The sequence below is a fragment of the Ceratotherium simum genome, chromosome 38 (assembly GCF_057802395.1).
Source record: "Ceratotherium simum simum isolate JZ-2026a chromosome 38, ASM5780239v1, whole genome shotgun sequence".
Classification (NCBI taxonomy): domain Eukaryota; kingdom Metazoa; phylum Chordata; class Mammalia; order Perissodactyla; family Rhinocerotidae; genus Ceratotherium; species Ceratotherium simum.
This window is the reverse complement of record NC_141937.1, coordinates 8,990,437-9,278,794: the sequence shown is the minus strand read 5'-3', so window position 1 is coordinate 9,278,794 and position 288,358 is coordinate 8,990,437. Positions and strand designations below refer to the sequence as shown.

General features: G+C 42.7%; 3 protein-coding genes across 3 annotated transcripts; 1 reads left to right on the top strand and 2 right to left on the bottom strand.

Annotated features, from left to right (window-relative positions):
• Positions 1-25,779: 25,779 nt before the first annotated feature.
• TAGAP (T cell activation RhoGTPase activating protein) lies at positions 25,780-35,157 on the bottom strand. The gene is made up of 10 exons (XM_087425073.1): positions 34,959-35,157; positions 34,275-34,359; positions 34,135-34,188; positions 33,749-33,815; positions 32,254-32,420; positions 31,405-31,566; positions 30,818-30,927; positions 29,211-29,406; positions 28,497-28,611; positions 25,780-27,819 (listed from the first exon to the last, which is right to left on the bottom strand). The coding sequence occupies exons 2-10, from the start codon at positions 34,299-34,301 to the stop codon at positions 26,561-26,563; spliced, it is 2,157 nt and encodes a 718-aa protein (XP_087281199.1). The 5' UTR covers positions 34,302-34,359; positions 34,959-35,157; the 3' UTR covers positions 25,780-26,560.
• Positions 35,158-56,799: 21,642 nt separating this feature from the next.
• Positions 56,800-152,798, bottom strand: LOC147912242 (uncharacterized). Its single transcript, XM_087424960.1, has 6 exons — positions 152,703-152,798; positions 152,073-152,212; positions 102,449-102,470; positions 100,807-100,889; positions 92,137-92,307; positions 56,800-57,549 (listed from the first exon to the last, which is right to left on the bottom strand). Exons 1-6 carry the CDS (start codon positions 152,796-152,798, stop codon positions 57,375-57,377), a joined length of 687 nt encoding a protein of 228 aa, XP_087281086.1. The 3' UTR covers positions 56,800-57,374.
• Positions 152,799-153,009: 211 nt separating this feature from the next.
• Positions 153,010-254,673, top strand: FNDC1 (fibronectin type III domain containing 1). Its single transcript, XM_087425072.1, has 23 exons — positions 153,010-153,137; positions 179,712-179,906; positions 182,250-182,336; positions 182,768-182,836; positions 199,016-199,222; positions 205,336-205,434; positions 207,007-207,124; positions 209,011-209,198; positions 209,910-210,017; positions 212,899-213,087; positions 214,317-217,025; positions 218,787-218,887; positions 221,157-221,268; positions 222,191-222,598; positions 229,063-229,131; positions 230,539-230,682; positions 232,703-232,933; positions 239,467-239,575; positions 245,241-245,320; positions 248,367-248,396; positions 249,370-249,531; positions 250,887-251,009; positions 253,940-254,673. Exons 1-23 carry the CDS (start codon positions 153,029-153,031, stop codon positions 254,053-254,055), a joined length of 5,763 nt encoding a protein of 1,920 aa, XP_087281198.1. The 5' UTR covers positions 153,010-153,028; the 3' UTR covers positions 254,056-254,673.
• Positions 254,674-288,358: the final 33,685 nt, after the last annotated feature.

Here is a 288,358-nt window from a genome sequence, read left to right as displayed (position 1 = left end):
CTCCTGACGCTTCTAGATGACTGCTGTCTGCTTTCCCCTAAATGCTCTGCTCAGAAACTCAGCAAATGCCCCAGGAGAAAAAGCAATGGAGAAGTTCTATATTATTGTGTATTTTCCTTCTTCTTGGAATCCCAATTCTTCATGTCCTCACTGGTTTAGTTGCTCTCCAATGCCTTCAAATAGCCTGTGTGGTTTTTGTTTTTATTTTTCTTTTCAGCTTTTATAGTTATTCCTGTAGGAGGGTTGGTCTGATTCAAGCTACTCAGTCATAGCTAGAAGCTGTGCTAAGAATGGAGTTTCCACTTACTGATACAAGGAACGCTGAGGAGGACCAGATTTTGGGGGGAGCATTAGAAGCTCAGTTTGGGGCACATTAAGCTTGGGAGGCGTGTTCATCATCCAAGTGGAGATGTTGAGTAGGCAGTTGGATTTCAGGGGAACGAGAGATGGGCATATAGATGATATTTAAAGCCATGAGACTTGATGAGATTACCAAGGGAGTGTAGAGAGAGGAGAGATGAGCCCTTGAGAGTAATATTTAGAGGTTGGAAAGATGAGGAATAACCAGCAAAGGAGACTGAAAAAGAATGGCCAGAGAGATGGGAGAAAATGCAGAAAGTCTGGTCACTGGGAGTCAAGTGTTGAAAGCGTTTCAAGGAGAAGGAAGTAATCAACAGTGTCTAATACTATTCATGGGTCAAGCACGATGTGAACATTGGATCTAGCAACACTGGATCATTGGTGATCTAGAAAAGGACACCTTCAGTGGAGTTATGGAGGAGAAAGGTCAGTTATAATGGATTCAGAAGAGAATGGGAGGAGAGAAATTTGTGACTCAGGGAGGTTTGCTGCAAAGGAAAAGGAAAGTGTAGGGTGGTAGCTAGAGGGAAGTTGGGTCAAGAGAAGGTTTTATATTTTTTTAATGGAAGAAATGACTATAAATAAATATATATATATATATGTTTACAGGAGTGATTGAGTAGAGAGAGACGGAAGAGTTGATAGAATGATATAGGCAAGAAGGGATGGGCTCTTGTGCACAAGTAGAGGGGTTGGCCTTGCATAGAAGCATGCACAGTTCATCCATAGTAATAGGAGAAAAGGTAGCCAAATGACCACAGATGCAGGTAGATTGATAATAATTTTTAAATTCCTTAATAACAAATGGGTATTTCCAATGTAGCAGACACTATGCTAAGCACTTTACACACATGGTTTCGTTTAGTTCTTACAGTGACCCTGTGAGGTAGGTTCTTATATTATTTCTACTTAACTTTCAAGGGAACTGAAGCTTAAAGAGAATGTAACTTATCAAAGTTATACAGCAACTAAATGTCAGAACCAAGATTTAAACCTCTATCTGTCTGATTCTAGAACCTATGCATTAAAATATCAGCTTATGGTGCTGAGTATCTTCCCACCCCTCAACCTCTTTTGCTGTGTTTCTCTCTCTCTCATTCTCTATATCCCAAATAATCACCAAGTCCTGCCCATTTTACCTCCTAAATGTTTCTTTATTCTGAGTCCTCTTCTTTGCATCCTTACTGTTCTTACCAGTGTTGGACCTGATCCATACAGCCTCAGTTGGATCTTCTTTGCAACCACAGAACGGTGTAACTGAACTGCAACTCTGATCATGCTAGTCCCCCCCTCAAATATTTCTACAACCACTTTGCCTTGTGAGTTCAAGCTCCTTAAATATGCTATAAGTCCTTCACTGTCTGGTTACTGCTTGTTTTTCTAGTCTCAGATCTTGTTAGTTTCTCCTGGTACTTTTTTTCCCAGCAAAGCTGACCCCTTGGAGTCTCGCTGCACAAACTATGGTATTGTCTACCTCTGTGTCTATGATTTGTGCTTTTCCTTTATCAGAAATATTTCTAAGCGTAGATAAGAAAATGCAAGAGAGAACTTATGACAGTTCATTATTGAACAAACATCAAGCACCTTCCTCGTATTAGGCACGTTGTAAGACCTAGGGAGAGATGGAGCTTTCGTCGTAGCGGAGGGAGGCAGATAATAGGCAAATAAGAAAGAAAGAAGAAAACGTCAGGGCGTGATAAAAGCTACGATGAAAACAAAGCAGGGTGTTCTGGTAGGGAGTGCCTGAGTGGCTGCTTTAGATTCCGTCATGGAAAAGGCCTGAGAGGGTCATGCTTAGCTTGAGACCTATGTGACATAAGGAGCCCACCACATCGGGTCCTGGGGGGAGAGCAGCACAGGCAGGGGGAGGAGCTAGGGCACTGTCCCGAAGGCAGTGGCAAGGTTGTCATGTTTAAGCAAAAGGAGGAAGGCCAGTGTGGCTAGGACATGGAGAGCAAGCGGGAGTGGTTGGAAGTGAGTTTTTAGAGGTAGTTAAGAGTTAAATCATGTGGAGCCTTGTAGGATGGGGAGGAGTTTGGATTATGGGGAGCCATTCAAGGGTTTTAAGGTGGGGGGATGATTTGATCTGAGTTATCTTTTACAAAGATCATCAATTCTTATGTGAAGAATGGCTTATAAGAAGTAAAGAGTAAGAAACTAATCAGGAAGGTGTTGCTGCTCAGAGAAACTTTGTGGCTTGAGTTAGGATGATAGTAGGGACAATGGAGAGAAGGGGTGTATTGGGATATTTTGGAGAATGAATTTAGATAACATATTGATTGATTATGGAGGGGGAGGAATAGAGGAATAAAGGATGACCACTAAGTTTGTGGCTTGAGCAAAATGACATGATAACATGCCATTTAGTGAGATGCAGTCAACTGGGTGGAAGGAGTGGAAAATCAAGAGTTCTATTTTGGGCATGTTAATTTTCAGATACCATTGGACACAATGGATGTGTTGAGTTCGTAGGTTGGAGATGTGACTCTGGAGTTCAGTGGAAACGTTGGGGCTAGCGATATAAATTTGGTACTCATGAGCGTTTAGAGGGCTTTACAGACTTGACAGGTCGAAGGGAAACAATGTGGTCTTGTTGAAACCAAGGGTTTCAGGAGCAGTGGGGTCAACCTGGTCAAATATAACGAGAAGTTAAGTAAGATGAGAACTGAGAAGTAACCACCAGGTTTACCAACATGGAAGTCATCTGTGAACCTGACAATAACAGCAGTTTCTGTGGAGTGGTGGGGACTGACGCCCAAGTAGAGTAATTTGAGGAGAGATCTGGTTATGAGAAGTCGAGTCTATAACCATAGACGATTCTTTGCGGAGGTTTTGCTGTTGTCTTAACTACTTAGCGAAGTGCATAAGGCCTTTGGACAAGTCTTTCAACTAAAAATGGGTGGTAGTAGCACATGAATTAATAAGCTTTTGCCACAAGGTGTCACTACTTCTTTATTAGCTTTTAGTAAGTAAAATAATTGCAGCACAAGTATACTTTGCATTAAGAAAATACTATTTTAAAAAAATCACGTATTCAAAATAGATCAATTAGAAGGTAGTTATGTACATTGTGGAAAGGTTTCCTTTTAAGAGCCAACCTCTCTAGAATATTTGACATACTTGCATAGATTTAAATGGACACATTGAACACTCGGCTAGGAATCAGAAGACCCAAATTCTATATTTAGAGCCCTGGATTTGGAGTTGGAAGACTTGGTTCAACTTCAGTTTTGCACTTACTAGCTGTGTGACCTCAGGCAACAATCTAAATGATTCTTTGTCCTATTGATTCTTTGTCTTTTGTCATTATTTTAAAATAGAGAGAGTTGCTTCTTTACCCATCTCACCCAATTATTTTTATGTATCAAAAGAGATAGTGCATATAACAGTGTTTAGAAAATTGCGAAGTGCTGTGTAAATGCAAGGTTTAAAACAATTTTTAGAGCCAGCCCTGATGGCCTAGTGGTTAAAGTTTGGCGTGCTCTGCTTTGGCAGCCCAGGTTCGGTTCCCAGTCACAGAACCACACCACTCATTTTTCGGTAGCCATGCTCTGGTGGCAACTCAAATAGAAGAACTAGAAGGACTTACAACAATACACAGCTAGGTACTGGGGCTTTGGGGGGGAGAAAAGGAGGAAGATTGGCAACAGATGTTAGCAAAGGGTAAATCTTCCCCTGCAAATAAATAAATAAATTTAAAAAAACCCAATTTTTATAAAAATTATTTATGCCCAGTGTTACAGCAATATAGATACTACATTCAGCAGTTTAAGTATTAGTGAAGACTCTCGGTTGCAGATGGTAGGAACCCAGTCTGAACTTGCTTGGCAAGCAGGGAATGTTTTGACATATATAAGGTACCTCCTATGACTTTAGGGATGGCGGTGTTGTGGGGAGGGAAGGAAGAGGGGCTTTGGGTGTCACTGGAATCAGGGATTTGAATGACGGCAATGTGCACACCCCTTGCTTTCCTCTTTGCTTCTGTCTGATGTCTTTATTCTCTTTGACTCCAACTTGGTTCCTCCACCTAATAGGGAACATTTTGATATTGTGAAAGTTGTAGGACATCCACGTGACAACATCCTAGAGGTTGAGAAGGTGAGAAGCCAGAGCTGGAGATGTAAATACTATAGAATTACTTTCATTTTGGTGAAGAGAATATGAATTTCGAATTTATGAAAGCCGTTGTCAGTTAATACTAACCTTCAAATTTTAAAAAGTAAAATCCAAATGTTCTGAAACAGCCTAATATCCTTGAGTCTACATGTCTTTGTCTTTTTAAATTAGGCAGTATTGCATTATTATCTTTTTCCTCAATAAGTTGACGTGATAAAGGGTTAAGATAGAGGGTTAAGATAAAGGGATAGATGTACCTAATTTAAAGAAATGAGACATTTTTTAAAAATGAAAATTTACCATAGAAAAGCTAGATATAATTTTTTTACAAAAGGAATCTTCATTTAAAACATTTCACAATGGTATTCTTTTAAAAGACATTCTGATTTGGAATATATGTTAATTTTAAACCTATTTTTACTTAACTCCTCAGGAACATATGTATCACAATATTATAAGGGGCACTTGCTAGTTATATATATTTAACTTCTTTTAAACTCCAACAAATATGCTAATTGCTTTTAACAAAAAATCTTAAATAGAACCATTACTGAATTTTTTTTTCTGCATATGCATTATTCAATCACAGGTCACTTTAGTCATCTGTGAGATTTTATCTGAAAATAAATTTTCCTGTCCTGAATTCCCTTACCAGGCAGCAGAAGCAAGTTTTTATAAACTTTCTTATATTGAATGAATGGAGTCTCTTCCCAGCCCTGAGATTATATTGAAATCCTGGAGATGGAGACACTGGCAGTTAAGTTCCCTGCCTGCCAATAGGGAAACCTCTCGAAACTAGAGACCATTCCCTTTCCTGGGAGGCTGGTGTCTCCCTCTTCTCCATACAGCTTACCTGGTGTCTGGAAACATTGATAACATTGGTAGACTTGTGCTTTATTGCATATATGTTTCAGCTGTTTGTGAATATTCTTAAATATTTAGATCTCTTCGATAAGAAACTCTAATACAATATATAGGACATAACTAGGGCTTCTAAAGTATGTTCAAGGATACTTCCAGAAATTATCTAATAATATCCTTGCCCCTGTCATTTGCTTAAAAAGACAGTATTGGAGACTCCTGGTTTAAAATGGCATTGACTGAAGTGGGAATTTCTTCCAAGTTCTAACTACATACCTATGGCAGCAGGGACAGGGTCTTCCCCTTTCTGTCTAGAGGAGCACGGTAGATATAAACAAGAGGAGAGAGGACAGGGGTTGTGCAGAGCAGTCTGTTTTAGCTTGAGAAGGAAATTTAAAATGCACCCAGGTAGACAGAGTGAGGCCAGGGACAGTTATGTTGCTGTATCTGTTGGCAAACATCAGGTTTGGATTTATTTCCTTTATTGGAGGATGAGAATGAGGAGGAAGAGGAGAAACATGAAGTCTATGAACAAATGCTGTCAAATAGGAGTAAAGGAGCATGCATTTGAACAGTCAGGGGAAGACGTCTCTAGAAGTCAGACTGTTCGTCGTCCGTGAAGACATGCACCACCCATGATTGAGAGCAGAAAGCCGTAAGGAGAAGAGTTCTTGAGAGTAAAAAAAGGGAGTAATATTCTAGGCAAAAATACTTTTTGAGTGTCAGGAATTGTGCTGGGGCTGAGAATAGAATGATAAATAAAATTACCATGGGTCTTGCCCTCACAAGTGTAGTGGGGTAGCAGACGGGAGCAGGCACTTACAGTCTGGTGGGAGCTGTGTGATAGTCGGGGGGGCCAGGGTGCGGGAGGAGCACAAGGACCCTGAGCCATACTGCAGAGTCATGGCAAGTTTCCTGTGTGAATGGGTGCTGACACTCAGACCACACGAAATTGTAAGAGTTTGCCAGGTGAAGTGAGGGGGCAGAGTGTTCTGGGGGAAAGAATACTGCGTGTGAAGCCCTAGAGGTGAGAGAGTCCTGGAATTTTGAAGCATTGAGAGCTCAGTGTGTCTGAAGCAGAGTATGAGGCAGGGAGTATCAAGAAATAAATGATTAAAAGGAGATTAAAGATGCAATAACAGAATTCAAATCCACCTTCTAGGGAATGTTGTTGAATGTCAGATCAGTGATTTAAAGAACCATCCTGAGAAATGTTCCCAGAATCTGGAGGAAAGGATTAAAAATATTGACCCAGCATGGGAGGTGATAGATGGGGATAACAATTCAACCTAAGACTTATGTTCCTATGGGGAAATAGAAGCAACAAGTAAAGACTGAATTTAACAAGTGTTTCCCAAATTGAAAAAGTACTTGAATACAAACATCAAAGGGGTTCACCACATTCCAAGAAAAACTAATGGCAACATTTTTATATAACAAGGATATAGAAACAGATCTTATGAACATTCAGGCAAAAAGAAATGCAAGCATAAAAATCCCACCGCCTTAGACTTTTCTGCAACACCCAAGATCAGAAGACAATTAAACAACATCTAATTGGGGAAAATGTTGGGAACAACCTCATACCCAACTAAGTCCATTGTCTTTCAAGAAAATAGCATACCTTTCAGATTTGCAAGGCCTTGCACCATCCTGCCCCTCATTAAAAAATACTCGAAGACTTCTGCTACCTGAAAGAGTGGTCAAAATGAGAAACTCAGTAATGAGAAAATTATGATCCACAAGGACTTATAAGATCAACCTTACTCACTTTGGACCAAAATGCAGGTGTTCCATTGGCCTTCGTGTGGTCTGGTCAGTTCTCCAGCATGGGGATGAAGCTTGGGCTGCAGATCTTCCCTGAACTGTTCCTCCCGAGGCTACTCCCATTTCCCAGAAAATGTATTTCTTGCACCATGTGCTATACCTCATGTTTCAGAGGAACAGTCATGTTTGATGACCACTTAAAACTGATTTGGTTCCAGTGTCTGTTAATAGTGGCTATTTACCTGGTTGGGATTCAATGCCAGAAGAACTAAACTCTCCCCTTTTCTCAAAGCAAGAGCTGAATAGTGCAGCAAACTGATCATTTTCATCTCCAAGAGCCTCACATATTTTCTGCATCTTTAAAACCCTGATGTTTGCCTGATTTGTGGTACTTTTAATTGGGCAACTAGTAAAGCGTGCATTAGCAGCCGTTGAGTCCTTAAGCTTCACTTTCTCTCTTCTTCCACCTGGGACTTGTGAATGTCCCTGTGTTTCCTATGTTTGGAATCAGCATATTCATTACGTACATATGATGCTAATGTTTAGAAATGTAGCTTCTCTGTTTTTCTGTCTCTCAAAGAAAATCTCAGAATTAGATAAATGATTTATCATTTCCTTTTTATCTAAGAAGTTAGTGACTCACTTCAGTAAGAGAGAGATTGTTAAAGGCACAGAAAACAGACTAAGAATCATAACATTTCTAGTTACTATTGCTGTGTAGCTAGCTCCCCCAGAATTGGGAGGCTTAAACAATAACCATTTTCTTATGCTCCCAGGTTCTGTGGGTCAGGAGTTAGAACAGGGTACAGTGGGGATGGTCTGGGACCTCAGCTGGTGAGACTCAAACTGGGAATGTCTTGATAGCTGGTGGCTTGAAACATCTGAAAGCTCTTCCACTCCCCTGTCTGGTGCCTGGGCTGTGATGACTTGAAGGAACACTGGGCAGGGCAATTGCCAGCTTGCCCAGGCTCGAGGAAAGGGGCCGTAAACCCCACTTTCATTGAGAAGAGTGTCAAAAGAATTTGTGGCCATTTTAAAATACTACCTAGTAATAAATTTCTAACATTGGTTTTCTTTGGCTCATAGGTTTTGGGAGGATGTTATGGGTTGAATTTTGTCCCCCCTAAATTTCTATGTTGAAGTCCTAACCCTCAGTACCTCAAAATGTGACCTTATTTGGAAATAGGGTCTTTGCACATGTATTTAGTGAAATCAGAATGAGGTGATACTGGAGTCGGGTGGGCCCCGAATCCAATATGATTGGTGTCCTTTTTTTTTTTTTTTTTTGTGAGGGAGATCAGCCGTGAGCAAACATCCGTGCTAATCCTCCTCTTTTTTCACTGAGGAAGACCGGCTCTGAGCTAACATCTATTGCCAATCCTCCTCCTTTTTTTCCCCAAAGCCCCCCAGTAGATAGTTGTACATTCTTCTAGTTGCTGCATGTGGGACGCGGCCTCAGCATGGCCGGAGAAGTGGTGCGTCGGTGCGCGCCCGGGATCCGAACCCGGGCTGCCAGTAGCGGAGCGCGCACACTTAACCGCTAAGCCACTGGGCCGGCCCCTGGTGTCCTTTTAAGAAGGGGAAGTTTGGACACAGACCCACCCACGGGGACAACACACTGTGAAGATAAAGACAGAGATTTGGTGTTAGGCCCAAGATTACCAGCAAACCACCAGAAGCTAGGAGAGAGGCCTGGAATACATTCTCCCTCATAGCCTCAGAAGGAACCAACCTGACTGACACCATGGTCTGGGACTTCTAGCCGTCACAACTATGAGATAGTAAATTCCTGATGTTTCAGGAGTATTTTTATGTTCCATAAAACATGGAAATATACCAAAATCTTACTATGGTTGTGTCTAGATAATGCGACTATAGGTAACTTTTTTTTTTAATTCCCTCTACTTCTCTATACTGAAAATGTTTTCTGTAATGAGTAGGTGTTACTTTATTATAGTAGGAAAAAGACTGTAGGAAGCAGCCACTGAGAGTAGAAAGAGTAAGTGCTTCAGGGAGCGGGTCCTGGGTTGGTAACAGCCTATTTCCTAATCTGAACGTGGGAGGAATATTTCTCAGTGTTGCTGTGAGAAATAAATGCACGAACATGTGCAAAAACCACCTACCCCGGCACCTGATGTCTGTGCCTAATAAACACTGCTCTGTCTCCATCCTCCACAGTATGTTTGACAATCTCCGTGACCGTGATTATGGGGAGTGGGTGGAAGACTGAAGTACTTGAAGAGCTCATGCATGATTTTTCAGTGGTGGTTAGCGGGAGACTAAGGGCATAAAAAACTAGGGAGCCCAGAGGTGGCTTTTACTGTGAAGCGAAGGCAGCTTGAGCTAAGGGCTGCTCACTTACCCAGCTTCCTCCTAAGGCTTCGGGAAGGCTCAAGGTAAAACATGAATTCACGTGGTTGTGTGGCTTTGTAAAATTCGCAAAAGATATTTTAACTAGGGCCGGCCCTGGGGCTTAGCGGTTGAGTGCACGCGCTCTGCTACTGACGGCCCGGTTTGATCCCGGGCGCACACCGACGCACCGCTTCTCCGGCCATGCTGAGGCCGCGTCCCACATACAGCAACTAGAAGGATGTGCAACTATGACGTACAACTATCTGCTGGGGCTTTGGGGGAAAAAAAGGAGGAGGATTGGCAATAGATGTTAGCGCAGAGCTGGTCTTCCTCAGCAAAAAGAGGAGGATTAGCATGGATGTTAGCTCAGAGCTGATCTTCCTCACAAAAAAAGAAAAAAAGAGATATTTTAACTACAGTTAGTTAAGACTCCTGTCTCTTTCCACTCTGATCCCTGCCTCCTTCCCCCCCATCCACCACTCCCACCCCCCCATTGGATGTCGGAGTGGCCATGGGGATTTTGGGACTGGGCTTAGGGAAATTTGACTTGTGGATACTTTTAATTTGGGTTCAGTGAGATTTATTTATGTGGTTTGCAGTCACTTCCTTGAATAGGTAGGCTATTAATAGCTGTCCTGGGGAGGAGGGGCTTCCAGAGAAAGTCCCACTGGCCCCTGTGCCTCCCTACCCAGCTTTCAACACGGACGAGAACACATACAAGAACACTTTTTACAGAGCCTAACACTGAGAGTATGTGGGTAGTGGAGGAGAAACAAAGATTCAAAATGTGTGGAGCCAAAGGTAGTCTGTGGAAAATTTTTCCAGATTTTACACCTCCTATATGAATGAAACTTGATAACAATTTCTCCAAATTTGACAACAGTCTTAAAAATTCACATGACTGTACCAATAATGAGTTGATAAGCTGAAATAAATTATTCTAAACTATGAATGTTGAAGAGAACCCCAAATTTTAATCAAGTAAGCTAAGAAAAAATTAACTTTTATTATCTCTATAGAAAATATTACAAAATCTTTATTTATAGGAAGAAGTGATTAAAAGGTGTATGCAGCCAAAAACTGTAGAAAAGGAAGCAGGAATGAAATGTGTCAGAAGATTAATAAAAATATTATGTTATTTTGAGGGGGAATTTTGTTGTCAAACCACAGCTTCATTAAATTTATAATTTATTTAATGTCAGCTTCATTAACTTTATAATTTGTCAGTTTGTTTCTCGTTCTATGTAAATATTTGTGTTCATTCTTAAATTTGTATTTATAAGTTTGCATTCTTTTTCTTACAGAGGACCTCCAAAATTATATAAGCATCAGGCCCCTAAAAACCTGAATCTGACTTGAAGGAGCCCAAGTTTCAGATCAATCCTTATTCTTCTGCAACGTTATTTGAATCTGATGCTAATATTTAGAATTATAGCTTCTCTGTTTTTCCATTTCCTACAGAAGATCTCAGAATCGGAGACGTTTTTACCGATCACTTCCTTTTGATCTAAAAGGTTTCAGAGGCTCTATCTAGTAAGAGTCTGAGGATGCATGCTGTTTACCTAGTCTGAGCACAACCATGACTCAGAATGTGAGAGCATGGCTCTCAGCTTCCTAGGAGGTTTCAATATAAAACATGCTGTGCTTTTGAATAAAAAGTAAAATTTAAAACCAGTGGATGGAAATTTCTTGTAAGAAGATATAAAAACCCCCTAATTCTTCCGATTCCTAAAAATGAGTTGTTTTTGTCAAAGGATCTGAGACCTGAATATATTTTTGGAAATGAATGTGGCAGATTGTGGTAATGCCCGTGAGTCTATGATTTCATTCCTTGGGGGAGCCCCTCAGCTTCCCTCCTTCTACATGCACTGTGCTTGGGTGTCTTACAGTTTAAAAACATGGGAAAAATAGACTTGAGTAATAAAATTACTTTCACATGTATGTGGTTTTAATTTAAAGCCAGGAGTTTCTTGGCCTTTATGTCTGATCAAAGATAAGCTTCACCCATTTTGATGGAACTACTCTGTAGTTTAGAAAATATTTCAAGTTGGTAAAATATAACAGATTTATTACAGAAAGCACATAAAACCAGTATCCAGCCTGGAATATTTGCCCTTTATCCCCCTTGCTGGGATGGAGAGAAAGAGCTTGTCTTCCGAGTAGGGGAGACTGTGTTCAAATGCTGACTTCATCTCATTAGCTGTGTGGCCTTGGGAAAGTTACTTAATTTTCTCATCTATAAAAACAGGGATATTAATTATTAATCTATAAAAACATGGATGTTAATTAAATGAGGTAGCAGTAAGTGTTTTAAGAAACTTCCCAGCGAGTTACAGTACCTACCGCCAAGAAGGAGCTAAGTAAATGTTTGAAGCAGAAGAAACGTAATGCCTTAAATCTCCTCCCAAGGAGTTTGGGGTCTAGAATATAGCAAAAAAGAAGGATCAAAGGAAAAGGATTAAATCATGGAGCCTTTGAGGTTGATGAATATTGACGGAAGTGGTAGAAAGATGAGTAATTGTAGTTTGGAGAAATTCTGGTTTGGAGAAAGTTCTATGTAAAGCTGAAGTGTAAGCAGATGAATTATGTGTAGGGAACAACTCACATTTTCCTGATTGAATTACGGAGTACATGTTCATTTATTTAATTGTTCTTTCATTAACTCAGCAAACACATAACGAACTTTTAACGAGTCAGGAAGTTTTTTAGTGCCTGGGAATACGAAGAGATATGTGACCCGTTTTTGCCCTCAAAGAAGTTATAGGCTACTAGGGGGAGAGAAACGTGAAAAAAATAAGGACATTAAAATGTGGGATACAGAAGAGGAAGGGTTGGTTTTACATCAGAGAGGAGGTGGGCTTGGTGAGTGCTTCATGGAAGAGGTGCGGTGGCTGCGTGGCAGGGGAGGTGGGGGAGTGTGGACTGTGCAGCTAGTCCAGGTAGGGGAGCTGGAATGAAGGTAAGGCGCAGGTGTGGCTCAGCTTTGCGTGTGTGTGGAGCTGCAGGTAGGGTAAGGGCATGTCGTGCAGGGGGCGCCTGGATTGGTGGGCTGGAGAAGTAGGTAAGGTCAGATGATGGAGGGCCTGGCCTGCCATGCTTCTGAGGCAAGGCTCTCAGGGGCCACATCCTGAAGTAATGACAGTGGCTATGGAGGCGACTCCAGGAGCAAATACACATCTAGTGGGCCAGGCAAGAGGGTGGGTTTTGAAGGTTTTGGTAAACACAATGAAGTGGAGTATGGAAGATGAGGCTTCCAGTTATTGTATGCTGTCTAAATTGCAGGGGCAAGACGATTGAGGCCAAGATATTAAATAAGAAGACATTAGTTAAACCTGGGCGTTTGTTGATATGGGCTTGCACCAGTAGATTGTAGTTTAAATTCTGCCTTTCTATTTTCTAACTCTAATCTCCAGGAATGGCAGGAAATTATGAAAAATTACTATCTCTGCTGTGGGGATGGATAGTCAGACACCAGTGTTCACAAATTAGACTTGAAACTTGTTTAAAAACTGATGTAATGGGAGGAATTTTACACATGCAAATGAACACCTGTGAAAATTCTTGGCAAGAGCTGCTAGATTTAGCAACACCAGTTTAGTAATTTGAGAGGGGATCTCTTTTGGGGCTAAATGCCCAATTTTACAGATTGTTTTGCTACTTGGGTCTGCTGTAATGTTTGTCGAATAGACAGACAATCCCTGTCTTTAAAGGAGTTACTGAACTGTTTTTTATAATTAAAAGTCCTTAAAGGAATGAATTTAGATTGTTTGCATGTCACTGTGCTCTGAGGCCTGGGGATGTTTGCCATCCCTTAAAGCTTTAGAATTAGACATCTCAGCCTTGCCATGTAAAATTTTTCTTAGGAACTAAGTGCATGCAGTTCAAATGTCATACCACCTACAGATTTGCCAGAAACCAAGCTACGCTTTTTCTCATTTTCAATCACAATGAAACCTCATCACTTTTTGCTACAGATTCACAGATAAAAATAATTGGGTCATGAATGAAATGACCAGATGACCCTACAGTGAGGGCCCCCCACTTGATGTGTTTCTGGTTCCTTAAGACTTTAATATATTTTCCTTAACATTTGTTTGGGCTGTATTTGTGTCTTTGGAAATTGGTCAGTTTCTACTTATATCTAACGGCCTCCTTAAACTTGACAGCACATTTAACATGCCAAAAGAATTTTCCAAGATAAGATCACATTTTATCCTTTTAATAAACCTATTGGGGATCAGGGATACTGGTCCATGGCTGAGAGCTCTTTACTAGGTATTGCATAAACAGTGTTGAAAAAGATATATACCCAGTGGTACAGTGGAGGAGGCTCCTAATAGACCAAACCTCCCACAAATTGCAACTATAAACTCAAGACAAAATCCAAAACACAACTACCTAAGGGATCCGGAGAGGGAACAAAAGCAGGAAGAGTGAAGTTGAATCTTGGGGGAGGGTGTGAGTTTCTGGTGTTCAAGGAGGGGGAGGGAGAGGAGGAGGAGGTTGAGGTTCCTGGCACGGAGCTCCTGAAACCCTTGTAATTTCCTGGGTCATAGGAGTGTCTTCTGTTCTAATGAGGTGACTCTGGCTGGGCTCCTGGATAAGGGCTGGTCACCAGAAAGACCAAGCCATGATTAGAAACTTGGAATTTTCAGCCCTGTCCCCCATTCTCTTGAGAAGGGAGAAGGGCTAGAAATGGAGTTAATGATTGATAATACATATATGATGAAGCCTCCATAAACATCCCCAAAATATGGGGTTCAGGGAGCTTCCAGGTTGGTGAACACATCCGTGTCCTGGGAGGGTAACCCATCCCACCTCCACAAGGACAGAATCTCCTGTACTTGGGACCCTCCCGGATCTCACCTGATGTATCCCTTCATCTGGCTGTTCATCTGTATCCTTTATCATGTCCTTTAATAAACCGGAGACATAAGTGTTTCCCTGAGTTCTGTGAGCTGTTCTAGGAAATAATTGAATCCAATGGGGAGAGGTCATGGAAACCCCCAATTTGTAGCTAAGTTGGACAGAAGTTGTGTGTAACCTAGGGACCTACTACTTGCGATTGGCATCTGAAATGGTGGGGGGCGGGGTGGGGAAGGGGACAATCTTGTGGGACTGAACTCTTAACCTGGGATCTGATGCTATCTCCAGGTAGCTAGTGTCAGAACTGAGTTAAAATGTAGGACGCCCAGCTGGTGCTTGTCATCGAGAAAAACCCCCACACACCTGGTGTCAGAGGTGTTGTGAGTGTGCTAGTAGTGTGAAAGTAATGGGGAAAAACAGGAGGAAGACTGGGTTTTTCTTAAACAGCAGCTAATACGATTGTTTACATAGAAAATCCTGAGATCTACAAAACAACTAGAAGTAATAAGTGAATATGGAAGGTCATAGTGAGTAAGGCTAAAATTAAAAAAGAAATCAATTCTGTTATTATATCCCAGCAGCAAACAATTGTGAAATGAAAAAACAATTCCATTTGTAATAGGTCCCAAAATCAAAATATTTAGGAATAAATTTAATAAGAGATGTGTACACTGAAAACCACAAGACATGGATGAGAGTAATTTTAAAAGGCCTAAATGAGTAGAAAGATATATTATCTTCATGCTTTGGAAGACTCAATAATTTTAAGTTATCATTTCTTCCTAAATTGATCTATACATTCAATTCAATCCCAGTCAAAATCCCTAGAAATTTGCATACTGGTGTTAAGATTTATATCGATGCAAAGGACTTGGAATAGCCCAAGTAATTTTTTAAAAAGAACAAAGTTGCAGACTTATACTACCTAATTTCAAAACTTACTATAAAGTTCCAGTAATCAAGACAGTGTACTATTAACAAAAGCATGGGTATATTGATGGATCAATGAAATAGAATAGAGAGTCCAAAAATAGATCTACACATGCACAATCAACTGATCTTTGATAAAGGCACCAGGGCAATTCAATGGGGAAATGAAAGTCTACATTTATTCTAAAGTTGCTAAGAGAGTAGATTTAAAAGTTCTCATCACAAGAAAGAAAATTTTTTGTAACTATGTATGGTAAAGGATGTTAACTAGAATTATTGTGGTGATCATTTTGCAATATATACAAATATTATATCATGTTATACATCTGAAACTAATATAATGTTATATGTCAGTTGTATATCAATAAAAAAAAAGTGATCTTTCCATATGGAAAACAATGTACATTGATTCTTACTTCATACCACACACAGAAATTAACTTGTAATGGGTCATAAACCTAAATGTAAACTCTCAAACTGTAAAACTTCTAGCAGAAAACAGAGGAAAAAATCTTTGTGACACTGAGTGAGGAAAAGATTTATTAAACAGAAGATGAAAAGCACAAGGAAAAATATTAGAATGAATTTCATCAAAATAAAAAGTGCTTGCTCTCCAAAAGACCTGGGTAAGAAAACAAAAACAAGACAAGCCAGAGATTGGAAGAAAACATTTGCAAAACATCTGTCTGTCAAAGGGTTTATATCTAGAACATATGAAGTCCCCTTAAAACTCAATACTTAAAGACAACTCAATTTTTAAAAAATGGGCATAAGATTGGATATTTTACAAATGGCCAATAAACATGTGAAAAGATGCTCAACATCACTGGTCAATGGAAAATGCAAACTAAAACCACAATGAGGGACTGGCCTGGTGGCATAGTGGTTGAGTTTGCATGCTCTGCTTTGGCGGCCCGGGGTTCTCGGGTTTGGATCCCGGGTGTGGACCTATGCACCGCTCACCAAGCCGCGTTGTGGCAGGCGTCCCACATATAAAGTGGAGGAAGATGGTCACAGATGTTAGCTCAGGGCCAATCTTCCTCAGGAAAAAGAGGAGGATTGGCAACAGATGTTAGCTCAGGGCTAATCTTCCTCACAAAGAAAACAAAAAACCACAATGAGTTACTACTACATACCCACTAGAATGGATTAAAAGACAAAACAAACAAACAAATTTGACAATACCAAGTATTATCAGTAATGTGTTCCATATCCACGGTGGTGGTTTTTTCATGGGCATATATATCAAGCAAAATTCATCAAAATGTACGTTTTTAATGGATGCATTTTATTGTATGTAAATTATACCTCAATGAAGTTGATTTAAAAAAGTAAGCCAATGGAAGAATAACATTGTTTATTATCCTGATGAAGGACCAACAATATAAAGATGCTTGGGTACTTGCTAAAGATTATGTTCACTTAGTAAGTGTAGCTAAGGTCACACTTCAGTTCTCAGCCCAGACTATTTTCTCTTCCAATTAGATCATGCTAATGTTTTTTAGAATTAACATGTAAATTAACATGCTGTGCATAGAATGCAGGAATGAAGGAGAGGAGGAACAAGGGAAATAAGTATCCTGAGAACCTACCTGTTGTAATCCGGTCCCTAGTCTTGTCCCAACCGGTGACGTCAAAACACTTTCTCACAGTACAGAAGACGTGTCTTGCTTTTAACTGTGAAAATTTTTAATCTTTTAAAATAGCTTCCTCGTTTTCCTTTCTCTTCTCTAATTATAAACAGAGAATTATATAGATATGTATTGAAATAGAAAGTTCAGGTGACTTACATTACATACCATTAAGGGATGTGAGTAAAGAACTTTGGACACATCGCTTCCTGTCGGTTTCTGAGATCATGAGTGAATGTTCTTTGGAAACTACTTAAATTATGTAGATAGATTAAAAGTATGTAAAGAATTTAGGGAGAAGCAGAAAATGCAGAGAATGGGTCGAGTTAATGTTTTTTAGAATTAACATGTAAATTTGTTGACATTTCAGCTTATTTTAAATATTTTTATTTCCTATATAACATTTATTTTTCTCATTTTTCTTGGGCTTAAAAATAGATTCATTGAAATTTGATATCTTTCTGTAAGAGGGCATTTTATCATCTTGAAATTACTGATGTGCTAAATTGTCATATTATATTTGATGTTAGTGTTAAAATTCCACTGTGAGAAAAAGTGAAAGATAATTCAAGGAAAGAGCCCTTATTTAACTAGCCCATGTTATCCAAACGGAGTTAAATCATGTCATCTTTCAGGTTCCTAATACTTAACTGTGTACATTAAGGGTTTGAACCTCATAGGTTACATTTCTGAAAGGCACTTGTGTTCAAATAGCAAAAAATCACATTATTTGAGAAATGTAAAAATTTTCTCTGTGACTCTGAATCTGCATTTACAGAGGGTACTTTACTTGAGTTTATGGGAAATAATCTAAATTTTATATTCACAGAAAAAATTAGCATTTATTGAACACCAGATGTGTTTTGGATACTGTAAAGTACTTTATGCATTTGTCTCATTTAGCCCTCCCATGAGCCCTCTGGAGTAGGTGGAATTGTTATCCTCATTTTGCAGATGGGAAAATGCAGGCACAGAGAGATTAAGTAATTTGTCCAAGGTTAGATGGAAAGTGGTAGATTAAAGATTTTAACCCAGGCAGCCTGTCTGTGGAGCTTGAACCCTTGAACCCCTGGCCATACTCCTAGGACGGGAGCAGGGTGTGTGTGTGTGTCGGGTGGGGAGGATCCTCACTGTTCCCTGTGAACACCACGCTCATTCCCAGCCTCACTCATCCTGTTCTGTCCCCCTGGAGTGCCCTCTCTCCCCTCGCCGCTGATCATACACTGTCCACCCTGCATTGTCTGGGCACTTTGTCCTTCCCCATTCCCGCTGCTGCTACCTTGCTTGATTTCCTATTGACCAAGTGTAATCACTTCCTAATGTTTGGCTAATAACCTCAGAACTGGCTGTTCTGCCTCAAATTGTTCTTCCTCCAAACCATCCTAATCCTGGCAATTAATCACCTTAAATACCCTTTCATCAAAAGCCTAGGGTGGCTCCCACTGCTCTACTGTGAATCCCAGTTTGGAGAATATTCAAGGTCCTCCAAGATGTCTTTGACCTACTTCTCCAACTTTCTCCAGATGTTGAAACACCAACCCCAGACAGGTATTTCTCAGGTCATTTAAACGTGCTTGGCATATAATAGGCACTTAACGTTAGCTATTATCATTTTATATTTAATATTTGAATAGGTACTACATAGGTCAAACAACAAAAATATAGAAATGTGTTGTTGAAATGTCTTCTACTTATTCTTGGCCCCATCATCTCAGTTCCCATTCCCCACCTCCAACATGTTAAACTACTATTATTAATTTCTTTTTTTTAAAGATAAATTATAGTGCACTCTACAGATTGACCTACACATTGCTTTTTTCCACTTAATATATCTTGGAGATCTTTTTGTATCAATAGTTGAAGTGCTTTCTCATTTCTTTTTTACAGCTGCATAGAAATTTTTACGACTGTATGGATGCTTCCTAATTTAATTAATCATAATTTAATTATACCCCAACAATATACATTTTTGCCACTTCTAGTCTTTTTCTATTATAAACAATGCTAAAGAAAATGTCCTCATTCACATATAATTTTGCATGCATGAGAACCTATTTGTAAAGTACATTTCTAGAATGAGAACTGGTTAGAAAAATGATTTGTGCATTTGTAATTTTAATAGATTTTGCCAAACTGTTCAACATAGGGGTCATATCAATTTCCAGTTCCAACAAAAATGAATGAGTCAGTAGTTTCTCCACAACCTCACCAACACACTGTGTTATTAAACTTTTAGATTTTTGCCTGTCTGATGGGAGAAATAGTGTCTTAGTGTACCTTTAGTGTCTTGGTATAATTTGCCTTTAAAAAAAAATGTTTGAGCATCTTTTCAAAAGTTGAAGAGCCATTTGTTTTTCTGTGTATTGGATATTCATATCCTTTGCACATTTTTAAATGGAGTTTTGCTCTTTTCCTAATCAATTTACAGGAACTGTACATATTATGGAAATTAGCTTTTTTTCTGTTCTATGAGATGCAGATATTTTTCCATGTTTGCCATTTGTCTTTTGACTTCGTTTATGGTGTTTTATTCACTCAGACGTTTTTGATTTTGATGGAACTTGTCATTTTCTTTCGTGCCTTCTGGATTTTAAGTCATGCTATAAAGGCCTTTCCTACTCTGAGATTGTATATGAATTTTTCCTTATTTCTTCTAGAACTTTGATTCAATCCCCCACGTTTAAATCTTTGATCCATCTAGAATTTATCTGAGCATATATTGTGAGATATGGTTCCACCTTTTTTTTTTTCCAGATGGCCTCCCATTTATACCAATACCATTTATTGACTTATATTCCCCACTGCTTTGAAATGCCACCTTTATATACTAAAGGCCTGATGCATTTCCTTCCATTCTGGGGCTATTCTGTTCTGTTGGTTTGCTGTCTGTTTATGCTCGGGATTTACCTCTTCACATATTGAGTACAGCTGAAAATCACCAGGGCTAGTTTTCCCTCACTGCTCCTCTTTTCTAGAATTCTCTTTCCTATTAGTGTTTATGGATTTTTTAAATATGGTCTTCAGATTTAGTTTGTATAGTTCCAGTAAGCAACAAAACAACCAAAAAAAGCCCCCCCCAAATCTCCTTTTGGTTCTGTTATCACCATCACATTAAGTTTATACATTAACTTAGGAAAACTTGATATATTTAATGATTTTTGAATCTTACTCTCTAAGAATATAGTAAGTTCTTCTATTTTGGTTCAATTCTACTTCCTCGTCCTGCAGGAACATTTTAAAGTTTCTCTCAATTTGATTTTGTTAAGTTTATTCCTAGATATTTTATCTGTTTCTTGCTAATGTACATGGAGTCTTTTCTTTCATTATATTTTCTAACTATCGTTAGTAAGAATAGAGGCTTTTGATTTCTGTATATTAATTTTATACCTTGCTAGCTTAATGTGTTTTCTTATTTCTAGTAGTTTTTGTTTTTAGTTGATTCTCTTGAATTTTCCAGGAATCCAATCATGTAATCTATAAATAATAATAGCTAACCTCCTCCCTTATAATTTTTGTTCCTCTGATTTCTTTCTCTTGTCTCATTGCTTTGGCTAGTACCTCCAGAACAGTGTTAGATAAATGGAAATAGTGCCAACCTGACTTTTTCTTCACTTCAGCGGGAGTTTCTAGTGTTTCCTCATTAAGCCCAATACTGCCTTTTGGTCTGAGATTGACATCTTTAAAAAAAGAAATCATATTCATTGATTTCTATTTCATTAAGAATTTTTTAAAAATTCAGTAATGGAGATTAATTTTTTTTTTATTTTTGGTGAGGAAGATCAGCCCTGAGCTAACATCTGACGCCAATCCTCCTCTTTTTTGCTGAGGAAGACTGGCCCTGAGCTAACATCCGTGCCCGTCTTCCTCCACTTTACATGGGACGCCACCACAGCATGGCTCGACAAGCAGTGCGTCGGTGCACGCCCAGGATCCAAACCGGCTAACCCTGGGTTGCCGCAGCGGAGCTCGCACACTTAACTGCTTGTGCCACTGGGCCAGCCCCTGGAGATTAAATTTTGACAGGCACCTTATCAGTATCTATGGAACTGATTGTGTTTTCCCTAAAACTTAGTAAAATGATGCATTATGTTAGTAAATTTCCTACATTGAATCACACTTGCATTCCTGTACTCACTCTACTTGGTGTTTATGCATTCTGTCTGCTAATATTTTATTTAGGATTTTTTGCATTGATATTCATAAGAGTGATCTGTCATTTTCTCTGTTTCTTATACGAAATATACCTGTTTAGATTTTCTCTCTTTTCTGGAATTAGGTTAGTAAATTATGTTTTTCTAAAAAGATGGTTATCTCATTCACGTTTTAAAATGCATTTGCATGGAGTTCAGCAAAGGAGTCCTTTGATTCTTTTAATTTTCAGTCTCTGTTGTTATTTCCCATTATCACTTCTTATGTTGTGTAATTGTGATTTCTCTCTTTTCCTAGCTTGGATTAGGCAGACGTTTGTTTTCAGAGAGCTAGCTTTGGTTTTGTCAGTTCTACTCATTTTCTGTTTTCTAAATTATTAATTTCAACTTTATTTTTATTATTCCTTTTCTAACTTCATGAATGGTATGCTGAATACATTCACTTTTTATTTTTGTTTATTAATATATAAGGACATGAATTTTCATCTGAACATTGCTTTAGCTATGTTTCAGGTTCTGAAAGATAGTGTACACATATGTATTTCATATTAGCTGTTGTTATTATTATTATTTATGGTAGAAAGCCGCTGGAGAGTTAAGAAAAAGAATGTTTGGTTTCCTAGGATGGAGCTGGATTAAGGTGGGCCCTGAATGGTAGGTGGTAGGCAGAGGATTTTAGACTTGATAAAAATAGTATTAAGAAGCCACTGGGGATCTTTGGTTAGGAAAGTAACAAGATATAAGTGTTGTTTTGAAAAGTTGAACTTATTAGCATATCCCACAAATTAGCAGTTATCTTATCTAGTACTTGGTATTTTCCAAAACAGTTTTGGATAGGAAACACCTTTTTCAGCAAAGATGGAAAAAAGGAGTCTTATCTATTTTCTTCTCAAAGATGATATGGTCCAATCACATAAATGAAGGCCCACCCAGAACCTCTCATGACTGTTTCCGGAATGTCATACATGTGGCTGAAACCTTTCATTACTGACTTTGGAATTTCATATAGGAAGCTTTAAATTTGAAGTATATCTTAAAATTAATTGGGTAATAAAGCAGTCATTCATGTCTACCATCGCACTTTATGTTGTTATCACTCATTTGGAACTTATCTTTTCCTTAAAGGATGTCTCATGTCTCTACTAGATTGTAAATTCCTTATACAAGTACAGTATCTTTTGTATTATAGGAGGTCAATTCATGTTTGTTATTAATTTATTTTACTTAAAACAAGTCGTGTGTAATCATGAAATTCTCACAATGTGCATGTAAATAATTGAAATACTCTGAGATTATTATCTGCCTTATCTTTATGTTATCTCTAGTCATATTCAACATTTTCACAGTTGTCTTAACATACAAAATAGATAATCTGTGCTTTATCCTGCTTTCTATTGTTAGAACAACTAAATTAGTATGTTGTACCATATCCACTATCTCTTTCATTTGATTTTTGCGTCAAGGGCTAATAGTTCGTGTGCATAATCCATCGTCCTCTTCTTTCTTACTAAAGAAAGAAGGAGGAAGCAATGTGCCTATGAAAAACTGTTTCTTAGACTCCTCTGCAGGTAAGAGTAGCCATATGACTGAGTTGTGGCCACTGGGATGTAGGTAGAAGTTATTGAGCAAGAAAGTTCCTCCTCCAGCTGGAGGAGGAGGATCATGCTTACAGGAAGGATGGTGAACTAGAAAGCTAGAAAGTGTGAATAAGACTAGCTACATAGTTTGCAGGGTGCAGCACAAAATGAAAATGCCAACAGCAGAGCATCAACCCCAGTGCTGGGCCTTCTCAGCATGCGGCCCTATGTGACTGCACCGAGTCACATGCCAGTGAAGCTGGACCTGGGCTTGAAGGACCCTGGAGCCCGAGGGTGTCATGGAGCCACCGTGCCAGCCCTGGACTGCCTGTCTGCTCTTCTTTTAATAGAGAGCATAATCCCCTTCTTGTTTAAGCCTATCTGGGTTTTCTGTTACATGCATTCCACAACTGATGTGGTGTTACCATTATCCTTATTTCACAGATGGAGAAACTGATGCTCAGACAGGTTTAGTACCTGGTCCATGGCAGCACATTTAGGGTGTGGACTCAGGCCTTGTGAATTTGGGTCATGTACTCTTTCTTGTGCCAACACATTGTCTTTCTTTTCCTATGGAGATGTTATCATTGCGTTTCCTTTTTCTGGCAAGATTTTGCATTCTGCAGATTTGCTTGTCTCACAATGTCCTCTCTTTGTAGCCTATCATAGGAGGAGGGTACCACTTCATCCCGTTGGTTTTTCCTCCTTCACATTTAATTTGTACTCTGGAGTGGACAAGACGCAGGTCTCAGTCGACATTTAAAATATTGCCCCCCAAGTGATTCACTTCTATCTGTAGCAAAATGTTTACACTCTGATTGCTCAGTAATTTTCCCTTTGCAGATAAAGAGTTAAGATCTTAGATAATTCAGTTAAAAAAGAAACTCGAAATATGCGAGACCCCATCTGATGTGGGTTTCCGTCTACTTGACCCTTCAGGAGAAAGGCATGTACTGGCGGTCCTTCCAGTGAGATAGCAATCGTAAATTCAGCTAGAATTTATTCTTTTAATAGTGTGTTAGGACAAACAGTGTTTATTGCCCTTTGGACATTCTCATCTATGGCCATGGGAAGCACTGTGACCATGAACTATTATCTGTTTTGTTAGCACTATAAGCCCATCGTTGCCACTTCATCTGCTCACGGACCCCAGTGTAACACAGGTATTGTATTTGCTGGGCTGGAGCCGGGGGGTGATGGCAGTTTTGCTGAGTTCCAGCACGAGCACCCAGCCTTGGTTAACTTCCACAAGTCAACATTTCTGGACCAAGTCCTGGGTGGTGCTGGGGTGAGGTGGGCACAGTGGGTCTTCACAGGTAATCACAGTGTATCATGTGGATGCTGGCAAGCTCATGTGGCAACCCACCCCTCCCCCCCTTTATAGAAGGAGAGAAAATTTCCTACCTTCCGCAAGAGGAAGAAATTCCAGTCTGTTCAGTCGGATCCCAGGACAGTCAATGCTGGATGTTCACCAATGGGCACATTAACTGTGTGTGCTTTCCAGCCTGTCAGTTGGTAAGGGGGCCAGGGTCCTTCCTACGCTAGTCTCAGGCAGGGTAATGCGTGGGTGCTGGGAAGGCCCAGTGGCTCAGAGGCTGGGGATCAGACCTATAGGTTGAAGCCCCAACTTAGGCCTTGACTTTCAACCTGTTTTTACCATACTTTTTGCACTGGGGTGTCAGGCACATTTGTGATTGTGTGGCCCTTAGGAGGTCCATGGAGGACAGAACTCTGGTGTTCCTGGGACCTTGACTACAGTATCATCTTAGTATCATCCAGATCTCACTGTAAGCTTGGGCCCTCTGCCTGCACCTTGATTTCAGTTCTAGTCTCTCGAACTGTGAGACAGTATGTTTCTGCTGTGTAAGCCACTTGGTGGTGGTACTTTGATATGGCAGCCCTAGCTGACTAATTCCCTTGGCAACCAGGTTGGGCAGTCCTATTTTAAAAGGCCAGAGGACTTCGTGGATGGAAGTGGGAACACCACACTGCAATATCTGAAATAGTCACTGTACCTTTTTCTCTGCTGTTCAAAGACACTAACAATAATGACATTTGCTTGACTGCAAGAAGCTCCTGAATTTTTGTTAGCAAACTGTCCTACTTACCTGTGACAGGTAGAAGACTCAGTCTCACTCCTACTTTTTTTAAAATAAGGAAAGTTGGGGTAGGGTTTTCATGATCTGGGTAGGTCACTGGAAGACAGGTCAGTGGTCAAGCGGAATAGATTTGAACCTTTGTAGCTTATAGTCTTAGGCATCTATTGATGAGAATTCTCTGATTCTCAATAAGAAGTTGCTAAAAACATGATGGAGGATTTTTTTGTTCAATCCTGAAATACTTAGCACAGTGCTTGGCATGTCATAGATGCTAAAATTTGTAACTATAACTATTAGTGTCCGATTCTGGAAAAAAGATTGCTTTTCTTAAATTAGCAGTCGGTGGGGGGGACAGTGTCTGACCCTTGAAATTTATACATTATTGGTGTGCCTAATAAAGTATTATTAATGATGTTATCAGGTCTGAACATGCTGCTTTGAGCAATCTGGGTTACAACATTTTTAACTTTGTACCACATTATTAATAAATCACTGCTGAAAAGAATAGGTCTTCACCATCTGGTAGCTAGCCAACAGAAAAATATTTCTTTAGTAAATCAAAAACATGCTCAGTATTTTAGGAAAGAAGTTGATAAAATAAGGAAAATAGAAGTCCATTCTCTCCAAGATACTGGATAAATATCTTAATCATTGAGCATTAAAGTTCTAACATAGGACAAACATTTTACCATTAGGTTTCCTAATAAGCAAACTGAGCATCATAAAAATAAGATTTGTAAAAGTACTGAAAAATTTACTTTACTAATAACAGGAAATATTGTATTTGCTATATTACCCTGTGTTTGCATACTACATTTTCTGGCCTCTGAGTGACTGTTTGCTGAAAAAATGGCTTAAAGTGGGTACATTTTTATGGTTTTGCAAACTTCTGGAGAAGAGGGATTGTCTCTTCCTTAACACAAGATCCCCAGCCTGCCTATTAATCTAGAATAATGAATATATATTCAATAACTACTTGTTGAATGAACCAACGTGTGAATGATTTTCTCGGTGGGTTTCTGTGAACCGAGGGAGAGGAAGCAACATGTCAGTAAAGAATGAACCTTTTTACTTTGAAATAAGGAAGGCAATTTATTGTAGTGAAATTACACTGAAGTCTTACATAGGACCTCCAACACATATAAAGTAATTTCCTCCACACTATTGGAGAAGACATCATTGAACTACAAAGAAACTCAAAGTGCAATATTGACATAATGCATTTTTACTAATCTGCCCAAATTTAAAGTTAGATGATTAAAAGGACATATTTAAGTATTTTCCATACTTTTCTTTTACTGGAGTTTGCAATGCCTTTAATAACTCTAAACCCCAAACTCTATTCCTTGCAGTCTTTGTCTTCTTACTGTGGTGATTAGTTATCACAAAGCTGCTAATTCGAGTAAACTTCTAACGAGATTTAAACATTTTCCTTTCAATGGAGTTTCTGGAAAATGTGAAAATTGTCATGACATTTGAGGCAACATAAAAAAAGAAACAATTATTTTTAAACACTAACCAGTAGAAAAGCGCCCCAGGAGGCAGAGAACAGCAATGCAGTTGACCCTAAGGTCACAAACAAATATATACACATACTTATGTGGACATCTTTGCACCAAACACCTTGTCTAGAATACATTTTATACATTTGCTACATGTCGCCCAAATTCAGGTAAACACAGACACCATCTGAGTGCCTCATGGAACTATCCTCTTTGAGGTGGGCTCTATACAACTTTTCTAAAGGAGCTTATTCTTGACTTTTTTGAAAATAGAGTCTCAAAGCAGTTCTTTCTACAGTCGTGCATTTACAGAGATACCACCAGCTGGGGGATGGTGTCTGGCCTGCCTTCCTAAATGTAGGATTCTCTAGCATACTGGAGCTGGTCAGCCTCAAAGACTGGCTGACTACATCGCCGCACCAGGTAGTCCCACTTGGTCTTCTGTTTTGACTCGGACACGGTTCTTAGCCGGTGCAGCTGAGGCCTCCTTGGGACAGTCACTTGCCCTACTGTTTCCACAGAAGTACAGACAGTCCTGCTCTGTTTCCAACTCTCAGTCCTGTGCCCATCAAGCGGCTCTGGACTGCATATATTTCTGGAATCCCCACCATGGTGAAGAGGCAGAAGAGGGGGTAGTCCGGTGTCCTGGCTGAGCATCCTGGCCCTCATGCTGCCAACTGTTTGGTTCCCATAGGCCGTGAGTTCCAATGCCTGGCACCGAATGGCCTCTTCGTAAGATGGTGGACTTCCAGGGCTTCTCTGGTCAACTAGTTGGAACACATCCTCCACGGAGAGGGTGTAGGATCTGGAACTAAAGTCTAGAGTAGTTTGGCTGTGGATTTCAGACAAGTCTTCCTGGACGATTCGGCCAGCAAGTTGGCTTTCTTTCTTCAAACCTTTCTTTACGTGGTCTCTGGGAAGGCCTTTGGATTTCCCAGACCCAAAGCTGGGGGGTTTGGTCAGCACTTTTTTGTGAGAGGCAAAGGAGAATGACATGGAGTGTTTTTTAATTTCTCTGCTGGGCTTACTTTTCTCAGTCTTGGTGAAAGACTGATGTCTGGTAAAGAAATTTCTTTGGAGACTGGAAGGGGAAGCGATGGGGGAGCTGTCAGAGGAAGCATCCAGAGAGCCACTGGAGAAGGCTTTGGGGACCAGTCCCCACGGTAACACCAGACCCTGAGTCCAGTTCTTCAGCTTCAGGTCCTGTGGCCTCTGTTTTTTGCCTTCAGCTGCAGGGAACACCTCCTCCGGAAATGGGTCCTCACTTTCATCACTTTCAAAATGAGAGCCTGCCTGGGCCACGGTGAAGTCATCCTCACTTCGCGTCAGTTTTTGGGTTGTTTTCCGGCTCTCGCACTCGCGTGAGGATGACATGTTGGGTTCTGAGTACCTCCTGTCTGGTTGACTCAGGGAACTTTTCAGCCTGGCTACAGTGCTAACAATGGGCTCCCGGCCTAGCTCCCAAGTGTGCTCCGGGCCTCTGGGCTCCAAGCCAGCGGCCGTCTCCGAGGGCACCTGGGGCTGCCTGCTTGGAGAGTTGATGGCACTGTTGGATTCCACATCAGGATCGTTGCTGTCATAGGCTGAGTCATTCTGCAGGGTCGACATGTCTGGGGGAAGGTAAGAGACAGTTGAGCTTTTTGTTCAATTACTTTTAGAAACAAACTTCACTACAGTTCACCCTACTTACATCAAGTATGGCACTAGGTAATCTGATGAAGCTACTTTGGGGCTTGATATGAAAGAAATTTGCCACATTAAAATTTTGTCTCTTTCCAAATCTATTATTTTGAGGTATAGAAGAGAAATAGGAAAAGGAAATGAGAGAGAGAGAGAGAGAGAGAAAAGAGAGAAAACAGCATCTCACTGAAAATTTGTTGATCTTCAATTTTAAAATTGATCCTTTGGATAGCTATTTTATTGGAATCATTCCATTTTAATGGACCCATATTCCATTATGTGGAAACAACAATTTCTTACCCCAACCCTCTAGCTAAAGTTAACCTAGTAAAAGTAGCAGTTCTTTATGATTTAGAACAGGAAGGGGGAAAGTTCCAGGCTGAAGTGGAACTAGTGTCTGCAGCCTGAGGAGATATTGCAGGAAAATTCGAAAGCAAAGTTTTCATGTCTAAAGACTTCCCTATGGGCTCAAGTCTACTCTGATTTGGTGATTTGTGAAGGTAACTTCTGTTTCAAATACCAGAGATATTTTTGTTACCGGCATGGACTGGCAGACTGGCATGAACTTTTCCCCACAGTCATAATCTCTCAGGAGTATGTTCTGTACCTGAACTGTCAGTGTGTTCCAGGGAGTCATCAGAAGCGATGCTGGAATGTACCGGAATGTTCTCCCCAAATATTTCGAAGCAGTTGTCGATGAGGAATTCCACCAATGCCTTAACCTGCGGGGAAAAATTAGCAGGTTGTCATCTTAAAGACATCTTTACTTATTTTTTTTAAGAGGAGTGGGGAAAGAATGGGGACATAGTCGGGGTCAGCTGTCAGGGAGGTACCAAACTGAGCGTTAGAGATTTTTATGTGTCTGAAAAGAGCATCCAGAAAACTGGTTAACAATCATCTATATTAAAGTTATTTTTGAGACGTATTTTTGATTTGAGAATTAAAAAAAAAATCTTTAAAGTAACTACATTTTTCATTTAAATGAGGAGTTCACCAAATTGGTAGTTGGACTGACAGTGTGACACGCAAAAGAAATAGAAAAATGAAAAGGCCTTTCTATCCTGGGAGACAGTGATGTAAAATCTACAGCACTTATTCTCTGTCTCGTAGGATGACAAAGGACACAGTCCTGGGTTTATTCAGTTTCATCAGATGCATGCATCTCAGGGAGCAGAACGATCACACAAGCATCCTGCCTTTCAGATTTTCACCATGATCTCGAGTCAGTCAGAGAAATTCAGAGGCATTTCATTGCTTGGCTTTTGCAAACAGATGGTGAGATCATAAATCGGGGGTTTCTCAGAAATAGACTGGAACAAACCTTGTTGTTCAAGTCTTTCTGGGCTTCGAATGACAGGTTTTGGTCGTCCTCGCGGGCCAGCATGTTGGGTCCGACGCAGATAGCTAGGTTGCTGGCGTCCATCTTGTTGACCTCGGCGTTCTTGCTGATCAGGTAGAGCACGGACACCAGGTGCTTGAGCAGCAGGAGGTTGGGCCGGGGGAGCTTTTCTGCAACCCTGGAATGCAGTTCAGGGAAGCCAGTTTTAGAGGAGGCGGTTGATGGTCTATTTCGTGTAGCAAGTTGAAAGTTTCTGCCTAACCCAGACTTCCTTTAAAATGAGGAAGGTGCATTTTCACAAGTAACTTGTGCAATGTTCATACAGACACTTCCAGTGGCAACTGACAGGGAATGAAACTGGTTAACCACGAGATCTTGAAGACCTCAGAAACTAGTCTCTAAAATTAGGACCCCAATAACATAACCCTTTGTTATTCACATAGATCTTAAATTATGAAGCCTCAACTCCTGCAACAGACTCCCTAGTTTAATACACTTCGAAAATCATTTTGTTGAGTAATCCTTTAGCCATGTAGAATGTCTTTCTGTTTCTAACACTGCAAGACTGGTTTTTTGGAATACAAGTATTTGCCTTTTTTTGAACTGTGGTCATCAGATGAAGATGACACATTTTTATACCATTCTGAGAAATATTTATGGAGAATAAATCAGTTTATAAGGGCATGTTCATAAATATGATCAAGGCAGCATTTGAACGGCAACATTGGTACTAACAATAATAAATTAGATTTATAAAGCTTCAGTTTTTCAAAAAATGAAATGGTGACTCAAATACAGGGATCATTTTCATTTCTCATAAGTTACTGTTACGAAAGAGCTTTATGTATTTAAGTAGAAACTTATTGTGGTAATTGTAGGATTTTCAACGTGGGACAGAGCCTCTCATGTCTTCAATAAATATTTCATTGAAAATATTTAGCCATGTGGGACAATCATAATATATAGACAGACTTTCATAGGATTTGGCAAAAGTGATGATATTTTAAAGTTAGATTGAAAGTTTAAGATTCTCTAGTCACTAACGGGTCACACTTTCATTTACATATGTGATTATTTTGCTGTTACTGGAATTTGTTTTTATATAGGTTTCATTTTGGTTAATTATAAGACTATGAAATATGTTATAGAATTCTATGAACAAAACAATCCCTTCCAGATTTCTCTACTATGCTTTAAGGGATGTTTTAAGGGAGAATTGTTATCTTGCACAACACCAATCTATGTAGGTTCATGATAAACCCAAATTCCTACACTTGGCTGGTTAACTGGTTTCCATCTGTGATTTTGTCTCACACCTTCTTGAACTACTTACATTTTTAGGCTCCCTCACGTCTTGAGATTTGTGAGTATTGAAGTTCATTTTCTACCTTTTGAAGAAGTGCTTCCTTTCATTTGGCTAAAACTACTTTTTCAAAATTTCCAGGGTACCTCCTGATTTTTATTCCTGGAGTAGAACAATTCCACTCTGATTTCCTAAACATTTACAGTTTTCATGAAATACTTATATAAAGAACGGAAAGATGGAGCCTCTGCAGGCCTGGCCTCTGGGAATGATTCTGGGGACTTACTGTTTCAGGGCCTCGATCCTGTCCTCCTCACTCTGCTTCTCCAGGGCGCCCATCCACTCCTCAAACAGGTCACATGAAAGCAGCTTCAGTGGGATACTCCGGAGAAAGTCCTGGAGATGAAAGGGGGACGGTTTGGCCTGTTTGTGTTATATAATGTGCTGGCGTCTTCGTCTTCACCTTGTTTGTTCCATCTCAAGAACCCTATGCTCCTCCTACCACAGGCTGCACCCCCTTCCTTCCTGTATTTGATTAGTCTGGGGAAATCTCTCTCAGCAGCTTCCTAATGACAGGCACAATAAGGCCATCATCCGAGGGGCCACCTGATTCAGGGGTGTGGATGTGGCCACAATCGAAGTGCCCTTTCTCATCAAAATTTGGGGGACCTTAATGTATCACTTTCTGTTGGAATCTGGAGTCATAGAAACAAAGATACTTATATAAATAAATAAAAGTCTTAGCAAAAAAAAATTAAACTCCAAGATCCGTTTATGTTGATTTGTAGGGAGGAGAGCCCATTTCTTATTTCCTGAGAGTTAATATGTCAGAGCCTGCCGGCACGTTCTCTGGCACCAATGCTGTGAACTCACCTTCAAGACCACTGCCAGGAGGTGCACAGGGAGACTCTTCAGATCCACCATGCCTCCTGAGTTGAGCTCCTCCTTAAGCTCTTTACGGGCCTTCTCGTTGGCTGCTTTCCTGAATATCCCTTCAGTGGAAGGGCCTTTAAGGCATAGGATAGTAAGAATATCCTATAAGAAAGAGGCATGAGAATAGGAAATGGTTACCCTTGGTTTGAACACACATTTTCCCACTACCAATACAGGAAAATCTATGTCTAGGTGGGAGAAAGAGAATTAAAATTGTGCACGTGAACAGTAGCTAACTTTACCTGTCATAAAATATCCTCTCCATAAAAGCTAGTTCTTTATGATACTAAGATAGTCTTAACAAGAGACTATTAATGACAGTTTTTCCTTTCAGTCCAGTTGCTATCAACTGTCTCCCTCAACCCTGCCTTTTTTCTAAGAGGAGGTAAATTGTGAAAGCTCTAATTTTGCACATTATAAAATTATTTCAGGCCTCCCTTCTTTCAAGTCATTCCATATAAACGTTGGATTTCTGATCATTACTCAACCCCCCATCTCTGTCTGTTGATTTTTCAGAAGCTACACATTTTTAGCATTCTTATCTCCATAAGTCAGAAGGATGGAGGGACCATCCCTCTGAGCCCATTGGCAAATACAACTAATTTCTAGAATGGAAGCAGCCAGATATACTCCTGACTGCACTCACATGTGGAAACACCATTTCCAAAAGTGGAAAAAACTACAGATTGGCCCCAACAAGGTTAGCACGAGAATGACATTCAGATTTCCTAAGGACTTTTCACATTTGGCAGAAGACTGAAGTAGATTTACAAGGAAATAAGCACTTACCTGAATGGGTCTGGGGAGCGTGTCATCATCGCTGCATATAATTGACAAGGGCTGATCAAATAGTGACGCTTTCAACTCTGGCTCTGAAGCCGCAGAAAAATCTGATGAAGGAGAAAGCCTTCTCATGTGAAAGGGCCAGAACAGCACCTTCTTGCTCTTCTTAATTTCTACAACCAAGAAAACAAGGCAGAGAGAAAAAACAGATTGAAATATGAATAGCAAAGATCCATATAAGATGATGGATATAGTCATCCACATAATGTCATGTATGGTATGCCATGTGGGGGAAATAATTTTGAAAAACTGAGAAAGTGAAGGGCGTGGATCTTAATCTAGAAAAGTCAATCCGAAAAACAACCACATTGTTACCAGGGCAACCAGTCCCTAAACATCAACACCAAGGTTCCTCAAAGGCTCCACCTTTCCTGTTTTTATCAACTTCACCAGCTGTTTGCTACAGAAAATTAGCAAAAATCTAACTGCGAAGGTCATAAACGACCATCTTAACATATTGACCTTAAAAACTATGGTCAACATTTTTGATTTAAAATAGATTATTTTAATTTCCTTCTTTGACTAGTGGAGAAAACGAAACTTAGAAGGAGAGGAAGTGACTTGCTCAAGATCATTTTGAAGGCTCTTGGCGGGTCTAGGCATTAAACCTTTGCAGCCACGCTAGTGCCAAACAGCCACCAGAGGGAGCTCCATCATTCAGTCTGTCTGCAGTCACCTTCAGGGTCTGCTGGCGGCTGCTTTAGGACAGGGCGGGCACAAATTGTTTCCGAAAGGCTTGACCCTAGACCTGGCACTTGGGAATTATCAGTAAAACTTTGCCAAGATATTCGATCCTTGCAAAATCCAGAAGACGTGTGTGCAATGGCTATTGCATCTCACAAGTTGCCTTCTTTCTCTCTCCCTCTCCTTCCTTGTTTTTTTCCTAATTACAAAAGCTCTATTTTCTAAATGCATTGGCATATGTTTCTATACATTGTACACTGGCAAGTAGAAGAGGCTGGAGAGAGAAGTGGCTTGTCCTTATGGCTCAGGAGAACTGAATCAGGGTTATGTTATAATGAAAGGCATTATGAAAAAAATTAAGAGTGAACGGTGTGTTCTTTGAGATTTGAGATCAGCAACAATGGGCTCTTAGATTTATTCTCCATTAAGGAAGGAAGAAAACAGAAAAGGCACTGTGTATTTTTCATATGTATGCATGCTCTCCTTGTCAAAACATAAATGGCTGGGAGATCTGTTAACCCCACTAAACCCTTTGGAGAGTTGGGGGGTTGGCTATAGAAAGGATCTTTCTGTTAGAGTACTCTGATGCTCCAGTAAGCTGGAGCATGCCTGTCATTTAAGTGTTAATGTTCTGCGGTCTTTAGAAGAACACTATAAAAAAAAAAATTCCTAGTAGAGAAAAGAACTGTGGTTTTGCAAACCAAGAATATGTGCTGTTAGCACTTACATAAAAGACCAGTATGTTTTCAAAACTCACCAATTAGGTGGCAAATACTATCTTCACTCTCACATGATACCAACAGAGGATGTTCCTTGATATCACCCTAAAAATATATTTATTTTAGTTAAAAACAATGACTGAAGAAACCTATCTAGTCTTTCCCCACAAAATACACATACAGCCCTTTATTTATGTTAAAAATTAGTTAATAGAGTCCACTGATTTTTTTCTAGCTTCTAGAATCAATATTAAAGTCTAGATTATCATCATATAAGATCCCCATTAATGTGTTTAATTTACTGCATTTATGATGTTAATTTTCTACTCTGATGACTAAATAATCCAAACAATATTCAATTACAACAGAAAGTTTTCCATATTCTCACAGTGCAGATAAAAAGTTTTAAAAATTGCTTTCTTACCTCTGATTGACATTCAATTAATGTCTCCATATTATTGGCATTTAGTGTTTTTGACTACAAAAGAAAAAGTTAAATTCGGTAAACATCTTTGACTCTTGACTCTAGAAATTTGAATTAGTAAATGTGAAAGGGGCACTTACAACATTGCAGCTGCCTATCAACTTCATTAGAGTTCGAGCTGACTGTCCAGTGATGAATTTCGCTCCTGTGTGGCCTTGGCTCTGTCTACAAGAAGTCACACGAGAAAGAGTTAGGGGGGACACATATAATGAGTTGGCCAATTTCAGTGCCACTTTGCCAAAACACAAAGTTTGGAACTATTAGGTAGAAAAGTTTTCATTTAAAATCAGTTAGATGTTACCAGCTGTTTTATGCCGTTAAGCACAGCATCTGAACACACTTATTTCTAAATTATTTAAACCTGACATCTTCACCATGCCAAACTTTGTTATTCATTTATTATATTCCCATCAAGAGATCACCTAAATGACAATTACAATAACAACTAACACGTTTTTGGAGAGCTCTGAATTAGGTACTATATTAAGTGCTTTGCATGGATTTTTCTCATCTACCCCCAAAAAAGAAAAAACTTATTCCCAGGATGCTACTTATAGCAGACATAAAACAAAGATAACATTTACAGAATTCCTATACCCAAAAAGTGCAGGCTTCACATTGTAGCAAAGCGTTCCGTGTTCAGTGTCTTTATAACACTATTGGTTGCATATTCCACAGCATAGCTGTTTTCTTTGGATATGATCTTAAAGACCAGTGACCTGCTAGCAGCTTATTTTCTTGTCATGTTAATTTATGGTACTTACCCTCTGAGGGCCTCCAGCCAGAGTTCTTTTACCTCCGGTGAACTGTGGAAAATGGGAGAAACAGCATGACACTCTGCCCGTACTAATCCACTGGTGGAGAGAAGGAGACGGAACTGCTCTAACTTCACGTGTCCTGCATTATAAGGGCGAGGGGGCGGGCAGGTGGAAATTCAGAATATTACTGAGACCGGAAAGAACATCACGGGCTGTCACACGGACACCCGGCCAGACACTGGGGAGCCCTCACTTCCTCATTCCTTTTAGGGCAGCTCTGGTTCTTTTTTTTTTTTTCTTCTTCTTCTACTTCAAAGTAAAAAATCTGCCAACTACTAGGGGTGGAAAACATGACATATGGCCATAGGTGAAGTCTCTCATTAATGTCATAGGTGGGATGTGTGAATAAGAAATTGTGTTATTCTCTACGTAAACATCGTTTTATTTTCTAAACTGGTAATTTCAGGTGCCCTTTTTTTTTTTTAGTATCCTGTTTGGGTGCTGTCTCCCCTCCCACACACCCACCCACCACACTGTTCATCAGTCACCATATATTGATTAGCACCAGCTGGGTGCGGGATGTTGTCCCTCCAAGAAACCCAAGACACTGCCTCTTTTGAGAAATGGTCACCATGAAAAGTCAGGTGTGTTTCCTTTGGAATTAGGAAGAGTCCAGTAGACCCAGCTGTCAACATATTAACCTCTTCTCCTTTTCCTAATTCCTAGTCAAAATTATTAATACTTAATTCATAGTCAAATCAGCTCTAATCCTGACATGGAAGGAAAACAAGCAAAAAATTCCTTTGATCAGACCAATTTAAAGTAGAAAGGAGATGGTGAATTTCATCTGTGGATACCACCTTGTGGATAAGAGAGAATCTCTGGTCTTTTCTATGGTTAAAAGGCAATATATGAAATGACTCAAATACCTCAACAGTAGAATGGATGCATCACTTATGACATAGTCACACAGTATATAGCACTGAGAAGGCACAGTCTATAACTATGTTCACCAACATGGTTGGATCTCACAAAATAATGTTGGGCGAAAGAAGCCAGACACAAACGAGTATATTTTGCATGCAAAGCACAAAAACAGCAAAAGCAATCTGTGCCATTAGAAGCCAGAAGAGGAGTTTCCCTGAGGGAGTGGCTAGTGACTACGAGGGGTCAGAGAGGAGCTTTGTAATGGTCCATCTCTCGATCTGGATGCTGCTAGTCTGATGTGCACATTTTTGTCAGCATGTAATTCTTCAACAAAAAGTTTAAAAATACCCTGACTTAATTCATTGTCGGCTCCTGTAATTCTAAGACTTTTTCATATTGATAGCTCTATTGTCTTTAGGCTGAAAGGAGGTCATGATGAGGCATGATTCGGGACACTGAAGCACAGAACAGTTAAAATTTGCCCCGTAACTCAGTGTTTCTGTGGGTGACCTACAAACAGATCCTGGATTTCAGGCTTCCAGCTGGAGGCTCCATCTCTCAAAACTGCCACCATTCCAGAGTTCACCAGTGTCCCCACGGCATCTGTAGATGTTACTGCCCTTTCATCGTCCCTCTCCTGCCTTCACAACCTCTAAAATGAACTCACTGATTTTTTTTTTAATTAAAAAGGACATTTATGCTGTACCTAGCCTAGTGCCAGAAACACAGTAGTATTCAATAAATGATTTCTGAAGAAATACATTTACTTATAAATATTACTATATATTACTATAATATATATTCTTTGATAATATGTATTTTATGAACTTTTTTTCATTTGACACACTTTTTGGCTTCTTCTAAGAAAGAATGTTTGCACTGTTCTTACAACTAAAGTGTCAATCCCCAATCGAAATATTTCCCTTTTTTTAAAAAATGAAGACCATATTTTCTCGAATCCTTAGGGTTTCTTCTCTCGCTTGTGCACTATACCTTATAAAACACATTCTACTAGTAGTTTAAAAACTATGTTTTTTTTTTTTTGCCATGGAATTCTATATTCAAAGGAAGATGAATCTAGCTAGAATCCTGATAAATAAAATGTAAAAAAAGATATTTAAAAGAATATGTTTGTCTAGCGGGAGAAGGATGCGGAAATCATGGACCTGCCCATTTGCCTCTTCTCCTGACAAGCCCAAGCTGGGGGTCCCTGGAGGAAACTCCCCAAAACTCATAGGTCTGGTCTATATTAGCGGTTCTTAAAGTGTGTACAGGGAGCCTGGGGGTCCCCCAGACCCTTTCAGGAGGGTCCACAAGGTCAAAACTACTTTTGTAATAATACTAAGGTGCTACTTGCCTTTTTAAACCCTGTTCTCTCAAGAGCCTACAGTGGAGTTGTCCAGAGCCTACAGGATGTGGGATGTTCTGATACAAAGGAAATGTAGGCTTGGGTATTCTTAGGTTTTAAAATTTTCTCAGTTTTAATTTCTCCTAAAGCACATATTGGTAAATGTAACTTACATAAACTAAAGCTCTTTAGAGTTGTCCATAATTTTGTCAAAAGGGTTCCTCAAACCAAAAAGTTTGAGAACTGCTGATCAACATCATATCTTGGTATGTGAACAAATTCTGTATACTGTAGTGTATCATTTACTTATTATTTTCACCCTCATAGCCACAGCCATGTTCAATGAAAATTATTTTCAAGGTGTCTTGTCTGACAATCCGTCCCTCTACATTGCGTATTGTTTATTAGTAGTTTCGACAAATCTTAGAGTGAAGGAAGGATTCTTTCCTGCTCATTTAAGTCCGCTGCCCTGTGATTTTCCACGTCTTCCACGAAGGCCCCGTACCTGCAGCTCCCCAAGTGGTCCTCACCCCCTTCCTCCCTTCTGAGTCCGTGTTCTTTATGGGGTCACTTCATTCTTCTCACTTCCTCTAATGACACAAATATCCCTCACTATAAACTCAGCCATCCACATATGGCAATGGGGAAGATGAGGAAGTTAGTCAGATATAAGAAAAGCGCCATTTCCCTTTGCATATGCAAATATAAAGTTTTTTAAATTTTTCAGTGAGATTTGACTGTTGTTGGGGGTTATATATTTTTTTTCATTCCTTTTTCTTCTTGCTTTTTAAAAAAATTTTTTTTATTGAGGTAACATTGGTTTATAACATATAAATTTCAGGTGTACATCATTATATTTCAATTTCTGTGTAGAATATATCATGTTCACCACCCAAAGGCTAATTACAATCCATTACCACACACATATGCCTAATCACCCCTTTTGCCCTTCTCCCTCCCTCCTTCCCCTCTGGTAACCACCAATCTGATCTCTGTATCTATGTGTGTGTTTGTTGTTGTTGTTTTTATCTTCCACATATGAGTGAAATCATACGGTATTTGGTTTTCTCCCTCTGACTTATTTCGCTTAGCATAATACCCTTGAGGTCCATCCATGTTGTCACAGATGGCAAGATTTCATCTTTTTTTTATAACTGAGTAGTATTCCGTTGTATATATATACCACATCTTCTTTATCCATTCATCCATTGATGGGCACTTAGGTTGTTTCCAAGTCTTGGCTATTGTGAATGATGCCACAATGAACATAGGAGTGCAAATATCTTTTTGAACTAGTGTTTTCATGTTCTTTGGATAAATACCCAGAAGTGGAATAGCTGGATCATATGGTAGTTACATTCTTAATTTTTTGAGGAATCTCTATTCTGTTTTCCATCATGTCTGCACGAGTTTGCATTTCCACCAGCAGTATATGAGGGTTCCCTTTCCTCCACATCCTCTCCAACACTTGTTATTTCTTGCCTTTTCAATTATAGCCATTCTGACAGGTGTGAGGTGATATCTCATTGTAGTTTTGGTTTGCATTTCCCTGATATTTAGTGATACTGAGCATCTTTTCATGTGCCTGTTGGCCATCTGTTTGTCTTCTTTGGAAAAATGTCTGTTGAGATCCTTTGCCCATTTTTTAAGTGGGTTGTTTGTTTTATTGTTATTGAGTTGTATGAGTTCTTTATATATTTTTGTGACAACATAAATGGACCTTGAGGGTATTACGCTAAGTGAAAGAAGTCAGACTGAAAAAGCCAAATAACATGAGATTTCACTCATATGTGGAAGATGAAAACAACAACAACAACCAAACACATAGATACAGAGATCAGATTGGTGGTTACCAGAGGGGAAGGGGGTAGGGGGTAGGGTGAAAGGGGTAAAGGGGCACATATGTACAGTGATGGATGGTAATGAGTCTTTGGGTGGTGAACACAACGTAGTCTATACAGAAATCGAAATCTAATGATGTACACGTGAAATTTATATAATGTTATAAACCAATGTTACCTCAATTAAAAAAAAACAAATAAAAGGAAAAAATGATTAAAATGCAAATGCTATAAATTATGCTGAACAGAAAAATTCCCTCTAGTTTCTTTTTCTTCTTCCTCTTCTTCTTTTTTTGAGACTGAATTACGGCACTAGACATGGACATTCATTGACATTGAATTTCAGGGCAGAATGGGTTTTAAACCAGCAACTCATTTAACATCTTACCTGTATTTTGATGTTTTTATCTCTGCAGCATCTTCCACCAAATTGTCTGTCTTGGACAGTTCTTGAAGACCTCTTGGGCTGAGGGTGTTGCTACTCCCGAGTAAGCCATTCCCTAGTCTGGCAGAAGCCTGCTGGTTATGTCAAAGTGGAGCCCAGCTTCCAAAAACTCTCCTGTCTTAAATCCCATTCTATTCTGGGAGATAGAGCTTTCAGCTTCCTCTACTCAACCTCTGCCACCCCCACTCCCCTGCCCTAAACAAACAAAAACACTTCTCTTTTTGAAATTAAATGCCTTCCGTGCCTTCATCATCCCAGTAGGTAATGTTCTTTTAAGCATCGTCTCGTTTCTAGGCATCCATCATTAGCTCTGTATTCTAAGATTCCAAGGCTAAAGAGATTGCAAGGGTGGTGAGACTTACTTATTTAACACCTACCATGTGCCATATACTGCAAGTACCTCGTCTCACATAATTATTAAAACAACACTCTGAGTATGTCATTCGCCTGTCTTCTAGATGAGACAGCTGGGGCTCCATGGGTCATTAATTCACCCAAGGTCACTCCACTGGGTTTGAAACCTTGGTATTTTGACATTAAGTCCATGCTCTTTCCATGATCTCTCTCAAGGGTAATCCTTCAAGTGATTCATTTGTAAATAGAAACAAGATGCCTAGACCTAGTGTGTCAGTTTATGCCAGATGAGTCCAGGTGGATCCTTGTGGGTGGATCCTTACCGAGCAGAGAGTCAGATTTAGGGCATCGCCCTGAAACTTCAAAATTTCCTTCTATCAGTTTTATTAATAATAAATAGAATACAATTTACATCATCTTTAAAAAATACATAGCACCAAAAATTCAGTGACCTGCAGAAACTGTTACATGGACAGATTAGCATTTTCCAACTTGTCTGTAATTCTTCCATCGACCTGCCATGCCCAACTTTAGTGACGAAGGGAGGTGCTGAGCTATCTAGGATTGGAAATTAGTAGTAAATACAGCAATAGAAAAGAGTAACTTAGGGCCTTGGCATTTTTTAAAGCAGGAATATCTTTTAGCTCTTCTTATAGACTGGAAAATTGATGAGAGAACCAAGAGAGAAGCGCCATTCTTCGGTGCCCCTGGGAGTATTTGACAGTCATCAGCTAATTAATAGGTAAGGTTTAATTAGATGAAACTGTGATTTCTATACTGAGTGTGCATTTTCTGTGGTGTTACTAGGAGGACTTAGGTTTCTTCCCCCACTTCCAGGCTGGCTCAGGGCACCCCTTCATGAAATCTCAGTTCTTACTTCAGTCCTGACTGTGTGAACAAGACTTCTAAGTCATTCACCCCATATTTTCCAGGTGGACCCTGTAGTGTTACCCAGCTTGCCTGTGGGAACACCAACCCCAGAACCAGTCTCTTCATTCCGACCTCACCTTTCCTTTCTCTCACTTGGACCACCCAGTGACCCAGAGCCTCACATTCCTTAGTTAGAGTGTTATCAACTATTTCCTGCATAGAGGATTGTTTTCCCAGAGAGGTCACAATTCCTTTGAGGACTGCTACATCACCCCAGTGCCTGGCTACCTAATGATTGATTAATACACTGATCTTCTAGAAAGTTCTTCAAGTTGCAAATAAAAAAAATTAGAAAGGAATCCAGCCTTTTCTCTGATTATGTCTCCCCCGCCCCCCACTTGTCATATGCTTCAGCCACAGAGTCTGTTGTCCTTCCCTAAAGTGTACTCTAGCGTCTCAGGCCTTTGATGAAGCTGTTCCTTCCTCCTGGAATGCTGTTCACCACATCTACCTTTTGGAATCGTAGCCTTCCTTCCCTCTGAGTCCAGCTCGAGTCCCATCTCCTCTAAGGAGCGTCCCTCAGACTCTTCCAGACTGAATTAAACTCCCTTCCTTGGTTCTGCAATAGCAGCTCACCCTGCGCCTCCAGAAAGCAGAAGCCAGTTTTCACCTTTTATCCTTACAAGCGCCTTGCAAAATACTTTGCACAGAGTGGGTATTTACTGAGCTTTAATTATTTTCCACATGAAAATTGTGTTATTAAATGAAAACATTTAAATCTCACTGTATGTTTATTAGTATTGCCATGTGGTCCCTAGGCTTTTTGACTGTCTTTGCTTTGTCAAGAAAGACCTTGTCTTTGTCATGATGTAACAGTGACTGTCCCTGTGGGGTGTGACTGATGTTGAGGAGGACCTCCTGTCCCTGCACCCTGGCCCTCGTCATCAGCAGGCTTATGTTAATACCAGTGCTTTAGAATTAGGCCCTTGGACTTTTCCAGTTTTGCCCCAGGTAAGAAGGCCTCACCTGAGATGGCTTGAGACAACAGGTCTCAGCATCAGGAGTCCTGAATGCTGACATTTGTCATGAACTTGGAGGGCACAACCATGACTGACTGTCTCTTCACCTCCTGCCCTTCACAGACCAAAGCATCACCTTCATGGAGGAGGAAATCCCTGATGGTCCCATCCTGGATCCTCCAGCTTCATCTGCCCTGGGGTTTGGGATGCCTGACTGTCCCAGGGCCACGTCCCCTGTGTGCAGGCTGAGGAGGCTGGAAACCAGGGCTCAGAATAAAGGACCAAGGGGCAGTGGAGTCAACCATGGCCCAAGGCTGAGCCTCTCTCTGCTGGGAACTCGCTGCTGTCCTGACAAGTCCTCCAGCCAGACTGGGCCTTAATTCTCACCATTAAATAAGGGCATGGGATTCCATAATCTGCAAAGTCCCCGGTTTTGCTAAGTTCCTTTTATACGGTGACTTTGGTTTTAGTGTATTAGCGGTGAAACTCCTTGCCTGCCTCTCCTCTAAGGAACTTTGAGGAAAGTCTATGGGTGTATGGGATAGGTCTGGAAGAGAATTTTCCAGCCTCTCCCAGTCCTGGGGCTCGCAGACGCTGCACAGGGCAGAGGGCAGGTGGGGACACAGTCTGGGCTGGAGTAAATCCAGTCCATGTGCTTTAAGGTCATTTTTTTTTTTTCTGGCAGGAAAAGGGCTGTCCTCCAGCCAAATTTTAACTCATGCTATTGCATGGGGGCTACGCGACCATCTCCAAGGTTTGCTGGGACCAGAGCATCCCTGAAATACTGCAGAGTGTCATTGTGTCTTGCAGAATTATTCGCTGTACACAAATGCCTGCATTTCTGTGGTGGATGTACATAATTTAAATTTGCCTCTCAGATCATTGTGATAATGAATTTATCTTTGTATTAGGATACAAAAGAGCCTCTGCATAAAATAATATTTGAAGAACTCTGTGTTTTCAGAAAGCTGGCTTGAAATTAAGAGAGGCTAGAACAAAATGTTCTTTTTAAACTGCCTTCCCCACTTATTGGGATCAAGATGAAGAATTAGAAATAAAACATCCTGAGATGAGGTGATTAGAATCTGTAAATTGCTGATGATATAACTACCTCAACACCATAGGCAATGCTCCAACTTACTTGCATATATCACTTTAAGAACTAAAGAATTCTTCCTTTCTGATGATATTTTGGCCCGAAAAATTGCACGATAGAAACACGATATCAAAAAGGGTATGTTAGCAACGCTGAACATCAGTTAACTACAACATAATTCAGCAGATTTTATTTTTTTTAAAAAGTGAAAATTATGAAAACTGGTGTTCTTTGTTAGCAGTCTACAAAATTCATGTGTGGCAGTTGTAAAAAATCTGAACAAGAAAAGTAGAAACTATGGAAAAATGTTTAGTTAACCCCACGCTTTCAAAATGCCTTTTAAAGAGATATTTACTCTAGTTTACTTTGATTTTTTTTTTTTTTTTACTTAGCCCTTTTTTCATTTGTCACATGAAAAAAATTATCCAGGGCTTTTACCTCCCTGTTTAAATTTTAAAAAAGAAAAGTATTTGTCATTTTGAATGTGTGTGGTCCCTTTTTTGGATATTGTGCCTTATTTGGTGTCTTCTGAGAAAATCTCCTAGGAATGGCCTTTGAAGGCAGCTCGGGCTCCTGGGGGCTGGGCGTTTAGGGTGGTGTGGGGTAGACGGGCAATGTGGTCACTACCCACACAGCTCCCACCTGGGGAGAGGTGGCCAGGGGGTCTCCATCCCAACCCCAGCCTGGCCTGAACAGGCTTGTCAGTGATTAGGGTGCTGTGCTCATTGGGCGACTGGATCTTCTCATTTGCACTCTGTAGTTTAGGTTTAGCTACCAGCCACTTGGCATGTGCCTTACCCCTTAGTGGCTAGAACTGTTGAGTGCTGTCTTCTCTTAGAATGGGAGCTTTTCTGATGCACTAGTCCAGACTGGCTCTGATTTAGACCCTAGGACCAATCCCAGGGCACTGTGTAAAGCTTGTGTAGTCTTCGATGTGAAAAGACTGCACAGAGAGGGCAAGGTAAAGCCAGGATGATTCTGGTAAGCCTGATATAGCCTCCCAGAGAGTGAAAATAAACTGAGAGAGTGAGAACAAGTGTATGCTGGGCCATGGAAGAAGGTCTTATCGTTATACATGGTTGACAGTCATAACTGCTTAGCCCTCCCCTTCCAGGGTGGGTGGAAGGAACCAGGCCCCTGTGGTGGTCTTTGTAGCCCACTGCTCCTGGGCAATTCCTACAGAACAAGGTTTTCCCTCCTGCCTTTGGGTCATAAAACATTATGCAAAATTCTGGAATCACGAGACATATTTTAAAAAATTCTTGCATCTTTCCTAATTTTTACACCTGTTGACTGCAAAACTGAGCCCAAAGGCCATTTGTCTGAGATGTATCCTCTGTGGGATCTTTGATAAATCTTAAAGGGCAACTATTTTTCAAATTTGCAGCACAGTGGTGCTCAAACTTAAGCATATATTAGACATACCCGGAGGGCTCATTACAACACAGATTGTGGGCCTCACTCCCTGAGCTTCTGATTCAGCAGGGCTGAGCAGAGGCCTAAAATGTGCATTCCTATCTAAAGAACATGAAATCACTAATTCCAAAAGATATATGCACCCCTATGTTCACTGCAGCACTATTCACAATAGCCAAGACTTGGAAGCAACCCAAGTGCCCATCAACAGATGAATGCATAAAGAATATGTGGTATATATATATACACACACACACACACACACAAACACAATGGAATACTACTCAGCCATAAAAAAGGACAAAATTGTCCCATTTGCAACAACACGATGGACCTTGAGGGTATTATGCTAAGCAAAATAAGTCAGACAGAGAAAGACAAATACCATATGATTTCACTCATCTGTAGAAGATAAACAAACAAACACATAGATAAGGAGAACAGATTGGTGGTTACCAGAAGGTGAGGGGAGGGTGAAAGGGGTAAAGGGGCACGTACATATGGTGATGGATGGAAACTAGACTATTGGTGGTGAACATGATGCAGTCTGTACAGAAACTGAAATATAATAATATACACCTGAAATTTACACAAAGTTATAAGCCAATATGGCCTCAATAAGATAATTTTTTAAAAAGTGCATTCCTAACAAGTTCCCAGTTGATGCTGATGTAGCTGGTTGGGGACCACACTTGGAGAGACTACTGCTGAAGTGTCATGAAAAAGTAAAAAGTCAATGCATCTTACTCCTGCTTCCTGGGCACTGGAGTGGTTTCCTTAATGGCATTTTTATAATCACTAGGTTATTCCACAATTCTAGCACTTTGCCGGCTGTTGCGCATATGTCTTGCCCCTGAAATTAGCCTGCGGGCCCTTACAATGGAGAAGTTCATTCTGACCCTGAGACAAGCCTCAGGAGCCCAGTAGGAAGTTCACAAATGTTCGTTTTTAAGAATGAGTAAAATGACAGGTTCTCCAGTCAGAAGTTACACTTCTGCTTTTATCAGCTATTTGGACGCATCTCTGCTCCTGACTGCAGTGCTCAATGCTGTTTTCCCAGATAAAAAGTTGGGGGCTACTCCAAGGGAATTGTGCAAACTTTTGTGTTCAGAATAATCCCAAGAACCTCTCCTGGGGAGCCCGAGAGAGAGACGGCGTTTTCTACTTGACTCATTTAGTTAGAGTCCCAAGAGCTAACAAAACAGAAGCTTTGCTAATTTTATTTTTTTTCAAATAAATGTGGTATTCCCCTGTTGGTGACTCACTTCCAGTGGCCCTGGGTTAAGGAAACCAAATGGACCACAAGTTACACTAGCTTGTTCTTAAGATGAGAGTCGGCTGTTTGCCCACAGGGTGTCTATTCCTCATTAAGAGGGCTCAGCCCTCTCTCCTGCAGATCTCCTAAACACTCTCCTAAAATACTCTCCTGCAAATCCCTAAACACTTGAAGGCAAGCCTCCTATATTTTCATCTACCAGAACATTCTGTGAGTGTGTGCATGTGTGTGTGTAACACTGTCCTTTCATTTACACATCACAAATGACCAGGTAGATAGGATGAACAAGTGTTAGTTGAATCTTTCTTGCCAAATGAGAAAAGGCAGTTTCAAGTTTAAACCCCAGTCCTTTGCACACTTTGCTGCATGCTAGAATCCCCCAGGGAGCTTTTAAAAATCCCCCATACCCAGGCCACATCCTATACCAGTGAAATTGTCATTTCTGGAGCTGGGATCTAGACATCAGTATGTTTAAATGCTCTACGGAGAATTCTAATATGCAGCCAATTTTGAGAACCAGTGATCCTAGCAACAGCCTTCGGGGTAAACTGATCTGTTAATTCTGCAACCGTGGGCACTGGACAATCGTAGAAGCAGCAGGTGGATTCTCCGCCAGGGTGGGAGGCTGTGTCTCAGTTTCCCTCCTCAGAGGAGCACCAGCTCAGGAGAACCACTTCCTAGACTCACCACTTTTTGCTCAGGAAGTGAGAAAGTTGGGGTGGCTTTGGGTCTGCTGCAATCTTGTGGTTGATTAACTGTGGCTGTAAATTCTTTGCAGTTTCTCACATCAAGAGATGAAGTCTACTTCCCCAGTCCTGGAAGCAGGGCTGGTTTCATGACTTGCACTGACCAGTAGAATCTAGCAAAAGGGATCTTGTGAGAGTTCCAGAGCCTGGGCCTCTGGTGGCCTGGGAGCTTCCAGCTTCACTCTCTTGAGCGCAGCCCTGAGACGGCCAGGCAGGAAGTCAGTTAAGCTTCCTGGAGGATGAGAGGCCACGTGGAGGAGAGGCCAGGCACTCGTGCCCAGACAGTGCCTACTCCCAGACCTCAGCGAGTCTCCAGCTGAGTGAAACCAGCTGGAGATGATGTCATCTTGGTGACTCCATGTGAAACCAGCAGAGGAGCTGCCCAGCCAACAGAATCAGGGAAACCGGAAATTGCCATTGTTTTAAGAGACTGAGTTTTGGGCTGGTTGTGACTCAGGAATAGATACTTGAAACACAGAGTGACTCCATAAATTGTCTCATGATTTTTGCACATGTGCCACGAGGACAGCCTTGCATTGCATTGCAAGTACTGATTTTAAAAAGCACTGATTGAATCTCTTTCTCAGTGGGAATCTTTATTTTAAAGCAGCTTCATGAGCTGTTGATTCAGTATTTCTCACAGGGAGCACCTGATGCATGTTTTTTCAGTGCGTTCATGATAATAAAGTTTAAAGTAGACCGTAGGGATGTAAAATAAAAGTCAATCAATGTAGATGCTAAAAAAATAAATACCTATGGATACAAATTATATATAAGGGAATTTTCAGATGCAAAATTGAAGGATAGAGTACCCAAAACTTTGAGTACTTCGTTTACAAATTCCAGAAAAGAATGATTTTCTCTGAGGGCTCAAGGAGTTGAACTGGGACACTTCTGTAAATTAATTCTGATATTATTTGTACTCACTCAGTCAATGAATATTTTTTGAGTCTCTGCAATGGGCAAGATGCTTTACTGGGTGTCGAGGAAATTGGAAAAAGGACATGGTTTCCAAACTCAAGGAGCATGTATCTTGTTCCTGTAACATCATTTCAGTTTTCCAAGTTATTAGCTGCTGACAACATGCATTTCTCAATCCTAATGGTTGGAATTCAAATCTGGCTCTTGTGGAAACATCCCATGGTTCTTCAGTGCAAAAGAGGGGAACCAGCGTTCCCATAAGGGTTCTACGGATGGAAGAATGGACCTGGGAGGAGTGGGACTTTTCATTCAACAACCTGGAAAGGGGCGTCTACTGGGCAACATATCCATGTGATTCAGCATCTAGAATTAATTAAATGAGAAGGCTTTGCCTTGCAACCAACCACTCAAATTTTATCACCTCCTCATATTACACACACTCATGTACATTAGTTTGCTAGGGCTACCATAACAAAAAAATGCCACAGACTTGGTGGCTTAAACAACAGAAATTTAGTTTTCATAGTTCTGGAGGCTAGAAGTCCAAGATCAAGGTATCTGTGGGTCTGGTTTCTCCTGAGGCCTCTCTCCTTGGCTTGTAGATGGCCGCCTTCTCATTGTGCCCCCACATGGTCTTTCCTCTGTTCATGTGCATCCCTGGTGTCTCTCTGTGTGTCCTAATCTCCTCTTCTTATAAGGACACCAGTCAGATTAGATTAGAGCCCACCCTAATGGCCTCATTTTAACTTAATCACCTCATACATGGCCTCTCAAAATACAGTCACATTCTAAGGTTCTTCAAGTTAGAGTTTCAACATATGAATTTGGTGGGGGACACAAAACAGCCACAAATATATATATATTTTTCATTGATGGGAAGTGTGCCTGCATTTGTTTCTCTGTCAGGGGTTTTGTATCAGCTCTCTGCCTTACGATAAAACCTACAGACAAAGACACAGGGGAGAAGAAAGCAAGTGGTTTGGAAGCAGCAGATACTCAAGTCTGAATCCGTGACGGTCAAGACCAGGAAAGTTGTAGTAATTTCTGGAAGGCTCAGGCGTGTGTGGGATAAGCTCAAAGCTTTTTACACAGAGCCGGGGACTTTTCCATGCCAGCCTGGATACTGTCAGGAAGGGCATCAGTTTACGCACTTCTGAGCAAGTTAATTGGGACAAAAACCCCACCTTCTTGAGTGAGATTGCTCAAGTTCCTCTTCAGAAATAGTTGTCAAAGAGGAAATTACATTTTTGGCGGCTCTTTTCTTCCTTCTCATTTTTAAACTCTCCTTAATGTGATAGGCAGATAGGACTTCCTTAAAGGAAATTCATCTAGTTCCTGTTTTCTCTAATTGGAGGCACTTCAAACAAAAAGCCAGGTCATCAGATAGAGAGAGAGATAATTTCTTAACTGAAGGGGAATTCTGCAGATAACTAGGAAATCTGAGAGCAGGAATTGAGGGTGTTTGCCTAAGTCCAACAACATGTATTAATTTACTAACTCAACAGACTGTGTTATAGAATCCATTCAGTACTCATGTCTGAGGAGCCTTTGCCCAAATGAGACCTTTGTTCAACTTCCATGGTGAAGCACTTCTGAAACCAGCCAGAGGAGACCCTGCCATAGCCTTCCCCAAGAAGGGAAGGTGCCATCACTGCGGGAGGCGCCCCCTCCTGCGGGCCATGGAAGGAGAGAAGACAGGGCTTCAAAGAGGAAGAGCCTACCCAGGAACAAAGAGTGAGACAGTGTTACATCACAATCCTAAAACTGGGATTGTCCACAAAGTGGCCAGATGGAAACATGAAATCCTGCAGACACTGAATCCCACAGGCAGAAGTCAACACGAGGACACTGGGTGAATGCTGCCCACGTCCCACAGGAGTCCCAAAGTGGACATCTTCTTCCTGTGGGTTTCAATTTTGTAGTTAGTTTGCCTTCCTGCATACTTGTTTGTTTTGTTTTAGTCATGATGGGGTTGAAAAAGGAGGAGTTATGGGGTTAAAGAAGGAGGACTCAGAGCTTGCACAATATTTTGGCAATGAACCCTGGACATAAAGATTTATAAATTTTACTCAGAGCTCATTAAATGAGTAAAATATGTAAATATTTCCTGTACTGCTTTTTCTCAATAAACTACTTTTTCCCCCAAAAAAGGAGCCATATCTGGGATGTCCCATCCCACAGGAGCCCTGAGACTCTTCTGAGGCAATGAAGGGTCCTGTGAGGCGTGGGTGTGGCTGTCCAACAGCAGAGGGTCTTTACCTGTCTTCCCAGGGAGGCTGCCTGATGTTCCTCAGCTGGTCTCCAGTGTTCTGTCGCTAAACAGAAGAATGAAGGTCTTTTCCTGATTCACAGACCAATTTATGTTGAGACATAACTTGCTTAGTTTTAAGTTGTCCCCCCACATTTATTATGAATTTTCCACTAATGCTTATCTATGTTGGAATCTACTCTGTGATGCAATTTGATTTGGTACAAAGTTACGTAGTTATTTTACAGTCAATATATTAACATTTCATGGTGATAAAAGCACTTTCCTGTGACTTTCAGGTGCCCTGATGCTCAGACAAGGCTGATAATGAGGCCCCAGGATATCTTGTGCAGTGGTTTGCTTCTCTCTCTATGAGGGCAGGGGCTGCGTCTTGTTAAAATTGATATTCTCTGCACATTGCCTGGCATGTAGAGGGCATCCAGTTAAGGCTTGTTGAAGAAATGAATTCCCATAGGGACCATCTGTAAGCATAAAGCATGCATGGCCATGACTTTGCAGCTAATGGTGATGGAGTGTCATCAAATGGCAGTGGATTCACTAGCTGGGCTCACCTGGGTATTAGCCCAGAGTCAGAGGGAGGAGGATGCAAGGTCATGTTCTAGTTTGGGGACTTATGTGAAGGAGAAGATATTTCCTATGTGGTAATGAGTCTGGTTTTCTCTGTGCTCCATCTTCTCAGTGTGACCAGAGGAGAGAAATCTATCTCAGCTGCCCCAGTAGAGGAACTCTTTAGAAAACTTTTATGAGAGCTCAGGAAAATGTCCTGAACCATGGCAGAAGGTGGCCACTGAGCCGAGAGAACGGCTGGTCCCCTGGAGTCTCTCTCTTGTTCTTTGCTGGCCATAAGCATGAAGAGAAATACCTTCCCTGAAGCCGCACAGGGTGCTTCCTCACTGCTGGTGTTAATGAGGAGCCAATCTCTCCCGAGCAACAGTAAGTGATGTGCCCGTGATTACTAGTGATACTTGACTAGTAGTGTGGGGGGATACAAAGGTTTTTGAGTTAAAGTTCCTTCAGGTCTTTCTCAGACTGGTATGTTTCACATAGTAACAGTACAACTATTTTTCTCATAACAGGAGGAAAACTATCCCCAGTAAGAATTGATTTTCCCTTCTGAAAGCTCCAGACCTCTGCATCCTTTTTCAAGATTGGAGATCAGGATGATTGTGTCCTAGGACAGTAGTGCTCAATGCTGCCTGAACATTAGAACTCCCTGGGGAGCTTTAATGCTCCCTGGGCCCTTGTGGACCCAGGCCAATTTCTCTGGAATCTTTGGACTCAAGCATCAGTATTTTTTAAAGCCCTTCAAGGAATTCCACTGTGAAGCCAATGCTGAGAACCACTGCTAAGAGTCTACTATAGTCCTCAAAAGCAAAGGTTTTGACAAAGAAAAAAAAAAAATAAGGCCAAAGATTTCCTTCAATTGGAAAAAGTCTGTTTTTTCATATTCTCATAACTCAAAAGCTGGTAAAGGGATTTTTCCCCCCTGAACTTTCCATTAATAAAACACAAAACAAATTTATACTGAAAACAATAATGAGAAAATTCAGCCCAAAGTAGAATTTTCCAGAAAGTTATGGGCTAGTGAGAAAAAAGCAAAGACTATCACCGAAAAAATACTTTTACAAGAATTTCCTTTAAAATCTGCTTGCAATGAAGGTCTCATTTCAAAGATGGATAAACAGCATTTGCCAAAAAGTCCCACCTCCGGCTGCTGCTAAGAAGCAGCTCGGTGTCAAGTGATGGAAATGCCCACGGCAGAGTTAACTCAGTCTGACTCAATGTGGGTTTTAAAGAAGAAATTAACAAATTTTTAACAGTAAGAGCACAAGTGAGTGACTAAATGACTAGCAGCTAAATGACTAGTTAAAAGGGATTGTCTTCACAGCTGGGACTGATGGCTCATACTGCAAACACAACTTTCTAAAGACTGTATCAATGCTATCTTTTGGTGGCAAAAGAAATATGTGTCTTGGGCCGGCCCCGTGGCTTAGCAGTTAAGTGCGCACGCTCCGCTACTGGCGGCCCGGGTTCGGATCCCAGGCGCGCACCGACGCACCACTTCTCCGGCCATGCTGAGGCTGCGTCCCATATACAGCAACTAGAAGGATGTGCAGCTATGACATACAACTATCTACTGGGGCTTTGGGGAAAAAAAAGGAGGAGGATTGGCAATAGATGTTAGCTCAGAGCCGGTCTCCCTCAGCAAAAAGAGGATTAGCTTGGATGTTTGCTCAGGGCTGATCTTCCTCACACACACACACACACATACACACACACACACACGCACACAAAAAGATTCAAAAGAAATATGTGTCTCCAACTGGTTAGATAATACTATGTTCTGCACAGTCCTGAACTACTTTGAAAGGAGCAGAAAACGTGGCCTGCAATGTATCATTTATTGACCCTGACCCAATGCATCAAGGAAGTGCTGACCCTTTGCTTAACTTGAATCTGGCACAAAATATTGACCTCACTGATTCTGAAGGCAAAGCTTCGCATTAGCTGTAGCATACAGTAGGAATCCCTGAGGCTGACATGTAAGCCCATTCATGACGAAGTCACGTCGTGCCTCCTTTCCATCCTTGCACCCCACTGTGCCTGTTGTTGGGCCAGTGTTCCTAAACCTTTCCTAGTGAAGAGACTCAATGACAAATGGGAATCCAAGAGAGTCTCCCAAGCTCTTCCAGATTTTGCTTGTCGACCATTGCCTGGTAATTCCTGTAGGCTGTGCTCTCTGTTAAGCATTTTACAGGCTTTATCAAATAAAGCTCCTTACCACAAACCTAACAGGTGGGAATTATTACCCTCTTTTTTCCTTAAAAATGTCATGGAAATGCCGTAGTCTCCTCCTTCAACTATCAGGGTTTATTTTCTTAATAAAAATAATACTTTTTCTCTCTCAAAGTACCTAGTAAAGTTGAGGTGCAGGGAGATGCCTATTGCCTGGGTCAGGATGGTTTCTTTGGACATTTTTTTTTGCTGAGGAAGTTTCGCCCTGAGCTAACATCTCCTGCCAGTCTTCCTCTGTTTTTACTTGAGGAAGATTAGCCTTGAGCTAACATCTGTGCCAATCTTCCTCCACTTTCTATGTGGGATGTCACCTCAGCATGGCTGAGGAGAGGTGTAGGTCTGTGCCCGGGATCTGAACCCGCAAATCTGGGAACTCGGGCCACCGAAGCAGAGTGAGCCAAAATTAACCACTACACTGTGGGGCCAGTGTCTTCTTTGGATACTTTTGATGGAGCACAAATGTTTGTAAGGAATTGGAACAAAGCAACTCAGGACTAGGCCAAGCTGGAATCGCTCTGTAGGAATGGAGGAGAGGAGCGTTCCGCGTTCAATGTTTCTGTCACATGGCTGAACTCACTGTTGGGTCATGGTGGTGACAGTGGTCACGATGGAGGTAACTTATGGAACGGCATGAATGGACAGTCAGATGCAGAATCTAGTTCACCCCCTCCCTCTGACATGGTGTCTTCTGTATGTGAATGGTGCTTTTGTGCCTCTGGACCTTCAGTCCTCTTTCCCCTCTACTGGAATGCCCTATCCACTCCTCTCCAAAGGTCCCACCCTGCCTCTCCCTGCAAGGCCCAGCTCAGATGCTGCCCGCTTCCCACCCCCAAATCCTCCCCTGTTTCTCCCAACTAGAGGCTAACTGCCTGTAGTGGGTTGAACTGTATCCCCCCAAAAGATATAAGTTCTAACCCCCAGTACCTGTGAAGGTGACCTTATTTGGAAATAGTCTTTGTAAATGTAATTAAGGTAAAGATTTTGAGATGAGACCATCCCAGATTAAGGTAGGCCCTAAATCCAGTGAAGGATGTCCTTATAAGAGATAGAAGACACACAGAGACACAGACGGGAGGCCATGAAGATGGAGGCAGAGGCTGAATCAATGCCTCCACCAGCAGGGAAAGCCAAGGATTGCCTGATTCACCAGAAGTTAGGAGAGCAGCCGGGAACAGGCCTCCAGATGGGTGAGAGAATAAATATCTGTTGTTCCAAGCCACCAGGTTTGTGGTGATTTGTTACTGCAGCCTTGGGAAATGAATACACTGCCTTTCTCTGGACTCTCCTATTATCCCATCTGATTTTCTCTTGACACGCATCAATTTTGGCTCCATGTTTTACTTCTCATATACATGTCCGCCTTCTCCTACCGGATCCAGCTCAATTACCCCTCAGGTCTCTTGTGATGCCTTCTGCATTGTTAGCGCTCTGACAATATTTGCACTGAATGTGTGAGCTGGAGCATAGACCAGTTCATGCTCCTGAAGGGACTGAAACAGCTCAGAGGAAGGCTTGGCCTCTATGGCCGCTCTTTCCTTCATGGCGGGGGCCAGCCCAATTCTGGCCCAGCCCTGAGGTCTCTTTGTTGCTTCAGGACTTTGTGGTGTGTTCGCCCAATGTCTCTGGTACACTCCAGGCAGCATGGTGAGGGGCTCCTTCCTCTGTGCTTCCTGTCATCCTTATTAGCACACTTTGTCCACTATTCAAATGATCTACCCAAGGCCTGTCTTCACTGACTTGCAGCTCATAAAGGTTGGAGGCCATGCCTCATTTATCTATGAATTTCCTAAGCCTGGTACTGATGACATATTGATGTTCAGTGAATACCATTTAAAGCCCTTAAGGATTTGATCTCCAGCTAACTTTTCAGGATCATTTTGTCTCATCTGTTCATTCTGCCTGCCCTCCTACCCCCCACCTTTCCCACTGCAATCCAGTAATACCAACCTCTTGGTAATGGGATGAATTGCTCCCCCTCCTCAGCCCCTCAAATTCATATGTTGGGGTCCTAACCCCCAGTACCTCAGATTGTGGCCTTTTTTGGAGATAATATATTTACAGGGGTAATAAAGTTAAAGTGAGGTCATTAGGGTGGGCCCTAATCCAATATGATCAGCATCCTTATATAAAGGGGAAATTTGGACACAGAGATATGCATAGAGGAAAGGCGATGTGAAGACACAGGGGGAAGATGGCCATCTACAGGCCAAAGAGAAAAGTATGGAACAGGTCTTCCCTCAGCCCTCAGAAGAAACCAACCCTTCTGACAGCTTTATCTCAGACTTTGAGCCTCCAGAACTGAGACAATAAATCTCTGTTGTTTGAGCCACCCAGTCCGTGGTATTTTGTTATGGTGGCTTGCACTGACTAATACACCCTTGTAGTTCTCAGATCACTCAGCCTCTCCTTCGAGTCTTTGCATGTGCTGTTTCCTTTGACTGGAATGTCCTTTGTGTGTTACTAGTGCGAAAAACTCAACTTTTTGGAGCCCTGCTATGTGGCAGGCTCTGTGCCAGGAGGGTTACATGCATTACCTCATTTAACTCTCGTAACAACATGGTATCTGGAAGTTCCTTTTCATGAAAAGAAGCATTGCATATGCTGGTTAGTTTGTACTGACATTAAAAACGGAATTAGTCTGAGTGACCCAAAAGGAGCAGTTACACGATTTCATGATATCCCAGTGACCACACTGAAGGAACTGGTCAAAGGGCATGGCCATCCTCGGGCACTAGACCCTGGTCCAGCATGACAACAGAGGATCTCTTGGTCACCTGATATTGGATGGGGTGGGGCTTCCAACATTAGTGAGAGAAATAATTTTTTTGTGACTTACAGGAAGCCATTCTGGAAAAAGAAAATCTGTTTGTGACTCCCAGTTTGAAAGACTCTAACCTCACGTGAGACTAGGGCATCTGTGTCAGGAGGGAAGTAGATGATTTATTGTATGTCAAGTGCTTAGAATGGTGTTGGGCACGTAGTTAGCACCACGTAACTCTTGGCTATTATTATTAGTATTCTTCTAAGCCTTCTCTGCCAGGGGAGTGTGTCACAAACATTAATTTTGGCTCCTACCTTGTGTATGTGAGCTGATCCTATGAAGTTTATGGGATCATAGTTATCTACCGCAAAGATAAAATATAGACCGTTTTGCTAGAATATTGCAGCATGAAAAGGGAGGTGACACAATACCAGCCATTTCTTGCCCAAGCCCCATATCTGTGGCTACAAACTTTGCCAGACCTAGTTCTCCCATAGTGATTCTCAGTGACATCTTGGTTCTTATGTGTGACTCCAAACTTTGCAGGTGTAAATGGGACCTCTTCATGGCTGCCAAGGGAGCCCTCTTCTTGGCCCCTTTGTTTGCTGGTGTGTGTATCTGCTCTATACCACAAAACTGTTCTCCATAAATTGCCATTAAGTGGTTTGCCAGAACAATTTGAAGCAAGTAGGGAGGTTGTTGGAAAGCTTCCAAAGTCACCCCTAAAAGATGAGGTCAGAAACTTTGGGGGACAATTCTAATCTTCTCAATCATCTTGGGAATGAAGCCCATCTTCACTGACCTGGATTTTCCCCTCTAAGAGAAACCAATTGGCAGCTGGCTTTTGCATCATGCACCTGGTAAGTGCTTGGAATTTCATTTAAGCCGTCTCATTTCTCAATCCTCAAAACTAAGCATGGCAGCAACTCATTTATTCCTCCTCAAAATTCTGTGCAGCAGATATAGTTATCTCTTTAACAGATGAGGAAACTGAGGCTCAGAAGTTTGAAATTTGCCCATGGAAAATAGGCAGGAAAAGACAGATCCAGGATACCAATGTAGAGCTTCTTGGCTTCAGATTTTAGGCCATTTCCAAATCACCACAGAGCTTCTCAGCCTTGGAGAACTTGAGGCAGGGTGGACCGTCCACACAGGGAAGGACAAGGACTGAGAGGATCCCATATACAAGGTCTCTTCAGAAGTGTCTGGAATTCCTTAGTCAGGATCTGTTTTCAGTTCAGGCATGTTTACAAAGGGTGACCATCAGACTTTAAGTACCTGATGTAGGAGGCAACACAGGAGCACTGTTCACGTGGGTCTCTAAATCAGATGGCTCCTGCCAGCCAACCGAGAGCACAGGTGAGTTTGGATGGCAAAGGGAGATGAAGACGGCTTCAGAGAAATCACCAGAAAAGAGCAGGAAGATTTACTTCAATTCAACACATATTTTTTTGAGTACTATTATGTGCTAGGCTCCGGACCAACAGCAAGTTGTGGGTGGGAGCTCCCTGGTTCTGTGCAGATGAAGATGGAAAGAGACCCAGCACTGTGTGTGGCTAATGAGGGTCAATGGGGCAAAGAATGTTGAAGACACAATGGATCTATATTTACATTACCTTCTTGTCCCATGTTGAAGGAACAAGCACTGTCTTTTTTGAGGTTTTATTCCCTTTGACACAGCTGACATGGACAACCGTTCCCAAAGCAAAGAAGGAATAATGATAATAATGCATGTGTGCGTGTCATCATCCTTACCGCACTTCTACATACATCAGAATCCTGGGATCCATAAAGGGGCTTCTAGAGACACGACGTGTAATAAGGAAATAAACATCCCCATTTCAACTCTGCTGTGAGGAGAAGCCTAAGGTTGCTCTGAACCTTCTCATGAAAGATGAGGACAGGGAGCAGCTCTTGTTCCTGTGCTCAACTCCCTAAGTGATGGACTCACTCGCTGGGTTACATGCTCACAATGTACTTTAAGGAAAATAAATGCCATTGTTTGTGTAATAAACCCTTTACAGGGAAATAAAACTAATAGCCTGAGTCCTAGAATCAGTAGTGACTACCAAAAATCAACTATTTCTCTTCTTTCTTATCTTTGCCCATAACCTACTTTTTAAATTTCTTTAAAAGCAATTAATTTGCTGAAATGCATGAAAGAGCAAAAATAGGCTTTAGGTAGCCCTGCGCTAATGATAACGCAGACCCTCCCTTGTTGATTCTTGAGAAGACATTTTCACACTCTGTTTGTTGTAACAGCCGTGAGTTAATTAAAGGACCAGGGACTTCCAGAGGATCTCAGTGTTGTAAACCTGCAATTGAACTTGCCAGCACTCACGGGAACTCGGTGACACATGGGTCCGAGGCCATGATGAAAAAGAGAGCGTTTCCTCTACGGATGATGAGATCACCATCTTCGTCCTCCTCCTGCTCTTCCGCTGTATCACAGGAGACTACCCTCAAGTCAGAGAGAGGCAGCTTCTGTTTGAATCGGTAGCTCTTGGAAGACCTGGATAAAAGAAAATGAGAATTTGATTTGTATTCTCTGTTCAATTCTGAAGCATAATGGAAATGCCCCAAGTTAAGCCAGCTACCTTGTGAGAGCCCTGAGCAGCCCCAATTTAGAAGCTTGGTCTTCTTGTCTTCTTTTCTATCCATAGCTGTCATTTGATTAGCCATCTATTCAGTATCCAGAGAGTGTCTGGAAAGAAAGGATAAGCACCAGCAAACATTTCTGGATCTGCAAGTATGAGGCCCTTGAAGAAGGAGCCATCAGTGGGTTTGATTGGATGTGGCAGCCATTGGTGCAAATGACTTGAGATTTCCACCAGGTCCCCATTTCCGAGTGGAGAACAGACCTAAATTTGAGATTTGGCATAGCACGAGGGATATGGCATCCTTAAAAGAGCTGAGTGGGGACCATCCCCACCCAGTCTCCATCTTATGCAATGATGTCTTCAGTGGCCAAGTGTTTTGATAATAAAAGATAATAATAATAGATGAAGGTTATTGTCTTCTCCATTACTTTTTTTGGAAAGCATCAAAAGTCAGCAAAAGGACATTTCCTTCCACCTCATATTTAGGAGATTCCAGCTTTGTTGTAGATATAAATAAAAAGCATAATATGATAGAACAAAAGAAAAGCATAAGACCAGGCAGACAGTAGGCACTTAATAATGAAAAGAAAAATTTACGGAAGAATTGGAAATTATCAGGAGCTTTGAAGGATGAATAAAGACTCATGAGTACACACGAAACATTCCTTCTTGACAAGGACAAACATGAAAGTGTCCCTTTCAATCTTAGTGGCCACCACTGTGTACCGTAACATAACTTTTGTAAGGCAGGGAAAAAACAAATTCTGAACATGCAGGAAATATTCACCCTAGAAGCAAGATATTTCTTGACTTCTGGACTCTTATCAAGCTCTTTTTTCTATGAAGCTTCTAACTTCAATTTACCATGAAAACTGTGGGAAGAAAACAACTGTGGCTTTGGCAGAGAGTGAAGAAGTTGAGAGCCAAGGGTGTGGGGGGTGCTCATCGTCCCCTGACTTAGGAGGAGAGGATCGCATTATCTTGACGAGTAGATCTGAGCTGAATAAGACGAATGGAATAAATAGCGAGTGCAAAACAAGGGACCCATAAATATCATTTAGCCTCAGCATATTTTCAAAAGATTTCAACCATCCCAGAAGCACATGGCAGCTCTAACACGTAACAGCGAACTTTGAAGATGCCAGGACCTGGGGAGGACTTCCGGCTGGTGGGGAGGGAGAAATTGAGGACAGAAGAGAAGGTAAGGGTAGGTCAGCATAGCAATTCTCTCATTTTCCCAAAGATTAACAAAGGGGATTCTGCTGGCCCTCTGGAAAAAGTCCAGTTCCTCTGTAGGGCAGGCTGACCTGCCAGTCCTAATATATATATGTTTGCAACAACAACTTTCTACTTGAAATAATAAAGAAGATCTATGGTGGCATTTAGTTTTCCTGTCTCATGTTGCCACCAGGGCACCTCACGTTACTTAGACTGCCAAGATTTAGGGCAAGCGTTCAGTGGCATCTTCAGTTAGGTACCAGTGAGGAAGCTGCCATGCATTTTTTTGTGGTTCTCTTTGTGTAAATTCATTCTCCTTAAAGATGTCACCCATACTGTGCGATCACAGACTGTTCTTTGGAAGTAAACAGACATCTAAGTCTTCCTTCAAAACTTATTTTTGTGAGATCTGGAGTGCATCAAGGACCCAGACTTTGCTAGAATGACGGTCTTTGGCGCCTTCTCCCCCAGCACATTTTTGTTGCCAAGGGAAATGTGTTTTGGTAACACATCTCTCCCTTACGCATGTGGCCTGTCAAGAGCAATGAGAGATGCTGGTTTTTTTTTTTTTTTTAATTCAAACTCCAGAGACAGCCCCATCCTTCTATGATTTGAAATTTTAAAAAATACCCTCTTGATACTCAACAGTTGCGCTCCCTTCTCCTCCTCCACCCCCTGCCCCTACCAGCCTGCTGCGTTTTGTGATTTTCATGAGATTTTTACCTATCACCTTCTCGAGGGAGGGGCAGCCTGGGTTATTTTGTGTTTGTTTGTATTATTTTTGTTTGTCTCTAGGTGGCTGTGCAAACTACAAGCTAAATACATGATTCTTCTCTTTTCTACAACCTCAGTTGACAGCGAGACAAAAGGGCACTTCAACTCAGCAAGACGTCATGTTTTTGTTCATGTGAAGGAAGAAGAAAAATCAAGAAATGTTCAATGTTTTCTCTCCTGGGAGAGGGGGTCGGGTGTTTATCCCCCCAAATCAGCTCTTGGCTTTTTTTGGGGACATTGTTTTGATCTTCACCAAGACAGAAGATGAAAACATAAGCTGTGAAATATGATTATAAAGTAGTGACATGGGTGCCAGAAATGACACAGGAAACTGTCTCCAAGTTCTGTAGCTACACTTCATATGTGGTCATTAAAACATGGAGTCAAATGGGAGGAACCTGATGGGCTAAGTAAGGCAGGGAAGGCACAGGATCAGGCCTTTCCTGGAGAGAGGGGCCCATGTGATGTGTGGAGTGGTGAAGCTCTCTGAATGTCTGACATCTTGCCTCACTTGCAGAGGGTTATGAAAACATATAGAGTTGACTCAATATGATGTGTTGTATCTTTAACTAATAGGCAGCTCAGAGCATCAGGAGGGAAGCTTCCACATGCTCGTGGAAAGTACTGCATTGCTATTCTGAGGAAACACTCTTATCCCCAGGAAAAGGGGATTCTGCAATGGGGATGTCCTCTCTCTGATGAGAGAAGATGGCAACTGGATGGCTATGCTGTCTTGGAAGAGGTTAAGAAATTCAGAAAGGCCAAGGCTGGCACTCTTTCAGGCTAGGGGGAAATAATTAAAAAGGTAGATTATTTGCAAGCTTTCACTAGGTAAGGTTACTAAACAGCTGGCGGGATGCCATGTAGCTGGGGAGAAAAATAGATAAAAGTGAATTGGATTCACCTTCCCCAGTTAATGGATGTGATCTTGCTAGTTTATTGAGTTTCAGCAAATAGTGATGTTTCTGCCTAGGCCAGTATTCATAGGTCAAGAATCTCATGATTACATCTAATAACATTCTTCTAGAATTTTTGCTTCCTGTTGCCCCAAATTGAAGCTCTTCCAGGAGATTTTGTTTTATATGGGAGGAATGCTTCCCCAGGGGACCCAGCAGTGGTTCCATTGAATTGGCAGTTGAGACTGCCATCTGACCAGTTTGGGATCCTCATGCCACTGAACGAAAAGGAAAAGAAGGGGATTATCTGTAAAATAAGAGAAAATATATATCTTGGTCTCTGTCCCTAGTTCTCGGCACAGAGCTCCTAAAATCCTTGTCATTTCCAAAGTGGTAAAGGCACTAGGAGCATCTTTTGTTCTAATATTTGGTCTCTGATCCTGGTTCCCAACAAGAGCTCCTAAATCCCTTGGAATTTCCTGGGTGATAGGAGTGTCTTTCGTTCTAATGAAATGACTCTTGGTGGGCTCCTGGGTGCCTCCTGGGTCGGGGCTGGTCACCAGAAAGACCAATCCATGATTAGAAACATGGACCTTTCAGGCCCACCCCTCATCCTCTGGGAAGAGGCGAGGGCCTGGAGACTGAGTTAATGATTGATCATGCCTGTTTGATGAAGTCTCCATAAACATCTCAAAAGTATGGAGTTTAGAGAGTTTACAGGTTGGTGAACACATCCATGTGCTGGGAGGGTGGCACACCCCAACACCACAGAGACAGAAGCTCCTGTGCTTGGGACCCTTCGGGACCTTGCCCTATGTGCCTCTTCATCTGGCTGTTCATCTGTATCCTTTATCATATCCTTTATTATGTAATGAACGGGTAAATGTAAGTGTTTCCCTGAGTTCTGTGAGCTCTTCTAGCAAATGATCGAACCTGAGGAGGGAGATTGTTGGAACTCTGACTTATAGCACAGGTGACAATCCGGGACTTGTGATTGGCATCTGAAGTGGGGCCAGTCTTGTGGGACTGAACCCTTAACCTGTGGGGTCTGCACTAACTCCAGTTAGTGTCAGAATTGAATTGAATTGTAGGATACCCAGCGGGTGTCACAGAGAATTGCGTGGTGTGTGAGAAAATTCACACATCTAATGTCAGAAGTATTGTGTGGTAGCAGTGTGAGAGTAAAGGAGAGACAGAGTTTTCCCTGCCATTACTCCACAGGTGGGATGGATCATCCAATCACCAAGAGGAAATCTGGTTGTTGGACACACTGCGGGCAGGGAGGATTACGTCTGGAACCCAGAGGATTCTCTGGGTTGTCCTTTAATACTTTTCACGCCCAATGGAAAACTAGAGCAACCAAAAAACAGGGAGGGCCACTGAGGATTCAGACCTCTTTGGAATGGAGGGTTGAGTCACCACGTCAGACAGAGACCTCAACAAGTTGAAGCCTTGGCTGAGGGCAAAGGAAGCACAGAATGGGTTGTGGAGGAAAGAGGTTATACATATCAACCAATTTGATAGAGGGGCTGTAGAAGCTGTGTATATTTTCTCACATGCTCTTTGTGTGTGTATGAGTGTGTGCATATATATTAACACATTTCTTCTTCTCTTTCCTCCTTCTCTTTATGACTTTGAACAAGTATTGTTGATTAACTTACAATTTAGTCTTTAGGTAACACCATATTTGGGCAAGGCTGTAATTGAATTTGAGGAATAATTACCTGTCTCTTGTCTACATCTTTTAGCTTTGTTTCTTTTTCTCCTCCCCTCCTGCCTCATGTTGAATTGATCAAATTTTCTTTTACCTCCTTATTTTCTCATCTAATTGGAAAGCACACATTCTATTTTTGTTATTTTAGAAGTCATCCACTAATTTTTAACACATATAACTTGACCTTATGTTTTTCTAACAAAATCTAGAGGTGATTTATTTCTATTCTCTTCTTGAACAAGTCAAGAATGGTGTAACTTCCTTCTGAACTCTTCTCTTCCATCTTTTGTGATATTGTCATCTATTATATCAGCTCCATCCTGATTTTAAGCAATACTTAATCGGCTGTTATTATTATCTGTACGAGTCAATAACTCTTTAGATGCAGCAGAACATTTTACTGATTTCCTTGGCCACCATTGTGTTTTTGGTTCTTCATCTTTGCTTCTGGATTCAACTTCCTTCTTGCCGAAATACACCTTTTAGTAACTTTTTTCATTACAATTCTGTGGGCATTCAACTCTCTTAGTCTTCATATGTCTGAATTGTCTTATTTTGCTTAAACTTTAAATGATAATTTAGCTACAATTTAGATTTTGGTGATGACAATTGTTTTCCCCTGAGTAATTTTTTTGTGTGTGTGTGTGAGGAGGATCAGCCCTGAGCTAACATCCATGCTAATCCTCCTCTTTTTGCTGAGGAAGACCGGCTCTGAGCTAACATCTATTGCCAATCCTCCTCCTTTTTTTCCCCAAAGCCCCAGTAGATGTATGTCACAGCTGCACATCCTTCCAGTTGCTGTATGTGGGATGTGACCTCAGCATGGCTGGAGAAGCAGTGCCTCGGTGCATGCCCGGGATCCCAACCGGGGCCACCAGCAGCAGAGCGTGTGCACTTAACCGCTAAGCCACAGGGCCGGCCCTCTCCTGAGTATTTAAAAGGCATTATTCATGGTCTCTGGCATGTATTATTGATTCTTAGAAATCAACTGTCAGTTTAATTATTATTCCTTTGTAGCTTGTCTGTTTTGTTTCCTTTTAGATAGCTTTCAGATTTTTCTCTTTACCTTTTCCTTTGATGTTCTGAAGTTTTACCACCATGTGTCTAGGTGCTTATTAACACTGCCCCAGATTCAGTCGACTTATGCAATTGAAGACTCATGTTTTTCCTCTCTTCTGAAATAATTTCAGACATCATCTCTTGAATATTGCCTCTCCATCTTTCTCTTTTATTTTCTTATTCTAGAACTCTGATTAGACACATGTTGGCCTTTCTCATTCTACCCTGTGTCTTTTATACTTCACACTTTATCTTTCTGAACTACATTCTAGGTGATTTCCTCAGTTCTATATTCTAATTCACTAATCTTCTCTTCAATTGTATGTAACTTTTTATTAAACCCACCTGTTGAGACTTCACTTCCATGCTTTTTGTTTAATTTGTATAATTTCTGTTTGAGTTTTTTGGGAGAGGTTAATTTATCTTTTCCCCTCATACTCTTTCCTTATGTTTCAAATTTATTTAGAATCTCTTCAGATTGTCTTATTGTCTCCAGTTCTTGACATGAATATATTCCCATTTATGTTTGCTAACTGACCTTTTGGATAGCTTGTTTCCTAATGTGATCTGGATTCTGAATTCATTTTTTAAAAAGTGAATGTTGGGGGGCGGAGTCAAGATGGTGGCGTAGGCAGACTCTGAACTCACCTCCTCCCGTGGACACAGCCAATTTACAACTACTCGTGGAAAAATTACCCCTGAGACAGAACTGAAAACTGGATGAGAGGAACTCCTGCAACAACGGACAATCCTAACTGAGGTGGAAGAGGCAGAGACTCCCTTCTGGAGAGGAAAAACGCCGCCTTCACAAGCCGCCAGCGTCACGGCCGCCGGGAGCAGCGCACAGGTACGCAGCCTCCCTGGAGGCGCGGGGCCCTGAGCCGGGGAGCGCCCCTGCTGTGGGCATTTTGTGGACCCAGCACAATCGACACCAGCGGCATAATATCTGACTTTGCCTGCTACTAAAACATTGGGGAGCACCCCCAGAAAACCCGGTTCACAAAGAAACTAAAACTGGCTCTTAAAGGGCCCGCGCACAAACTCACCCGTTCCAGAAAGCATCCTAAAATCACCAGAAAGAAAGGTGCACAGTGCTTTGGTGACAAGAGACTCACCTAATAGGCCCTGAGTGCATCTCGGTGAGGGGTGAGACCTCTCCAGGGACTGGGACATTGGTGGCGGCCATTGTTGTGGCCTGGTGTGAGCGTGCTGACACAGACGCCATTGGAGTTCTCCCTGAGGCCTGCTAGCCCAGGGTCTGCTCCACCCACTAGAGCACCGATTTAATCCAGCTCAGCCAGGGCAGGCAGCCCACCCTAGAGACTGGCCCCACCCAACAACAAGCCCTCAGGCAACGTGTGGGCCTGCATAGATTGGTGACTGGATTCTCTGCAGCCTGGCAACTGAGCCGACTTGAGCGGGGCAGGGTGTGCACAAGGTACAGGTGGAGAGTGTGGGGCGGTGGCGGAGTGTGTGGGGCTCCCGCCGTGGAGAGACTGGGTCCGCTTCGGGAGGTCGGGGCGCTCACACGGGACAGGACTGTGTTGACTGTGTGTGTGGACCTGTGGGCGGCAGGGCTTGTCAGCTGCAGAAGACTTGTGCTTCTCAAAGACCCACATAGGAGGTTTGCCCCACCTTCCAAAGCCTGAAACAATTGGGTGCTCCTGTGCCTGAGGCCAGCCCCACCCAGCTGCAATCCTCAGAGAGCTGACAAGAGACATAATAGGCTAGAGGCTTACTGCAATTGTAAGGCCCTGAGCCTAACAACCTGCCACGCTGGGGGCCTACTCAGTTAAAAGAAATACTGCAACACAAATGTGGTATTAGAACTTACAGCCAACTGTGCTGGGGTGCCCCACACCTGATAAAGAGACTGAAGGGCCCACAACAACTACAAGCAGCTGAGCATTACAACAGCTGGCCAGGAGCATAACTCAGCCTCCCTGGGCGCCTATAGGGAGAGCTAACAGGCCACAATAGAAGGACACACGTAGCCCACATAGGGGCCACCCCTGGAACATTGAGAACTGAGGGAAGCACACTGGAAGCCTCCTAAGGCATCACTAACATAAGGTCACCTATCCAAGAGCAGGAGATGTAGCTGACCTACCTAATACATAGACACAAGCACAGGGAAAGAGGCAAAATGAGGAGGCAAAAGAATACATTCCAAGTAAGGGAACAGGACAAAACCCCAGAAAAGGAGCTAAGTGAAACAGAAATGAGCAACCTACCCGACAGAGAGTTCAAACTAAGAGTGTTAAGGATGCTCACTGATCTGGGGAGAAGAATAGATGAACTCAGTGAGAATGTCAACAAAGAAATGGAAGATATAAAAAAGAACCAATCAGAAATGAAGAATACAATACTGGAAATGAAAAATTCATTAGAGGGACTCAAAAGCAGAGTAGAGGATACAGAAGAACGGATCTGTGAGCTGGAAGAAAGACTAGAAGAAATTACCCAAGGTGAACAGGTAAAAGAGAAAAGAATTAAAAAGAGTGAGGACAGTCTAAGGGACCTCTGGGACAACATCAAGTGCACTAACATCCGTGTTATAGGTGTCCCGGAAGGAGAAGAGTGAGACAAGGGGGCAGAGAATCTATTTCAAGAAATAATAGATGAAAACTTCCCTAACCTAAGGAAGGAAACAGACATCCAGGTACAGGAAGCACAGAGAGCCCCAAACAAGATAAACCCAAAGAGGCCCACACCAAGACACATCATAATCAAAATGTCCAGAATTAAAGATAAAGAGAGAATCCTAAAAGCCGCAAGAGAATGTCAAGTTACATACAAAGGAAACCCCATAAGGCTATCAGCTGACTTCTCAGCAGAAACCTTACAGGCTAGAAGAGAATGGCACGATATATTTAAAGTGCTAAAAGGAAAAAACTTACAGCCAAGAATACTCTACCCAGCAAGGTTATCATTCAAAATGGAAGGAGAGATCAAAATTTTCCCAGATAAGCAAAAATTAAAGGAGTTTGTCACCAAGAAACCAGTGCTACAAGAAATGTTAAAGGGACTGATTTAAGGGGAAAAGAGAAGACCACAAATAGGAAAAATTATCTATTTCCATGATTAGAATGTAATGGATACAAATGCACAAAAAAGAGGTTAGATATGATATTAAAAACATAAAAGGAGGGAGGAGGGGAGTTAAAGAGTACAGCTTTCAGACAGAGGTCAAACTAAAGTGACCATCAATTCTGTATAGAAGAAGTAAGGAACAGAGAAGGAATGCTAAAACACTGAGAAAGAAAAAAAAGTTAAAAAATGGCAGTAAGTACATACTTATCAATAGCTACTTTAAACGTCAATGGACTACATGCTCCCATTAAAAGGCATAGGGTGGCTGACTGGATAAAAAAACAAGACCCATATATATGCTGCATACAAGAGACACACTTCAGACCTAAAGACACTCACAAACTGAAAGTGAAGGGATGGAAAAAGATACTCCATGCAAATGGCAATGAAAAGAAAGCTGGGGTAGCAGTACTCATATCAGACAAAATAGACTTTAAAACAAAAACTGTAAAAAGAGACAAAGAAGGGCATTACATAATGATCAAGGGAACAATCCAACAAGAGGATGTAACACTTGTAAATATCTACGCACCCAATGTAGGTGCACCTAAATATATAAAGCAATTATTAACAGATATAAAAACAGAAATAGACAGTAACACAATAATAGTAGGGGACTTTAACACTCCACTTACACCAACGGATAGATCATCCAAACAGAAGATCAATAAGGAAACATTGGCCTTAAACAACACACTAGAACAGATGGACCTAGTAGATATATACAGAGCATTCCATCCAAAAACCAAAGAATACACGTTCTTTTCAAATGCACATGGAACATTCTCCAGGATTGATCACATATTAGGCCACAAAACAAGTCTCCATAAATTTAAGAAGATTGAAATAATACCAAGCATCTTTTCTGACCACAACGGTATGAAACTAGAAATCAACTATAGGAAGAAAATCAGAAAGGCCACAAATACGTGGAGATTAAACAAAATGCTACTGAACAACAACTGGGTTAACGAAGAAATCAAAGAAGAAATCAAAAAATACCTGGAGACAAATGAAAATGAAAATACGACATGCCAGAATTTATGGGATACAGCAAAAGCGGTTCTAAGAGGGAAGTTTATAGCGATACAGGCCTATCTCAACAAACAAGAAAAATCTCAAATAAACAATCTAACAATGCACCTAAAGGAACTGGAAAAAGAAGAACAAACAAAGCCCAAAATCAGTAGAAGAAAGGAAATGATAAAAATCAGAGTAGAAATAAATGAAATGGAGACCAAAAAACAATAGAAAAAATTAATAAAACCAAGAGCTGGTTCTTTGAAAGGATCAACAAAATTGACAAACCTTTAGCTAGACTCACCAAGAAAAAAGAGAGAAGGCACAAATAAGTAAAATCAGAAATGAAAGAGGAGAGGTTACAACAGACACCTCAGAAATACAAAAGATTATAAGAGAATACTATGAAAAGCTATATGCCAACCAATTTGACAATCTGGAAGAAATGGATAAATTCTTAGAATCATACAACCTTCCAAAACTGGATCAAGAAGAAGTAGAGAATTTGAATAGACCAATCACCAGTAAGGAGATCGAAACAGTAATCACAAACCTCCCAAAAAATAAAAGTCCAGGACCAGACGGCTTCCCTGGTGAATTCTACCAAACATTCAAAGAAGACTTAATACCTATCCTTCTCAAACTCTTCCAAAAAATTGAGGAGGGGGGGAAGCTCCCTAACTCATTCTACGAAGCTGACATTACCCTGATACCAAAACCAGACAAGGACAACACAAAAAAAGAAAATTACAGGCCAATATCACTGATGAACATCGATGCGAAAATCCTCAACAAAAGACTAGCAAATCGCATACAACAATACGTTAAAAAGATTATACACCATGATCAAGTGGGATTTATTCCAGGTATGCAGGGATGGTTTAACATTCGCAAATCAATCAACGTAATACACCACATTAATAAAATGAAGAATAAAAATCACATGATCATCTCAATAGATGCAGAGAAAGCATTTGACAAGATACAGCATCCATTTATGATAAAAACTCTGAATAAAATGGGTATAGAAGGAAAATATCTCAACATAATAAAGACCATATATGAGAAACCCACAGCTAATATCATCCTCAATGGTGAAAAACTGAAAGCTATCCCTCTAAGAACAGGAACCAGACAAGGATGCCCACTGTCACCACTCCTATTTAACATAGTATTGGAAGTCCTAGCCAGAGCAATCAGGCAAGAGAAAGAAATAAAAGGGATCCAAATTGGAAAGGAAGAAGTGAAACTGTCACTATTTGCAGATGACATGATTTTATATATAGAAAACCCTAAAGAATCCACCAGAAAACTTTTAGAAGTAATAAACGAATATGGTAAAGTTGCAGGATACAAAATCAACATACAAAAATCAGTTGCATTTCTGTACACTAACAACGAAGTAGCAGAAAGAGAAATTAAGAATACCATCCCATTTACAATTGCAACAAAAAGAATAAAATACCTAGGAATAAACTTAACCAAAGAGGTGAAAAATCTGTACAATGAAAACTACAAAAGATTTCTGAAAGAAATTGAAGAAGACACAAAGAAATGGAAAGATATTCCGTGCTCTTGGATTGGAAGAATTAACATAGTTAAGATGTCCATACTTCCTAAAGCCATCTATAGATTCAATGCAATCCCTATCAAAGTTCCAACAACATTTTTCACAGAAATAGAACAAAGAATCCTAAAATTTATATGCAACAACAAAAGACCCGACTAGCTAAAGGAATCCTGAGAAAAAAGAACAAAGCTGGAGGTATCACACTGCCTGATTTCAAAATATACTACAAAGCTATAGTAACCAAAACAGCATGGTACTGGCACAAAAACAGACACACAGATCAATGGAATAGAATCGAAAGCCCAGAAATAAACCCACACGTCTATGGACAGCTAATCTTTGACAAAAGAGCCAAGAACATACAATGGGGAAAAGAAAGTCTCTTCAACAAATGGTGTTGGGAAAACTGGATAGCCACATGCAAAAAAATGAAAGTAGACCCTTACCTTACACCATACACAAAAATTAACTCCAAATGGATTAAAGACTTGAATGTAAGACCTGAAACTATGAAACTTCTAGAAGAAAACATAGGCAGTACGCTCTTCCACATCGGTCTTAGCAACATCTTTTCAAACACCACATCTGACCGGGCAAGAGAAACAATAGAAAAAATAAACAAATGGGACTACATCAAACTAAAAAGCTTCTGCACAGCAAAGGAAACCATCAACAAAACGAAAAGACAACCTAACAATTGGGAGAAGATATTTGCAAACCATACATCTGATGAGGGCTTAATCTCCAAAATATATAAAGAACTCATGCATCTCAACAACAAAAAAACTAACAACCCAATTAAAAAATGGGCAAAGGAGCTGAACAGGCATTTCTCCAAAGAAGATATACAGACGGCCAACAGACACATGAAAAGATGTTCAAAATCATTAACTTTCAGGGAAATGCAAATCAAAACTACAATGAGATATCACCTCATGCCCGTCAGAATGGCTATAATTAACAAGACAGGAAACAACATGTGTTGGAGAGGATGTGGAGAGAAGGGAACTCTCATACACTGCTGGTGGGAGTGCAAACTGGTGCAGCCACTATGGAAAACAGTATGGAGATTCCTCAAAAAATCAAGGATAGAACTACCATATGATCCAGCTATTCCACTGTTGGGTATTTATCCAAAGAACTTGAAAACACCAATTTGCAAAGGTACATGCACCCCTGTGTTCATTGCAGCATTATTCACAATAGCCAAGACTTGCAGGCAACCTAAGTGCCCATCAAGGGACAAATGGATAAAGAAGCTGTGGTATATATACACAATGGAATACTACTCAGCCATAAGAAACGATGAAATCCAGCCATTTGTGACAACATGGATGGACATTGAGGGTATAATGCAAAGTGAAATAAGTCAGAGGGAGAAGGTCAAATACCGTATGATTTCCTTCATTAAGTAGTAGATAATAACAACAATAAACAAACACATAGGGACAGAGGTTGGATTGGTGGTTACCAGAGGGGAAGGGGGGAGGGAGGAGGGTGAAAGGGATAATTCGGTACATGTGTGTGGTGATGGGTTGTAATTAGTATTTTGGTGGTGAACATGATGTAATCTATGCAGAAATAGAAGTACAATGATGTACACCTGAAATTTTTACAATGTTATAAACCAATGTTACTGCAATAAACAAAAAATTAAAAAAAAAAAAAGTGAATGTTGTTGTTTTCCATGGGATGCAATTGTTTACAGGAATATTCCTATGGAGCAGTTTTGGTATTTCCCAGAAGCTTCTGGTAAACCATCTAGAGGCATCTTTAACCAGATGCCTCATCTGGCATCTCATTACCCAGAATGGAGTCACATGTCTATATGTCTATTCCTGGGCCAACCAATTGCAAGGAGGAGGGAATATCCTTAGATCAATTAAGCCCACCCCAATCAAACTGAGGCTGGTCCAGCTTCCTCTTAGAAACACAGGCTGAGGGGGAGGAGGGGATACTTGAACAAAATCAGGGTTCTATTAGAAAGTAAGAAATGAGATATGTACACTCAAAACTGTAACACTCCCAGAGATTTCAAATTTGCACAGAATCACTTAAGAGTTAACAATGCAGTGGAGAAATTCTTCAAGGCATGTGGAAGGGGAAGAGAGAGAAAGAATAATTAAAAATATAAACAAACACAGTAGGGGCAAATTTTGGTGAGACACATTTTGGTGGAGTATCATTTATGATCTCCAGAAATGCCTTATACATTTTTGTGAAAGGCAACTATGTTTTTTGTTGCTGGGTATGGAGTAGCACTATACATTCCACTGTGTGCTTTCCTTTTGTCTTTTTCCCTTCTATCTACAGGAAAAAAAAAAAAAACCCAAGAATAAAAGCAATTCAACAAAGAAAATATAAATAAAATGATCTCTACATTTCAGATCTGATAAAACAAAAATTTAGTATTAACAATAATTTGAATTAATCTTTGAGAACACTATGATCCTTTGAAGGGTTCAAAGTTATTTGAAGAAAGGAAAGGCTATATCCACATTATTGATGTACAGCCATGCTTTGCCCTTGGTCACACACACAGTAGTTAAGTAGCATGATAGGGGACACAGTGTCAGGCTCCTGCTTCTAACACTGTCACCAGCCACACAACTTTGGTGTCAGCTCTTCTGTGATTTGGCAAGCAAAGCAAGGGTGGCAGTAACGGAAGCAACCGGGGAGGGCCAAGGCTCTACGAAGTTTTGCTAAGACTGGTCTACTTTCCTGTGTTCAATCAATATTTGATGAGTGTCTGTGTGTCAGGAACTATACTAGGTATTGATATATTAGGAAATAAAGTCTCCCTTCATTGGAGCTTACTGGAGATAAAAACATTGTATCAGACTTGACATACATTTTAAATCTATGGATACTTGAATTCTTCACTATTCATGGAGCTATTGGCCACTTTGTTGTAAAGTAAAAGCAATACTGATCACAGTGGTAGGTGCTAAAATATCCCAAATTCAACATTCTAGATATCTGGACTCTCTGTTTGCTTGTGCAAACTTCTTTCTGCCATTCACTCATTCTTTTATTCAACTGCTGTTAGATAAGGTGGCAGAGAAGACCTCTCTCCAAAGACAACAATTAAGCTGAAACCTAAAGACTTAGTGGAAGAATGCCGGTATTGGTGGCAGTGAGGGTAGAGGTTGGCTGAGGCAAGAAGAATGTTCCGGAGAAAGAGAGCAGCATATGCAAAGAACCTGAGATGGGAAAGAGCTTATTCCCTTCTTGTATGAAAGCCATTGTGTACCCCAGCCTCCATGTCCCTCAGCTCCCTCTAGCGTTCCCATCTTCCATTTGGGGAGGTTGGCTTTCTCCTTGGTCTTTCTTTTGCTTGTGCCCAATCTCTTTATTACTTTCTCCCCTCACATCCTTTCTTTCTACTTTTTTTTTTTTTTGTGGGGGAAGATTCGCCCTAAGCGAACATCTGTTGCCAATCTTCTTTTTTCTTCCTTTCCCTCCCCACAAAGTCCCAGTACATAGTTGTGTATAGTTGTAAGTTCTTCTAGTTCTTCTCTGAAGAAGAGAAGCCACCACAGCATGGCTACTGACAGACGAGTGGTGTGGTTCCATGCCTGGGAACCGAACCTGGGCTGCCAAAGCAGAGCATGTCAAACTTAACCACGAGGCCATCAGGGCTGGTTCCCTCACATCCTTTCTTGTGTCCCCTCACCTCACATGTTTTCTATCTTCTTATCATTTTATCCTTGAACTTTAGGTCTGCCTGGAATTTGGTTGTTTTCTGGCCATAACATTATTGTTTAAACTTTGAAATCTATTGAGTCTGTGAATATGCTTGAAATCATTGCTGGCTTTCCTGCAAAGCAACTTTTAGACACCATAACGTAAACTTGTAACAATCTCATATGTAAACCCTATGAAAGGATCAGCATTTGTTCATCCTGTGAGAGTTTGCTTGGTGAGCTGTCACATATGATCTCATTTAATCCCAGCCCAACTTGTCATCAAGGTGTTCTAATGAGGAGAGCAAGGCTGTGAGAGGGACTGTGCTAAAATCTAAAAGCTAATAAATAGCAGAGCTGAGACAGAAACCTAGGTCTTCTAACTCCAAATCGCTTCTTTGCCTTTTCCACACATAATACCATTGCCCTGAATAAAGACTGCAGATTTAATTTTAGTAACTACAGGACAGCTTACCCAAAGCTTACATTGAATAGGATTCAGAGTCTCAATTGATTTTTGAGATTGTAACTCTTTTTTAAATTTAGATCAATTACCCTTATAGATGGCATGGACAGAACAGATTATATACCTCATTTTTATCCCCCCTCCCATAGAACTAGGGTCATTTCTATTTGTTCTAATGGCTTTTTGTTCAGTTGATTCTCTGGTTTTTATAGATCAGGGGTCAACAAACTTTTTCTGTAAAGGGCCAGAGAGCAAATATTTTTGGCTTTGTGCAACTTCTCAACTCTGCCATTGTGGCACGAAAGCAGCCATAGACAATGTGCAAAAAAATGAGTGAGGTTGTGTTTTAATAAAACTTTAAAGAGAAGCAGCTGACTGGATTTGGCGCCCAAATGGTAGTTTACTGTCCCTTGTTTAAGAGAAATGATCTAGATATTTATTCCTCACAGCAGGTAGGATTTTTTTCAACTTTGAGTAACAGAGACCCCCAAATAACAGTGGCCTCAACAGGAGGGATGTTTATTTCTCTCTCATAAAATGCCCAGAGATGGGCAGTCCCAGGCTGGTATGGCAGCTCTGTGCTGGGAAGTCCTCACAGGTCCAGTGGCCTTTCAGGTCACCACTCACCATCGCTAGGGTGTGGCTTCATTATTAGGTCTGAGGTGGCAGCATCCAGTTCCAGCAGGATGGAAGAAAGAGGAGGTGGGAAAAGGGCACGAGCAGACCGACCCTTAAGGAAAGTTCCCAGAAGCTATTACCTGACACTCTCTCTTTCATCCCATTGGCCAGACTTAGTCACATGGCCACTGGTTAAGCTGCAAGAGAGTCTGGGAAATATGATTTTTATTCTGGGTAGCCATGTGCCTGGCTTGCAATTCTATTACGGTGCCACAAAGGGAAATCAGATATTGGGAAAATCCGTCCCTGCCACATACCTCTTACTTCATTTTGCAGCTGAATTTCATTTGTATTGTTGCTAATATAATACTGAATAGTGAGCACCTTTATCTTGTTTGTCTTTAATAGGAATGCTGCTAATGTTTCACTTCTAAGTATGATTATAGTAGACTTCTGGTAGAGATCCCTTAATTCAAGGAAGTTTTCAACTATTTTTAACTTGCTAATTGTTTTGAAATCAGGATTAAATAAGTCTATGATCTTCTGATATGACAGGCCTGGCTATCCCCATTTTTATGTAGTTCACAAGAATAACCTTCAGACCATCGAACTGAAAAGTACAGGATTCCCCGAGTGGATGAGCCAGGGCTTCTCGATTTTCCAGGGACAGCTGGCCGTGCTGCCTGTGAACCAATCTCAGTGATCCTACCCGGGGCGAAGCCAAAGCTGCCTTTATATGGAATTGCCTTTCTGGTTCCCTGCAGAGCCCCTGCTCTGCCACACTTGTTTGGGGCTGATGTATTGGGATGGTTTTCTATCCTCCCATGCTATAAACTATAAAATATCCCACTGGAGTCAGTGAGCATTTGCACTAGGCATCCCTCTCCCTGTTTGTATAGGCTTGTCTCAGCAGATGTTGGGAGAAGTTATTGCTTGCCGTAAGCACAAAACCTAATCCCATGCTCCTTGCTGATTTCAGAGTCTCCCAGCCCCTGTGCTTCAGGACTCCCAAACCCCTGCTAGAGAGTCTTCTGGAAACCATCTGTTGGAATAGCTCCTTCCTCTCTGACTTAGTCAACCTTGTGTGCCTCTAGATTTGACCTGGACCCATTTCACCTGCCTTCTCCTCCCTCCTTTGAAGAGCTCTGGGTTTGTTTGTTTTTTTCCCCTCTGGACCAACAGTACCCACTTGCCCCTTCCTAGAGGCACTTCTGCCCGTGGACTGGACTGGATGCCAGGCCTTTCTTGTGTGGGGGAGTCCCGGGTCTGGCATCCCAGATCTGCTCTGTCCTGTGGGCTGTTCACATCCAGGTGAAATATTCCCTTTGCTCTTAGGCTGCCATAAAGCACCTATCACCATCAGTTCAAGCCTTAAGAGCCACACCATGCATGTGTTCACCACATCTCTTCTGCCTTAACATGATGACTAGCCATGTAGAGACGGAACCTATTCCTTAACATGACGACTAGCCATGTAGAGACGGAACCTATTCCTTAACATGACGACTAGCCATGTGGAGACGGAACCTATTCCTTAACATGACGACTAGCCATGTGGAGACGGAACCTATTCCTTAACATGACGACTAGCCATGTGGAGACGGAACCTATTCCTTAACATGACGACTAGCCATGTAGAGACGGAACCTATTCCATGAACCTGCACCCTGGGATGAAGGAGCTGTAGCCAAGTCACAGCTGACTCACAGTGGGCAGTAGCATGAGCAAGAAATAAACTTTCGTGGTCCTAAGCCACTGAGATATTTGAGTTGTTTGTTTCCCACAGCATAACCTAGCCTATCCTGACCGATACAGAAAGTTAAACAAATTCTTTATTGCAAGACTTCTCAGACCCTCTACAAGACTGCTGTGCTGTGTGATTCTCCAAGATGCGGATGAGGTCTACTCCTTTTCCTAGTCTTAATGCCCAATGCTCTCTTAACTGAAGCAGCTGCTGGGACTTGGACTGCTGTTCCCAAGAAGACAAATGGGAGCAGCCCTGACGGCCTAGCTGTTAAATTTTGGTGCGCTGTCCTTCGGCAGCCCAGGTGCGGTTCCCAGCTGTGGAACCACACCACCTGTCTGTCAGTAGCCTTGCTGTGGTGGCGGCTAACATAGAAGAAACAGAGGAACTTACAACTATACACAACTATGTACTGGGGCTGTGGGGGGGGGTAAGGAAGAAAACAAACAAACAACAACAACAACAAAACCATAGACAAATGGATAAATGGTTGTTCATGTTTCTCCAATTAGATTGAAAGGCCCTCAGTGTCCACCCAGGGACTAGCATAGTGTCTGGAACAGGGTAAGTTCAACAAAAGCTTGTTGATACTAAAAAATTTAATCCATCCCTGCTCCCTCCATGCCCACCCATGCGAATGATTCATTTATTTATATGCAATATCAGTTCTTGCTTTGGGAATTGAGGAAAGTACTTTATGACTCCTGCTTAAGTCAAATGATCTCCTGTCTGGCAGGAGCTCTGACCGCCACAGATGCTCCCTTCTAGGGCAGTGCTTGGGGCGCAGAGAGCTGCGTGAGGAGCTGATTTCCAGAAGAGCTGAGGCAGGTAAATGAATAGGATTCTCAGGCTGAAAAACAGATCAGGAATCACCATGCAGCAGAGATTAGAACACTTTTTGAAGCTCTTCAAAAGGATAGCAACAACAGCTTCTTAAAAGATGTGATTATTAGGAGGAAATGCTGCCACAGGGACTGTTTTTTCTCAAGAGCAATTGTGGGAGTGATCCCCATGTTCAGAAGAGAAGGGAGCGGTGTTGGTGGGAAACCAACAGGCCTCCAGTTAATGCTAATGCCAGGACCTCAGAGGACCAGTCAGAAGGGGCTCAGGCCTGTGATTTCCGCTGCCTCTGAGCTTCAAGGGAAGCGGCCCCTGAGTAATAGCAGCGCGGCCTGCTCCGTAGCAAGTGGGAGGACAGGAAAAGCCAAACCACAGAGTGGGCTCCTCAGCTGCCAGCACAGTGGCCTCTGTCCTTTCACTCGAGGGGCCTCAGAGGCCCGGGGGAGGAAGAGAAGGTTGGGTGTTAGCGTGAAGGTCCTGTCACGGTTTCCGTGGTAAACCATGGGTTTTCCCGGCCTTCAGATTTCAGAGCCCACCTCACTGTGGCCGCCCACCCTCCAACCCACCTGGGCCAATACAGATCTCTCTACCATCACCCTATTTCACCGAGGAAGTGGGCATTTGGCCCCTTCTCATTGAAAAGGGAAAGCGCTTCTCAAGCTGGATTTTGATTTGTGACAGATTAAGGAAAAATAAATAAATAAAATTAGAGCTTCATGGATCCAGGCATTTTTTTAAGTTGGCATTTATTGGGAAGTTTCATTGTGCCCAGCACCGTGATAAACATTTTCCAGTCATTCTCCTCACGTTCCCACCATCACTATGTGGCAGTTCTGTTGCGATTCACAGTCTGCTGAGGAGGAAACTGACATGCCCCGTGGTGGAGCCGGCACTGAATTCAGGGCCCGCTAAGACCTCAGCTTCTGCTCTTTACCACGGGGCTGCCCTGGATGGCCATTGTGAGGTTTTCTATTTCACAGGAACAAAAATACTCCTACCGGTCAGCATTTCTCCATTTGTCCAGTGAAAGTTTGTCAAGCTCCTGCTTTGTGGGAGTGCAAGGCGAATAAGGCTCACCCCGTGCAGGAGGTGCCTGTGAACTAGTGTAATTACAAAGAGGCAAGGGAATTCCTGGTGGAAGAGTCAGCACGCGTGAAGGCCCAGAAATGGAGTGCACAGGGTGTTTTGGAAACTGTAAGCATTCCTGTGCACAATGCGGGGAGGGGGGCAGGAGATGTGCGTCAGACCAGAGTCAAGAGTTCTCAATGCCATACAAAGTTGTTGGGCTTCGTGAAGAAGGCGTGTGAGTGACTGACAGTTTAATTGAGCTGATGTCTGTCATTGAGAATTGGAAGTGATGGGAGAGAGGTGAGGTGGGGCAACTTGATGGGATCAGAGCCTTAGAGCGATGGTCTGGAAGACGAAATGGGACGAGACAGGCAGGGAGACCAGTGCAGTCATCGAGATGAGAGAGGATGAGGGCGCAGGGCCTGGGTTAGTTACCTGGGTTAGTTACATGGTCTCTGTCACTGAATGGATTTGGGGGTAAGGAGGACATTTTGGCTTCTGCCTGGGCCACACCATTTCAGTCCCTCACTAAAGGGGACCCTCTGTCTTGACCTATATCCCCTAAGTGAGTTTTGGGGATAGGCAGTGTCTAAGTGGAGGGTGATGGGTTTTAAGTTCCTATATTTCATTTGCCCATTTCTATCATCTGTCTCTCTAGTATGAATTTGCAAGTAGGACTCGCCCTAGTGAAAGCTGTGCTGAAGGAAGTCGGAAGTCGTTGGAGAGACAATGGGATTCAAGTGACAAAGATGGGATGACCTCTCCTTTGCGTCCTTTTCACCTACTCCCTGCCTTGCTCTGGTCTCCTCTGGTTACAGAGAATGGCATTCTGGGGCTCGTAGCTTGGCAGAAAATAAAAACATTTGGCACTTAGTGAAAATAAAGAGACCTGCCATGAGGAAATATTAACCTGGGACAATTCAAGGATAAAATCTCTTCTAGGACATTTGACTCACCAAGAGTGAAATGACGCTTTTAGAGAACATAACGGACTATAAAACAAGGAGGAGGGGGCAAGCAAATGTAGATGACCTCTTTAGTTAGAGTCCCTTGGTAAAAGTGGATTATAGCCTCCTGGGACCAATTGTTTATTTTATAAGTTTTCCTTAAATTTTGTTTTGCAAAATTTTTTCACCAGCTATATCAAGAAAGTCTACTCCAAATTAACTACTGACACATCGGGGCCCAGAGCTATGAGGCCCCCCGCCAAGGAGCAGTCCAAAGCAAACCGGGGTTCAAATCCCAACTTCACTGCTTACTGGTGCTGATTCTAGGCAAGGAAGTAACCCAAGCACTGGTTTCCCCATTTCCAACTGAGGATAAAAATACCAATGATGGGTTGCTATGTGGATCAAGTTATATAAATAATATAAAAATGCTAGCACAGTGCCTGGCACAGAATCAACACAGAATAAAATGTTAGTTCTTATGGTATCATTCAGTCCATGTGACCAAACTCAAGTATGGCGGCATCTGGGCATACTGGAGGGCACACGAGAGGTTTCATGGGCCAGCAGAGTTTCTCTCTGGAGACAGAGGTGGGAAGCCAGTGTTCATTGTGTTAACGAAACAGAGACTAGACCACGGCCTGTGCAGCATAGGTCTTCCCAGTAGAACTGAACACCCGGCAGGGTCCATTCAGGTCATGATTTAACAGTACATGACAAGAGCCTTTCAGAGCTTAAAATAACCCATAACCCTCCTCCAGCCCCCACCCCATCTCAACTCTGGGTTTGTCCCACCTTGTGCACACGTAGGAGGTAGTCCCTGTGTTGATGCTGGGCTACGTAACTTCCCACATCCGATTGTGGGAAAGTGGCCTGCAGGGGACGGATCACGGTGGGTTCCCCTCTGCAGAGAGGGCTGTGGGATGCACACACTGAGCTTCGGAGAAAGGAAAAGTCCTGTCTTTCCTTCTCTTCTTGTTCTACGAGTTAGTCTAATAATCTCCATTGAAGGGAACAAATAGTCTCAAGGGTCTTGTTTTCCTTTCTTTTTTAAAACATAACCCTCATTCCTGTCAGTCCTCCCTAAGCATGTGACCAACAGTACCAGGAAACCCCAGCGAGCGGAGAGAAGAGGAAGAGCAAATGCCCTCAGCGCTGACCCTGCCCCGGCCCCTTGCCTGGTCCACATTCTGCAATTGGGGTGGCCACCCTACAATAAACTTCCCTATAGGAGTTCCTGTAAAAAACAGACCTGGAAAGGGAATCCGTGACTGAAAAAAGAACTTACAGGAATTTAGAAGTACTTACACCTCTACACTATCCTAAAAATTCACTCCACTTTAGTGTTTAAACCAATATTTAAGGAAAATAACTAGTATCTGTTGAGCACCAAGGACTTGACACATTCACATTTAATCTTTACCAACAGCCCCCCAGGGAGCTCAATGACCCCATTTTACGGGTGAGGGAACATATGCCCAAGCATACAGAGCTCAGAAATGACCAGAGAGGAATTGAAACTGTCTGTCTGTCTGTCTCCAAAGCTTACACTCACTTTGAAATGCTGCGCTGCCCACCACTAAACCTAATAGTCTCCTTGTTTGGTGAGGGAGACTGGCCCTGAGCTAACATCTGTTGCCAGTCTTCCTCTATTTTATATGTAGGATGCAACCACAGCATGGCTTGATGAGCGGTGCGTCAGTCCATGCCTGGGATTTGAACTCGTGAACCCCGGGCCATGGCAGCGGAGCACGCAAACTTAACCACTGTGCCACCCGGCTGGCCCCCTAACAGTCTCAAGTAAGGGAGATAATCCAGCACCACTTGGTCATCACTCATGTCACAAGACGAGGATAGAGCAAATTGCTTGTGATAATGACCCTGTTGTCTCCTAGAGCCAGGCTGGAAAGTGGCAGAGCTCCTGCAGGTGTTGATACACCAAAGAATGCCACTGCAAAGTGGCAGAAAATAAACATCTCATTTACACTGGACTAGTTACATGCTTTACAAAAAGAATTTTGACATTCCAGTTAACAGTAAAAAACAAAATTTTAAAAGGATAGGATTTTTCGTAAAGTGGATTTCATTTGGACTTACTGTTAACTAATACGATTTAGTAAAACTTTATTTCTATGAAAATGATAAATTCGGAATCTACTGATGGCAAATTTATGCAAAAATATCTACCTCTGGCAATATAGTCTGTGATGATGCAAACCACTGCTAGGTGACTTGAGAAACGTAACCTTAGCACTAGATGGAGAACTGCATATTCAGGTGCTGAATCCCATCGTAATGTGGGCCACCTGTCATTCTGCCACCGTGGTGGTGTTTCTCAGTGTGTTGAAAGTCACTTGAAGTGTCTTCCGGTTTCTCTTCCACTTCTGCTTTGTTCCTGCAGTAACTAGATAAGTTTATTTTATATATTTTCTTTTCAGAGGGGATGATTTTTAAAATACAGAAAAAAATACAAGCAAGAAAACAGCAATCATCTATAATGCTGCTGCCCAAATACACCTGTTCTAATTTCTGTGGCTTTGTATTTTGTTTTGGTAGATGGTAGAGCCTGTCTTCCTTCTTTGTTTTCTCTACAAACTTGCCTTGGTTGGTTTTTGCACATTTAAGAATCACTTTTGCTAAAAAAAATCCCCTGGGAATTTTGACTGGCACAACAATTATACAGTAATTTGAGGGAGAAATGGTAGTTTCACAATTGAGCCGATTCACCGATCCATGAATATGGTATAGCTCTCAAGTACTCAAGTCTTATTTCATATTGAATTAAAACTTTACCTATAAAAGTATTGAACATTTTTTAGATTTATTTCTATATTTTAATGATTTTGTTTGCTATTGCAAACTAGATATTTTCTTTTATTTTTACATTTTAAAATCTTTGTTTATTTCCAACTTTTAAATTTCTTTTTACTTTTTTTCTCATTTGGATGTATTTTATTTTGCTTTTCTATATTTTTGAGTTAAATGATTGATTCATGTATTGTGACTCTATTTTCTAATAATTGCATTTAAGATATAGACTATTACATAAAATGGGTTAGTTTTAAAGTTTTATATATAACAGTAAAATGAGGGATCTATTATTAAATAGTAAATTTATTTTAATAATATGGTTGGAAGTTTTACCACAGTTCTATTTAAAGATTTTGAAAACAAAGATAAAATTTGTACCTGCAATTATCTGCGGCTGAGTAGAAATTAAGGTAGAAGTTTCCCAAAGAACCAGGATGGTATATATCAATTGTGCAATGACATTAGTCATGAGAATCATTTTAGTTTCTATGAAAGTACTAATGTTGCATCACCTACATATTAAGTAATTACAACTTCATCTATTTTGGGGTTAAAACAAGATTGTCATTTCTCCTTTGATGTCATTTTCTTTGAATTACTGTTTTATATTTTTTTAGCCTACTATGATTTGATTTGGTCAGGAATAAGAAATCAATGGATAAAAGAAGACAATTGATTGTATTTCACTGAAATCTTAAGAAATATTGGCCAAATTGGAACCATTTTGCTTAGTAGAAAATCAAAATATTAAAAATTTAAACTGTAAAAAACTTTTCTCATCAGTCTTAATTATACTCATCTTATTTTTGATACAAGCACTTACTTAACGTATAGTTATTAAAATTTTAAAAATGTTATATTGATTTTTTTATCCATTGCATACAAAATTGGTTACAAGACATAAAAAACAGTTTCAAAAGGAATTGAAATTTATTGCTGTCTTAGACATGCAAATAGAGTTGATTTTTAGGGTCTGATAATAATTCTCAAAACTTAAACTCAATATTTGTAAAGGGAAAAATCTTTGGAATTCCATGAATTAAAAAAATATATATACTCCAAAATATATTTAAATATATTCAAAGTATAACAGAAAAACTTCCCATGAACCAACTTGCAGATGTGGGAAAATTCTACAGTTATATATATATATTTTTTTTTGTGAGGAGGACTAGCCCTGAGCTAACATCTGCCAATCCTCCCCTTTTTTCTTGAGAAAGATTAGCCCGAGGCTAACATCCATGCCCATCCTCCTTTACTTTATATGGGACGCCGCCACAGCATGGCTTGACTAGCGGTGCGTCGGTGAGCGCCCGGGATCCGAACCTGCAGACCCCGGGCCGCCGCAGCGGAGCATGCGCACTTAACCACTGCGCCACCGGGCCGGCCCCTCTACAGTTATATTTTAAAACTATTATTTCTTTATAAAGTGGTACTTTTGTTTTACTCATTGCAGACAATTCAAAACTACAGAAAGACATAAAGAGAATAAACTTTCAGATAACTAGTGGAATTTTGAAAAGATTTTGGGAGTAACTTCTCTATTTGGGGGTATAAACTTGCTGATTCATGATTCCACCCTTGGTCAAGAGCAGGTACGCTTACAAGCCTGTAGGTGAGGGATCTGTGGAGAGGCGAGGTCAGCACGGGCAGGATTGCTCTCAGGCTGATACCAGCCTGCTCTTCCCACTGGTCTTCCTCCACTCCATGTCTGACCTTTAATTTGTCTTTCCCTGCCCACAGGAGCTTTTGCTTGGTTCCCATCAAGCTGCCCTGCCTAAGAGCTTGGGTTTGGGGGCCAGTCTGTTTGGGTTTAAATGTGAGCATCTCCACTTAACATTAGTGGGACACTGGGCAATTCTTCTAACCTCTCCTGGCATCCTCATCTTTAAGATGAGTATAATCATAGCACACATGCTGGATTTAGTCATTGGTCCCAATCTTCACTTCCCTGTAGTGAAGGAGCCCCTGATGTGGCCTCCTGGTGGGCAGAACGAATGTCCCTCACTCTTGACTTTGAGCTTGGCCATAGGACTTGTTTGGATCATTGGACCCTAGGACTTATATGTGAGGCAAGCAAAGGCCGGAAGCATGCTTGTGAGGTTGGGTGTGCCCTCTTGCACTTCTGCCATCACCATCAGAAGCACATGCCCTGAGTGTCCTGCAGGTCCCAGAAGAATGAGACATTGGGGAACGTGAACTTAACCTGTGATGGTCACCCAACCCCAGCTGAGCCCAGCTAGATCAGCCCAATACTCAATGATCTGCAGATGCATGAACAAGAAGCAAGTGCTTGTTTTTGTAAGGTACTGTGTTTTGAGAAGGTTCCATGTCATTTTTGTGACATTAGCTGACTAATACAGTACCTGATGTATAGAGTGATTGTAAAGATAAAATTAGGCACTGTACGTGAAGGGTTTCAGAGTTTATCACACAGTAACCGCTCAGCGAGTGTTGGTTTTTTCGTCTGTTTCCAACCATCTGTGTCATACTCTGGCTCCCTAACTCTCTCCTCCCACTGAGCTGATTTTCCAGCTTGGGACTCTCTTGTGAAAGGCACCAAGATGCACCTATTGTGGTCACAACCGCAGGCCGATTTCTCAGATAGAGCGCCACAGTCAGAGGGCCGATACTTGTAAGGTAGGAGCCTCTATGGATACAATCATTTCACAGTTTCTGATAGTTAAAATGAGAACACTCGTCATATCAGAAACACTTAAAGAGATTTTATAAAACATTCTCATTTCTACCATCTTTTTCTCTCACCAGTGTTCATGTGAGCAGTCAAGATAATCTCCTATTCCTGTGGATGGAGATTCCTTTCTCAATGAAGCCAATGACCCCAAGAAAAAAATTATTTAAAATCAGATAAGTAAAATGAAACTTAATGTCAGCTTTCTATTTCTTCAATGTGCCAAAACTGAGCCAGAGTTTATTTTTTAACCAAGGCTAATAATTCACCTAAGTAATTTTTCACTTGACAAATGGCAACACCCTGTGAGACAGTACTGTAGCTCTGTGACTTGAGCAAGTACACAAGGTGCAGGGACCATGCAACTTCACAAAGTGTCATAGGTGACTAAATATATTAAGATGTGCAAGTGATAAACACGTCATCTGGGCCATAGTAAGGGCCAAGTGAATGACAGATGTTATTTAACCTTGGCATAGGCTAAGTGGACTTGGGTGCAATGGGGGTCATCCCTTCCTAAGTAGCCAGCAGGGAAGGTCAGAGCAGGGGCAGGCAAGGGACCTGGGGAACAAGCCATAACTAGAGCTTCTATACGTTTTATCAAATGAAAAGCAGTTCATGAGTAATTATGAATAAATATGAATCCTGGGATGTCTGTTTCAGGATTTGTTTATCCTGAAATAAATTTATCCACTTGGACCACATTGAAGACACTCTTTTTTGCCAGTCTGTAAAATTATTTTGTTTCAACAACAAGAAGAGCCTATCAATTCTGTAGTATTATAATAGTTGTAATTTTTTCAAGATCACTAATTCATAAAGTGAGTTTGGATTAAAGCTGTACTCAAACTTCAGTGTAATCTGTGATTACATCAAATAGCAATTGAGAAGAGTTAAAATTTAGAGAACTAATTGTATTTGTGATTTTTAGATTCTTACTTCAATTTGGTATGTTATTTCATATTATATTTATGCTAATACTAGTTAATATTTTACTTAGCTCTTTAATAACTTTTAAAAGAAAAAAACAGTTTGAATGAAAATGATGCTGATATACGTCTCACAGTAAATCACTCATTAGATGATCTATTCTGGTTACCAACGACCTCTCTCAGATCTCAGTGCTCATGTTACTTGACTTATGTATACGATGTCCGTATAATTCTTTGTCGAACTGGGCTGCTTTTAAGAGTGAAAAGGGGGCACTATTAGTAATAACACCAGAACAAAACAAGGAGTGAGCTGAGACTGTCCTGGGCCAGCCAGGATAAATGGTCACCCTACCTAATGGCAACATTTGACAGAGTTGGCCATTCTCTCCTCCTTGATGCACTTTCTTCACTTAGTGCCAAAACACCACACTCTCTTGGTTTTCTTCCCACTTCACAAGCCTCTCATTCTTGACCTCCTCTGATGGCTCTTCATCTTCTCCCCAACCTTTTAATGTTGATGCATCTTAGGGCTCAGCCCTCAGTCCCCTTCTCTTTTTTCTTCACATTTAAATCTTTTGATGATCTTATCTCTATAACTGGATAAGATGATCAAACAACCAACACACATGCTGATGTGATGGTTTTAAAAATGTGTTCATGAATCTTTGGTATATCTTTCCTCAAGAAGTAAAGCTTAATTTCACTCCCCTTGAGTGTGAGCTGGACTTGTTGACTGGCTTCTACTAAATGGATTATGGCAGAAATAATTAAATGTCATTTCTAAGATTAGGTTATAAAAAGACTGTGGCTTCCATTTTGAGTCATCCCTCACTCACTCTTGGTTTACTCATCTTGAGGTAAGGCAGATGCCATGCTGTGAGGCAGTCCTGTGGAGAGACTCATGTGGCGAGGATCCGAGGCTACCAACAGCCACGTGAGTGAACAAGGAAGCGGATCTTCTGAGGTCTGCCAACAGCTATGTGAGTGAACTTGGAAGCTGATCTTTCCCCAAACTAGCCTTCAAATGAGACTGCAGCCCATCCAACACCTTGATTGCAGCCTCTAAGCCAGAACCACCCAGCTAAGCAGCTCCCAGATTTCTGACCCACAGACACTGTGCGGTAATGATTGTTGTTGTAAGCTGCTAAATTTTGAGTAATTTGTTACCTAGCAATAGATAATTAATACAGTTGACTCCCATATCCATCTGTCTCCCCACATTTTCTTTTAGGTTTCTAAAAAGCATCTCAAACTCAACATGTCCCAAACTGAACTGCTGGTCTCACAGGTCCAGAACCCACTCCACCCCAGCCTTTCCTATCTCAGCTGAAGGCCACTCCATCCTTCCGGTTACTTGAGCCAAGAAATTTTAGTCCTCCTTGATTTCTCCCTTTCTCTAACTCCCCACCTCGAATTTGGCAGATTGGCCTTATCTTCAAAATTTATTCAGAATCCCATAACCTCTTACCATGTCGATTGTACCTTCTCTGGTCTGAGCCACCATCATCCCTCACCTGGATTACTGCAGGAGTCTTCTAACTCATCTCCTTTTTCTGCCCTTGGCATCTCCCCTGACCTCAGGCTATTTTCAGCAAAGCAGCCAGTGTGATCCTTTTACAGCGTAAGTAAGATCACATTACTGTTCTGCTACAATCCTCTCAATGGCTTCCCATCTCACTCAGCAAGAGAAGAAAAGCCAGAGTCCTCATAAGGACCCACAAGGCCCTGGCTGAGTTGGCACCTTTTAGCTGCTGACCGCATCTTCCATCTCCTGCCCTCACTCTCTCCCTTCCTGCCCCACTGGCTGCTTCGCTATTCCTCGAACACACCAGGCACACTCTAGCCTCCGGGGCTTCGCTTTTGCTGTGTTCTCTGCCGGGAATGCTCTTCTTCCTGATATCCACTCGGCTAACTTTCATTTCCTTATATGTTTGCTCAAAACTCCCTTTTGCAATGAGGCCTATATTGTCCATTCTATTCACTTTTGTAACTGACTCTTCTCTTGCCGCGAATTGCCAATTCCTTTTACTCAATTCTACTTTCCCCCAATAGCAGTGCAACTTTCCAACATACTAGATCATGTATTTCTCGTCTACTTTCTGTCTCCCCTTGCTAGTCTGTAAGCTCCGTAAGAGCAGGATTCTTTGTCTATTTTATCCCAAGTGCCTAGAATGGTGCCTGATATAGAGATGCTCAACGACAACCTGTTGAATAAATGAATGAATGGTTACATGACTAGCACCATCATCTGGTGGCAGAAACATCGAGGCCAAGAACCCAAGAAGAAATAATAATTTTCACGGATCTTACACACCAGACCAATTGGCAAATATCAGTTTATACACCTCCATTAGTCTGCTTATCTGCTGAACGCGGGCTTCTGTGGTCACCTATCTATAAAACAGAAAAATGTTTTTTTAATGTTGATGCATCGTAGGGCTCAATCCTTGGACCCCTTCTCTTTTTTCTTCACACTCAATCTTTTGGTGATCTTATCCAGTCTCATGGCTTTAAATATAATCTGTCTGCCAATGTGATGGTTTTAAAAATACGCTCACGAATCCTTTGGTATATCTTCCCCCAAAAGGTGAAGCTTAATTATCCTGCTCTGAGTGTGGGCTGAACTTGTTGACTCGCTTCTAAGAACAGACTATGGCACAGTGATGGGAAGTCATTTCCTACCTGATGGGAATTTTTTCGAGAACTGAGTTACTACAAGAGAAGGGCTTAGAACAGTGAGTGGCACAAAGTGAGCACACATTGTCGTTTTTGCAATATTCACAGGTTTGCCCTTTGGGACAGCCCTAAAATTTCTCTTTCCAAATAGGCTGCTTTGGATAACTCTTGATGAGAAGTTTTCCCAAGGTGTGGGAAATAGATATCTGTTATTTCAGTCAATAGGAATAAGCAAGCTAAATTCTTCCAACTCCTGTTGTTTGATAGTGTAGTTTTCGTAAAAGGAGGGCCATAACAGGCTATGTCAACTTGTGAATGAGAGCATGTAGTGAAATCTACACTGAATCCATATTTTCAGCCTAAAACAATTAAAACCATCTATCGAAATTCACGGAAATCTGAGAAACACTCTTACATAACTTTTATATATAAAAAAATAATGTTGAGGCTGTGTCTCTTTTATTCTAAAACATGATTTTGGGGAACGAAATAAGACCTTTTGCGGAACAAAATGAATGTTGTTAAATATTGATAAATGTTAGTAAATATGTCAAGTCAAGGCCTTAAGTTTGGTAGTTCCTGAAGTACCTTAATACATTCATGTTAATGTTAAAACACATTAAATAAGCCAGAGTGAGCCTCATGGAATGTGACCTGTGCAGTCACACAGGTCCCCAGGTTCAGAAGACCCTGTGCTTGGTTTCGTGTTCTGCTCTTTCAACAAATACAAATGAAAATTGTATTTTCATTTCAGCCTGGGTTCTGCAAGTTATGTAGCCAGTCCTGGGGCTGATTATTATCAATTGTGAACTGTGGTTGCCTCAAGGGTAAAAGGACGTTTCAAAACCATCTGAGCATGTTATGAAATATACAACTTCTTTGTGTTTCATCCTATTTATAGTAAAACGCAACTGAAAACATTTCCCTTTGGCTGTGGAGGCAAAGGGTGTGTTCTTGTCAACAGATTGCAGAGGCCACCATAGATTTTCACTCACAGATGCTTATCACACAGATTTGAAAACAACCAGGGGGCTCATGTTCCACAATGCTTTAAAAATCAGATATCAATAGAATCCTGTAAAAATACAGTAAAACATCTTTAAAATAAGTCCTCATTATACATATTTGAATATGGTACCAAGTACACGTTAAAACATATAGTAGAAGTTTCTACTCCAAAACAAATTAGATAAATTGAACACATTTCCCAAGCACATAGGAGTTTCACTCTTTGAATTTAAAAAAACCCCAAAACTAAAGAGTTAGTCATCAATTCTTCCTCTGGTCCATCAAGGCTGGTGTGTTTTAATCTTCCCTACTACATTACAAATTCTTTGAGAGCGTGGACTCTCTGTCTTACAACCCCAGAGGATAGCAGAATGCCCTGGGCAGAGCAGACCCTCAACCCATGCCAGTAGCAATTAGCTCATAAATTACTAACAATTAACTTTCAGGCTAGTGGAGGAGACTGAGAGTCTTCCTCTTCTCTTTTTGGGCCAAGGGTGAGGTGTCAGAACCCTTCCTGGAAAGCACTTCAGAAAGGGACTCCTCTTCACAGCAAACACAACATATGTGCCAGCCCCGCTTTGAGCTCTGTACATGTAGCCGTTCATCTCATCCTAACCCCTAGCCATCCTATGAGGGAGGTACGATTTTTATCCCCATTTTACAGATGGGGAAACTGAGGCACACAGAGCTTCAGTCACAGTTGGTAAATGGCAGGGCTGAGATTGGATCCCAGCAGCGCTGTTCCAGAGTGTGTGCTCTGACTGCGCTTTGAGCCATGCCCCGCAAGCATGGGTTAGAGCTGGCCACAGGAAGAGGAGTGTAGCTTCCCAGGTGGCCCGAGCAGCAGGCACAGAGGCAAGAAGGAGCAAGGCCCATTAGAGGGGATGAAGGTGGGTCATATTGCTGGCGATGGAGAGTGTGTGGACATCTAATAAACCTTCTTAGAAAGTGCTGTCACCCTGATTCTCCTTTGCGGAAGTGGAAGAGGATTCCTGTGTTGTTATCCTTTTAAAGCAGTTCCTGAGCCCAGAAGTGGCCCTGCTGGTGCACTGCAGCCAGGGGGAGGCCACGTGGCCGGCTCTGGCCAGGTCTCCGGCTGTGGTCACCACGTGCCTCCAGCCGGCCCACAGCGCCCCCTGGATGCGCGGCGGTGTGCTCGCAGCTGCCTGTCTCAGCTAATGCCCTAACACCCCGGCTCATCGTTCTGGTTTCATCCCTGACTGCGGGTGAGCTTGCGCCTCTTTTGAGGCAGAATTCAGAGCGTTCTTTGAATGAAAGAGAGGAGTGGTTCAGCACACGCCTGCAGGGCGCTCAGTGCAGCCCGGGCAGGAAGGGACCGTTTCACTTTCTCGGGATGTGCTGTGCAGGGTTTCCCCGCCGCTGTTTGTGTCTCGGGGGATTTCTCAGGGCTCTGAAAACACTTCCCTGCCTGGGAGGAATATGAGGGGAGGATGCCAGATATGTTTTGAATTCTTTGAAATCTCTAAGCATCTAAAAAAAATAATCATGGTGGGTAGGTGTGAGAAGTTCTTTAAAATATGGCACATTTTCCCCCAAAGCTTAAAATAGAACTTTTCAAGGGAAATTAAAGGAAAGTATAAAAAATTTGTAAATGTTCTTCTTCTTACAAAACAGAAGCACAATATTATAGTCCCGCCCCCCACCCCCTCCCAGTCATCATCATCCATGCAAAATAGGGTCCTTTTCCTCTATTGCTACAGCTGCTACCCCAGTCTTTCCATAAATCTTTTCCACGCCCTGGGCCACACTCTGTATGAAGACCCTACTGCCGACGTGGGCATCAGAGCTTTCCCCCAGGGACCCACTATTTCCCTGATGAATCCCACAAGCCTAATGTCCATATTTATAGCCCCTACCCCTTTTCTTTGCCAGTGTGGAACATTTGGAAGACTGTCACACATTCCCTGTGCCTATTTCTTTCTGAAAAATACACGTTATCCCGTTAGATGTGCACGTGCCCCTGGGGAGCATGGCTCAAGTCAGACAGCTTCCCTCCAGGGTCAGAGGGAGCCGTGCCCTGGTGGAGTGCTGCCTTTGGAGAAAGAGGATGCAAGTTTAAGGCTTGCTTCTGCCACTTCCTTTCGGTGGGACTTGGGGCAAGGACTCAACCTCTCTGAGCTTTACCTTCATCCTCTGTGAAATGGGTTGTAAGGATTAAGCAAGCAAACATGTGTGATGTGCCTGGCAGGTGCTCGGTTCTGAGAGTGCATGGAGTGGGGTGGGTGTTCCCCAGGCACCCAGGCTTGGTGATACCCTCTAGTCTAGCGCTCTCCCAATTTTGTTGTGGTAATAAAGGCCTCAGAAGCCAGCAGACACGACTCATTTCCAGAAGACGAACGGTGACCAGCCCCCAAGGTGACCTTCTTCCATATGGTCATTGCTCTGGGATTCTAACTGGAGCTTGGGTTTGTTTGTGGTCAGGGGGTCACACCCCTTTGTCCCCCAGGTCCTGTCCTCAGGGCCACTGTGTCCCTCACTCAGGCTCAGTCTCTTCATCCAAAGCCAGCTGGCGGCCAGCCAGGCAGCTCCTGCCACTGCTCCTTGTTTGAGCTGCCAGCTGGGAAACTGCAGGGCCAGGGGCTCCCTCCTGAGGAGAGGCTGCTTTTCATTCCCCTTAAGCTTCGTGGAGGAGAGGAACCCTCCAAACTAAGAGGAAAGGAGAGCGGGGCAGGGAGGTGCTGCCCACTGGGTGGCTTACCTGCCATTTGCCCACTTTCCCTACTCTGCTGCCTCCACGAGGGAGGATATGCAATACACACTACCAGCCCCTTCAGCCTCCTCCTCCCATCTTCGCAGAGGCGATGAAGGGAGTTACTTAGTTGGTGGGTGACCCTTGGGTGGAGCTAATGTATCAAAAATTGTAAGGGGGGAGCGGAGGACAGAGAGGGCGCAGAGTGGGGAGTAGGGTAGAGGCGACTTGGTCTTTCTCCTTCCCTCTCTGGGGAAGGATATCGGCTCTGCGGGGTCCACTATCCCAGGGTGGTTAACAACCTGAGCTCCTGGAAGTAACGATTTTATTTGGGCCCCATCAGTGAACTTAAGAAGTAATTGCTTGCGCAGTTGTAAAGATCTGCTGAATGGGAACTCGGTTCAGAGAACCATGATGAATTAGATCAGAGAAGTATCCAGAACACATGTACATTTTACACCCATATTTACATGCACCCACGTATGTTCTGGGAAGTGGGAAAAAACTCAAGAGGAGGCATTGCAAGTAGATAGTTGTTCGACAGGCAAGACAATTAATATTTGTACTCTGTTGACACCGCCACCCCTAATCTCTTGCAAATATTGAAGAAGTATAATTGCATATTTTCCCAGAGAGAAAAATGACTATCATGGGAGTTAACATTAATGAATTATTGAGTTTCTAAATTTCTGATTTTAAATTTGTTGCTGTGAATACATTAAACACTTTTTAGCAACCCAAAAGATCAAGTCACGTAGGATTTCCTTGTAAATGATGGACTTCCTATACTCTCCTTGTCCTAGTTCTCTACCCACTACATGTGTGATGTTGCCCAAGGAATGCAGCCCCTTGCTTGTCAAATGACGGGGAGCCCCTGGCAGTGCTGTCAGGCGGTGGGGACTTGGAAAGAAATTGCCTTTTAACAGAGAGGAAGGCAGTGACAGTCTTGTGACTTACCTCCGCTTGGCGATGACCAGCCAGTCCCTGAAGAGGAGGAGGTGCTTCTCCTTGGTCTCGGGGCCCTGGGTCAGAAGCACGGGGCTGTGGAGGATGGGCTCGCCCTGCTGGTCAGGCAGGTCCAGCTGCAGGTCCAGCTGTTGGAGGGACGCTGCTGAGGCCAGGCTTTCCCTGGGGGGAGAGTAGGACTCAGTGGTGAGGGGAGAGTGATGGATAGGCAGATAGTATATGAGCCACGTCTCCAAACAGCAAGTCACCAAGAGTTTGGCTTAACTAGGGCAGAAATTAGCAGAGAAAACAACAAAGAGGCTCGTTGCAAGTTGCTTTTCTAAAACCTGAACTTTAAAAAATCAGTTTATAATAAAGCACAAGACACCGAGTATTGTTGCTGCTTGCTTCGGTGAATAGCTGATCGCCGCTTGTCATGTAAATATGAAGGATTTCTGTGAGAATTTTAACCTAAGGCAATGCTTCCTGAACTTTTGCACTCCATAGCACACACAATAAACGATCATATTTATATAACACTAGGAGGTAAACAGAGGCAGGGAAGGCTGACTCGCCCCCCCAGGCCTGGTGCAGCCCTGCCCAGAGCAGAGGGGAGCAGTATGGTGGCATCACTGTAACTCGTTTGTGCCACATGGGTGGGAAGCTCTGACTTATTCATGCAATGAGGAAAAGTTTTCCCTAAAAGTTAGACATCGCAGGTTCAGCCTGCTGGGAAATCTAAACGATTGAGTCTAAATTACTGGTTTTCTCTGTATGGGGACTGAGCAGCAGAGCAGAGTGGACATCATCTGTGAGGCTCAAGTTGCCGTAATTCATGACTTGACTCCAGTATCTTCTTGTGATTCTTACGATGCTAGACTCACTCAGTTCCTGTTGCCATCACGATTTGCTCACTTCCTGGTCATTTACCCCGTTTCTGGCCGAGACGGATGACCTCAGCAGGCAGCGTGCGTGCGTGTGTGCAAGTGTGTGTGGAAGGAGGGAAGGAGTGGTGGGTGACCCTTCTCAGCAGCTCGGAAATGGAGCCATAAAGATGGCTACCTGTGTGGCCTGCTTTCTGGTTATTTTAGCTTCTGCTCACACCCCCCTCCTTCCATTCTAAAGACAGCGATACCTACTCTGGGAAGCAAAGCTTTTATACAGAGAACCTTCTGTTCATTTCAAATGAGGTCTTTGAATAAAGCTGTGTTGGGGCTTAAGGACACATTTCTGTTATTTAAAGCAGACATGAAATTTTTCAATTCTCAGAATTTTCCAGAAATCAACGATGTGGCACGAGTCCCTGATGAACGGTTCCCACTCGTTACTACCATTCTGCTCTCTGACCTTCCCACCCACCACACTCCTCCCACGGCCTTCCCCTCTCTCAACACAAGGTGGTGTCCAGAAATGATACAGCCCCAAGTAAAGGCTGGGGGTTAAGAGGTAGGTGGTTTTCAACTCTTTCTGATTAATTAACTATTTAGGTAGAGGGGGGCAGGATAGAGAAGTTGGGACTCAAGCCATAGGAACTGGAAACTAGAACTCCCTGCTCTGTTTATAAATGTCTTTTGGTTTTCTCTGAGTTTATTTGGAAAAATGCCTGATGGTTTCCATATATTTGAGGGATTATAACTCACTAGTATGGAGCACAACTTTTTCTGTCTGGTTATACCCATCAGAGCCTGGCTCGCTGCCTAACCCAGAGGTTACACCCTCAAATGCCTAAGGGGCCAGGCAGGGAAAATGAAGAGGTGAAGTGAGTGATAGGGAGCGGTGGGGACTGTGGAAAATGGCAGAAGCCATGCTGTGTCCACAGGGCCAGCCCATTGGTACTAGGAAGGAATGTGGGCCCAGTGTTACTGCCAATTATTTAAAAAGCCAATAGGCCAAAATTCTATTAAATGTCAACTGATTCTAAGCATTTATTTAAACACAATAGAGGGGCAGTGCTCTGACCCCTGGCCCAATTCATCCTAGTTGCCTGCAGATTTAGAGCCCTTGAAAATGTTCAGATGATACAGAACCTCTGGTGATTTGGGCAAAATATTTGAATATTTTTAACATGTTATAAACCATATTGAGAGTAACAGATCTAAATCTGTCAGATAATTATTCCTTTGCGCTTTAAAAAGTATGAACACACAGATAACCCACAACCAATAAAAGGAAGTAGGTAAAGTTTCTTTTTTAAGAATGCTGCTCTGCCAAGAGTTTTTCAACATTTTAATCTTAGTTTCTTTTCTTTCATCTCTCCTTTCATGGCTGGCCCCCTAACTGCCCTCTACCCCTTTTTTTGCATTTCTTTGTGATCCCAGAAGAACTTGTATACTCACTGGGGTTCATTTTCCTACACACACGGGGACCTAATCTGAGTGATGTCACAAAAAATATAAAAAGCACCTCGTGTTAACCAGATTTCACAACAAAGGCGCCCCGGGGCTCTCACCCTAGGGGAAATTTTAAAAGGCACTGAAATAGGAAACAAGTGATGTAGCAAATACCTGGTGAACGGAAATAACTTTGCCCTTGGTCTTTCCGCGTGGTGATGAATTTCCAGCGGAGAGTGCGGCCGGATGGCGGCTTCTCGCAGTGAAAGTGCTGGCTGGCCGTGCTCCCCTGAGACTCAATCTGCTCCCCCAGAACTTGAGTTGGGAAATGCTCTAGTGTATAGAGGGCCCCCCTGAGTTCAGAGTCAGCTGCTGGCCTGAATCAGCTTTGGGAGCACGCTTGGAAGGGGGAGGGAAGGAATGGTCGGTGTACCATGGAAGTGTAGCGGACATGCGCAAATGTGCGATTCTGGAAAGGAGCAGAGTAATCCTCTTTTACTCTAGTCCTTTCATTTTCCATGGGTTTGGCATATAGGAATGGAGAGGGATGAAGTGTCTGGGGGTTCTCTGAGTTACTGGTGACTTTGCAAAACGAAAAAAGTGCTGTTCAACTGACTTGCTACAGCTCAGTAGGAAGCGGAGCTCGAAACCATCCTTTCACAGGGGCTGGGTTTAGAGGCAGCATGGATGTCGGTGCTCTAGTCCACACGACTGGGACTAGAGGAGTCGCTCTGAGTGAAGTCATGGGGCACAGCCCTCTCTTGACAGTCACGTTGTTTTCATGTGGTTCTTCCTCAAGTCTGTGCAAGCTGGTTGCCCAACACTAGGGTTCCACAGCAGGTCCTCTCTGCTCATCCCCTTTTTCTTACTATTTATTTTCAAACTTGACTCCGACCTATGGCACGAGTTACCATTTCCTTCCATGGGGCTAACGTTTGTTGAATGCCTCAATGTGCCAGGTGAATCTCTTTACTCCCATTCTTTTTCACTCCTTACAACACTCCTATACAGTGAGGCCCATTTTACAGATGAAGAAACCGAGGCTCAGGGACGTGACGTCATCTGCAGATCACGCAGCTACCAAGTGGCAGAGCTGTGAGCTGGAGTCAGGACTTTCCTTCTCCACGTGTCCAAACTCTACCTCCTGAGTATTTCTCATTTACCCTTTTCCTTTTCATCTTAGGTGTCATTGCTGAAGTTCCAAGCTCTCATAGCACTTTGCCTGTATTGCTTCGATAGTTTCTGACAGTTTCCTTTTTTTTTTTTCTTTGTGCTGAGGAAGATTCGCCCTGAGCTAACATCTGTGCCAATCTTCTTCTATTTGGTATGTCGTTTGCTGTCACAGCATGGCTGATGAGTGGTGTAAGTCCACGCCCAAGATCTGAACCTGTGAACCCGGGCCCCGAAGCAGAGCACACAAACTTAATCACTATGCCACGGGGCCAGCCCCTCTGACAGTTTTCTTGCTTCAGATCTTAACACCCTTAATTCTCTGTCCCTCTATCCTCCACATAACTATCTGGGAAATGTTAAAAAATGTATAAGCTTGAAGCACTCCCAGGCTTGAAATCCTGCACTGGTCCCATGGCCTTTGGGATCCTCAGGGCTCTGTGTGACTGGCCACGGCCGCTCTGCTGTTTGCTGAGATGCCCACTCCGCATTCAATGCAGTGACCGCCTACAGTCTGGATTGGGTGTCTCCCTGCAAACCTCTGTCATCGAATTGCCTGTATGTCTGTCTGTCTCCTCTGTTGTAATGCAGATTCATTTCTATGCCCCAGCATAGTGCCTGGATGTGGAAAATGCATGATGAACAAATGAACGAACGAAGCCTTCAAAGATGTGTCAAACCACGTTTGAACTTTTATGTGCCTTGCTTCATTTGCTTTCCACTGAGGTCATCTGGGTTTATCTTGTCCTTTCCTGGCTTATCATCCATACCCAGTTTGAGGCCGGGGGCACAGCTGTGGAGTGATGGGAAAAAGCAGCAGGTGGTGGAACCACAAGGGAGCCGAATCCATCACAGGCCCTGCTCTCAAGCAGACACAAGTGTGGGGAAGAAAGAAATCATGGAGCGAGAGAGGCCCCGTTACAGAGCAGCCAGGCCAAGCTCCATCCTAGCAGAGTCTCTCCAGGTTCAGCATCCTCTTTTCTAATAAAAGCAAACATTGGCTAAACACCTGTGTCCCAGCCAGTGTTTGAGGAGAACCTGCTCCAACAAAGCAGAAAGTTCTTAACTCTCACCTGGAATCACATGAAGGGTCTTTTTCTTTCCTTTTCCTTCCTAAAATTGTATAATAAACAAATAAAAGTAAAAGTATTTATGATACCTTATCCCAAATGACAGATACTATTTATTCTCTCTCTACTGGGTGTCTCGCTCTTTTTTTTAATGTTCAAATTTTGTTTTGGGGTTTTAGTAAAATGCCAATCTTTTTTCCCTGTGATGTTATCATTAGTTCTCCAGTTATTTTCTCTAACAATAATTCATGGTTTTTCAGAAGGTTTAGAGTTCAAAGTACTTTCACCACATCATCTCACTTGATTTGAATTCCCTCTGCCTTGTAAATCGGGCAGGAATCCTGGAGCCCTATTTACAGGTGGGAACCTGGGGCTCAGAGAGGTTGAGGACCAGGGATAAATGGCTGGAGGAGGATGTAAGTCCAGGTCTCCAGGCTTTAAATCTTACCTGTGAAGTTTGGCTTTTTCAGTAATATTTGTTTATTTTGTTGATCTCTTCGTAGACCTTCTAGAGAGCCTCCCACTTGCATGAAGGCTGTGGATGGAATGTTCTGTGTGTAGACACTGTTAGCGGATGGGTTGACTGTGGGCTTAGGGGAAACACCCCCCCGGAGAGAGCCTGGCAGATGCCCACACGGGTGTGAGAGGCAGGAAGCAGGAGTGTGCTGCCCACACACTAGCTCGTCCTGGGCTGGCCCGTGCCTGGCTGCCCAGCCTCATTCTGGACCAGAACACCCTCAGGGCGGCCGTGGGCTCAGCGCCGTGAAGTTCCGCACTCCCAACACTTCTCTCGGTGGCTGTGTAAAAGAGGCTTGGGTGGTCCTAAGAGGCAGAGGCAGGGAAGTCTAGCCCCCCGGAACCTGTGGCTGTGGTTGCCGTGGTTTAAGCTGGCTTTGAAGCACGTCGTAGTCTACACGACGATTTCTTAAACAGGGTCTGAGCGTGGCTTCGTGGGGGGAGGGGACATAGTTGTTTTTCTTTTAACCAGATTCTCAAAGGGCTCTGTGTCCCCCAAATGTTTAAGATTCACTATTCTATAGGAATTTTATGAATATAGAAATAACGTCCTACATCTAAAGTGGAGGCATCCTATATCATCCCCAATGTGTGGTGATAATATATGTGTCTCCTGCTGCCCTTCAGACATGCTGCTGTGGCGTTTAGAATGCTGCCCATGGGGACGCGCCATCCTCTACTTGCGACGGCCCCACCCAGCCTGGCCAGCACCCACTTGTCCATCAGAAGCTAACTCCAATTTCCCCTCCTCGCTCAAGCCGTCTTGGAGTCCCAGGGCACCCTTGGGCACCTTCCTCTAAGCCTCCCCGCACCTTGCTCTGGCTCTAACACCTGTCTCGCTGTCCTGTGGTTACTTGTCCACCTGTCACTACGTTAGGGACATCTCGAGAGCAGGGCCTTTTTGTATCCATCTTTGCACCCTCAGCGTCCAGCTCTGTGCCAGGTGCACAGAAGGTGCTCAGTACATCTGTGTTTGATTGACAGTCTGGAAGCCAGGCTATTAAGAGCAGACATGAAGCCAATTCTGAGCTAAATCAGGTCAAAAGATGTGGTTAGCCTGATTCACAGAAGACTCTTTAAGTGTCATATGAAAATTGTCACTTGCATTTGGATGGTGTGGTCACCATGATAACCAGGGCAGAAATATCAGCCCCTTATTTAGTATTTACTGCATGCAAAGCACTCTACTGGATTCCCTTCTAAGAGGATCTGTAAATTCTGTTTGATTGGATCAAGCTCATATAAAGTTTAAGATCTTGAGCCTGGTCCCACCAGACCAGCCAGTGTAGGTCTGACGTGTTTTGTGCTTAGATGCTCTCCCAGATGCATATCCTAAAATGAAACATCTGGTAACAAAGATAAATTGGCAGGTTTCTTTTATGCATCTTTGGAAGGAGAACAATTTGACTGTATGAGTCAGATCGTTCATTGATTACAGATAGTAGCGCTTGAAAGCGCTGGGTAAATCGGGGCGCTGATATGGAGGCAGAGGCATGAAATCCATCTACGTCAGTGGATGTCAGACACACTTTAATTTCATTTACCATCTGGAATATCGTTAACTTGGGCAGCAGTCTTACTCAAGACCGACCATCATTTGACTTCTATAAACCAGATTTCCATTCGTGATTTTTCTCATGCTTTCCTACTGTGGATATTAGCTTATGATAGATCATTAGTGTCCATATATACTTGAAACCTTTACTTGAAGTTTTAACCACTAAAGATGATTGTAAAAATCATGGGATGTGGATTCAGATATTTGGTTCCCGGCTAGCCAATTTAAACCATCTCCAACCACATCTCTCAAAGGGCTTCTGCTGACCTCCATCCTCCTGTGATGTACAGAGTGGAGGGTGGGGAGTGGCCTTCCCAGGTAATGAACACTGGGTGGGGATGCCGTGGTCCCCACCAGCACGCCTGCCTGTAGGCCAAGGGCATCACCTAGGCTTTTCGTCAAGTTTCTCTTATGTTGGGAGAGCTTGGGAAAGTGCTCTTCATCTGCCTGATGAAGAAAAGAAGTTTCCATAACTTTTCAGAGACTCTGCCATCACTTTTCCCGTCTCCCCTTAACTCCTCACTTCATGTGTCCACATGTATGTCACTGAGGTTAGCTGACCACAATTAAGGTCCCAGCTCAGTGATGCTCAAGTGAGCGCCCTAAAAGTATCAGCTCTGCTCTGCTCCTGGCCCCTTCTCTGCCCTCCCCTCCTCTCTTGTAGGATCCTGATCACACCACACTCGTCTCAGCTGCCGGCGCTACCTTCTGAGCATCGGCACCTCCTCTGGGTGGTGGTGACTCTGGGGAGGTGGGGCTGTGTCTGCAATGGTCCCCTCAGGCCTTTCCTGCTTGCCCATCTCCCCCCTATCCTTTCATAAAAGTCATGACATCAAACCTATGACTCAAAGGCACCCATTAGGATAACAGTGTATAACCTTCGCTCTCAAATGACTGGAGATAATAAGGGAAAACCCTGTCTGCCATCAGCTGCTGTGGCTTCCTTCGAAATGCTTCCAGCAGATGTGTAGAAGCAGAAGCTTCTCGTCCACATCCGTTGAGCTTTCACATTCAGGAAGGCAGTCTGCCGGCCCCGTGGGAGAGATGGAGCACTCTGCAGGGAGCCCGTGGGCTCTGCACACGGCAGCGGGGCCTCCAGCACCAGTTGGGGACCCTCTTGCGTGTGCCTGAGTGGATACCAGTTGCGTGCGTCTGTGGCAGCCTGGAGTGGGGGCTTTGTGCCTGAGAGTGGGGCCTGGGGTTATGGGAGAGACCACAGTGTCATCAAGGAGACGTCCTCCTTTTCTGGGGGGCACTTTGGGCTATGCCACGTGCTGTCTGCTCCCTGGAGTGGCCTCTCTTTGCACGTTCTCCCAGGACCCTCGGCAATGCTGTGTTAAGTTCCTCTAACCCCACTGCATGTAGAGTTTTAGGTCAGACCTGAGACTTTGGTGTCACCAGATCTGAACTGGGATCCTAGTCCTCATCATCTGTGTGGCAAGTCACCCAACCTCCCAGAGTCTTGTTGGGACAATAATTGTGTCCACTTCTTAAGGTGGGTTTGAGGGTAAATGATGCCGTGTGGTGATGGCGAGCGGCGTCTGGCCTATGGAAATGCCCAATAATTGGCAGCCATTCCAAGCTCGTTCTGCCCAACTTACCTCCTGGGGTGAGTGAGATCCTTAGGGAGGGATATTGATGCTCATCCCATTTGGACCATTCAGTAATGAAAAGATTAAATTTAAACAACACTCTTAGATTGACTACTTTTTGCTTTTGTAAACTAGTTTTTTTCCTGCTCTTTGGTTCTTTTTGGAGTGCACCCACATGATGCCCAAAACACCTGGGTGATCCAGTGGGCAACCCGACACTTTGTCCCCGTGACGCCGTGTGCCTGAGTATAAGCCGAGGCTTCCTCTGCATAGCCCATCTTCATAGCACCATCGTGCTCTGCTGTATGATGGAAAGTGCCTTAGAGAGACAAGACCACCAGGTGGTGGGGAAACCAGAAGGGAACCTGGCAGGGCCTCCGCTGAGGGGGGGCTCCTTGGCTTTGTGGGTTCCCCGGCCACGGGTTCACGCGGTGGGGTTCACCTACCTGGTGGGCGGCCACGCCTTGCTTAATATCTTGCCCAGTCCGTGCGCTGGCGCTGAGGAGCGATGCTGAGCCAGGCTCCTGAGCTGCGGAAACAAAGCAGAGCGGGGCTGGTCTTGGTCTCTCCCATTTTAGGGAACATTATTCTCAGGAAATACAGAGCCCCTTTGCAGTAGGGTAAGCATCGAGGAGGCACGCACCTCCACACATAGACCCAGGGGTCGAGCTAGCCCTACTCCCCTCTCATCTGGCAGAGCAGGGAGAGGGGGCTTTTCGCCAGTGGCCTCCCCCACTTGGCGCGGCTGGGTCGGGTCCGAGTCCTGCCTAGGGCTCATTCCATGATTCCATGACTCACACGCCTCTGAATATGAAGCTTGGAGACCACTATTATTTGAAAACTGTTAGTTCTCCTTCCACTCCCCTCAAAGATCCATAAATGGACAACTTCTCCAGGAGGGGACAGTGGGGCAGAGTAGAAGGAGTGAGGCTTTGGGCAAGTCGTTCGCCTCTTGGCCATCTGCAGGGTGACAGCAATATGAGCAACTGCTAGGCCCTTCTCAGCACCAAGGTAACATGCTTTGCGCTTCATGGAGCATTTCCCTTTCTTGTAGTAACCTGTGAGTTTTAACCGGAAATCCATTGATGCTTCATAACATGGCATATGCCGTTCTTTCATTCAATCATTCGACAGATGTGTATACAACTGTGCGCCCTGGTACTGAACACGAAGAGTTAGGTTTACAAGATGAGCAAATAGACACCATCTTGCCTTGTGGAGTTTATACGCCAGTGAGGGGTGCAGATAAAAACAACTGACCACACCAGGATCTCATCGCCTCGATGCCAAGTGCCACAAAGGAGAAGGGGCTGGGACAGCATGAGATGAAGGACCTGCCCTGGTCTGGGAGGTCAGGGAGCCCTTCTGTGAGGAAGTGACATTGGAGCAGAACTCTGAAGAAGGAGTAGAAGTCAAGTAGGTGAATGGAAAAGCAGGTGCAGACAGAAAAGCACAGGCAAAGGCCCTGGGGTGCGAGCTAGTATACAAGGTGGAGGAACTGAGGGAAGACCAGTTTGGCTGAGCCCAAGGAGGGTGGGGGAGACATAGTGCAAAATGAGGAGGTGAGGCCAGCCAAGAAGGCCACGTTGGTTGTCTGATTTTTATCCTAAGGGCAGTGGGAAACAACGGAAGGTTTAAGCAGAACAGTGACACGGCCAGATTTAATGTTCTAGTGACCTCACTTGGGCTGCAGTGTAGAAGGTGTGTTGGGAAGCCTGAGTGGATGCCCCAAGACCTTTATGAGCCATTACAGGTGTTCAGGTAGCCCTCGAGGACAAGGTTGTTAATATAAAGCGTGTTCCTAAACAAAACCTACAAACCCAAGCTGTCTCCTTGCTATCTTCTGCACTGCTAGGCTGCCTGGAAGGGAGTTACACCTAAATTCAGAGTAAATACATGATCGCTGAGGCGCCAACACTCAGACCAATGGCAGGGGCCCTGGTTAGATGATGTGTCAGACAGACCCAGTCAGAAGGGGTGGGGCGTGGATGTGACGAAGGCTCCAGTGGTAGGACTGCATTTATCTTAGAAAGTAAGCCCGTTTTTGCACTAAGTGAAAGCAGGGGTTGTGCAAACCATTGTACTCACACTGGCTGAGGAGCCCCGGGGGCTGGAGAGGACAGAGCAGAAAGCTCACTCTCCAGACCTGTCTTGGCCTCTTGGGTGTAATCAGGAGCCTTGACTTCTGGGTCTCTAATGTAGCGACCCTCGCACTGGACTGCAGCTGTATCTTCAGCCCCTCTCATGTGTGGCAATTTGACAACCCGTAAGCAGCTGTTCGGCTTTATTTCTGCAAAATACAGATCCCTAGTGTTTTCTCAACTGTACCCAGCTGTGTTTATTCTAATGGGTCTTGTTTTCAATTTTAGTGAGAAAGGCCACAGACCTCTGCTGTGTGTTCTGCCTTAATGGAAGGGCATCTATTCCGTTCCATTGTGCTGTGTTGACATCTCCCACCCTCGATTTACTCCCACTTTCTAGGCAATCAGGAATCCCCAACAGGTAATGGGAGAGTTGCCTTTTCCTAGACTGGAGGTGGCTACGTGCAGGAGCAGGGAGAACTGAGCATCCTCCCAGGGCCCAGAGAATCAGGCCTTCTCAAGCTTGGGTGCCTTGTAATTTAGTCATCTGGTTCTTAAAAGGAACTGATTCTTTCTAGGTGTGAATTTAGATTTCACCACAAGTAGAAATCCCTAAATATCAGACCCTCTGCTAATCAAATGCAAAACCTCATTCCAAGGTCAAACAGAAATAAAGTTCATTGTCAACAATCATGTTGACCTGGCAGGATAGAGGACGATGAGTAAGGGGTGTGGTTTCTTTTTTTTTTTTTTTTCACTGACACATTTATCTCTTTTTTGTGTGTGTGAGGAAGATCAGCCCTGAGCTAACATCCATGCCAATCCTCCTCTTTTTGCTGAGGAAGACTGGCCCTGAGCTAACATCTATTGCCAATCCTCCTCCTTTTTTCTTCCCCAAAGCCCCAGTAGATAGTTGTATGTCATAGGTGCACATCCTTCTAGTTGCTGTATGTGGGACGCGGCCTCAGCATGGCCGGAGAAGCGGTGTGTTGGTGCGCGCCCAGGATCCGAACCCGGGCCGCCAGTAGCGGAGCGCGCGCACTTAACCTCTAAGCCACGGGGCCAGCCCACGGGGTCTGGTTTCTAGCCTCAGGAGAACTTACAGGGAAAATGAGGAGTCAGGATGTATATGAACAAAAGGAGGCAGATGGCAAAACTGGGCTGCAAACATCTAGCGGTGGCGAATGGGGTTGATAGCAAAGGTCCCCGGGGAGGATGTGGGGGGCGTCCGGGCCGGCTCTCCCTAGAGCACCATGTGCCGGATACAGGAGAACCTGTGTGACTGAACCAGGAAAAAGGACAAAGGAGACGGCTTCTAACCAGCCTGGTTTTTAGGAGTGAAGAACGAGCCTCCCCTCTCTGAGATGTCCCATCTGTGTCCCAGCTACGCCTCAACACCACCCTTAGAGTCATTCCTTTCCACAAGGGTTCTTGACCCTCATAAAAGACAGCATAGCAAGGTGCTCTTACTCATCTATACCTCCAGGCTCATGACTTGAATTATTCCCTCCTTAAAATCATATGAGGGGAAAAAGGGTGAGTTGGATGATGCCAGGCAAAGTGCTCTGAAAGCCGAGAAGGTTGGACTTCACATCTCTGTGTAGTCAGCCCGGCTCTGGGGTTCAGTTGAGACTTTTTGGAAGATTCACCAAAATCTCATCCATCCTTTTCCTGCTGCCCTTTCCAAACAGGCCAAGCAGTAGCTGAGGGAGACGTGGCTCGTTAGGGAAGCTGCGAGCATGAGAAATGCAGCCCCCACTGGGTCTGTCAAGATCTCTGCAGAGCCTGGGCTGGTGGCACCTGCCTTATAACGGGCACACACACGCCACAGCTGTGCCAGCCACTGCCCTCCGTGGGTGGGTCAGACTTCTGAGTCATCAGCCAGATATAGATCATGTTCTTGTTTCCACGGGCACAGCTCCCCTGCAGCAAGGGCTGAGCTTCCTGGCTTCGGACAAATCACGTTGGTGTGGCTTCTAGCAGCCATGTTTGCAGGGAGCAGGTTCGTGCCATGCTGGGCCCTGGGCACCCACGTGGAGGCAGCCGCATGCGTCTTCCACCTCAGCCTTTCTCTACCCGGCTTCATGACAGTTAATCCTGCTGGTGTCCCATGGGGCATCAGAGGGCCCCCCCCATACCCTATAACTCGTGCCCTGGGCTGGCGTGCAGAGTGCAATGGAGGAGAGTAGGGAGAGAGGGGATGCCTGAGGACCAGGAGGTGTGGGCTGGAGCCATGCCACCTCCTCCAACTCGCCCTGTGAGCCCGGCTCAATTACTGAACCTTCTGTATGGAGCCTCAGTCCCCTCATCTGTGAAATGGGCATGCCCTGTTTTCTCCTGCTTTTCCTTGCTCTCATCAGGAATGTGATATTACTTTAAGATAGTTTTCTAAGCCTTGTCTCTTGTGGAATGAAATACTTCATTTTCTTATGAAAGGAAATGAAAATATCAGAGACCAGGAGGGAGGTGAGATTTTTGTGGAGGTGGGATGAAGAGTTACTGCTTTCTTTGCCCTCAAAATATTCCTACTACTTTGTTCTTTAAAACATAAAGTAATATTGTCTCAGAAATAGCAGTTGAGTAAGTCTATATATATCCAACACCTTCATCAAATCTTCTGACAAGCTGTTGACCTGACTGACTTGAAGTGGCTTAGCTGTCTCCCCCATTGGATAACATGTCCCCAAGGCAGGGACCATGTCCTCTTACTCCATTTTCTATCCCTAGAACCCACCAGCACAGGACCAGGTGTTTTGTAAGTGCAAGAAGTTGTTGTTGAATGAACAGATGAGGTGAATGGCAGGACTGTAAGTCCCCCGGGGGCAGGGGACACATCTGCTCTCCCACACTGTCGTGCCCCGCACACGGCCGACCACAGAGTGGGTGGCCAACGATTTAACTCCTAATGAGTTCACTCACCAGACACTAAATAAAGTACAGACCCAGGTAATGTACAACGTGTATGTAAGACATAAAGGCTTCCAAGTGTATTTTGGTTACAGCATTGGAGAAAATGGCTCATCAAGTCAATGGCTCATCCCACGGGCAAGCTAACTTATTTCACGTGGGAGTTTTTCCCTGTCCAGGGTGGAGATTAAGGAGCCATCCACTCCTTCTTGCACACCCACAAAACTCCTGGCCCTTCTCCAGTCATTCTGCAGTCAACACCTACGGAGCTCCTTGCAGCACCCTGCACTGACTACTGATGGGGGACACACGAGGAGCGTCCCTGTCCTCAGGGAGCTACAGAGAAAGGTAAGTACCCGACAGGCAGCATTGGGGAAAGTGCCCGACTGTGGAAAGGCCAGTGGCAGATGCTCAGTGGAGGAGGAGCTTATTGGACTGGTCAGGGAAGGCTTCCTGGAGGAGGTGGGTTATGCACTGGACCTAGAATACCAGCAGGATTGGGGCAGGCAGGCCACAGCGTGACTTGGGAATGGGTTGGATAGGCTCAGGTCCAGGGACTAGATTAACAACCTGGCTGGGGGAGGAAACGGAAGAACAAATAGATAGGAAGGTGATTTCATGCGGACCGTATCCCACGTGACCACACGAGCTAGGCTGCGTGGATACATTTTAGCTAATCCTGGAAGAAGTCCTGGAATAAAAATCAATATATGGGTCACCAGCTACAGACCCAGCTTCCTTCCTCCCTCGTCCCTGGGCCCGCCCTCCCATCCCACATCTTGGCACCACTGCCCTTTCTACACAGGTGATGGGTAGAGAAGGCGGTGCAGGGGAACAGCCCGATGTCCTCCCATGCAACCTCTTGCAGAGCGCCTTGTGGTGACCTTTAAAACCTGAGGTTTCTTGATGTTTATAGACACACCTCTGCTTCCAGCCCCAAACTGAATTCTCTATTCCTGGGCTCCATCTGGGAGGAAAATCATCACAGCCCTGGAGGCTGGGCGCCTCCTACTGGTGAGAGTTGGAAACTACAGTATCTAAATGGCCATTTTCCAGACTTCTTCAGGGCAAGAGCCAGGTGGAAATTGGCCTTGAGATTAGTAACTGCTAATATGTACTGAGTGCTTCCTGTGTGCCAGGCCAGGCACTTTCCTAGGGGCGTATATGGACTAGCTCATTATCTCCTCACAGCAACCCTACGAGGTCGGTACTATTGTTATCCTCATTTTATCCATGAGGAAACTGAGGTACTGAGACATTCAGAGTGTGCCCATAGCCGGGAATCAACCAAGGTGTGCCTGCTGACATGAAGCTGACTCTTAACAACAGAATGCAGGACTTACAGAAGTTCTTATTGATAGAAAGTTGTACTGTGGTGATGCTAGTGATTTAAGGAGTTCATGTTAAAACTCAGTTGTTTTGAAGGGTGCAAATTGTTCAACTCAACAAGCTTTAAATACCTATTCTATGCAAGGCCCAGGCAGGATGCTACAAAATGAAAGACAACGTTATAATTACAAAGTTACAATAACACACAGTGTTATTGTATCAATGATAAGATATGTATTCAAATAATCATAATACAGTGAGACTGTTCTAGAAGAATGCTATGAATGCTATGGGAACACAGAGAGGAGATATGATTTCTGGCATGGAGTGAGGACTGGTGGCAGCAGCAACGCAGATCTGATAGAACTTTCTGGAAGGGTGACCTCTGAGCTGGGCCGATGATGGAGTAGGTGATGGAGATGGTGGGGTAAAAGGGTAAGGCATGTGTTGGTGGGGGGAGTTGTACTAGCAAAGTCAGTGGGGCAGGAAAGCAGAGGGTGCTTGGGAGGCCTGTGGATGAGTGAGGCTGCTTGGAGCCTAAGGGAGAGAAATTAGGTGAGATTGGAAAGTAAGGATGGGCCAGGTCACTAACGGGTTAAGGATTTCAAGTTATATTACAAACATGGAAAGTTTTGGATCAGGAGAGCGATGAAAGCAATAAATATGTTTGTTGGTACAAACAAAATTGTGAGCAGGACCAGCTTTAGCGGGAGGCAGGATGTACCTAAACAGCAGGTAACATTTGCAAAGACCCTCAGAGGGTGCTATAAAGAGAGCATCCACAGACGCACCTGCGCCTGACCAGTGCTGAACAGCACACCTGTCTACAAATCTCCCCCACCCACCTGGCACCGTAGCTGGGTTTCAACCATGAGCACCCGGCGAGACAAACCCTTGACTATTAAGAAGCCTCAATTAAATTGTCATAGTTGCATGTAGAGGGCAGAGAAGACAGGAGGCACGAACACATTAATAATGATAATAATATGAGCTGATATTTAATCACTTCCTCTGCGTGGGGCACGGCTCTTGGTGTGCTGCACAGCCTATCTCATTTCATCTTCGCCATAATCCTCTGCAGTAGGTATACTGATCCTGTTTTACTGAGGAGGAAACCGAGCCCAGAGAGTCCACACAACTCGTAAGTGGTCGAGCTGGAGTTCAGTCCCAGGCAGTCTGTCTCCTGTGTGCTGTGGGCTTAATTACCGTTATCAGTCTATCGGAATACTCAGCCATAACCACAGAGTAGCAAGGGAAGCAAGGCCCTGAGGTGAGGAACACATTTTAAAAGGACGCGGATAGAAAGTCCAGAACAGGATGGCTCTTGGAAGGGAGAGAAGGTCCTGGAGGTGCCAGAGGGCAGCAGGGAGCCCGGGACCGTCTGATCATGTGCAGTGTGTGCAGCAGGTGGGCGTGTAAGCTTAGGCCAAGGTCATGAACCTCCTGGACCGTGAACTCCAGAGGGCAGAGCCACAACTGTGTTGGTCACTGCTGCGTCCTCAGTGCCTTGCTCTGATTGACAGGTCCTGGAGTTATATTTTATTTGGTCTAGCTCAATCTGAAATTATATATATTTTTAAAAATCTGGTTGGCAGGGATACATTGTTTTCTTTCTAAAGGTCTTATTGTATTAGTTCAGTTAATGGAAATGCAGATCTATAATTAAACATATTGGGGGTCAAATTAGCTAGGATTCATTTAACATACAAAACAACAGTACAATAAAAAAGCCAACCTGAAATTCAGAGAGGTCACTTGGTTGCCTGAGGTCTCACAGCTGTAAGTAAGTAATGGGACGGCCATAGGCAGTCTCCTGTGTCCTATGATCTAATGTGTTCTTCTAAATTCCCCATTTTAAATTCTACATCCCATTACCACATGACCCAGCAATTCCAATCCTAGGTGCATACCCAAGAGAAATGAAAATATATATCCACACAAAAACTTGTGCATGAATGTTCACAGCAGCGTTATTCACAATAGCCAAAAAATGGAAACACCCTAAATGTCCACCAAAAGGTGAACAGATAAACAAAATGTGGTATATCCATACAATGAAATAATGTTCAGCCACAAAAAGGAATGACGTACTGATACATGCTACAACATGGATGAATCTTGAAAACATTATGCTGAATGAAAGAAGCCAGACACCAAAGACCACATACTGTATGATTCCAATTATATGAAATGTCCAGAATAGGCAAAAGCAGAAAGTATGTTAGTGGTTGCTGGGGAGAGGGGGTGGAAATGGGGAATTACTGCTAATGGGTATGAGGATTCTTTTGAGGGTGATGAAAATGTTTTGGAATTGGATAGTGGTGATGGTCGTACAACGTGGTATGTGAATTCTATCTCAATTAAAAAAAATCTGTGTGTTTTAAAACTATGTCTCTCACATGACATTGAATTCCTTATTCTCTTTGGCACGTTGTATTTCTACCCATCAGAGAAGGATTTGAGTTGAGAAACACCTTTTAAGAAGATAAACACTTTACCAATGCCATCCACCAGTTGCCCCTTAGAGAGATTCAGTTTAACGAGGTTCTGTCCCTCCCAACCTCTCCACATGGGTCAACAGCGAGAGGATGGCCACTTGGAAGAGGAGTCAGAGCACTTGAAGCATAACTCTGAAGGAGGTAGGCATGGATTTGGCTAATGTGGAAATCTTGAGGCAGGCTGGTGGCCTGGGGGCCGGGGTTTGGGCCGTGAGGTGGAATGAACAGTCAGAGGGGCCCTTGGTTAGGGTCATGACCAATGAATGGTCATGGGGTCATTCTAGAGGACATTGCCTAGCTGTTTGGAGCTGCCTCTGTTTTTCCTTAGCTAAGTCACAGAGTAATTCATAATAGACAATTCTTTATTTGTTTACCATTAAAAGAGGACCAGGATAGTATAGTATAACCTGTGCCTTGAGAGGTTTGTATCCAGCTCTGCCACAGACTAGCCATGACCTTGGGCAAGTTACTTAACCTCTGTGCCTCAGTTTCCTATCTGTACAAGGCAACAATAATAATACTTTCCCCACAGGGTTGTTATGGGTATCGGATGCCTTCCTCTAATTAGAGTGGTTAGAACTATGCTGGGCACTTAGTGAAGGCTGTCTACATACTTGAGATTTTATAAAGACTCTGAACTGTAGGTTTATCTTTTGAAAAGCTTACTGATGGAAAGAATTACATTCTCTGTTTTCTTTTAGATAGCTTCTCATTTCCCAGTTCCGCATATTTGTCTATCTGTTAGGAAGAGACTGAGCAAATTTGTTACAACTAACAAAAGGAATGTTATGCTTTAAATTATATCCTAGTTCTGTGCCCCACTGGAAATAAAGTTTCCAAATGAGCAAAATTTTTGTAATTGTAAACACATTTTAAGGTAATCTGTTATATGGGTAGAGGGTAGAGAGATGGGTAATTTTGCCAGACAAGGCTGTGGTTCTCACACATAGTCTGTTTCTATTAAGTTACAGTTTTGGCATAAGAACTAGGTTGACCCTTAAATTTGAGCAGCTAATTCAAAATCAATGAATGTAGACCAGTTCCCTACAGAGGAGATGGAAGAGTGGGAGATTTCAACCTGGGACCAGGCGAGTCCTCAGGCCCGGGTATGTCACCAACTCTGTAGGATTGTTGCTGTGCAAAAGCATATCCCGTGACTCACGCGTGCCCTGGAGTCCCCTCTAACAGGATTCCGGAGCTCCATACGTCTGGAGAATTGGTGATAAGATGGGAGCAGAGATGTTCCTGGGCTGTCACTAGGCACCACTTCCCTGACGGCATGTGGCATCACTATGAAATCCACTGGGATCACAAGTCAGAAAGGCTTTGACAAAATATGGCTTCTTTTCATGAAGACACAGCCCGAGGGATCTTCCCCTTTCAGATTTGCAGAGAAATCCTTCAGAAGCACCATAGGCTGATTCTGAGTTTCAATCAGTGATCCCTGGATTTCAGATGACCTCCTAGCAAATGCTCATTGGGATTTCAGGCCTTTACCTCATATGATAGTTATAATTCAGGGATATGATGTGGGCTAACAATGAGTCAGGTCAGAGCAGGACAACCACTATAAATCTGTAGGCCATCTTCACTGACACATAAAATTAGGGGTCACTGGGTTGACAGTGTGCCCCAAAATATCAGAGATGGAGATGGATGTGCTGGATCAGGGTGTCACTGTGGGCTGACTTTGTCCCCCAAATGACTATCTGTATATCAAGGTCACAAGCTAGTAAATTCCTGGAATCAAGCGAGCCGGGTGACTATGAAAAATAGAAAAGTATTGTCGATATCAGGCTCTCACTGGTTGACTGGCCACTTGGCGTTGACTGGCCAAGCCGGAAAGAGGATCAAGGAGCATGTGTAACCCCAGACCTGGCATTGGGGTGGTGACCTCAGCTTCTTATAAAGACAGATGGGTGTGTCATAATCCAACCCAGAGTGATTAGCCACAACCACGGGGTTGAAGGGAGGGCCCCAGGCTTTATTGGGAGGACACCATGCTCTCCCTATTGGCTCTGTGTGCGTGTGCTTCATTCCATCCTTCCTCAACATCCGTGCCTCCGATGACTACTAGCCCATGAGAGCTGCTTTTTTCTATTATCTCTTTGGTCTCCCAAGGGAGTTTCCACAGAACTGATCTCTTAAGTCTCTGTCGCTGGGATAGGCCTGGAGGACACCAAGTGCCTGTTCCCATCTCAGTTTGCAGTGCATCCCTGAGTGTTATGGCTATGGAGTCCATGGCCCACCTCAGGTGTCCGACACACAAAGGCTCCTCTTCCCTGCGGTGTCCAGCCCGGGGATCGGGAGCACTGGGCGGTGCTGTGTGGCTGCCGGGACATTCTGAGGCGGCGTCTGTCCTGGTCATCACCCCTCAGGAATTTCCTCTTCACTTTGTATGAAAGGCTTGGCTCTCTGCCTGGCCTCTGGCTTTTCACCTAGTTCTGTCACCATCTGCCATGAACCACAAAGACAGTCAATGTTGTCGACCCTGGCCCACAACGTTGAGTGATGCTTCCTGCAGCACAGCAATGCTGCTTCTCCAACCGACGTGAAGAGTCTGGCTGTGGACTTGATAGACCTGGGTTGCATCTGGGCTCCTTCACTTGCTAACAGAGACGTTAGGATCTAAATCACAGGGTCACTGTGAAGGTTAAATGAGATTCTGTGGGCACAGTGGTTAGCCCCGGTCCTGGTACACAGCAAGTGCTCAGTGAATCCGAGATCTTACTGTTTTTATTCTTATTATGCTTCCTGGACAGTTCCTGTGTGAATAATGGCACAAGTCCAGGCAGTCACCCAGGGTGACCACAGGGCAGTCAGTGGAGGACTGTTGCATGGCCCAAGGGGTAACAAGACAGATGCAAGGGCAGCCAGCTTCTCAGCTATGGGTCACAAGAGGTCGTCACTCCATCATGGCCTTCCTTTCCCCAGCCATGGGACAGGCAGCTCAGCCTTAGGCTCCTCACACCTCTTCCGGGGCTGGGCCAGTGCCCTTGGGTCCCCTGAGAGCCCACACTTGCCCTGTTGTAGGTTTAGCCTTGAGAGCAAACCCTATGGTCACGTCCATAATTTCAGTTCAGCTCCTTCATCCAAGGGAGCTACATCCACTTCTCTGGAGGTTTCCCAGGAGGAGACAATACACAGAGGGGTCTAGAAAAATCCCATTCCTAATCTTCCAGGCCCCCCAGGCTCCAGATCCCACCCACATTATAAATGAACAAAACATCCTTGAGGCACCCTTGGAAAGGCAGGTTTTTCCCTCCTCCTTAGGAGTCTCTGCCTCCCACTGGATCCCGGCATAATCCTTACTTTCCATTCATCACCATTAAAAAGAAAAGAACTCATTACAGAATAATTCTGCATTTTGGCCCGAGCAGAGACTGGGGCTGTATTCTTAGAGTCTGCAGCCCTTTCTCCCTTCTGTATTACTCTGGGTTTCTTCCTGTCTTCCTCCTGAGTGTTGAAGAGGCCCCGCCACGGGCCTTCTGTGGCTCAGGAAATTATGGAACACCAGGCGTTTTCCTCCTTGGCTTTCAGCGGCTTTCGCTGTGGCCATCACTGCCTTCGTTTGTTATGATAAGCTACACATAATGGAAAGAAACTTAACCACTAAAGGGAGAAGCCGGAGATAAGAGTTTATAATTACAGAGAAACAGCAAGAAAGAGCAAGGCTCTCTCCCCCGCCATCTACCCGTGAAAGAGGGTGCAGAGAGGGGTGGGTTCATGGAGCCACTGCTGAAGGTGAATGAGCTCCTTTCTTTCAGACTAGATGGGCTCCCAGGCGTCCTCTCACATCCACTGTATCTTTTCTTCCAAAATCTGATACTGTTGCAATTTTGAGGTCATTATCCTTAGCATAGAAATTGTTTAAAGAAACAAAGCAAAAATTTAGGTCACTCTTGCTTCTGCCTCAAATATTTGGAACATGGAGTCTAGAAGATTCTTAAAAGAAGCCTGTGTGAACCGAATGCTACTATTATATGCCATACACTACCCTTGCTTTTATTAGATAGTTAAAAAGTTGAACTCAAATAATTTTTTTTTGCAAATGTGCAGTTAGTTACTAATCAATTTATGTATCTTTTTTCCAAAAAGCCTTCAGCATGTGTAGTAGCCCATTTCTCTCACCCACTCTGTCTAGACTGAGCACAAGCCTTGTCGATTTCTACCTCCAAAATATCTCCCAAAGCTCCCCATCTCTTGATTTCAATCCAGGCCGGTGTCTTTCCCGCTCAGCTTATTGCAATGACATTAAGACCAGTATGTGTTCTTGCCTTTGCTCTCTACTCCCCACAACCCACACTCTCAGTTGTTGCTAGATTGTGATTAAAAACACAAATTCCATCATGTCCCTTTCCTGCAGGATAGTCCCTTTCCTGGGAGCACAGGCTTTTCATCCCAACAGCTCGCTATTCCTGGCACAGCTTCCTGTCATGACCCAGGTCTGTGGCAGGATGTTCCCCTGCCTGCAAGTCCCTTCTCTGCCTGGCAAACTCGTACGCATCCTATAAGACCTGGTCCAGGGTCATGTATTCTAGAAGCTTCCCTGTTCCCCCGGGCGGGAGGCCTTCCACTCTGTGCTCCCCTTACACCTGTGCATCCCTCCATGTGGGCGCTGATCCCATTGCCCGGGGATGGGTTCTGCTCTGGGCTCTCCTACCAGCCGTGGGATCCTCCGTTTGGTCAGCCCAGGGTCCCACATGCAGCATATATTTGATCAATGCTTGTCGCATGAACAAGTGTCTTAATGGATAGGGCAATTGCGAATGTAACTCCAAAGAAAAAACAATGCATCAAGTGTCTATTTCTGAGAACATAGGACGGTCAAGATGGAAGATTCCACTGTGTTGACTTTGGTCAGTGTTATGATTTGCTATTCCTAGTGGTTACACAAACCATCGCCTTCTTAACTCCTGCAGAGCGGTGGGGTTCTAACAGCTTCTGCCCTGTATCAGGGCCAAGATCAAACGCTCCTGTGGCCCCTTTAAATGTGGCTGAGGTGGTCTAAATTTAAACCTCTCATTCCTTCTCCTTCCCCTTTGCTCCAAGATGTATCATTTCACATAAGACACTACAGGGAGCTCTTAAGAAAGAAGTCCACTCCTTAAATGAAGTTTCATTTCATTTAACAAGTGTTAAATTCACTTAACATCAATGAGTGCTGTTGATTTCAATTTAACATCATTTGTAAATGAATTAACAAATTCCAATTCATTTAATATCCACAAGTATTGTCTGGGCCATTGCTCTGTATGCAGAACTGTGATTATTCTGGATCTTAAACTAAATTCAGAGACTTATCTTCCTGAAAATAGAAAGACTTGTTATTTCTCTTCTGTGTTCATGTTTCTTTTAAATTAAACTTTAAAAAGTCACTTTGAGAACACTTTATCAAAATATTCTGTATTTTCTACTCCTAGCACTTAGAGGAAGATGTGAAAACTATAAACTAAAAGAGGATAGAAGACATCAACATATGGAGGAGAGGTTTAGATTTTTGGTTAGAAAATAAGATCCTAACTCTTAGGCTCAACAAATGTTCCCCTCTTCACATATAGCTTTAGTTTGAGATTTCTAGATAAATATTTCTTTAAAAACTTAAAAAAAATAAAATAAGAAATATATGTTCATTGTAGAAAAAAACAAAATATGGATAACAAATAGGCAAAAAGAAAAATCTACAAAAATTCCTACATCTAAGCTAATCACGGTTAAGAGTACAATACAGATTTTTTTCAGACCTTCATTTGAATATATTCTTCTAAATATCTACGTACACCAAAATTGGGTCATAATCAATATATACTGTTTTGAATAATGGTCTTTAAGTTGGAGAGTATTTTTAGTCCTGTTTGGGGTGGAGATTTGCTATACTCAACCCCCCTCTGTATTTGAGTGCCCAACCGACTTCAGACTGGACTCTCCCCTACTCACCATGCTCTTCGTGGGAGGGACACCATGACAGCCTTTCCCTGGAGGTGCTCTCGGAGACTGGGGACCAGGCATGGCGGTGCTGCTCCAGGACAGCAAAGAGCTGAGCTTAGAGTCTCCTGACCAAACTGGACCTGAGCAGTCAGAACAAATGCTGGCCATTCCAGGCAGAGGCGCTATGAGAAGGCGCTATTCCAAGCAGTAGCTCCAAGCACTGCACGCATGCGCCCTCGAGCTCTGTCGCTCCTTGTCTCTCTATCTGCCAACTGGCTAGAAAGTAGCGAGTTCTCCTTTTTTCTCTCTGTCTCATCCTAAACTTGAATTGACTTGCCAAATTCTTAAGAACTTCATGCCACAAGGGTCTATTTTCAGCCAATGTGACTTCTATGGTCATCCTTGCACAAAACAGGTCAGTCAAGCACCTCTCATTGCAGAAGCTTCCATCAACTGTTGGACACTCTTACCCAAGGGTTCAGTGTGGGACGGTGATTGAAAAGCTGTGCGCTGTTCCCCGTCGTGATGAATGGAAAGTGGTTCCACGAGCGGCTGCTTTTTATAGCATGGACAGGTGGTTGTACCACCAGCCCCTCTCAGGAAGGCAGAGGGCTCTGCTCCCTGCCCTTGTTGAGAGAAACGTTTTAAGAGAGAAGAGAAGCTCTAATTAATGACTTGCTTTCTTGTGGGAATTTGAATGCATTGATATTTGCAAAGTTTTTCTTAGTGAATATCAGCTGTTGGACAGAATTGATTCTAACTGGTAATAAACAGAAAATACGTATTTCTCAAGAATTTTCTCTTAGTAACTGTTACAGTCATTCACAAGAGCCTTCAGAATTTTAAATTTAGCTGCAACTTGAAAGAGAATCTGGGCCAAATGCCCCGTTTTATAAATAAAGAAACTAAGATTCAAAATCAGTAATTTCTTCAAGATCTCCAAACAGCCCGATTTTGATTTGGCTTCCATCATTCACTAGAATATTACAATATAGTCTCTGCTACTGGACTTATTATTTGCATTTGGTATAAAGATAGCATTCCATACAAGGTGCGCGTTCTAGATGCCTTTGATTTGTCTGTGTGCTGCACATAAGCAACAGACCTGTAGCAGGAATTGAATGACTTTCTCTGTTGATCTTTGTACAGACTTAAACTCATGACAGTAGTTTCCAAATACGGAGAATCTGTTAAAAATGCAAAAATGAAGCGCCCAACTTAAGGTTGCATGTTGAGAAAATCATGCCTTATTAAACTCTTTCTTTACATAATGTGGCAGGAGAAGAATGATTTCAATGCAGGAAAACAGAAGCTGAAGTGGCCTGGGGACAGATTCTCAGTTCCAGTCCAGACTTTTTCTGCACTGAAGTGTTTACTAGTTTATCAATGTAAAGGCAAGGCAATCTGAAATAAGTGTAGTCTCTAGCCAGTTAGTCTGTGTAGGAGTCTATTCTGCTAGATCATCTCTACCCCTTTCTCTAGGGCCTGTGTTCATGGTTGTGGGGAGCAGCCGTGGTACAACCTGGCTGCCACCACTGGCCGTGGCTGGTGGGTCTGGCTGGGCCAATCGTTTTTCCACACTGCTCCTGGCTACAGTCAATCCTTGCTCCAGGAAGAACCACCAGACCCAAATTAGGATAAGGTTGTTTCCAGGGAATTTTGCAAGTGAAATGAGGGGAAGAAACCATCACTTGGGCGCTGGGTTGCGAGAGGAAAAGTTAGGGATCCCTCAGGGGGCCATACACCTCCTATGCATCTCGGGAAGAAGAAGAGCCAGTCTTCAGAGAGCAGCAGCCTGAAGCTGACAGAGCAGAGTGAGGCTGATTTCTATAAAATTTGACCAAAAACCTACTGATTCATATGGTTTCAGTAGTTAATTTTCTGCTAAAGGAGGTCTGGAAGACAAAACAAATGAAAATCGTTCTTTTTGAGTTTAAACAGAAAAATGGCAAAACCTACAGATGGCGTTTACTCAGATGGTAGTTCATCGCTTTTAGCAACTTTTTAATCAATGTGCCGAGTCTGGTAGTACAGAGCAGTGAAATCTTATCTTCTCCTTTCTGCCTGCTCCTCAGTATGCAGAATGTTCACAATTAAGTTAAAATTATGTAATTGGAAGTGACGTCAGTAAATGGCTGAATAAGACATCCCTTGTCACATCCGCCTTCAACAACGACAATTTGGCATCTATCCATGGACAAAAGTGCCTCTGCAGGAGCTGTGGGATCCAGCACCACACACCCAGGGACCCAGGAGGAGTCTCGCCAACCCGTGTGCCGGGTAATAGACATGCAGACTTGGGTCCTGCTGTGGCCCCTAAGTGGCCCCTGAAGTGGCTCCAGCCCCTCTTGTGGTTCAGGAGTCCCCGGAGAAGACTGAATCAGACAATCAGCCATGGGCAAGAGAGCCTTTGTGGAGGTCCAGGAGTCCTGCAGAGAAGTTCTAGCACATAGCCGGAGCAAAAGAAACCTGAGATCACACCCATTTGAGAGACTAAGAGGACGAGTTTGACTTTACCTGCATCCACCCTCCCTTAAGACGGCACAGCTCAGCGCCAGGAGAGCCCTTCTCTGTCTGTGATTTCCCCTGTGGGGAACGTGGGAGCTTGAGGGTGAATGCCTGGCTCCCCCAACTGTGGGGGATGCTGCCAAAGAGGCCAGTTTCTCTCTCGCCCCATCCAGGGTACTGAGTTGTGAGCTGTATTGTGGGGGGTCGAGGGGGGGATGTGGCATGAGCAACTGGGAGAACAGCAGCCAGGGCTTGGAAGGGAATGTACCAAAGGGACATGGATCCTACTAACCGTGTCATGGACTCCATCAGGAGGCCTGCCCACGAGCTGCTGGGGACACGTCACCTGTGGAGCCCCCAACTGGTCCATGGGCACCCCTAGAGCTCTCTGTGTCTCACCCCCCCACCCCCTACCCTGTGTCCAACAACTGTGTGTGATCCTGGTGGTGGCGAAAGCGAGCTTTGGCAGATGGCTAGTGAACATGAGCAGAAAGTCAGCCCGAATCTGCAGGCCAGGAGAGACCACAAACTAGGTATAGCTTACTTGATAAATCACTGCCTTTGGGAAAGCAAAAGGGAGGTGGTCAGCACTTGGCTTGGTGCATTGCAGGATTGAGAAAAGGCAGAGAGGGGCCAGCCCCGTGGCTTAGCGGTTAAGTGCGCGCGCTCCGCTACTGAAGGCCCGGGTTCGGATCCCGGGCGTGCACCGATGCACCACTTTTCCGGCCATGCTGAGGCCGCGTCCCACATACAGCAACTAGAAGGATGTGCAGCTATGACATACAACTGTCTACTGGGGCTTTGGGGAGAAAAAAGGAGGAGGATTGGCAATAGATGTTAGCTCAGAGCCGGTCTTCCTCAGCAAAAAAAAAAAAGAGGAGGATTAGCATGGATGTTAGCTCAGGACTGATCTTCCTCAAAAAAAAAAGAAAAGGCAGAGAAACTTAAGCATTCTGCCATAAGAGGAAGGGAGAAGTGTGGAACAGGTGCATCCACAGAAGGTCTGAGAAAGCCACAGAATCTCCAGCAGGGCTGGTGGAAGGTATTTCTCTCCTGAAATTAATCAGTAAAGACTGCTACTTCAAATGCAAAAACAGCAACACAAGACTTTAAGGAACATGAAAAATCAAGGAAACATAACACCACCAAAGGATCAAAGTAATCTTCCTGTAACTGACCCCAAACATGAGATTTGCAATTTACCCAACAGACAATTCAAAATTGCTGTTTTAAGGAAGCTCCACAGCCTACAAGAAAACACAGAAAAACAATTCAACAAAATCAGGAAAACAATACAGGAACACAATGAGAAGTTTAACGAAGAGATAGAAATCGTAAAAAAAGAACCAAACACAAATTCTGGAACTGAAGAATATAATGAATGAAATGAAAAATACAAAAGAGAGGATCAACATCAGAATGGATCAAGCAGAAGAAAGAATTTGTGAAGTAGAAGATAGGACCATTGAAATTGTCCAGTCAGAGGAGAGGAAAGAAAAAAGAAGGGAAAAGAGTGAAGAAAGTCTACATGAACTATATCAAGAGAAGCAATGTGCAAGGTACTGGAGTTCCAGAAGGAGAAGCGACAGAGAAGGAGGCAGAAAGTTTATTAGACGAAATAATGGCCAAGAACTTCCCAAATCTGGAGAGAGATTTGGCCATCCAAGTTCATGAAGCTCATAAATTCCCAAACAAATTCAACTCAAAAAGATCTTCTGGGGCCGGCTCCGTGGCTTGGCGGTTAAGTGCGCGCGCTCTGATGCTGGCGGCCCAGGTTCGGATCCCGGGCGCGCCCCGAGGCACCACTTCTCCGTCCAACGCGAGGCCGAGTCCCACGTACAGCAACTAGAAGGATGTGAACCTATGACATACAACTATCTACTGGGGCTTTGGGGGGAAAAAAATGAATAAATAAAAAAAAAATCTTTAAAAAAAAAAAAGATCTTCTGTAAGACATATTATAATAAAACTTTAAAAATCAAAGACAAAGAGGGAATCTTAGCAGCAAGAGAAAAGAAGCTTATCACTTACAAGGCTATCAGCAGATTTCTCAGCAGAAATTATCTAAAAATAGAACTACGACATGATCTAGCAATCCCATTTTTGGGTATATATCTAAAGGAAGTGAAAACAAGATCTTGAAGAGGTATCTGCACTCCCAAGTTCACTGTGGCATTATTCACAATAGCCAAGACGTGGAAACAACCTAAATGTCCATCTATGGATGAATGGATACATACACACACACACACACACACACACACACACACACACAGTGGAATATTATTCAACCATGAGAAAGAAGGAAATCCTGCCATTTGTGACAACATGGACAAAGCTTGAGGGCATTATGCTAAGTGAAATATGTCAGACAGAGAATGACAAATACTGTATGATCTCACGAATATGTGAATCTAAAAAAGCTGAGCTCACAGAGACAGAGAGTGGAATGGCAGCCAGGGTCTGGGGGTGGGGGAAATGAGGAAATGTCAATCAAAGGATACAAACTCTGAGTTATAAGGTAAAGTTCTGGAGATCTAATGTACAGCATGGTGACTATAGTTAACAATACTGTATTGTATACTTGAATGTTGCTAGGAGAGTAGATCTTTTTTTTTTTTTTTTAAAGATTTTATTTATTTTATTTTTTCCCCCCAAAGCCCCAGTGGATAGTTGTGTGTCGTAGCTGCACATCCTTCTAGTTGCTGCATGTGGGACTCGGCCTCAGGATGAACGGAGAAGTGGTGCCTCGATGCGCACCCGGGATCCAAACCCGGGCCGCCAGCATCGCAGCGCGCGCACTTAACCACCAAGCCACAGGGCCGGCCCTAGGAGAGTAGATCTTAAATGTTCTCACTACTAACACAAAGCAAGTCATTATGTGAGATGATGGAGGTGTTAACTAACCCTACTGTGGTAATCATTTTGCAATATATAAGCGTACCATATCATCACGTGGTACACCTTAAAGTTACGCGTTATATGTCAATTATATTCACTAAAGCTGAAAATAAATTATGTTATTTGAGATTTTTTCTTCAGTTTCATATTTCCTGGAGGAATATTCTCATTTGTTATGATATTTCAATTTTTAACTCTAAAATTAGTCTTATATGTTGTTACTTGGAATAAACACTATTATAGACAGTAAGCAGAAGTTTATCTATATAATCTTTTTTTTTTAAATTTTTTGTTTATTGCAGTAACATTGGTTTACAACATTGTATAAATTTCAGGTGTACATCATTATACTTCTATTTCTGCATAGATTATATCATGTTCACCACCCAAATACTAATTACAACCCATCACCACACACATATGCCGAATTATCCCTTTCACCCTCCTCCCTCCCCCCTTCCCCTCTGGTAACTACCAATCCAATCTCTTTCTCTATGTGTTTGTTTATTGTTGTTATTATCTACTACTTAATGAAGGAAATCATACAGTATTTGACCTTCTCCCTCTGACTTATTTCGCTTTGCATAATACCCTCAATGTCCATCCATGTTGTCACAAATGGCTGGATTTCATCGTTTCTTATGGCTGAGTAGTATTCCATTGTGTATATATACCACATCTTCTTTATCCATTCGTCCCTTGATGGACACTTAGGTTGCTTCCACGTCTTGGCTATTGTGAATAACGCTGCAATGAACACAGGGGAGCATGTATCTTTATGCATTGGTGTTTTCAAGTTCTTTGGGTAAATACCCAGCAGTGGAATAGCTGGATCATATGGTGGTTCTATCCTTGATTTTTTGAGGAATCTCCATACTATTTTCCATAGTGGCTGCACCAGTTTGCACTCCCACCAGCAGTGTATGAGAGTTCCCTTCTCTCCACATCCTCTGCAACATATGTTGTTTCCTGTCTTATATAATTATATAATTAATTATAGCCATTCTGACGGGCGTGAGGTGATATCTCATTGTAGTTTTGATTTGCATTTCCCTGATAGTTAATGATTTTGAACATCTTTTCATGTGTCTGTTGGCCATCTGTATATCTTCTTTGGAGAAATGTCTGTTCAGGTCTTTGCCCATTTTTTAGTTGAGTTGGTAGTTTTTTTGTTGTTGAGATGCATGAGTTCTTTATATGTTTTGGAGATTAAGCCCTTATCAGATGTATGGTTATCTATATAATCTAAAGTAGAACGTGCTACATGATTTATTTATATTTAAAATAGAATATGTTTTATTTTTATATTATAACAATTATATATGATTATTAAAAATTTTAGAAATTATAGAAAAATAGACACAGGCAAATGCAGGTAATACTTTAGTATATTTCTTGTCTGATTCTTTTCAATGCATTTTTGCATAGTAGTGATCCTTCTATAGATGCAATTTTGTTTTCTATTTTTTCCATTTACAATTACAGCATGCACATTTCTGTGTTTATTATAAGCTTTTTATGTTTTTGTGGTCATGTATTATCTAATCTTATGGATGCACTGTCATTCATTTACTATGTCCCATAATTTTAAGGAATTAGATGGTTTCAAATTTTCAACTTTATAAACAACACTGTGGTGAATACCTTTATCTATACTTTTGTACTAATTTTACAGTATTTAGGATTATAATAAAGACTATATATAGTATTTAGGATTATTTGTTTAGAACAAATTCCTACAAGTGTATTTCTGTATTAAATGTTCTGATTATTTTAAACCTATTTATATGCACATTACCATTCCACTCCAAAATGATTGCACCAATTTATTCTCAATCTAGTATTGTTTTCAAGGATGCTCCTTTCCCCCCATTCTCGCTAGCATATAGTGTGCTCATATTTTAAAATCTTTGTTAATTTGATGGTGGAATAATTTTTCTTGTAATTAGTTTTTAAAGGATTATTATAAGATGGAACGTTTTTCAAATGTTTGTTAACCAAACGTATATCCTCTTTAATGATTTCTATTCATAATTCTATTGCAAATGTTTAAAGGAAGGACAGTATGGGAGAGGGGTCCTGAAGTGGTGTCTGACAATCACACACAACACAGTCTTCCCTTTGCAACATGAAAATACCCATGGTGTCACAGGAAATGACAAAATCTCATAGTGCCTCCAAAAATTAGTGCTAAGAGAGAAACTATTGCCAAACATGGAATAAAGTTCCACTGCACGAGTGCTGCTGTTTGAGGTGCCAAGTGTGTGCCTTACTTGAGTTATGGTGTTTTACTTTCCAGACTCGTTTGGTGTAGAACTCTTGTATTTGGAGCATTTGTGGTACCTGGGTTCTGCTGAATCACGGGAAATGCTTGTCCAAGGAGATTTCAGGTTATGAATGAAGAACTATATGCCCAGCCAAGGTGCCTTTTGTGGGTAAAGATGTTAGAAAGACTTTTTCAAATATAAAAAGATTCAGAAATAAATGCCTGGGGCCCACCCCTATTATTTTCAGGTCCAGGGGCAAGACAAAAAATAGTGGTCTACCTACCCCTATTTATGTGGTATTTAAAAATTATAAATCAAAGTGAAAAAAACTCTTAAATAAAATATGTCCTATCCTCCTAACCCTTCATAAAGACTTAGAGGACCCAGTTGGAGCTGTGCACCACAACACAGTGAGAGCGCCAGCCTTTGACACTTGTCCCAAGCCAGCTCCCTGCTCTTCCCACCCACTGGGGAGCTTGCATGCAGAGAGGGGCACCGAGCCTGCCCTCCATGCTGTCCTACACCCCCCACCCCCATCAACAGCCCATTTTTAACAGAACACCAGTACTGCTCAGTTTTCGCCCCTCCCCAAAATCATTACATGTGTCTCGGACGAAACTGACCCAACCATGGTTGGGGAGGACAAGTCCTCATTAGGCCCCAAGAGACGAGCCTGGAGGAGGCCCACGCAGGCCCTGAAAGCAGACTCAGAACCTCTGGGGCCGGGAATTCCAGGCCCCAGGTGTCTGGAGGAGAGTAGAGGGGGGACATGAGCTTGGGGTGGGCACATCACTTTGGCCTTCTGGACTCTTAGCCTGTGGGGAGAGTGTAGCCAGAGAGAGTCCAAAGGGTCATCCTCCAAAGCAGAAGCTGGAGCAGAGGCCCCTCTTGCCGGATCTAGGGGCAGTGGTGTTCCCAGCACTCTTCTTGAAAAACTTGCTTGAAGATGGACTGCATCCATCTGGAAGACGAACCAAGAATGGAAAAAGGATGATGTAATTGGGCTGTGGGACTACCAACAGGCCAGTGGTTCTCAGGGTGTGTCACTGGACCTGTAGCATCCCCTGGAAGCCTTCTAGGAGCTGGCGTTCTCAGGCCCCACCCAGACTGACTGAATCAGACACTGGAGTGGGCCCTGCAATCTGTGTCTCAGCAGGCCTTCCAGGTGATTGCCATGTGATGAATGTCCCAGAGCCGCAGAACTGAGCTCCCCCCCTCGTCACAGGTGTCCCAAAGAGGCCATCTCTGCAGGTGAGCCATCCACACCTAACTGATGGGGCCCCACGGAGCCCTTAGCACTGGGATGGCCGGGCCTCCTTTCCCGATGGCCTCACAACAAGCAGTGAGAGCTGGTGATTCATTACAAATCGTTCTCTCTGCAGTGGGATTGCCTGTAATTGGATGCAGGCAACTGGAAAAGCCTCTCCTCAGGCAGGATCTCCCCCCAGGATCAGAAGTCAAGCTCAGCGTGTTGATAGCCACATAAAAAAGATCAACCCCCTACACTGGCACATTCGGCTTACCTTCATCCTCTCCGTGCCCGTTCTCCCCGAGTTACCCCTGCAACAGGGAGCTCAGAGCTCGGGAGTCATACTCTCTCTCCCTAGCACTGAGTATGTTCTCTGCTTCTGAGATGGGCTTTCTGCTTTTGCATAATAATGTTGAGGCCAGTCATGGAGATTCAGACACCTTTTAAAAATAAATTATTTTTTAAGGCTCCCTAATGAGGCAATGGTAATTCTTTCGACATCTGTTGATAAAAAACACAATACATAAGTTTTTAGCACAAAAGATGAATTTTTCATTATGTACCCAAAGTTATAAATTCAGAAATGATAACTCAAATACCTTTAGCTGTTTAAGTGTTAAAAAGAACCACATAATTGCGAACTCGGCTGCGGTGGCCCAGGGTTCGCCGGTTCGGATCCCAGGCGCACACCAACGCACCGCTTGTTAAGCCATGCTGTGGCGGCGTCTCATATAAAGTAGAGGAAGACGGGCACGGATGTCAGCTCAGAGCCGGTCTTCCTCAGCAAAAAAGAGGAGGATTGGCATTGGATGTTAGCTCAGGGCTGGTCCTCCTCGGGAAAAAAAAAAAAAAAAAAGAACTGCATAATAACAAAAACAAATATGAATTAAAATAACCCTTATACTTTGTATTTTCTTACTTATAACAGCATCTACATTAATTCAAAACATACAAGATGATATAAGAAGGGTATCATTTATTTAGTCTGGACAAGTCTGGAGTTCCCTGCCATAATCTGTGCCTTGCTGGCAGCCATCATCCATTGGTCAGATTGCTGCTCTATCCAGCCTTTTCCAACTATCAAGTGAATCTCCTTGTCGGTGGCATCTTGCTCTTCCAAGGGAGTTACCCGTTTATTAGGAAAAGGGGCTTGCCATCTGTTACAGGCTGAATTGTGTCCCCTCCTATGTTGAAGTCCTAACCTCTAGTGCTTCAGAGTGGCTGTATTTGGAGAAAGGGTCTTTCAAGAGGTGATTAAGTTAAAATGAGGTCATTGGAGTGGGCTCTAACTCTATATGACTGGGGTCCTTGTAAGAAGAGATGAGGACACAGACACATATGGAGGGAAGACTGTGTGAAGACGTGGGAGAAGACGGCCATCTACAAGCCAAGGAGAGAGGTTGTCAGGAGAAACCAAACCCGTCAACACCTTAATCTCAGACTTCCCGCCTCCAGAATCATGAGAAAATAAATGTCTGTTGTTTAAGCCACCCAGTCAGTGGTACTTTGTTATGGTAGCCCGAGCTGACTACCCCACCACCCAATCCCGTCTGCTCCCCGGCCGTCTTTCTACGGGAGAACTGGCTGTCGGCCTTTCCGGTTTCCGTGTGTACTTTGCTTCTGCCCAGGTCTGATTTATGAGCCCTGTCTTCTTTGCTATTTATAGCAGCTCCTCCTTGGCGTCCTTTGCTGTTTGGAGAAACACGACCTTTGCCCCTTCCCCTAAATGCTAAATAAAGAAGCAACAGGTTTAACATGCAGCCCCTGTCGCCCCTTCCTCTTAACCCTGCTCAGGCCTTCCTTGGGCACCATATGTGGTTATTGATGATTTATTTGTGTGTGGTCCTTCAGTCTCTTGTTTGTCTTTAAATGCATCTTATCCGAGCCCACAGAGTGCTATCTCCATCTCTGGTGGTCCCCTAGCTGTCTTTAATCTTGGGGTATGAAATAAAAATATCCAGTACCATGAAAACAGAGGGCTGAGAGCCTCTAACTGTGGTTTATATTATGCATACAAACATGCACACACACACAAGCACACATGCACAAAGCTATTAGGGTCAGTTATGATTTGTGTGGACGTGCCTGCTTCCACTCCACGACACGTGGGGTTTTTCTAGCACGGGGACCACGTTGTACTTCTCTCTGTAGCTCCAGGCCTAGCAGGATGCCTGGTACTTAGTAGGTGTCCAATCATTAATTTTTTAAAAGGTGGATGGATGTACACTCATGAGGGAATGAAAATTCCAAGTTTATAGAAGCAAAACCATAATTTCTGATAATTTCAATGCTACCAAACTTTCCTACCAAAAGGGCAGGACTTATCTCTTGATGCAAAACTTGGTTAAGTATCTAGGTCATTTGAAGTCATTCTTGCAGCAGGCTGACGCTATACACTTCGCTGGTGAATGCAACATTGATTTTGATTTTCCACCCTAGTCTCTCTGCTTGGCTCCTTTCCCAGGGCACAACCCCCCACCCCCACCCTGTCAAGGTCAAATTCATTTACAGTATCCAGGAAGAAGATACTTTGTGGCTCCCCCTGTGCTAAATGGAGAGGAGGTTTTATTTTGTGGCTGAAGGAGAGGAGAGGAGGTTTGTGCAGAGGAGCCTGGGTGGAGCGGGGTGATGCAGGCAGCACAGGATGGCCTGGGGACCACTCTAGAGAGAGATGTTTCAGGCTGAAGCTGTTGGGTCAGAGGAGTTGCTTCATGAGACCTGCGGCCCAGAGGATGCTGCTTTGGGGGCAGATGGCACGATCCCCCAAAGAATTGGGGGAGGACATTCTTTTCCCTTCTTACCCCGTGCCCAGCTGAGCAGCAGGGAGCACAGGACATATGGTAAAGGAGCACAAGGGAGGGCGGTGGCCGTGGTGATAATACCATCGTGCACTTTGTGGGCAGGACAAACATTAGTGGGTTCACCCACAGCCAATACGGACACCCCTGGGGTTCCAGCCACAGCAGGGAGAGGCTGCGAGGCAGGGTAGAGGGATTGCTCTGGAAGCATGGGTCTTGACGCCCAGGAGCTCTGCTCTTTCACCTTAGCCCAATGAGCTCTCAGGGACACTTCCCTTCCATGAAGGATATGATTGTACTTTTCAGGAAACTCAAGTCGTCATAGAAGTATATCTGATAAAGCCACATTATAGCATTATGAGGTGAATGTATTTCAGATGTTATTTTCTCCATTTCTCTTTTCCTCCCAAGACTTCCCCAAGTGCCCTTCACTCATAATTAACAACACTGTCTTTCCCTTCCTCCCAGCCCCTATTTCATTATTTCCCCCACCACTCAGATTACTACTTATTTCTCTCACATTCTCACATATTAGTTTTGCTTGCTCAGCTAGGTTCTAGGGAGTTCTTTGAGGATGGGGACCTGCTCTCCCTTTTTTTTTTTTTTTATACCGGAAATCTACCACATTCTAGGCACACAGCTGGTATTCAAGAATTGTTAGCTAGCTAAATGAATGGCTTAGAAAACAGAGTGATTTTCTACAGAGATGACCCCTGGAGGCCTTTCCTTCCATCCCAGGACAGCCAGCCATGGTACTGACGCCTTTTCACTATTTTCAAACGACACATCCTTTTTGCCTTCTACTGTAGAGTCCACACCTTTTGTGAAGATCCTGACTAGTCAATTTTGGAAAGAGAATCTCTGAGGATTGTTAACTCAGCTTCGGCCAGAAGTCTATTTTAAGTTCTGTGGACAAGTTGAGTCCTGGGAGCACATCTGTTTCTTGTACACAGTAGGCACTCCATTAAAGTTTGTTCAATAAATGAAAATAAAGAGAAAATAATAAAAAGAGAAAATCTCTCTTGTTTAAGTAAAAGAGTGAATTTGTATTAGTTGCACACCTATCATATGCGTAGCTGGGTTGAACTATTTCATCTTTGGGACCCACAGGAAGAAAACAATGGTACATACACTATTGTCCCAAGCTCTTTGATGATAGGAAAGAGGAGGCTGTTTCCACGTCGCTCATCTTTACCGTGATGGCTCTCTATTTCCCTCTGGTGGCAGATCCGTGCACTGCAATTGATGTTTCTGAGTTTCCGTTGAGGTTAGATTTGAACAGAATGGACTGTTGAAGCTTGAAGCGTCCTTTAGGGGTTTTTGATTCCAGTATTTCTGCAGCTGGAGTATTGTGACAGATTCTGAAAAGCCTCTGAATTCTCTACAAGATTAAAAATGAGTGTGAATTTTGGTGATAATCTAAAATATATGCATATTCTGGGTAAGGCGGCTGTCCACTTTCTAATTGAGCACTGACCTGCAATTCTGTTTTCTCATTCACGTTGTGTTTATGGTCAGGCTGGTGCCAAGTATTATTACTTCAGTTGCCAAGGGAGGCCCAGTGAGGTTTAGGCTCCCTGTACCAATACAGGTTTTGCAGTTTGAGAACCGCATGCAGCATACTACAGTATCAGCAAGCCCCGTGCAAAAGGCCTGTGGTCTCAGTACCACACTGGGAGGTGAGGGGAGGTGTAGTTCAGAGACGTGACATTCTCTCTCTCATGTTAGTTTTTCCAGTTGAGTTCTATTGACGTGTAGTGTTATCATTTATTTTTAAAATGTTTTTAAAATGTGTTTTGGTGATACTTAAGCGCTGTAAGCCTGAATAGTTCACACCTTATTTCATAATTGTGTATATTGATGTGTTATTACAGTAACAATGAAGTCATCCAACCGTAGAGGTCTGCAAATTTTCCCTTTAAAAGTGGTCCAGATGTTGCACGTGCTGAGATGCTGCAACTGAGGCCCAGCTGAGTGATGTCATTTTCCCAGCATCACGCAGTTAGTTGATGGCAGAACCAGAAATGCCCACCAGAGATGAAGCTTCCAGGCTCGCAGTCCTGTGTTCTCGCCACCGTGCCACCCGAAGTACCTGGATCTGAAAAGTCTATTTGGATATAAACTCTGCTCTTCGCTTCACTTGGTCAGTGGAGACCTGATCTATAATCATTCAAAAAAAATAGACATTGCAGTATGTTACTCCTTTTCATGCTGATTCAAGACTAAATGTATTTCACATTGTTCATTGCACTCTTCTTAGCACCATAAGAAGTATAACATGCGGTTCTTGCCCAAGAATATCTTATAATTAAACTTGGAGGAAAGATGTCCATGGAATTTTTAAATAATTGATGATAGTGCAGCAAGGTAAGGCATCAAATGAGTGGTAGACTGTCACCTTTTGTCCACTTGCCAGGCATTTCTCACCACTGTTTTCCTTCCCTGCACCCCAGCAGTCACCTTTCTGTAGAGTCTCCTCGGAGATCGAGAATGACGCCCGGTCCCCCTTGGTACCTCCAGTGCCTCTGCCAAGGGCTCTGCCCACCACCGCCCCCCCCGTCCCCGTCTTCCGGCAGTGGCCTGGGGGGGAGGTCTACATGTGGGATTGTGGCAGACTGGCCTCCAGTAGGAGTTCCGTCTCTGATCAACACACTGCTCATGAGGTCTTAGCGCCTGAGAGGCTCCTCGGGAAGAATCCAGGTCCCTGTGGTTGAAGGTCTCCTTCCGTCAGCAGTTTCTCTGCCATCGGCACAGCCCAGTTCATCCGGCTGGAAAAGCGGCAAGCTGCCACTGTGGTTGGCCAGTGGCCCCTGTCACCAGTGGGGCTACCTGTGCCAAAAGCACTGATACCACAGATGCGTGTGTGCGTGCATGAGTGTGCACCAATGTGCGCATATGTGTGTGTGTCTGCGTGTGCACACTCGTGCATTTGCATGCATAGGGGGCGTGGCTGGCTTCCAGACACTGTAGGGAGTGGAGAAGCCCTGGGTGAAGTTTGGCTTTTTAAAACAGTGAGTGGTGCTCTGTGGGGGAGCCCAAGTCTGGGGTATTCCTGACTCAGTTTGGACTCTCCAGCCAAAATCCCCAAACCCACAGGTGTGGTCTTTCCTAATTCCAGGCTAATTAGCTATAAATCCAGTGAGCGTCCTTTGTAGGTGTGGCCCTATATCTCTAGAGCCTACGGATAAAGGTTCTGTATCTATAACAGAAGGAAATGTGTAAGTAAACGTTACAGTTTGAGACAACTAGGATGGTCTCTGTTCCTTTCACATGCAAATTATTAATTCATCCCCAAACAGGAGCATTTTATTATTTCTTACCATTCTGGGTGGGCTAGGCTACTTGGGCTGAGGTTGACAGTGGGACGATGTCATCTCTCATCCTCTGGCAGGCTGGCCTGGGCTTCTTTACACAGTACCTGTCACTTTTGCTGATGTCCCATTGGCCAAGACATGTCACACGGCCGAGCCTAGCTTCAAGGGGGGTGGGGAATAGATTCCATCTCTGGGGCAGGGGGGGCAGGGAGGAGCCTTAAAGTCACCTCTCAAAGGGCGTGTGCTGAGGGTTTGAGGATTTTTGGGGAATCTCCCACAGACCCAAAGAGCAAAGATGAAGACCCTGTCCCAACCCTCACAGGATTCAGAGTCTGGGTGCCCAGGCAGAGGGGTTATACAGTCCCCATGAGCCAGTGTCAGAGTTGAGTAAGGCCAACAGTGGCCTGCAGTGGGCCCCCGAGGTGGGCGGAGGCCATCGACGGGCTGCACAGGGAAGGTGACTCTGCAAGCCCGTGCCAATGACCCCAGAGGCGGGGCAGGTCTGCTGTCCCCAGCAGCTGCACAGAGCATGAGGTGTCTGGGATGCATGAAGGGGGCTGAGGTGGAGCCTGGCATGGGGCAAGGAGGAGAGGTGGCAGATGAGGCCTCCAATTACAGCGAATTTGACAATATTACAGAAAGGATGGGACCCCATTACTATTATTTCTAGTCAGTCTCACATTCCTGCTCAGGTGACTAGAAATTTTACTTATAATAGCCCTAGCAAGTTTACAGGAAATTTGTACCACTCTTTTTTTTTGGCATTTATTTGTGCAAGTGACACAGTAGAATGTAAAATATGTGGATAAATTTATACTACTGTTCTAAGGATGATTTATTGAATCCTTTTTCAATTTCCGGTGCATATTGATATTTCTGTGGGCGTTACCTTTCTTATCCCAATTATATGGACAAAGAGAAAACACATTTAAAAATTTGCAGCTGTAGTGGTTGCAACTTCAGCTTTTTGGGTTAAATTTGGCACAAAGATTCTGGCAACATAAAGAACTGAAATTCCTGGAGATGTATTTATGGTGGCCTGCAGCCACTGTAGCAGAAATGGTATTTCGTTTGAGGTTGAAAAAAGGCTTGAGAATTTATGGAAGTGCAAATTGCCTGGGTATCGCCATAAAGTGGTGTGAAGTATAATCGGGGCCCCAGGTGATGAGGGGTGCTGGGCGGCTGCTCCGTTTTGCTCTCTGCTACTAAGTGACACAGCCTCTGTGAAAAGCTCCCCTCTTCCTTCCCACTTCCTTTCATTCCCTCTTCCTTCCACTCTCTTCAATTTCCCTCTGGATTCCTTTCCCTCTCTTCTTTCTTGCTTTACCCTAAAAGAGGAAGTAGCCGTTTCTGCATCCTTGTGAGTCCAGTCAGTAAACTCTGAATAGAGTCGTGATGAGACCTGCCTTGCGGTCCAGCTGGGATAGGAAAAATTCTGGGCTACTTTTCCAGAGGGGCAGGCGGGATTTCCCCTTAGGAGACAAAGGGAAAATGAAAGAAGATGGATTAGAAACGGGAGTTTTCAATAGTCTTTTCACTGTTGCATTCCCCTCCCGCCTGAGGCCCCCGGCATCTAGGCGTCTATTCCAGGATTTGGCACTGAGTGAGGGGAAGAGGGAGAAAGAAACCTGAGGCAAGGCAGTTCCCTCCTTCTTAAAGCTTCTGTTTGAGGGAGACAGAAAGAGGAGAGGGGAGGGGAGACAGAGAGAGAGAAAGAGAATGAGGGGGAGAACAGAGGGAAGGAGGGAGGGTGTGGGGAGATGCTGGCATAGGAGTAAGGGGTTCTGACATGTGCTCCAGCACGGCGGTTTACATGTGGAACTAGGGCTATATAATTTGGGAAGGAGATTTGCAAAATATCTACTCAACTAAGCACACAGAAGCATTAGTACAAGGATGTTCATTGCAGCATGGTTTATAATAGTGAAATGTTGGAAACACTCATATATTCAATAATAAGGCAGTAGTTAAAAATTATGGTTTTTCTTCCAATAGAATACTATGCAGACATTAAAACAATGCAGTAGACCTCTACCTATTGACATTAAAGATATCCATGATGTATTTTTAAATTAAAAAAGCACTTTGCAAAACTTTACAGAACAACACGTCTAGTATGATTTTTTTGTAAAAAAATCATTATATGTATATGAACATAATTATATGTTCATATATGTTCATCCCAAAAAAATCTGGGATGACATGCACTAAAATGTTAACTGTGACTTTTTTCTCAGTGGTAGGATTTGAGGACACGCTACATTCTTCTTTAATTCCTTTCTGTATGTCCTGACATTTTAAAGTAATGAACACGAAAATTTTGGGAGTCAGGAAATCATTAAAGGTATTGTCATTTTGAAAATAAAAACCCACCCTGTGTATTGCCTCAGTAAGGTTAAGTTTTCTGAGAAACTTAATTTTAAGTTTAATTAGAACTTTTTCTTGTATACTTTTTCCCTTTCTATACCATGAGCTTAAACTCATGTACTTGGTTTTCTAAATCAGTGGTTCTCAAACTTCAGTACGCACCAGAATTGCCTGGAGGCTTGTGAATGCAACTTGCTGGGCCACACCCAGAGTTTCTGCCTCAATTGGTCTGGGGTGGGGCCCGAGAGCTTGCATTTCCAACAAGCTCCCAGGTTAGGCTGATGCAGAACCACGCTTACACTTTTTGAGAACCATTGTTCTAAATAAGGAAAAAGTCGCTTCCAAGTTAGAAGTAATGATCTCCTTTCCAACTTTTCCGAATTTTCTAGAATGTGCTCCTTTAAAAATATCATATACAACATATTATAAAAGAATTCCTGAATTTTTATGAGACCATTTTTTCCTGAATCTATATAACACATCTGTATGAATAAATATTATATACATACTACCTCCAAATACCAGTAAATTGAATTTCAGATAATACCAATTCTCTACTGTGTGTTCTAGTACATGCCAACTGATGTTTTGTGTATGTTGACAACTGCTATTTGCACTGTGTGATATTTTTACAGCTCTATTTGATAAATTCTTGGCCTGAAGCCATTGCTCAGAAGGTCACACTATTGCTGACGTTACGCATTAAAGAATCTCAGAGAACCAGAGGAATGCAGACACTTGTTTGAAGTTTTTTAAAAAATTTTCTTCTCTTTGCTCTGTTTGCCTTGCGTGTACAGCCAGTGAATCTTGGCCTGCAACAGCGTCCATTCCCCTCAGAACTTGCCTCACCTGTCGGGTCAGTAGGGGGCGCTGTACTGGTCAGTGCCCAGCCTCTGCTCAGATTCCCTTGGACACTTTCTCACCATGTCTGTGTGCTCCTTGCCCCTTTTAAATGGACTGCCCTTGGGCTATGGGAGCAGCATAGCCCAAACACCTAGCTCCGCGGTTCCCTTGGGGACAGCCCTGAGATGTAATTTATCCTCCAGCTTCCTCCGTGGGATCAGGCTGCAGCTACCCTCTGTGGGGCTTTGGCTTGAGACTGGCCCTTGCTGGGCTCCTTGTTCTTGCCTTCCTTACTTCCCACTTCGCCCTGGGAGCACTGCTTTCATAATCAACACAACATCTGCACATGAATCTCCGTCACATGGTCGCTACTGGGGAATTCTGACTTAAGGCATGGGTCCTATGTATGGTGAAAGCCATCAGACATACCTAAATATATGCAATCTACACAGGATTATTATCAACAATAAAAATGTACCAGTGGGTACTCTGCTGACCAGTAAGGACATATAGAGAGATGAGGCACAGTTGATGTCCTGGAGGGAATCAAAATCTTCTTTGGGAGATGTAAAACATGTGGAACAAAGTTTAATAATACGTGGGGCAGGATATTATTTGAGATGTATTAGCCCATATTTTCATCTTCGGGTCATTCTTTGTCATCCTCTCCCTCCCATCAGAGGGGTGCTGGAGCAGCCAAATGGTCCTTGTGTCCTAAGTGTGACACAGAAGTCACAGGAAGACCCACCAGTGTGAAGGATAGTGTGGTCAGGAACATGAGATGTCTCAGTGGGGACTCGTGTGAACAGATGAAATAGGGGCCAGGTGGCAGCTTCCCAAAGGCTCTGTGCCCTCAAAGCTTCTTAGAAGTTAGACGCCACTAACAAGCATCTAAGACAGGAGAGGGAGACCTTGAGTTGACTGAGTTACGTTTCTCCTCAACTTGGCAGGATGGATGTCAAAAGAGAAATCCAGTTAGGTACACAAAACAAGGACTGAGATCCATACCCACTACCGACACAGGGATGAGCGCCAAGTGTGGGATGCGGATGGCAGCCCTATGGCATTGAGCATACAAAACTTTTATGGGTTCAGGGAGGCCCTGCAATGCTTGTGTCTTCTTATATAAAATCTCTAACATCTTAGACCTCCAGGGAAGTAAAAGAGTTGGTTAAACCAATGAAGAAGAAAATCCTTTTGCAAAATCACACCCTCATTTCATGCATTGCTTTGACTTGCTTTACTTGTAAGCTTGCCCAAGGTCAAGTAATCCCCAATTCAAGGCTGGTTAGAGCTAATCAGAAGAGTTTTGTTTAACAAAGCAGACGGAGGTCAGCCCTTTAAAAATAAAACATTCAAGGGATTTCATTTTTGTGAATACAAATGCATCATATTTACTGAGTCCCTAATCTGGCCCAGAGCTGAGGTGGCCCTTTGACCTCTTCAAGATAAACAAGGATTGTTGTTTATTGCGGCTAGTTCCTCCTCCTTCTGTTTCCTTCATGGTAACTCTTGGAGTGAAAGATGGGTATGCCAGATCCTTGCTCCTTAAGGGACTTCCGTGTATCAGTTTCTTTTCCTATTTGTAATATGGGGAGGATTATTTGCCTTGCCAATCATCAAGGCAATAGAAAATACACGAATCCTTTGAAAGACTTTGGCTTGTACAGAGTATGACCTGAGAAAAACCAATGTTTTTATGATAGATAATGTTGACAAGACCCTTGTATCAGTCAGGATTTGATCAGAGAAGCAGAACCTCTAGGGGGAGATAAATATATCTCCCTGTCTGTCTATCTATCATCTGTCGTCTATCTACAGGTAAAGAGTATTTATCAGGAGGATTACTTTGAAAAGGTATAACACCATTTGTTCTGGGTACCAACCCTGCTTCCTAGGGGTGGGAGCATAGGGAGATTCCCCCTTTATCTCAAGTCAATAGAAGCATTAATAGGGCTGTTCCAAATGCAGGGACTAGCATCTGACCCACAGCTGAGAACGTAAAGAAGAGGCTTTTCCTTTCAGCCCAAGGCAGCTGGGTAGAGTGTACCTGGACGCACTGGAGCTAGTCATGCATGCAGAGATGGCAGGTGGGGCGGGGGATTTAAACTAATTAAAATCAAGTTTAGAATTTTTATTATACAGCATTAGACATTTTTAGTTACTGAATTGACACCATGTTTATGACCTAAAGCAATCACAGGATTTGTTTATTACCCATGAGTTCACAGAAGGCTTGACACTGCCAAAGTTTTCTCCCTGAGGCAGAGGAGGAAATTTCCTACTGTATATATTTTAAAGGAACGGAGGAAGACAAAAATAAAGAGGTTTTGTTATTAGATATAATGAGTCTTTCCTGTTCCATAAACATCTTTTAAACTTTTACAAGACCATTACCATACTTGACATACTCTTCCGAAACTTCCTTTTGTTATCTACTGCTAGATATCAGAGATCTTCCCATGTCAGTACAGCCTCACTCCATCGATTTTAGTGGCTGCCTAGAATTCCGCAGTATGGATGTACAATACTTTATTTAACTACTTTCTTATTGATGGGCATTTCTATTATTTTTATTATTTACCATTAAGAGTAACATTGCAAAAACCTTGTTCACCACCTATGTGACACAGATGAATAGATTCTCTGTGTGTTGTGAAACCGCTGTTGCAAAGAGAATGACTATGTGTTGCTTTCATCTATGTATCCTCCATTCTCTTTCTCTCTGATAATAGCACCTCCACTTTCCTTTGGGGAAATGGAGATATAATAAGAAAACATCTCTAATTGTTGTCTTGTGCTGTTATTTTAAAGAACAAATACAATGGGGCCGGTGCTTGCCCTGCCTGAGAAGAGAGCTGCACATCACGTCCTCTTGTGTGGATGTCATGTATCCCAGCTAAGGGTTGGGTCATGTGACCCAGCTAAGGGGAGTCAGGTGACCCAACTAAGCCAATCAGATGCTCCCTCCCAAGAACTTGAATCTTGAACAGAGTGATGCAAAAATGGAAAATGGTTGGAGATGAATTGTCCCGATAAGGATGGCTTAAAGACGCTGGCCAAATGTTTCTGCTCTAGAGCTCTCCTGAGTCCTATTTTTCCTGAGACCTTGTTAGTCAGGCTTTTCTTCAATCCAGTGAAATACTTATTCTTCTAATTCTTCTTTTTTTTTCTTTTAACTCTTCTTTTTTTTTGAGGAAGATTGGCCCTGAGCTAACATCTGTTGCCAATCTTCCTCTTTTTTTGCTTGAGGAAGATTAGCCCTGAGCTAACATCTGTATCCATCTTCCTCCACTTTGTATGTGGGTTGCTGCCACAGCATGGCTGACGAGTGGTATAGGTCTGCGCCTAGGATCTGAACTCGAAAACCTGGGCCGCCGAAGTGGAGCGTGTGGAACTTGAACCACTCGGCTATGGGGTCGGCCTGTAACTCTTCTTTTTTAATTGAATCTAGCCTGAGTGTGTCTCTATTGTTTGTCAATGATACAAAGAATATGTGCATTTAACATTTTGACAAATACCTCTGGCTGCCTTCTAATTGGAGGTAGCAGTTTAAACTTCCACCAACAATTGGAAGCTTCTGGGCTTCATTTTATTTCAGTTTGCTTTAAACAGTTCTGTGGTATTATGCACAGAGAGTCTCCTTTTATTCAATTTTCCTAATACAATGCCACTCTGATTTCCTGATGGAGTGATTCTATTTCTAAACGAGTGAAATATTTGCCACAGTGGGTTGACCAACAAATAACTCCCTTATTATTGCTAGAATACAACTGGCTTGTATTAACTTGCCAGAGGTATAGTTGATGAAATGGCCCAGTGTCAAATTAATTTTATTTATAAGTGAGTGATTCACAGGGATATGAGCCACGAACTTGGACTCTAAGTATTTCAAAACTGAGTATTCTCACACTATCACCTTAGCAACTATAAATAATGATGTAATCGTCAAATACCAGCAAGAAGAACGGTCAAGTCTGCTACAAAAAGTTCCTTTAATTAACCTCATTTGCCAATTACTTTATTCTTACTTTCAATAGGTATTAGAAAAACCAGCTGTAGAAGTAGAACAATTTGTGATTTGAATTAAAGACATATGAAAAAAAGCTTGGATTCTCCCACTGGGCAAATACCATTATTAAAAGGAATACATGTAGGGTCACTGCCTTGTGTGAAGAGAAATGTCCAGAAGATTTATGGAAAATGGGAACCAAAAACAAAGGTAAATGATCATACGCATTCAATCACCAAGAATCGTGTGTACCATGGAGAGTATGGAGAAATGAAATCATGTTCACCACCAACTTTTTGAAACATTTCCTACAGCACGAAGAAGAGAAAAAACGTACACGTTTGGTTCTTCTCTCCTCTTCTCACTCCATCTATTTTTGTTGCAACTTAAGGAAGAATGGAAAATGTCCAGAGGAGAGAGAATTATAATGCTGGACCAGGGGCTTCGCAAGGTTTTGCATAAGAGCAGGAGTGCTCTTCAAAATACTTGACAGCCAGTATGGTAATGTATGTTAATGTAAATTAATATGTAAAGCAAAATTAAATCCATTGCCACTATGCATTTTATAGGATCTTAGAAAGGAAGATTACTTAAGTAAATAAAGTCGTGTTGTTTTGTTACTAAGATACTTGGAAAAGATTGCCTTTCACGTGCCAAGGAGTGCAACCGACAGCAGGAGAAATTGCCAAGTGCCTGAAATAGATAAAGGCTGGTTGCCAGAGCCTGCAGTATAGCAGGCTGATGAGAGTGGACGTCTTGTGCTTCTCATATTTCACAATTAAGGATGGTGTTTGCTGTATGTAGGTCCTTTATAGATACTATTCATCAGTTTATGGAATCTCCTTTGTGTTTCAAGTTTCTTAAGAATTTTTTTTTAACATAAAGTGATGTTGAATTGCATCTAATACTTTTTATGAGTCAAATGAGAAGACCATATGGTTTTTCTCCTCTAATCTGTTACTGTGGTAAATTACATTTAATGTTAAACCTCCTCTGAATTCCTGGGATAGAGCAAATTTGGACAAGATATATTTTCGTTTTTATACTTGGCTTGATTCAGTTTGTTAATGTTGTTGAGGATTTTTGTATCCATGTTTCCAGTTAGATTGTCTGTAATTTTCTTTCATCATACTGTCTTTGTCTAGTTTTGGCATCAAGGCTATATTATTTGCCAATTACTTTATTCTTACTTTTAATACGTATTAGAAAAACCAGCTGTAGAAGTAGAACAATTTGTGATTTGAATTAAAGGCATATGAAAAAAAGTTCAGATTCTCCAACTGGGCAAATACTATCACTAAAAGGAATACATGTAGGGTCACTGCCTTGTGTGAAGAGAAATGTCCAGGTGATTTATGGAAAATGGGAACCATAAATAAAGATAACTGATTGCAAGAATTCAATCACCAAGAATTGTGTGTGCCAGGGAGAGTATGGTATTAGAATACTATTCTAATGAGGTAGGTAGTAGAATGCTACTGAGGGAGTAATTCCTCATTTTCCACCTTCTAGGAGATTGGAACAATTTTTCTTTGAAAGTTATGTAGAATTTGCTCATAAAATTGGCTTGGCCTGCTGTTTTCTCCATGGAAATATTTTTAACTTCTGATTAAATTTCTTAAATGATTGCAGGACCATTCAGGCATTCTCTTTCTTCTTGAGTCAAGTTTAGTAAGTTATAATTTTTCTTGAATTAATTTATTTCATATGCATTCTCAAATTTGTTAACATAATATTTATGAGCAGATGAAGTAATTATGAGTATATAAAACAATTATGATAATTTATATTTTCTTTTCCCTTTAATATCTGTTTTTTGTAGTTGTGTCTTTTAAAAAATTTTCTATTACTCGTGATTTGTGCCTTCTTTCCTTTTTTCTCGATAAATCTGACTAAAGATGTGATTATTATATTAGTGTTTTCTAAGAACCAATTTCTTTTATTTGCATTTACTCTCTGTTGTACCTCTGTGTGCCTTTTCATTAATGTGTGTTCATATCTTTATTATCTCCTTCCTTTTCCTTTAAAGAGTTTATTCTCGTGTTTTTCTCCTAATTTCTTAATTAGACGGTCAGCTTATTTTCAATGTGATAATTTTTTTTTTTTGTGAGGAAGATCAGCCCTGAGTTAACATGCATGCCAATCCTCCTCTTTTTGCTGAGGAAGACTGGCCCTGGGCTAACATCTGTGCCCATCTTCCTCCACTTTATATGGGATGCCACCACAGCATGGCCTGACAAGTGGTGCATCAGTGCATGCCCGGGATCTGAACCCGGGCCGCCAGCAGTGGAGCATGCGCACTTAACCACTATGCCATGGGGCCAGACCCTCAATGTTATAATTTTAAATACAAGTGTTTAAGGCTATATATATTTTTTTCTCATATATAAATATTTAAGGCTATATATATTCCACTTTTGCCACATCATACAAGGTATGATTTGTACATGATTTATTATTGTTAAATAATTATTATTGAATATTATTATTCAGTTCTGAGCATTTTAAAATTTCAGTTATGATTTTGTCTATATTTAATTTCCAAAAATATATTTTAAAAAGTTATTTTTGATTTTGAGTTCTGACTTCATTGCATTATGGTAAGGGAACGTGGTCTGTATATTTATTTTTTTAAAAATTGGATATGACTTCTTTATAGCCTAATTCATGGCCAATTTTTAAACATGTTCCATGTGTGCTCAAGAATAATGTGTATTATATATATTAAATCAAGCTTGATAATTGTATGGTTCAAATTTTCTACGGCTTTACTCCTTTATCTGATTTATCTACCCACAAATGAGGAAGGAATGTTGAAATCTTCCCTTCTGCTACTTTAGAAGCTATACATTCTATATTTTTTAGTTGTTATTCTTAAAATTTTGTCATATGTAATTAAAAAAAATCCAAATTTAATTTTCCAACCTCCTTCCTGAACAATACAAGTTCATTTTAACCATCTTAACAATGGTTACTGCAATTAGATTTCATGCTTTTCTGATCCAGTATTTCAGTTGTCTTCTCCTTTAACTCCATGATTAAACATTATTTTTATTATATTATACAATTGGTGTTTGTTTAGATTTACCTACATATTTCCAAATTTCTTTGCTCATCATTCCTCTTTGCATCTCAGATCATTATTCTGAGGTCATTCTTTTCTTCCTAAAGTACTTTTAGAAAGTTCCTGTAGGAAAGGTCTGTAGGTAGTGAATACTCTCAAATTTTATCTATCTGAAAATGTCTTTATTTTATTTAATTCTTGAAAGATAAATTTGCTGGGCACACAATTCTAGATTTGCAGTTATTTTCTCTCAAAGTCTGAAGATAGTATTCTACCATCTTCAACCTCCTGTTGTTGAGAAGACTGCTGTTTAACTTAGTGCTTTCGGGGTGTTCTCTCACTTATTTCTGGCTGCTTTTAATCATCTCTTTACCTTCTGTGTTCTCAATATCACTACAGTGTACTTAGGTGTGGATTTCTTTGTACTTATGCAGCTTAGTATTTGTTGTGCTTCCTATATCAGTGGATTTATATCTTTCATCAATTCTCAACCGTTATGTCTTTGAAGATTACTTCTTCTCTATTCTGTCTATTCTTTTCTTCTGGACTCTTTTTTTCATGTCTTTTTCTTTCTTTATATTTTCCATCTCCTTGTATCTCCATGCTACAGTCTTGGTAATTTCTTCTGACCAGTCTTCCCATTCTCTAATTTTCTCTTCTGCCATGTATAATCTACAATTTAACCATTCACTTGGCTTTTATTATCCATGGTAATATTTTTCATTTATAAGTTATTTTGGCTGTTGTTCAAACCATCATTTGTTTTTATTCTATTTTTATTTCTTTAAACATATCACGTATAATTATTTTATATTTTGAATCTAATAATTCTAATATCTAAAGCACTTGGGAGCCCAAATTTCATTTCTGTTGACTCTTCTCATAGTATTTGTTTCTCTGGGGGTTTATGATCTCATATTTGATTGATCTCAAACTGTGGAAATCCTGAGGTTTTGTGTTTGTTCTGCCAGAGACAGACAATGTCTCTGGTCTAGGACCTTCAGGAGCCCAGGTTGATGTAGGGTTGGGGGCACTCAGATTCAATCTCTGCTTTGTGGTAAGCCCAAAGATTAATCATGGGGCCCCTTAAAAGCCCCATTCCCACCACACATACCACACACCACATTCTGTGGATTCTACCTCATGGTATTCTGTCTATGAATTCATCTCTCTGCTGAAGCACTCATTCAGGCCCTTCTGGCCTCTCACCTGGGCTATTTCAGTAGCCTCCTAACCGCCTCTCTGCCTTGATTCCTTCCCCATCCAATCAACTCTGCAACTGGCTACCTGATTAATCTTTCACGAGCACAATTCTGATTTTTATAGTGTTAATCCCTTAGGCTTGTATAGCTTGTCTCTTTTTTGAAAATACTGTCACTAGGTTATCTCACTTGTACTTCACAGTAACTTTGTGAAAAACAGCTGATATGCTTTCCTGATCAACAGCTTCCTTTTCCCTCCAGAGTAAATCCCCAGTCCTGCCTTTATGTCCTTCTATTACTAGCTCTATCCTACCTATAAAACCGTGACACCTGCTAATCCTGCAGTCCAGCCAACCCGAGCTTCTCAAAGCTCTCCTTTTCATTCCTCTCATTGGTCCCTCTGGTGAGAATGTCCTGTCATCTGTTTCTACTGACATCTTTCCTTCAAGGTCTGGCTCAAATGCTGACTCTTCCAAGACACCTTTCCTTTGCCTCTTCAGCTGAACATTCTCTGTCTCTTGTGCATTAAGGAGTACACACACAAACACACACACACAGATACATGGAGACAGAGACACACAAACACAGACACATACACAGACACATGCAGGCACAGACACACACAGGCACAGACACACACACACACACACATACACACCTGCAGACACAGACACACATATAGACACACACACAAACACACAGTCACACACACACATAGACACACGCAGACACAGACACACACGCACACACATGGACAGACAGACATACACACACAGATCCTTCCCTCAGGAGTTACTCTCTTTGTATTTTGTCTCAGAGTCCCTTTCTCTCTCTTTCCCACTACTCTGAAGCTGCTTTTTTAGGTCAGGTTCTGTTTCATCTTTGTAGCCAATCCTCTGTTTTATCCACTCCAACCCCATCTTTAATAATTCTTCAATATAAAGGTGAAACGTCTTTACAGGATCCTACATACTGTAAAGACAGCACAGTGGAGACATCCCTGAGAAGACTATGGTGGTCATAACTGCGCGATGACACCCAGGGGCTCCATGAAGGCTTTCTCGAGGGAGGTTGAGACTGGAAGTGGCATGTGCTCAGTGAATGATTTCAGGGGACTTAACTCTGAAGAGCTAAGAGGCCAAAAAGGCATTCTATGGACTTGTATTTTATACGGAAAAGAGGGGAAAGAAAACCCCAGAGATACAATCGTGAATGAATGATTCAATCTTGAATGAATGAATGGAGCCCAGGGTGGTAGCAGCATCTGCGTTCAGAGGGGCATCAGAGCAAAGGCAGGGGGTAGATAGTGAGGGGGAGTGGGCCCTCAGTCCACCTGACAGAGGATTGTGCTTATCAAGGAGACTCTCCCCCCTCCAGTGAGAACCCTGGAAGTCTCTCTTCCTGGAGAACTTGAAACAGTCAGCTGATTTTGTGGCTGAGCAGTTTCAAGTTTTCCTTGTGATATTTGAAATGTTGTATATTTTCTTTCTTGCAGACGGTTATAACAAGACGTCTTGCTTATAAAAATACACTCCGATGACATTTTCACGATGACATTTTCACGTTAGGTTCTACAACCCAAGATAACAAGTGCCTACAGAGAGTACCCAGCTTGATTAATTAGCCTGGTTTAGCAGTTTGCTGACTATCACAATACGCAGAGACCACATTTTTATTGCTACATTTGAACCTCTATTTGATACAAAGTTTATTAAAACATGCAGAGAAATCACACATTAAAGTGAATGATACATGTTTGGAACTTGTGCTTTACTGCTACCAAAATATCATTCTTCTGAAAGATCATTCCAGACTGTGTCTTACTCACGTCTGTGCCTTCAGTATTTATCATAGTGCTTGACATCTAGTAAGTATTATAAATCATCTCATGCAGACCATAAGTGTTAAAGGAATTTTGCAGGCAAAAATTCTTTGAGGGTCTAGATGGGAAAGGCTTCCAGGAGGAGGTGGCATAAGATTTGAATACATGCTGCAAAAACAATTGTTGGAGTGAACTGATTAGGTGAAGGGAAAATGGGTGGGAGCCTTCCAGGTTAAGGGAGGTGTGTGAGAGAGCTCAGAGGAGGGGTGGCCTAGTGAAGCAGTGACGGGGGAAACCCTGCATCACTTCCATCCACAGAATACTGCACAGGGGCCCCATTAAACGCAATGAGGCTGCAAATGGAATCCGTCCTGGATGGGCCACTGCATAGAATTTATGAGCTGCAATATATGTCATATTTTATAAGCACACAAGGAGTATACGTGCCATAAAAGCAAACCAGAAGGTCATAATCTAGTTTTAAAACATGCTCAGGGACACAGGATAGTGAGAACCACTGACAGACGGCACCAGAGGCAACGGCATAAATAAGAGGAGAAGGCAGTGAGGGGTAGGATGTCGTGTTCTATAATCCTGTAGAGCAGGCATTCTGGGGCAGCATGGCCTCAGCTGGACCAAAGGTGAGTGAGCTTGGAGTAAAGATTCAATGATCTGCACCTCCTGGTATTCATGCCTTCGTGTAGTCCCCTCTCATGTTGAATCAAGGATGGTCTGTGCCACCAGCAGAAGATGATGGAAGTGGCTGTGGATGACTTCTGAGGCTGGTCATGAAAGGCATTACTGCTTCTGCCTTGGACTCCTGCATTGCCTGCTCCATGGAATGCCAACTGCCATGCTCTGAGGACACTCTGCTCTGTGGGAGGCCCAGAAGGAGAGGAACTGAGGCCCCCATCCAACAGCCAGCATGAACTTCCAGCCACATGAGTGAGTCCCCTTGGAAGTGGGTCCTCCAGCCCCAGTCAAACCTTCAGGTGACAGCAGCCCGAGCCAACATTCTGACTGCAACTCACAAGAGACCTCCAGCTAGAACTGTCCAACCAAGCTGCTTCTGAATGCCTGACCCACAGAATCTGTGAAGGATAATCTATGAGAACTGCTTTAAGCCACTAACATTTGGAATAACTGGAACACAATCCTTCTGAAAAAAAAAATACAAAAAACAAACCTGTCACATCCTTGGGTAATCGCTCAGTCATGGACTAGAGGAGAAGGAGATCATCGGAAAGTGTCCCTCATTCTGTGCCTTTCTAATATGACAGTGGTGGTCAAGGTCATCACTGAGTCACGTGAGTCCGGGGACTCCTCCCTGGCAGCAGTGGTTAATGTTGCATTTACCAAACCAGTTGCACCATCTAATTAGGGAAATTAGTGTCTGCAAATCCCAGGGCACTCAATATCTATCTGTTGAATGAATGAAAGAGACAACAAACAGGGTTTGCCACCAATTAGTGAAAAACACTGAATTTGTTACAAAGTTACCTGCCACTCATTCCTTCCCCACCTTGGAAACAATAAATGAGTATATTGTTGCAAATTACTAGACTCACTGCCCGGGTGGTCCAGAATGGGAAATCTAGCATTTTTAAGTTGTGTTTGTGAGCCACCCCTGATGGCCTAGTGGTTAAAGTTCAGCTTGCTCTGCTTCATTGGCCCGAGTTGAGTTCCCAGGTGTGGAATCACACCACTCGTCTGTCAGTAGCCATGCTGTGGTGGCGGCTCACATAGAAGAATTAGAAGGACCCACAACTAGAATATACAACTATGTACTGACGCTTTGGGGAGGGGAAAAAAAAAAAGGGAGAGAGGGAGATTGGCAACAGATGTTAGCTCAGGGTGATTCTTTCCCAGCAAAAAAAAAAAAAAAGAAAAAAAAGAAAAGAATCACCATTAAATTGTGTTTGCTGGAGTGTCTCTCGGTCTGAGGATATCTGCTCTGCGGTTCATTGAATCACTGGTTACGCATTGAGGGTGTTCAACACAGTCACGTTCTGGGTGGGAGTGGAAGAGGTCCAAGCTGACACTTCCTTCTTGCAGAGGCCAATTCTATCAAGCTTGCATTACTGAGTACAGAATGTCCTTCAGCCACTCATGCACGCCTACGTGCACTCAACAAATGTCTGCTGTGTGCCTATATGAGTCAGGTCCTATGCTGGGTCCTGGGCTACAGGGTGAGCAAAGCAGACATGGTCTCTGCCCACGTGGAGCTTACAGTCCAGCTGTGGTCACGCACAATGAATAAGCACACAGGTGAATGCAAAAATGCAACCATGAGAAGGATGCAAACAAAAGTTGTACGGTGCTCTGAGTGGGGACAGAGGTGGGATTTTACCAGCTCAGAGGTCAGGGGAGACTTTATATGAGCTGAGCTATGAAGGATAGGAAGGAAGGCAGAAAGAAACAGGGGAGAGGATCAGCTGATGCAAAAGCCCTGTGGGACGAGGCAGCATGGTGACTTTGACTGAAAGATGGTGCTGGAGCACACGGTTACTGCTGCCAGGACTGTGGATGATCTACTGAGATTAGAGAGGGAGAGGAGAAAGGGCTCCGACTGCACAGGAGATGGAGGAGGGATGGTGGGAGACGCAGAAGAGGAGCCAGGACAGTAGTGGGTGTCGGGAGCAAAGGGAAGAGTGCTTCCAGAACAAGGAAGAAGTCGTGGGGCTGAATGCAGCTGAGCAGTCACAGAAGTATGGCTGAAGCAGGAACAGAGAAATAACATCCCTTCCCAAAACGGAGGTAGCCTAGAGAACAGCTTAAGTACACTTTTTTATTTCAAGAGCATCATCTAAACAATTACTAAATATAATTCGTGAGTTCTGTTAGAGAAGCACACGGATTTGACTGGTACAAAATCATAGAATGTTTCTCCCTGGATGCCAATTTTTGTGCAGATGCTAAAGGAGGTGGGGAAATTGACTTGCTTTGCTTCTCAGATGTGGCCTGAGAGAATTGGTTATAATGCTGGTGCAGAAAATGGTGACTTTTCTAAAGTCAGGAAGTTCTAAGCAAAAATGAAAGAGGCCCTAGTCCTAAATGCCTCCCTGCCAATATTTTGTTGCTGCTAATTCATTGGAGAATTATTCTTTCCACTGGCCTATAATGCAAAGAGCACTGAATTTGCAAACAGAGTATCAGGATTTGTCTCTTGGCTCTGACACTTACTAACTGGACAGACATGGGCTGGGCACATAACCTCAGTTTCTACTTCTGTAAAATGGGCATAATAATGTGTCTTCCTCCTTCGTGGTTCATGAGGATGAATGAGATCATGCTTTGTGAATGGAAAAGCACCACACACTTACACATAAGAGTACCTGAAGCCTCATCAGTCGCTCACATCTCAGCTGGGAGGAGGTGATCAGATCCTTCCTCAAAAGAAGGTTTGATGCGTGATGGGTGGGGATGATAGAGTGTCAAAGGGTACTGTGTGCCTGGGTAAATGGTATGAGAGCGGAATGCCACCAGCAGGGAAGGGGCTGGGGGTCACCGAGACATACTGTCCTTTTCATCACCTTCTCCAGGGCTGGTCACGCTGGGCAGCATGTTGCTACCAGCCAGAGGTGGGTGTTCTTTGGGAGAGAAGGATCCTGCTGGGCACCAGCATCTTGCTGGGCCTTTTTGTAGCTTGCCTGCAGGCAGCCCACTGGCTGCTGGTGGCAAATGCCATTTCATAGGTGACCACAGGTCTGTGCCCCCGAATATAGGCCAGCTACGAACTAGGAGCTCATTAAAGGCTTACTGAATAAATAATTAGTTTCCCCATTTCTAGCATGAGTGGCTGTCCACCCGCATGGGGTCTGAGGTGTGTGGCTGGAGTGGCACACTCCACGCACAGCAGCCCTGTGCCCCGTGTCTCTGTAGTACCCCCCAACCTGCGGCCGTGTTCTGCTCTCGATGGGAGGCGGGGTCAGGCAAACGCAGGCTGGAAGGCTTCCAGACATGTGTTTTCCTAGCATAATGCCTGGGCCAACTTCTCAAACTGCCAACTGCAGCTCGAAGACCATGCATTTTGAGGTCTTGTTCCACCGCGACTCACTAACGTCTTCTCCCTAAACTGGGTTCTTTTAATTCCACAAGGTTAGAGTGAATGCACCCCGATGTCTCTCTACAGATAGTAAACCTAGGGTTAAAACTTCCTTGGGGGAGAAAATAAAACAAGGTAAGGGAAGAGATAGGCAACACTTATAAGAATTCCTGTAAGTTTCATGGCCTAAATATCACAGCACTCTGGATTATAATTTTCTCTTGGCTTGTTTCTCTCTTCCTTTGATCCTAACATGTTACTTGACACAAAAATAGGTGTTCAACAAAGGTCCTGTGGAGGAATAGATTAATGAATGATTTCTTTCGATATAACCCAAGCCCTCTGCCCACTGACAAGCGGTAGATGCTAGAACTGGCATATGCACTGCTTCCATTTGCAGTATGAGTGTCTTCTGACTTGGTCCACTAGACACACTAGGGCCACTTAGGACACAGGTCTGTGGGCTTTTATATCACAGCAATAGAAACATTCTCAATTAGGATCCTTAACAATTCCTAGGCCAGGTTGGGTATCTGACATCTTAATCCTTTATGTTTCCTAATCCCCAGGATATTTGTACAGAAGAGAACTTGCCTTGGCACTGCCTTGCAGCAGAAACAAATTAGAACTTGTGTGCAGAGGAAGCATGTTTCAGGCAACGATGGATTTACGGCAGTTTTTTTAAGGAGCCTGATTTCTTTCCGGCACCTTCCAAACCCCGAGAAGATGAATGATGCAATATTGAGGTCTGGTGTAACTGCTTGCTAAGAAGGGTCGCTCACCATTTGGTGATAAGGAGGAGTCTCTGATAAATCTGTATTGGCCATGGGACATGTAAAATGGACTTTTACTTCTACTTTATGCCTGGACCCTGAGGCCTTTATTGAAAACCTGATAGAGGACGTTCGGAGGTGCCATAGGGCCATGGAAAAAGATGTGCACTTGGAGTCAGATGGCTTGGGCTGGACCCTCACCCTCACCGGTCACCGGTGTGGGTTGGACAAGCCACACAACGTCTCGAAGGCTTGGTTTTCTCTCTGTAGAATCAGAGTAGTGCCTCTAAGGTTGTCATGGGAATCAGAACAAAATGGATACTGCTTGAGAAAAGTTCGGTAATGGGGCCACCCTGGTGGCCTAGCGGTTAAGCTCGGCATACTCCAATTCAGTGGCCCGGGTTCGGTTCCCGGGTGCAGACCTACACCACTTGTCAGCAGCCATGCTGTGGGGGCTCACATACAAAACAGGGGAAGATTGGCAACAGGGTGAATCTCCCTCAGCAAAAAAAAAAAAAAAGGTCGGTAAAGCATTATTTTATGTTATTGTCGGTTAGAAGCAATCTCTATCTTTTTCTCCCGTGTCAAGGTGAAATCTACTGGCTCATCTCCATTTTTTTTTCTTTTCCCTTTCCCCTCTCTTTATGGAGTCCTAGAGAATGATGTTTTCCTCCAGATTTGTTGTGCCTGAATTAATGCTCTCCCCCAGTCACTCCAAGCACGGTGGATACTCTCTCTTGCTTTCATTCTCCTTCTATAAGGTTGAGTGCACATCACCATTGTGTAATGGGTATAGTATAACGTCCTGCTGCTGCCACAGTATAGAAATCTATTCAAATGTGGTGCTTTAAGAGGAATTAAAGAGCCATGTGAGCCAAACTGAAGCCTGAACAAGATTTGATGTCAGATGACGGTATGATTCACGCACCCTCAAAACTCTACTGCAGTTTGTTCTGGATGGTTGTTTGAACTTGGTTTCCATTTACCCACATGAAACATGAGAGTAGCATTTTACTGTACCCCACTACATAGGAATGCCATGACAACGTGCATGGAGAGTGTTGAACTCTTTGAATGTATGGGCATTTAAAAACTAACTAGAACCAGAGATAGCGGATGTGAACACAGATGGATTTGTAAAGCTAGAAATAAACCAGAGAAATAAGTTGGAGGCAGGCTAGGAAAGGATGACGTTTAAATAGCTGATGGTCTGTCTAGCCCAAGAAGGACATCCACTCTGTTTTGTTTTGATAAAGAAAATAGAAGCAGCAACCAGGAGCTTGAAAAATTATGTTAAAAAACAGTAAAGTCTATTAAGACAATAGTAACAATAGACTGGACTAAAAATTGATTAGAAGGACGAAAACTTCCGAGTGCTTGTATTTTCAGATGATGCCATTCAGCACAGATGATTTTGACTCTTAGGTCAGGTTTTTTGAGGTTTTTTTAGATTTAAAAAAATCTAAAAATAATGAGACCTTTGAGGTTTCTTTTAGGACTTTTTAAATTAAACACACTCTCAAATTTGTAATCAAATCAGAATCTGGGCTCATAAATGTTAGTAATTTCATTTAATATCTAACAGCCCATGGCTGATTATCTGATCTAGCCCATCAAAACTCTAGAGTTAGAGGTACTTTTGCATCGTACTTCACTCTGAAAAGTCCACATAAGAAAGTTGCTCTAATAGGTAACATACTGGGGAGATAGGAGCATGCACACGCATTTCAGGAGGAAGGAAGGAAATCTCCCTCTGATGAGCTGTCACTGTGAGCTTCTACAGATTATGTCATAGGATAATTGTATTAAAATTAAATGGAAGAGGGAAATCCTGAAATTACAGAAGTCCTGATGGAGGGTTAGTGACCAGGGTAAGAACAGTGTGACTTTGTATATTGCCAAGTCTCTTTCTCTCCACCCCCCGCATCCAATGAGTCAGAAAATCATCCCACCCGTACCTTCACACTGTGCCCAGAGTCTCACCAGTTCTCATCCCCTCCATGGCTATGCTTGTGGTTCACGCACCACGTTCTCTCACCTGGATCCTAAGAGCCTGCTTACTAGTCTCCCTGCTTCCACCAGCTCGGCATGCAAATCTTGTCGTGTCACTCATCTGAGCAGAATCCTCCAGTGTCTCCCACATTCTGTTCAGAATAAAGGCTAAGTCCTTACTGTGGCCTGTCAGATCTTCACCACCGCCTGTCCTCATTTCTATTCACTTATCTCCTGCTAAGTTCAATCACAGCTGCTTCTGGTCACTGATCCCCAGTGCCCAGAGCAGAGTCGGGCATGGAGTGGATACACGAGAAATATTTGTTGAATGAATGAATGAATGGCAATTAACCGATCAGCATTTCCTGGAAGTTACTATGTGCTTGGTACAGTCTTTTGGGTGGCAGATTGGAAATAAAGGTAAATCTTGATTCTCCTCTTAAGGACAGGGAAATGCACTGGTCAGGACTCTGGTTACGTGGGCTAGAAATCCCATTCCAACTTAGCAAAATGGAATTTGTTGTCTCCTGGGATCAATCTTCGGGAAGGGCAGGGCTGGAGCTGGGGCCCAGGACGTGCACACCTGCACGACTCTCTCCCTGTTCCGTTGTTCTCCACGTGTTGGCTTCATTCTCTCCAGATGGTGTTCCTTGAGGCTGGAGCCGGAGAACACAGGCCCTCTTGGCTACTACATCAGTTTCCTGTGGCTGCCGTAACAAATTACCACAAACTAGGGAGCTTAAAACAACAGAAATTTATTTTCTCACAGTTCTGGAGGCCCAAAGCCTGAAATTACTTCCACTGGATTGAAATCAAGGTGCCCCCCAGGCTGTGCGCCCCGCACGGGCTCTAGGGGAGAATCTGCTCCTTGCTTCTTCTAGCTGCTTGTGGCTGCTGGCGTGCCTTGGCTTGTGGCTGCATCACCTCCATCTCCGCCTCTGCACACACGTTGTCTTCTTATCTGTGTATGTCAAATCTCCTTTTCCTCCTTCTTATAAGGATGCAGGAGATGGCAGTTAGGACCCACTCAGATAATCCAGGATAGTGTCTCCATCTCAAGATGCTTAATTTAATCACATCTGCACAGACTCCCCCCCTCCCCCACCCCCCCATTTAAGGTAACATTCTGAGGTTCCAGGGATTAGGACGTGGACATCTTTTGGGGAGGCATATTTCAGCCTACCACAGCTACCATCTTTCAACATCCATGAACGACCTGAGAAAGAAGAGAAGACTTTTCCAGCAGCTCCAGTTGCAAAAGTCCTGACTCTAACCGTGCTTGGGCCACTGGGGATCCTTGGACCAACTGGAGTAGGGAAGAGGGTGGTTGGGAGGGGACAGGCCCCACTGGAGCCATTTGGTTGGAGTGAGGGACGGGGCTACTATTCCCCAAAGAAGAGCAGGGTGGGGAGGCTGCTGGGCAGACGAAATCATAGCTCCATTAAAGGGCGTGTGGGGAAACACTGCAACATTCGGAGTGAGGTAAGAAAGTGTGTATTGAAACATTACAATACTTGCAAACGACACGCGCTCTGGGAGCTCCCAGAGCTTGCAAGATGCATGAAGAACGAACCCTCATTGGGAACCGGGAGGAAGGTTTCCCAAGGGAAGGCTGTAGGATTACGCCTTTCCTGGGTGCTCATTGTGCAAGAGGCGCCAGCCAGGGTTTAAGGCATAGATGTGTTGTCGTTTTATTTCAGAAAAGAGATACTGTATTTCTCTTTTTCATCAGTCTACAATTCATTTAACAATCCTTTCCTCTCTGCAGAATGACACAAATCTGGTCAACTTTTGGGCCAGATGGAAGCTCACGTTAGGTTGTGAGCTTCCGCCCGATCAGCTCTGCGAAGAAACTGCTCCGCCGCCAGTAGCACCTGGCGCAGGCGTCCTTGTCGCCTCCAGGGGCGCTCCCAGTCCGCCTGGAGCGTCGGCGAGGCTTCCAAGACCAGGAGCTGACCGCAAACAGGTGGGAATCCGGAATAGAGAGACCCTAAGCAGTGTTAACATCACATAAACTGGAGGAAGCCAGGCCGGTCAAGTCGTTAGCCTGGACTCTCCGCGTACTTAACGACGGTTTCCTCTGAAACTAGCCATGCGCTCCACAGAAATGACAGCCAGGAGCAGCGGAGTCTAAGGACACTAACACCCCTCTCCCGGGCGCGCGGGTGGGGGAAGGCCGGGGTGAGCCGCAGGAACCACCGCGATGTGCAGATAGAAGTTAAGGGGACTGGCTCCGGTCCCCGACGTTGAAACCAGAGGTATTTATTTAAGGGGACATAGGGCATTCCTGGGCTTGGCAACCATTGGACGCGATGGGCCATTTCCCGAGCCAGAAAATGAGAGAGGTTAGACCCGGGAGGAACTTCTCAGGCTACTTCGCCGCGGACAGCAGTGACCAAATGTTCCGAACCGCCAAGTGGGGTTCCGGGGCTCTCGGGGGACCCTGAGCCGGGGCCTCGCGCCCCGCCCGCCTCGGCCCCCGCTGCCCTCGCTGCCCCCGCCGCCCCCATCCCCCCGCCGCCGGCAGGGGGCGCCCATGCTCGGCTAAAAGGCGCGGCCGGCGCCCGGCGGCCTCAGTGCGGAGCGCGGCGGCCGGTGCGCGGGCCGTGAGCTATCGGCACGGGGCCGGAGTGCGGCGGGCACGGCGCAGAGCGCGCAAACCCACACGGACGGCGGGATCCGACGGCGGCGCCTCCGCGCTCCCCGACTCCGGCCCAGCGCCCACTGGCCACCCGCCCCGCCCAGCGCGCCGCGCACCCGGGCTCCCGATGGCGCCCGAGGCCGGGGCTCCCCCGCGCGCGCGGCGCCCGCTGCCCTGGGCGGCGCTGCTGCTCCTGGCCGCGCTGCTGCCCGTCGTCTCCTCGGCGGGGGCTCCAGGTACGCGCAGCCCGGGGCTCGGCTGCCCGGCCCTCCGCGCCTCCTCGCCGCTTCTCTGTCCACCTTCCGTGCACCACCCACCCCGCCTGTCGCTCCGGGGACCGTCGCCCCGCTCTGTGTTGGCTGCGTGTCGTGTCACTAACCTGTGCGTCCTCATCGCTCGCAGGTCGGGGCGCGGAGGGGCAGCTAGGGACGCGGGGTCTGGGTACTTGGCGCCCGCGCGCGGGAGGCGGGCGCGAGGACACCGTTGGTGCCAGGGGGACCCCAGCGCCCTCGGTTTCAACTTTGCCGTCGAACGCCCCGGAGTCGGGAGACTGGAGCAGTCTAACTTCCCGGGGAGATTCAGGCAAAGGAGGAAAAAAAAAAAAAAGGAAACGAAAAGCGACCTCTAGGCGTTGCGGCGGGGGTGGGGGTGATGTTTTCCTATGACCAGAATTTCTCCGTGGGCATCCTTCTTTCCTCCAGTTCACCTGCCCCGAAGCAGGGATGCCTGCTGGAGGGCAGCCCTCGGGAGACCAGAAGGGAGGCAGAGAGGCAGGATTGTTCTAGAAGCGCACAGGGAAAAGCTGCGAGCTGCCGTGGGGCGGTCGGGTACCCCGGTGCCCAAGGAGAAGCCGTGCTCTCCCGGAGGCCGGTGCATCCCGGCGGAAACTTTGTCTTGAGAGGAGCAAGAGGGAAGTGGGAGAGTCGGCTCGGGAGAAGCTAGGCTGAGGCTGGAGACGGGGACGGATACTTTCTTTGAGGGCTGAAATGTGAGCAATGCTTTCCAGAAAATGCCAGCTTGCTGTTGTCAGATTTCTTGTATGCTTCCCGCACAGAGAGACAAGTTTGTGGTGGTTTTTCATCCCAAAGCCTTTGGCGGCCCTTGTTCCCACCTCCTGTGCAGGCATTTTCACACTTGAAACTGTGAGGCTTTTATTTATATCATCGATTTGTCGGAATCCAAGAAGTCCACATTTTTGTTGATACTGTTAACTCCCAGCTGGGTTATAAAAATTCAAATGAGATTCCAGTGAAGGCTACTTGCTGTATGATGCTATTTAGTGTCTCTATTGCCATCTTACTATGAGGGAAAGGGGGAAAAGTTGGGGGTCACATTGCCATGTGGCTATTTTTTGTGGGTACATCATGCATAATGCTTGCTGAGGTTTACACCAAGCGCCCGGATGCCGAATGCCACCTTTTCACAAAAGGCAGTGCCAGTTGTAGCTTTTGTTTTCTTCTCTGTTAGCGATCTCTAGGAAAGCATTCATGGAATATTTTGTACAGTTCTTAACAAGAATAAAACTATTTTAAAACCGTTCAATTTCCCCACCTACAACTCGTGGCTTTTTTTTTTTCTTCTGAGTTAAAATTTTCTGATTGTTGAAAGAGTTTTTGTTCCCCAAACCGACTAAAACTGGAAGCAATGCTGAGCTGGCTTTGTGACGATTACAGCTTTATTCTGTTAGATTCCACTGCCACCTGCCCGGTGGGTTAATTTGAGCACATCTGGACTTAGGGATGTTTGTGATAGCTCCCGGAATCCTGCTGGGTTCCGCACTCATCCTTGTCTTGCCTTCTGCTCTGTAAATCACTGAGCTGTGGAATGTTGGAGCTGGAATGCTTGCTGGCACTTCTCTCTACTCTGGTGACGTGGGACTTGGAGTAAAATGATGACCAGACTAGAAATGGACAAAGGAGGTGAAGCACATTTTGAAATGAATGTCTACTGCATTTAAACGAAATAATAGAAGGAAAGAAACAGACATAACCTGCAGATAGCTCTCTGTGCTGTGAAAGAAATCATGGGGCGCGTGATTGATTTCATCTGTTCCTCCAAAGGCTTCCTGTCTGTCTTGCTGTACATAGCTACAGTCACCGCTCCGGAATTGTATTCTTGGTCTGACGGCAAGGCCGTGGGCACACTGCTCCCTCTCTGGCTGAATAAATGCATGGGCCAGCAAACTGCTTGAGTCAGGCCCTCCCCTGGCCCCTAACCCTTTGGAGCCAGAATCGCTGTAATGAAGTCACCCAGAACCACATTCATAGTGGCAGACCACCACAGCTCAGAGGGACTTTCCTTAAAACAGAGGTAATTTGCAGGGCGTGCTGAAGGTCTTAAATAAACCCTTCAACTTGGTGGTCAAGTTGAAACATGAAACAAAATGAACAAGTGATGCCCCCCCATCCATTCCTACAATAAACCACTATGAAACTATTGAAATTATGATGGCGCGTGCCAGTCTGATAGGCTACATTTTTCTAACATGTGGGGACACACACTCACATACATTTATAGCGGTAATCTTAGGGTGGTTATGGGTGATTTTAATTTTTTCTTTAAAGACCCTTTCAGGGGGCCGGCCCCGTGGCTTAGCAGTTAAGTGCGCGCCCTCTGCTACTGGCGGCCCGGGTTCGGATCCCGGGCGCGCACCGATGCACCACTTCTCCGGCCATGCTGAGGCCACGTCCCATATGCAGCAACTAAAAGGATGTGCAACTATGACATACAACTATCTACTGGGGGTTTGGGGGAAAAAAAAAAAAGGAGGAGGTTTGGCAATAGATGTTAGCTCAGAGCCGGTCTTCCTCAGCAAAAAGAGGAGGATTAGCATGGATGTTAGCTCAGGGCTGATCTTCCTCACAAAAAAAAAAAAAAAAGACCCTTTCAGGGAATCCACAAGGTCAAAACTATTTTCAAAGTAATGCTAAGATACTGTTTGCCTTTGTCAGCATGTTGACATTTGCAGCGAGAGTGCAAAATCTTGGTGGGTAAAACTTCTGGTTCTTTAGCAAGAATCAGGGCACTGGCACCATAATGAACTAGTGGTCATTGAATTTTTTAGGCCTTTGAAGTTAAGATATGCCAGTTTCAATTAAGAATGTCCTTGGTTCAACAGTAAAAATTATTATATTTTACCAATCTCTGCCGTTGAATGCGTGTCTTTTTAATGTTCTGTGTGAAGACATGAGAAAGGCACATAAACTTCTACCCACGTTCAACAGTAATCCTGGGGAAAAGCACTTGTGTGGTAGTTTGAGCTGTGACGTGGACTAGCTGCTTTTTTCATGGAACATCTTCACCAGAAAGAATGACTATAGACGAACTAGTTATTCTGACCTGGGAATTTCGCTGACATCTTCTCAAAAATGAACCAAGAGGGCCCACCCTTTGTAAAATAACTTCAGTATACGCTAGTATACTGTCTTGCTGTGATAAAATTTGAGATTTCAAGTGAAAATTAGAATTGTGCCAAGTCATCTCCAGCAGCGTAAGCTTGAAAGTTGCCCAATACTTAAAATTTTTTCTCACAAGATCAGTGGCAATATAAATGAATGTGATTTTAAAATACTGCATTATAAAATTTGTCAACATTTAGATAATCTGCATAACCAAGTGAACCAGTAAGTCCAAGTGACCGATGCAGAGGGTTACAAAATCTTGCCTGGCTAAAAGATCCAGCCACAATGCAAGGTAGCCCAATGGATCCTTAATGTAACAAAATGTGAAAAATTCTTTATGTGGTTTCAGATTTTACATTGTAACCAACCTGCTACTTGATGAGTTTTGGTGTAGTATCAAAGATCCATAAGGCTATTAAAATACTTTTTCAACTATGTGCCTGTGTGAGGCCAGATTTTCTTCAGGTACTTCAACCAAAACAACCCACAGCAATAGACTGAAGGCAGAAGCGGGGAGGAGATCTCGCTCTCTTCTATTGAAGAGATTTGCCGAAATGCAAAATGATGCCACTCTCTCGCTATTGCTTTTTGTTTTGGAAAAGTTATTTTCCATAAACTCCAGTTTTTTATGTCAATGTGTCATGGTTTACTACTGCTATTTTAAAATGAATTAATAAATACATAGTTTAACCTCTTCCTAGTTTTAATTTCTGGTCAGTAGATGTCAATAGAAAAAACCCACATAAATGTAATCTCTGTGGATCCTCATTGACTTAAGAGTAGAAAGGAATCAGAGAACATCAAGTTTGATAACCACTGGCATGTAGACGGGCAGTAGGTTCAACATCAAGATGCCCGGGTTTGAGTCTCAGTGCTGTCATTCACCCGCTGTGTGGCCTTGGGCCGGTTAGTCAGTCTCCACTAGACCAAGCGAATGGAAAGAGTCCTTCCATCTCACAAGGGCTTTCCTGTGGCCCAGTCCACCTCCAGCTCTGAGGGTTTCCCTCCTACTTCTGCCCTCTTTGAGAGGAGGAGATGAATATACCCTTTCCTTTTATCTTGTGCATTGGAGCCCAGTCAGATGAAAGAACTCTTTTATTCATCAACTGAGCACGCAGTTCATTACTATGGAATTAGAGGTTGTAATAAAATGGCAGAGTGACAATTCATGCCCCTGGAAAGTTATCACTGGATAGTTCCAGAGCATTATCAACATGTCTTACCAAGGCCACTCATATCTCTGTCTAAGTCATAAAAGCCATTCCCTGAAAACAGGCAGGGGAGGGTTGAGGGATAGAGGGGTATATTAGTTTCCTGTGGCTGTTGTAACAAATCACCACCAACTTAGTGGCTTAAAACAACACCAATTTATTATCTTACAGTTCTGGAGGCCAGAAGTCCGCAGTGGGTCTCACTGGGCTAAAATCAAGGGCTGTGCTTCTTCTGCAGGTTCTAGGGGAGAATCTGGTCCCTGCCCTTTTCAGCTTCTAGAGGCGCCTGTGTTCGCCGGTTCGTGGACCCTTCCAGCAATCGCATCACTCTGCTCTCCTCCTCACATCACCTTCGCTGACTCTGACCGTCCTGTCTCCTCCTTTCACTTACAAGGACCCTTGTGATTACATTGGATCCGCTGGCATAGTCCAGGATAATCTCTCCATCTGCAGATCCTTAACTTAATCACATCTGCAAAATCTTCTTTGCCGTGCGAGGTCACATATTCACAGGTTCTGGGGATTGGGATGTGCACGTCTTTGGGGCCTGCTATGCTGCTACTGCAAAAGATGAGGGTGGGGTGGGGGGACCCTAGACACAAACATTTCAGGAAGGGCCCCACCACCCTTCACCAGTTAAGATGCAGGCCTCTCTTCATTGTTCCCCATGGAACTTAGGGATTTTTGGGGTTATAATTAAACGTCCTGTCAGGAGCTTTTATTTCAGTTAGAAAATATAGAGGTCAGTATTTAAAGGTATAATAATAAAGGAGAGAAAAGAATACATATGTATGTGTATTTACTTGTTAATATATAGACTATTTATGTTAGAATACATCCGAAACTGAAATCTTGGGTGCTGCCTTTGGGGAGAACTGGGTACCTGGGGACAGGGATGGATATTGTTTCATTAGTTCTTTTACCAATTTTAGTAGACACATATTAGAGCATTTGGAGTCAGAGAGGCATTGGTTATACATATGAGCTAACATCCTCTTTTCCTTCCTTCCAGAAGTTATTCTTGTCTTAGTTACAAAGAATATGAATTTAATTCAAATCTAGGGAATTGTGTTATTATTATTATTTTATTAAGGCATATTCCTCAATATGGAGCAGATGGTTAAAATTTAGAAGTTCTGAATAAGGAATGTTTGTGCCACTGAGTATTGGATGACGTCACGTGGAAGACACATTTTTCTCCCACTTCCTTTTCCGCTCTCCGCCCCGCGGGCGGCCGCGCTTGCGCTCCGCGGCCCGTAGAGGGCGCTCCTGGCCTGCCCGCCGCGTTTCCAGCGCCCGCCGGCCGCTTGCCTTCCCGCCCCAGGAGCTGTGGCTGCATAGAGATAAGAAAATTAGGACAAACGTTCAGTTTTCTGCTTTGGTGTTCCCTTAGTGTTTGCCTTTTTGCAATTTTGCTGTTCTTTGGAGCTTCCTTCATATATGAAGTCAGGAAAGACAAACGACTCGTTAAGAGTGGAAGCGACTCCATGTTAGTAATTTTCAACTGATCATTGGTGAGAAAGCAGTTTGAAGCCTAAACCTCAGCTGGAGTCTTAGCAAATTCTAAGGCAGATTTATAAACGTAGCAAAATAATTGGAGAGCTGTCAGTGTTGATTACTCACATTTTCCTACTGTGGTCCTTATATGTGGAGGAAATGATTAAGTGACACTATCATCATAATCTATAAAGTACAATCTACATCATTCTGTTTTCATCTTTATGAGTTCTTAGGTGTGCATTTTCGTTTCCTGTTAATAATAACTGGTAGTTAAAAGTGCCACAGAGTTAACTGTTTCCCCGTGTGTCATTTCCTTTAATTTTCACAGCAACCTTGTGAAGTTGGTGGCATCCTCATCTTACTATGCAGGACCCGGGTTCAGAGGGGTTAACTCATTTTCCCAGAGTCAGTAAGCTAGTAGGTGGTAGTCCCGGGATTTGGACCCCAATCTTCTGGATGCAAATCCCATGTTCGTCCTGCAGCATATCCTGGCTCCCGTTGGTTTGGGGGTTTCCTGTATTTCTTTTGTTTCCTTCTTTAGGTCAGGGTGGGAGCCGGCACCGCCATTTCTGATTTGCTAGGATGCCCGTCTCAGTCTACACTCTGATAGCATCGCTGTGGGCTGTTGAGAAATGATCTGTCACACACCGAAGCGTGTTGAACTCGAGTAGGGTTTAACTTAAGATGAAGTTGCTGCGAATCGTGTTCCCTGTTACAAAATATATTTGGCATTTGGATATCAGCAAGATCCTCTCTGTGGGAAGTGCCCTTTATGAGTGGGTCCTGTTAAAACTTGCCCTTGAGGCCAGTGCTGTGCATCTAGTTTGTTCCACAGACCCTTCAATGTTTAATGCAGTGGTTGGTTCCCTGTGAATGTTTGATCCTTACAATGGAATTCACAACCTTGAACCTGTCAGCCTTGTATTTTAACCAGAAGACTCCCACAATTCAAGTTTGTTTACAGCGGACCATTTAAATCAAGGAATGATGCTGAGAAATGTTAGTTGCTAACCTGTGGGGTTGCCAGATCCCTCCCTCTCATCGAGGTGGAGAGACTGGAATAGTAATGACATTAAAGTGGTTTGAACTTCTCAGAAGAAACGTGTCATTTAAATGCTGGGGTTTGTCTTTAGGGATTATCTTGTAGTGTCATCTCTTCCTCCACTTCTCTAGCGCTGACCCGGTTGCTGATTTGCACTGCCTGACCTTGGGCAGACTCTTCAGGCCTGAGTTTTCTCATCTGCAGAATGAGGGGACTGGACTATAGACATGGCGGTGGGCCCCGTCCAGCTCGAACTTTGTGTGGCTATTTGAAGGCCATCCATTCATTCATTCATTCAGTCAGTCAGCAAATGTTAGTGTGTGTCAGATGCAGAGATACAAAGTCCCATAAACACAGTGCCCATGTGAGAGAATGCACAGGCAGGGGCAGGGGTGGGGGACGAGGATACAGATAGTGTGGTACATGTTAGGACAGTCCCTGGGGAGAATCAGCCTGCAAGGTCCAGGACAACCATATCTGAGCTGGGTTCTGAAGACGGAGTGGGCGTCAGTTAGAGAAGGAAGGCAAGGAAGGACATTTCAGGTGGACGAACAGACCACGCTGCACATGTGAAGGTGCAGAGGCAAGAAGCATTGTGGCACAGAAACATGAGTGTTCTGGCTGACTCTTGCAAAATGGTCCCCTGGAGGAATGGTGGCATGCAGGGTTGGAGGGGTCAGCAGAAGCCAGCTCAGGAAAGTCCTGGAGTTTGACCATAATCCAAAAAACCTATGGCCATTGAAGGAGTGTCCACGGTGCGGCACGTCACTGGGTCTGCGGGATCTTGCACCGGCAGCCGAGTGGAGGACGGCACTCGAGTCGGGCCAGGTGGGGCAGTTGATGCTTCCATTCATTGTGGTTGGGCGTTCTTTTACATCTGCTTATTTATCTGGGGCTTTGGGAGTTTCTTCATTATAATATAGACCAAGCTGACAGCTCCTAACTACTGTCTTTACCTTCAGTCCTATCTGACGTGACTCGTAGGTTCTAGAACAATGTCATTTTGGAACGGGTTCCAGGGTACCCGGAGTCTCATGCATTCACCTGTGGGCAGATTGGTAGGCTTTAGTGAAGGCAGGCAGGTCCTCTGCCATGGAGGGGAAGGCTTCCTCAGTTGGCACAGTCTCATGAGGGCAGCGCCGTCTCATCCTCAGAGTGGGTTTTTTTTTTCAGTTAATGTATTGTGGTCATATTGGTTTATAACATTGTGAAATTTCAGGTGTACATTATTATTTATCAGTTTCTGTATAGACTGCCCCGTGCTCACCACCAATAGTCTAATTTTTATCCGTCACCATATATATGTGCCCCTTTACCCCTTTCACCCACCCTCAAACCCCCTTCCCCTCTGGTAACCACTTATCTGTTCCCTTTATCTATGTGTTAGTTTATCTTCAGCATATGAGTGAAGTCATGCAATGTTTGTCTTTCTCTGTCTGGCTTATTTTGCTTGACATCATACCTTTAAGGTCCATCCATGTTTTTGCAAATGGGACGATTTTGTCTTTTTTTATGGCTGATTAGTATTCCATTGTATATATACATACCACATGTTCTTTATCCGTTTCTCAGTCAATGGGCACTTGCTTCCACATCTTGGCTATTGTAAATAATGCTGCGATGAACACAAGGGTGCATAGATCTCTTTGAATTGTTGATTTCAAGTTCTTTGGATAAATACCCAGTAGTGGGATAGCTGGATCATATGGTATTTCTATTTTTAATTTTTGAGGAATCTCCGTACTGTTTTCTCGCAGTGTTTTATAGAATAACGTTCCCCTGCAGAGAAGGCCCAGCCTTTCCGGACCAGTGGTGGCACAGCTGTGTAGCCATCACTGTGATGCTTCCGCTCAGCAAACGGAGAGGTCAGGTGTGCCTCTCACACAGAAGGCAGGTGGTGTGTTGTGTTTCATGCGGCTCAGTTTCAAAGAATGCTTTAAGTGATCATTTATCAGGAGTCTCCTGTCATGTGACTTTTTCCCAAGCATAAAGGTCGGGGTTTTAGACTTCACTATTGGCATAAAGACTATTTTTTAATCGCTTTTAAAAGTTTTTAGTTTTTTAGTAGATTCACAAGCAATTGGAAGAAATAACGCCGAGATCCCACGTGCCCTTCACACAGTTTCTCCCACAGTAACATCTTGCATAGCTGTGGGTGCAGGCTCCCAGTCCGGAATCTGCCGTGGGCACAATCCAACGTGTGTGTGTATGTGTGTGTGTTTCTACGTAATTTTATCACGTGTGTAGATTGTGTGACCACCACAGTCGAGATACAGAATGTTCCATCAGAGGGATCCTCGTGCTGCTTGTTTATAGAAACATTCACCTTCCTTCTTCTCCTCCACCTCAATCCTTGGCAACCGCTGATCCATTCTCCATCTCTATAATTTTGTCATTGCAAGAATGTGATATACATGGAGTTGTACAATATGTAACCTTTTGAGATTGGTAAAAGCCTATTTTTAAAGAGTATTTATTTTTGCCATTTCTGCTTGAGATCATTACAGTTAGCTTGCAGGTATGTGATTTGGCAAAGCAGGGAAGTATGGCTACTGCCCTGGTCCAAGCCTCCTTACCTGGATTATTGCAATAACCTCACTGGTCTCCTTGCTCCTGCCCTCTCCCCTACACTCTATTCTCAAAGCAGCAGCCATGGTGATTCTCACGATGCATGAAATCATAGAACCTTCCAATAGCTCATCATCTCTCTCAGATAAAAACCAAAATCCTAACAAGTTTTCGAGGCTGCACATGGTCATCTTCAACACCATGCCTTCCCTCCCTATCAGCTGCAGTCCCCGGGCCACCTTGCTCGTTCTCTAATGTGGTAGGCACCTTCCACCCCAGTGCCTTTGTGCTTACTGTTTCCTTTGCCTGAACAATTTTCTGTATACATCTATAGATTGATCCCTCACCATCTTTAGGTTCTTTATGCAACATCACCTTCACCTGAGGCCTTAGCTGACCACTTGCCACCATTATAGCAGTGTAATCCTATCCCTCCCCCAGCACATCTTATCCTGGCTTCATTTTTCCCCACAACCTTTATCACCACCTGCTAGTTTGTGTATTTCCCTTTTGTGTTTGATAATTGTTTGTCTTCCTCCACTGGAATGTAAGCCCCATGGGGGCGGGGCATTTTGTGAGTTTTCTTCACTGAAGTCTCCTCATTGCCTAGAATGCTGCCTGCAAATAGTAGATGCTAAGTACGTATTTGCTGAATGATTGGATGTGCTTTCTTTGATATTAATTACATATGATAGACATTAAATGCATTTGTCTATGTTGACCTGACACCAGCAGGATATGTGGGCATGGTGAGTGTGGGACAGTCCCCTGCGTCCCTCTCACCCTAACCCTGTGGGGTCAACACATGAGTTTTGAAGAGCGTTGGCCTGTGTTGGAAGTCGGGTCTTCAGCTGGAGTGAAGAGTTATGCTTACATGGTGTACGGGTTTCCTAGTGCTGCTGTAACAAAGGACCACAGACTGGGTGGCTTTAAACAACAGAAATTTATTCTCTCATAGTCCTGGAGGCTAGAAATCCAAAATCTGTAGGGCAGAGTCATACTCCATCTGAAGGCTCTAGAGAAGACTCCTTGCTTGTCTCTTCTTAGCTTCTGGTGGTTTCCGACAATCCTTGCTGTGTCTTGGCTTGTAGACGCGTCACTCCAGTCTCTGTCTCCGTTGTCACGTGGCATTCTCCCTGTGTGTCCTCTTATAAGGACACTGGTCATATTTGATTAAGGCCAACCCTAATCAAGCATGACCTCATCTTAACTTGATTACATCTGCAAAGACCCTATTTCCAAATCACATTCACAGGTACTAGGGGTTAGGACTCAACATATCTTTTTGAGGGACACAATTCAACCCACAGCACATGGTATGCCTACCAACATGATTCCTTTTCAGTAGGTGAAAGAATTCATGCAGCTTCCAACACTGGGCCATAGTTGAGATGTGGGAAGACGTGAGTCACTGTGTTGCATTGTGTGTGTTGAACCGTCAACCCAGAGTTCCAAAGACCTACGCACATTCAGTGGGCCTGATTCATAGAGCAAGCTAGGCTAGGTCTTTCATTCATAAAGTAAGTAATTAAGTAATTAACTCAGATCTTCTATCGGCTCTGAGGCAGAGGCAACAAAGACTTAATAATAAAGAAGTTGGGATTGATATAACAATAAATAATGATATGGAATGTGATAAGTGTAGCAATATAGGATCATCTAGGACTTTCTAATCAACGTCTACTTGCCAGATATAGTGTTAAGTTCTGAATGTTTCTACATTGATGCACATAGAATCGTCAGATCAGCAAGAGAAATCACGAAATTTGTCTGCGGATTTTGCCTGGAGAGCGCACCTTGATGTGGATCCAATCTACATTTTTCCCCTATTCAGTAAAATCTGGGAGGCACCACTGTCTTTCTTTTATCTAGTTTGTGTTCTCCAGTTGAGACTTCCAGGTGATGAGATGAAGCGGCCTTGCCCTCCCACTGGATGTCGGACTCTCTTTGACGTTTGTGTTATGGAAAGCCGCCATGTTCTCTTTCTGCTGTAACACGTGGCCTGGCCCTGCTCTGTTTTTTAATACCATTTTCCACCCCACTCAACAATTTCCCTCTATTGTTTTCTGATAGACTGGGAGAAGTGAAGCATCTTCTTGTGGTGAATAACTCTCAGAACCCACGTGTACCTACAGATATCCCAGCAAACCACAGCCAACGGGAAGAGAAAGGAGGGGCAGAGAACACCAAGCTCCTTGACTTCCCCGAGACCTGGGCTGCTTGCTTTACAGGCTAACCTGATTTAAATGGAAATGGGATTTTGACTCTAACAGCTAGGGAGGAAAAGGCCTGGGAGAGGAGACACAGGCTATGGTCTGAGCAGACTGCATGTCTCTCTTGTGCAACAGGAGAGTTTTGACTTGGGGTCTCTGGGATGAGTTCCATAGGGTCCACTGGTGCTCTGAAATTGTAATGAGTTTTCATTTCAGGAAGCCATTCAGAGCATTCTGAGGGGTGAAGGGTAGGCTCGGGTAGAGTCGCAGAGAGGGCTTGATTAAATGGCCTCTTAGAATTCAAGTCGTAGAGGGCAGTGGCCAGTGCTTCCACACATGTGGGAAATCCCTAGCCAAGGCCCTCCATGAATCCCACCAATGCCATACTTTGTTCTCTGATCACTCTAGCTTGAGGAGGACTTCTTTTCCTCACCCTTCTTTTTTTTTTTTTATTATTTTATTTTATATTTTTTTCCCCCAAAGCCCCAGTAGATAGTTGTATGTCATAGTTGCACATCCTTCTAGTTGCTGTATGTGGGACGCGGCCTCAGCATGGCCGGAGAAGCGGTGCGTCGGTGCATGCCCAGGATCCGAACCCGGGCCGCCAGCAGCGGAGCACGCGCACTTAACCGCTAAGCCACGGGGCCGGCCCTTTCCTCACCCTTCTGAGCCCTGATAATGTTTGTTATTGGTAGCACTCAGCTGATATTAAATGTCTGATATCCTAACTCTTCTTTTCATGTGCCAATATAGTGCTTCCCTTGGGAGCCTGGAGGCCATTGCCTTTCTTATGGATCTGTGAATTAATTCACTTGTAGTCCCCGGGCAGCGACTTGCTGGTAACTGCGTCACCCAATGAGCAACCCCTTCCTAGACATTTACCTTTGAAGGTGGGGAAATGTGTTGGAATCTGAGTAGAACTACTTAGTCATGGAAAGTATTGAAGACCATTTTAGACACACAGTCGATAGGCCGACTGAGGAGGGGAAGTTGGATCAGATTACCCAAGCTTCCTTTCAACTTTCAAGATTTAAAAATTCTAAGTCAAAGTATATTTCCCAAGATTGAGGAAAATGAGGACTCCAAGCCCAGTCCTGCTGTGTGAGGAAGGAGAACTGGCCAGGAGCCCAGGGTCCGGGAATCCTGCGGGGTCATCTTCTGTTGGGTGTTAAGGACATCAGCCCTTCCGAGGCTCTTCTTCCTACTACCGTCTCTCACATTTGTTGAGTGCTTTGTGATTTTCTTTCACATTTTATTCTGACATCAATCCTTTGAGGGTAGCTGTAGAAAAGGAACTGATTAAGTTCGATATTTGCAGAGAGAGACTTTAGTGGCCTATTTGCTTTGTTTGGGGGCCTTGAATGGGAGTGGATGTGTCCTAATTACAAGGGGAGAAAAATGGACTCTTCTCAGCCTTTATTTCGCTGGACACTGATGGACAGTCCCTTCTACCTGAAAATCTCTCCATTCCTGTCTTCCCTGAGGCAACTTGTTTCCTGGCTCTCCTCTTTATCACTGGTATTTCAGACGTAAAAGGTCTTCTCCCAGCCATCCTTCAGACACCTGTGGTCTTCAGGTCCCCCTGGAGATGTCCTGTAGACAGTTGGGCACACTGGAGCTCAGAGAAAAAGCCAGGGCTGGAGTTATGAATTTGGGGGCCATCAGCATATGGACAGTATCTGCAATCATGGGAGTAGATGTGCTAACTTATGGAGACCGACAGAGGGAGGGCATGCAGGGAAGAGGGAGGGCCAGAGGCTGGGCTCTGAAGCACTCTAACCTTTGAGTTCTGGCAAAGGGGGAGGAGCTGGCAAGGGAGACCAGTGATGTGGAAGAGAAACCAGGGAGTATGGTGTCCCAGAAGGAGGAGACTCTGGGGTCAGGGAAGACGGGAGAAGAGGTGCTTCCAGGAGAAGAAGCGCTCAGCTGATGTGGAAGTAAAGTAAGTCGAGGGCCAAGAGATGAGGATTTGGTAACATGGAGCCCTCTTGGCATTGACAAGAGCTCGTTCAGTGCAATGAGCTCATGTATCCTTGTGAATTCAGCTTCCACCGATGGCTTTCAGTTTTAGACCTTTGGTTCTGATTTCTCTCCTGCCAACATTTATCCCTTTTAGTTATAATTACAGCTGAGAGGGAACAAAGTATAGCAGAAAGAGCGTGGTCTATGGTTTTGGATAGGTCTGGGTTTGACCACTATCATTTACTAGCTGTGTGCCCTTGGCCAGTCACTTAACTTTCTAAGACTCAGTTTCCTCATTTATAAAAATGGGGATACCAAAGCACAGTTCACAGGGTTTTTATGGAGGCTCAAGAGCTAGTAGTTATGATAATGTATGATAATTACAAGATAACTCTTTTAATCACCTCTGGATCCCCAGTGCCTAGGTCAGAATCTGACACATAGTAGGTACTCAATGAATACCTGTTGCAGAAGTAAATTATGGCTGACACTTAGTAGGTATACAACAATTGTTCATTTCCTTTCTTCTCCTTTACATCTCTATGTAATTTTTCTTTATCACAAATGGCCCCACTGCAAAACTTAAATTCTTTGCTCATTAGGTGTTGTGCATTTTTTCCTCTCCATTGATAGATTATTTGCCTATGCTCGTTTGTAACCACTAAGTGATTATCTGAAATATTAAATATTAAAAAATGTTTTAAAAAGTGATTATCAATTGCAATCTGGGTTGTCAGTGGTTCCATGTGGTAGCTGGCTTCTGGTCATGTCTGCCTCCTTTACCCTGTTTCCTACCTACCTCTCCATAACATTTACTAGGCCTGGCTTCTAAGGGTATTTTTCAGGGAGCTTTCTGAGTAAGATGAGTGGTGATTTCAGCGACAGTAATGCCCAAGTATTTAACATAGCTAGACAATGACTTTCACATTTTGGGAAAAGGAATGAATTTTCAGGGAGTTTTTTTTGGCTGGCATATCCAGCAGTTTATAGTAGGCTGAATTTAAGCTGGACCAGCTAACAATGGTTATTCTTTAAGAAACTATTTCTCAGTTGCGAATTGAATTTGAAGAATGTGCAAAAGATCCCACAAAAACCTGGAAAGCACTGGGTTTTAGTAGGGTCTCTGATGCCGGTCAACAGCAGGCGTGAATCCTGTATTCCCTTCCCATCCTTAGGCATTTTCTCTTTAGGGTTCCTTGTTTTCTTATTGTTGTTATAAGTAAATATATCTATGGACTCCCTCCAATTCCATGTCTCTAAACCATTCTGGAAAGTGGTTTAGATGGGGAAGAATTCTTGTTTTTTCTCTGGAACAGTAAATTGTAGCTTTTGCTTACATAGGTTCCTGAATAAAATGGCCAAGAGCTTTAAATCCTAATGATCAAATTCTGCCAGCTCTGCTGGTTAAGTTCTCTCTAATTTCTGGCTGCATCATTTTCTGGACAGATGTACGTACTCAAGTCCATGGCATCCTGACAAATAAAGCATTGACACTGTCAAAATTAAGTTCCCAGAATGGATCCCTTAAAAACAACAAACAGAAAGAGATTAAAGTTGGAACAAAGCAACTCGCATTTAGAAATCAAGAGAAAAAGTGACTTGATTTTATGGATCCAGAAATGATGATATCAGGTGGCAATGGAGTGGGCTGCTGATAACACAACATCTGATGAACAGGTAAGGGAACTGTTTCTCTCACCAACCAATAAACTGGGGAGCAGAGAGGCTATCAGGGACCCAGGGTCTTTTTATTTTTCGATTCTGCCATCCCTAGCCAGGTCCTCATTCTTGGCTTGTCACTTCATGTTCCAAGATGGCTGCTGAACCTCTAGGTATCATGTTGACATCCCGGGGGGGAAACAAGGAGGAAGATACAAAACGCCAAAAGCACATGACAGCAAATCCTGACCCTTTACAGTGCTTTCCTGGAAGTGGCAGCAGTAACTTCCTCATATGTCTCATTGGCTAGAATTGATCACATGACCACCCTAGCTACAAGAGAACTGGAAGGGTCATGAATATTTAGTATCCCAGCTTCCATTGTAGAAGAAAGCAAGGGAGGAAGAAGAAGCTGGAAAGGATTCTTGGGTACCCAACCCACAGTATCTGCCACAACAGTTCTCTCTCAATTCAGTGCAAGCTGCTGAACTTGTTAGAAACTGGTTGGGAAACTTGACTTGAATGGGACTAATAACAATTCAACTTAAAATGTCTCAGAAAACATCTTGAAGGAGCAGGCAGATTCATTTTAAGAGTATCTTTTTGGGCTTGAGAATTTGATTATAGTTTTGCCACTTGCTCTTTGTTTTGAAAAGAATTCCTTGCTCCTTCATTTTATTGTCCATTTTTGTATTTTTATGCTTTGTAGATCCTTCCCACGTTAGAGGAGGTGGGAAGGAAAGAAAGAAGGTAATTAAGGGGACTAATGTGAGGTAAACTATATTAACAAATATTCTGTCTTTCTCTCTTCACCAGTTTCCTCCCAAATATAAATAAACAAACAACCTAGAATCTAGAACAGTCTAGGCAAACTTTGTCTGAAGGGAGCCATTAACCCTTTGGTTAAAGGCTGATGAAAGAGCATTTGAATGACAGCCTTTGTTTACCAGCATCACAGGATTGTGGCTGCACTGAGAGTGCAAGTGGCCTTGGGTGGGAGGTTGGGGGTCAACTCCTGAGGAGAAGGGGCAAAGGAGAGGAATCACTGTCCGTGGAGCATCTGGGCTCTTTCCTTGGGAAGTCCCCATGTGCTGGCTGGAGGCTGGTGGCTTCAGGTGTGACCAGCTTATGTGCAGCATCCAGGGGGAACAGTTTACTGAAGCCAAGTGTGAGGATCACCTCTTTTCCTGACACATGGCCACCTGAAATGCCCAACGTGGAGAATCCTTGCACAGGGACGGATGAGGGTGGTGGTGGTGCTGACATCTGAAGAGGATAGAAATGGACTCAGACAAACTCTACTTAAAGATTAGCCAGTGGCTCGAATTTTTAGATTTGGATGGCTTCACCATTTGGCTTCTTTGAGCTGATGGAGAAAAAATGTGATTCACAATTGTATTCAGTGACCATCTAGTGCCCTTATCAGCACATTGGCATGTATGCATGCGATTTTGGCCTTATTGTCTGAATAAAATGATGCTTTGTTGTTATCAAAATACTGGAAAATGCCCGAGGGACCAGGGACAGCTGCAGGGAACTCAGGTTTAGCGGAGGCCGAGGGAGAGGCGAGCAGGAGCGCACTGGGAGCCCAGTGGTCCCGCTGGCCCCTCTGTTCATTAGGAAATGCTGAGAGTGATGGGCTCAATCGCTGAGAGTGACGGGTGCTCCAGCCACATGCGAGAGCAGCCAGGGGCATTTCAAATCTCTTAGCTTCTCACTCTACTCGAGTACACCCTCATCAGGTAAATATGACAGGACACTTTGGGTTTGGGGGTACAATCCAATAAGTCACTGTGACATTGGGAAGTTGATTGGGTTTTGAGGCATGTGAACATGTCAACCAGGGATCAAGTCTGGGGAGCTCTGGCTGCCTTGCTCTCCCAAGGGATCCAGGACATCTACTTGCCTTAGAGTTTCTGACGTGAGGACAGCGCTGTGTGACTTCTCTGTGGTGGGGTCAAAGTTTCTGTTTGCAAAGCTCTTTAGCTCCTTGGAGTGTTTTTTGAGTTTAAAGGCTCCAAAGACCTACAGTTTGGTTTCATTTTTTATACAGTTATTCCTAGAGAACCATGCCAACGGTGGAAAACACTTTTATTGAACCCCGTGCATATTGTGAAATGTCAGAAGAGCAGCCAGGCCATTATTTTAATACACAGACTGTGTCCACCCAACCCCAGCCTTCCAGGTGGAAAATGCAATCCAACCTTCTGTAAATTTTACTAGAATGTATCAGTTTTACTTCACACAGTTGCAAAACAACCTGTACTTTCTCTGTTGTTTTTTTGGAGGCAAGGGTCATAATTATTTGGCAAATATAATTCCAACATCCATTTGAAAAATTATTTAAAACTCAGCCATTTCAGTGTTTTGCCCGCATGTTGCCAACCATCTGGATGTTTCCACATTTCTGAATATTCCTGTACTGTCTGGTGTCTTATGGACAATAGCTACATTTTCCCACCTTTTCTCGGAATCGTAGCCTCAAAATTGTATATCACGTTGATTCCTGCTCCCAAGCTATACTGCGATTTTAGTATGTCCTAACCTTTTCTGGCTTATCGACTGGGTTTTTGGTCAAACACCCGTGGTTACACTGAGATCTGTGTTTTCTTCATTTCAGAGTCTGGGAAATATTTGGCGGTTTCCAGTGGAAAGTAAAACTTGAATTTCAAACAAAGATGAAGTGGGGAGACTTACATAAACATGAAGGTTTTGTTGCATTAAAGAGCAATCCTTGGTATACTTAAGAAATAATTTTAGCATTTTTGGGGTTTTAAGGGACTGGTTTATTTCAAAAGCCCGTAACATTCCTTTAGGGGTTTTCTTCTTAACCAAGGTTGTCCGTTCCTGCTCCCAGGCGTTGGCTGCCAGGCTGGGTGGGCTGCACGGAGCACTCAGCTGGGAACGGCAGCCATTCCTCGGCTGATAGTTGCCTGAATTTCTTTGGGTGTGTCTGCTCTGGCAGCCTGTTGTGACCAAATGTACTGGCTGCCGGGGTAGCTTCAAAAGTTATTTTTGACTTTCATAGAAGATCTTGATTAATAGTCTCTTCATCCATCAGAGTCTGATGGCAAAAACCCAACTTGAACTAATTTAAATCCCAGAATTCATTGGCTTGCGGAGCCGTACACTAGGAAGCGCAGGGACTGAGCTGGCCTTAGGGATGCCTGGAACCAGGGCTCTAACTGCCCCCAGACTCTCTCTCCATCTGTGGTCTCTTCACCACATGACAGCGAGAGCCGGTGACCAGCAGTTCCAGGATTCTCCCATCACAGCCTCATGACCAGAAAGCAAAGGCGGTGCCCAGGGTCCAGCTTCAGTTAGAACAATTCTGATGAAGTCTCCTGGACTGGCTGGGGTCAGAGGTTACCAGAAGAACTGGGGAAGGCCTCACTGGGTAGACAAAATAATACGTGTCCTTTACACAGCACGTTTTGGATTCGCTGCCTTATAGAGATTTGAGAGTCTTGCAACTCTTTAAGAATTTAGAGTCTGGGAGACTTTGGATTCAATTACTTTTACTTCAGGGAATCCTGAAGAATCTATACCAATTCTAGTGAAAGATGACAGAGACTTCCGTTGCTAAGGAAACCCTGACCCCATCTGGGCATTTGAATGAATCTCCTCTGGCTGAAGCTAAACAGAATAAGAAGTAAGAGAGGAAAGAAATGTGGGCTTCAATTTCTTTAGATTTTAAGTTATAAGACCTAGAAGGCTTCACTCTTAGACTTTAAATTTTCCCTGGGAATTTTGTAATGGGAGGGACTTATACTGAAATGGGGACATTTTTATACTACTGGCGTTGTATTATCAGAATATCTTTATGCTGTCATTTCATCTCATTACCTAAACTCTGGTGGGCTATTTGGGACAGCATGAGCTGAGCAAAATTTGGGATTGGAATAGGACAGGTCAGGAGTGGGTTTTCAGCCGTGAGGTCAACATGGCTTTGAGTTGGCTAAAGAATGAGCCTTCCTCATTTCAGAGCCCTTTGGAGATGGGTGTGGGATCCCTACCTGTAACCCCAGGAGGATACACGGCGGGACAGTGAGTAGTACTGGGGGAGATTCCTGAAGGTGGGCAAATGGTCCTGATCCTTGCCTTGAAGAGGCAGGCACAGCTTGACCTCAGGTTGATGGTCATGCCCAGTGGGGTCAGGGAACAACCTGCATGTTAAAGGGACTTCCACTTTCTTCTCCTCATGTTTTGCTTCTGGCATCTGGCCTCATCCCATACTCCCTCCCCTCCATGAGGCAAGCTGTACCTGAGGGGTGAATGGAAGAGCCCAGTGTCCATGGGTCTACTTCCTCTACCTGGTGGCGTTAACGAATTAGAAGACACAGGCAGTGAGTCTCCGCTTGCACTGGACTCCTGCTTCCATGTGGAATCCACTGGGCCGAGGCCCAGGCCTGCTGCCTGCGCCCCACCTGTGAGGCAGCGGTCCTGAGGTGGCCTGCTCTGCAGGCTCAGCTCTCCCTTCTGTGTTCACCTGAGGGTCCAGATTGGAGAGAGGAGGGGGGACAGGAAGCATGACGGTGATCACCATGAGATCCACCTTCTCCAGTTCAGCCTTATCAGTAATAAACATGACAGTTCCATTTCTGACTCCTTTATCTATTTTCTCAAATTAGTTTTGAACTCAGATGTTCATAATGAGCACTTTTGTGCCCCATGCTTCAAATTCAGGAACAGCTGCTTCATATATTTAGTGAGATAAAATAAAATTGATATGTGATTTATTATTTATCAGCTCAATAGAAATATGTAGGCCCTTTTATATTGCTTGCCCAAATAGATCCCCTTTGCTATTTAAGATATAATTTAAGAGTCTATGAATTGTGTAGCACAGTATAATCATGAGTTTTGAGATCCAAATCTATTTTTCAAATTTGATTTTCAGATCAAATCAAACTGATATTTAATTACTTGGATAATTTTCTTCAGTAAGCACACAGTAGAAAAATCAAAGAAGAAATAATATTTATTTTTCTTGAACCTATTGCATCCGTTATGGCCTCGGAAAGTATTTGGTTCTGCCTGTTCAACATTTTATTGGTGGATTTTCCTACCTCAGCTGTGGGTCCTGGCTTCATTGTTTGCCATGATTATGTACTCTGTTCAGTGCAATCACAGAAATTAAAAGATTTAAGTGTGTTTATGAGCTGATGTCTTGTTTCTAGATGGTAGGTTGACTGTAAATCAAACAGAGCATTCATTCATTCATCTAATATTTATTGAATTCTGACTACGTGCCAAAACTTTCAGTGATGTAGCATATTTGACTAAAATCAGTCAACTTCAAGAGTTATAATGGAACAAAGGCAAAGGAAGCATGCCAAGGAGGAGGAGGTTCCTTCTTTGTTTCTTCCTTGGTTAATTGTGCTCTCATAACTTCTCTCTCTCTCTCACATCAACCATCCACCTGTCATCCTTTCTATTTTCGCCTATCTGGATAATATAATGAAGTAACTGTAGGTTATTTTTAAAAAGTTAAACAAAGCAAACAAGCAAAGACAACACTTTAGATCCAGAAAGATTCAGTTACTATCTTGAATCACAGTGTTCTAAGCATAATTTCTCCATGAAGTGTGTCATTTTTGGATTACTTTTACCATTGATTCATTTTATTAACTGATTTTGAACTTCCCTTACTTTTCTTCCGAGAAATAGCCCTTGACAGAATTCCCTTTCTAGGAGTATATTTATTTTCGTCCATTGTGGATATGCCTGTGCATTTAAGGAGGGGTGATGATGTCTGAACCAAGATCGTGAGCAGTAAGCTCGTTTGGAACTCACATGGGACTATCAAACAGGCACTAGGGACTCTTGGTCTGGAATGGTTAGGCCAGAGCGAGATGTGTGAAAGTCGTCAGTTTTGCTAGTAGTTGAAGCCTGCATAGCATCCCACATGTCCCTCCCCAAAGCCATCCTTGGATGGATCTTCCTTACTTCTTTGGAGCCCAGGCCAGTTTTTTCAGAGGCTTTAGGTCTCTCAGTGGAGGGAGGGAGGTCTGGAGGCGAGATGTGAGTCCTCCAACAGATTTGTATGTAAAGCCTTCAGCGGCTGGGGTAGCTCTCATTCTGGTTCTTCTTCAGACTTGGGCATTCATCTAGACCTGTAGACCTTCCTCATGAACCCAGACTCCCACAGGAGTCTTAGAATTGAAATAGGACATTGGGAAGTTGTTTGGATCAACAACTGAAGGGTTTCTCCTGGAGTTAAAGTAGAGGTCACCGACTGGCCACTGATGGACTGAGTCTGGCCAGCTGATGTGTGTGTGTGTGATTCCTCACATAGTGTCTTTTAAAAGTTGAATTACCAACTGGTATAAAATTGGGAGATTTCACACAAAAATCAGAATTTATAGCTTTGTAGAAAACCCCCCAGAATATCAGACAGTATGGGGCCTGAATTCCTTTTTGTCAATAGGTGCCTGAGACTAAATTGTGCCTTTAGATGGAATGTACACTCCTTAATGTCTTCAAATAATTGCTTGATCTTCCTGGTCCTTGGAGTGTTTGGGTTGGAGACCTTGGTGGACCTCATTAGTCTAAACCCTCCTCGCATCTTTTTCTTCAATCTATTAGCCATTTAAGTGAGCACTGAGTGTGTTGTTGGTACCCAGTGCCAAGTGAGATGCCAGAGTGGGAAGGTGGGGAAGCGGCATGTGAGGTATTATACCCTCGTCCATGATGCTCAGTGGCCGCACACATGTTGGTCAGGCCAGGCTGGCTCTGGGGACCTGGCTCTGGATCCAGGCTTCCTGATGGTGTTTGTCAGCACTGGAGAATCCCTTGAGGCCACTCTGCAGAAGCTGAAGACCCTCCAAGGACAGACATTGCAGAGCCCTTGGAATCTTGGTATCTATCCTTGAGCAGACATGGATCCATACTTGGACCCTTGAACCAAACTTGGCCTTCTAGGGCTCTCTTAGAAAGACCTGGAGTTTGGAGCTAGACCAAAGTAACAACTCCAGGTGCTGACTGTGCCCTTATTTTCCATTCCCAGACAGACCAATAGAGGTCTTGTGGGAGCCATGGCATGAAAATGCCTAGCCTGGCTGTTGCCAGGTATCTGAAAGATCACCAAAATATTTTGCCACTTAGTACCTGGCAAATCACTCTTGAATTTGGATAAAGTTTGCTGGTATGAGCTATGGAAGTGACTTTGAGTCAAAGCAGACTCTACTGGCTTTCTTCTCTGTCTGGAGCACCTTACCATCTGTCTCCATCAAAAGACAGCTTTGAATGGGGAGTGATGGGGAAGGACACGGACAGGAAATTCTTTTCGCTTAAACTAAACCCTTAGGCTGCAACTTAAAAGCCCATTTTGCATCCTGTGCAGATGAGAAAACAGCTTGTCATGGCCCTAACCTGGCATGCATGCTCTGTGAGTTTCCCTCCCAATGTTCCGTCTATTGGGCTGTATAATTCCTGTTGTATTGACTTTGGGTTTGTCCTTTTTCTCTTTAGAGAGGCAGTTCATGGGATATGTAGCTTTGAAGAATGTACCCAGTATCATCTTTATTAGATGAAAATACTGAAACTGTTACAAAAGGTTATGTTTCATTTATCTAGCACAGAGGATGGTCTGTCCTAAGTTAAGAACACAAAAATAAATAAGGAACCACTTTGTCATAGTTCTTCTTTATCAGAATGCTGATCCTACGACACAAGACCCAGAATACAGTCTGTAGAACCTGAAATGAATTTCATACTCTTTATGCTTTTACTTTTCATTTAAGGAATGAAGTCATGAGACCTACAGAACGATGATCAGGGATAGAACAAACTGGTGTGTTTCTAGCCCCAAGAACTAGCTTTCTGTCAAGGAATCCACGTTCACACACATTGATGTGTGCCTACCTGGAGCAGGTGTTCCTTAGATAGAGGCTGATTTGATGGATTCACTCAGAGCTCAGACACTGGGGGGGTCAGGGGTGGGGCTGGAATATCAAACAAGATTGCCTTTCCTTTAGCCATCCTGGTGTTCTTTTTGTCCAATTCTTTCTGAGCGAGGCGTGGATGCTGTTCACTATGAAGCATCGAAAACGACAGCAGTTTTAAATATCAAAGTTGATGAGAATCCAGAGGATGAGAATATCTCCTAATCAAGTCACTGTAGTGTTCTGTTTAATTGGCCCAATTTGCGTGTTGGGGGGTCAGGTGGGAGGAGAAGGTTGTAGTATATTGGCCTAAGGACTTTGGAGAACCTTGAATTCAGGACTGATCTTATGAGGAGATTGACCCTAAGGCTACCTTGAAGGTATGATTTCAGGAACTTTGTGTTCAAAAATGACCTTCATTAGGTAACTCTAAGGCTGAAAATGTCGCTGTTGGAAAGTCATTCTTCTGGTTTAATGTTTTGTTGTCAGAATGCAAATATCCCTGAGAGCACATCATTCACTTATTTGTTCCTTCCAGAGAGTGGGAGGATGAAGACAGCCAGTAGGAGATAAAGTGGGACTGCGGGTGGGGCAGAAGTGGCCCCCAGAGAGGCAACGGCATGGGAGTGGGGTGTAGATGCTGGAGGAAGCAGTAAACACAACCATGGAGGCCTCATAAATTGTCTTAGGAGAGTAGTGGCTCCTAAATTAATTAATTTTCAATGGACGTGGTCAAGGATCATTTATGAGCAGAGATGGATTCTAAGGGTCCGTGAGCCGTGGGAAGAGCCTGGCTTCGGAGTTAAACAAAGCAGGGTTTGTATTTGCCTCCAGTACTGGTGCAGCTGTGTGACTCTGGGCAGCTCTCCTAACCTCTCTGCTCCAGGCCTTGCTTTCCTCATCTGGAATAGGGAGGGAGTGAATAACACCTCCCAGGTTGGGTGTGTTATGAGCATCATGTGATGTAAGTTTAAGTACTTAGAGCAGCGTGGGCAGATGGTAGGCACTCTGTAAGCCCCCTTTTCCTGTCTATTTCACTCTCCCATTTTTTATACTTGAGAGTAGATATACATGATATGGCCTTTTCCTTAACATACAAACGCTGGCACAGGCAATTACTGAGTTGAGACACATGTTTCATGGTACTCAGTCATTGGCAAGAGGAGAACAAACAAACCCATGCATGGCCACACTTGGAAACTGATTGCATAAGCAGAATGCAATGACATTCGTTAGGTTTTGGCAACCAGAGGTACTTGCCCCTTGCCTTTCTTTACTTTGTTCATCTGATTGGCTCTCCTTGAAGGTTTTGAGTGTTTCCCTTTATGCTGGGCTGATGCAACCATTTGAACGTGGATTCTCATGTGAATTAGGAATTATTCTATGCTCCGTCCAAGGTGGATGCAAGGCAAAGCAGGGAAGAACAGTGAGTGTGTTTATAAGCTGTTCCACTTTTTAGATATCAGTAAATCATTTTCAGGCCTAGGCCGCTGTGTCTTAATTGAATTGACAGTGCCCAGCAGAAAATGGGGTGGTGTTTTGGTTTCACAGGCTCTCATTTCAGACTGACTGTCCAGGATGGAACTTTTCTTGAGGGAGTTTTGGAATCAAACTGTGAAGAAAAGCATTATTCACATATTCATTCATTCATTCATTCATTCGTTTTCTTCCTTGGGAGAATCGCCCAACCATGAGCTTCCCTTTGCACATTTGGAGACCTTGCTTTGTATCCGCCGACCTTTAGCTCAGTGTGAAATATCAGATTCTGGGCATGATTTCTGCTGTTGTGGGAAATAGGGATTGCAGTTAGCAAAAGCTAGTCAAATAGACGGCAGAGAAGGAGGAGAGATTTTTGTAGTGAAGCCTTGGAAGAAATAAACGCAACTGAGGGAAGGGAACTCCAGTCCTCTGGCAAAGAAGTTTCTGAGAAGTTTCTCATAGGTGAGGAAGGGCAAATGAGAATTATTGAAAAGTAGCCATGAGTGCTCGTTGTAAATGTACAGAAAGTCACTGCTGTCTTGATAGTCTCCTCAGCTCACAATTTCCCAGATGGCCTTAGGCTCCTTGTCCGTGATTTCTCCCATCACGAGATCACAGGAGGCTCACCTCTGAGACTGAGGAGGAAAGGCTTTGTGGATTTCAGTCTGTGCCCATGGTCTGACATCACGCTTTTGTCTCCAACTGGGCATTCCTTCTCTAACGCTTCGAAAGTCATTGTCTTCATACTCTTTTTTTCATTTGTTGAATTTCTCTAAGCAGAATCGCAGGAGTTCTTTCCTTTGCTAAATCATTTTCCTCCAGATGCAGTGGGGCAATTTTGGGAGGAAGAAGTGATGTATGTTAGAGTCATCTGTACTTATCCTGTTCAGAATTTTCATTCAGTATTAAAATCACGTACTAACCGATCTATATGTCATCACGAAACATTGTCCTTTTTCTTCTTCCATGAGATTCCAAACTCATTTTTCTTAATGTTACTAAGTTTAAAGATTTCTGGGGTTTTTTTAGGTTACTTTTCTCTTTCCTGCGAGCGCCTTGCGTCATGGAATAATCAGTGTCAGATCCAAGTTTGCCTAAAATGTGTTTGACTGTTGCGTGAATATTTAGCATGTATTTATGTTGTGTTACAATGCATTATTAGTTACATCATGAGCTGACAGATTTTGTTTGACAAAATGTTATGTTTCATTTTGGTTATTTTTGAAAATCAAGAATACTTTTTTGGAACCTCATAACTGAAGATGAAAATGTAACTGTGCTTCTTTATAACTTATTTTTCTTCTTCTGGGACAAAATATGGAAATGTTTAAATTAGCTATATGCAGATAAACCAGAGGTTTACCTCCATTTTAAAGTGTTGATGATCTTGGTTTGTTTTCTTTGTGGAAATGAGTGCTTCTGTTATCTCACTTTGGAGACAATGGATATTCTTCCCGATCATGAGAGTTTTATGTTATTCTTCTCAGAGGTGTTTTAAAGATTGTCCAACTGTGCCACACAAAATCCTAACAGCTTGTTCAATACATGAATGCCTTTGGAGACTATGTCAGATTACTAATAAGTTATTCTTGCACTAGCAAGGTAACATAATCAAGCCAGAGAATGCCTAGAGTTTATTTTGATTTGTTTCACTTTGGTTTAAATTTATCAACCACAGTTATCCAGATACATAAGAGCTTGTGGCTTTGGTGTGTTTGTTTTGCTGTCATACTGTAAAGATGTCCGAACACGACTGTACTTAAAGGCTTTGGGATCAGACAGATTAAAAGTCATTTGCTCTTTTGCTAACAATATCAAAGAACAATGGAAAAAAATTCATTTTCCCAACCTGCCCTTCCTGTAAGTTGATAGTTGCGCTGTTTGCATAGCTGACCACCCACTGAAGCCAAGGCACGTGAAACTGCTGTCCACTAAAATGGGCCTGAAAGTCATGTGGGACCCACCCAAAGATGCTACCAGTAGACCTGTGGAGTATTACAACATTGCCTATGGGAAGTCACTGAAAAGTCTTAAATACATCAAGGTGAATGCGGAGACACACTCCTTCCTTATTGAGGATGTGGGTAAGTGACGCTGTGGTCTTGTTCCCCATCAGCACTGACTGTACACCAACATTCTCAGTTTCATTCTTAGGTTGACTATTTGTGAGACAAAGTGTGGCCAGGCTTAGGGTACCGAGTGGTTGTTTGGGAATGGGTAGCCAAGGTCATGAAGCTGTTGCTTAACAGCCTGCATCCTGCCCCTGGGCTTCCCCATTCTGCAGTGGAGCTCCAGTATTCTTGGATATCTCTCCAAATTGATGTAGGAAACAATTTTTAGTTTCTGAATGTGCTTTGGGAAAATATGTTGGTCCTTTTTATGTCTCATTGAAGCTTGACTACTGGACAACTTTTTAGCCTAATCTTGAGATTTCTAATTTATAAACCATTTTATAATTGGAGATTACTCATAATATGTCCCTGTAAAGGTGTGTGTGATATGTCATACTTAGCCACATCTGGTTCAATGATGTAACATTTCTCCCCATTAAGTTTGACTCTGTAAGTTTGGAGTATTTAAAATTTTTCCTAATATATTGTTTTATAAGTACAGATGTAGGTGGTTTTGAATTTAGGCTTTGAGCTGCTTCCTAGGGATCTTCTATCTTCTGCTTTTTTGATCCCAGTAGCCTGAAACTCCATTTAGTCTACAATCATCTCATGTTCCAACCTTAAGATGGGTCATAAGGAAGTAACAGAAGTCAGCATCTATGACAATCAGGTCTCCCTGTGCCAGGTTACCATTTTGCTGCCTTCCTTTAGTGGATCCAAATCAACTTGTGGCTCCTCAGAGTCCTTGCCATGGTCTACCACACTTATTCCTTTCCCATTTCCTGCATTGTAATGTTAGGCTTTCTAGGTAAGAGAGCAGAAAGCGTATAGAAGGGAGATAAAGGGGGCCAGATTCCCTTCCTCATGTTCCATGTAAATATACATTTCTCTGAATCTTTTCCACAGCAGTGTGGCCCCACAAAGTCTGACTGTGAGGTTAAATGGAGATTATGTTGGACCAAAGGCATGAGCAGGGTCATATTTGCTTGTTGAAACCTTGGGTTGTTATGATTACTGCAGAGAAGAAAAACATGCAAAAAGAGAGCCCTAGAACTCACTGAAAAACAAATTGTGTCTCCCAAGCAACTTTCTGATGAGTTAACTGAGCGGGAATCAGAGACATGTGGATTAAATTTCTTTGAAATATGAATAAGCTCAGAATGAAGAGAGAAAGTGCCCGGCCAAGCATGATTTTGCATTCTGTCTGAACCTAGAGCATTTCCCTGTTAGTCGGCAGGTCGTGCCAGACCATAAATCCCACCAGGCCCTGCCGTTGTCAGACAGAAGTCATACCAGTCTTGAGCACAGCGGGCATCCCAGATGGTGTGGGCTGTGTCGCTGTTCCTGGGCCTCTGGCTTGAGAACTGAAGTTTTGTTAAAGGAATGCTCCTCACTTTGAGAAATGGAATTACCATTATTGCCTTTGACAGAACTAACTCTTACTTCTCCAACTCTTCGTCCCCTGAAATGCCCTCAAACTTTCATCTCTTCAAGGAGTTGGCACCTTTACTTACCTTTCACAAGATAATAATTCATTTTGAGGAAGACCAGCACTACTAGTTTTGCTTTTCAAAGCTGCCAGTTCAGGGTAAACTCTCTTTGTAACATGGCGTCTTGGTTTACTCTATCCCAACAACTTCAGGAGCTCAATCAAAGGGACCTCTGCTACTTGACCTTGACCCCTAGATACAAGTCAAAAAGTGAAGCCCAGTTATTTCAAGATAAGCTTTTCCAAGATTCCAGGAACTATTTTTCTAGATTTTTGTCGAATTAGTCAAAGTCAATGTGCAGACATAGTAAGGGGAATATTTTATTGTGAAAAGTAGAAAATTTCCTGAAGCTTTACGTATTGCAATGAAGATTTCCCATGTGCCAGCTTTTATGAATTACATTGACATTTTCTTACTATTTTTTGGAGATTTCCATTTGGAGCTTCTATGGGGAAATATTATTCGTAGTTACTGACACCATAGGTTAAAAAAAACACCTATTTAGTGGGCAATGTATTCCTATTTCCTACATTGATTTCACATTAAAAAGCTTTTTTTGTTGACTGCTCATGAATCCAGATTTGTTACACATGCCATGTACTTTGTACTAAATAAGTTCTGTGTTCTTTTGGTCAGGTGTATTTTAGTGGCATGAGAGGAGTGTTAGTGATTTTGATTTTTAAAAAATAGAAAGCTATAGTTAGACTTGTCTCTTAATTCAGATTTTCATATTTGGTTATAACTGGTATAAGGAAGACAGTTTATGAATCAAACTGTCATTCCTGGAGATTTGAAACGGTGGCTTGATATAAACCATATATTTCAGAACCGGGGGTAGTGTACTTTGTGCTGGTTACTGCAGAAAACCGCAATGGAGTGAGCCGTCCAGTTTACAGAGCTGAAAGCCCATCTGGTAAGTCTTATCTAGAATTGGAGACTGTATTTTTGTTACTTAGATTAGGGGAAACATCCCTTCTTGCTTCCTCAGGTCAATCCAAATTTAGAATCATTAAAGAGTTTGTGAACAAGGAATTTTTAGACTTGTATAGCAAGCTGAAAGATTGAAAACTAGGAGAGATTTATCCTTTCTTTTAAAGTAATTTTAATGTAGGTTATTAGCACTTTGCCCTAAATTTTTGAGTGCTTATTAGCATAAACCATGTGCAAAAGACCCAAAATATGTATTGTCCATAAAGCTTAGGTGCCTAGTCAGCTAAATGGCCTGAGCAAATCCCTTTGAAGACTGTTGAAAAGACCATTTAAATATACGTTAGGGATGCACTGAAATGTGGAAAATCCAATAGCCCTCCTTTCTAACTATCAAGTTGCATTTTCCTAATTTAGGAGGTGAATGGATCAAGATTGATGGTTTTCCCATTAAGGGTCCAGGACCATTTAATGAAACCGTCACAGGTACTATTTGCTCATTCGGTTCATGTCTTCACTGAAGCACCATCTCGCAAGAGGGTTGTGCTTCTGTCACACACATGTGCTCACAAACCTTCATTTAGTTCCCATCGCTAAACTAACACACACGCCACAGTTTTGGTCAATCTGCTCTCCACCTGATGGACCAGACTACAGCCAGCGTTCTTCATTTCTCACTGTTCTTTCATGTTCTGGTGTGGGGAAGTGTCTGTGTCTACATCTGGGGATACTGTTGCACTGTTAACAGGCAAATATGGTGGTTGAGATGGCAGTCCCGGCCTGATGAGGTTATTTATGCTCTTTTACCTGTGGATGGCATAACTGAAGGGGAGCCACCAAACAGTGGCTTTTATTGGCTAATATGCAGCATCAAGTCTTTCTCTCTTTTCTTATAACCACAAGATATTTTGTGATATGTTAGATAACCTGCCTTCCATCTCTGCTCCATATTTGTGTATATGTATGTTTTATCATTTGGATGTTAATGTTGTCTGGTCATATTGTTTTGCTTGTTGAGCGAAGTGTTGACATTTCTTGTGTGTTTCTTGAAGATAATAAATTAATGGTGAAAAAATAATGAATGCAGTTATTTCAGAGTGTGGTTGGGTAATAGCCCAAAGGCAATACGGCGAGGAGCTGTGTTTTGTTTTTTTTTTTTTGAACCATGTTTTTAAATACGTCAGTCTGGTATGGTTGAGAGGAAGGTGAGTATGTTGAAAACAATGATTATAATCTGCTTCTCAGATCAGATTTCATGAGTGTAGACAGTTTTCAAATTTTCTTTTATGTGTAAAGGGAATAGAAGAACAAAACAACCAGAAAAAGAAACTGGCTTTCGAGGAAAGGTGATATGTTCTTGTTCAAATGTATTGGACTTTAAGTGACCATGGGGCATTGTCATGGAGATCTTGTAGGCAATTGGAGATAAGGGAGTGAACTTTGGAAGAGAGAAGTAAGAGGTAGACATGGATTTAGGAGTCATGCTGTAGTGTGAGAGCAGAAGTAGAGAGAGTATGAGTGAGCGAGAATTAGGAAAGACAAGAGTGGAAGGCCAAGGATCGAATCTTGGAAGACATTGGCAGTAAAATAATCAAGAAGGTAGTACACCTAGAGAATGTGCAAAATAGGAAAGGATGTTTATTTTGGGGGTTGTCTACCCCTGAAGACACACATCTCAACATTCACAGGTATGCATAAACCTTTTACTGACAGATGTACTGTGCCTTGCGTTTGAGTCCTATATTTTGTATTTTAAATGACCATTGTATTTTTGTAATCTTCCTGATAAGGTTTTCTGAATGACAGTAATTTTAGAACAAGTAATTTTCTTGCTTATTCTTAAGTAATTAATTTATTATGCCTTCTTTGATAGAAATGTATGTGTGTGTGTGACCTTTCTGAGTAAGCAGGGGTTACAGAAACCCTGGTAATCAGGAATCAGAGACAATCACATCCCATCTCATTATTGGTGTGGTGTACTGTGAGATCATTGAACCTCTCTCTGCAGGAGCCTTGGTAGGCCCTGGTTGCCAGAGAGCCCTCTGTCATAACACATGATGCTACATTTGTCTACATTATGATAAAAAAGAACTGGACGAAATTGCTAAAGAAAACCATTTGCAGCAGATAATATAAAGCAGAACTTAAAACAAAAAACAGAAAAACATATATGTAGAATACATAGACTTGGTTATAGTGCTCTGGGAAAAAATTACATTTCATGCTTAATAAAAATAATGAGAATAATTTATGAGAAATTATCAATAAGTAGTCAACATTTATACCTTTTTATGAGGCTTGGAAAATATGCTATGCTCTTGTTCTGAGGACTGGTTAATATGAGATAATTCTGTCAAACAAAAGAAGTATTCTGAGTTCCAGTGTCTTCATTCGAAGGAAGGAATTTGTCCTCAAAATGCGGGTATTAGCATCAGCTCCTGGTGTGAGGCCCCCAGGGTTCACTCTAATGCTTTGATTGATATCACCTCATGTTCTTCCAGTGTTTTATTTGAAACCAGAGGAAAATCCATTCTTTTATTCTGCTAGAAACAGTAGTTTCAGTTCAAAGTCCAGAAGGCCTCCTTTTGCTGGCTAAGACCTGTCTGGACCTCATTGTCTTTACTTAAATCGGACTTTAATTATTCAGTTAATTCATTCAGGGCCTGTGGTTTTCCAGGCACAGGTCTACGTGCTTAAGATACAATGTAGAATAAAACACACAAGGGCTTGCCTTCATGAAGATTATATTCTAGTGGGAAGGAAAGACAATAAACAAGCAAGCAAAAAATAATGCATATAGGTAATCTGTATTAGTTTGCTAGGGCTGTTGTGTCTTAAATTATAGAAATTTATTTTCTCACAGTTCTGGAGGCTGGGATTCCAAGATCAAGGTGTCGGCAAGTTTGATTTCTCCTGAGGCCTCTCTCTTTCGCTTTTCCCCCCTCTGTGGGCACACATCCTTAGTGTCTCTTTGTGTGTCCAAATTTCCCCTCCTTATAAGGACACCAGTCATATTTGGATTAGGGCCCGCCCTAAGGGCCTCATTAACTTAATCACATCTGAAAAGGCCCAATCTCCAAATACAGTCACATTCTTTGGTAACTTGGGGTTAGGACTTTAACATATGAATTTCGGGGGGATAAATTCAGACTGTAACATAATCATAAATTCTCTGAAAAATAAGCAGCACTGTGACATAGAACAGGCAGGATGGGGGAGCCTGGGAGATGCTGATAAAATGGCGGCACCAGGCTGAGCCCATATGGGGACCGTATGGGTGAAGCCATGTGAGGAGGAGGAAGGATGTGCCAGGGAGTCCTAGAGGCGGGCAGGACTGGAGTGATTCTCAGACCTGTCACTCATCCAAATATGAAAACTCTTAGGACTCCGAAAATGACAGGACTAAGCAAAAATGCAATTTCGGGGCAGAAGTTTTGGCTTCCTCTTTGGGTAACTCATCTCACATCTTTTGGTTAGAAAGTGTGCTTTGTATTTAAATTTAAAATTCCTCCTGTTGAGATGTAAACCATATCCTTTTGTTTTGTCCCCAGGGAAGAGATGTCACAAGTCCCTTCACATATTGGCATTCTATTATTTAGCTTTCCTGCAGACTTCTATTCTCAAATTGTTGTAGCTTTTTCTGTGACTGGATCTGGGGTAATCTGGCATGCGCAGAGCCAGGCACTGGGGATCAGGACAAGGACCATGGCCCAACTCTGCTTCCAACCAGCCCAGGGACTCAGCAGGCAGTTAATCTGCTTTTGCCCGGCTCTTCATTTTAGCTTTCAATAGGATCGTATGTATTTTTAATAATGTTATGATTTTCTAAAAATGTACTCCTATCTGCATTTCGTAAGCCATGGAGCCCAAACTAGACATAGTAATGAAATAAAAGTCTGATTTATGCCTCATATTTTCTTTACATTATATTTTAGTTCATGAAGCTTGCTCATTTTTTGACAGTTAAATTATAGCCCAGACTCAAGTTCAGCATAGAGTTCACAATTCTCCCAGGCCATTTTCAACCAATACTGGCATGATACCTGTGGTCCAGCCATTCCCTTCTTTGTCAAGGTCACTCCCTGACCTCCAAGTTTCTCCCTCAATCCAAATAGCATGCGGGGCCTCAGCTCATAATGTGCCTCTCCACCCCGGCATTCTGGACTATGTCAGCCTCCAGGATGAAGACTCATCTGATAGTCCCATCTCGTGGTTTCTAACTGCCGCCTCCTGTCACTTATGATAGAATTGTTCCCCTCCGAAATCTAGAATTATGAAATTTCCAATCATCTCATTTCTTCAATGCCCTCATTGTCATAAGCTTGCTTTCAGACTTAATCATTTCCAGAGTCCAGAAGCTGTCTCTTGGCTCTTTTCTTCCTGATTTTATCCGGGTCCCAGCATGTCAACCACACTCATGTTTTCCGTTCTACATGCTGATTGCTAAGCCTTGTGGGAGAAATAAAGAGCTGAGCTGATCTGCATCGTTATAACTCCTTATAGCTGGTTTTCTCACTTCATCTGGGTCCTTGGCACTGCTTGGCAATGATTCTATTTGTCCTTGCTCAGTTTCCTTCACTTCTTCCACAATGGCTAGTCCAGAATTTTGCCACTTTGCTCAGGCTTCTTCCTCTGCCTGCTTCCTCTCATCTCTAGCAGGTGACCTTGCTTCCTGCCTCCCTGGGAAATGAAGGTCATCAGGGTGACATTTCTCATCTTCCCTTTCTTGGCTTCTAACCTCTATCTCTCCCGTCCCTCCTCCTGACTGTAAGGAGAGGTTGTTGTCACCACTTCTCTTGAAGGCTGACTCCATATACAGAAAGCTCCTTTGCAAGCAGGGTTAGACCCCAGGGCAGGTCTGGGTTGGATTCATCTCGGGAGCCCCCTCCCCCATAGTACCTGGCTCAAAAAGCTGATACCTGCTGTTGAACAGGTGTCGAATTATTTGACACTGAAACAGTGACACTAGGAAACCATGACAACAAAGTTTGGCGTTTTTACTTTCTTACCTGGCACTCCTTTCATAGGCAATATCTATGGACATGAGAAATGGATGCCCCAAGCATGCAATTCATCCTTTTCTATGAATAGTTCATCAAAATGAGCACTGATCTTCAGGTATATTTTCTTGCCAGTTTGTTTATTTAAACGTGACTGATGTGGAATTTGAAAACTCTAACCCTAGTATCTTGAGATGGGCTCCTTCCCTATTCTGTTGATTGAAGAGCGTAATTAACCCATCAAACCATATCATCCTCACTGTTCGCTTCTGCATGCCTGGCTTGGGCTCCAGCCTCAGGCCTTGACAGGCACTCAGCGTCAGGAAGAGCCAGTCTTCTCAGCGCCTTAGGTTTCTCAGCTGTAACATGCTGGGTGGGACTTGACAAGAAGGTTGTAGACTTCACAGGTTCTAAGATTCATTCTAAGGTTCTAGGGTTCCTTTCAGCTTTGAAATGTCATGAATTTATGACACTAAGTGGGCCAATTCCACCACTTTTAGTGAGTCATCCTAAGCTTTGCAAGTATTGGGAACCATTTGTATTCCTGAGAAACGGCTATTTGCCTTTTTCTCCATTCTAATATGAGTGTTTTAGGTCAGCATATCCAAAAATCTTATTAGAGAAGGAAGAAACACTGAATTATAGTTTCCGGGTGATGTGTTTGTGACTGAACACACAGAGTGCACAGAATAAAGAATTGTCTCCACTGATGCACTGGAAGTACCTCTCCCAACGGCCACTTAGTTGGTGCTGCCCTCCCCTTCTCTATGTGCAGTGGCAAGAATTCTGCCAAATGAGCCAAGGAAACAGCTGTGTTAACTTGCTGATACGTGTCAATGTCGCTCTGGGTAAATGGTGCCAGCCAGCGCAAATCACATAGTACAGTACTGCTGCCTCAGGCACGCCATCAGATAGTACTAGAGCCCCATCATCGGGCTGCTGCGTGCCAGACTTGTGCGTAAAGTCTACCCCAATTCAAAAATCTTAAATTAATTATGAATCAAAGACTGTCCTCTTTTTACTTACCAGTTTCAATTAAAGTCTTTGGCCAATGAGGAATTAATAAAGTCTGTGGCATTATTTTCTCAGTAGCTTTCTCACACAATTGTTAGCTTTTTTAAGCGCGCAATTTGCAGGGCAAAATTCAGTTTCTGGTTCATGGCCTGGATGATGAACTCCTCAAGGTCAGGGCACCATGATTTGCTTGTCTTTGTATTTCCAGAGCCTGGGCCAAGCACACAGTGGGTCCTCAATAAATGTTTGTTGAGGGAGATGCATTGGGAGGCTGCTTCTGCTCCACGTCTGTGCCCTGGGAGGAAATGAGCTTTGACAAGAGCTGAGCTCTGGGTGCTGCAGAGCTGTCTGTCAGAAGGTCAAGGTCGCCTCTGTCTAGGTCAGCCGCTCATTCTGAGGGTGGTCCTGGGCAGGCCAGTTTGTCGGCCACAGAGTGGTGCTGTCATTAGTCAGAGATCCTAATTCTTGCCTCCTGTTTCTTGGAGGGGCCTGGGTGAAGAATGGCATTGAATGCATTTGTAGATTGGAATTCTTCAAGGATAGCTGCTCTGTAACGAGGAGGCATTTATGCAGTCAGATCCATCTGCTGTGAGGTTGCCTACCTCCCATGCAGGCCCTAACAAGCACCTTCATCCTGGGGGCTCAGATCTCTTTACCTGAGTGCCTATTTCAAAGCCACCTCTCACATTAGAATATAGTTAGACTTCACCAGTCTGAAAGCCCATTCTTTAATAATAAAAAGTAGGCCATAGAGGCTTGTGTGTGGAGCTGTTGAACTTCATTTAGCCAAATGTTCTTAGGCAGGAGCAAACAATTCGGGAGTTCCAGCCCATGCAGAAATGCCACGGAAGGGACTCAGGAACCATCAGCCAACTAGAAGAGGCAACAGTTGAGGGCAGCCTTCTCAGGCATCAGGACCTAAACCAACATTTTGTGTTGTTTCATCTACATTGATGAATGTAACTCTCTGCTCTTCGATTTTCCCTTCAGTGAATTCTTAGGAAGCAAGCGACTGGAGGTGAGGCCCTTTCCTCGGATGTCAGGGTGGGCGCTTCTTTCAGAGGCTGATGAGTGGCTGTCCCGAGTGGGAGGGCAAGGGGCTGTTGAAAGCTGGAGAGATGAGCTGTCCCCACGTGTGTGGCCTTGAATGGAATGTTTGCTGACTTTGCCTTCGTGTCCTGGACGATCCTGCAGTAGTTAATAAACCTGATGCTTCCGATGAGGTCAGCGTCTTGGGGGCTGGATGTCACTTTCTGACTGCATATCCATCACAGGCTTTCCTTTTGAGGTCTGAGTGAAGAAGAGGGCAGGCCTGGGGCTGTCATATCACTCAACAGGGATGCACCTTCTTAAACAGGATCCCTGCAAATGCAGATATTAGGCCTGAAAGAAAACACTCTTTTTAAAGTTATCAAGCTATTCATATATTGTAATTGGATCTTTCATTTGCAAGTGGTATATTGGACGAGTAAAAAATTGAAATAATCAATAGCCATTCAACAAAACAAAGTCTTTCATTGCCAGAAAACAGGTGCATTACTTACTATTCTACTCCCAAATGAAACAAATGCAGAAGAGCTTTAGATTAAAACAAATAAACCAAACCAAAAAAACCTTTGAATCAAGCCATAATTTTCCTTAGAATATTTAACCCTCCTTCCTCTTAGCTTCCATAGCCTATGTTACATTGTGTATGTCAACCACTAACGAGATTAGAGAAAGATTATTGCTTCCTTGCTTTCTATGGCCCTCATGAGTCCTTGGGAAGTTCAACGGAAAACTGCCGCATCACCAGATGAATCTAGAGCAGATGCTTCTAATAACTGCACCTTCACATCACTAGTGGAGGAAATCTTCACAGGTGGTCCCCTGGAGAAGCTCCCTGATCCTTCCACGCTGTGTCAGTTGGGGCTGGACCAAGGAAGGGCTCACCCCAATCTCCTGTTGCAGGTGGCTGAGGACATCGGTGACTGGTATTGTCTTCCAGGCTTATGGATAAGCCACTGCCATGAGTAGGACGCAGAGACCCTTACTCTGCCTACACAGTCGTGGAGTAAGACTATTGGCTTAATGTAGGGAGAGATTCCCCTCAAAAAGGCTTATGATCTGTAAAAACTGAGGGATATGTCCATGCAAGCCATTGTAGAACCTCTTCATTCTTGAGCTGGTAGCAGGGCTTCATTGCCAACATATGCAGACTTCTCTAGTGTCATTAATGTAGTGCTGGCCGCCGTCTTGGGGTGACTTGACATTTTGCAGCCTCAGTGCTGTGTGGTGAAACCGATGGCATGAAGTAGTTTTCACTGATATTCTTAGCACACTGGGGTCAAAGTCAGCCACCGACTGACATTTTAGATGGCATCCTGAAGCTGCTGACAAACCAGTGATTCTCAGGGCTTCTCGCACTGGGGTTTTCAGAACTTGGGAGAACATGGCACTGCCAGAAGTTCATGAAGGTGTAAGATAAACTGGCCACATCCAACAGGAAGCATTGTCTTGACAGTCATTTAACATGTGACTTTTTACTTGAAAACAAGCACCAAAATTTTATGGAGTCATCTACAAATTCAAATGCGATTTTGAGATAAAACCAAGATTGTGAATAAATTACCATGCTCCAGGCTTTTCAGCACTGAGTTCATTTTCTCTGCTGTTAGGTAAACTTTGGTGAAAAGTTTGAGGAGCTCCATTAGATGATAAAGCGATCCAGCACTTTTGTGAAACAAACAAAACAAAAGGGTTGAAACCAAGTGGTCCCAGGATGGCTAGAGGTATTTGCTTTGTTTCTGAGACAGTCCTACTGGATTTGAGAACCATATTTTGGGGCACAAATGCTAGCAGCCTTATGCCAGCCCATAGGCTTTGCCTCTGACCACACCGTCCCTTTCTATACTCCATTCGAGTAGGATACCCTGTGGCTTCCTCATCTGGTGACAGCCCGATGTGACCTCATGATCTTAGAAAGCAGGAAAGCGGAGTCTCTGTGGAGAACCGGACAGGTCCAGTGGGCAGCAGAAATCTTGAACTGAAGGCACTTAGGTTTGTTTGTTTTAAAGGTTAGCTTTAAATGCTTTATACAGGCTTCCACAATCTGTAACATTATTAGTCATTGGCATTGATTAGCTTTGGGGAGATCAAGGTTCTTTTTCATTGTTGTTTTTTCTTTTAAGACCTTCTCTCTTCTCCCAACCCCTGAAAAGCACCAAGGATTTACTGACTCTGGGCACTAGCTTAAGACTGCTGTTCTAGTATCTCTGAAAGATGGTGAGATGTGTGCATGTCATGTTAATTCTCTCCTCAGTGTCCCACCTGCTTCCCAGTCAGGCAACCAGGCCATTGGTGTGGCTAACCAGGTACTTGGCTCTTTATTAGATGGTTTTTCCTTGGAGCACTGAAACATCTGTGAATGTGAGGGGAATAGTGTGATGAGTGGATCCTGATGGGACAAATGGACTGACTTCCCCTGAAGAGCAACGAGGCCCTTGGGAACTTAGCTGACATTTTATGTGAGTGGGTGTACTCATGGCATGAATGTCTTGGACAGTGAAACCAGATGCTGCAGACCAGATCCTTCACCAGAGGTGTCTGTGAGGCACCAAGGGGACCTTCTCCCAGAGGAGGCACAGGGCTGATGCCACCACATGGCTGCTGGCGACACCAACTCTGCAGCCACTGTGCTGCCACTTCCGAACAAGAGTGAAGTGGAAAGAAAAGGGCTGCAGATTCCATAGACCTGGGTTCCACTTCCAGCAGTAGGGGAGGAAGAAATCTGCCTCTATCCTCTAGGTTCTTCTGGCTCATCTAAGAATTAAATTGACATGAGACAGAATAACAGGAGAAAATCAAACAAATTTAATAACGTATACATGGGAGAAACCCAGGAAAACTGAGTAATGGGGGTAATGGTTTTGAAATTCAAAGGGGAGGAAGGCAATTCACATGGAGATGGAAAAGCAAATGTTTGGTAAACAAATGTTTGCCATGCCTTGCAGAGACAATGAGACACGGAGAGGACTTTGATCAAATGGGCCTTGCTAGGTTGCTCCCTGTCTACCACACCTAGTTCATATTATACTGTAGTTATCTATGATGAGAGTTCCTTCCTGGAACAGGCCTTCTATCTTAAATTTTTAGGCAGTTAGGGAGAAGGTCAAAGTTTCTTTCTGAGTCTTTTGTTCTTAAAAATTATCAAGCCAAAGAGACACATTTTGGGGTGACAAATTCTGATCCCCCACACAGCTTAGTGCCTACTGTTGTCTGTCTTTGAAATTCTCCCTTGACCTTTCTGAGCCTCCCTTTCCTTGTGTGTGAACGGGGTGTTATTGGGTTATTGTGAGGATATTTGTCAAATGCCTTACCCTAGTAGGGCTCCAATAAATTGTGAAGGTTGGTGACACTGACAGACACTGTTCCAAAATGAAGAAACTGACCCAAATATCATACAAAAACTCAGTAAATGATTGAAAGCATTAAGATCGTTTATTGGAGAGGAAAATGGGGCATTAAACAGAGACTTTAGAGTAAGTATTGCAAATACTGAGTGTGTGGAAGAAGAGTTGTATGCATCATTCAGAGGTGTTTCAGTAGGATTATGTGTCAGAGCTCTCCCAGAAAAGAGCCCTTGGCAGATAGAGGCGCTTGCTAGCCTACCTTGGCAGACGTCAGTCAGCACTGGGCCTGGACCTGTGTCAGAAGCAGAATGGGGACAGCAAAGCACATGTCCTGTCTCTATTTGGCTGCCCACATTCACCTTCACCCCTCTCTAATGCATCTTCCCTCCCTTTCCTGTCCCCCCCTCCACTTCTTTATCAGGCTTATTCATCAAAAGTGCACATGGCCCCATAGAGGAAGGAGACCAGGGCACGTTTTCATGAGCCCTCCAGGTGATTCTGAGGACCACCGTTCTAGCCTCATGGCTGGACTCCCTCTAGCCCTACAGACCACTGTCCCTGGTTGCCTTGAGGGCTGATGTTTGGGGATGGTGGGGAGGCTGCCTGGGGCAGAGGATGGGCAAGCAGAAGGCCAGTGAGCCCACATCCCTGCTCTTTCAGGCCATGGGGACGAGGGGAAGGGCCATCTTGTGAAGCCTGGAGGTCAGTGCAGTGGGGCATCAGGTTGGTCAGTGGAACAAACCACTTACTCTTCAAAGCTGTAGACTGAGTGATACCTCACATTGTGCTGGAAAATGAAAATGACCTGCTAGCTGAGATGGGGTCAAAGAAAGTGGTCACTAGACATCAGTGGCTGTATGCTTTTATGCCAACGAAGAGTAGGGATCCACTCAGAGTGATTGATAACTGTTAGATGTTGATGAAGACAATGAATAGTGCTTTCAGTTTATGGTGCCAAAAGAGTCATCTGGATAGAGACAGCCTCGTATTTGAGAAGAATTTCCATGTAAAGAGTCTTTGACGACAAGTCCATCTCCTTTGCTCATGTCCGGTTCTTTGAAACACATTTTTTCAGTGCCCCTGGTATGTGCAAGTCACCATGGTAGGCTCTGGGATGCAATCCTGGCTCATGTTCTGGAGGGAAATGCCCACCCATTCAATAAATCTGATAAATGGAAGATTTCATTTTTATCAGGACCACAAATACAGCTGGCAATTAATGCATGCTTAACATATGCCAGTTACTGTAGCAAACGCATTACCTGGATTATATTATAAAACCCGATACGTATGCACTACTTTACAGAAAAGGAAACTGAGGTTCAGTGAAGATTCTCAAAGTCACGTAGATAGTGAGTATTAGATTCAGATCCTGACCCTAGAGCCTGTGGAAGCCCAATTCAGAAGCTACCATGTTTAACCAGCATCAAATTCCAAATGGGCAACGTGTCTTGTTGAGTTTTGGACTTTTTTTGTGAGAAGAACAGATTTTGACTCCACACAATTTCAGAATATTTGCCAATTTGCATGGCTGGTGATACAAATCAGGAGAGATGTTCTCATCCTGTCTGGTTCTCTGGTGTCTGCTATAGTCTAGATGGTAATTATTTCACCCTGCTGACCTGTCATGTGGATGGTGTGTAATTAATCTTCTGTTATTGACTAGTCCTGAGTAAGAGCTACATGATTGTGTTGTACCAAGAGCAATGGGGGGAATGTGTCCAGCCAAGTTTAAAATACACTTGGCACTGGTGGAAGTGTACGTGATTACTCTTGGCAACTGTGACTTCTTGTTTTCAAGATAAAAGACTTACAGAGATTTATTAGAAAATGTTCGGAGGACTTCTGGGAGGCTATCACAAACAGCTTAAAGAAAACACTTAATTTCACTGCAAGTGAATTTGAACCATATGGATAGTTTTTCTTAAGGTGCACATCATCTTAAAAGAGGATTACCAGATGATCTATAAAGGATCTATAAAAGATGCTTGATGGTATGTATAACCCAGAATATTAAAGAAAGGAAATTTTCAAAATACTTGAAAAAAATTGTGGTTGGCTTTTCTAAACCCAAAGATTGGAAAAATAGAGGGCTGTGTTGAGAGGATTGGCATTCTCCCTTCACTCTGTGGTTTTCAGAGTCAGTAACCTCTGTGCAGTCTGGAAACTGTTCTCTGGTACAGTCTTTGGGGAGAGGCCTTCTCTTGTTCATTTGCTACTTGCTGAGTGTACTGTCTGGTCCATTTGAAAAAAGATACACACACATATAAATGTAATGCCTGCTGTGCAAGACATTATGCTCACACTCTGACGAGGGCCTGTCCGGCTCAGAATGCTTGTTCTGCGTTCATTAGCAGAAGCGTTAGGTGGTTGGTGGGACAGCACATGGGATGAGGGGAGAGCGTAAGTGGAAGGGCCCTAGTTGGATGAGAACAGAACTTGGTGTCAGAATGGTGGAATTCAGGTCCCTGCTTGGCACTTAGCAGCTGTGTGAGCTGGGGTCAGTTACTTGACCTCTTTGAACCTCGTTTTTTCGTGGGGATTACCTCATCTATCCTACTTACCTGGGAGCTGTTGTAAGGACAATTAAAATAAACCATATGACAGCTTGTGACAAACTGTAAAGTTCTATATAAAGTGGGCAACGTGGTTGGTTGTAAGTGTTGGCCTCAGCCCTGTTCCCACAGCTGGCTCAGCAGGCCTGGCCTCATTCTTGCACCCTGGTGTGGAGTGGTTAGGCAGCGGGTCAGAGCCTGGGGTGAAAGCCTGGACAGTCCAACGGTGCAGCTACTGTCCCTGCCACTGGGCGGTGTGGCTGATGTTTAGTGGGCCTGGCATGGGTCAGGACAGGGCCATGATGTGGGCACCTCGGGCTACAAACTTGTGCTGCTGAGACCGAGCTCCTTATCCTCAGAACTTCACTCCTTCCTCCCCATCAGGGACCCCACCACTTTAGGAAATTCCAGTGGTCTTTTTCCTCGTTACTGTTTTTTCAGTATCTTTGCTATTGAGTGTCGGGGTTGTTTGTCCTGGAGCAGAGACCTGGAGCACTCCCCACTGCCCAGCGGTGACCGTGCGCTCTCCACCAACACTGTTTCCCCTGTACGATGCATGGCTGGAAGGGTCCCAGGACTCTCCCAGAACCATGGGGCAGAGAACACCATTTCTGTTCCATCATTTATTTTTAGCTGACTCCTGTAAGACTTGTGTGTTGTTTTCAGTAGATTTACCTGTTTTGCTGGCGATCACCCCAGAACTCCCATGCTGAGTGTTGCTTTCTGTAGTGGAGGGGAGAGTTGTTGTGGGCCACCAATGGCTTTAGAACAAGAGCTGTGGAGGGTAGCACTGAGGCCAGTCAAGTTGATGACAGCACCAGGGACATTGTCCCATTTACTGCTGCCCATCGGGAAATAGACTGTGGTGGCCATGTCGGTTGGGTGGTCACCCTGCCAGCGTGACCTGAGAAACAAGCTATGCAAATGGCCTGTGGCTGCTTGAGCAGGAGTCATTCCTCGACCTCACATCACTGAGGTTCCCTGGAGGAAGTATACACTTTTTATAAAAGTAAAATAAACATCATATGTTGTTGGCAGAGATTATTTTCATCTTATAGACTTTTTTTTAATGACAGACCTGACCCCTGCCCTAAGGTGGGCATGCCATGAAATCAAACCCGGATCTCAGATGGTTCACCCCCAGAGTCTGTGACATCACTCATGAGAGGGTCTTCTGTTAAAACTGAATTTTTTTTCTGAGGAAGATTCGGCCTGAGCTAACATCCATGCCAGTCCTCTTCTATTTTTTGTATGTGGGTCACTGCCACAGTGGGGCTGATGAGTGGTATAGGTCTGAGCCTGGGATCAAGACCCGTGAATCTGGGCCACCAAAGCAGAGCATGTGAGCTTAACCACTAGTCCATGGGGCTGGCCCCAAAACTGAATTTTTTTGTGTAGTGATAGTTTGTATTGGAGGCTAATGGAGGAAAAAAATGACTTAGAAGATGTAAAGAGAGAATGAAGCAAAGTTTTTTGCTTCCTTTAACATTTTCTCTCTCAATCTCTATTTCCATGCTCATGGCTCATGGAAAGTTTATTTCCTAACTTTGCATAAATCTGAAAATAACACAAACACTGTTCTTGAAAAATTAAACTTGGTTATGTATTTTGCTCTAATGAATGTCCTCCAAAAATCTGCTAAAACTTTAAAAAACAAACCAAAGCTTCATTGTTGATAAATGAGACTAAACATGCTGCTCCCAGTCCAGATTTTGCTTTTCCTAAGTAGTTTTTATCAGATTTTTTTCCCCAGTATTTTCAAAAAAATTATTCTTACCCTAGCTCCATACAAGGTCTATTCAGCAGCCACACACACTGATGAAGGGAATTCATGTCCAATTCTGTGACACAGTCACCCATGGACAACTCACACTTAACAAGATTTGGCAGCCTGGATCTTTCTGGAATCATTGGACGTCAAAATGTTATGAGTATCAAGCAACAGATCCCCAATGGGAACTCATCAGAATGATCAACTCATAGGATTGATATAGGAACTCATAAGATTAGTCAATGCTGTGCCATTAATACATTGGACTATTAGTGCTGAACACTTTCAGAAAATTACTTTCTTTTGAACTATATAAATGAACATATTTGTCATTTCCATAATCACTTGGTGGTCCCTGACTTTTACAGAAGCTAGGCCTTGAAATTGAGAGCTCATCTCATAACTTGGAACAAAACTGAGATCAGTTCAGTATGACCCAGTGGAAGTGGTTACACTCTTACCACCAGGATGCAAGGTGATGTTGTATGTAGTTAGTCCATTCACTATGCTATTGGATTAAAAACAAAAAATCTTAATAATTAGTACTTTATATATTGGGGAAAATATTTGTTGAACCATTACATAGTATTCTCTTAGTAGCCTTTAGAAATGGGGTGCCCAGTAACTGATAGGTAACTCCATCTAATGTACAAATAGATATTCCTTTTGGTTAGATTTAGAACGTTGGAGCCAAGTGTCTGCTTTTCAGAATAACCATCCCCAATGGCTGTTTATAGTCATGCGCTGATAATGACATTTCCATCAACAAGGAACCTCATATAGGATGGTGGTCCCATAACATTAGTACCCTGCAGCCTGGGTGTGTAGTAGGCTGTACCATCTAGGTTCGTGTAAGTACACTCTATGATGTTCGCACAATGACAAAATCACCTAATGACACATTTCTCAGACCGTATCCTTGCTGTTAAGCGACGCATGACTGTATTTATTGTGTTATTGAAGATCACACTAACTCATGACATTAGTCTTTGTTTTTATGTCTTAGCTTAGCTGGGAATTTTCCAGTCTAATAAACTTAGTCAGAATTGATGATGGAGTTAATGTAGATAGTGGAGGAAGAATGTCTGGGAAGTAACCAGCATGTAACCACAGAGACACTCATTACCCTAACTGGATCCCCAAATGAGTGCTAGAATGTGGCCCACTATTAGAAATGGGCAAGGTAGTTGTCACACGGTCCCTTGTTCCCAAGTTTATCAGCTCTTAATTGATGTCAAAGCAAAACTTTGAACACTAAGTATTGGCCACCAGAATGCACTGCTTTGAAAAAGCTAACAATGGAGCATTTCTTGAGATTGATCAGTTGAGCAAGAAGATTTCTTGAAACTGATTTATCAGGAAGGAAACAACAGAGACTGAGGAGAGCAACAGGATTTGTCTGGAGGGGCAAGACAGACATGTAAGGAAAATTAAGATCAAAACCAGAAATCAGTTTATATTTAGCTCTTAGTGATTCACCATAAATGCCAGGAAAGCCCATCTTTTCAACCTGACAGTGAAAAAGCTTCCTGGAGGACAGTTATAAATAGCATATAAGAATGTTTGCTATATTTTTACACCGACCTTTACGTCTCACCTGAGAATATATAGTTTTGGCTTTAAGAGGGCAAAAGGAAATAGATGAAAAAGAACATTGTAAAACATCCAAGATTTCTGGCTGGCATCTCACACACGGTATGTTTTCATTTTAAGTTCTTAAGACCTCTTGGTCTGAAATGTGGGGAAGAACATGTGCACGGAGTGTCGATACCCTTGGGGAAAAAACGCTCTTACTGGAATTGATTACCAAAAATGGATGTTTTAAGCCCAGCTGCTAATTGTTGCGGCTCAGTCTTTGGAAAGACTTTATACACCCAACAGTAAACTCTAAGGGGTGTACTGTTTAATGGTTTCTGTGTCGTGTCCTCTTTAAGAAAAGGAAGTGCCAAACAAGCCCTTGCGTGTCCGCGTCCGATCCTCAGATGACCGGCTGTCTGTTGCGTGGAAGGCACCACGTCTGTCTGGAGCCAAGAGTCCACGCAGATCGCGGGGTTTTCTTCTGGGCTACGGGGAAAGTGGCCGGAAGATGAATTATGTTCCACTGACAAGAGATGAACGAACACACGAAATTAAAAAGCTAGGTAAGTTCAGTGTTATTTGGTATTCAATGTTTGGTGATCTTTCCCATCAGTTCAATATTTAGAAGCTCGTTCGTGACAGAAAATACTATTTTAGTTGTAATATTCTTTTTCCAGGTTTTACAGTTATTTGAAATTTTGCTCTTTGTTCTATCCTCCCTCTGTGCCTCCATCTTTTTAACCTTCAGTTAGTGGCAGGACAAGACTGCCCTTCAGGTGCCCATCAGCTGCTTCCTGCCCCGACAACACCGATTCCTTGAATTGGGCCATTTTTCTGGACGTGGCAGGAATGGAGGGCTAATGCTTTTCCCATCTCAGCTCTGCTTTCATTTTGTTCTTTAAGCTTTGTCTTAGATCCTAGGACACTGGACCTTGAGTCTTATCGAGATGAAATGTAGTGGCAGCCAAGTGAAGCCTGCAAATCGGCCCTGCCCTCCTTCCTCTTTCCAAACCCTTACTGGGTGAAGGAAGCATTGGCCGTGGAAGGCTGAAGGGCACATTTGCTGTGACTGGGAGAGAGTATGTGCATCGTTCTAGCCTAGATGGAGGCCTGACCTTTGTTGGCCCTATTCATTGGCAGGCCTGGACAGTGGACACTGGCCATGTTCCTCGAGGGGCAATGCTTGTCCCTCACGCCTGGCACTTCCTTGGTGTGGAGTCAGTGCCAGTGGCTGCAACTCTCCTGCTTTTCTCCCCCTTCCCTCACACCCTCTTATCTACTTGATGAGTTTGGCAGGAGACACTGGCTAACCGTGGCTTGGTCCCTTCATATCTCCTCTTCCTGGGAGGAAGCTGGGCTGTAGAAAGCACACATTCTGCTCAGCGCCTCTGTGCCCCAAGTCATGGAGGGCCCAGGGCTGCTGAGCAGCAAAGTCTGTCTACTTCTGAGGTTCAGTATTAGAAAGTACACGTGTCCCCATGTTCTGCAACTTAGTGTGTACCAGCAATAAATATTTTTCTTTCTTTTTTTTTTTTGTGAGGAAGATCAGCCCTGAGCTAACATCTGATGCCAATCCTCCTCTTTTTTTGCTGAGGAAGACTGGCCCTGAGCTAACATCCGTGCCCATCTTCCTCTACTTTATATGGGACACCGCCACAGCATAACCTGGCAATCAGCGCGTCAGTGCGCGCCCGGGTTCTGAACCTGTGAACCCTGGGCCGCAGAAGTGGAGTGCGCACACTTAACTGCTTGCGCCACCGGGCCGGCCCCAGCAATAAATATTTTGGCCCCCACTGCTTACTCTTCCTTCATTTCCTAATTGGATCAGTACTCAGGCAAGGAAGAGGGTGTGGCTTATTGGGCCCTTCTGGAAGCCTCCAGTAGGATCCAGTGGTCCCTCCCTCACATGGTAGTCAGGTGTTGTTCAGCTTCCAGCACACGTGATGATGGACTGGAGATGGAAAGAGGAATGGCTCGAGGCAAAATAGCGGAGAAGGGCAGACAGAGAAGGTCTGTGTGATGTGAGTGGAGTCACTAATGAGAAGGCAGAATGGCACCCATTGGCACCTATGTAAGTATAAAAGATAAGATCTTCTCTCAGACCCAGTGAGGGATGAGCAAACGGCAGGAACTGAGACTGGCTAGAGACAAGCCGGAGGAATGGTAGAAGGAAGGGGGAGAAGAGAACCCAGGAGCGAGAGCTGCCAGGGCCGCAGCAGCAATTAACAGTGGTTTGGAGCTCAGCCCAAGGCAAGAATGGTGGTGGTACAAACAGGTCTGCTTGTGGGAAGAAGGCCTGGTGGGCCCACGCTCCTCAGGTGCTCTGAGAACAAGATCTGCTTTGCTAAAGGCATGACCACACAACATTTTGAAGTCTGGACAAGCAGCTCCAAGTTCCTCAGGACTCCCAAGGCTGGCTCCCTGGGCTGCATGACAGGCACTGACCAGGCCGTATTGATCTGGTGGAGACACTGAGTGGAAGGCCAGGCTGGATTTCCTCCCTGAAATACACTCGGAAGTCACCGTTCTATTTGCTACTCTGTTCAGCCACCTGCTGAAGACTCTTTTGGAAAAGTCTGTTGGGTGTTCATGGCACAGAGTCAGCTGTGGCATTCTGTGGGCTTTACTTGGTCTCCCTGTGGTCGCCCAGGCAGCAGTGAGCCAGGCATAGCATTGAAGCCATTTCAAAATACAGATTGCAGACCTTTTCCAGCTGAAATAGACTAGCTGCCTCTCTGCTCCAATGCCACATGAAACCACGAGGGATGGCAGAAGAAAATGGAGAAATCTGAGTTGTCAGTGCTTTGTGAAGCCTGGTTTCTGTCTTAGCAGTGAGACCTGGAGCTAGAGGCTCAGTCAATGAAGCCACTGAATCATTTAGAAACTCTTCAGTCATTCATTCCCGAATAGTTGTACCATGCAGGTTAAACGGCTCTGTTGTGGTGATGTGGGCCAAATGCTACCCACAATATCAGCAGAGGAGAAGAACCACTATTTTTGCATTTTTGATACTGCAGGAGAGCATTTTTTAGGTGGAAAGTTTTCGTTGTTCTGAGTCTTTCATAGACACCTCACATTAAAATGTTATTTAGTAGTGATAAGTTTCTCATCTGACTGGTGCTATCTTTTCATTTCCTCAGTAGTGAACCGCTGGCTCACCTGAGGATAGCAGAAGGATTTTTTTTTGCTGTTGGAACTGAGCTGGGGTTGGGGGGGAGCTCCAGTCCCAGCCTGAATGGACAGCGCAGGCCTCTTGGGATTCTGCTCCAACGTGCTAGCTTTTGAATTTCCACCACGTAAAAAGCGTTGGACTTGCCATCGTGAATGATCTGAGAGGCTACCATGAGGAGGAGGACGTGTCACTGGACACTTGCTCCATCATGGCGGGGAGGACGGGATGAAGTGAATTCCCTGGAGATGTCGGAGTGGGCCTGCTGTGTTATGGGACGCCTTTCTCCGGGTTTTATCCTGTATAGGAGTTTAATTCTGTTTATAACCAAGATGCCATTGAAAGTGTGGCACTGCAGAGAATGGTCAGACATTAAAGGAACTTGGAGAAAAGTGGGCCTGAGGTCCAGGAAACCCCACCCTCCGAGTCATTCATTAACCACGTCTTATTGGGCATCTTCTATGCAGTCACCACCCCAGGTACTGGGGCCCCAGCAGTTGCTCATGAAGACAATCAACAGAGTGAATAGAGCTCCCTATGGTGAAAGTGGCCTGGAGTCAATAAAGCAGGCCCAGGAGGCAGGAAGTGCTGCAGCGGGAGCGCCAGTGTTGAGTCCCAAGGTCAAAGGAGGCCCACAGGGAGGGTGAGGGGACCCTGGGAATGTGGAAGGGACAGGAGCTAGCAAGCCCCAGGACATGAAGTGGGAGTGCGATGGTAATGAAGAATGAGGGCGTTTCAGTTTGGACTCCTTCAGAAAGCTACGACAGTCCTTCAGAAGTCGAGACACTCGGAGTTTCTTGCACATCACACACTCGAGGTCCACTTGAGGTCAGGGAAGTGAGCAAAAGTGTTGGCTCTGACAATGGGGGGGTGCCTGGGGTCACTGGGCTGGTGATGCTGGGGTCATTTCGGTAATTTTATTTCCACTTTTTATTCAATAATCAGGAGCACAGAAAGAAGTGTGTTTTTATACCATTGCATGTGCTACATTATCTCTCTATGAAGAAGAGGTGGACTGTGGCCTATCCAGCTGTCAGGCACTTTCTGGGCCCTGGGGGCTGGTGTTACTGCCCAAGGTGGGGGTCATCTGCCTGCCGCAAGACATGCCAACAGTCAAGAGGCAAGGCGATAGGAGAGAAAGGACTTTATTACAGCTTGCTAGCAAGGGGGAAGATGGCCGACTAATGTCTGAAAGAACTAGCTTACAGAACAAAGACCACAGGCCAGGTATATAGAGGGGTGGTCTCCGGGTGGGGGCAGACATCTATCCTATCAGGAACTATAGTCTTTTGTTTTACTGGATATGCATCAGAGACCAGAGCAATGCCCTATACCCAGATCTTTCAGTTGTTATTGATGATGGCTCTCAGCATAGGCTCTCTGCCTGGGGGTCATCACATTCTTAAGGAACTCAAAAGAACAAAGTTATCAACTTATAGCAGCTGGGAGGGGCCATAAAATCCACAGAGCATGTCCGGGTTAGTTAGTCAGAGATCATTCAAAGTTACAATATGGTTTCTTTCCTACAACATGGCATCCCTTATGTCAACCTTATGTTGAGCCAGTATCACTGGTGCTCCTTTAGTTCTGGACCCTGCTCCCTCCTCACCTGCATCATAAGAGCCTGGGGCTTGGAGCCACACAGAACTGGGTGTGAGACTTGGCCCTGCCACTCAGACCATGACCTTGAGTGGGTCATCTCACCCCTCTGAGCCTGCTTCCTCATCTGAAATGGAGACAATGAGAGTAGCTTCCTCATGAGCTTTGTTGGGACTAAATGAAGAATTGATGTGCAATGCTTAACACAGCGAACAGACTTGACTCCATATATATGAGCTGTTATTCTAGTTCACTGCAGTACAAAGCTCTTGCTTCACAATAATCTTGGGCCAAGTTTAATTTGGAGAACTCAGCAAATCAAGAATCTGGGCATAAACAAAATCAAAGAACTTTAAGAATTCCATTGTAAATATGTAAAAATGTCAATTGTGGGAAATTATTCATTTCTGGGTGGTTCTTGATAAATGATGGGCCACTGCTTTTCACGTTGGGTATTTATTCATGTTTCTGGATGATGAAGTTGAATGGCAGAGTTTTTTCTTTCTTGTCTTCTGGCGTGTGTCGATTGTCAACAGCACTGAGAAGTGAACAGATCTGAAGTAACTCCTCTGTTTAGAAGCTTATTTGATGTTCTATGAGTCCAAGTGTTAGAAACTTGATTCCTCCCTTTTAAAAAACCTGCATTTCATGATTCTCTGGTAGGATAAGATGTGAGAGCCTGAGCCTAAATAATTTACTCATGGCCCAGCGTGAGTTTCACCTGCCCCTGTATATAGAGAGAGAGCAGGTTGTCAAATATTATCTCTTTCCCTTGAAATCTGATTAGTCTACAGCAGTTTACTTTACATAAATAGGGCTGTCTGTGTGGGGTTTTTGAACACGGGTCTCCTTTTATGTTTAATTCAACATGCTGTTTGTAAAAACAAAATGTTTATTTTCCCACTGCCACATGAAACTTTGCAATTCCTGAAGGAAGGATTCCAGTGTTATAACTTTCCTTTAGGATCTTAGCGTCACCTCTATTAATTTCCTTAGGTGTTACCTGATGATATAACTATGTGCATTAGAAATATATCAGGTTGCCTCATTTTTATTCTGGAATTGATTAAGACTGCTACAGGAAGCTCAGTCAATAGAGACTAGAGTTAGGCATCAACAACCTTGGGTAAAGGGAAGATCATGAGTCCCTCTTAGGGGCATGACCTTGGGCAAGTCAATCAATTTTTATGACTTTATGTCCTTATTTGTAAAATAAGAAGGTCAAATTGGAAGATAACCAAGGTTTCACCTGGGTCTCAGACTCTATGAGTCCATAGTACTCAGGAATTACAAGTTTTATTTCATCATTGTAAATTTTTTTCCAAATAAAGTGTTCAAGTTTAGGTTAAGTTGAATACTAGTGGGCCCAAAGTGCATTTTAGGGGGCTGTGGGGGGAACTAACTGAAAGAACAATCCGGAAATAAAGGATATGTTTAAACTCTTCCATTCTGAGGATTTTAGTTTTGAAGGGCACAGCATCCCATCTGGGCTGCTAACCTGGCCCACTGGCTGTTCTTGTCTCTCTCTCTTCTTTTTGATGAAAGATATAACCAGAGTCACCCCTTTTTTATTTTGGAAGTAAAAAGAAATTGGGGGAGTTATGTGGGTAAACATGCTATTCTTTTATTTCTTAAACATTATTATCTTTCTTTGGTGCTGATGAGCTAGAAATCCATTTCATTTTCAAGACTATAGGTAAAAATCACTTCCACATTTTCTAACATAATACTGTTCTTGAGTTTAGTTCCTGTAGTGCTTGGTCTCATCTTGAGTTGTCCTGAGGAAGTGGGAATGCCCCAGAAAGATGAGATGGGAAGGAGGGAAGGTGGGAGGAACGCAGACAACTAGGGATGTGTGTTCAGGGAACACCAACCGCAGAGCCTCATCCCTTGCTCGTTGGTCCACAGCTTCCGAGTCAGTGTATGTGGTCTCCCTGCAGTCCATGAACTCCCAGGGGCGGAGTCAGCCAGTCTACAGGGCTGCCCTAACGAAGCGGAAGATTTCAGGTATGTTTCTGAGGATGCTTCTGGTCAAGCCGTGCTCTAGGTGTGAATGCAGTGTTGTTTCCAAGTGATGCTGACGGGGTGATGAATTACATGGATTTTATTGAGTATAAAGGAAACAACAGGGCCGACTTGGTCATTTTGGACGCAAGCGTGTTTCTTTTATGTTCAGAGGCTAGAGTGTTCTTGTGATGAAATGTATTTCTCTGTATGTTTTGAATGGCTTTACTGTGCTGTAGGTTTGCCAAGATAGGAGCAGCCAAGTACTTATTCCATTTAGGCACAGTCTGATCCATGCATAAATTGGCCTCGGTAACAGATTGTGAACAAAGAGAAACAACAGTGGGTGTAGAAGAGGTGGCATGCAAGATATGCACTCAAACTTTATTTCAGCTAAAATTGTGTAAAAATGGCATTGAGAAGACAGAGCAGAAGGTGGCAATGGCTTGCTGATAGCCTGATCATTGGTCACTTACTAAGGGATACTTTTTTCCACATCCGTTCACAGATATTTTTTGTATTACTTATATTTTAACAAATTACATATGCCTTTTTCTGGATCATGTGCCTTAATTTAAAGAGGCAACCTACAGCATAATTATTTTCACGAATTCACAATTTATTTGTGGATTATAATTTTATATAATATGTGTTATTATATTATTACATATATTTGCATAATTTTATATTTTTAATTCTTATAATTTTTTACATTGTATAACAGAAGTCTCACATACATGTTGTTTCACTTTTATTATTCATTAATTGCTGCTATCGAAGAAGTCCATATCACTTTTCTAACAGGCTAAATAATTCCACCCTCCCCTACCTGTAGTAAAAGCCACATCCTTTTGAAACATGGTCCCTGAAAGGTGAAAAGAAAAAACAAAACACACAAAAAACAAAACAAAAAACCCAAGAGACTAAAAAGCAAAATTAAAGACATCTTGTGAGTATTTAAGTTAGAGATTGAACAAAAACTATAAGCTTAATGACAATGATGTATCCTGTTGGAAGTTGGCAAACTGAATTCTATTTTATATCTGAATATAACTTGTAATCTGCCTCAGAATCACATGTTCTAAAATGTGAGGACATTGAACTCAATGTGATTTGTGCAGTTGTTTGAATCAGAATTTTCGTTTCATGCCACAAGGGCCAAGGAAATGCTCTGATTTGAGCTTTTCTTCCCCTAAACTTCTGCTTCCTGTAAAAATTGCATGATTTCCCAGGAAATTACAGTGCATACTGGCAAAGCACTGAGTTACTTGGAGTATCTTTGGCCAAGGCTAAGTATACCTCTGGGACTGTTCTTTATGTCAGTTGAGTTGGGCAGCTTTTAAATCTCCTGCCAATTTCTTAGACTGTGTGAGAAGAGCAAGAGGAGAGACTAGGATTTTCTACATCGACCAATCAAATAATTGCTTCACTTTCTGTTCTTTTCATGTTATCTACATTAAGCATAAGCAATTAAAAAATTATACAGGGTGAATAATAAACTCTGGGGGCCCAAGGAACTCAGGGCAGAGCCTGTTGTTAGAGACAGCCTTTCCATGTGTCCCATTGTCATTTCAGAAGAGGATGAAATGGACATGCCTGAAGACATCAACGTCCGGGTTATGTCATCCCAATCTGTGCTTGTAGCCTGGCTGGATCCTGTTTTGGAAAAACAGAAGAAAGCTGTTGCGTCAAGGTACTTTTCCTTGTTTCTTTGTCTTTATGTGTGAGACGTGTTTTTTCTGGCCCTGGAGAGACATGTATTTATTTGAATGATTGTATCTTCTGGCATATATGAAAGCTGGCCTCTTCTGTAGCTGAACGGCAGACTACTCCATGACAATCTAGCTGATCCCGAGTGTGGCCACTCATCTCCCGCAGATCAGGTGTTACCAGGGCCTCGTGTGATGCACACAGCAGGCCTGCACATCTCACTTGCTCAAATCTTGTGTCTGGAAATTTCCTAGATACTGTTTCTTTCTTTGTTGCTATTTGTGTTTTGCTTTGTCTCATTCATGATCTGTTCCCGTGCAGAGGATGTGAGTCCATCCTGGGAGGAGTCTTACCGTTCCTCCTGTTATTGGGGAAGAGTGGCAGTAGGAAGGATTTTTATGTAGAGTGGTGGACGTTTGTCTAATGCCTTGCACATGGAATTCCTCTTTTAGACATTCTTCAAACACTGACTTGCTTCATGTCCAGCTCATTTGTGCATAACAAAATGCACCGTATTTTCTCTTAAGCCATGACGTTATATTATTCCGTTTTTTACATTGATTTGCAAGAGCAATAGATGAAAAACCAATCACGAGGTTAAAATAATTTTTGTGTTAAAAAGGTCACTGGCGAATACCATTTCCAGTTAGTGGCAGACTAATATAGTCATCAAAATTTTATGTGTTAAATGACTGAATAGTTTATATAGCCAAGAGAAAGCCAAAGGTTTGGTGGCCTAGTCACTACGTCTTAATTTTTGAACCTATGTGCAACCAGGAAAAGTGAATATACTTTAAAAAAATGAAGGAAATATAATGCTGAGATTTTATATATATATATATATGCTGTTATTTGGATTAGATATAGTTTCTTTCACTGTCTGCTAGTGAAAAAAAGACATCTGCTTCTTTTGAAAGACTTCGTAAGGTTCATAGTGATTCTCTCCCTGGCCAGATGGTCTCCCCCAACATGAAGTGTTCCTGATTACCATTGGACTTTGATTTCCAACCTCTTGAAGAAAACAAAAGAGGGTTTGAGTTTGCTTAGCACAACTCTTGTGTTAGTTGGTGTGCCATGCCTGCAACTGAAGTCTTATCCTGACTTATTAAATATCATAATGAATAGCACATTTTTATTGCATCCAATGCTTTCTATTGCAAGGCGGTCTCAAAGAAAATTTCTTGGAAAAGAAATGCAGTAAATGGCATTTGCAAGTCGTAGAGTGTTGAGGATGTCTCCTGTCTGCGGTTGTTGAATATTACCATGTTAGGGCACACCATGTTTCTCTCCCTGATAATCACACACTAGAGTTCCTTTTATAAGCAACTCTATCCTGCTCTCTTTGTTACTCATTTTTGTTCCTTCTTGTAAGGTAGTAAGGCTACTCAAAACCACACGTCGCCTTTCCTCTAGAACCTATGGAAAACATGCCTGCTTTGCCATGAAATGAGTCTTCTTGTCTTTCTATTCTAGAAAGCCAAGATACTTTGGGCCAATTCTGGTTCGTAACACTGCCCTTTCCACACCACATGCATACACAAACATACACGCACACATCCCTGATAAGGTACTTGCCTTCTGTCCCTTCCCTTCTTAGTCTCTGCTTGATCTTTTGAGCAGTAAGACTTTTTGGTCTTGAAAAGACACTAAGCTCCATCTTTCCTGGCCTACTTCAGATGCCTTTCCCTGGAACTTAAGTTGATTCTGAGCCCATAACATAGGCAGAAATTTAGATTTTTCTCCTCTTTGATTTCTCTACTTACCTCCAGAAGTCATCACTTATGGGGAAGGAAAAACAGCAAGGAATCTAGTGTTCAGTTGCGGAGAATTGGTCAACTGGGTGCATTGTTGTCTTGCCTTTTCTTCTAGACAGTACACTGTGCGCTATCGAGAAAAGGGGGAGTCAGCAAGGTGGGATTACAAGCAGATCTCCAACAGACGCGTGTTGATCGAGAACCTGATTCCAGACACCATGTATGAATTTGCAGTCCGTATTTCACAGGGTGAAAGAGATGGCAAGTGGAGCACCTCTGTCTTCCAGAGAACGCCAGAATCTGGTCTGTATTTAAAACGGGCTTTGGTTTTTCAACTTGGGAATTACCCCTGAAATAAGATTTAAAGACAGTTTAATAAGCCAATAGTGATAGAGGCATTTTTTAAAGTAACGTTAACCCTAAATCTTGGAAGTGTTTATATGAACGCAAAGAACCTTCCTTGGGCCCATGTTTTATCCTTCACTGGCCGTTTTCATTAGCATGTTATTCTGACATGCGGAGCACATTAAATCGCAGCATGGAGTATTCATAAATCACCCGCGTGTGTGGATGCCCCTGGGTAATGCACAGCTCTGGAGTGGAGGAGAAACCCTTCTTTCCTAAGGCTGAGGTTGTATTTGATTCTTGGTGAGAATTTGACTCTATTCAAGGCTACAATTATTTTCTTTTAAACTATGTCTTTAAAAGCTTTATTAAAAAGAAGTGGGAGCTGGATTTGAATGTTCTTTGTATATTTCAATATTCAGCAATGAAAGAAATTCTGAATTCCTAAAAGCATTTCCCTAGATATGTCTAAACTCACTATATGAGTTGGTAGAACTGTCATAAATCACTATATTGCACAAAGAGCAAGTGAAGAATTTTCTCTCATGTATAAGAAAACTTAACACAGTAGCTCTTTAATAAAAAATGTGTATGGAGGGACCATAGGTCATATACTTTTAGAGTATCCACAAGGGCATTTTTAAACCTTGGATCCTGGTCCTTTTGTAGCTCCTACCACAGCTCCTGAAAACTTGAACGTCTGGCCAGTCAATGGCAAAGCCACGGCTGTCACCGTAGCTTGGGATGCGCTGCCTGAGACCGAGGGGAAAGTGAAAGGTAAGAACCTCATTCCTTAAAGTAGAAGGTGCACACGGGAGTGAAATGGCCCAAAGAGAGATGGTACCTTGACTCTGATAAACGCTGGTTCTAATGGCAGGTTTAGTGACTGCAGAAGCAATAAAGAAACAACATATGTATATGGGGTGCTAACTCAACGGACAAGGAGATTTCATGCAGAGTTTTCATTGTCAGGAAGATCCAGGTTGTCTTGAAGATGACTTTTCATCTTCCCTGTACACAGGGATTTTGGTGCTGCTATCAGAAGGGGTGTTTTTAATTGTATGGGTGTGACATCTTACCCTTTACCCATACAAATGACACCTTGTTATTATGCTATGGGTCATTTCATTGTGCTAGTAAGATGATGGAAACTAGGAGTGAGCAGGAACCCCGTGGAACCATAAATGTCTTAAACGGGGCCATAAATATTTAATGGGTTTGAAAATCAAGTCCTGTAATAAAATAAAATGGAAAATGGATTTTTTCCCTATTTGTCAGCCTTTTTAATTAATTATTTTTTCGGTTGAGGAAAATATGACAAAATAGAAAAAAATATTGTAGATTTAAAAACGGAAAATAGAATAAAATATTCACAACTAGTTAAATTTAAAAATAGTCTGCTGAGAATATTAAATAAAAGCACAAATCATTTCTTTTTAATGTGAAAACATTCAAAAACCTTTCAGAAGTCTGTTTGGAGATATTTTAAAGGGCCATATTGAGGTTTTCCCCTGACATCGTCTATATAAATGTATCCTAAGGTATTATTGTTACTCGATTTTGGAAGACAATTTTAATATGTCCAGAAACTGTGAACAGTTTGTGTAAGCTTAATGAAATCCAGAAGATTATCACTAGTCTCCTTTGAGAATTTCTTAATTGAAAAAATTGAATCATTCTCTTTTGTATTCAACTGTAAGTCATCTTTGCTGGACTGTAAGAATGTCTTTTGATGGAACAATAGAAGTTAAGGAAGGTAGATGTGAAATAGTATTTTCTAAACAATGCTTTCTCATTTTCAAGATTTTTGGGAATATATTGTACTATTCTTGCTCCTTTTTTCAGTGAAATAAATGAGAAACAAAAGAAGAGAAGAAATATTTAGTTGGCCCCTTTAGTCATTCTTTTTATGACGATTTGAACATTGGCTCCTTCTGTATTATTGTTGTGATTCTGAAAAGCCTTCTGAAAATTGAATGAAGACATTTTTTGGCTGACTACTTTTTTTAGTTATAAAAAAGTCAGTTAGAGGCTGGCCTGGTGGCATAGTGGTTAAATTCCCGTGCTCAGCTTCAGTGGCCCGAGGCTTGTGGGTTCAGATCCTGGGCTTAGACCTACGTACCACTCATCAAGCCATGCTGTGGCGGTGTCCCACATACAAAATAGAGGAAGACTGGCATAGATGTTAGCTCAGGGACAATCTTCCTCACCAAAAAAAAAAAAAAAAAAAAAGTCAGTTATTGCTCCTTTAGTGACATTATTACCATGCTACTTATTTTTTTTTCTTTCCTTCTCTCACATCTTAGTTTATATTTATAGCTCTTTCATGAAAGGAGCTCCCTGGTAGTCAATTAAATATTGCCAGAAATAATAATAGCTACCGAATTTTTATGTCCAAAAGAACTCACATGTCTTAATCCTGCTTAGGTAGTTAGTGGTGGGATTGAAAATTTATAATTATACTAGGGCATTTTTTATGTATGAGAAATATAAAACATAATAGAAAAATATCCTTTGACATGGTTAAATTTTTTCCAGATGAATTGAATCCATAAAAAAATCTGAATTACAAAATTTTATAGACAGTGGGCTCTCCTAATTCTTACTTTTGACCACCACAAATGACTAGTTTGTTCATTTTCAAAGGGAAAAGAATACTGTGGTTTTTTTTCAGACAAATGCTGCAAAAGCATTTTTGGTTGAAAGTTTTAAAATTAATGTCCTTTTTAAAGATTAGATCTTAGAGAAAAGAAAAGATCTTCCATGCTCCCCTAGGAAGTATGATAATTGTTTGGCTTTACTGTAACTCAAATTATTTTTCTTGATAAGTTTTGTAAATCTTGAGCTCATTGGGAGGAAAATAGGCATGACAGTTTTTAGTCGAGGCTGAAAATTATGCCTTGAAACATGGCTTCCTTATGTTACAGTATTTCCATATAAGCATAGAGATATATTAGCTCCTTGGACTGAATTTGCTGTGATTTTCAAAGTTGAAGGGTATTATATGTCTACAGATATAGCCAATTAAAGATGGAAACATTAGACAACGCATAAATCTATTACTTAGCAATTTTTCCTCTCAGTTTTAAATACTGTGAACTTTCCTGTATGCTTATATTCAGTAAGAACTTTTACAATTCCTACAAAAGTGAAATTATATTCAAAAGATGGAATTTATCTGGCTTAATATGCAAATAAAAATAGCCCAGATTAATAAATTGAAACTCTTGAAGGTGTCAGCAGCTCTTCAGAATTAATTCCTAGCAGCTGTCATTTCTTTTTCCATGGTTTCTTCTACTCAGGATGTTTTAATTCTGTCATAGTAAATTAGTAAATAAATACAATGAAGAAAAAACCCAAACGCAGTGTAAATATTTTTGGTAAATTGTAGGAAGACTGGGCTCCCGGGTTCCATATGTTTCATTTGCTGAAATAGAAACTTGCCAGCTAATGAACTCTGTAGCCCTGTCTGGTGGCCTGAATGAATGCTGGTTCACCTTCTACCGCGTCTTTACGCTCCAGCTGCTGACTTGACGTGCATTGCTGAGTATTAATTTTAGTAATGCACATTCTAATTCATCCTGCCCATACAGTCTGTCTGCTGGACACAGGACTGTTTTCAGTTTCCTCCTTCCAACCGTCTGCCAAATCATTTCAGAATACATTCTTTCATACGCCCCGGCTCTCAAACCATTTGGAGCAAAGTCCCTCACCTATCCTGGCGACACTACTTCTGCCCTAGTGGACGGTCTGCAGCCTGGGGAACGCTATCTTTTCAAAATCCGGGCCGCTAACAGGAGAGGAATGGGGCCTCACTCCAAAGCCTTCATTGTCGCTATGCCAACAAGTAAGCATTGTATATTTGTGGCTCTTTTTCTCTCTCTCTTCATTATTGCTAATTGTGGTGTGTTACTTTGAATCATGCTTTTGAGTTTAGAACTGCTCCGTTGATGATTTTTGGGCTAAGTTTGCATATTGATTCCTAAAATATTTTTGGGGTCCATTTAGAAATTAGTCTCCCCAAAGACTAAAATGATATTGATGCTAATAACATTAATTACTATGACAAATTACAATAACATGATATGTATTCATTATGTGATTAATCTTATGTCCCTGTGTAATTTGGGTTTATGATGACAGGGAAAGAACATTTTTACAAGTGTAATGTGACATTTTTAATTGTTAGCTCTTCAATTTCTAAATAGCATTAAAAATGTTTAGTTTGTATTCCATGATTTTGGAGGGCAGCTTTACTCAGAGGAATTTCAATTACCTTGTTTATCTGATCAGTATCAAAACCAAGCAGGTTAATAAAATCCAAAACTGGAGTGGGATGTTTTTGGACTGTGTTTTCTTTTCTGCTTCCCCACATTTCCAGCAGATACTGGTAGCTCTCTCCTTCGTTATGTACCATGAGGATCCAGAGTATACTGCAATATGAAACAGTTCTGTCCTGAAGAAACTGAAATTGATGAAGTTTGCTCCCTCTGGATTCCCCATTGCTATATAAATTCCCCTCCCCTTACAGCATCCTTCCTGCATTCACTCTTGCTCTCAAGAATGGGTAAATTGTAGGGTACAAGTGATACAATGCTTTACCTACCCTAGGAGTCTTTTTATTTTAGGCCTTATTTTGGAATTACAAATGTCTCCATTATTAAAGGGATTTCAGGAATAAGGGGGAAGCAAGTAAGGACATACTGGGGCGATAGAGAACTCTTTGGAATGGCTCAAAAATTACAAATTTGTTACTCGCCCCAGTCACTTGCGAGTCACACACAACACATCTCCATATAGTTTTGAATATAGATCATTCAGCATTTTGTACCAGTCTTATATGTATTTCTTGCGGACATTGTTAAGAATGACTATATCTATTACTTAAAGCAAAACAGAACGTTAAAGGAGACTGCTATAATTGGGAAAATAAATGTCCAATATCTAAAGAATGAGAAATTATCAATTATAATTACTAATTTTAAATGCCTCCATACTGCCATGTAAATCCTTACTTTCTGTTGCACAGCTTTCCAATTTCTTCTTTGACGGCAAATTCTCTAAAATCTATTACAGCCCGGACCAGTGGGTCTGATGTTGAGCAGAAAGCAGACGTGGAGGATGATTCCAAACCTGAAAAACCCAAGCCTTCTTCACCCTCTCAGAAAGCTCCAAGTTCCTCAAAACACACTCATTTGCCTGTTTCTCCCCGGGGCAGAAATGTCAACAATCAGCTTCTTGACTTGAAGAACAAAATATTGGCTAACGGTGGGCTGCTCCAGCTTCCCCCCAGGAAAACTGAAAGGTTGGATCTTCAGTTGACAGAACTCACCGATGAGGAGGAGCTGGATTCCCGAGGGGACCCACCGCCATCACCCTCGGAGACCCAGGACCAGAAGCCACAGCAGAGGACACCAAGTAGATCTGTCCACCCGGTCTTTGCTCCTGGAAGGACTCCAATGAGAGCCCGAACGCCAGTACTGCCCCGAAAGGAAGGCGTAGATAAGCGTGGCTCCTTGGTGGCCTCCCACCCTCGTCCAGGGGCGTCCCCTTCGGCCTCGGCCTCTTCTGTCCCCCACACACCCACTGAGGGCAGTCCTCGCCGCCCTTCTGGGGGGCCCTCTACCAACCCGCCTTCCAGCTCTATTGACAATGACTCCCTGGGCCCAGAGGAGGAAGAGCCAGCCGCAGGCTCCCGGCACCCCAAGGACGCGGTCTCCCAGCAGCTGCCTCCCAAGAGCGCAGCGCACTCGAGACCAGCCCTGTCGTCCAGCCGCCAGTCGGCCTGGAACGCCATGCGGGACAGGGGCTCCGAGCCCCACAGCGCAAAACCAGCCTTGCCAGCTCGGAGGGCACCCTATTCTGAGGATGGGGAGGAAAATTTGAGTGCTCCAGCCCCACCCTTGAGACTTTCTCCAACCTATGGGGGGTCCTCTCGGCTGCTGCCCACGGAACCACACCCAGGGTCTCCACTCTCCAGGGGCTGGAAGGATGGGCAAGCTACCAAGTTCAGTGTGCCATCGCAGTCTTCCAAGTTTTCCTCGGTCTCTTCTCGTCTCTCCTCCAGGGCACAGGTCTCTGAGGGAGCGGATGCGTCTGATGGCGATGACAATGGCGATGACAATGATGCAGAAGATAAAAGGAGGCAGGCCGAGGCTACGGCCCCGACGTTTCGGGCCCGGCTGCCCGCAGGTCCGCCTGTCTCTGGACATTTCAGTTTGCTCAGAAACAAGCCCTTTGCTGCCCATGGGAGATACCCAAACAGGTTTGGCAATGGCCGAGGACTCCGGTTGCAGCCCTCCAGCTCCCCGCCATCCACGGTGTCCCCCCGAGTTCATTCGAGGGTGAGTTCTCACCCAGCTTCTGACCATAGGCGTGGCTCCGATATCCATGAAGATAGTAAAGAGAGGGAGGCAGAAGACGAAACGCCACTTCCTGCCACCGTGGTGAATGACCACATGCCTTCCTCCTCCAGGCAGCCTGCCTTCCGGGGCGTGGACCACCTAAGAAGAGGCCCCCAGAGAGGGGCGAGCCTTCAGCGGAAGGAGCCCCTGGCAGAGATCCCCAAATCCGCCGGGACTTGGGCGGGTGCGCATCCTCAGGGCAAATCTGTGTCAAAGGCGCAGGAGGTTCAACAGAGCACCGACGTGGGCGTGGAGGGCGGTTCCCCCAAAACACAATTGTCCCCTGCTCGGCCGTCCACGGCACGGTCACAGCAACACCCCGGGTCCGGCGTGCCCAAAAGGATGGGTGCTGGGGCTGCCGCTCCGGAAAAGCAGCCTTCTTCAACCATCTCCGGGTCCCAGCAGCAGCCCCGCGGCCCCCAGAGCAAAGAAGTGGGGCGTCCGCCTTCCAAGCCTGCGCTCCCCCAGGCTGGGCGTCCCCAACCCACGTTGCAGGAAAGCGCCTCCTTCTCGGACCCTTATACGTCCAGAGACAGTCAGTCGCCACTCACAGCAAGCTCCCGAGGGGTGCTCCCCACGACTCCCCAGAATCAGAATGGGGATTCTGACAGCACAGAAGCAGAGGCCAGAGGTGTCCGGGCGCCCGCACACTCGGCCCGAGCCAAGGACGCCACCCCGTCCCTTCCCAAGCACCGCCAGGTGGAGGCTCAGGCAGGAAGCGCGGGCGACAGTCACCTCCGCAGAGCCCCAGGCTTATCCCCGAGGCCCAGCAGGCCCAGCAGCCCCCACCCCTACGCCCGCCCCAGGGCCCCGGGCAGAGCAGGGCCCCAGGCGGTGGGGAAGAAGGACGGCGCGTCCCGGGCCACGCCATCCAAGAAGGAGCCGCTGACGTCTAAATCTCAGCAGTCGGTCTCGGCCGAGGATGATGAAGACGCGGGGTTTTTTAAAGGAGGAAAGGACGAGGACCCTCTGTCTTCCTCTGTTCCAAAGTGGCCCTCCTCCTCCATCCCCAGGAGCAGCAAATATGCCGATGGGAACATTGCTAAAGAGGAGAAGGAGCCAACCTTGGTGCTTGCGCCTCCCAAAGTGGGCTCCTTCCAGGACGAGAATGACACCCCAGTGAAGCGCCCTCCTCCTCCTCCACCTCCTCCTCCTCCAGGCAGCTCTCCGAGAGCTTCGCACCTCCCGCCCAGACAGCCCCCTGGCAGCCCTGCCACCCCAAGTCCCACCGTGGGCCCCCCCGCCTGGCCGCGGTCCACCACCCGCGCCCCTCTTATCTATTCCTCCACCACCCCGATGCTCTCCTTGCGCCAGCGCATGATGAACTCCAGATTCCGGAACCCTCTCTCACGCCAACCTGTGAGACCCCCTTTCAGACAAGGTAATTTGTTTTTACAAATAGTCACTTAACATTTTCTTGACGGTTCTCAGTAGTGTTCATAACAATTCCTGGAAGGATCACATTTTATTTTATTGAGCATCTGCTATGTCTAAGCACTGTGTTAAGAGTTGTGCAGATGGAACATGATTTCATCCTTTTACCATCTCATAGGGTTTGCATTGTTTCTCCTGGTTTTCAGATGAGGAAGCTAGGGCTTAGGGATCTGAGTCGTTTGGCCGAGGTCAGACAGCTATGAAGTGGCTGAGCTGCCATTCCAATCTCAGACACTAATTCCACAGCCCTCTGTCATTCCACCATCCCATACTGCCTCTTTGAATCCTTAACATATGCTCTTAATCTGTGAACATGTGTCACCACCATGATGCCAAACTCAGCTTCCTGTATTTTAGGTTATGTTTAGTTGTTCATATGCCAGGGTATATTTAAGGAATCCACAGTAAGAAATACAATACCTATGTAGGCTGGATCTTGTTCTTGTTGATTCTGCATATGGAACTCTCAACTGAACATACCCCGGGACAAACTCAAATGTCTTGGGTGTGAATTGCTTAGACATTGCAATCAGTGAATGTTATTTAAAACCTCCAGAAAATGCATGTTAAAGATGCTTGTCACACAGAGGAGTAACAGGCAGATGTGTGACTTACACTTAGGATGGGACATAGCTATGAATGGAGTCTACGCTATGAACTGGAGTCTACATGGACTCCAGGGCAGGATCTAAGATATTTATCCTAACTCTGCATTTGGTTAAGTGGTGCCTTGCACTCTGCTTGCATGGAATTGGTAATGAACATTCTTAAATGAATGTATCTAGTATTTCTTAATCTGTACGGTGTGTTATCAGTTTAGCCCAATGTAAAGACATAAAATAACACCCCACATTGAGCTCAGTTTTCCCTTATAAATGACTATTTTAAGCAAACCTAAGACCCTGATAATAGATATAAAACCCACATTCCCTTGTACATAGTAGAAACTCAATAAATATTTAATTCCCATTAGCTATTTGAGTGAGAGAATTAAGTCTCTGACCTCCAAATAGTTGTCAGAAAACCCAAACACTTTACCGCTGGGTAAGGCCAGACCACAGAGCATGCCCAGTAGAGGCCTCATACGAAGTGTAGCTGATCAGAGATGGCATGAGGCGAAGAGAAAGGGCAGGTGAAAGGAAGAGGCAGAAACAGAAACTGGAAGGGAGGCCAGCTGGATCCTCTACTTCCTCTCTGAGCAAATTCTTCTCAAGCGGCCCCACAGAGTTCAGCAAGCTTGAGTCAGCACTGTGCGGTTCTACTTGGCAATTGAGGATCGGGACCTGAGTCAGCTAGAAATAGAAATAGTCCGCTGAGACGAGCAGGACAGCAGCTACCATGTTTTAGAGATAATTTTCTCCATGCTCCCAACCCTCCTTCCCTCCCTCCACCTTCCAACTGGCTAAAATAAAGCTACAACTACTAAGGTCTTAAGATTTATCTGGAAAATTTACTTCATGCTGAAGACTCTCATCCCCCCAATATTGTCAGAAAACTGACCTTACCGTGTTCTTAACAGATTTGTCATGTAGAAGTCACAAGTCAAGACTATCATTATCTAATATATATGAGCTATTGGTTTAAAATTCTGTTTAATGTTTCTGTCTGAAGTGATGTGTTACTACTTATAGACTGGTATGAAGCCAACTTTCCAGGAATGTTGAATTTGCCAGGTTCTGTTTTTATTGATTTATTTTGTACTGTGCAGGTTATAACGGCAGACCAGACGTAGAAGGGAAAGTACTTCCTGGTGGTAATGGAAAACCCAATGGACAAAGAATTATCAATGGCCCTCAAGGAACAAAGTGGGTAGGGTAAACCTCTTTACACATACCAGTTGTTTTCATGCTGTTGGGAAGAGAAAAATGATGGGCGTTGTGTGATAATACATGAAGCAGTCTTTTTTTCTTTCTTCTCTATTTTTAACCACTCAGATGGCAATATACTTGTATATTGTTTCCTTCAGTGCTCAGAAAAATCTTTGATTCTCCTGAGTAGGTAGTTTGTTTTCTTCTAATAGCTAATCAGATAAGGCATGGGCCCTTGTTTCCCATTTGCCTTGACTGGTTAGAAAGCTCACACAAAGGGTATGGCCCAACCACGGCAATGACGTACAACCTGATGGATGGCCTCTCAAATGAACTTCTATTTTCCCAGTCCTGGGAGCTTTATTTTTTATTTTTTATTTATGGTTTGGTTAAATAGTACAAGTATTTTCTGTACATTGTCACAAATCCTTTGTCAAAGGAAGCGGGGTGAAAACAAACAAATAAAAAAACCCTGAATCAAATTGGCAGTTTTTATCAGATCACCTTTTGAATCCTCCAACAATCGTTGGAAGTTGTTTGTCCAAAAAAAAAGTAAGTATTGGTACTTTATGAATGTTTAAGCTAAATGACTTTAACCTTCAGGGGTTAAGATAAAAGTTTAGGCGTTTTTGGTGGGTTGAGGGTAATGGGCAGAACACTTGACAATGTTCAAGCTTTGAAATATTTCTTCCAAGATTCAACACATTTATAGTGGAATTCCCAGTCAAAACTTCCCATTTATAACAATAAAGTTCAGGAAAACATATTGAAGGAAATTTCATGAAATTTTCAGACACAGGTGATCTAAAGATACATTTCATCATTTCTAGAAGCAACAGAAATTTATAATAGGAGGAATGCATATTAAAGCAAAATATCACTGTGAACAATTTTGAATTGAAACTATATGGAGTAGATTGCAAAACTAGGGTTTATATAAATAAGTTTTATTTAAATTACTGAGACAGCATCCAACAAAGTCACCTGCTTGCAGGGGTTCATCCAGTGGCCTGATCGTGCAGAGTGTTGGGTCTCAACTTTTAGTGAGCATCAGAATCAGGGGGTGGGAGGGGCTTGTCAAATGCGGTGTGGGGTAAGGCCAGGTAATTTGCATATCCGACAATATATGATGCCCAGGTGATGCTGAGGCTGCTGGTCCAGGGCCACACTTTGAGAAACACCAGTGTAGAGCATGAGCTTGTTCCTTAACAGAGATAATAATAGCTTTTTCAAGTTTTATAATTCCTCAGAATATGAACTTTTTGCATGTATACTATATTAGACAATTTAATTACAAATTAAATCATTTTTGTTATAGCAACTTTGATTTTTAACATTAACAGCAAAATGGAAACATTTTGCATTTTTAATATACTAGCAATACATGTTCATTGCAAGAAGCTGAAACAGTTCAGATATAAATGAAAAAGATAGTAAGCATCTCAAACCACTTCTCAGAGACAACCACTCTTAATAGTTTGGGATATATTTGTCCAGATATTTTTCTCTGCAGTTTTAAGCTTATAGACAAAAATGAATATATTTTTATTTTTGCAAAATAATCAGTCCTGTAATCTGAGTTCACATTGGTATATGTCAATATATGTAGCATTTCCAAATCCTTTTCATTGGCTGCATAGTATTCCACTGTCTGAATGGGCCATAGTTTTTTAAATCTCTTCCCTCCATGGATGTACACTTAGATTATTTCCTACTTTTCAGCATTATACACAACAAACTAAATGATAAAAATATTTTGAACATCTTTTGTATACTTGAGGAACTTACAACAATTTACATATTATATGGGTAAGCAATTATAATATAAAATATGACTGTTTTGGGGCAGGCCTGGTGGCATAGTGGTTAAGTGCATTCGTTCTGCTTTGGTGGCCCAGGGTTCACCAGTTTGGATCCTGGGCGCGGACCTACTTACACCGCTCATCAAGCCATGCTGAGCAGGCGTCCCACATAGAAGAACTAGAAAGACCTACAACTAGGATATACAGCTATGTCCTGGGGCTTTGGGGAGAAAACAGTAAAAGAGGATGATTGGTAACAGATGTTAGGTCAGGGCCCAGCTTCCTCAAAAAAAAAAATGATTGATTTGCACTTTATTATTAAATCTTATGAGTGATGCTGACAAAAATAATGTTTCCTACTCACATGATGGTTTCCTGTGGAGGCTTCATGCATATATTCATGTAGTTCAAATAATGTGAACATTTTGAAATGTCCAATATATTCTTTAATCTATGTTGTGGATTTAGGTCGTGGATCTTGACCGTGGGTTAGTATTGAATGCAGAAGGAAGGCACCTCCAAGATTCTCACGGAAATCCTCTTCGGGTTAAGCTAGGAGGAGATGGTCGAACCATTGTGGGTAAGTGGGGATGGTTTTTAAGGAACGGAAGTGTCTTGGATTACTCTAGAATAACACCTTCTCTCTTCCTCCTCTGCCTGATTTTTATGGGGGCCCTTGCTCCAATTAGTTTTAGCCATATGGAAGAAGATGCCTCAAAAGAGGCAGAATTTAGCTTTTCCCCTGATACAACTGTAGTTATACTTTTCCTACATACTCCACCCTCTAGGAAAGATGGCGCTCGACTTCTGCTTCATTCTTTACATTGGGCAGCCAGGAGCAGAGATCAGCAAACTACAGCCCTCGGGCCAGACCCTGTCTGCTGCCTGTTTTTGTACAGCCTGTGAGCTCAGAATAGTTTTTTACATTTTTAAATGATTGCAAAAAAAAAAAAATCAAAGAATAATAATATTTGTGATGTGAAAATTATATGGAATTCACATTTCAGTGTCCATCCACAAAGTTTTAGTGGAACATAGAAACACTCATTTGTGTCCCGTCTATGGCTTTTTTGCCCTATAATGGCAGAGTTGAGTGGTTGCAACAGAGACTGTGTGACCCATGAAGCTTAAAATATCTACTCTGGTTTGCCACACCTGGTCCAAAGTAACATTTTCCTCTTTAAATGTAGGAATGAGGAGGAGGAAAGAATTACTTTCCTTACTAGAGACTAAGAGTTATTTCAGGGTAATGGGACATATTGATGAAACATTTATATATTTATGTAAGGTAATACAGAGTAATGGACTATATAATAAGTCCAGAAATTTCTGGAAAGCAGCAGATATTGCTAACTCAGCTGGTATCCTTTTAATTATTTCTTTGCCCTTTACTGATTAAAATGTAGGAATACATAAGCTTTGAGAAGACACTTTTCACTTGCTTTTTACTTTCTCTGGAATGTTTCACCTTGTTGCACAGCTTGTGTTTGATTTTGTTTCAGATCTGGGAGGGACCCCCGTGGTGAGCCCTGATGGCCTCCCCCTCTTCGGGCAGGGGCGGCATGGCAAACCTCTGGCCATTGCCCAGGATAAGCCCATTTTGAGTCTTGGAGGGAAGCCCCTGGTGGGCTTGGAGGTCATCAGAACAACCACCCTTTCCCCCATCACAACCCCACGACCCACCACTACCACGACCCCGAGGCCCACCACGACGACCCCGAGGCCCACGACCACCACCAAACGCCCAACGACCACCATCCGAACCACTACGCAGACAACCACCACCACCACCACCCCTCAACCCACCACCCCCATCCCCACCTGTCCCCCTGGGACCCTGGAGCAGCATGACGAAGCTGGCAACCTCATAATGGGCTCCAGTGGGGTCCCGGAGTGCTATCCTGAAGAAGGTAACTGTCTTTGTTCTAATGGAGGCCCACGTAACTAGCATGCTGCATTTCTGAGTAGAGTCCCAGAGGCAGCAGGGAGGGGTAAGTAGGGTGCACAGCAGACCAGTAACTAGAGGCATTCCTAATCCCACAAGGCTTGTTCGACAGTACTGAGTCACAACTAGGGTTGTCAGATTTAGGAAATAAAAATTTTGCATGGGATATGCTTATATGAAAAATTATTTGCTGTTTATCTAAAATTCAGATCTAAGTAGGTGTCCTGTGTTTTATCTAGCAACTTTGTCACAACCCAAGTCAAAAATGTAGTTGAAGCAAGGGACATTATTAGCTTGGACTAGTGTTTCCCAAAGTGTGTTCCAGTGGGTATTAGTAGATTGGTACTTATTATATATGTATATATTTTTAAAAAAAGATTCTGTGATTAGCTATGTGATTTAAACACAGTTGAATGAATTTCTTACTGTTGGATCCTTCAGATCATTGAATAGTCTCGTTGTGAATTTCCAAGAAAAGTAGAGTTTCCCGAGCACGTTGGGCAGCTGAACGCTTTTGATCACCTCTTCCTTTGGAAAAGGCTAATCCTTGCTTGGCTGGGCTCTCATGGCAGCAGGGGCCTTCCATTGGGTGGGACGGGGCCATTTCCCTGCTTTGGGATACCCCATCAGGGCTAGCCTCTTCCCCTGCCATGTCTTCCTACTGGGAACGGCCCATTGTCCCTAAAGAATGGCAGCTAGGTCACTTCCGGTCAGGTCCCGGTGGAGCTGAGATCTCATCATCTTTTCTACTCAGTCCCTGTCAAGCTGCTTTGGAAGAGGTCATCCTGTATTTGCATCAGGCTCGGAAGAGGCAAATTCATCTTCTTTCCCCAGGTTGAAATGAATTGCCATGTCGACTGTAAAGCTTATGTCTTTTTAAGCTAATGCAGAGTGGAGACCCTTCATTTCAGGAATTATCTGCATGCCCTGAGTTTGTACACAGCATTGTTGACCATGATAAGCCTAATTGATTTGAACTTGAATGCTGTATCCAAAATAGGAATTCTGTTTGAAGTCAGTCTTTCCACGGAAAAATTCCAAATAAACAGGAACATTTGACACATCTGACAAATTCACACCAAAAAATAAGGAAACATACTGAGGAAGAGGACCACTGAGAAGAAAATTCTCACAAGATCAATGTACCCAGTGAGTACAAATAGGAATTTATGTTTGGATTTCTGGAATGAAAATATTATGTTCTTTCCTTGACCTCTTACTTCTACATACATTAATGTGTTTATTTAAAAAAACTGAAATATTATTAGAATAGATATTTACTTAATAATTGGTTACAGAATAATTAACAGAAGAGTGACTATTTTAGATTTGGTTTTAATTACTATTATTATTAATATTTTGCATTTTCTTTTGTCTGCTTTTATATAGGCTTGATAGCTTGTTCTTTTCTTTTTCTTTTTGGACTTTTATTTGGCATGAAAGTCAATATTTTTCTTGGCTTGTTTGTTTCTTCTTTTCTTTGTGAATCATAACATATATATATATTATATATATGTCTTTTACATCACTCATGTCCATTCTTCTGATTTCCTAGTATCCAAGTGTTACTAATAATTGGCCTCTAGGCAGCATTTTGAAATCAATACAAATCAATACAAAGTCTTAGGAAAACATTAAATTTGGGGAGAACAACATATCATCCTTAAACAATATTTAATGTACTATAATTTATTCTTTTAAAAGTACTTCTGTATGGCCTATCTTTCTTTTTTATTTCTAGTGCTCCACTAATAACTTTATTAAACATTCTCTTCCTCGTATTAATTCTAATTGTAGTTTTTATTTTTAAATTTTTAATTTATTGAGATATAATTCACATACCATGAAGTTCACCCTTTTAAAGTGTACAGTTTAATGATTTTTAGTGTATTCACAGAGTTGTGCAAGCATCATCACTATCAAATTCCAGAACATTCTCACAGCCCCCAAAAGAAACTCCATACCCATAAGCAGTCAGTCCCCATTCACCACTCCTTCCAACCCCTGGAAACCACTAATCTACTTTCTGCCTCTTTATATTTGTCTATTCTGGACATTTCATTCTTCAGAAATAAGTGGCTTCTTTCACTTGGCGTAATTTGTTTTTAAGTTTATCCACATTGTGGAGTATATCTGTACTTCATTCCTTTTATTGCTGATTAATATTCCATTGTGTGGCTATGCCACATTTTATCCATTCATCAGTTGATGGACATTTGGGTTGTTTCCGCCTTTTGGCTCTGATGAGTAATGCTGCTATGAACATTTGTATACAAGTTTTTTTTAACACCTATTTTCATTTCTCTCGGGTATATACTTGGTAGTAGAGTTGCTGTGTCCAATAGTAACTCTATGTTAACTTTTTGAGGAACTGCTAAACTGTTTTCCATAGTGACTGTACCATGTTACATTCCTACCGGTAATGTACAAGGCTTCCGATTTCTCTGCATCTTCACCAACACTTGTTATTATCTGTCTTTTAAGTTCTAGCCATCCTAGTGGGTGTGAAGTGGTATCTCATTGAGGTTTTGATTTACAGTTCCCTAATAACTGATGATATTGACATAGGTATTTTTTATACTTTCAGTTTACAGTTTCTGAAAGTGAAAGTGAGTGTGATTAAGTTCTGTGTCTAAGATAAGCCCTGATTTAGAACTGAGTAAATTCATTTGATGAACGTTTTTTTATCTTTATCCTTGGGACAATGATTTCATTATGAGAAAACCCATGTTGTAATTTAAAGAGGATGGAGTAGCTCTTGTTTTTGTTTTTCTGGCTTTATTCATAATTTTTTAAAATAAAATAAAACCAGCAAATGATCATTAATCATCTACTCTGCATGGATCGGGTTCTATGGGAGATACAGAAAAGTAGATGGCATGGCTCTGCCTCTGAAGGGCTTACAATCAAACTGAAATTACAGTAGATAGAAACAGCTCACTCTCTTATCAGAAAACCAAAATGTTCATCTTTAAAACAGGGCAAGACAGGATAAGGATGATTTCACAATAACCCACAGAGTTCTCCAGGCCTGAAGCCTTAGTGTCCCTTTTGGCTTCTTTTGCTCTCTCATCTCCATTGTCAGGTCTCCTCAATTCTCACTGATTCTTCCTCCATCGTATTTCTTAGATTTGCTTCATTCTCTCCATCTCTCGGCTGGCCCTACTGGCCCAACAGTCAAATTACTATTCCTTATTGGGCTTCCTTACCCAGCTTCTACTTACCTCCTCTCCAGATGTCCACTTCAACACACATTTATTGAATGTTACTGTGAGCCCAGCACTGTGCTTGCCTTGGGAATACAAAGCATAGCCCCTGCTTCGTCCATCATTGGAATGGAACACGTCAGGCCTAGTGATGGACAGAGGCATAGAAGTGAGCATCGTGGGTGGGCATTAGCTTCTAAAGATGGCTTGTGATTTGAAAATCAGAGTCAGAATTACTCTTGAAAATCCTACGCACTGTCTAAAAAACTCTGTCTATAACAGAGTTTGCCATTTCTTGGTTGAACACCTTGTAGTGGTCTTGATGTGCAAAAATGCATTCTGTAAGTGCTGTAATAACACTCAGGTCAGAGAGATGCTTTCAGTAAGAGACTGATGTCAGCTGAGAGACCGTCCCACATCTCCCCCTCACACGTCATCCACAGAACCACCTGTACCGTGTTTCCCTGCCTCTTGCTCTGCTCTCGAGTTTGTGTTTTCTCTCATGCACCTTCTCTTTTGTTGTATTAAGTGTAGTTCAGTCCGTAATGTACACTCACACGTGCTGGGGCTCCATGCGTATACAACCAGTATTGACAAAGTGACATTTTGGCCATGGCACTTTGCAGCCTAGTGGCCTGAAATGTTTGTTGCTGTAGTGATTATGATTTAGAACCTGCATTAGTGGTCACTCAATGAATACCTGCCCTTCCAAGACTCCCCTCTCTGCAACCCCCATCCAGTCAACCATTTGTCATTACATTCCATTGGCAAAGTCCTATAATTTTGTTTCTAGCCCTCCAATTTTAAAATCACCTTTTCAAATCCCAAAGTCTTGGCTCCCCTGGTTAAATACTGCCCCCTCTTCATTAAAACACAGTTTTAAAATAATGTTCTAGGAATAACCTTGTATCATTCAATCATTCCACTAATTCAGGCAGTATTGAGGCACTTCCTCATTTGTTATGGATGCCATACTTGTATGTACATTCCCGTAAGCATAGATGCATATTATATGCTTGTTTTGTGTATTGTTTCCTTTACTCCTCTCTGCCTCTTTCCACACACACACAGACACATACACACAGACACACACATATTTTTTTGCTTGATCTGACTTCCCCATTAAATAATAAACTCCTTGCAGTAGAGACAGTGTCTTCTGCTTTATGTCAAATTCCTCATGGTGCCTAAATATGCATCTTTGAATATCTAAATACCTTAAGCTATAGGCATTCTCTTTTTTCTAACTGAGAAGTAAAAGCCAGTGATCCTTCTTTTTCAGGTTCCGTTTCTATAGCGAATCTGATGCTATCGTGTGTATTTGGAAAATTACGAGCCAGCTGAACATCTTTAACGATTTGTAACCTGATCCTGGGGCATGTCTCAGAAAAACATCAGTTATTATGGAAAACGGTTCCACCCTGCCACAGCTCGCTCTCAAGACAGAAGATACAAGGAGAATAATTGAAAATTCACTTGAGCTGGACGAACTGCATGATTTGCAAATGTTGTTGGGTTTCAAATGGCTGTCATTTACCTTCTCTCTACACTTCTCCTGAGAATATTTTTTTATAGTTTTTTAAATATCTCAAGAGCTAAGGCTTTAATTCTTTGGTGATATTTTGCACTCATTTTTTCATGACCATTTGGATAAACCACTCAAGAGAATAAACCATACCACGATGGTTGGTGGTTGGTAACTACTTTTTATGAAGAGTTGGAAGCTTTTGACATTGATGCTGACCTGACTTATAAAACATTCAGTTTTACATAGTTCCAAATGCTTCAAAATGGTGTTCAAGTGGGACAGATTCCCATTGTCAGCTTTTTAAAAAAATTGTAAATATACTTCATTACATGTGGAAGTTACTTTTACTTGGAGTCAAGATGGTGCTATGATGCCATATTAAAAAAACTGTGCCTGAATTTATTTGGTCTTAAAAGAAAAAAGAACACTAAATCACTCAGTAGGATGTTTACTTTTGCCAGAAGGCTTAACTGTCACTCATTCAAGAAGTGATTCCAGTTTGCAGGTAAAAGCCATCATTTCTGTGGCCTGCTACACGTGCCGGAGTATTTCAGCACCTCAAGGAATTACACTCAACACCAAGAATCCATAAAGGAAATGCTGTACGTTTCCCTTTTCTTGTTCCCTCTGGGATGCAAAAGTTGTAGAATTGATTCATTTTTGACCTGGCTAAAAATAATGATGAAAAGAAATGAATCTGAACCAATAATGAGGAAAAACAAGACTACGTTGGCAAGGGAAAGAAAATGGTAGTCTGGGAAGAAACGGCAAGCTAGCCTCAAACTTTGGGTGGTGTGAACTTGAAAACTGTCTGATTTGAACCAGCCCAGAAGTAATTCCTCCTGGATCCAGGCATATTGACATTGGAATGACCTAAGGAAAAATTATGTCGAATAGTTTTTCTTGAAATGACCATCCTGACCGCTGTAGGGTGGATAATAATTTACAGCTTCTCTCTTGTTGACATTCATGGCCCCCTCAGAATGCACTCAGGGTCACCACATCAATGGCGAAGTGGGTGCCGGGGCATCTCACAGGCCTCTGGTGGCTTGCGAGCTCTTCACTAGAGAGGGTGGGAGGCTAGCAGGGAGAGTGAAGCACAGGCAACTCACGGCAGTGTGGTTTGCCAAGTTAGAAGTAGGAGGGGCAGGAAGTCACCCTGCTTCTAGAACATGCGAGCAGCAAGGTGGAGGGGGTGGGATGAATAAAGGAGCTCACAGGTGGAGGGATTTTTGCACTGTCCTGAGCACCAACTGCCCACTCTGCTTGCTGCTTTCTGAGAATGCCTGTTCTCAGGCCTGTGACATGATGGCCAGGGCACCTGCCTTCAGCATCTCGAGAGCTGCCTGGGCAGGCAGGGTGCGTGGGCACCGAGGTGGCGGGGTGGGGGTGGTGGTGGTGGGGAGGGTGATGTCAGAAACTCGCTGTGCTGGAGAGTCCGCATGATGCGGAGGTGTCTTTCCTTTGATCCCTGGAGGGCATCTTGAGTGCCATTTTCTGAGCACAAAGGAGAGGAAATCCGGGTTCCACCTCAGTGTTCTCACGCTCCTCCTTCTGAGAAAGCTGAGGAGGCCTGGCATTGGCGACTTATTCCCATGAAAGGGTCATGTGGAATGAATCATGGCACCATTCTGAGAGAGGGACTGAGAAGCAACCCTGTGGAATTTGATGACCCTTTCTCCCCTCCTCCACTAGATGAGTTCTCAGGATTGGAGACCGACACAGCCATACCCACGGAAGAGGCGTACGTGATCTATGATGAAGGTACTAACTGATTTTAAACACATTATTTGAACAATTTCTTTCCCCATTGGAGAGTCTTATTTTAATTACTAAGTGAATGATCTCAATTGCATTTTCCTTCAGAACTCTGAGCTGGGTGGCAATGTGTAGGGAAGGGTGCTTGTACCCCACCCCTCCAAGTTACCCCCCAATACATGTTTGATCCAGAGATAAACAGTGTGCTTGAGATGCAAAGGCAACTTCCAGATGAATCCCCTGTGCTCCCCATTCTCTCCCTCCCAAGCCCTCCCTCCTCTAGAAATTCTGGAGCTGCTTCCGCCTGGGCCTCTGCCTTCCACCACTGTTTGTACCAAAGTCTCAGCTTCTTTTCTTGGCGGCTCTCATTTTTGTTCTTCCCTTTTTTCTCCTCTCCTTTTCTAGTTACATAAAAAATGCAATGCTATAAGTGTGTTGATTTTTTTATCATAGACTCTTTTCAAGTACGGGTGAGTTTAGAAGATTAAGAATACAAAATGCCTTGGATAGAATCTGGAGCAGTAGTTGATAAATGGTAACTAATGCTGTTACTGCACTTACCACCCTGTGGCTGCTCTGGGTGTCTTATAAGTTGCCTCTGCAGTTGAAGAACTTCACGTGGGCATCTTGTCCCCACCCCAGAGTCACCTTTGACGCTCGGGGTGGCCTCACTTTTGTGCTTCACGTTGCTTGCTATTATCTGTAGCTCCAATGGCCTTAAATGCCGAATGTGGGAATAATGTCACGTTTGATGCGATCATAATAAAGTTTGACGTAGTGGTTTAATCCCACAGTTTTCAAACAAAAACTGACTTAAAAGAAGAACAGCAGATGTCAGAAAGCAAAGGAAGGTTTCTTAGCTCCTTTGAAAATACTAAGCACCTTTCTTATTGTCTTTGAGCTGTTGAAAAGGGAGCAGTTTTATTTTCTTTTTTACATGTTAAAGGATTAGTTCTCTTAATAGGATTAAACTCACCTCCTCCCCAGAAAAAAGCTCATGCACAGAATATATATTTTTTTTTAATTAAGTTTATTTTCTGATGTGAATCTTTTATGGCTCTAAAAGGCAAAATTATTTAGGCAGAGAACGGCCTTGGACCAGTAAAAAGAATGTGGTAAACTGGATGAATTGTAAGGTTCTGTCCAGCTTTGATTCTGAAATCTCATTTTTCTGGTCATATGTGTTTCTTTTTACCATTCCTTTCTTTTCTCCTCAGCTGCTTTTCAGGGGGGACTGAAATGTGGGGAAATACTGTTTTATTAGAAACAAATTATGTTTAGGCATAGCACTTATTTTAGGATGTGTGTGTATGCACGCTGTAGTCGAGTTGAATCTTAAGAAGGTACCTTTTGACTGCAGACAGTGCCCCTTTTCTGGAAGTGCCCAATTACACAGCCTTCCTATCATTTCAGATTATGAATTTGAGACCTCGAGGCCACCAACCACCACCACGCCCTCCACTAAGGCTGCCACACCCAAGGTCATCTCACCAGAAGGCTCCATTAGTTCCTTTCCTGAAGAAGAATTTGATCTGGCTGGAAAGAAACGATTTGTTGGTAAATTAGAACTTGCTTAATCAGAGAAACATGGGTTTTTAACTTTTGTTCTTTGAAGAAGAGCATAACTAATCTCTTGGCCTGGCCAAGGCGGTACAGTTGGGGCAGAAACTTTCCCAGAGTGAAGTTTCCATCTGGCGTGATTCAGTGAGTCAGTCCTGTTGAGATGCAGATTAACTTGCTTTCTGCAGAAGTCGGGAGAGGGGAGTGTGCCGGAGAACATTTGGTATCTGACAGAGTAGAGTTTAGAGAGGCTGCTTTGTGTAGACTAAGAAGAAGAAACACTTAAAAATCATCAGGACCAGGGAACATGAGTGTTTTTATTGTATCCCACTCTTCTAAGGTGAGACTTACCACTAGGCCTTGCCTGCACATTGCTTGTTAATTTCTTCCTACAAGATGAGCAGTTTACTGAACTGAACTACTAGTATCACAGAGCCAAAGCTGTTTTTCTTCAGTTATCCCCTATAATTTTCATTAGCCTCAAGGACGTTTTTCTCACTTACTAAAACAATTTCAAGAGGAAATTTGATTTCACTAAACTGTGTTTCATTCCCTCTGCGAGTCTTCTTTTCCCATGCCCCTAATGAACTTCACTAATGAGACAGATTAACATATTACTAAGTGGAAAAAAGATAATATATTACGAAGTGGAGACAGGCAACAGCTTAAACTAATATCACACTTTTCTGCTTCCAAAATAAATGTTCTGCCATAAGCAGAGAACAACTCTTGCCAGTCAAGACATAGTGTGGAGTGTCTAAACCACACATACTTGAAGAACAAGGATATTAGTTTGATGTAGCATTCCTGAGGCCAATGCTGATGCTGGCCCATGGCACGCAGCAGCCTGGCTGAATTCACTGAGTGTTCTGACTTTTCTCTCTATGGTTCCATGGCAGAAATTGAAATGCTTTTTATTATTAGCTGTTCCAAAGAACTCTTCTGAAGACTGAAAGGCTTACTGTTGCCTGGCTATTTTCGTAGTCTAATGCTCTATAAAGTATAGTGGATTACTCCCCAAAACTTCCTGATGAGATCCATGGACAAACTCTAAAGGCCTAAATTTATACAATTATTGGAAAATAGAGGAGCTAAAAATTGCTCTTAGTCGTAACGGCCACTGAGAATGAGAACCTAGTGCCAAAAGATGCAATGGAACATTTATTAAGTACTAGAAATTGTTACTTGGGAGCACAGGGAAGTCTTGTGTGTATAAAGCTCCAACTGCAATTCCTTGGCTTGTCTGACTTCTTATAGAGTGTAGATAATAGAAAGGGCTGTGGGCTGGAGGTAGTCTCCTGTTTGACCCTTGCTTTGTGGGCCCCCCCTTAGGGTCAGTAGGCTCTGCTGGAAGATGGGGTATCAGTCCATGTCCTGCCTTATTCCCAGGCCCCATATCCACTGAGATAATGTGTGTAGAAACCTTGAACCTGTCCATAAATGTGAATAGCTATTATTGTACTGAGCAGTAATGTTGTAGAAGGCTGTTCAGGCCTGGCCTTGTGCAGATATTCCAGATGGTTATGGGGCTCCCTGAAGCCCTAGGGAAGGCCACCCAGGCTTGAAGGCTAGAGGCTGTCCATCTCGAGCAGTGTATATTTTTTTCTGGTCCCAAGGCAGTCTAGGGAATGAACTGTGTTGAGAGAGCTCTACTTAAGTGTCAGCTGGGCCCGATTCACACTTTTCCAAATGTTTGGGTGTAGGAATGGCAGAATGCTGCAGACTTATACTACATTGAATTATAGTCCGGGGATCTTTCAAAATTACTTTGAGGGCATAATCGTTGATGTTGATGGGGCAATACGATCTTTTGAAACCAGCAGATTGAAAGATGTAAATGCGTGGATCCATTAAGGAGAGGTAGGAATGTGCTTCTGAGTTTGGCGTCAGGGCTCATGGCCCTGGAACCTCTGTCTAGCAGGGAGAGACTGAATGGTGAGTCTACTCCATGGGGCAGACATTATGTCTCCAGAGAAAGCTTTCAGCAGTCCCAATGGGTGTCTCTGTTCTTTTCCAGCTCCTTATGTGACGTACCTAAATAAAGACCCATCAGCCCCGTGCTCTCTGACTGATGCTCTGGACCATTTCCAAGTGGAAAGCCTGGATGAAATCATCCCAAATGAGCTGAAGAAGAGTGACCTGCCTCCTCAGCATGCCCCCCGCAACATCACTGTGGTTGCAGTGGAAGGCTGCCACTCATTTGTCATTGTGGATTGGGACAAAGCATCCCCAGGAGATGTGGTAACAGGTGTGTTCAAGGCATATGCTCAGAGTTCCCATCGACCTGGAGGTGGGAAATACAGACAATAAGGATGGATGGATGATGGATGAGTGGATGGATAGATGGATGAATGATGGATGGTTGGATGAAGGATGGATGGATACATGAGTGGGTGAATGGATGGATGAATGGATGATGGATGGATAGATGGATGGATGGATCAGATGGATGGTTGATGGATGAATGCATTGATGGATGGATGGATGGATGGATGGATGGATAGATGGATGCATGAATAGCTTGGATGGATGAATAAGATGTCTTCTTTCAAAACGATGAAATATAGGCAACAAGGGAAGGCTTGTGGGGTAGTATGAAGAGCACTGGATGGAAGTTAGAAGTCTTGAATCCTAGTCCCAGATGGGTTTGTATGACCTTGAGCTAACTACTTTATCTTCCTGGACCTTGGTTTCCTCATATGCAAAATATCATTACATCTCTAACATTCTATGATCCTGCAAATGGCCAGGGAGTCCACCATAGCCACTTTTAAGATCAGATCCTGCAGCACAGGTGATGAAAGAGCTCCTACTGTGTGCTGCCCCATGTCAGAGTCAACCCTGAGATCATGACTCTGCCTCTTCCCTTCTTTCCATGCCTGCTGAGTGCTTCCAAACCAGTCTGGGTGCTTCTGAATTCCTTATGTGGGAATTGGATGTGATGGAAAAATGCCCAGGATTCTTGAGCCTCCTAGGTCTTGGCCTGTGAGATGTTCATGAGTTCATTTGACTCTGCCAAGGATATATTTGAGGATAAATATGTTGAAATGAGTTCTTACAGAAAAGAATTGGTGTTTTCTTTGAATAGATCCTTCCTTTGCAAATGATTCCTTCTGGGCCTGCAAGTTGTGTAACAGGAAGGCATATGTGTGTCTGTGTCTGTGTGTGTGTCTTGGGGCTGGGGGAGGTTGGTGGTATAGGTTGGAGTTTGACATATTATCTGTTACTATTATGTTAGTATAGTTCATAGAATTGAAAATGTCTAGGCTTTTGCTTTATGTCCAATATTATCTCTTAAAATGAGAAAAAATGTCCAAGAACATTCAAAGATTGACTTTTCTTATGGAGTTTGCACAGTGGCCCAAAAGCCAGAATAAGGGACACAGGAAAGAATGCCCCTGGGTATTGTGCCAGGTGAGGTTGAAGGGCCCAGAGAGCTGGTGGGGTGCTGGTGGGATGGAGGAGTCTGAGTCTTTGGTGTAACTAAAAGGACTGGTCCCTCCAGTGTGTGTGCTGCACTGGCTGCTGAGACCAGTTTCTGTGAAGTCCAGTAAGTTCCTAATAGAAAGCAAATACATCAGTGGAAGGAGGAAAGCTTGTAGTCAAAACAGCCACAAAATCCTTTTATTAATTGAATATGATTTTATGAATGGCAATTTTTAAAAGCAAGCAAGCATACAGAAAAAATAATTGAAAACCTTATTTTAAGCTATTTAGTTTTTGATCTCTTATGTAATAAATGTTACTTAACATAAATATACCGCTGCACCCTGAGCCTTGGGGCATCTGAGAAGCATTGGCTGCAGCATGAGAGCCCTGGCCACACTAAACGTGCCTCAAGGCCTGGTGTAGTAAGGAGCCTTTGGAGAATTCCCAGTAAGTGACTTAACTCAGACGCGATCCCTGTGTTATCCTGTAGAGGGCGTGCTTCTGAAACACGTGCTCTTGTTAACTTTGCGTCCCAAGTTGTCCAAGGCTCTCTGGAGCCTTTGATGTCATCACATCATCACATACCCTACACCTAACCCAAAACCAAACCTCAGTGCCCTAATCACAAGCACTCAGGCCACTAGTGTAAATAACGTGGATGAGCTATTTATAGGGACTTGGATACTCCCAATATAAAGTTGTGCCAACTCCTGCCAAGCTGATTACCGTAGAACATTTCAGCACATGACAGCCTTGCATGGAAAAGCAGCAGACCCCAAGAGACTGAAAGTGAAAATAGTGGGAGCTCTTCATCAGCCAGTGAATCAGCTGGTGCTTGATACCCATATGAAAATGAAGCGAAGTGGATACATGGATACATCCTAAACCTAAACAGAACATCACACTTTTGGACCCACTGCACAGCATCTGGATTCTTAGCTGTGTGAGATGTTGAGTACTCTGCTGATTCTTACCAGCTGTTCTTTCTTTCACCAGCAGTCAAGTCAACGTGTAACAAGGTGGTATCCAACAATATGAAACTCCTGCAGAGTAAATAGGCCTGCGACCAGTTGCTTTCCCTAATCACTCCTAGTAAAAGAAGTGGTGACACCATTAGGAGTGTTGCCATGGGAAATCACCAATTTGATGGCCCCTTAGTTTTTCAGGACTAGCTCATCAGTCTTTCAGGACTGGTTCTGAGAAGAACAACAGAGAAATCAGGAGTTACATGTGCTCAGCAAGTACATATCAAAACCCTGAAGCCCTCACAATCCAGACACGAGGATGAGCAGAGAAACCGCACCACCTGGGAAGAAGCACAGGGTTCTGATGAAAGTCGGAGATCAAAGAGGATCAAAGAGCCATGCCGAGCCCGTCAAAGCCAGGGTTCCTAGGGCACACGTGTGAGCCAGATCCACCACTGGGTGGGCCATTGTTACATACAGCATCACTGTAAGCACATATGGCTTGACATCACTGTCGTCAGAGGAGGAGGGAATCCTATGGAGAGAGCAGCAACACTTCACAGGTTCTCACACAACATTTGTAGAAAACAGAGAAGAATGAATTCATCCAGGGAGCAGTGTGGAGAGGGCTTCAGAGCCCAGTGCACCTGCTTCTAGTTCCAGCGTGCCCATTGGCTAGATGTGTGCCTCTAATCCACTCTTTCTGTGTCACCTAAATAGCTCTTGTGAAGGTAATCAGCCATCAGAGGTTGCTAAATGAAGTACTTTGCCTCTTAGATGCTGTTGATCTCCTCTTCCTTGACTTGTGATCTGATTCTCTCAACCCCTGAGTCTCTCTTACAGGCTCACCCTCTTCATCCCAACATTGAGTGTTGAGATTTCTCAAGGCTTGGTCTCAAGTCCTTTTTTCTTCTTGCTTTATCATCTCTCCCTTCAGGCCCTCACCCAGGCACATGGTTTTAATTCGTCTTGGAGGTGAGTCATTGATTTGTAGCTCAAGGCCAAGCCTGCCTTTCCTCTGAGCCTCAAACAGTAAAATCAGATGTCCATTGGGTATTGCCACCAGCATGTTTCCAAAGCATCTCAGACTCAGCGTATCCAAAATCAGACTCAGGACACAGATCCCCAAACCTGCTCATCTGTGTTTCCTATCTCAAAGAGTGACCCCACTTCCCACCCCTTTTTGAAAGCCCGAAGCTTTGGGGTCATCTTCAGATCTTCTATTATTTTCCCTCCATATTCAGTTCATCATGAAATCCTGTGAATTTTACCTTCCAGGTTTCTCTTGAACCCATCCATTTCCCTCCATTAACGACCACGTTAACCTGAGTTGTTGCCACCTCCCACCTAGATATTGCACTAGCCATGTAGCTAGACCACCCCACCCATAGCCCAAACCCGATCTTTTCTCCACCCTGTACCAGAGAGAGGCATGGAAGGCAGTCTGAAAAGCAAAAGACTGTATGACCTAAAGGCACTGCACATTTGTTCCATTCTGTGCTTCTTTAGTCTCATCTCATGCTGTCCCCCACCCTGCCACTCCAAGGCTCCTCCTTCTCCTGGTCCCTCCCTCTTGAGTGTCTTTGCTCAGGTATCCTCTCTACCTGGAGTCCTTCCCACCTCCTACCATGCACCTTAACTTCCCATCCTTCACTTATCCACCCCATTTTCCTGACCCCAGGGAAGCTCTCCCTACACACTCCCTCCAAGCACCTGGGCTGCTTCTTCATAGTTCCAGTCACAGCTGGGTAATTCTGTTTGTCTGTCTGCCTTGCCGCTTCTTGAGTTGTAGATAAAATGAGTCACCATTTTATCTCCAGCACTTAGTACAGTGTCTGACAAATAGTAGGCACACAATGAATATCTGTTGAATGAATTAATGAATGTGAACTTGGACAAGATATTTAACCCCAGTCTAAGACTCAGTTTCCTCATGTGTCAAAATGGGGGTGGCAAAGCCTACGTACTAGTATCAGGAGAATTAATCAAATTAAAACAATTGAAAGTGTTTTGCTGGAACAACAAAAGACTCCAAAAAGCTAAAGGGATCCTGAGAAAAAAGAACAAAGCTGGAGGTATCACACTCCTTGACTTTAAAATATACTACGAAGCTATAGTAACCAAAACTGCATGGTGCTGGCACAAAAACAGACACACAGATCAGTGGAATAGAATCGAAAGCCCAGAAATAAACCCACACATCTATGGACAGCTAATCTTCGACAAAGGAGCCAAGAACATACAATGGAGAATGGAAAGTCTCTTCAACAAATGGTGTTCGGAAAACTGGACAGCCACATGCAAAAGAATGAAAGTAGACCATTGCCTTACACCATACACAAAAATTAACTCAAAATGGATTAAAGACTTGAATGTAAGACCTGAAACCGTGAAACTTCTAGAAGAAAACATAGGAAGTATGCTCTTCGACATTGGTCTTAGCAACATGTTTTCAAGCACCATGTCTGACCGAGCAAGAGAAACAATAGAAAAAATAAACAAATGGGACTACATCAAACTAAAAAGCTTCTGCACAGCAAAGGAAACCATCAACAAAACAAAAACACAACCTAACAATTGGGAGAAGATATTTGCAAACCATATATGTGATAAGGGGTTAATCTCCAAAATATGTAAAGAACTCATGCATCTCAACAACAAAAAAACTAACAACCCAATTAAAAAATGGGCAACAGACCTGAACAGACATTTCTCCAAAGAAGATGTACAGATGGCCAACAGACACATGAAAAGATGTTCAACATCATTAACTATCAGGGAAATGCAAATCAAAACTACAATGAGATATCACCTCACGCCCGTCAGAATGGCTATAATTAACAAGACAGGAAACAACAAGTGTTGGAGAGGATGTGGAGAGAAGGGAACTCTCATACACTGCTGGTGGGAGTGCAAACTGGTGCAGCCACTATGGAAAACAGTATGGAGATTCCTCAAAAAATCAATAGAACTACCATATGATCCAGCTATTCCACTGCTGGGTATTTACCCAAAGAACATGAAAACACCAATCCGTAAAGATACATGTACCCCTGTGTTCATTGCAGCGTTATTCACAATAGCCAAGACTTGGAAGAAACCTAAGTGCCCATCAAGGGATGAATGGATAAAGAAGATGTGGTATATATACACAATGGAATACTACTCAGCCATAACAAACGATGAAATCCAGCCATTTGTGACAACATGGATGGACATTGAGGGTATTATGCAAAGTGAAATAAGTCAGAGGGAGAAGGTCAAATACCATATGATCTCACTTATTAAGTAGTAGATAATAAGAACAACAAACAAACACATAGAGACAGAGCTTGGATTGGTGGTCACCAGAGGGGGTGGGGGGGAGGAGGGCAAAAGGGATGATTAGGCACATGTGTGTGGAGATGGATTGTAATTAGTATTTGGGTGGTGCACATGGGAACATGATGTAGTGCATGCAGAAATAGAAGTAATGATGTACACCTGAAATTTATACAATGTTATAAAGCAATGTTGCCACAATAAACAAAAAAAATTTAAAAAATTTAAAAAAAGAGAAATCTTGATAAACAAACAAAAAAAGAAAGTGTTTTGCATAATGTTTGGCACATAGGAAGTGCTGGACAAGTGTTTTCTTCCTTTGTGTATGACATGAGAGACCTAGTGTAAAGGATGTGCTGAGCTGTGACATGAACTTCACTGGGCCTTCTGAGGCAGGCTGGAAGGCTGGGCAGGTGTCAGGGCTGAGGGCCCGCCCGCTGACGTCTGTTAACAGCAGCTAAGGCAGAAAGAAGAGCTGCCTGACTGCCGTCATTAGACATCAAGGTCAAGGGCAGGCACACCTATGCAGCAACTAGAAACCAAAGGAGAGCCTTCACCCAGCGGGTGAGGAGATCACTGTGAGTCCAGGGTCTTTCAGCCACACACGTGCGCACGCACGCACACACACATCACCACCAACGGTTTCTTCATTTCATGTGAAGGACAATTGTATATGTCTGCCAGGAAATTCTTAAATACTTGTGTGGAGGTCACTGCTCTTTTCTTCTGCTGCCTTTTTCTCTGTGCAGTCAAGGTTAGATGTGATTGGTTCTGAGAAGATAGGGAAGGCCAGGGAATGTGGGGGATAAGGACAAGGAAGAGAAGTAGGGAAGCAGCAGTCATCAAGAAGTGTCTTTAATTTTATTATCCACATCTGGATTCACCAGAAGATCCCAACATCATACCCCATCCTGACCCAGCACGCAGCTTGCTCCCACTCTTAAACCTCTCCCACTGGGCTGCCTCCATGCCATTGCCTCATCTCCATCCTCTTCCACTGGGTTGTGCCTCTTGTGTGATGTGGTTCCTTGATGCTCATTGGATTCTTCCTTATTTCCACTTGTAGGTTACTTGGTTTACAGTGCATCCTATGAAGACTTCATCAGGAACAAGTGGTCCACTCAGTCTTCATCAGTAACTCATTTGCCCATTGAGAATCTGAAGCCAAACACAAGGTATGATGTGTCAGTCATTTAAAAACAAAAAAATGAAACCTGTGTGCATGGTCACAGATATCTTTAGGTTGCAAATGAAAGGATCAATCGAAATGTTTTTATGATTTCTTTCTTTTTATTTTTTGCATTCTCTGTTTGGTTCTCATAGAATTTCAATGAACACTTACCGTATGTCATGTATTTTTCTTAGAAGAAATCACTGTAAGGATTGTAATTGTCTCTATTTTGTTTATATTTTGTTCTCTATTTTCCAGACTAAACACTACCTGCCACTGGGTAAAGAAAGGTTGTTCTGTGTGTTGAAAGGGAATCAATCTGTTTGTAGTAACCCATGTGGTGGCATTAGGCAGCACAACCTTCGTACATGAACTGGGACTCAGGCTCTATGATGTAGAAGTGAAGACCATTCAAAAAGATGCATTTTACACATTAATACAGGTTACAAGCATGTGTTTGCAAACTGGGCAGTGGCTGGCTGGCCAGAGGGCCATCTGGGACCCAGAGTTTGTAGTCCTCAGTGTGAAATATGCAAAACTTCTTCTCAAGGGTACAAAGAGGATGAGTGGGCATTTCCTCTTTTATACGATCTGGTTTTGATGGTAATGATCATCAGAAAGGCTTCCCTGGTGGGTAAACATGGGGAAAACAAGCATGTGATGGCGGAGCAGTGGTGTGCTTATAAACTGGCTCTCTGGGGAAAAAAAAATCCCTGGTTTATAGTGTTCACCAATTTCTGTAGTGTAAATACTCCCACCATGGCCAATTTCAAGCTACCAGTGGGCCTGCAGAATTCCTGAATGTTTAACAATCAGCTCTCTCAACCCCATGCAAATGGCTCCAGCACACTGTTGTCATGTCAAGCCACTGTATTTACGTAGCAAAGAGCCCTAAGTGATGTGACGATGGGCCCCATTTTCTGCAGCCAGAGGAACACGGAGAAGGCTGGAACAAAATACTCTCCATAAACAGATATGTGCTGAGGGGATAGAAACTGGACAATAACCGTGTTACCGCACAAAGTGCACCGTCTGCTCGCCATGAGACAAAAGCTAATCATCAAGCAGCAAGATAGTGGAAGAGAAAGGGCAGTTTATTACAGCTTGCTAGCAAGGGGGAAGATGGCCAACTCATGTCTCAGAGAACCATCTTAAGGGGACACAAAAGCTTACAGCAGTTATATAGGCCAGTGGGTTATAGGGGAAGGGGTTAGGAATGTTGACCCTCTGGTGTTACAGACTGGGAGTGCCATACCAGATCTTTCAGTTTTCACTGATGATGGTTATCAGCATAGACTCTCTGTTCAAGGGTCATCACATTCCTAAGGAACTCAAAAGAACAAAGTTATCTTATTGCAGCTGGGAGGTATGTGCACAAACAGGGGTTGTAAAATCTACAGAGTGGTTAGATCTCCTGGAGGGTGCATATCCAGCTGGGTTAGTTAGTCAGAGGTCATTCAAAGTTACAATAGGGTTTCTTTTCTATGATATGGCTTCCCTTATGTCAACCTTGTCTTGAGCCGGTATCAGCCATGGGTATTGAGAAACTTCTGAACTAGCTGAGAATTTTCCTCAGGGCATTTTAAGGTGCCATTTGGGCTCCCCTGAACTGAGCTTTTCATAAACTATTATGAGTTTCAGGATTTGACAGATAAGAAACAAGTAGCAAAACAGGAAACTGAGAAAGCACTTTATTTTTCCCTAATAGTAATGAAAAATTGATTAATTAAAACAAAAATAACAAAACTAAAGGTAACATGATCCACATCCAATGTTCGTATTGTGTGCAGAGTGCCAATGTTTTTATAGCACAGCCACGGTGTCAGAAAGCTGAAAGAGCCCTTAGAGATGTTTTCACATAGCCACTTGCAGTAGAGTTTGAATCTCAGTCTCTCGTGCGCCACCCCCACCTCAAGTCCAATGTTCTTTCCAGAACTTTTGCAGCCAGGCTGATGTTGAGTTTTGAATAATATCAGGAGATGGTTATGTAGGATGAAGGTTTATTCATTCTTTAAACAGGTATGAAGGTGTGCCCACAGTTCATTCAGTAAGTGCTTACTGAGTGTTTGCTCAAGGCCAGGCCCATGTGGTGCACTAAGGGTAGAAGTGGAGGGCAGGGTGGGGGCGGGGTGGGCGAGGAGTCGGGGAGGGGCATAAAATACCCCATGGCCCTGTCCTCACGTGGCTCACAGTCTGGTCAAGGAAACAGATTGCTCATAAACAACATAAATATAAACTTTCACTGGTCAGAATCCTGCGGGAGAAGTATGCCGTGCTATGAGTGTGTAACAGGGGACTTTTTCCTGAGCTTGGGGGTAGAGGGGCAGTCAAGTAAGCTTCTCTGGGGAAGGAAGATAAGCAGCATTTAACCTGGAGAAGGTGGGTGGGGCGAGGCCGAGTTGTTCCAGGCAGAAAGCATGTTCAAAGGTGGGCTGCATTTGAAGAAGGAGAGAAGACCAATAGGGCAGGAGGGGGAGAGGAGGCTGGATGCTGGACAGACCGGTCCCAGAGGGCCTTGGGGGTCCCTTGTGGCTTCTGTCCTCCCCTTCACTCACATTCAGCCCCCTGATAAACAGGCTGGGAGCAGCAGCTGCTATTGGAGCCTTCTCCCCAGGATGCCCCCAGGATGATTCTTCTGATGGCGTGCTGGCTAGGACGCACAGCATGTGTGCCTCCTTCTACACAGATTTCCTCAAAACCCCTCTGAACAGCTGCTAAATTTCTACAGCTGGAAAAGTGTGACTGTGATGTGAGGACGCTCATTGTTTCCCTGCATCTCTGGTGGACTCACTTGAGGAGTCCTCGTGCTTGTTTCCCAGAGGCTGCATTTCCCATCCTCATCACAGTCCTCAGGGCTTCTCAGGAACCATCCTCAGAGTCCATGTCGGAGACACAAGAATCAGTCAACTCAAGAGGAGCCAGGGAGTAAAAATCAGCTTTGGTTCTTTATAACTGAATCTTGTTTTTCTTTGTTTTTGTTTTGGTGAGGACGGTTGTCGCTGAGCTAACATCTGTGCCCATCTCCCTCAATTTTTTGTTTTGGTGAGGAAGGTTGTCGCTGAGCTAACATCTGTGCCCATCTTCCTCAATTTTGTATATGGGATGCTGCCACAGCATGGCTTGACGAGCAGCGTGTAGGTCCATGCCTGGGATCCGAACCCGTGAACCATGGGCTGCTGAAGCAGATCGTGTGAACTTAACCACTACGCCACTGGCCCAGCCCCAACTGAATCTTGTTTTTGACATCATGTGGACATTGTCCACCTTATTCACCCAGCTCAGCCCCCAGTCACTCTCTGGAGTCTGCGTATTTTAATCCATACTTGAAGTACACAGATTTGTCACTGTGGAGGCTATTCAGAAGAAGGTGCCAAAAACTTATGTAAGGAGGCAAGGCATGGCTTGCTCTGGTTACTTGGGTCAGGCGGAGACTATTCAGAATATGAAATATATATTTAGTTCACAGAAAAAGTTTAATGTGGTTTTTGAAAATAGGAACTTTACTTTTTTCATAATTCCGTATTTTTTAGCTCAGCATATTTAAATTTACTTTGACACATTAGGTGAAGTTCAAATGGAATTATGTCCTTGGAATTGGGCCATATGGGCTTTGTGGAGAGGATAGAATCATTGTGTGGACAGGGAAGGTAGATTTGGAGAATCCTTCGATTTTGGTGGTAAGATAAATAGAACAAAGACATTGGAATGGTCTGTCTTAGCCACCTGGCCATCCCTTTTGCCATCTCCTGAGCTGCATGGCTGTGCTTCCCTCTGAAACTTGGTAAGTGGCATCAGGGTGGCTCCAGTGATGGGAGAAACATTCAGCAGAAATGTCCCATGTAGCCTCTGTACGTAAGTGTCATTCCTTAGGTTTTGCTTGCCTTTTCTTAAGGGAAAAAAAAGCATCTGTAAAGTTTGATCAGTATCATTGATGGATGCCAAACCCACTGCTTGAACTGCCTGTAGAGTTTTGCCTTAAATAACTCCACAACCACCAAATAAAAGTATGCATCTTGGGAAAACACGAACTGCTGAATGAATTGAGATTTAGAAACTCATATGTTCTTAATTGTGCATATCTTTTTTTAAAAAAGGAATTAAAAAAGGATTCTCTTCTAAATGAGATGTGAATTGGAAGATTTAAAAGAAGACTAATTTACCGAATGGGCTTTTGTTTGTTCTCTGTTTAATCAAACCCAAAGACACATATCTCTGTGTAAGTGTGAGGCTAGAGGCTCCCTTGGTGATCTCAGAAGCTCAGAAGCCTTGGTGCCAGGACAGTGGTGCAACAATAGGCCTTCGCTCTCTGAATGTAAATAATTCACCTCTTAAAAATCAGTCAGGGCCCAGCCTGGTGATGTAGTGGCCAAGTTCACGTGCTCCACTTCTGCTGCCCAGGATTCACAAGTTTGGATCCGAGTGTGGACCTACATACAGCTCATCAAGCCATGCTGTGGCAGCATCCCACATACAAAATAGAGGAAGATGGGCTCAGATGTTAGCTCAGGACCAATTTTCCTCAAGCAAAAAGAGGAAGATTGGCAACAGATGTTAGCCCAGGGCGAATCTTCCTCACCAAACAAACAAAAAAATCAGTGCATTTTATTAGTGCATATAATCTGTGTGCCTAACTTAATCAAATAAAGAATTTTGTAACATTGAAATGTAGCTCCTGTTGGCCAGAATCCATGAGAAAAAGCTCTTTACAAACTCTGTAAAATGGCAGAGGGATTTTTTACTCCCCTTCTTCACCTGTTAGTAGCTAAGGACTAAGAGAGTGCAGGTAATATCTGGAATTTCAAAGATAAGGAGAACACAGAGATTAACAACAGATGTAGCGGCTCATAACTCTGGTATTGAGCTGTAGTATTTTCTAGCCACCACTTTTTGTCTTGTAGCTTATGAGAGTGCAAAGCAAGATGTTTTGGAACTCCCAATCTACTTGGCTTATCAGTCTCCCTCTAGACGAAGTAGCTGATTCAGACAATGTGCTTTCTAGCACATTCTCTGTTCCAAGATTTCCTTCTCTTTTCTTGAGGCACAGAAACTTGAAACTCAGTGACTTTTGAAGCTTCAGAGCCAACCACAGCACTTGTCATGCGCCCAAAACATCGTTGTCATGTTAGTTCCACTGAGGAGGCCAGCCTCTGGTCTGGTTCAGCTTCGCTCTGCCAACAACGAGTCGCGTCATTATTTGGTCAAACATCCTGCTTTTTCACAGGGAGTCCAGTGATAAGAATTAGGTTGAAACTTGAATTCTGCTCTGTGAGTGTTCTGCTGCTCCGACTTCTCCCTCTCAAGTTGTGGAACTCAAGCTGCGACGAGAGCAGGACAAGAGAGGAGCATTTCATCCAGGGACCAGCTTGCACGGGGCTGTACAACCCTTATGCCCTAAGAGACACACACTCTCTAGGTGACTTATTTGCCCAATACGCCGCTTCTCTTCCCATTAACCACACGTCTTTGCTGTTAATTGTATTATTTTGAAAGGTTATTTGAAATTGAGAAAATTCAGAAAAAATATGAAGACATGGCTGTGATGTATGCATTTGTAAAAAGTAGGACTCAGACCCTGCCACAGAGTAGGTGCTCAGTAGTTTGGGACTCTGTCTTATGACATAGAAATTAAACAAGCTTCCCTTTCAAAAAATATTTGCTTCCAATTTCAGGTATTATTTTAAAGTTCAAGCCCAAAATCCTCATGGCCCTGGACCTACCAGCCCTTCAGTCTCATTTGTTACAGAATCAGGTATGGGCGACTTCACATTCTCATTTCTTTCCTTTTCTCAAAAACAAATAATTTGGAATAGTGACTATTATAAAATAAAAACTGAAGAAGTAAAATCTTTACTTTTCTATTTAATGAATTCACATTGGCTATCACTTTATAAAATAAACAGCTTCTGTCTGCTAGCTTAAAACTTGGATAATAAAATTAAAAGTAGTCTTCCTTGGAACTGCCTAGAAGGTGGAAAGGTCAAATTCCAATGAAAGGGAAAAAGTCAAATTTTCAACCGTGTAAGAAAGTTAAGTTTGAATCTATCTGTAAAAGATTTAGTTGCAGAAATAATTTTTGTTTTTATTGCAAACAGCTGAAAAGCATCAGTGTCCTGGGCCTGAGAGGCCGTTTCTTCTTCTAATTAGTCACATCTCTAAGAGGCTTCCTTTACTAGGAGACGAAGATGTCTTTACTTAATATGAGGAGTTTAATTAAAATACTGTTCAATCTTGCAAGCAATATCACTCAGAGGATGTCCCTACATTTGCAAACGCTGGCATGCAGAGCTCTCAGGCCCTTCAGAAGAATATTCCTGTGGTCATGGTCTGAAGCAGTACACACAGAGTTGTGTGAATGGTGTGTGTGAACTGTGTGAACGGTGACAGTTCCTTGGTGAGCAACCTTTCCATATAGGAAGGCACACTGGAGGGTTGGTACCTGCAGCTCCAAGCCAGGCCACCTTCAGAAACCCAGCTCTGTGCTAAAATAGCTCTAGCTTCTATTTGGTTAGATTATTTCCTACACGTAGCTGGATCCCAGAGTGTTTATCATTGGAAGATATTTTTAAGTGTAATGATTTGAAATCTACTGAAACAAAATATGTGGAAAAAATAAATCTTTTATGAGAATATGCTTTTGCAGGAAATGTGGGCAAAGGACCTCAAAAGTGTTTTCCCCTATTTCATCTAAGGAGTGTGTTTTTCATTGGTAATTAAGAAAGAGTAAGAGAAAACCATTATCAGTAGTTAATTTGCTAAAGTAAAGAATTTGCCTATACTTATGGCTGCATTTGCTAAAAATAGAATGGACCTTTGGCAACTATCAGAATTAACGTGATAGAGGTTGTAGGAAAAAAACCAAATAATTCAAATCTAAAAAGCTATCAAGAAATTCAGGTCTGAAATCTATCTGAGAAGAGAAAGTGATATAAATGTAATTTCTGAGGCTGCAATGTACAATTTTGAAAAGACAGCTCTCTGCTACCCTCTTCCCAAGAAAAGTCCTACCATGCTCTCACCCTATCCTTTGTGGCCTCCAGGGAGTGAGTGATGAAAATCCAGGGCCCACCAAGACTTCTAAGTAAGACTCTCTTGGGTGAGATCATGGAAGCTCACTTTCAGTAGGCTTCCAGGAGATCCTCACACACATGGAAATTTGACAATTATTCGCTCTGGCCATCTTCACTTTATTCAGTCAGTTTATTCAAATCTCTCCTTCATTTTGTATGACCTGCTGAAAGCGGTTAGATTAACAACAAATTATCAAGTAATTGAATTATGACACTTGCCAAATGTAAAAACTAATATATGAAGTAAATATACCTGTGTAACACAGGCTGCACCGTGGGCGAAAGCTCTGTTGTTTTGTATTGTTCTGTTCCACCCCGCCCTGGAGTGTTTGAGACTTTTTTCATCAGACTATTGACACTTAAGAAAAGGAGAGCAAAACAAGCATTTACACTTACAGCTAATGGTATGTCCCTTTATTTTGTGGATGGTGGATGAGGTCAAAATGAATGGTATGTACAAAGGGTCAATACGAGGGAGATTTGGGGTGATGGAAATATCCTGATTGTGATTGTGATAGGGTTCCAGGAGTATACACGTGTTGAAATTCGTAGGATGTTTACCCTAAAAGAGCAACTTTACTCTATGATAATTTTTTAAAAATAACAAAAAGAGAGAATGGCCTGTGTTTACCTAGCCCATGGAATTTTATAAAAATGGAACTTTTTTTAAAGCAGAATTCCTTAAAAAGCTAGGTTCATGTTTTCTTAAGTGACATTATTTGGACTAAGATATAGACATGTTTTAAAAACAGCTTTATTGAGGTATAAATGGCATACAATAAACTGCACGTAATTAAAGTGTACAACTGAATAAGTGTTGAGGTGTTTTTATACCCTTGAAGCCATCACCATAATCAGGCTAGTGAACATCGCTATCACCCCAACACATGCCTCCTGCTGCTCTGCAGTCCAGATATATTTCTATCTGGATTATATACATTTATAAATATATTTACTTCTCCTGCCCCTCACCATGTGCTCATCTTCTCCCCTGTTTCCAGGCAACCACTCATCTGCTTTCTGTCACTATAGATTAGTTTTCACTTTCTAGAATTTTATATAAATGGAATCATACAGTATGAACTCTTTTGTCTGGCTTCTTTCACTCAGCATAATCATTTTGAGATCCATCCATATTGTTGTATGTATCAATAGTTCATTCTCTTTTATTACTTAGCAATATTCCATTGTATGGCTGTACCACAATTTGTTTATCCATTCATCTGTTAATAGACATGGGTTGTTTCTACTTTTTGGCTATTACAAATAAAGCTGCTATGAACACTCATGGACAAGTGTTTGTATGGACATATGTTTTAATTTCTTTTGGATAAATACTTAAGAGTGAAATGGATAGGTCATATAATAGGTATATGTTTATCTTTTAAAGAAACCTCCAAACTGTTTTCCCAAGGTAAGCACATTTTAAAAAATAATGAATATTGAATTATTTTGTAGTACCCAAAGTCAAAATCTTACTATATTCAGGGACCCACAGCTTCTGTATAAATAACATGGCAATATAACTAGAAAAGAGTATTTCTTAAAAGGAAATGTTTAGAAAGGAAAAACTGAGGAAAAACATTGGCATCTATCAAATAAACCTTACATTTTTCCTTATCTATTCCAGATAGATCTTTGGTTAGCTCTTTCAATTACAATAAACATTTTAACAGTTGCATGGTTGTGAAATATGATAGTGAAATCTATTTTTTTTTCATTCTACAGACAATCCTCTGCTTGTTGTGAGGCCGCCAGGTAAGTTTCTCTTCTTGATAAATGTGACATTCTAGTAATCAAGTTGAATATTGAATATGCGATTGCTACGATTAATCAAAAGAAGAAATGCTGGACCATTTTTGCATTTTCATAATTTTCTGACAACTTCTATGATTTCCTTGCACCCTTCATCCCGATCTAGGAAAAGAATGATCTGGGAAGTTTTTAAAGATTTTATTTATTTATTTTTCGCCCCCAAAGACCCAGTAGATAGTTGTATGTCATAGTTGCACATCCTTCTAGTTGCTGTATGTGGGACGCGGCCTCAGCATGGCCGGAGAAGCGGTGCGTCGGTGCGCACCCAGAGTCCGAACCGGGGCCGCCAGCAGCTGAGCACGCGCACTTAACCACTAAGCCATGGGGCCGGCCTGGGAAGTTTTTAATAGGGCCATAGCAGCCAATATTTATAAAAAACCCATTATGGGATGGTTATGAAATAGATAACTTTATTTACATAACCCCTTTGAATATTTTAAATTGCTGAAAAGATAGCAAAAAAACATTAAGTGTCCAACAGATTTTTACTTTGTTTTTCAAACAAACTGTGAAAGCTCTATTGCTTAAGCTTAAGACAGGTCTTATGAGTGACAAGAACAGTAGGAGTTTGTGCTTTTGATGTGCCCCAAAAGATCAAATATGTCATTATAGCTTATTTTCCTTGAGGCTTAAAGATTTTTTCTTACTCCAAGAATCCGTTACAGAAAAGAATCCCTTAAAGAAATGCAAATACCTTAAATATGTCCAGGTAAAAGGAACTCCCCAACTGTACTTTAGTGCTAAGAAAGAAGAGGAAAGAGAAAGAGGGTGCCCTCTGAGGAGGTGGGAAAACTTTGCTCAGAAAAGCCTGAGAGGAGGGGAAGGCCCAGTGGATAAATCAAATTTTCTGATACCTTGTGCAAGAATAGACATTGTGGAACACCATGACTTAGAGGGTGTGTTTTGTGTTGTCAAGGCGGTGAGCCCATCTGGATCCCGTTTACTTTCAAACATGATCCTAGCTACACGGACTGCCACGGTCGGCAATATGTGAAGCGGACGTGGTATAGAAAGTTTGTGGGAGTCGTTCTTTGTAATTCACTGCGGTATAAGATCTACCTCAGTGACAACCTGAAAGGTAGGTCTTTGAGGATGCTGTGCTTTGGGAAGGTATGCGAGGTTTTTATTTTATTGGGTACTAACTTGACATCCAAGTGCATCAGAATGTATTTGAGGTGTGGACCCATTATGTCTCACTCTGGCTCTGATACAAACCAGTTCTGCAGGTTCTCCTTTGGAGTTACTAGTTTTTACATCGACATCCAGAAATATGTATATATATTTCAAATCTACTACATTTTAGGAATTAAGTCCAAAATCCTGTTAGAAATTTAAAGGCCAATTTTCTTTGCCATTAATTCGATAATAATAGGTGTGAGTGTAAGCTGGAAGTATTGAGGAAAAGTGCCCCCTCCAGTCCCTGCCGTTGCTACAACCTTACAAAGGAAAAAATGTAGATGGTGAAACATATATCACCAGTATTATTTGTTCTGTGTTTGAATAAAAATTACATTGTTTCCATCAGGGTAGGGGATTAAAACAAAAAATACCATAAGTACCTTGAACTACTAACATTTCAAAATGTCATTTCTACCCAGCTGGCTCTGACTCACCCATCTACAGAAACTTGTTTTTCATTTAAAAACTTGCACAACTTTTAACTTTTAGTACACACATTTTTTTAACTTTCCCTCAGCTGGTCTATATTTTGTCATGGGTCATTTTTTTTTTTTTTTTTTTTTTGCTAGTGGTGATCATTTAAAGACAATGTCAAAACTAAGTGTTCCCTACCATCCCCCACTCTGGCAGTTTCTCAGTGTATATGCCTCTCCCAACATTCACTGTCTATTTGTTTCTCTCTGCTCTTTCTTTTCTCTTCTGCCACCACACTTTTCCTCTGCTGCTTCAGAATTCCTGGGAGAGGTTGCCCAGCCGTCTCCAGTATCCCAGGGTTGAGAGAACAACTTTGCCCTACTGTGCAGCTGTGTTTCAGCACCATGGACAGCGTCTCATGCCACAGACGCACACCCTACTTCTAGTTATGTGTGAAAATAGGTTCTTCTATTTTGATAGATCTTTATACCTTTCATAATTGTTTCATGATATATTCTATGACTATCTTAGTTTCCTCTATTCCTTTCTTTAAATCAAGGAGTAAAAAAGGCTTACAATTTACAGGCTGAAACTGCCTATGATATTAATAGTTTCCATTTATTGAACACTTGTGAAGTATTTAGCACACATGATCTTGCTGAATTCTTACAACACTTATGAAGTCTGTGCCATTATCACAATTTTTTAAAATATGGAAAGTATGACACACAGAGTTTAAGTGAAGTACCCAATTCAAATGGTCTCCAAAGCTTGTGTAAACTCCTAAACCAGTGGTGGCATTTTTGACCAGTCACTGACCCATTATATTCCTTTATGCAGATACATTCTACAGCATTGGGGACAGCTGGGGAAGAGGAGAAGACCACTGTCAATTTGTGGATTCACACCTTGATGGAAGAACAGGGCCTCAGTCGTACGTAGAAGCCCTCCCTACCATTCAAGGTAATGTGAGCAAAGGCTTGATTATATTAAAATGAGGGGTGGGGGAGGAGGGCTAATATAAGGAGAAATTCACCATACCTCTGCCTTTGGTTTACCATTTGAAGATGGATGTTGGCAGTATTTAGGATCATAAAAATAAGGAATCAGCAAAATACCTCTACCATGTGCTGGAGTTGGGGTGAGCCTAGGGGAGGTAGGGATACAAAGGAATATAAGACCTTATCCCTGCTCTCAGGAACATGCTCCATAACTTGGAACAGAAAATAAATATGTGAAAGGTAACTGAGAGTGAACAACTTCAAGTACAGGATAATGTACTTTAAGTACATTATGACAAGATAATGACAAGAGTTACGTCACGTGATTGTCCTATTGTCAGGTAATTGTGCAGATTATAGTCACTGAGTTCAATGGAGGCAGGCTGTCTGGGGAGGTTTTCAGAAGAGTCATAAAGATACCTAGATATGCAAAGATTGGGAAGCCTGCCAAGTGGAGAGTGGCATAGACAAAAGTACAGAGAAGAAAAAAATAAACATGCAAACCAACCATATACCTACTTCATATACTTCAAGAGATAATGTATCAACTATTTGATTATGTCATCATAAGCTGAGAACAAGTATATTAATCTCAAAGGTTAACAACTTGTTACTAACTCTCCCAATCCCCCAAACAGACAAACAAACAAATAGAACAGCTGAATGAAGTCCATCACTTTTTCCTTTATGCACTCAACTCTTAGTGATCTGGCATTCTCAAGACATGAAATGTTCTGATCTATCAAGTTTTTTAGTTTGGAAAAAAAATACCATAGGCTGGTATACAAGTTACCCGTTTTCAAAGAATTAAGATACAGTAAAATACACAATACAGTAAACTAAGTATATTAGTCAGAATTCTCCAGAGAAACAGAACCAATAAGAGAAAAAGAAAGAGGAGAGAGATTTTAAGGAATTGGCTCATACGATTGTAGAGTCTGGCAAGTCCAGCAGGGTAGACCAGCAGGCCGGAGACCCAGGGAAGAGTACATGTTGTAGTTTGAGTCTGAAAGCAGTCTGCTGGCAGAATACCCCCATTTTCAGGGGGGGTCAGTCTTTTACTATTAGGGCCTTCAACTGATTGGATGAGGCCCACTCACATTATATAGAGTAATCTTCTTTACTGAAAGTCTGCTGATTTAAATGTTAATCTCATTGAAATAATACTTTCACAGAAACATCTAGAATAATATTTGACCAACTCTCTGGGTACCGTGGCCTAGCCAAGTTGACATATAAAATTAACCATCACAATAAGTGTACAAAATATATCACATTTCTTCATTTTTTCAGGATCTTGCAGTGCCCCAGGGTTACTATGCATTATTTGTATTTCACTGTGTTTCTGAAGCTGTGGTCATGGTTTTGGCTCTGAACAGAGGTGCTGGTTAATCAGTACACTCACTGGTAGAATGACAGGTAGCCTTTCATCTGACAAGAGTGAAAGGGACAAAGGGATGAGAGTAGCTGTTGAGTTGCCAGAAAAATTTTTTTGAGTTTGGGGCATCACTTCTATTTCAAGAGAGAAATGGTCAGAAATGTTTCAGCATTCTTCCCTTGGAGACATTTACTTGAAAGATCTAAAAGTCTACCACAGATTTCAAGAATTAAACCTTGGAGGCTGGAGTTCTAGGCAAGTCTGAAGGCCTTAAGTTCGGTGAGGACCAGGTGCGAATCTTGCTTACAGTTATTTGCCCAGCTCAGGGCCTACCCACCGTGAGGGCTCCATAGCGATTGGCTAAAATGATCTCCTTTTGTGGAGAGAGAGAAATAGAAGGGACTAATGAACACTCTCTTCTACCTGTGTCACACACTTGTGTGGGGACTGGGTTATCCCCACAATTCATGCCTGGTATAAACCTCAGAGGCTGTTGTGACCCCACACAAAAATGGTTGTGTTTATTTGGAAGTAACATTTGTCATAAGAACAAATTCTCAGAGGTCTTCTGTCTGAATGGAGGTTGTAAGGATGAGAATTTTCCTGTTGGTTCAGGCACTTTGCATGCTACGATTGTACACCAGTTCCGAGTGTGGGTTTTTCCCCTACACCAACAAGCAATTTTCTGACACCAGTTGGTGTCAGCTACGATTCAAATCAATTCTGACACTGTCTACCCAGAGATAACATCAGATCCCACAGGGTAAGGGAACAGACCCACAAGACTGCACCCCCTCCCCTCCACTTTACACACCAATCACAAGTCCAGGTTGTTGCCTGTGCTTCTGGCCTATTGGCTACAGATTGGAGGTTCCAACTACCCGCTCCTTGGGTTGGATTAATTTGCTAGAGTGGCTCACAGAACTCAGAGAGACATTTTACTTAGTAGATTACTGGTTTGTTATGAAAGGATATAACTCAGGAACAGCCAGAGGGAAGAGAAGCCTAGGGCAAAGTATGGGGAAAGGGTGCAGAGCTTCCATGCCCTCTCTGGGCACGCCATTCTCCCAGCATCTTCACGTGTTCATCAACCCCGAACTTTCTAAACCACCTCCTTTTGGGTTTTTATGGGGGCTTCATTACATAGGCATGATTGATTAAATCATTGGCCGTTGGTGATTGAATTCAATCTCTAGCCCCTCTCCCCTCCCCAGAGGTCAGGAGGTGGGACCAAAAGTCTCAACCCTCTACTCCCATGGTTGGTTCCTCTGGTGACCAGCCCCCACCCTTAGGTGCTTTCCAAAAGTCACCTTATTAACACAGACTCAAATGTAGTCAAAAGAGGTTTGTTATGAATGTCAAGACACCTTTATGGTTCTTATCACTTAAGAAATTCCAAGGCTTTAGGAATTCTGTGCCAAGAATGGGGATGAAGACCATATATATATTTCTCATTATAAATCACAATATCACAGATGCATTTTCTTCCCCTCTCTTTCGTTCTACCCTTCCAGGCTACCATCGCCAGTATCGCCAGGAGCCAGTCAGCTTTGGCAACATTGGTTATGGAACACCCTACTACTATGTGGGCTGGTACGAATGTGGCATCTCCATTCCAGGGAAGTGGTAACCACAGGACGATCATGCTGAAAGCTCACCCTACCTGGCCCCCTTGACTAACTTGCACTAGGGGTTGTGAGCAGGAAAAGGAAGATGGTGTCCCAAGCCCTACTGTCCCTGGATGTCAGCAAGGCTACATGATGGACACTGGACATTTTGAGCATCTTCAGTCTGGAACTCAGTCCTACTTCTTGGTCTGGACTACACACAGGATCAATGTTGCTGTTAACTTTGCTTCTCCACACCTTTTGCTTGTAGTAGCACATCCCAGAGACAGCAGAAACACACAGCTACAGGGGCTGCCCACTGATTCCAGGGGACAGCATAAATATGCTGTGCTTGCTTCATGGAACGCTACACGCTTTCTTTTTTTTCATTGGACTCCTCCAAAACTAGCCGAATTTAAGCGTCAGATCTTTTTCTGTGCAGTAGAACTGAATTACTGAGAACACCATCAAAGGAAATATATCCTACTCAAGATTTATTCCATGGACTTACCCACTGCTAGACCAAATGTACCAAATCTTATTTGTAAATTCTCAATTTTGATATATATATGTATATATGCATATACATATCCACACTTGTCTGCAAGAACATTGATTAAAATTGCTAAATTTGTACTTTTTCACTCCATAAATGTGTATGGGACTTTTTTGGGGCAAAGGTGCTGTTTGTTAACACATTTTAGAAGTATCCAGAGAATACGTACTCTACATAATATGACAACAATGGAAAGGTGTGCTTCCTGTGAATGCTGCTGAACTATGGAAATGAATGGGATGCTGTGAAACTAACAATGAACTAGTTGCAAACTGAGTGCTTTCTACCAAAGGAGACCATCTTTCCATACCCGTGGGAAAAACGGACTGTGTGCCTCCCTGGGGATGTATCCAGTAAATTGCCAGATTAATTAAGATTTTAAGTCCCAAATGATTTTAAAATCCAGTTCTTTTAAAAAAAACTCTCCTTTGCCCTTTCCTGCCTGTCTCAGTATTTACTCCTCAAAATATAAGCATCTTACCTCTCTTGATTGTAGCACAAGAAAGTTTATTTAAAGACACTTTAATTCTAGTTACTTTTAAGACATGACGTCCTTTCCATGTGCTTGGCTCCTCTGTGCCCTCAGGCAGCTCTGTGGAATGAAGGGTTTGTCTTCTCTCATAAAGGTTCCAGCCTAAGAGAAGCAGTGGTGGGAATGAGGTAGAGACAAAAGCTTTTCTGGGGCCCACAGGCTGTACCTCTGTGTAAATGATTTAATGGCAGAATGCAGTCCAGGCTCCTGGCATCAATTATTTTCATGTCAGTACTATGTCCAGGTGAAACCTGTTGTATCTGATGGGTTTAAAGTTGAAACTTACAAGGAAACAAGTAACTTTGCAGGGTCCTTGTGATGGGGCTGTGATATCTGACATTTTCCTCAAATTCTACAATTCCCTTTCTACAGTAAACAAAAGTGAAGAAAATGCAAGTGTTCTGACAGCCTGGAAAAAATCTTAGAATTTCTTAGGGGAACAAATCAGATACCCAGTTCATATGTTATTCACATTTTAGTTTGCAAAATACGATAGGACTCTTTAAGTAGCTTTTGGGGCTCTTTTATTTAAAAAGGGATGTTTAAAAAACACCTTATTTTTCACACTAACATTTAAATGTGCTTCACGATGCCAAGCCAAAGATAAGATCTTTAAATATAAGTGAATTTTCCTAATAAGCACATAATTTGCTTCCTTTATTTCTCCCACCTCCCCTCCAAATTTCTTTCTGGTTTCAGCATCCACTGGCCTGCAGTTGGAGACCAGAGAAAGAGGCCAAAATGAGACCCTTGCGGGGGAAAGCACCAGCAAACTCACATTTCCTGAAAGTCTTTCCTCGGTATAAATAATTCATTAGCATGTACAAGAGAAGAGCCATTTGGTCTGTTCCACAAACCTGTCTTGGTTATGGGGCCTCTTTTGGAAGAGATGGAGATCCAGGTCAACAGAGATGCAGGCAACCTCTTCTTCACGACTCACACTCTTCATACACTATACGGCATGTTTCCTGCCTCACCCCTCAAAGGGTTTTATGCTCCTTTAAAATACTAAAGGGCATATTTCCCTCAGAAGAATTTTATGCTCACTTCACAGAAATACAAAGAATTCACTGATGCAATGATTTTCAAGCCCTGCCTGGAACCTTAGACTGTATTTGATTATAGAAACCTGAACTTTCATTAAAAATAAATGTTTGCAATTTTGATGGAAATTACTTCAAACCCCAGATGACAGAGCAGCCAAAACAAAAACAAAAACACTGACTCTAAGCATAGGTAATATTATTACCAATATTCTGTCCGAATTAGGTTACATAATAGTTCAAATGAGTCCACAGTGGTCACATTAAGTTTCTAGAACTGTATAAATTCTGGATGTCAAGTTTTACAAACCCCATAGGTGTGAAAACCACTTCATATCAAGTTAGGAGGAAATCAGTGGGACTGTTTTCCTAAGAAGACTTCATCTATTTCAAGGGCTCTGAGGAAGAAGAGAGTTGGCCAACTCTTGAGGTCAGAAGTAGACCCAGGTGGGAATTAAAGGAAAGGAAAATTTGGCTCAATATGACAAAGAGTTTTAAAAGAGTCCAGCTATCAAATGAGCCTTATTGGACAATAGTGAGAGGTCCATCATCTGAAAAATCTTAAATAACTGGAAATGTCTAAACTTGCAATTGGAGGCTCCAGCCTGTTTTTACATGGCCTGTGAGCTCAGAATAGTTTCTATGTGTTAAAGGTTGTAAATAAAGACACAAGCAAAAAACCAATAACGTGCAAGAGAGACCATATGTGGTTCACAAGGCCTAAAATATTTACCATCTCATCTTGTAAGAGAAAGTTTGCTTACCCAAGGATTAGTTTTCACTTGAGGTTTAAGGAAAGTTTAAGCAAAGTCCTAATTTAAAAACTAGCACATATTACTTTTCTCTTACTTGAGTTATATTTATTTCCTGACCATCTCCAGTGCCTACAACATGAACTCTGTTCAGTGGTTGGATCCCCAGTTCCCAAGTTTCCCGTTTGGCAAGCCTTCTGTTTGTGCTGTGCTCTCATGAAGTATTATGCTCTTTAGGAGGCTCCATGCATATTTAATATTACCATTTAGTTAAAATAATTTCCAGATTTTACCAGACGAGTTTTGACTTCTTTTTTCCCCTTTGACCTATTCAAGCCGCATATCTGGGTCAGCTCAGGAGGATGGGGAATTTGAGAAGGAGATGATGAATGGGGTTAGGGTGGGTTTGCCTCTCTTGGCATGAACATAGGTCTTAGTCACTATGCATAATTATAAAATGATTCCACTGGTAGAATCAGCCCATGTTTGTATAACATCTTACATGTTGTAGGTGCCTTAAAATCATCTCCTTGAGATGTAACTATCTTGCAAGTGCAGATAAGAAGTGAGTTTAAAAAGTAAAAGTATCGTCTTTTTAAAGTATTTTCACTTTAAAAAGTATCTTCCCAACCATCTCTTGTCCCAATTCTCAGTAAAATTATATGGAAACACAGAGTGAAGGGTTATGAATGGAGGTGTGGTTTTCAATCTTAGTTGTAAGATTATTAATGTACAAAATTTAAAAATCATAATGAGAGCTAAGCACATAAGGGTTTATGATGAAAGTGAAATAAAATTGATGTAGAATTAGAATTCTATATATTTAGCACAAAAAAAATTCTTGCTCCAAATCAGGAAAGCAATACTCTCTCAGGCAGAGATTATTTAATGGCCAAGAACAGAAATGCCTCGAGTGTTAAGTAAATGATTTACATAAGGTCATGCAATCTTAGGACAGGAAATAATGTGTGGGAGGTGGTGCTGGGTGATGAGGAACGACATGTTAGCCAGGTTGCCTCCTTTTCCCTCTAGTTTATTCTCTCTCTCTCCTGTTCTCCATGCATTGCTCCATTCTCCTCCTTGTAGATTGGCTTTCTCTGGGTACACATGGCCTAAATGACCACCAACCCCTAGACTTCATGCAGGGCTGCTGTATACAACTGTGCCATGTCCAGCTGCCATAACTATATGCAGCTATCTGTCTACAAGACCTTGTAACTCAACCAACTCTCCAAGGCTCTCAGTGCCCAGATCCAAAGGTCTGGGACCAGGCTCTGATTGGCTATCTTGGGGCAAGTGTCTACACTTTGGTCCAATCAGCTATTCCATGTGGGGGTGTCACTTGGTAGAAACACGGCTCCCTACACCTGCCCTGTGAGCAAGGGCTGTTTGTATGTGGAAAGAGATAATGAGCGACATCTCTAGGACAAATACCCATAGGTGAGTGAGAAAGAAAATAATATGAACAATAAGTCATTTTATAAGGTGACTGATAATTTTTAGATAACTTCACTTAGGATATACTGAAAGTTTCATGTTTGTTCACTACAAGGCTTTATATTTTCTGTGCTCCAGCCTTTCTAGCTACCACCAGAGTGGCTTTCCTTCTGAAACTAAAAGTTTGAGAACTATTCCAAATATTTACAATTAAGTCATGGGCTAGATTCACTCTACCACACCTATGTTTTTAAAGAAAAAATAAGTGCATTCCTTTTATTGTCTGAGATGCTCTAGGAAAATTCTTAATTTTGAACAGAAATAAGAAAGCAATCAAATATACAAAGTCTTTCTGCAGCTTTTTGTTATCTGGTCAACTATGAAATGAATAACAAGATACAATAGATTAGCTAGAGACGGAAAATTCTTGAACGCCATGGCAAGTAACTGACCCTGAACACTCATGGTGGGAAGTGGAGTGACTTTGGAGGAACCTGGGGATGCACTTCCTTGGGAGCTCTCAGATATCCAGCTCCCTCAGAGTAAAATCCTAAGTCTTTCCCACAGCCTCCAAGGTCCTCCATGATCTGGTCACCCTCCTGCCCCAATTCACACCAACAACCCCACCACCACGCTGGCCTACTGTCTCCCCACCACTCTCCCTCCTCTTCTGCTCCTGCCTGTCACAGACCCTGCACAGAGTAGGTCCACAGTAAATATTCGTCAAATGGGTAAACGTATGGCTAAGAATATAGACAGGAATTAAAAAGGCAAAGTTTTTAAATCCCAGATTATCAATGAGCAAAAGGTGCCCCTCCAGCCTACCAGCCCATGTATGATTCCCTCTCAGCTCCCTGAGGTTTTCCACAATGGTTTGTCAAACTGTCCCCACGGTTGGTTCTCACACTCTACTCTCCATGGACTCTCACCACCATCCTCCACTTCCCCTCTCACTTCAGGAGATGACACCTCATTTTACAGGGCAGATGGAGCCATCAGATGGCATATCTACCCACACACCTGCATCGACTCCCATCCTGTTACCCTTATGAAGAACTGCCCCCTCAGGCTCAAGACCGGTGCTTGACTCTCATCTCCTGTGACTGCGGTGTCTGCCTCTTGAAAGATTCTTCTCCAACATTCAGACATGCTCTGGTCTGTCCTCATCTTGAAAAAAAATTTTTTTTAATTTAAATTAAAAAATATTTTTTCCATCACCTCAGGTCCCTCTTCAGCCATTCCCATCACACTTTGCTGCACTTTGAGCTGAGTTCCTGAATTAATCACCCCTATTCCATGTCCTTGCCCTCCTCCTCATTCCCATGCACTCCTCATGCCACCGTAACACAGCTTCTGTGCCCACTACCTCACACACGCAGCTCTCCCAGGGCCCAATCTCTCCTGGTGGCTCAGTCCAGTGGACACTGGTCAGTCTTTTTCTGTTTTGATCTTCTGCCACTACTTGACAGTCTTTACCAGCTTGTCCTCCTTGAACCATTCCCCTCCATGATTTTCCCCTTCCCAGCTCCAAAATGGCAGTCAGGCCTTCTAGTTCCCTGGTTGAGAGGGTTTGGTGTTTCATGGTGAACAAAGACAGACGTGAAGGCAACTTTCTCCCCTGGCATTTGTTTCAAACGCTTAAACACACTAAAGCGATTATGCGAGGGTGGGGTGGGGGGAGGTGAGTGCTTTTGGGGTTATTGTGGAGTTGAGGGAAGACGTGCAAAGAGCAGTGGAGGAGACATTTCCCCCAAGATGGTGGAGTGGATACTAGTTGCGGGTCTGTAAGGAGCAGAGCCCTGTAGTCCACTCCTTCCCTGTCACCTCAGAGTTGTGGTGGAGTGTGGTGAACAGATGAGGCTGGACCTGGGCACATGGAGGCTTCCAGCTCACTCCATCCTGAGCCTGATCCCACCCTCGCACAGCACGGAGAAGGAGGGTGATCGCCTTCAGGGGCCATGGAGGCCTGGGCAGTGTACACAGGGTTAGTGACTCTTTCTGTTTTTTACTCAACAAAAGTCAATTGAATCCAAAACATGTGCTGGAGACTCTTCTAGATACTGTGGCTAAAGGGGGACCAAAGTACACATGGTCACTGCCCTCGTGGAGATGGTATCCTAGTGGAGCAGACAGAAAACACGCAAACAAGTCCACCAGATTTCAGCTGATGAAAGTGATTGGACACAAAAGGAGCAGATGATCATGTCATGGGCAAGTGGGGACTGAAGACAGTGAAGAGGCCCCTCAAATGCTCAGTTCTCAGAAAGACCTGGATACCATATGGCCAGAGAGAAGGGATGGAGGGAGCCAATAACGCCAGACCCTGAAGGGTTTCTACTTTGACATATGGGATCTCAGACTTGACTTTTAAAAGCAATAATAAAAGAATGCTCATTTCCTGATTTTTGAACTCAGTAGGACTAACGTAGTTGACCCATCATGTTGCTGTGACCCCATAAAGGAGAGCGTCTTCATCCTGTCCCACAAGGGATTGCTGACCCCAATCCAAGTCCACCATCCACCTAGTCACCCATCATCAAGCTCCAGACATCAACAGGGGAAAGGAGAGAGACAGCAAGACTCTTCTACCCAGAGTCACTCAACCAGACCTCGTCCCTCCTCCCAAACAGTGATGTGCACTTACTTTATGTTTGAGTAAAAAAAGTGCCTTTTTTGTGATTTTCCCAGAACAAAGAGTATCTAACCCAAGATGAGCTGAAATCTTCCTTCCAGCAGAAAAATTAATTGATGTCCATTGTTTTTGGAAACTTGCCATACCAATTTCCACTGCCCACTGTATCATAAAGGTCATGAAGGCAGAGGCCACATTTGTTATTTTGTTTACCGTCATATCCTGGCATCTAACACAGAACCTGGCCCAAAGCAGGTGTTCAATAAACAACTCTTGAATGCAAGAATGAACGAGTAAATGAATAACTGAATGGATACTCTGCTAGTCTCCTTGATGGCATTTCTTCTAGGTGTCCTACTGGGTTCAATCTGCTGGCCCTGTTCACTTTGTTTCAAAGGACAGAGCATTTGAGGCCAGGATCATTTTCTCAAGGAAGTCCCATTGGCGTGGAGAAATTCCTCCAGCGTCTGATAATGGTCTTCGGTTAGCTTATTTCCAGTTCTGTGACAACGTTCTCCGTTTTTGTGATTTTTTCCATGTAGAAGTTGGAGACCTGATACCTGAGATACGTTGTTTGCCATTGTAACATAGAATCTAGAATATAAAATTTTGGTAACTCAAGGTTATTACGCTTTTTTTCTTTTTGTTGGAAAGAAAGAGAACTTGAAATTAGGGGCAACAAATTGAGCAAGGGAGGAAAAACCCATGCAAATAGGAGCCCCAAGAAGTCTCCTTCTGCTGGTCTTCCAGAAGGCCAGTTGACATGAGGTAGTGGAAGGGCGTGGGTGGGAGCCTGTGTCTTAGGCTAGGGAAGGGGTGGTGGAAAGCATTGTAAGGGTGGATCTCTGTATTGACTGCTTGCCTTCCCACCCCTCCCCTGGCCTATTCTTCCTGTATTTCATCTGCTTGGACTGGACAGTTCAGGAATCCTCAAAACACCTGCAAGTTACGCTTCCATCTGCTGTCCCTTTCTGAGAAAAGCAGCTTTTTGTTTTCGTTTTTGTTCTGTTTTGTTTTGTTTATTGCAGTAACATTGGTTTATAACACTGTATAAATTTCAGGTGTACATCATTATACTTCTGTTTCTGCATAGATTACATCATGTTCACCACCAAAATACTAATTACAACCCATCACCACACACATGTGCCGAATTATCCCTTTCGCCCTCCTCCCTCCCCCCTTCCCCTCTGGTAACCACCAATCCAATCTCTGTCCCTATGTGTTTGTTTATTTTTGCTATTATCTACTACTTAGTGAAGGAAATCATACGGTATTTGACCTTCTCCCTCTGACTTATTTCACTTTGCATTATACCCTCAATGTCCATCCATGTTGTCACAAATGGCTGGTTTTCATCGTTTCTTATGGCTGAGTAGTATTCCATTGTGTATATATACCACAGCTTCTTTATCCATTCGTCCCTTGATGGGCACTTAGGTTGCTTCCAAGTCTTGGCTATTGTGAATAACGCTGCAATGAGCACAGGGGTGCATGTATCTTTACTCATTGGTGTTTTTAAGTTCTTTGGATAAATACCCAGCAGTGGAATAGCTGGATCATATGGTGGTTCTATCCTTGATTTTTTGAGGAATCTCCATACTGTTTTCCATAGTGGCTGCACCAGTTTGCACTCCCACCAGCAGTGTATGAGAGTTCCCTTCTCTCCACATCCTCTCCAACACATGTTGTTTCCTGTCTTGCTAATTATAGCCATTCTGACGGGCGTGAGGTGATATCTCATTGTAGTTTTGATTTGCATTTCCCTGGTAGTTAATGATTTTGAACATCTTTTCATGTGTCTGTTGGCCATCTGTATATCTTCTTTGGAGAAATGTCTGTTCAGGTCTTTTGCCCATTTTTTAATTGGGTTGTTAGTTTTTTTGTTGTTGAGATGCATGTGTTCTTTATATATTTTGGAGATTAACCCCTTATCAGATGTACAGTTTGCAAATATCTTCTCCCAGTTGTTAGGTTGTCTTTTCGTTTTGTTGATGGTTTCCTTTGCTGTGCAGAAGCTTTTTAGTTTGATGTAGTCCCATTTGTTTATTTTTTCTGTTGTTTTTCTTGCCCGGTCAGACATGGTGCTTGAAAAGATGTTGCTAAGACCGATGTCGAAGAGCGTACTGCCTATGTTTTCTTCTAGAAGTTTCATAGTTTCAGGTCTTACATTCAAGTCTTTAATCCATTTGGTGTTAATTTTTGTGTATGGTGTAAGGTAAGGATCTACTTTCATTTTTTTGCATATGGCTATCTGGTTTTCCCAACACCATTTGTTGAAGAGACTTTCTTTTCTCCATTGTATGTTCTTGGCTCCTTTGTCAAAGATTAGCTGTCCATAGATGTGTGGGTTTATTTCTGGGCTTTCGATTCTATTCCATTGATCTCTGTGTCTGTTTTTGTGCCAGTACCATGCTGTTTTGGTTACTATAGCTTTGTAGTATATTTTGAAATCAGGGAGTGTGATACCACCAGCTTTGTTCTTTTTTCTCAGGATTCCTTTAGCTATTCGGGGTCTTTTGTTGTTCCATATAAATTTTAGGATTCTTTGTTCTATTTCTGTGAAAAATGTTGTTGGAACTTTGATAGGGATTGCATTGAATCTATAGATGGCTTTAGGAAGTATGGACATCTTAACCATGTTAATTCTTCCAATCAAGAGCATGGAATGTCTTTCCATTTCTTTGTCTTCTTCAATTTCTTTCAGCAATGTTTTATAGTTTTTGGTGTACAGATCTTTCACCACTTTGGTTAAGTTTATTCCTAGATATTTTATTCTTTTTGTTGCAATTGTAAATGAGATGGTATTCTTAATTTCTCTTTCTGCTACTTCATCGTTAATGTATAGAAATGCAACTGATTTTTGTATGTTGATTTTGTATCCTGCAACTTTACCGTATTCGTTTATTACTTCTAAAGGTTTCTGGTGGATTCTTTAGGATTTTCTGTATATAAAATCATGTCATCTGCAAATAGTGACAGTTTCACTTCTTTCTTTCCAATTTGGATCCCTTTTATTTCTTTTTCTTGCCTGATTGCTCTGGCTAGGACTTCCAGTACTATGTTAAATAGGAGTGGTGACAGTGGGCATCCTTGTCTGGTTCCTGTTCTTAGAGGGATAGGTTTCAGTTTTTCACCATTGGGGATGATATTAGCTGTGGGTTTGTCATATATGGCCTTTATTATGTTGAGGTACTTTCCTTCTATACCCATTTTATTCAGAGTTTTTATCATAAATGGATGCTGTATCTTGTCAAATGCTTTCTCTGCATCTATTGAGATGATCATGTGATTTTTATTCTTCATTTTATTAATGTGGTGTATTATGTTGATTGATTTGCGAATGTTGAACCATCCCTGCATACCTGGAATAAATCCCACTTGATCATGGTGTATAATCTTTTTAACGTATTGTTGTATGCGATTTGCTAGTATTTTGTTGAGGATTTTTGCATCGATGTTCATCAGTGATATTGGCCTGTAATTTTCTTTTTTTGTGTTGTCCTTGTCTGGTTTTTGTATCAGGGTAATGTCGGCTTCGTAGAATGAGTTAGGGAGCTTCCCTGCCTCCTCAGTTTTTTGGAAGAGTTTGAGAAGGATAGGTATTAAGTCTTCTTTGAATGTTTGGTAGAATTCACCAGGGAAGACGTCTGGTCCTGGACTTTTATTTTTGGGAGGTTTTTGATTACTGTTTCGATCTCCTTACTGGTGATTGGTCTATTCAAATTCTCTACTTCTTCTTGATCCAGTTTTGGAAGGTTGTATGATTCTAAGAATTTATCCATTTCTTCTAGATTGTCGAATTGGTTGGCATATAGCTTTTCATAGTATTCTCTTATAATCTTTTGTATTTCTGAGGTGTCTGTTGTAATTTCTCCTCTTTCATTTCTGATTTTACTTATTTGTGCCTTCTCTCTTTTTTTCTTGGTGAGTCTAGCTAAAAGTTTGTCAATTTTGTTCATCTTTTCCAAGAACCAGCTCTTGGTTTTATTAACTTTTTCTATTGTTTTTTTAGTCTCTATTTCATTTATTTCTGCTCGGATTTTTATTATTTCCCTTCTTCTACTGATTTTGGGCTTTGTTTGTTCTTCTTTTTCCAGTTTCTTTAGGTGCATTGCTGGATTGTTTATTTGAGATTTTTCTTGTTTGTTGAGATAGGCCTGTATTGCTATAAACTTCCCTCTTAGAACCGCTTTTGCTGTATCCCATAAATTCTGGCATGTCGTATTTTCATTTTCATTTGTCTCCAGGTATTTTTTGATTTCTTCTTTGATTTTTTCGTTGACCCAGTCGTTGTTCAGTAGCATTTTGTTTAATCTCCACGTATTTGTGGCCTTTCTGATTTTCTTCCTATAGTTGATTTCCAGTTTCATACCGTTGTGGTCAGAAAAGATGCTTGGTATTATTTCAATCTTCTTAAATTTATAGAGACTCGTTTTGTGGCCTAATATGTGATCAATCTTGGAAAATGTTCCACGTGCATTTGAAAAGCACGTGTATTCTTCGGTTTTTGGATGGAATGCTCTGTACATATCTACTAGGTCCATCTGTTCTAGCGTGTCATTTAAGGCCAATGTTTCCTTATTGATCTGCTGTTTGGATGATCTATCCATTGGTGTAAGTGGAGTGTTAAAGTCCCCTACTATTATTGTGTTACTGTCTATTTCTGTTTTTATGTCTGTTAATAATTGCTTTATATATTTAGGTGCACCTACATTGGGTGCGTAGATTTTTACAAGTGTTATATCCTCTTGTTGGATTGTTCCCTTGATCATTATGTAATGCCCTTCTTTGTCTCTTTTTACTGTTTTTGTTTTAAAGTCTATTTTGTCTGATATGAGTACTGCTACCCCAGCTTTCTTTCCATTGCCATTTGCGTGGAGTATATTTTTCCATCCCTTCACTTTCAGTTTTTGAGTGTCTTTAGGTCTGAAGTGTGTCTCTTGTGTGCAGCATATATATGGGTCTTGGTGTTTTATCCAATCAGCCACCCTATGCCTTTTAATTGGGGCATTTAGTCCATTGACGTTTAAAGTAGCTATTGATAAGTATGTACTTACCGCCATTTTAAAACTTTTTTTCTCAGTGTTTTAGTAGTCCTTCTCTGTTCCTTTCTCCTTCTATACAGAATTGATGGTCCCTTTAGTTTGACCTCTGTCTGAAAGCTGTACTCTTTAACTCCCCTCCTCCCTCCTTTTATGTTTTTGATATCATATCTAACCTCTTTTTTGGGCATTTGTATCCATTGCCCTCTTATCATGGAAATAGATAATTTTTCCTATTTGTGTTCTTCTCTTTTCCCCTTAAATCAGTCCCTTTAACATTTCTTGTAGCACTGGTTTCTTGGCGACAAACTCCTTTAATTTTTGTTTGTCTAGGAAATTTTTGATCTCTCCTTCCATTTTTAATGATAATCTTGCTGGGTAGAGTATTCTTGGCTGTAAGTTTTTTCCTTTTAGTACTTTAAATATATCATGCCACTCTCTTCTAGCCTGTAAGGTTTCTGCTGAGAAGTCAGCTGATAGCCTTATGCGGTTTCCTTTGTATGTAACTTGTCTTTCTCTGGCAGCTTTTAGGATTCTCTCTTTATCTTTAATTCTAGACATTTTGATTATGATGTGTCTTGGTGTGGGCCTCTTTGGGTTTATCTTGTTTGGGGCTCTCTGTGCTTCCTGTACCTGGATGTCTGCTTCCTTCCTTAGGTTAGGGAAGTTTTCATCTATTATTTCTTGAAATAGATTCTCTGCCCCTTTGTCTCATTCTTCTCCTTCCAGGATACCTACAACACGGATGTTAGTGTGCTTGATGTTGTCCCAGAGGTCCCTTAGACTGTTCTCACTCTTTTTAATTCTTTTCTCTTTTACCTGTTCAGCTTGGGTAATTTCTTCTAGTCTTTTGTCCAGCTCACAGATCCATTCTTCTGTATCCTCTACTCTGCTTTTGAGTCCCTCTAGTGAATTTTTCATTTCCAGTATTGTATTCTTCATTTCTGATTGGTTCTTTTTTTATATCTTCCATTTCTTTGTTGACATTCTCACTGAGTTCATCTATTCTTCTCCCCACATCAGTGAGCATCCTTAACACTCTTAGTTTGAACTCTCTGTCAGGTAGGTTGCTCATTTCTGTTTCATTTAGTTCCTTTTCTGGAGTTTTGTCCTGTTCCCTTACTTGGAATGTTTTCCTTTGCCACCTCATTTTGCCTCTTTCCCTGTGCTTGTGACTACGTATTAGGTAGGTCAGCTACATCTCCTGCTCTTGGATAGGTGACCTTATATAGGTGATGCCTTAGGAGGCCTGCAGTGTGCTTCCCTCAGTTCTCAATGTTCCAGGGGTGACCCCTATGTGGGCTACGTGTGTCTTTCTGTTGTGGCCTGTTTGCTCTCCCTGTATGTGCCCAGGTAGGCCGAGTTATGCTCCTAGACAGCTCTTGTAATGCTCAGTTGTTTGTAGTTGTTGTGGGCCCTTCAGTCTCTTTATCAGGTGTGGGGAGCCCCAGCACAGTTGGCTGCAAGTTCTAATACCACATTTGTGTTGCAGTATTTCTTTTAAGTGAGTAGGCCCCCAGAGAGGCAGGTTGTTAGGCTCAGGGCCTTACAATTGCTATAAGCCTCCAGCCTTTAGGTCTCTTGTCAGCTCTCTGAGGATTGCAGCTGGGTGGGGCTGGCCTCAGGCACAGGAGCACCCAATTGTTTCAGACTTGGGAAGGTGGGGCAAACCCCCTATGTGGGTCTTTGAGAAGCACAAGTCTTCTGCAGCTGACAAGCCCTGCCGCCCACAGGTCCACACAAATAGTCAACATAGTCCTGCCCTGTGTGTGCGCCCTGACCTCCCGACGATGACCCAGTCTCTCCAAGGCGGGAGCCCCACACACTCCACCACTGCCCCACACTCTCCACCCACTCCTTGTGCACGCCCTGCCCCACTGAAGTCAGCTCAGTTGCCAGGCTGCAGAGAATCCAGTCACCAATCTATGCAGGCCCACAAGTTGCCTGAGGGCTAGTTGCTGGGTAGGGCCAGTCTCTAGGGTGGGCTGCCTGCCCTGGCTGAGCTGGATTAAATCGGTGCTTTAGTGGGTGGGGCGGACCTGGGCTAGCAGGCCCCAGGGAGAACTCCAATGGCGTCTGTGTCAGCACGCCCACACCAGGCCACAACAATGGCCCCCGCCAATGTCCCAGTCCCTGGAGAGGGCTCACCTCTCACCGAGATGCACTCAGGGCCTATCAGGTGAGTCTCTTTTCACGAAAGCACTATGCACCTTTCTTTCTGGTGATTTTAGGATGCTTTCTGAAATGGGTGAGTTTGCGCACTGGCCCTTTAAGAGCCAGTTTTAGTTTCTTTGTGAACCAGGTTTTCTGGGGGAACTCCCCAATGTTTTAGTGGCAGGCAAAGTCAGATATTATGCCACTGGTCTTGATTGTGTTGGGTCCAGAAAATGCCCACAGCGGGGGGGCTCCCCGGCTCAGGGCCCTGCTCCTCCAGGGAGGCTGCGGACCTGTGGGCTGCTCCCCAGCGGCTGTGAAGCTGGCGGCTTGTGAAGGCGGCATTTTTTCTCTCCAGAAGGGAGCCTCTGCCTCTTCCACCTCAATCAGGATTGTCCCTTGTTGCAGGAGTTCCTCTTATCCAGTTTTCAGTTCTGTCTCAGGGGTAATTTTTCCAAGAGTAGTTGTAAATTGGCTGTGTCCGCAGGAGGAGGTGAGTTTAGAGTCTGCCTACGCCGCCATCTTGACTCCCTTTGAAAAGCAGCTTTTTGAAGGAGGAAAAGTTGGCTACCCTATCCAAGACTCACTGGATAAGAATGATGCTGGAACTGGAGGATGACTGTAGGGACACTCCAGATGCATCCATCAGAACATTCCTTTAGGGAAATGACTGGTAGATAAAGATGATGATGATGATAGATAGATAGATAGATAGATAGATAGATAGATAGATAGATCAGGGAGAGTAAAATCTGCCAAGATTTCAACAGTAATACCGAGAGAGAGGCTTTGAGAGCAAGAGACACGTGGGAAGAGACAAGGTGGTCCAACGCACCGCATCCTTCTGTTTGGTCAGGATGACTACACTCATTCAGAAATCTTGATTTCTGCCACATAATTCTTCTCTATCCTTGCTCTCCACAACACTTGTCAGACTTCCTCACAGATGATACAGCCATCCGAGTAGATATAGACCTTACACATACTTCATTAATTAAGTAAACATTTATTATTTACTAACTTGTACAAGGCATTGCAATGGTGGATCAGCATCCCAACAGTAAACGGATGTCACTTTCAAATTAGAATAATTTAAGGGGGTTTGAGAAAGGGACTATTTATGTAGGTGCAGGTGGGGACCACAGGAATACTCCATCAGTGGACAGTTACTAACCAGGAGCCTGGAGGGCCAGAGGGAGGAGTGGTTAGCAGAATCCAGAAGAAGAGTCTCATAGAGCAGTCCAGTTTTAGAGAAGCAATGACTTCACTCAAGGGACCAAGGCAACCCTGCAGGGAGGGAGCTTGGCTTTCTCCTTCTCACTCTCCTCCCTTCCTTTTCCCTTCCCCTGCCTCCTCTCCTATTTCCTGCCAAGGTCCCCATTGCCCAAACCCATCTGGAAGCCAGGTGGCAAAGAGGCTAGTTGATGAAGTGAAACAGATCAGCTCCCACAGCAGAGAGCAGGGTGAAGAAAGGGAGAGAGCAGATCTGGAGAGACAAAATTAGAAGCATCCACCACACCCAGGAAATTGATAATGCACTGTTCACAATCATTCGCTACTTTTAGCACATTATCATATCATTAGCAAAAATGAGCTCAGGAAATTTTTGGAGAGCTCATTTAAATAGAAAGGGCCTCAGACTCCCTTCTCTTCCTGGAGCTGGTAGAGACTTTAAAGGGCATTTAGTTGAAATCATTATATAGTTGAGACCCTGAAAGCTGAAATAACCTGCCTAAGCCACATATCCAGTTACAGGCCCTGCTCTTCCCACCATCAGGAATGACAGTATGAGCATGCAGACCACCACTCCTCTTGCCCTGACTGGTGACAGACATTGCTAATCAATCAGGGAGGTTTTTTTGCCTGTGGCATCTGCATTTGACTACAGCATCACTGTCAGCACTGACCTCTCTCGGCAGTCCTAGTCAAACAGCACCAATAGTCAAGTTCAAATTTAATTTGTCATCTCTGCACTATACTACCTTCTCACCATAAAGGTGTCTTCATTTTGATTCCTGATAAGAACTAACCTTCTACTCTCAGGGCCCCCTGAGATGTGGTCAGAAGAGGGGAGAAATGATAGTTTGAATTAAACTAGGGCTTTCCACACAATGGGGTCCAGTTTTGGTTCAGTTGACAAATTTGACCACCTTCAGCATGACGTTCTCATTTGGTTCAATTTATCAGGGATTTGTTAAGCCTCTGCTACGCACTTAGCACTGTGCTGGCTGCTGCTGAGGCCAAAGGGAGAGAAGGTGGGCTTGTTGCCCTCAAAAGTTTAGTCAAATTTAGGGGAAAAGCATCCATTCGGCTCCTCCCAGGCCAGGGCTGACCATGGGGTTACTACTAGCTGCCTTCTGCGGCCCCCTCCCGGGACTTCTGATTCAGAAGAGCTTAACATTCCCCTCTGTTCCCGCCTCAGTGTGGAGCCACGCACACTCTTTCCACAGCCCTCCCACGTGGCCCTATACAGGCGTGGCTCACAGACCATCCACTCATCCTAACAAGATGCTAATGAGCCCCACCCCACTACCACCTTCTTGGAAGGCTTGGAAATTTATGGATTTGCCTCAGGATGAAAAACAATAGGGGAATTCGGTGGGGGAATCAAAAGATGGATCTTGAAAGTTCTATGTGGAAGCTAGTCCTGCTCTTCTAAAGGTCTGAAATTCATTCAGGAATGAATGTGTGTGGAGAGATGCTCCCAGGCCCTACAAACTCAGTCCGGCCCAAGACTTTGTGGGCCCCAACATCAGAGTTAGGGCCATGCTGGGAGAGTGGACACAACCCAACCTCAGCCCTCAGCACGTGCTGATGTTTAGAAACAATGATGGGTTTTCTTCACTGTTCAGCATTTATCCATCTTTTCTTTAATTTAGCAAACTTTCAATGGCAATATGTGCTAGGGAGTATGAATGAATGAAAAATACATATATAGTCCATGCCCATCTCAGAGTTCAGAGTCTACCCTAAAACAATACTCAAAAAGCTGGACTTTTTAAAAGATTGAGAAAATCATACCTAAATGATGGATATTTTGTGTTTGTTTCTCTGGGCGTTGTCATCTCTATTGTTCTAGTTCCATGTGAAGTACAGCTGTTTTGAGACTCTCTAAATTCCATGCACGAGATTTCTTCATTGCTTTGCTGTATAGGAAATATTTATTTGGTGACCACTGCTCCATTCTCGTTTTGATGCTGAATCGAAGAATGCTGTTTCTCCTTTGGAAATGATCTGGTTAACAAGAAACAAATGGTGGTCTGGGAGGTACAAAACTTGTTGACCAGTCCAGATTTCCTTGGTATAAATTCAGGGCTTTATCTGCAGTCAGGATATTTCTGAGGTAATTAGAAATTATTGAGTTGGAAAATAGCTTGCAATCCCATTCACTGCTCAAATACAAGGTAAATGTTACTGAGGCATCCATACATACATCCATAACAGCCATTTTAGTATGTCCTTATCAAGTGCCAGTGACCCTTCCAAGTACAGATTCATTTTTTGTGTTTTTTAAAAAAAATTTTAAACTATTTTATTGAGATATGACTGGCATACAAAAAGCTTATATAATTAACATATACAACTTGATGAGTTTGGAGATAAGTATACACCTGTGAAATCAACACCACAATCTATGCCATAAACATAGCCATCACCTTCAAAAATTTACTCCCACTTGCTTTATTTTTTTTATTATTATTTTTTTTTTGTGAGGAAGATCGGCCCTGAGCTAACACCTGCCAATCCTCCTCTTTTTGCTGAGAAAGACTGGCTCTGGGCTAACATCCATGCCCATCTTCCTCCACTTTATATGGGACGCTGCCACAGCATGGCTTGACAAGCGGTTGTCCGTGTGCGCCCTGGATCCGAACCACCGGCCACCGCAGCAGAGCTCGTGCACTTAACCCCTACACCACTGGGCTGCCCCCCCCACTTCCTTTATTTATTATTATTTTTTGTGTGTGACATTAACACTTAACATAAGATTTACCCTCTTAGAAAAATTGTAAGTGTACAATACAGTGTTATTAACTATAGGCACTATGCTGTTCAGTAGATCTCTAGGACTTGTTCCTCTTGCATAATTGAGACTTTGTACCCTTTGACTAATATTTCTCCATTTCCCCCTTCCCCAACCCCTGGCAACCACCATCCCACTTTCTGCTTCTATGAGTCTGACTATTCCTCATACAAGTGGAATCATGTAGTATTTGTCCTTCTGATAACTGGCTCATTTCACTTAGCATAATGTCCTCCAGGTTCATCCATGTTGTCACAAATGGCAGAATTTCCTTCTTTTTTAAGGCTGAGTAATAAACCATCACATATATTCACTTTTTAAAAATTTTTGTACAGTAGAATTCCCTCTTTTTAGCATATATTTCCATGAGTTTTGACAAATTCATACAGTCACGTAACCACCACTATAATTAAAATAAAGAACGCTTCCATAACCCCAAAAATTCCTTTTCCCCCACTCCCAGCCCTGTCACCAACTTAGTGATCTGTTTTCTGTCCCTATAATTTCATCTTGTCCAGAATGTCATGTAAAAGGCTCAAACAGACTTCGACATTACCTTCATTCTGACTAAGCGTAACGCATTTAGATTCAGACATTGTTGCATACATCAAGAGTTGATTCCTTGCAATTCCTGAGTACTATTCCCTGGTATAAATGTGCCACAGCTGGATGATGCACTTACCAGGTGAAGGACATTTGAGTAGTTTCCAGTTCTGTGTAATTATAAATAAAGCTGCTATAAACCTTCATGTCCAGGACTTTGCGTGAACATGAGTTTTTTTTCCCAAGGAGTAGACTTCCTTAGTCATATGGCAAGTGTATGTGTGTTTGTAAGAAACAGTCCAGCTGTGTTCCAAAGTGGTGGTACTATTTGCATTCTTACCAGAAATGTATGAGAGTTTCAGTTTCTCTACATCATTGCCAGCACCTGGGTCTGTCACTTTGTTTTTAAAATTTTAGCCATTCTGACAGGTGTGGAATGGTATCTGGTGGTTTTAATTTGCATTTCCCTAATGACTAATCGTGTTGACCATCTTTTTGTATGCTCATTTGCCATCCAGATATCGTCTTTGGTGAAGTGTCTTTTAAAATATTTTGTCCATTTCTTTTAATTGGTTGTTATTTTCTTATTATTGAGTTATAAAAGTGTTTTATGTAGTCTGGAAACAAGTCTTGTCAGACATATGATTAGTATATATTTTCTTCCAGTGTGTGGCCTGACTTGTTAATTCTCTTCACAGCGTCTTGTATATAGCAGAAGTTGTAAATTTTGCTAAAGTCTAATTTATCAAGTTTGTTCTTTTATGGATTTTAATTCTAGTGAAATATTTAAGAAATTACAAAGATTTTCACTAATGTTTTCTTCTAGAAGTTTTATAATTTTAGCTCTTACTTTTAGGTCTATAATCCATTTTGAGTTAATTTTTGTGTAAGTGTGAGGTTGTCTTGACATGAGTACAGCCATGTTTGGCCGCTCCATTGACCTACAGCCACCAGCACAAAAAGAAATACAAAGCTGCTTTCTGTGTGGTGGGAACTGGCCTTTTCCCGGGAACTGGCCTTTCTCCCACGGAGAGAGTTGCAAGTTGTAACATTTCAAGGCTCTTGGAGCGTCGTGGCCCGGAATGGACTGGCCATCTGTGCCGGGCTAAGACGATAACCAAAGAGAACAATGCACGTACGCAACTACTGGGCTGGGACGTTAGCCAGGGGGCTCAGTACACGTACGCCACTGATAACCATTTGTGCATGGGAACACTTAAATGCTTGCTCTGCAAACTCTGTAATTGCTTACTCTGAAAATTACTGATGGTATAAAAACTGCTGGAAACTGAGCCTCAGTGAGAGTTCCACCTAGAGAGAGTTCCACCTGTGGAAGGGACGCCTTGCCCAGGACGAGTGATCATTGCCCAGCTGCGTCGATTGACAGGGCTCTCCCGGCAGTGGGGCGTGGATGTTGTGAGTAACCTATTTGATGTGAAGTAATTGATTTGATATGAAGTAATTGATTTGATGTGTTCTCTTTTCGGTCAACCTGGTGTTTCTCTTTCTGGTTGATTTGTGTCATTTCTCTTCAGCCGATGTGGGTGTTTTCCCTTTCCAGTCGAGCTGATGTTTTTTCCTTCTTAATATTTGACCTATTTGATCTGTTTGCAGACTGTCACCTTTACTATCCTCTATATAATAAAATATACCTTCAGTCCATTTGTTTGGAGTGGAAAGTGTCTTTTACGTCTCCGATCGAATCCCCGAACCTCTCATAACATAATTGGCGCTGTGAGCGGGATTCGATTAAGGAGATGCCTTTCCTATTCAAACGAAAGGTAACTGAAGCCAAGGTGGAAGGGATTCCAGGATGGGAGGACCCTCCCTTTTGCACTCTGGCTGGGGAGTGGGCTCATAGGTCAAGGTTATGTGAAGCTTGGGATGCTCGTCTGCGACGATTTGAACCGTTGGATGTGACCAAAGCTTTGCAGACGGTGGAAAGGAAAGAGAAAGATGATGTTTCTTTTTTGGCACGGCGAGGTTGGTGTTTGTTGACTGCTTATCGCCGGGCTATAGGAGATAGGGATAAGATACAGACAGAGAAGGCACTCTTGGAAACGGAATGTCGCCGGGCTGTAGAAGATAGGGATAAGATACAGACAGAGAAGGCACTCTTGGAAACGGAATGTCGCCGGGCTGTAGAAGATAGGGATAAGATACAGACAGAGAAGGCACTCTTGGAAACGGAATGTCGCCGGGCTGTAGAGGATAGGGATAGGATACAGACAGAGAAGGCACTCTTGGAAACGGAATGTCGCCTGGCTGTAGAAGATAGGGATAAGATACAGACAGAGAAGGCACTCTTGGAAACGGAATATCGCCGGGCTATAGAAGATAGGGATAAGATACAGATAGAGAAGGCACTCTTGGAAAAAGAATATTCAGATTTACAGTTGCCTGAAGTCAAGGTGGAAGAAATTCCAGGATGGGAGGACCCTCCCTTTTGCACTCTGGCTGGGGAGTGGGCTCGTAGGTCAGGGCTATGTGAAGCTTGGGATGCTCGTCTGCGACGATTTGAACCTTTGGATGTGACCAAAGCTTTGCAGACGGTGGAAAGGAAAGCGAAAGATGATGTTTCTTTTTTGGCACGGCGAGGTTGGTGTTTGTTGACTGCTTATCGCCGGGCTATAGAAGATAGGGATAAGATACAGAAAGAGAAGGCACTCTCGGAAAAAGAAAATTTAGATTTGCAGTCTCGTTTGGCTATGATTCAATGTCAATATCTTGCACTGGGAGATCAGGCTCGTAACTACCAAGCTATAGCAGAAAAGGCTGCTGTAAGAGTTGCCAAATATAAATATAGAAAGAGGAGAGGAAAGGTAAATGAACGAAAAGTTCATATGGCCATAGCATCGGCCGGTCCTAAGTGGGACCCGGACACATGGGATGGTGATATCTGGGATGATGATTCTGAAACTGATTATGAGGAAGAGGAAAAACCGCCCAAACGCACAGAGGCACGTCCTCTTCGCCGGCGGCGGATGGAAATGGATGGTAATCATCCTGTAAGGAAAGATGTGATTGAGGATTTTAACCAGCAAGAAATTTCTGATATTTTAGCCCGGGCTACACAAAAGCCTGGAGAAGCCATCATAACCTGGCTTGTTCGCCTATATGATATGGGCGCTACAGGAATTAATCTGGATGCAGGAGATGCTTTTAAATTTGTAATTTTGTCCAATGATCCAGTAATACGGGGAGCTTTCAGAGACTGGAGCATGAATGCTCACCCCCCAAATGATCGTGGACAAGACACTGATGGTACCACTTTATTGGCTCTTGCAGTAAAAGGAGCTCAAGATAAATACCCCACGGATGATATGTGGCCAGACACTAATAGACCCTGGTATACTTTAAAAGATTGTGTCCAAAAGATGAGAGAAGAAACCATGAAACAGGCTGTGTTTCTGGGGTGTGGTGAAGCTTTAAATGAAATGACTTTAAGTGTCCAGGTGTGAAACAAGTTGATAAAAACTGCACCTCCGGCATACAAACAAATAATTACAACCCTTCTCATGAATGAAACTGAAAGCCCTATATCAACACTTGCAGATAAGATTATGCAGCTAGCAGACTTGGGAGACTGGCAGACAACTGAAAACTCTCCAAGAAGAGAAAAAAGAGAAACATTCTTTAAAAAAGATAAAATAACTCGAGGTGATATGTTTTTGGCCCTACTCCAGGCAGGAGTACCTAAAGACCAGATTGATGGAGTTGACACTAGAGAATTATGGAAACTATATAAAGAAAAAGGGCTGAATGTAAAACAAGTGAACAGAAGGGACAGTATAGAGAATGCTTCCAACCCAGTGCCTACTGCACCTAGTGCACCACCTCCTCCCTTGGATCCTCTTCTTGCTGACTTATGTGATTGAGGGAAGGCCAAACCTCTGTATCGATTAGTGCCACTATAAGAAAAGATATTAGACCACATGTACCAATTAAAATATTTTGGAAGAATGGATCTACAACTAGTGTGAAGGCACTTGTAGATACAGGGGCAGAGGCCACCCTTATCTATGGGAATCCAACTAAGTTTCAAGGTACATCAATTCTGATAACTGGATTGGGAGGAAAAGAAATCCAGGCAGTTACCACTAATCTTTCTATGCAAATTGGGCAACTAGCCAGCGCACATATCTAGTTATGATTGTACCAATACCAGAATATATAATTGGGATTGATATTCTAAAAGGATTGACATTAAATTTGGCTGATGGACAATACCAATTTGCTATTAGAGCTTTGTCTTTTCATATTAATGCTGTAATTGTGGGATGTTTGCATCATGAAGTAGAAATTCCACCTGCCACACAAGTGATCAATCAAAGACAGTATCGCATCCCTGGAGGACAACAAGAAATATCTGAGAGCATAGGAGATTATTTGGCTGTGAGAGTCCTTCGCAGAGTAACTACAGCCTGGAATAATCCTATCTGGCCTGTTAAAAAGGTGATGGGACATGGAGAATGACTGTAGATTACAGAGAGCTAAACAAAGTGACTCCGGCTATTCAAGCGGCCGTCCCTGATTTGATTACTCTCATAGAAAAAGTGCAATGTTATCCAGGCACTTGGTATGCAGTCATAGACTTGGCTAATGCCTTTTTCACCATACCTATACCTAAAAGTGTCCAAGAACAGTTTGCTTTCACGTGGCTGGGACAACAATATACCTTTACTAGACTTCCTCAGGGATATGTGCATAGCCCCACTATCTGCCATCGACAGGTTGCTGAGACCTTGGCAAAGGTACCTGCTTCTGATGATGTCCAAATAGTACATTATATAGATGATATTATGATCCAAGGAAATGAAGAAGAAAAGGTACAACAACAGTTAGAAAAAGTAATGGACACACTTGAGGAGGATGGATGGAAAACTAATCCAGCTAAAATTCAGGGCCCGAGTTCAAATGTTAAATTTTTGGGAGTACTTTGGAATAATGGAAAACAAGAAATTTTACCTAAAGCTAGACAAAAGATATTAGATTTTGCAGCACCTCGTAACAAAAAGGAAGCACAAAAATTTATTGGATTATTTGGATTTTGGAGGGCACATATTCCACATTTAAGTCGGCTCCTTGCACCTTTATATAAAGTTACCAGGAAAAAATATGAATTTGAATGGGGAATGGAACAAAAAGAAGCTTTTGAAGCAGCCAAGCATGCTATTCAGACTGCTTTAGATCTATGGCCAATTAAACCGGGACCCATTGAGTTACAGGTAGATGTCATTGATCAGTATGCCAGCTGGAGTCTATGGCAAAAACAAGGTGCCCGACGTTATCCTCTGGGATTTTGGAGTCGCAAGCTTCCCTGTTCCAGTGAAAGATATAGTCCTTTTGAAAAACAGCTGTTAGCCTGCTACTGGGCTCTAATAGACTCAGAAAGCCTTACCCTGGGACATGAGGTAATTATGCGACCTCAAATACCCATCATGCAATGGATTCATAGCATGCCTGTTACTCATAAAATTGGACAAGCACAAGAATTTAATATTATCAAATGGAAATGGTATATTCAAGACCGGGCCAAACCTGGCCCAAAGGGGTTGTCTCTATTGCATGAACAAGTGTCTCAATATAGCAGTGAGCCAACTGTGTCACCTAAGACTGATATAACAGAATCTCCTGTTAAATGGGGTGTCTCATATGATCAATTGACTGAAGAACAACAAAACCATACGTGGTTTACAGATGGTTCTGCCAAAATGATATCAAGCTCACGGAAATGGAAAGCAGTTGCCTATAACCCATCCACCCAACAAACAATTGTCACCACCGGAGATAATATGAGTAGCCAATATGCTGAACTCTATGCGGTGTATCAGGCACTTCAACAAGAACAGGGGCAACAATGTCATATATATACTGATTCGTGGGCAGTGGCACAAGGTTTGGCAACGTGGATGCCACAATGGAAAAAACATGATTGGAAAATTAATGATAAAGAAATATGGGGAAAGAAATTATGGGAAGACATATGGTTATGGTGTCAAAATACAATTGTTACTGTATTTCATGTTGATGCTCACAGTTCTTTAATTTCTGCAGAACGAAAGCATAATTCTCATGCTAATCAGCTGGTGCAGATTCGTGCAACGCACAACCCAGGCTTAGCACAATGGGTCCACGAAAAGAGTGGACACTTGGGAGAACAAGCGTCATACAGGTGGGCACAACAAAGGGGAATCCTTGTCACCCATGATGATATTGCCACTGCAGTACAACAGTGTCAGTTATGCCAACAGTTAAATAAACGGGGAGTTCCACACCCCTACCAAGGTCATATCCAAAAGGGATTATTTCCCGCCCATACCTGGCAAATAGATTTTATCGGACCATTGCCAAATTCTTGTGGATATACTTATGCCTGCACTGCTGTTGATACATATTCTGGTTATTTATTGGCTATACCAGCTAAAGTGGCCACCCAACAGAGTGCCATAAAATTATTAGATATAATCAAGTTATATTATGGAACACCAAGGCAAATTCAGAGTGACAACGGTTCCCACTTTACAGGTAAGTTGATTCAAACCTATACCAAGGAAAATTATATAGAATGGATTTATCATATACCTTATTACCCCCAAGCTGCAGGCCTCATAGAACGAATGAATGGATTGCTTAAACAACAATTGAGGAAACTTGGTCATGGCTCATTAAAGGGGTGGCACAACCATCTAAGTACTGCTCTAAATGTGTTAAATAACAGGCCATTAGGCCCTAATGAGACTCCTCTGTCAAGGTTGTTACCAGCAAAGATTACAGAAGTGGCAGCCGCCACCCATGAGCTTATGACCTTAACCTATTGGCCCCTGACTCAGTCTGCTAAACCGCCTTTTCGTGCCACGGCCGAAGCGGCTGGATTGGATTTATCTACTGTTCATTCTATTCAATTGCCCCCTAAGAGGCAGTCTATAGTCCCTACTGGGATAGGGGTACAATTTCCCAAAAATACCTTTGGTTTGTTAAAAGGACGCTCTGGACTGGCAGCAAAAGGTATTGATGTACTAGGAGGAGTTATTGATCCAGATTATCAAGGAGAAATAAAATTTATATTATATAATGGTAGTGACACAGTACTAACTGTAGAGTCTGGGGAACGAGTGGGACAATTATTGGTGCTTCCCCTCCTGACTCCAAATGTGTCACAAGGACAACCTCCAAGTGAATTAACTAAAAGAGGAATGCAAGGATTTGGGTCTACAGATGGATGGAAACCTGGAGCAAAGGTGTGGGTGACACATCCACCCAATGCGGCTCCACGTGCCGCAGAAGTAGTGGCCCAAGGGCCCACTGCAACGCTCATAGTAATGTATCCAGGAAATGAACAATTATATCATGTTCCTAAAAATTCTGTTTCTTTGTGTGAATAGATATTCCTGCTGTGTTTGCTATGCTGTGCTGCACTTCCATGTCTGCTGCAGACCTACATGCCAACTAATGTCTCCGTAGGACAACCTTTGACCCTGCACTACTGGACCAACTGCTCTACACCAGTGGGACCTATAACCTGGACTATGAATGGCCGAGAAATTTGGTCTCAGAAACATCAAGCAATCTCTCGGTACAAGCCCATATCTGATCAATCACGCAGAACTAGTTATAATTTCTCCATTGCTCTGTCTTCTGTTACCCTCCGTGATGGGGGCTGGTATTCTTGTATTAAATGGAAGAAGGGAAATCCAGATTCCCCATTTCTTAAAGAAGCTCGATTTATTAGCATCCTTCCTAATGCCACTAGTCCTCTTAAAAACACTAATCTATGGTTACATTTAGCTCATACAGTTCTTAATGAAACTGCTTTTTGTCTCAGAAACAGTAATAATCCTTCTGGACTTCTGCAAGCTAATCTGTTGGGTCTAGGTGTTACTTTACCTAATGTGTTACATGCTAAAGTTACTATCCCTCATTCTTTAGTAAAGATGCCCATATCTGGAGTGACTTCCACTACATGTTACTGTATTAATTGTACATATATTCCATTCTATTGTAATAAGACTATCTCTGTTAGTATTCCTACCCCCTCACGATTACCTGCTGGATATTTCTGGTTATGTGATAATGCTGCGTATTCACACATTCCAACTGACACATCTGCTGCATGTGGTATTGGCCCAATAGTTCCCCTTATAGCCGCTTTCCCTACCAAGAATTCTCGAGTGAAACGAGCACTCACTGCAGATTGTGACCCTCATGTTAACCTTCTTCCCATCTCTACTGTGGCAACGCTGGCCGCCCTTCTACTACCTGATCCTGGCCTAATTGTAGACAACCATCGTCAAATTAAACACCTTTCCTGCTTGTTGACACATGTAATGAATGATACTGTTAGAGCCTTCTTGGCTATATCTCAAGAATTACAAGAACTGCGTAGAGAGACTCTTATACAACGAGCTGCTTTAGACTATTTGTTTCTTCTTCATCAAACACCTTGTACTAAAATACCGGGTATGTGTTGTTTCAATGTATCAGATCAAACTAATGTTATCTTTGATACTGTACATGATTTGCAAGATCAAGTTAATAACATTTCATATTCTAAGGGGTTGTTTGATTGGTTACCTTGGGGTTTGGGTCCTTTATTGCGAGATAGTTTTATAATCATTGTAGTCATTGGATTTTGGATTCTTGGATGTGCCTTATGTACTTGCGTACGAAGTTCATTGTCTGTGCGTATGGTGTCTTATGGTTAATGAAGACGGCCACGGCCGAATATGTCTTGACATGAGTACAGCCATGTTTGGCCGCTCCATTGACCTACAGCCACCAGCACAAAAAGAAATACAAAGCTGCTTTCTGTGTGGTGGGAACTGGCCTTTTCCCGGGAACTGGGCTTTCTCCCACGGAGAGAGTTGCAAGTTGTAACATTTCAAGGCTCTTGGAGCGTCGTGGCCCGGAATGGACTGGCCATCTGTGCCGGGCTAAGACGATAACCAAAGAGAACAATGCACGTACGCAACTACTGGGCTGGGACGTTAGCCAGGGGGCTCAGTACACGTACGCCACTGATAACCATTTGTGCATGGGAACACTAAATGCTTGCTCTGCAAACTCTGTAATTGCTTACTCTGAAAATTACTGATGGTATAAAAACTGCTGGAAACTGAGCCTCAGCGAGAGTTCCACCTAGAGAGAGTTCCACCTGTGGAAGGGACGCCTTGCCCAGGACGAGTGATCATTGCCCAGCTGCGTCGATTGACAGGGCTCTCCCGGCAGTGGGGCGTGGATGTTGTGAGTAACCTATTTGATGTGAAGTAATTGATTTGATATGAAGTAATTGATTTGATGTGTTCTCTTTTCGGTCAACCTGGTGTTTCTCTTTCTGGTTGATTTGTGTCATTTCTCTTCAGCCGATGTGGGTGTTTTCCCTTTCCAGTCGAGCTGATGTTTTTTCCTTCTTAATATTTGACCTATTTGATCTGTTTGCAGACTGTCACCTTTACTATCCTCTATATAATAAAATACACCTTCAGTCCATTTGTTTGGAGTGGAAAGTGTCTTTTACGTCTCCGATCGAATCCCCGAACCTCTCATAACAGAGGTATAGGTTGAGGTTCTTTTTTCTGCATATACAGTGATGTTCCAACACTATTTGTTGAAAAGACTAGCCTCTCTCCATACAATTGCCTTTGTGCCTTTGTTGGAAATCACTTGACCATATATGTGTGGGTCTATTTATGGATTCTATATTCTGTTCCATTGGTCCATTGGTTTATCTTTATTCAATGCCTCAGTCTTTTTTTGGTAGCTTTATAGTAAGTCTTTAAATCATGTAATATGAGCTATCCAACTTTGTTCTTATTTTGTAAAATTATTTTGGCTATTCAAATTTCTTTGCCTTTCCATATAAATTTTAGAATCAGCTTGTCAATTTCTACAAAAAAAATTTCTTGTAGGATTTTGTTTGGCATTGCATTGAATCTATGAAAAGTGTGGGAAGAATTCATATCTTAATAATATTGAGTCTCCCAATCCATCAATTTGGTATATGTTTTGATTTATTTAGATCTTGTTTGCTTTCTTTCCTCAGTGTTTTTAGTTTCCAGGATACAAATCCTGCATATATTTTGTTGGACTAATGCCTAAGTATTTCACAGCAGGTTTTTTTTTTTTTGGCACTATTATAAATGATACTTTAAAAAATTTTTATTTCCAAAGATATATTGCTAGTATATAGAATTAACATTCATTTTGTGTGTTGACCTTGTGTCCTCAACCTTGCTAAACTCCCTTGTCAGTTTTAGGAGATTTTTTTGTTGACACCTTGGGACTTTCCACATAGACAATCTATCATGTGTGTATAGAGACAGCTCTATTTCTTCCTTTCTAATCTATATGCTTTTTCTTGCCTATCACTGAAAGGCAAGAAAGGACCTCCAGTATGGTGTTGACTAGGAATAGTGAAAGAAGACATCTTTGCCTTGTTTCTGATTTTAGGGGGAAAGTATTTGGTCTTTCACCACTAAGTATGATGTTAGCTATAAGATTTTCTTGTAGTTTCCCTTTATTTTGTAGATACTCTCTTCTATTCTTAGTTTCCTTTGAGTTATTTTCATGAATGGATATTGAATTTTGTCAAAAGCTTTTTCTGCATCTATTAAGACAGTTAAATAGTTTTTATTTAGTTAATTTATTGATATGGTGGTCTGTTGCTATATCATTATGATATTCAAATATACAACCAATCTTGCATTCCCAGGATAACCCCATTTGGCCATGATTTATTATTTTAATATATTATTATTTTAAATTTCTTACTACTTTTGTTGAACATTCTTGCATCTATGTTCATGAGAGATAATGAACTCTGGTTTTCTTTTGGTACCAGGATAATTTTGGCCTCATAAAATGAGTTGCTAATGTTGCGTCCTCTTCTATTTTCTTGAAGAATTTGCATAGAATTATTATTTCTTCCTTCAATGTTTCGTAGAATTCCCCAGTGAAGCCATTTGGATCTGGAGTTATCTTTGTTGGGAGGCTTTTAACTATATATTCAATTTCTTTAATAGATATAAGGCTATTCCAGTCTATCTTTCTTTTTTCATAAACCTTGGTGGTTTATGTCTTTCAAAGATTGGTCCATTTCATCTCAGTTGTGGAATTTATGGCATAAAGTTGTTGTAACGTTCTCTTATTGCTTTAATATCTGTATGGTCTGTAGTGATGTCCTCTCATTCATTACCAACATGGGTAATTTTTTTTTTTTATTGATGTTTTAATGGTTTCTAACATTGTGAAATTTTGGGTTGTACATTTTTGTTTGTCCATCACCATATATATGACTCCCTTCAACCCTTGTGCCCACCCCCCACCCCCTTCCCCCCACCCTCACTGCCCCTGGTAACCACAGTCCAGTTTTCTCTGTCCATGTGTTGGTTTATATTCCACATATGAGTGAGATCATACAGTGTTTGTCTTTCTCTTTCTGGCTTATTTCACTTAACATAATACGCTCCAGGCCCATCCCTGTTGTTGCAAATGGGACGATTTTGTCTTTTTTTATGGCTGAGTAGTATTCCATTGCATATATATACCACATTTTCTTAATCCAATCATCAGTCGAGGGACACTTAGGTTGCTTCCACTTCTTGGCTATGGTGAATAATGCTGCAATGAACATAGGGGTGCATAAGCCTCTTTGGATTGTTGATTTCAGGTGCGTTGGATAGATTCCCAGTAGTGGGAGGGCTGGATCATAGGGCATCTCTATTTTTAATTCTTTGAGGAATCTCCATACCGTTTTCCACAGAGGCTACACCAGTTTGCATTCCCACCAGCTGTGTATGAGGGTTTCTCCACATCCTCTCCAACATTTGTTTTTTTTTGTCTTGGTGATTATAGCCATTCTAACAGGCGTGAGGTGGTATCTTAGTGTTGTTTTGATTTGCATTTCCCTGATGATTAGTGATGTTGAGCATCTTTTCATGTGCCTATTGGCCATCTGTATATCTTCCTTGGAGAAGTGTCTGTTCATTTCCTCTGCCCATTTTTTGATCGGGTTTTTTGTTTTTTTGTTGTTCAGTTGTGTGAGTTCTTTATATATTATGGAATTCAACCCCTTGTCAGATGTATGCTTTGTAAATATTCTCTCCCAGCTGGTTGGTTGTCTGTTCATCTTGATTCTAGTTTCATTTGTCTTATAAAAGCTCTTTAATCTGATAAAGTCCCACTTGTTTATTTTTTCTTTAGTTTCCCTAGTCTGGGTAGGCATGTCATCCGAAAAGATTCCTTTAAAACCAATGTCAAATAGTGTGTTGCCTATATTTTCTTCTATGAGTTTTATAGTTTCAGGTCTCACCTTCAGGTCTTTGATCCATTTTGAGTTAATGTTTGTGAATGGCGATAGCACATGGTCCACTTTCATTCTTTTGCATGTGGCTGTCCAGTTTTCCCAACACCATTTATTGAAGAGAATTTCCTTTCTCCATTGCATGTTCTTAGCACCTTTGTCGAAAATTAGCTGTCCATATATGTGTGGTTTTATTTCTGGGCTTTCAATTCTGTTCCATTGATCTGTGTGTCTGTTTTTGTACCAGTACCATGTGGTTTTGATTACTATTGCTTTGTAGTATGTTTTGAAGTCAGGGATTGTGATGCCTCCTGCTTTGTTCTTTTTTTTTAGGATTTCTTTAGCTATTCGGGGTCTTTTGTTGCCCCATATAAATTTTAGTATTCTTTTTTCTATTTCTGTGAAGAATGTCATTGGGATTCTGATTGGGATTGCATTGAATCTGTAGATTGCTTTAGGTAATATAGACATTTTAACTATGTTTATTCTTCCAATCCACGTGCATGGGATATCTTTCCATTTCTTTATGTCATCATGGATTTCTTTCAATAATGTCTTGTAGTTCTCATTGTATAGGTCCTTCACCTCCTTGGTAAGATTTATTCCTAGGTATTTTATTCTTTTTGATGTAATTGTAAATGGTATTATCTTTTTGAGCTCTCTTTCTGTTAGTTCATTATTAGCATATAGAAATGCAACTGATTTTTGTAGATTGATTTTGTACCCTACAACTACGCTGTAGTTGTCGATTGTTTCTAATAGTTTTCCAACAGATTCTTTAGGGTTTTCTAGATATACAATCATGTCATCTGCAAATAGTGAGAGTTTCATTTCTTCGTTACCTATTTGGATTCCTTTTATTCCTTTTTCTTGCCTAATTGCTCTGGCCAAAACCTCCAGTACTATGTTGAACAGGAGTGGTGAGAGTGGGCAGCCCTGCCTCATTCCTGTTCTCAGAGGAATGGTTTTCAGTCTTTCCCCGTTGAGTATGATGTTGGCTGTGGGTTTGTCATATATGGCCTTTATTATGTTGAGGTACTTTCCTTCTATTCCCATTTTATTGAGAGTTTTTATCATAAATAGATGTTGTATCTTATCAAATGCCTTCTTTGCGTCTACTGAGATGATCATGTGGTTTTTATTCTTTGTTTTGTTGATGTGATGTATCACGTTGATTGATTTGCGGATGTTGAACCATCCCTGTGTCCCTGGTATAAATCCCACTTGATCATGGTGTATGATCTTTTAAATGTATTGTTGTATTCGGTTTGCCAATATTTTGTTGAGGATTTTTGCATCAATGTTCATCAGTGATATTGGCCTGTAATTTTCTTTCTTTGTATTGTCTTTGTCTGGTTTTGGTATCAGGGTGATGTTGGCCTCGTAGAATGATTTAGGAAGTGTTCCATCTTCCTCTATTTTTTGGAATAGTTTGAGAAGGATGGGTATTAAATCTTCTTTGAATGTTTGGTAAAATTCACTGGAGAAGCCATCTGGTCCTGGACTTTTATTTTTTGGGAGGTTTTTGATTACTATTTCAATCTCTTTACTTGTTATCGGTCTATTCAGATTCTCCATTTCTTCTTGGTTCAACTTTGGGAGGTTGTATAAGTCTAAGAATTTATCCATTTCTTCTAGATTGTCCAATTTGTTGGCATATAATTTCTCATAGTATTCTCTTATAATCCTCTGTATTTCCATGGTATCCGTTGTAATTTCTCCTCTTTCATTTCTAATTTTATTTACTTGAGCCTTTTCTCTTTTTTTCTTAGTAAGCCTGGCTAAGGGTTTGTCGATTTTGTTTATTTTCTCGAAGAAGCAACTCTTGGTTTCATTAATCCTTTCTACTGTTTTTTTGGTCTCAATTTCATTTATTTCTGCTCTGATTTTTATTATTTCTCTCCTTCTGTTGGCTTTGGGCTTTGTTTGTTCTTCTTTTTCTAGTTCAGTTAGGTGTAATTTAAGGTTGCCTATTAGGGCTTTTTCTTGTTTGTTAAGGTGGGCTTGTATCGCTATGAGTTTCCCTCTCAGGACCGCTTTTGCTGCATCCCATATGGTTTGATATGGCATATTATCATCTTCGTTTGTTTCCAGATAGTTTTTGATTTCTCCTTTAATTTCATCAATGATCCATTGGTTGTTCAGTAGCATGTTGTTTAATGTCCACATTTTTGTCACTTTCCCAGTTTTTTTTTTCATGGTTCATTTCCAGTTTCATAGCCTTATGGTCTGAAAAGATGCTTGTTATGATTTCAATCTTCTTAAATTTATTGAGGCTTGCTTTGTTTCCCAACATATGGTCTATCCTAGAGAATGTTCCATGAGCACTTGAGAAGAATGTGTAGTCAGCTGTTTTTGGATGGAGTGCTCTGTATATGTCTACTAGGTCCATCTCGTCCAGTTTTTCATTTAAGTCTACTATTTCTTTATTGACTTTTTGTCTGGATGATCTATCCATTGCTGTAAGTGGGGTGTTAAGATCCCCTACTATTATTGTGTTGTTGTTGATTTCTCCTTTTAGGTTTGTTAATAGTTGCTTTATGTACATTGGTGCTCCTATGTTGGGTGCATATATATTTATAAGTGATATGTCTTCTTGATGGAGTGTCCCTTTTATCATTATATATTTCCCTTCTTTGTCTTTCTTAACCTGTTTTATCTTGAAGTCTACTTTGTCTGATATGAGTATGGCAACACCTGCTTTCTTTTGTTTGCCATTAGCTTGGAGTATTATCTTCCATCCTTTCACTCTGAGCCTGTGCTTGTCTTTAGTGCTAAGATGTGTTTCCTGAAGGCAGCATATTGTTGGGTCTTGCTTTTTAATCCATCCTGCCACTCTGTATCTTTTGATTGGAGAGTTCAATCCATTTACATTTAAGGTAATTATTGATATATGAGGGCTTAATGTTGCTGTTTTGTCACTTATTTTCTGGTTCTTTTGCATTTCCTTTGTTTCTTGTCCCATTTGTTTTGGACTGCCAATTCAGTTTGGTTGTTCTGTCTTATGACTCTTCTAGTTTTCTCTTTGTTTATCATATGTGGTTTTGTTTTGATTATTTGTTTAGTGGTTACTTTGAGGTTTGGGCAAAAAATCTTGTGTATGAGATAGTCCATTATCTGATGGCCTCCTATTTCCTTAAACTAAGTCAATTAAGTCACTTTCCACTTCCCCTTCTAAGTTGTTCTTTTTTTTTTTTTTTTTAAAGATTTTATTTATTTTATTTTTCCCCCCAAAGCCCCAGTGGATAGTTGTGTGTCGTAGCTGCACATCCTTCTAGTTGCTGTATGTGGGACTCGGCCTCAGGATGAA

Bases quoted from the DNA above. Each gene is read 5' to 3' on its own strand.
- LOC147912242 (XM_087424960.1), bottom strand. From the start codon at position 152,798: ATGGGCGCCCCCTGCCGGCGGCGGGGGGATGGGGGCGGCGGGGGCAGC. The intron at 92,308-100,806 runs GTAGGTGAACCC...CTCTCCCCCCAG, and splicing joins AAGGCGTGGCCGCCCACCAG to GGAAAGCCTGGCCTCAGCAG. The intron at 57,550-92,136 runs GTAAGTCACAAG...TCTTTTATCCAG, and splicing joins CTGGTCATCGCCAAGCGGAG to GTCTTCCAAGAGCTACCGAT.
- FNDC1 (XM_087425072.1), top strand. From the start codon at position 153,029: ATGGCGCCCGAGGCCGGGGCTCCCCCGCGCGCGCGGCGCCCGCTGCCC. The intron at 210,018-212,898 runs GTAAGAACCTCA...AAATCATTTCAG, and splicing joins GACCGAGGGGAAAGTGAAAG to AATACATTCTTTCATACGCC. The intron at 232,934-239,466 runs GTGTGTTCAAGG...TTCCACTTGTAG, and splicing joins CCCAGGAGATGTGGTAACAG to GTTACTTGGTTTACAGTGCA.
- TAGAP (XM_087425073.1), bottom strand. From the start codon at position 34,301: ATGAAGTTGATAGGCAGCTGCAATGTT. The intron at 32,421-33,748 runs GTGAGTTTTGAA...TCTTGGTTGTAG, and splicing joins TAGTATTTGCCACCTAATTG to AAATTAAGAAGAGCAAGAAG. The intron at 27,820-28,496 runs GTACAGAACATA...ACCTTCCCCCAG, and splicing joins GGAACACACTGACAGTTCAG to ACATGTCGACCCTGCAGAAT.